The following is a 213,663-nucleotide window of genomic DNA, read 5'->3' on the forward strand; positions in this document are numbered from 1 at the left end:
CCACTCCCAAAAACAGTGCAGAGTAGGTGGCGCAGCTGTAAATACTTATAAAATTGAGATCTGGGAATTCCAACATTTTGAACCAAATTTTCAAAAGGTCTCAATACTCCACTCTCATATAGGTCACTGAGTGTATTAACCCCCCTCACAATCCAATCTGACCAACAGAAAGGGGACTTATTAATGCATAGTTTAGGGTTCTGCCATATGCTCGAGGCTACGTTTAAATAAATATCCGAATTAAACACTCTGGACACTTTTGTCCATATCAAGTGTAAATGCAAAATAACGGGGTGTGACTTAACTTCACCGATTAATTTGATCGAAAGGCTTTGCAGAGGTGAGATGGGGCAAGAGCTTCCTTTTCAATACAAAACCAGGGAGGGGCTCTCTCAGGTGGAAGCGACCAATGAGCCAAATGTCTGAGACCGAATGCATAATAATAAAACAAAATCTTGGGTAGGCCTAACCCACCTTTGTCAATCGGCCTATGTAACTTAATGAAATTTAACCTGGCACGCTTACCATTCCAAATGAAGGACTTCGCTATGCTATCAAATTGCTTGAAATAAGAGAGGGGGACATCTACAGGGAGAGACTGTAACAGGTAGTTGAATTTTGGAATACAATTCATTTTAATAACATTAACCTTCCCAATCATCGCTAAGTGTAATGAAGCCCACCTGTCCACATCATTCGAAAATCTTTTTATTAAGGGTCAAAATTAACACTAACTAAATCAGACAAATTTGCTGGGAATAAAATTCCCGAATACTTAATGCCCTGTTTGGGCCACTGGAAGGCGCCCGGCTGGAAGGCCGTTACTGGATAGTACGCTGTCAAAGCCAAAGCTTCGGATTTAGACCAACTGACTTTGTATCCTGAGAACTTGGAAAAGGAATTAATAATTCTGTGGAGGCAAGGCATAGATCTAGTGGGGTCGGAGACGAATAATAAAATATAATCTGCGTAAAGCAAAAGTTTTTATGCGCCACACCTCCCGCCGTCACCCCTGGAAAATCATCCTCCTTTCTTACCGCGGTTGCTAATGGTTCCAGGGCAAGACAGAACAATAATGGGGAAAGAGGGCAACCCTGCCGAGTGCCCCTATCCAGAGTAAAATAATCTGAAATTAATCCATTTGTTTGTACCGCTGCTACGGGGTGTTGATAACGTAACTTAATCCAACCAATAAATGTACTCCCGATCCCATACATTTCCAAAATCTTAAAAAGATAATCCCATTCTACCATATCAGTTATATCACCCATTCTAAGTGAGATGGCAGCGACCGGAGACTGATCATTCGCTACTGACCATATGATATTGATGAGACGCCTGATGTTATCAGAAGAGCTGCAGCCCCGAATAAACCCCACCTGATCTATATGTATAAGAGATGTCATAACCTTACTTGATCGGTTAGCCAAATTTGACAAATTTTTGACATTTTTACAATGTCTTGTTGGTTTCTTAACTGATTCTTTAGCTTTAATTACTAAAATCAAAACTGAAAAAAATGTAATACATAAAAACGAATTAGAAATATGCCCATAAAATAAAAAAATAGATTAGATTAGATTCAACGTTATATTATTTTATTATCATTGAGCAGAGTACAAGTAGGGTCAATGAAATGCAGTTGGCCTCTAACCAGAGCAAATAGAAACATTTTATAAAAAGAAATTATGGTAAGTGGCAAATGAGGGAGAATGGCAATATTGTGCAGATGATGAAATGTTGCACAAAATGGAATTTTGTTCAGAGTAAGATAACTGATACATAAACTGAAAACTATCGAAATCATAGCTAAAAATAACTCAAACTAATCTGAATTTTTCCTAAGAAAATTTGGAAATTTTATTCAAATAAAAACACATTTTACATTGCATTGCTATAACAACCTTAGGTTCTGATCAGCATAATACTGCCTTTATTGGCACAGAAGTCCTGCGGAATTCCTTATTGCGCAAGAGTTATTTCAACTGTCACAGACTTCAACTAACTCCAGCACTGTGTGTGGTGTGTGTGTCTGCATCTGTGTATATATGCAGGCAAGTATTGTTTATTTACACTTGTAGTAAATCGGCAGCCCACTGGAGTCATAGACTATAGCCATGGGAGATCCCCAAGGAAGGACTCAATGGGGTACCTTCAAGCTGTGTGCAAAAATATTCACCTGAAACACATCTGATGTATGGCTCATATACTCAAAAAGCAAATCTTTTTTTAATATTTTGCCAGTGTAATACATCCGTTGCATATTAAAGGAAGAAATGCTCCTCTAGAAAAGGATTGTTAGCATATAGTGAAGGACTAAATCTCAGTATTATGATCTGAAATTTATCAACCAAGTCAGTTACTTGAAGATTTAGGTTAAAGATGAAATTTCTTATACTTTCTCCTGTCCCATATTAAAGGGTCATGAAACCCCAGAACACATTTTTTTATATATTAACTGATATATACAGGTTGCACATCATTGAAAACAATTATTATTATTATTAAAGTTTATTATTAAGGGAAAAGTGGATATTTTTACCATGATATGAGCTGTTTTGTTCTTCCGGTTTAAAAAAAGTTGAAGTAACGACACAAAATGTAAGGTAAATGCATAAACTCCGAGTTGTTATTGGTAAGACAGCACGTGTTTACGTCATTCTGAGCGTTTCTCCATATTATTCATGAGAACGAACGCTACCATCCAATCACAGCGCTGTGTCATGCATGAGCTCATATTACAGCAGAGTATTCAAATGTCATGAAAGGAACATTCTGGTACAGTTCATTCACCTCTGTGGTCTGTTCAACTCTGCGTTGTTGTCTTTCATAGACATGGGTTGTAAGTGTGCGTTTCCTTGGTTCAGTTGCACGAAAGTGTTGTTTGTTTTCCCCCGCGAATGCTATCAGAGCTGGAGTTTGGCTGCGGGCAGTTGATTTGCCATCGCTTACCAACACGAATTGGAAAATATGTGTGTAACAGATATGTGATCCAACATGTCTTTTTTTACCAGAGAACTTTGAGAATTTGTGACGCTGCACCAATTCGTGGTGATTTTACTGTCTCCACAAATTCAGTAGGCGTTTTTCCAAATGATTTGTTGTTGTGCATACGTTGGTTATTGAAGTTTTTCATTAACAATACTCTTTCAGTTTTAGGATTAGACATAGTCAAAGCAACCTAGTCAATCTAGTCACCCTGCAGAGACAACTTTAATTAAGCCATCTGTTGGTTGGTTTCCCTGAAAAGTGTAAACACATTTCTCATTTCATATTGTTTGAGCATCCTGACCAGTCTGAGTCCGACATGGCAACATTGGCTCAACCACTGTGTGAGTTTGTGGCAGGATTATCTGTTAATCGATCAGTGGAAGATGGGAGAATGTTTGAGAAACCTGTTTGAAATCAAAAATTGTCTGCAATTCCGTTTGGTGAAAAAGTGACAGAAATTACACACTTTCAAAACAGCTTTAATGTGACAGTTTGGGATGTGCATGAATGGGAAGTGGGCTAATTTGAATAGGTATGAGTCATCCCACACATCTCTGGCAATGTTGTGAAAATAACTTTCAAATGCTCTGTTGTCTGCCATGATATGGGATTAACGGCAGGTGTGAGGAACCAGCATATGCTTTCTCCCTTTTGTTGTATAAAATATAAACAGTTTGAGGATGTTGGTTCATGTCTTAACGGGTGTATATGCAAAAATCTCAAATCTTAACGGTTCTTTTGGTGTGCTACATTGTTGCCACACTCTGTGTGAAGAATGAGCTGCTGACACCTCTTTTGTGTTTAAGAGGCAGCAAGAGTTGAGCCAGAGAGCAGTAAGACCTGACCTGGGGTCATGGAGCAGGATCAGCCACTGGCAACAATGACAACTTCCAGGACTGAATTGTAATCACTGGTGGCCAAATGCCTTTTGCACTTTTCCCTAATCTTTTGTGTAAGTAAATAAGGAAAAGAAAGAGATAAATACCAGAGGAAATCATATTAGAGGTAATTAAGCCATTTGTTGACATAAGGGCTGCCCACATGGCCGAGCGTTACTCAAAGGGAAACTATTGTTCGCCTGGTTATTCAAAGTTAAATCATTCACAGCAGTCTGTGGCTGAATGCATTATTAAAGGAAGTGCTGGTTCCTGGCCATTAAATAAAATATATTTAGTTCACCGGGCACAATTGCTTTTACAACACCATATCCTAGCATCTCTTATAAGAACTTAGCTCATTGAATTTAGAAAAATGCATTAAATGGTATGGTGTCACTTCTTTTACCAAACTAAGTAACTAATTGTTTGTGAACAGAAATATGGAAATTTGATTGTAACTGTGCATTTTGTATTTTATTATTATTATTTTTTACAGAAAGTAACTGAAAATGGGAACGAAGTCAATTTCAGTTGTTCCAGAGTGAAAGCGTTATTTATTTGTATTTTTATGATTAACATTTTATTTATTCAAAGAAGACAAAGAAAAACAAAACATATATACAATTTTTCAACATTTAACTCCCACTACTACCCCTCCCCATTCAAAAACCCCACTCTGACCCCAAACGAACAACCCTGTGGTGTGTGTATGTACACACACACACACACACACACACACAAAAGAAAAAAGAAATGCTAAATTAAAAAAATTAAAAAAAAATAAAAATATATAATAAACATACAGCTCTAAAACTATGCCCCTCTCCCCACAATCCCTCTCTGAGAGTCCCCCAAAAACATCAAATAACTACCCCATTTCCCTTTAAATGATTCCCAGCCTTCTACACGACACCTCCTTGAAGGCTGCCACCCATCTCTTCGCACCACTCCCGAATTGAGGGCATACCAACCGATTTACATCCCCTTAAAACAATCTGCCTGCCTATCATAGCACTGGTCAGGACCCAATTTTTTATGTATTTATCTCTTACATCGATGACCGCCCCATCACCCAAAATACAGAGTCTGGGGCAAAACGTCATACATAAAACACTGAACCTTCAACCAAAATTCCTGGATCTCAGCACACCACCAAAAAACATGGGCCATGTCTCCATCCTCCGATTGGCAATGGCAGCATGTGGGTGTGTCTTTAAGACCAAGCCTAGACAATCTATAGGGGGTCTAATAAAATCAATGTAAAATCTTGAATTGCATAAGTCGCACCTTTGCATCTCTAGATACAGACTTGTCGTTCTTCAGAATCCTAGCCCACACTCCCTCCTCAATACCAAATTAAAATCTTTCTCCCATAATCTCTTGAAAGAAGTTAAAGCTCCATCCCCCCACACTCTGAACTAGCAGGGAGTAATACACTGATGCCTCATGACCTTTTCCAAAATCAGTAATCACCACTCCCAAAGTGTCTGCCATTTTAGGGGGGTGTATGCTACTCCCTAAAATAGCACATAGCAGGTGGGCAACTGTAAATACCTAAAAAACTGAAATCTGGGAATCCTAAAATGTTGAACCAGATTATCAATGGATCTCAGCACTCCACTTATATAGGTCACCGAGCGTAGAAACCCCCCTCACAATCCACTCTGACCAGCAGAAGGGGGACTTATTAATACATAATTTTGGGTTCAGCCATATACTCGAGGCAGCATTTAAATAAATGTCTGAATTAAACACTCTGGACACTTTTGTCCATACCAAGTGCAAATGCGAGATAACGTGATGTAACTTAATTTCTCCGGGATAGTTTGATAGAGAGGCTTTGCAATGGCGAAATAGGGGCAAGAACTTCCTGTTCTATACAAACCCAGTAGGGGCTCTCTCAGGTGGAAGCGACCAATGAACCAAATGTCTGAGACCGAATGCATAATAATAAAACAAAATCTTGGGTAGGCCTAGCCCACCTTTGTCAATCGGCCTATGTAATTTGTTGAAATGCAATCTGGGACGTTTATCATTCCAAATAAAGGTCTTTGCTATGCTATCAAATTGCTTGAAATAAGAGAGGGGAACATTTACAGGGAGAAACTGTAGCAGATAGCTGAATTTTGGAATACAATTCATTTTAATAACATTAACCTTCCCAATCACAGATAAATGTAATGAAGCCCACCTACTCGCATCACTCTAAAAACTTTTTATTAAAGGGTAAAAATTATCTATAACTAAATCACACAAATTTGCTGGGAATAAAATGCCCAAATACTTAATGCCCTGTTTGGGCCACTGGAAGGTGCCCAGTTGAAAAGCCGTTACTGGGCAGTACGCTGTCAGAGCCAAAGCTTTGGATTTAGACCAACTGACTCTGTATCCTGAGAATTTAGAGGAGTTAATAATCCTGTGGAGGCAAGGCATAGATCTATTGGGGTCGGAGACGAATAACAAAATATCATCTGCGTAAAGCAAAAGCTTATGCACCACACCTCCCGCCATCACCCCTGGAAAATCATCTTCCTTTCTTATTGTGGCTGCTAATGGTTCAGGGCAAGACAGAACAATAATAGGGAAAGAGGGCAACCCTGCCAGGTGCCCCTATCCAGAGTAAAATGATCTGAAATTAATCAATTTGTTTGTACTGCTGCTACCGGGTGTCTATAAAGTAACTTAATCCATTCAATAAAAGTATTTCTGAACCCGTATATTTTCAAAACCTTAAAAAGATAATCCCATTCTACCATATCAAACGCCTTTTCGGCGTCAACTGAGATGGCAGTGACTGGAGTCTGATCATTCACCACTGACCACATGATATTGATGAAACACCTAATGTTATCAGAAGAGCTGCAACCCCGAATAAACCCCACCTGATCTATATGTATAAGAGATGTCATAACTTTACTTAATCGGTTAGCCAAAATTTTTGACAAAATTGTAATGTCTAGCTGAATCAGGGAAACTGGATGGTAACTCTTACACTCCCTTGGATCTTTGTCCTTTTTAAGAATCAGACTGATCCGGGCTTGTGTCATAGTTGGTGGAAGCTTTCCATTCTTTAATGATTCCGTATAATCTAATAACAAAGTGGAGCCAGTTCTGTAGTATAAGATCTAATAATTCCGCGGTAAAGCCATCTGGCCCCGGAGCCTTGCCTGTAGGTAAGGTCTTAATTACCTCATCAAACTCCTCCAAGGTTATCTCAGAATCAAGATAATTTTTTTGCTCAGTCGTCAGTTTAGGGAGATCTAATGGTTCCACAAAGTTCCTAATATCTTCATCAGTAGATGAGGACGTGGAACTATAAAGATCAAGATATAATTCTTTAAAAGCATTATTAATATCAATGACCGAGGTAAATATTTCACCACTAGCCATGAGGGAATGGTAGAAAAAGACTCTCTCTGCTTTATATATCTAGCCAAAAGCTTCCATGCTTTGTCCCCCGACTCAAAGTATGACTGTCTTGCCATGAATAGCTAAAACTCCACCTTCCACGACAAAATAGTATTATATCTGTATTTCAATTGGGTCAATTCTCTGAGGCCATCAGACGACATTTGGCACTTCAGCTCTGCCTCAGCATTTTTAATATTCCCTTCCAACTCCACGAGTTCTCGTGCTTTGGATTTTTTGATGAATGAGGCATACTGTATGATCCAACCCCTAAGAACCACCTTAAGTGCCTCCTAAGCCACACCCACAGAGGATACTGAGGACCAGTTGGTTTCCATATAAACACTGATTTCAGCCTTTAACATTTGTTGGAATTCAGGATTTTGCAAAAGGGAAACATTAAAGTGCCAACTATATGATTTCTATTTCTCCATATATGGCAACACCTCTAAACTCACCAGGGCGTGATCTGAGACTAAGATGTTTCCAATTGAGCAATCCACAACAGATGAAATGAGGGACTTAGATATATATATATATATATATATATATATATATATATATATATATATATATATATATATATATACAGGTGCATCTCAATAAATTAGAATGTCGTGGAAAAGTTCATTTATTTCAGTAATTCAACTCAAATTGTGAAACTCGTGTATTAAATAAATTCAATGCACACAGACTGAAGTAGTTTAAGTCTTTGGTTCTTTTAATTGTGATGATTTTGACTCACATTTAACAAAAACCCACCAATTCACTATCTCAAAAAATTAGAATATGGTGACATGCCAATCAGATAATCAACTCAAAACACCTGCAAAGGTTTCCTGAGCCTTTAAAATGGTCTCTCAGTTTGGTTCACTGGGCTACACAATCATGGGGAAGACTGCTGATCTGACAGTTGTCCAGAAGACAATCACTGACACCCTTCACAAGGAGGGTAAGCCACAAACATTCAAGCTGGCTGTTCACAGAGTGCTGTATCCAAGCATGTTAACAGAAAGTTGAGTGGAAGGAAAAAGTGTGGAAGAAAAAGATGCACAACCGAGAGAACCGCAGCCTTATGAGGATTGTCAAGCAAAATCGTTTCAAGGATTTGGGTGAACTTCACAAGGAATGGACTAAGGCTGGGGTCAAGGCATCAAGAGCCACCACACACAGACGTGTCAAGGAATTTGGCTACAGTTGTCATATTCCTCTTGTTAAACCACTCCCGAACCACAGACAACGTCAGAGGCGTCTTACCTGGGCTAAGGAGAAGAAGAACTGGACTGTTGCCCAGTGGTCCAAAGTCCTCTTTTCAGATGAGAGCAAGTTTTGTATTTCATTTGGAAACCAAGGTCCTAGAGTCTGGAGGAAGGGTGGAGAAGCTCATAGCCCAAGTTGCTTGAAGTCCAGTGTTAAGTTTCCACAGTCTGTGATGATTTGGGGTGCAATGTCATCTGCTGGTGTTGGTCCATTGTGTTTTTTGAAAACCAAAGTCACTGCACCCGTTTACCAAGACATTTTGGAGCACTTCATGCTTCCTTCTGCTGACCAGCTTTTTAAAGATGCTGATTTCATTTTCCAGCAGGATTTGGCACCTGCCCACACTGCCAAAAGCATCAAAAGTTGGTTAAATGACCATGGTGTTGGTGTGCTTGACTGGCCAGCAAACTCACCAGACCTGAACCCCATAGAGAATCTGTGGGGTATTGTCAAGAGGAAAATGAGAAACAAGAGACCAATAAATGCAGATGAGCTGAAGGCCACTGTCAAAGAAACCTGGGCTTCCATACCACCTCAGCAGTGCCAGAAACTGATCACCTCCATGCCACGCCGAACTGAGGCAGTAATTAAAGCAAAAGGAGCCCCTACCAAGTATTGAGTACATATACAGTAAATGAACATACTTTCCAGAAGGCCAACAATTCACTAAAAATGTTTTTTTTTATTGGTCTTATGATGTATTCTAATTTTTTGAGATAGTGAATTGGTGGGTTTTTGTTAAATGTGAGCCAAAATCATCACAATTAAAAGAACCAAAGACTTAAAATACTTCAGTCTGTGTGCATTGAATTTATTTAATACACAAGTTTCACAATTTGAGTTGAATTACTGAAATAAATGAACTTTTCCACGACATTCTAATTTATTGAGATGCACCTGTATATTCTAGAATAAATCTTATGGACTGATGAAAAAATGTATAGTTACTACCAGGTGGATTCAAAAGTCTCAAAATATCTGTAAGATCAAGATTTTTACACATCCTGTGAAGTGTCAATGTTGCTCTAGGGGGCTTAAACACTTTTGCTTCACTATGATCAAGGATTAAGTCCATCAAAAGATTAAAGTCTCCTCCCAGTATTATATCAAGAGAGGTGCCAGTGGCTTGCAACATCCCTTCAAGATCTGTAAAAAAAAAGCCCTGATCATCAGCGTTAGGTGCGTAAATATTAACCAAAATCAACCTTTGCCCCAGAATTTCTGCTAAAGCAATAATGACTCTTCTTAATTTATCATTAATCTGTTTGAGACATTTGAACTGTAGATGTTTACTTATCAATGTCACGACTCCCCTGCTCTTACTTGAGCCAGCACTAAAGAAAAGGTCCACCCCATATCTTCCCAAATTTTTCAGCTTCCTGCGGAGAAAGATGCGTTTCTTGAAGAAACACTACATCATATTTCTTACCCCTTCACATTCTACGTGGAGAGAGACAATCCACTCATATTAACATTTGCCATCTTGACATATTAGAAAATATTGATTGTGTTTCAAAAACAAAATTATAAAGACCACATTCCAACATTAGAGCAACAAACAAACCCCGAACTCCCCCCCCCCCAAAAAAAAAACAGAAAAAAGGAAAACATGCGCATTAACCCCATGCACGACAGTGCCAACCGGCGTCCATCCCTCTAAACTCAAACAGTCCATGTACACCTACAAGAGTCCCCGCGACAACTTTGCCATCAGATTGCTCAAGTCCGGTGCTCCTGTACAAATTTTGTGAGACAGCATTACACAACAGAAAATAAACTATAAAACAAACTCCAGCCAATAGGCAGGATAAATACAAAGACATGTAGATTAATCCACATAACTGTTCCGAAGGTGTGTTCCTCCACAAAACAAACTCCAGCCGCTAGGCGGAACCAGCACAAAAAATACAAAAAGGCACTCAGTTCTTTGGACAGTCAAGTGAATGTTCAGTGAGTCAGGCTCACCTGGCTTTTACATGAGTGAAAACAAAAAATGCCCTAAACTCTCCAAAGTTTTGCAAGAAATATTCCACAGAACAAACTCCAACCAATAGGAGGCGTAAGAACAAAGGACATGCAGATTCATCCACAACTGTCCCGATGGAGTGTTACTCCACAAAACATACTCCGGCCGCTAGGCGGAACCAGCACAAAAAGAAACAAAGAAGGCGCCCAACTTCCTCAGACAGTCAAGTAAATGTTCAGTGAGTCAGGTCCACTCGGCTGCATCACACGTTTACTTACTCACTCAGTTGACTTTATGAAGGATAATGCTTGCTGTGGGCATGTGAATGTTTTATGGCCATCCTTAGCATCTATTCTCAATTTGGCCGGAAACAACAGTGTAAAGGTGCCCTTCCTTTGATGTAAGAGTTTCTTGCATTCCTTGAATTGATCCCATTTCTCTCTTGTCGAATTTGCAAAGTCTGGGAACAAGAAAATGTTGTGGTTCTTCCAAGAAAGCCTTCCTTTGCTCCTCGCCTCGTGTAACACAAGATCTTTATCGGATGATCTCAGAAATGTGGCCAGAATCGATCGGGGCTTGTCTCCCTCTGCAGGTCTCCGAGCCGGGACTCTGTGAGCTCGCTCGATTTCCAGCTTATGGCCTGTTATGTCGAGCAGACTCGGGAAGAGCTCGTCTAGGAATTTCATCATATCTCGGCCTTCTTCTTTCTCAGGAGTTCCAACAATTCGGACGTTGTTTTGCCAGCTACAATTCTCAAGGTCTTCCAAATCTATCTTGGTCGCTAGCGGATTAACAGCTAATTACCTCTCTGATGACTCTAGATAATCGATCCGTTTCTCGACATCCCTGATTCTTGTAACCAACTCCGAGAATTTCGTCTCCATGGAAGTGATCGATCGACGTATTACAGCAAGACCCTCCAAGTCTGCTACGACCTTCATCAGCATCACCGACATGCTGGACAGTTGATGCTGAATTTCTCCCACCGCACCGTCCAAACAGAGTCCCCGGTCTGCGGCCCTGTCTAGGGTATTAGCTTGAGCACATAAGTGTCTTTTAATGTCTTTTGACATATTGTCTTCATAGAAGAGTTATGGATCAGGGTGTATAGAATCTCACCAGTTTATGACCTAAAAAGTATTAAAAACTAGCAAAGTGCACAGAGCTCGCCGTTCACACATCCAACCCTCGCATGGCGCCACTTGACTCCCCGTAACTGTGCATTTTTGAAACAATTAATAGCATGACTGTAACCACCATGGATACTGAGATTGGTGGTTGATCAATGTGTTGTTTTTTTGTTTTGTTTTTTAACAATGAGTCTTAAAAGTTTTCATTCAGTCTTAATGTTCGTATAAGAACATATGAAGCTAGATGCGAAGCAGGTAGATCAACAGATTTGAAATGTAAATGCTCAAATATTCTGATATATGCAGAAACAGAAAGTGCAACACAATCATATATTCATGGTCTGTGATACAATTTTGCCATCAAAATTTTAGCAGTTTTTCAATCAGTCTTTAAAGTATCAGTTTAACCCCACCCTCTTCTTGCACACAGAAGAGAATTCCATGCCAGGTCATTTAATATAAAATTATTTGATATTATTGATAATTACTGATCATGAAAGATAGTTGATATGGCATAAGAGACCAGACAGTGATTTTACTTCATATATTCCTTATCTCACAAACAATGCCAGAGACTTTCTTCATTGGTTGGCGTGTTGGATTGACTGTCTTCGTTTATCTGAGAATCCCAATGCCAGCTCCATGCACAATTACTAAGACTGCTTAGGAAGTCTCGAGAGTGGTCATAAAGAGATTTTACACCGATCAGCCGCAACATTAAAACCACCTGCCTAATATTGTGTAGGTCCCCCTCGTGCCGCCAAAACAGCACCAACCCGCATCTCAGAATAGCATTTTGAGATGATATTCTTCACACCGCAGTTGTACAGAGCGGTTATCTGAGTTACCGTAGACTTTGCCAGTTCAAACCAGTCTGGCCATTCTCTGTTGACCTCTCTCATCAACAAGGCATTTCCAGTCGCAGAATTGGCACTCACTGGATGTTTTTTGTTTTTGCCACCATTCTGAGTAAAATTTAGAGACTGTTGTGTGTGAAAATCCCAGGAGATCAGCAGTTACAGAAATACTCAAACCAGCCCATCTGGCACCAACAATCATCTATGTGATTATCTAATCACCCAATCATGTGGCAGCAGTGCCGTGCATAAAATCATGCAGATATGGGTCAGCAGCTCAGTTAATTTTCACATCAACCATGAGAATGGGGGAAAAATGTGATCTCAGTGATTTGGACCGTGATTGTTGGTGCCAGACAGGCTGGTTTGAGTAAAATGGCTCACTAGTTTTTATATACACTAAAATCGCATATTAATGATTTGGAACGTGTTTATAAATGAATTCTAAGTCATTACTGAACCCCTTTATAGTAGCCCCTTAACAAAGGTAACATTAAAAGTAAATTGATACCGCCTTAATTTATGTCTGGAACAGTCAAAATATCTTTAGTATTTCCAGAATATCTACAATGTTCAAGAAGACATTCATTTGAAGTTACATAGTGAGCTGTAGTATGCTTACAACCAATGAGCCATTTACATGGGTAGATGAAAAAATAGTTTGGTAATAGTTCGACCTGACCTTTAAATGAACACTTTGTTTAAATGATTAATCCTTACATGGCATTCATGACCCACAGCTTACGCACTTTAAAAATGTGTATGAAAAGAGAATCTGCCCGTCAGAGGCGAAATTGTGAGTCAGACTCTTGCCAGTGTTTTGACTGAAGTGGATTAGGGAGTACACTACCTAATTACAGTAATACGATTACACAACGACAGCTGGACCACTGCCACAGTCCTGCAACCCACCTACAGTGCAGTTCAGTGCACACTGCAATATCTCTGAACAACTCCCTTAAATGCAAAGAAAATATTCACACTTATCTCACAGATGCAAATTCTTTGAATCGTAACCATAAGCGATTAGGAAAAATGAATAGATATAGGCACTGTAACTGGACTGAGTGCTCCAATTCTCCAGTTTTGTTGTGTGGTCACTTTTTCTCTCTCTTGCTGCTGAGAATGTCTTTGAGTAGACCTCAGAGACGTCCCTTCAGGAAGCAATGCTTGTGAAGCGTCTTTTATCACGCTGAGGCTCCTTCCGTTAAAATTGACAGCATCTGCTGCGCTTGTAGCCCCACCATTGCTGGAAACAGACGGACCTGTTGATTTAGTGAGCGCAGCAGTATGACAGTGTCATACAGAACTGTCTTGTGTGGACAGATGGGTCATGCCACTTTGTTCAGTCCTGGATTTGTTTTGTAATGTTCAGAAGTTTTGCTATTTACAGTAACCTTAAGAAGTATTTGGACACTTAAGGCACACTCATAAATATCTGAATGCCTTTGCAACATATGACCAAAAAAACAAAAAAAACAATGGCAATTATTTTAAAGAAGATAACCAAAGCAAACTTTTCAAGCAAAACATTTCACAGAAAAACATTTGAATGTCTTTGCATAATATGACAAAAAATACAATGCCCTTTATTTTAAAGGATAGCCAAAGCACACTTTTCAAGCAAAATATTTCACAAAAACGTTTGTTAGTTTTTTATTTATAAAAGAATAGATATGTTGTTCAATTAAGACTAAAAGTATTTGGAAACTCTCTGGTTGTTGAACATGTCCATTAATGAGATGAACTAACCCTGTAGCTTTCTGTTGGAACACCTGTGTGAACTTGAGGGGAACTGATGCCATGCATCCTCTGAAAATCACCTTGAGACTACTGATCAAAACTGCTATGTTTGCTGATCATTTGTCTGCAGATGCCACTTTCTTTGACATTATCTAATGCAATAACATTGAGACATTTTTAAATGTGATTTAATTGCCCAAAAGTATCTGAAAACCTTTTGGGGCCACTGTACATGAAATACTGTTCATGTTTGGGTTGTGTGTTATGACATTGTTAAACTGTATAGTATAGGTTTCTATAACTGTATATATACAGTATATAAATAGTACTGTATATAGGTTTCTTGTTTTCTTGTGTTTGGTTAATTAAAGATGGGATTCTTTAGCTGGATATGCCATAAATGTTAGAGTTGAAGTAAAGATTGGTTTGGGCAAGATAACTGCAACTGCAGCTGAATTATTCTTAGTGTGAAATATTTTTTACTCACCATCATTGACCTCATCCTGTATGTTAAGTTAGCATATGGATTTGCACTGTCTTACAAGTTACTGCTGCCATCTGCAGATTTGAGACTGCCATCATGTCATCAGTTCCTGAGTGAGAATCAATGCATTTGCAATCACACACACATATGCGTGTGTGAATGGAGATTTCTCATTTTAAGCTCCAAAAATCACAGACAGTCAGCATAATCATTATTGATAACTCCAGCGGTTAAATTAATGTCTTCTAAAGCGACACAATCGCTTTTGGTGTAAAAAAGATCAATAATTAATTACTTTTTAACTATAATCCAACATTTCATGAGAGGGTGGAGTCCAAGCGGTCTATCGTGTGACGTATTCATGTTGCAATGGATACAGATGTAATCTCACGTTCTCCACTTGGTTGAGACATCCAGGATAAGCACACAAACGCACTATTGTGAGTAAAGAAACAGATAAATACAGATCTGAACCAAAACCAACCAAGATACTGTACAGCGTTCCTCCTCCTCGCTTGTAAACAGTGCTGCTCTTCCGGCTGTGACGCACTTGCGTCAGTTCTAGCGTGTTTCAAATGCCAATGCGATAACGTCACACGCATGTACCACTGCTCACAAAAAGCATGATTTAGAGTTTAAAAAACTATTTAAATATTGATTTATTCACACAAAAAGCAATAGTATCACTTTAGAAGACATTAATTTAACAGCATGTGAGGGTCAGAGGGTGAGTAAATAATGAGAGAATTTTTTTATTTTTGGGTGAACCATCCCTTTAAGACATTATTTAGATATATTTATTAAGCTGTTAACCATTGACTGGTCCCCACAATGTAGGTTATTTCAGGTTTACGATCCTTGTGAGGATATTTGATCCCCATGTAGGCATAACCTGACCCACACACACTCTAAAAAGGAAAAAATAGAGCATGCCAGTTTGTATGATAATAGCCATAGGGGCACGGCAGAGATAAGTCCAAAAGCATACTTTCATTAACAGGATGTGGGAGAGTCCTGAAATACACTGAATCCAGTGGTGACATTGCTTTCAAATCTGCCTGACTGACTCACTTAATCCAAACATTTCAGTAGCATCAGTCTCCAGCATCACTTTAACATTTCACTTTCAATATTAGGATATTTCACTTGTAATAAGATTCAGTATAATCCTCAGAGGAAAAACATGCCAAACATTCCTCCTTAATGACACACTCTTTCAGGTATTTAAGGTAAAAAAAAAAAACTTCCTCCTCACCCAAAACAGTGCACTTAACAGAACACACATAGGGAATGGTGATCTTTACAAGCACTGTAAATTTCTCTTGAATGAACAAGAACTCTATTATCTCACATTGAGGAAACTTGTCCACAAAATTTGTCATGTGCTGTTGGCATACTCACTGGCATTACTACACCTTGCAATCTGTAATCACACCCTTACTTGATAATACTGAATGCAGCTAATTTACTAAGATCTGGTTCAGTGGTAATATATGAAACCAACCAAGGATCAACAAGTTAAAAGAGTTACAATATATTTATATATACTGTAGTTACTGTGTATCTGCACAAGTGATTACCGAATGATCTACATACAGTATACTGTGCAATTAGTTTGTAGAGCTGCTTGTACTTATAAAGTAATGCATAACAGGATCATGTAATATGCATAAAATGGACATCGCAAAATAAAGTGTCAAAGAAATATTAAATACTCTTGTTCACTCTAAAACCGTAAGAAACCTTTGAATTGCTGCCTTATTAAGAAAAATCATAGTGGTGTAAACATCACAACTTGTAATGGTAAGTTCATTGCCCTTTTTTGGATTTAATTATTTATGAAGAAATTCAAGTTGAAATTCTGAAAAATCATAAAAAAATTAGTACAACTGATGGACAAAAAATTATGTTATAATAAGGATTAGAACATGTGTGGTGTCCAGTTAACCACTATTTAAATAACATCAACCTGCCACCCAAAGATATTGTGAATGTGCAAAACTAGCATAGCATCTGACCTTAATCTCTTCACTTAGCATTTAAAATATTGTTAGTCTTTTTGTGCTTGTCTCTAGTTACTTTGCTTGTCCTTAAGACAGCTTTAAAAGCCAACAGTGAGTAGTATAATGAACATATGGTGTTTGGTCTACATTACAGTGCCCATACTGTGAGGTAGTGCTCTGGATTTATGGGTCGCACACGCAGTGTTATTGGCAGGAAGTCATAACAAGTTGTTCTCTCACAGTGAATAGACAGGGATTTGGCCCGCACCAGCCTCCTGGGAAAAATGTCTGACAGTGGGCTTCCGACGAGGAGAGAGGACAGTGGGGGTAAGAATCACACATGCTGCAGAGGGGAAAATATGTGCCCGTTGATGACACATGCTGAGCAGCCATACAAACAGGAGGAAACTATGTACAGTCTCAACCCAGAGTTGATGAGTGAGAGAATAACACTGCAGAAGTCAGATAGAATAGTAATACAAACTGGGAGGGGGATCCCTCGCAGATGGAGTGTGTTCCCGGACGGGCCGGGATCGAATACTCCGGCAGTATTTTGGAACAGGGAATATATTACTCATACTTCTGTAGAACAAACTCCCACTTCCTGCACTGGATGATGTGGGAATCATATTCCATTTGTGTTCCTCATGCTGATTAATCCACCAGTCAGCTGACCATCAAAGGCAAATGGACAGCCTGGATTTTTTGGACATTCATGACTGGTTTTTAGGGGAAAGTTAAAGAGATGCTTACTCATAACAACCTGAGTGTGAAAATAACATGAAGTGTGGCAAAAGGGAAGGTGGCCTTGCTGAAAAGACCAGCATATGTTGTCTTTTGGGTGCTGGTTCCAAGCATGGGATGCTGATGTGTACTCACCAGGCTTTTGAAAGGCATAGTTCACCCAAAAATGGAAATTCTGTCATTATTTACTCACCTTCATGTTGTTCCAAACCCATGTGACCCATATGAGAATATAAGCCTCAGTCACCATTCATTTCCATTTTATCTTTTTTTTTTTTTTTTTTTTTCTACACAATGAAATTGAATGGTGAATGAAGTTTACATTATGCCTAACTTCTCCTTTTGTGTTCCAAGGAAGAAAGTAATTTGGGTTTGGAACAGCTTGAGGGTGAGTAAATGAACAGCAAGTCAACCAGCTTTACCTGAAAGATTAAACTTGTTGAAGATTTGCTGGTGAACATATTGGCTATGCTGGTCCACCATATAGATCAGCACGAAACCAGTCTGGATAAGCATGTCTAAGCTGGTGATTTTAGCAGGATGAATTTCCACCACATTTTTATTTGTTTATGGCTCCTGTTGTTCCCATTTGTCAGTATCCGGTGGGGATACATAGAGCCAAAGAACAGGAATACTGCCTAGTGACTGGACTTTATTATAGTCTATTGTCTTACTGGAGTAGACTCACAGTCAGTGGAAGCGGAGATTATTCATCTTTAAACTCTCTTAGTGAAAAGGATGTGGGTTTAGGACTAATTATTTTATCAGAGTGTATGGCATTCTGAAGTGGTGAGAGAACAGTACAATTTCAATGGCCTGCTCCAAAGGAGTCCTTGATGTACTTTTAAGTTCTATAAGAGCTGCCAGGCATTCACAGTCCACTCTTTTTGGCTAAAATAGCTTTATTCAGTTTAAAAGAGTCATGTTAATAAAAAGTCACAGTAACAATTGTCTTTTAAAAGGAAATGGACCACAGTTTGTGTTCCTGTCTGGGAAGGGAATAAAATAAGCTAATTTTTGTTGGGTGGCCCCAAAACAAAGAAGCTTCGCTGAAATCTGAAGGTCACACAAGATAAAATAAACAAACTACTACAATACAAAACAGACTTGACAGTAGCTGCCACATGATACATGGCTATGCTCACTCATCAAATGTATTTAAGGGGGGTAATACTTTAGGCAGACAGTCAAGCTTGTAACATGTTTTTGATTTGCTTGGAGGTAGACTCATCATTCAAATGTTTTGTTGTGTACCTGTGAGAAATGACAAATACACCAGAAATTATTACAAGCCACAAGGTTTTTAGCTTTTATATTTTAGTTATTTAGCTTTTAGATTTCCAGTCACATATTTTGTCAAGACTCATGTTATAAGATGCACAATGTTTCATAAAATTGGCGTTCACAGACCTGAGGGCATTAAGGAGCCCCTCTACACTGTTGGGCGGCTGATATCGCAGCACCTTAATGCATCCTTTCATCTATAGTATGCAGAACAGAAAGTGAGATTCAAGAATTAGTTCACTGAAATGTATTCTAAAATTGTATCATCATTTGCCCACCCTCATGTCTTTTTAAACTCTAAAGACTGGAAGAATTTCCTGGCTTCTTTTTTTGTGTGTAATAAAAGTGAGTGTAAATTGGGGCTGTCAAGCTAAAAAAACAAAACAAAAAAAAAACACATCACCATTAAAGTATCATAAAAATGTGCTAAATACCATGTTATAGAATAGCAATTGTGTGAGGAACTGACAGAAATTTAAGTAGCTTTTTACTGACAATTATAACGTTTACTGCTGTGACTGGATCTTTGAATCAGTTGTCGAGAACTGGATAAGTCTGATTAATAAACTAATTATTTTTGTCATTTTTTGCACTTGACATCCCCACTCCCCTTTCACTTTCATCAAATGGAAAAGAGTGGCTAGGATATTCTTCAAAAATGCACCTTTTTGGGTTTGGAACGGTATTTAAATGATCACAGAGTTTTCATTTTTTTAGGCGAAATGTCCCTTTAAGTCAGTGTTTTTTTTGTAAATAGAGTACAATAAGAATGATAAGAAATCAGAAAAGAACATACATCGATTTTGGAGGATTTTACGAAGGCTCCAGCAGGATGGACATAGTCGTACAGGATGATAACCCCCACCATCACACGCAGACAGAATAAAACGGTGTCCTCACTGGCAAAACGAGTGCGGTACTCCCTGATCAATACACATTAGAAACACACAAAGGTTAAGTTACAAAGTTACAACCTGCTACAAGAGGAAACAGGTGGAGAACGATTAAAGATAAATGAACTCACGGTGTCTCTAACATGACTTTACACACACTTGCCATTGTACTCAGGCAATCTGTTGTGTTCTCTATGGGTAGTTCTGCATGCTGTTGAGAGAGAGAGAGAGAGAGAGAGCAAAATAAGTGTTAAATATTATGTTTTTAATTAAAGACAATGATTTGTAAATGATAGTGAAGCATCAATATTCTATATCAGTAGTTGTTTATGTGTGCATTTGTAAGATCAGTTACTGTAGGTAGAATGTTTTCAAGAACATCTGTACTTGTTTGCCCATTTATTAAAATTTCTGTCATCATTTTCTCAACCTTATGTTGTTCCAAACCTGTATGACTTTCTTCCATGGAACACAGAAGAATGACAGCCTCAGTTAGCATTCACTTTCATTGCATCATTTTTCCTTACAATGAAAGTGCATTCTGACTGAGGCTGCTATACTGTCTAACATCTCCTTTAATGTTCCATGAAAGAAAAAAATAATAATGCAGGTTTGGGACAACATGAGAGTCTTTGAGTCAGTGACAGAATTTCCATTTTTGGATGAACTATTCCTTTAATAAGTTTTGCCACCCATCTGAAATTCTTTTGTCAGTTGTGTAAGACATACTATAGGCAAAATACAGCAACGTTTTACTAAGACTTCATTACCAATACCTTTGATACAAATTTTGTTGTGGCATCGCTTAACGTTTTCAACATGGGCGTGGCATTGGCGTAGAAGAGAGACATGCGATTCGCCAGTTCATTGTCAACCTCATTGTGCTCCTCTGCCTGCAGAAAGAAGAGAACACAGATCTTTTTTTTTAAGTGATCTAAATTTTTAAAATCCATACCTTTTGAAGATTTAAAACAAAGGGTCAGTTAAGCCACTGGGCTTTTTGGAGGTTATGTGCAAGCTTTTCCTTGGTCAGCTTTTTTTAAGCAGTTCATCAGGAAAATGGAAGTAGAAATTGGGCATTCTGATGTGCTGAAAAAGCATTTTAGCTGACTTAAAACATTTAATTCATTACGGTATGCTAAAAACTGAATGTAAATCCTGCTCTAATCCGCAGACTGCAGACATGTTCAGAATGCCTAATATGTGTTCATCCACAGCAGAGCTCATGTTTCAAGAGATGAAAGGGGCCATCATAATTATTCCTAGCAGAGAGTGCTTTTAATTGGTGAGGCAAGGTCAACGATCCTCTGTGTCAACCCCTACTGAGGCTCTCCCTGATGATACAGCACACACTAATGAGACTGAAGTCGTTAGCACGCTCTACCATCTCAACATCAACTAAGCACACTTCAGCCCTGTGTCAGCTAAAAAGATAAAAGGATGCAAAGGGCAGGGAGATGAAGAAAATGTGGGAGAAAGACAGAGCGATTGAGATGAGAGTAATATTTGACCTGCTCTGTCACCTCATGATCCAGACCATTTGAGAACAGAAGAGCTCTCATTAACCTCCATGACACTGGGGAATGGGGTATTAATAAAACATAAGCCATCTGATAATGAGGCAGATTTCCATCCAGAGCTGGTAGAGAAACATTGATGTGTACTCACGGCTTGGTTGATGATGCGCATGCGACTCAGAGTTCTTCTGTAGTAGCTGAAGTCATTCTGGATGGCTGGGTTGGTCATCTGACAAGAGATCAGGTGAGCATTTCAAGGGATAGTTCAGCCCAAAATAAAAATTCTCTCATCATTTACTCACCCTCATGCCATCCCAGATGTGTATGACTTTCTTCTGCTGAACACAAACAAAGATTTTTAGAAGAATATCTCAGCTCTGTAGGTCCATACAATGCGAATGGTGACCAGAAATTTGAAGCTCCAAAAAGAACATTAAGGCAGCTAAATGAAAGGTGTGGGTGAGAAATAGATCAATATTTAAGTAATTTTTTTAATATAAATTCTCATCCCTGCTCAGTAGGTGGCGATATGCATGAAGAATGCCAAAAAGAGTTGCCAAAAACAAAAGAAGAATGTGAAAGTGGAGATTGTTAGTAAAAAAGAAGTTTTGATCTGTTTCTCACCCACACCTATCATATCACTTCTGAAGACATGGATTTAACCACTGGAGTCGTATGGATTACTTTTATCCTGCCTTTGTGTTTTTTGGAGCTTCAAAGTTCTGGCTACTATTCACTTGCAATTGAATGGACTTACAGAGATGATATATTTTTTCTTAAATTCTTCATTTGTGTTCTGCAGCTGTTAAAACCTAGTGAGCTGCCTAGGAAGGCAGTATTTTAAGGCATCATAGGTGCGATCCTGACGTGCAGGCAGGTATCTTAATTATGCTGCATCTTAAGTTACTTTGTTTTGACCAGATTTTATGGCAACGTGGCATGTATCCTTCACAGAGAAAGCAATTACATAATGCATTGTGAAAATCTCAATAAAAAGATGGCAGACAATGCCAATGTTAATTATAAATACTGTATACTTATAATTCATTCAATACTGAAAATAATCAATAAAAATAGTCTAGAGAAATTAAAAATAGACCATTTTACCCATTTATTTGTGCATGCTAATTATTGGAAAATCGCATAGTGTTTCTATATACTGTAGCTCCCTTTCCACTGAAGTGTTACCCGCATTTTCTCTTATCTTCTAATTTCTGGTTCATACTCCACATGCTTGTTTTCGACTTAACTGGTGTGCTTTATCTGCCTTTTGCTTCTGCTCAACAATTCACACTGACTCTCTTTTCATCTTGCTCACTTTCTGTCTTTGCTACCTCACCATCTTCTTTCTCTTTTTCTCCCAGTCTTTCTGCGCTCATTCTGGACTTGAAGCTTTCAGTCCTGCAGTGCATATGAAGCAGATTAGGAGGAGATGATTTCAAGAGGAATTGGACTGTGCAGAGTGGGTTTGATAGGCATGGTGTGACCAGAGGATGCCTAATTACCTTTAGCTCATCGAAGCGCAGTGTGAAATGTAAAATCTCAGCAAACTGCCGTGCCAGAGCCTGCTCCTGCTCCAGATGCTGAGTGGGACTGCAGCGTGAGCTGGTGAGGAACTCCAACAAGCCTTGCAGAGAATCCTCTACAACAAACACAGAAAAGGGAGATTGAGAGAGAGAACTTGTGATGCTGTTAAAGGCATAGCTCACCCAAAAATGGAAATTCTGTCATTATTTACTCACCCTATGTTGTTTCAAACCTGTATGGCTTTCTTTCTTCTGTGTAACACAAAAGAAGTGTTATGCAGAATGTTTATGGCTGACCTCAGTCACCATTTACTTTCATTGCATTTTTTTTTCCAATGTAAGTGAATGGTGACTGAGGCTATCATTCTGCAATATTTCTTTGTGTTTTCTGAAAGAAAGAAAGTTATGCAGGGTTTGAACGGCATGAGGGTGAGTAAATAATGACTGAATTTTCAATTTGGGGTAAACTAACACTTTAACTCATTAACACATAACATTAAGGAATATTCCGGTTCAATACATGTTAGTAGGAATGTGCTCAAAGCCGAATACCTAATTTGGAAAGGCACAAATAATAACTTAAAATCTAATAACGAATTCATCTGAAATATTCGCAAGACTGATCATCCATTGAGCACAGGTATAAAGTGATTTTTTAAATAAACATCCAAAATGACAATGATGAGTCTGTGAAGCCAATATTAGGCTACTGCTGTGTAAACCTTATGAATGAAAATGCGTATGATGATTTCAAATTCAAATCGGATGGCCGCAGCCTCAACTCCATTTGCAGTCTCTGTTTATTGTGCACACCTTAGAAATCTGAGTTTGTCAAGAGTAACACTAACTAAGATACTATATCATACACATTTTCCACTTCTTGAAATATCTGTTAACACATTAAAACCAAATGTTTCACAAAGTTCACACTTAAGGATTCATAAACCACCTGCGGAGCTCGTCTGCCCGTCTCTTAAAGCTGACAATATTTACATCCACATCACCAATTAAGGAAACTACTGTACATGGTTAAGCCTTTATTCCCAAAAAGGTTAAATGCTCTACAGAGGTTTAAATACTTCACAGAGTGTAAATCTATTCAGAATAGTCCTGCACACAGAAGATTGTGGAGAAACAAAACATACAAATCCCCCTCCCCCCCCCACCCCATAGATGATCGCTCTTGCCATTTATTCTTCTACATTTCACTAACTCTGCACATGTAATTTAACTAAATAATTATATTTTACACATTATGTTAAAATATAAAAAATTTGCCTCGAGTGTATCATAAAACTTTCTGTTATACTGTAGATTTACGGAGCTTACAGGCTGTATTAATTTATTTTCATTTCTTTTAATGTTTGTATTTACTAATCACTGCAAAACGTGTGCTTGACATTTTATAATTGCTTGACACTTCATGCCTCCAGAATAACATTGTTATGAATGCACAGACATAAATGAAAGTTCTGTTTCAGCAGATACATTATTTATGTCAGAAATACGAGGAGAAACTACATTTGCATATTCCACACTTAATGTAGACTACATATTCAGCTTCATCTGGTAAGAAAAAATAAAGAATATATCAATAAAAATGTAATAATAATGATAATAATAATAATTATTATTATTGTTGCTAACAATATTAAAGCTACACAATGTAATATGTTTTTGTTAGAAATAAACAAAATTTAATTAATGAATATTTTAGAGACAGATTTGGCGGAAAATTGCAAACTTCCGTCAGTCATCTGTGCGTGTCTATGTTATTCTAAAAAAGTAATTAATTACTAACTACTAATTACATCTTCTACAGTGTAATAAGATTACTAATTAATCTGTCTGTAATTGCATTACTTATTACTAATTACTTTCTAAAACCCTTATCAACCTCGGTCAGATGAAAAATACAAGGATAGACATGAAACTGTTCTTTTAATTCTTTAAAATAAATCATATAAATAAATTATTCATGAACTGCCCAAAGAATATAAGGGGACAGCGTTAAATTAGAAAACATATATTTTAACATTAGATGTTAAATTCACTATTGTTTTATATAGAATTGCTCTATAGTCTATACAGTATTTAATGCAATTACATCAGAAGTAACTGTATTTAAATTACTGAAAAATTAAGAGTAATCACTTTAATTTTTTTCAATGAAAAAGTAATTTAATTACAGTAATTAATTACTTAGTAATGCATTATTCCCAACACTGGCCACAACACATGAGCAACATTGACCATGGATCACTCAAAAAGGCAACACTCTGGGGAATCACCCGTTTTCAAAATAAAGAAACCTCAAACCGAGAAGAGTCTGCGAGCAAAAAGGGAAAGCGACACGTAATAAAACATGAAACAACTCCAAGAAAGGATTTAAAACCGACCCAGAGATGGAGTTTTTCTCGCTCAACAAGTTATTTTATTGGACTGATAAAATTAAGAGACAGGTCTGGACCGTTTTATTGGACCATCTCTTAGCGTGGTAGTTCGGGAGATAGCGTTAGCCACTCAAATGGGGCATTTTATTATGGATTGTGGTACTGCAGTGCTTTCAGTTCATTTTCAAGGAAGGACAATGGGGAAAAAATAACTTTATGCTGGTAACAAGCCAGTCTTTAAAGCAGTTAATTTGCCTGCTAGCTAAGTTATACTTTCCACTGTTTGCACAGTTTCCACTGTTTGACTTCAGACCTCATCTGATATGCAATCGTTAAGTCTAATGTCATCATTGCCTAACTTTTGTAACGCTATTTATTTTAAAACAATTGTTTTCAACAAGTCAAAACAACAGCGGAAGATATGCTACTTACCTGCTATTAAGACATATTTTTTGGATATCCGTCTTTTACTACCTTTTGTCATTTATTATTTATTTATTTTTTGAGGGTAGGGAGCAAGTTTTGTTGTTGTTAGTGACATTCACTCTAAGTTGATCACCTGTAACCATGGTTACACCGGTGGTATTCAAATCATCAGATTCATCTGTGCAGAAGAGCAGAGCCAAAGCCTGACTCAAGTAATTACCAAAACAGTGTGCCTCCACAAATAACTTGCAGTTCTATGCTTCAACCGCTAGAGGGCCAAAAGTTACATGGTGTAGCTTTAATAATAATATTTAAATAGGCCTATCCGAGGCATATTTTATATACAGAATTTACAAATGTAAGAGAATTAGTACTGATGCACTTCCAGTTTAAACCAGACCCACAACTGGTTCTATCCGAATACAGATACAGATAATTTTGTCATAGTAACAGATACAGTTACAACTACAGCTACAGATAATGGCCTTGCTGCACACCCCTTAAGCTCACAAGTTAAGCTCAATTGACAGCATTTGCAGCATAATGTTGATTACCATCAAATTAATTTAGACTTGTCCCACCTTTTCTTTAAAAAATAATTAAAACAAATCTTGGTTACAATGAGGCACTTACAATGGAAGTGAATGTGGCCAATCTGTAAACATTCAAATACAAACTGTTTAAAAGTATAGCCTCAAGATGTAAACAATATGTGTGTTGACATGATTTTAGGGTTATAAAATCGCTCACTAACCTTTTCTGTGTAAAGTTATAGCCAATTTAAAAATTTTCGTAAAGCTTTAAACCCTACACCGACCATAAAAATGACGATATAAACAACTTTACAGCTCAAATATTACAGTACATGAGTTTTTGTTCAATTATAAGCTTCACGTTTCTGCCTTTAAACACTCCAAAAACATTGGCCCCATTCACTTTTTAAATGCCTCACTTTAACCGTTTTTTTTTTTTTTATTATTATTATTTAAGAAAAGGAGGGATGAGTCTAAATTAATTTTTGTGCCAATCAACATTATGCCGCAAATGCTGTTGATGGAGCTTAACTTGCATTGGAATATTCTTTTAAATTTGTTTAACAATACTAGCAGAGCACCCATTTATCAGTAAATGATGGAGAAACCTTCTTTATGGGTAATTTATTTATAAATCAAACCCAGAAAGGATGTTTAACAAAATGAATGTAATTTGCATTCTTTGTATAGTGACATTTTATTCTCATCGAAGCTCGGTGCAACTGTCATTCATAGAAATGAAAACTTAAGGCTATTGGCAAAAACATCTTAAAATATAGCAGCAAGCAGCAATTGATGGGGGCCAAGCACATATGGATAAATGAAAAAAAAAAAAAAAAAAGATATGACCGGAAAGATCCTGTGGAACCCTAACCCTAACTGCCTTAACCACAGTACCACAAATATAATTTTCTTAAGTTATAGCACCCCCTAGTATAAAAAATGTATGACATTTTGCATGTGAACTCAAAATGTTCTTTTGTCCATGTGTTTTAAGTTTAGTTAAGTTTTATTTTTTTCGATCACAAGATACAGGCCAATTAGTAATTACAGGCCAAACCCAAAAAACGTATTTGCTTATATCTTCGGAACGATTTGACACATCAAAATTATTTTGATCACTTTTGATCAGGAGGGTCTGAAGATTATATATATAAAATTTAGTGTGAATCGAGGACGAGTTCGAAAAAGTAGGATTTTCATAAAAATCAAGCTGGTTGAAAAGTTTTCATGCGGAAATGGAAATTCATGTGACCATATGATTTGGGGACATTGAAGGATTTGGAGAAGCTAAGAAAAATTATTCTAGCCTATACGGTTCCGGAGTTATTAGCAAAAACATGAATTAGCTTATGATAGTGCTACCATGTGACTGATTCTCACAAAATTGGAATACATCTTTGTGTGGAGACCCTTCTTTTGTGTAATAAGTTTCATGACCATTGGCAATTCACAACTCAAGTTATTAGATGCTGAAATTTGATTGGCTGCTGGTGCCCATTTTTGTTGATTTATCGAATCGATATGTTAAGGATATGTAAGCACTTGAACCAGAGAAGATGCATATTTAATTTGAACTTACTTTCCAAATGGCTGCAGGGTTATTAACGTTTTTTAGTTGTAGTGCCCCCTATGGGTAGAACTGAACAACAATTTGCATGCATCATCAATATGGTCAACTGAGTATGTGTACCGAGTTTCTTTAAGTTTGGACTTTACATTGAGTAGGGCAGCAAAGCGATCAAGCCTCAATTAGCAATCAGCTAATGCTAACAGGCTCTGGAATAGAGGCCAAGGAGGTCAAAGCTAGCCCTTCCACAGCTGATATCATAGCTGCCATTTCATCCTTCAATGAAAATGTTGATACCAAATTGAATAGCATCGCTACCCCTATGCAAGCCATGCATGACTCGCTAGAGACAATCAGCGGGAAATTACATGAAATAGAGGAGGCGGTGAATGCGCTTGAGGAAAAGATGGCAGCCCTGGAAAACAGGTGTGCAGTCCTGCAAGCTAGTGTGGGTAAGCAACAAAAGAAGCTGGAAGATTTGGAATCGCGCAGCAGGCATCAAAACATCAGAATACTGGGGATCCCAGAGGGCTCAGAAAAAGGGAGACCTACTGAGTTTATGGAGGAACTGATCCCAACTCTGCTTGGAGCAGAACATTTCAAGTCGCCCATGGTGGTTGATCGCGCCCATCGAACCCTGGCACCTAAGCCTGCAGAAGGACAGCATCCAAGGCCTTTAATTGTAAGACTTCATCACTGCTATATTAAAGAAAGCATCATCAAATTGGCATTACAGCTGTTCCCTTTAAATTACATGGGCTCGAGGATGCACATCTTTCCTGACCTTATCGAGGCAGTGAGAAAGCAGCCGAAAGCTTTTGATGAAGCCGGACAGAGATGTAAGACAGCCAAGTTGAAGTATGAAGTATTTCTCTTCCTGGCACGCTTCATATCACGGTGGATGGAGTGTTGCAGTTCTTTGAAGACGCGGAGAAAGCACAAGAATTTCTTGACGGAAAGCTGACTTAAACTGTGGGTTGGACAATCCCTTAATCTAATTGAAATTGGAACATATTTTTATATATTTGACAAGTTTCATTACCTTGCCATAAGTTTTAGTATTTGGTTTACTTTGATTACACTGTGTAACAAATTATTATTATTTTTTTGGTTCCTGGGTAGTAAGTGTTATTTCCTAATTGCTTATACCTCAAAAGTATAGAAAATGGCTATTATTCCCCACAAACTTTGCTTTTGTGACCAGGACAGTGATATTTTGAAATGTACCTATTTTCCAGAACATTCCAGATAGATTCAGTGCTGAGTAAACTTGGAGTAACTTCTAGAACTTTCTAGAACTTTCCAGTAATATAAATAGTAGTATAAACACAGGTGCCTTAAGCCCACCAGTTCAGTTTAGTTCCAGCTGCCTAAGTGGATACATATCTGCATTTTTCTGAGATGGCATCAAGAGGCTGCAAGCATCCGGCAGACGCATTTTGCTATGTCTGCGGCCAATTTATCAAGACAAGAGTGAAAAACTACTCCGTGGAAGCATCTGCTAATATGTGTGAGGCCTACAAAGCATATTTCGGCATGCCTGTCGGGGATCAAGACAAACCCTGGGCACCTTATTTCACCTGCGAGCACTGTAAAAAAGAAAACTCTGGAAGGTAAGATGGACAATTGTTGCTCGGAATTTTATGTTATCAAATTTTTTTATTTTTAAAATTGTAAAAGATTTTAATTTTAAAATGTTTTACAATTTTCAATGTTATTGAAAAAATATATCATATATGAAAAATGTTGCGAGAATCTCTTACACATTAGTCTTGGGTGAAATAAATGTATTTTTGTAGGATGGAACAGAGGGGAATAGAGAGCCATGGAGTTCGCTATCCCAAGAATTTGGCGGGAACCCACTGACCACTCAGACATCTGCTATTTCTGCATGGTGGACTCTTCCAAACGTCGGACTGGCAAGAATGCATCTGAGCTCCCTGTACCCACTCCTCCGGAGAGAGAGCAGCCGTCTTTAAAAGAGAGCAGCAAGTCAGAGAGCGAGGAAGACGTTGAAGATCCAGATGACAATTTCAGTGGTGGAGCTGAGGAGAGAAACCCATACTACCCCAACCAAAAAGACCTCAACGACTTGATTAGAGATCTTGGTCTCACCAAGTCCAGTGCCGAGCTTTTGACGTCTAGGCTCAAGCAGTGAAACTTGTTGGATGAAAGTGTGCAAGTCGCAGATCAGAGGAAGCGTCACCAAACTTTTTCCAGCTTCTTCATCCATCAAGATGGGCTCTGCTTGTGCCACAATGTGACCAGTCTGTTCGAGGCAATCGGAATCGCCTGTAACCAGAATGAGTGGCGTTTCTTCATTGACAGCTCATCCAGGAGTCTCAAAGCCGTGCTGCTCCATAATGGTAACAAGTACCCGTCTCTTCCCCTGGCTCACTCGGTGCACCTCAAAGAGGATTACAACAGCATCAAGACCTTGCTAGATGCCTTGAAGTATGATGAGTTTGGCTGGGAGGTCATAGGAGACTTCAAAATGGTGGCATTCCTGATGGGTCTCCAAGGCGGTTTTACCAAGTTTCCCTGCTATCTTTGCCTTTGCTTTTGTATTACTTTAGTATAAATACATGTTCATTTGGATGTTGTTTTTTCTGACTTTGTGAACGGAAAGACACAAATTCACCCGTTTTCTCATTGGAAATTGTTAAATTTCAAAATATCACTGTCCTGGTAACAGAAGCAAAGTTTGTGGAGAATAATAGACATTTTCTATACTTTTGAGGCATAAGCAATTAGGAAATAACACTTACTACCCAGGAACAAAAATTGTGTTACATAGTGTTAGGACAATATATTGCTCATCACAGACAAGCTGATTTTAAGAGGTGGCAAGGTAATATTGCTTAAAGTTGATTATGCTAAGTTTGTGTCTTAGTTCCCAGCTGGTTTATTTTGGCTGGAATACAAGTATTCCGTGTGATGTTCTCTAATGCAAGTTGAATGGGATCGTTGATGGTTGAACATTTGTTCATAATCTGTGTCAAGTTAGATAATTTTAGTCGGTCTAGAGGCCTGGTAGAAGTCATGGTTATATAGCTAATTAGTCATTAAGGGGTTAATGTGGAGCCTCAGGTTATTAGTTACGGGAAATGTCGCTTGTGAACCCTGTATTCGTTGGGGAGTTAGAGAGGGACTTAAGAAGATGGAGTAATGGGGGGGTTGGGACGAAATTAATGGGAGCTCTATGCATTGGTGGTTGTGCTTTCAAAAGACAGTTTAGGAATATAGACAGAGTATTTTTTTTTCTTTTACTATGATAACAACTAAGAATGTAGATCATACGCAGCATCGTGATGCACTCAAATTAGTTAGTTGGAATGTGAAGGGCCTGGGCAGTCCAGTTAAAAGAGCAAAAGTTTTAGCGCATCTTAAATCTCTACAACCTGATATAATGTTTCCTCAGGAAACTCATGCCAAACGAGGTATACAACCAGTTTTGCGTGCAAAATGGCTTGGGCAGTCATATCAAGCTCATTTTGGAGCTAAAGCAAGAGGGGTTTCTATTTTATTTAGGAAAAATATCCCCTTTTGTCTTTCATCATCGGTTATAGATCCTAATGGTAGATATATCATATTAACTGCTACATTATGCTCAACCCTGGTTACACCGGTTAACGTTTATGGGCCAAACTTGGATTGCCCTGTTTTGTTTAGTTTTTTTGTGAAATGTTTACTGTGATTCCGGATCTTCAACACACAGATTGGCTGACGATATGAATTGTGTTTTGGATGCATATTTAGACTCTACTAGTTTATGCTTAAATACAATCTTAAAAAGCTCAAACATGGTGAACATATGGAGGTTGTTTAACCCGACTGGTAGAGAATATTCTTTTTTTTCTCCAGTGCATAAATTGTTTCTCGAATGTACTATTTTTTGTTATATTCGATAGATATCAATTTTCGATAGATTGATATCATCTGCGGTAGATGCAGTTTATCATCCTGTCTTAGTTTCTGATCATGCCCCGGTGTCTTTATGCTTGTGGCTAGCAAATGCCACAAGAAGGCGCCCGGGTTAGCGACTACACGCCCAGTTGTTTCAGGACAGGGCTTTTTGTGCATGGTTAAAAGAAGAAATCGATTTTTTATAGAATCTAATGACAGAGGTGATGTGAATGATCTAGTACTTTGGGAAAGTCTGAAGGCTGTTATTAGAGGTCACATCATTTCATATGTAACAAATGTAAAGAAGACACAGAGGGCTCAGTTGGAACGTCTCGAGGCAGAACTAGTTGGCCTAGAACAACAATACCAGTCCTCTCCAACTTCAGACACAGGGCCGTAGCAAGGAATTCTGGGTCCCTGACTGTATATTGCTCTGGGCCCCTTACCTATTAAAGAAATACAGTTTCAAATTTGTTTCGGGCCCCCCTGTACCTTTAGGCCCCTAGAATAGCTATGGCCCTGTTCAGACACCTTAAGTAAAATCACAAACCTTAATTATAATATTATTTTGACCAAGCAAGTGAGTTCCCTTCTTGCAATAAAACAACAACATCTCTTTGAGATTGGGGACAAGCCAGTTAAGTTACTCGCAAGACGGATAAGGCAGCGACAAGCCATTCTTGAAGTTAAAGATGGGAGAGGGAACATAGTTACGGATCCTACTGAAATAAATAGATGCTTTGCACAATTTTATTGTAATCTCTATAGGTCAAACTATAATACCAGTCAGACCAATATGAATGTTTTTCTTGAAGAATCTGAATTGCCGCAGCAGTCATAACCCAATCACCAAACAATATGGCACCTGGCCCAGATGGGTTCATTGCTGAATTTTATAAAGAGTATAGTGATTTTCTGGCTCCCCTGCTGCTTCGCATGTTCCAATATATTAAAGTAAATGGATCATTTTCGTTATATTGATTATATTGAAATAACATAGCTTTGTTACTCAAAACAGGTTGGGACCCCACCAACGTTTCTTCGTATAGGCCTGTGTCTTTACTTCCATTTGAAACTAAATTAATAAGTAAAATCCTAGCAATTCGCCTTCCGTCCCACATAGCAAAAATTGTTTACCCTGATCAGACTGGATTCATCCCGAATCAATGCATATATTTCAATTTGTGGTGAATTACTAATATTATATATGGCCCAGCTTGCTGTAAAGAAAATGCTGTGGTGATATCTCTAGATGCCGAGAAGGCTTTTGACCAAAGCATGTGGAGATTTTAGGTTTTTGGTTTTGGAAAAATTTGGGTTTGGTAAGGCATTCATTAACTGGATTAGAATTATCTATAAAGAGCCTAGTGCATCAGTCATAACTAATGGACAGTCTTCACCACCAACCCGTTATCCCCTTTTTTTTTTGCTTTGGCCTTAGAGCCGCTAGCCCGTCATATCTGTTCCAGTTCAAACATACATCCCATATCTTGTCAAGGCACCTATCATAAGATTTCAGCTTATGCAGATGATGTTTTGCTTTTCATCTCTAACCCTGAAATATCCGTTGCTCCATTATTACATCTAATAAATGTATTCGGGTCCTTCTCAGGATATAAGATAAACTAGGAGAAGCGCGAACTGATGATGCCCCGATCCCAACAAGTAAATAAAGAGTTTTTGGATTCTACTCCCTTTAAAAAATTTCATAAAGTTTTGTTAGTCTAGGTACTTATTACAGTAACAAGAAAGTTGGATAAGTTATACGGTCTAATTGGGATAGGAGAATAGAACAGCCGAAGAAGAATACTGAATTCTGGAATACATTACCAATTTCCATGGTGGGGAAAATAAATGCTGTAAAAATGGGTGTGCTGCCCAGGTTCCTCTACCTTTTTCAGGCCATTCCATATTTATTCCCCAAAGCTACTTTAAGAAATTAGGTTAAATAATTTCTATTTTTATTTGGGGGGGTAAGCAACCTTGGATAACCAGAAAACATCTCAGTAAAGCCAAAAGTGAAGGAGGGTACGGCTTCCAGAGTTTCAATTATAAACTCTGCAAAAAAGAAACGTCCCTTTTTCAGGGCATTGTATTTTAAAGATAATTTTGTAAAAATCCAAATAACTTTACAGATCTTTATTGTAAAGGGTTTAAACAATGTTTTCCATGCTTGTTCTATGAGCCATAAACAATTATTGAACATGCACCTGTGGAACAGTCGTTAAGACACTAACAGCTTACAGACGGTAGGCAATTAAGTTCACAGATATAAAAACTTAGGACATTAAAGAGACCTTTCTACTGACTCTGAAAAACACCAAAAGAAAGATGCCCAGGGTCCCTGCTCATCTGCGTGAACGTGCCTTAGGCATGCTGCATGGAGGCATGAGGACTGCAGATGTGGCCAGGGCAATAAACTGCAGTATCTGTACCGTGAGATGACTAAGACAGCGCTATAGGGAGACAGGAAGGACAGCTGATCATCCTCGCAGTGGCAGACCACATGTAACAACACCTGCACAGGATCGGTACATCTGAATATCACACCTGCGGGACAGGTACAGGATGGCAACAACAACTGATCGAGTTACACCAGGAACGCACAATCCCTCCATCAGTGCTCAGACTGTCCGCAGTAGGCTGAGAGGCTGGACTGAGGGCTCGTAGTCCTGTTGTAAGACATGTCCTTACCAGACATCACCGGCAACAACATTGCCTATGGGCACAAACCCACCTTCGCTGGACCAGACAGGACTGGCAAAAAGTGCTCTTCACTGACGAGTCGCAGTTTTGTCTCACCAGGGGTGATGGTCGGACTTGTATTTATCGTCGAAGGAATGAGCGTTACATCGAGGCCTGTACTCTGGAGCAGGATCGATTTGGAGGTGGAGGGTCTGTCATGATCTGGGGCGGTGTGCTACAGCATTATCAGACTGAGCTTGTTGTCATTGCAGGCAATCTCAGCGCTGTGCGTTACAGGGAAGACATCCTCATGTGGTACCCTTCCTGCAGGCTCATCCTGACATGACCCTCCAGCAAAGGGGTACTCAGTGGGCGCTCTCCAGTCCGGATCCGGACCGAAGGACAATTAAATCCGGACCGAGCTCTGAAGCTTTGTGCTATTTATCTGAACCTTGGCTACATGATTATGTAAGCATACGTGTATTCGCCCGCAGAGCGGGAATAAATAGCGTTCAGCGCTAGAGAGAAACATTGCTAATGCTGATGAATTGCAAGCTACCTATAAATAATTACAACGATCTTCTCTTTATACTAAAAGTCAGGTATGTTGATTCACAGTAACTGACATAAACAATGTTAATCTGTAATTATTCAGCAAGGTAAACTAAAATAACACATGACATGATTGCTAGACAATGTTCAAGATAATGCGAAAAGACCCATTCATTAGTGTAACGTAACTTGGTTATACAGAAAATATATACATTCTATTATTATAAAACAATAGCGCATCGATATATATCAAAATGACAGTTGTGATGATATCACATCAATACTGAATTGTGTCAACATATTTATAATGTACAGTCTATTTTATAAACAGCTACTGTCATCATCCACCAAATATAGCTAACAGCTATTGACAAAGCTGGCTAGCTAACTAATGCCGACATAGGCTATCATATAAATGCAGTCAATGTATCATGCAAAGAAAAGTGATTACTTCAAACTACAGTCTCGCATATTCAAACCTATATCCACACTTTGTTTTAGCCCTGTTCCAGCACTGGAGAGTCAAATATAATGTACAGTCTCAAAGTTTGTAGTAAAACAATCATAACTGTGTCATTTTAATTATGCTACCTCATCTATCAGCATGATGTCGGTGAATCACGTTCAGTCTCTTTGTACGTTACGTCATTGTTTTGGTCGATGCTCGCTCGCATCCCTATGGAGTGTGTGCACAAGCAATAGGTAGCTGGCTACAGTTCACTGAACGGCCACTGGTGTCATTAATAACAAGTGTTTCTGAATCTTACATACTGCACCTTTAAAAAAATGAACTGAATACGTTAACTACGAATAAACTGAGATTAATGATGATAAAGTATTTAAATCAATAGACAGCCCAGACTATTCTGACGGATAGAGGTATAAAAAAGGAAAATAGAGGGCTGGGGTTAAGGTAGCAGAGGAAGGCAGAAATATTTTTGACTAAAACATGCATAAAAACAGCCGGAGGCTAAAGATATTTTTGGATGCATTTTTTACCATGTGATCAGGTCTCTGGCATTGAAACACAGATGTGTGTGTTCGACAGAGAGATGTTAGGTCAGGCTGACCCTTTGATGTCTCACCAGAGCCTCTCCTCCAGAGAGCGCTGCCACTGGCTGGTGTTTATGTGTGATAAAGGACGTGTCCTGTATAATTAGGTCATTACCTATTTCTCAACATCAGGCCCCCCATTTGAATCACTCAAACCCACAGACTTGCAAAACAAGTGAAAAAAGTGAAAGCAATCTTATTTATTTTACCTAAATTACAGAGCACATCAGACACTAGGAGACATACAAGATTATAAGACACTGCATGTTTCTGAGAGAACAAGACTATGACTAGCAGAACTAATATGTTTATATGGCTCTTCCTGTTCCACAAACGGTTCTTTGGATTTTATTGGATAATTCATCAGTTATATGTACCATAATAGTATAATTTTCCAAATGATGCTAGATTTTCAAGATCCACTTTAACATTCAACAAAAATCATCTCCAGTGTCATATGGGTCTAGGACAACACTATCATATGTTCCAGGAAATGTAGTTATTTTGAGGATAATGAATTAGATAATGAATTAGTACAGTAGATCTGGGGTGTGTACACAGTTTTAACGGAGATGACTAGAGTTGTGTTTTGCAAAGACATTAGCCCTGCACAAGAAGCGTGCTAATCCAATTATATGCACTGTTACTCTGTTCAGAGCTCTGTTTCCTCGGAACATGCATTGAATTAGTATAGAAACACAGCATTTAACATGCATATTAAAATAGCTTAAACCCAAAACACAACTCTATTGTAACAGCTCACATATACATTTTTATGACTGTATAACTGTGGTAATTGCAGGAGCAAACTGACTGTAATTTGAGATGGAAAGAGCGAACAAAACACATACACAATTGAGTAACAACTAAAACAGCAAGAGGAAGGAACCAAACAGTATGTTTGCTTATTTTTGTGAAAGAGTGTGCTGCCAAAATATACTTTTCTTAATCAGTATTTTTGGCTTGTTTCCCAGTAATAATATTTAAACATCCTTAATACAAGATTTATTTACTCAAGAAGCAAAACTGTTTGAATTAAAAAGACTTGTTTTCAGATAATACAGTATATCTGTTTTGTTTTTTTTCTTACCCCACTGGTGTAACGGGAGCCAACTGGTACGTTATAACTGTGCAGTTTGTGTAAACCTCACACCCCTGGCCTCAACATGCGCACTATCAACTGACACTAGGGGCTGTAGTCTTCAGCCTCCTCGCTAGCGTGGCCACCTCCCATGCCAGAGACGACGGTTTGAATCCCGCTCGGAGCTGGTCAAGCAGGACCCCAGTTACAGTGGTGCCGTGACCTGGATGGGAGTGAGGTTTAGGGGGGTGAGTGTAACGGGAGCCAGCTGGTACGTGAAAGCTGTGTGGTATGTGTACGTAAACCTCACTCCCCTGGCCTAGACTAGTGACTGACGCTAGAGGCTGTATCTTTTAGTCTCCTCGTTAGCGCACCCGCCTTGGTGCGGTTCGGGCAAGACCGGTTACACTGGCAATTCTTTCTTGTTTTGAGCATAAACCTCACAAAACTGATCTTGTTTAAAGGAAGTTTAGATATTTTTACTGGGGAAAAAAAAGGTGAAAATGGGCTCAGGGAAGAGTAAGAACAGTTTAGTAATGCCTGTGCAAGGTTATATAACATCACTGTAGCCGACTGCTGATGTGAGCGGTACAGTAATGTGTCTTTGATCATACAGATGAGTCAGGATTCATGATGACTCATATCACTAACCATCTCACCAGGCATATTAAAATCAAAAGCCTGCTACACAGCTCAGCACCGCTACTAATCTACACACAAAAAATGTTAAGTGGGTCAGTGGACCATATATCCCTGTGAGAAATCATTCACGCAGAGCCAGCTTTCTAAAGGGACATTTATTGGGAGAGCAGATAGAATTAATTAAAAATATTCACTCATTTATCATCAGTGCCTTTTGGCAAAAATAGATGTGTTATTATTTATAGGCTTGTGGTCTGTGGTAAAGCATTTTAAAGAGGACACCTACCCAATTTTAGTGAGAACTCATAAAACTTCTTTAGTTTGCCCACCAGTGGGACCACAGCGGCCCACGCCCCTTCCTGCACATGCTCGTCACTCGGATGCTGTATGGCCTGAGGAGACAACATCCACACATTTAAACATGGTTGGGGATGTGAATGAGGAGGAAACACTCTTTATAATATTAGTAGCAGTAGAAATGAACTGCATCCCCCTCTATTTGGAATTTCCATGACTTTTTGTTTGTGATTACTGGATAATGACTTTTAAAAATAATTTAGATTCTGAACAATTCGCTGATGATTCATTCAGACCGATTTCTGAATTTCCCTGAAAAGATCGCTCACAAATCAAACTTCACTATGGCTTATGAGCAAGTTTTACTGTAGTAGCCAAGTTTTTAAAGAGCAGTAATGTACCTAGCTTGTGAAATAATTTAGAGCAGTGCATAACTTAAAAAATATTTACTTTTGTTATAGAAATTTCCATGACATTTAAAGCTAATGTGTGTAATTCTTTCACTGTTAAAATTAGTTTATCATGTCTTAGCTTTTTTGAGGGCAGGACTATCTGTATGTACAGCCAATGCAAGACAAAGAGCGCTTTCTGGAATTTGTTTGAAAACAGATAATTTTTTTTTTTTGCAATTCTGTTTGGTGATACTAGTGAAATTACACACTTCAGCTTTAATATTTTTTCAATTTATTTTATTAGTTTTACTAAGTAATTAGTGAATTACTTTTCCAGGCCTGGAAAACACAATTTTAGTGCTGTTTAATTGCAGAAATGTTAAAGTTGCATTGATCCGTTGAGCAATTATGATCATTTAGCTCCCATCCCTTTAAAATATGTATTTAGAATTAGAGCTGTAAGGCTACTCTGGAATGTGTAGAAGTTTGGTGATCAAGGAAATAAACACAGTCCGAACATGTCACGCCCCTGAATGAAATTGATTCTCCTGAGTGAAGTCTATTCCAAGTTTTGGAATCGTCTCTAGATTCCCATGTGTCGGAGTCAAAGAATCGATTCCCAGAACATACACAGTATAAAATTCCCTTATTTTACCAGAAACCCTGGGTGCCCTGGATTAAAATAATACAGGGAGTCAGTTTCATACAGTAGAAAACAACATAAAGTTTAGCCTGATTATCACTTTTGAAGAGCCTGAAATGCATGCTGTACTTGCCTGCCTGATGGCTTCACCTGCTCCACTGTAAGACTGCAGGTCCTGTAGTATGGTCACAGCCTCTGTTAGTACTTTATTGACCTCCTCCCATACTCTCCTCTCAGCCTCTGTGGGCTTGGCATCTGCAGAGGAGAGATCAGCTTAGAATGCTCAGATGTGGTACTGGGATCTTTGACCCCGTTTATACCAGAAGCCCCGTTTATTGGGAGCAATGGTACACCAATTTATTTGTATTTTTGTAATTTGTTGTGCTTTATTAACATGCAGTATTAATTGTAAATGCAGTAGTGAGTGTGTCTCTGAGACCCTCCCCTCAAAATCCAATCACAGGTGGCGATAGGAGATGCATTTTAGTGAAAGTTAGTATCAGGTGTAAACTGCAGTACCATGACTTACTTTCAAAGTCCAGGAAAAAGTTTCCTGCATTGTTGTCGATGTCTCGGGTGAGAACCTTAATCAGATTCCCCATTCCGACCTTTCAGAGACCTAAAAGGGGCGATGGAAAGGAAAAGTGATGCAAAACTGCTTTTTGAACAAGGATTTCGGTGTCTGTGTGGGTTGTAACTCTGCACTTGAACTGACTTAAGAAATCAGAACTCATTCATGTTGGCCCTCGATACGCATGCATCAAGAACTGTGACACCTATGATCACGACAATGACATCTGGCCACATGCATGAACGTGACTGGGAACATCTGTTACGGCTGGTAGAGAAAACCAGGAGAGACCCAAATGCTGCTGAATTATCCTCTTGAACACACACACACAAGACCTCACGCACTCCAATTATTACAGGTGAAAGGCTACATGCTGCTGAGAATGCAGTATATCTGAGTTTGATAACCGCAAAACATTGTGGGTGGATCCAACTGCAAGATCATGCCGCCCTCTAGCAGTCAAAATTATTCTCTAGTCAAAATGTCACACTCTGATGTCACCATTCCCTTTAGGCTGTGTGGTAAATCTTTGTGCGTAAGAAGAATCATACTGTATGTTCATTGAAAAGAGTGCGCTCACATCCTGATTCATCCACTCTGACAGGCTTTGAGCTCAGCCCAGGAGTTGGTGCTGTTGCTTTGACTTCATAAGTGAGTCACTACGCACAAAAAGATCAACATTCATGTTTGAGAGACCACAAGGTCATTTTAATGCTTCAACATACTTAACATTAAGCCTTCTTTACTACTACTCAGATCACTATGTGAGTTCTACAAGTTAGCTAATAAAATATTGTCCACTCATTTCAATGCTTCATGTGCATTTATTTGGCAAGTTAATTAATTACAAAATAAACACCAACAGAACTCTGATGCAAACCGGAGGTGGATTTCAGCTGTTAAGCGATTTCTTTCTTCTCACATAATTACATAATTTCAATGCAAATCAATATGTTATGTCCATGTATTTATTTATTTGGTTAATAGTCATGTAATAAGCAGGATAATGTACAGTCAGCCAGTTATTTTTACAAAATAAACCCCTTCAGGCTGATCCAAGACCCCCTAATCATCCTGTCGGTTTTATTTTGCGATAACAACCGGCTGACTGTATATTATCTCTTACTTAAAATACGGCTCTCTGGAATACTCACTTCTGCTTGGTGAATCAGGCAATCCAGTGGTCTGATATTTCTGAATAATGGCCGCACATCCATTTCTAAAGACTCTTTGGTCTCTTTCTTCTTACATAACATAATCTAACACAAATCAGCACTTCATGCCCATTTATTTGTTTTGGTAGGAGGCAAGTAATAAGCAGATTAATGTACTGTACAGTCAGCTGGAGATACAAGACTCCACATTGGGGTCCTTATCACATTGTCCGTTGTGATAACAACAGGCTGACTGTACATTATACCTTGCTTAACCTGCAGAGGACTCTTTAAGAGTAACTGATGATAAACAAAATGTCAACTCATTCAAAGACCAGTTACATAGATTTATGTTCAAACAGAATATCAACTACACTACTCAGAAGAGTTTATTTCTTTTAAAGACTTTGCTTCCCCTTTAATTGAACGGGCTTAGTATTTTAAAGTAGGTAAATAGGTCGGCGCTGTGTCTCACTGACCTACAGTGCATACTGCAGTGTGAGTGTGTTTTCTTTACATCTTGGCATGCTCACGTTCTCATGGCGTTTAGGATTTAAATGACCACAGGGAGTAAATAAGCTCTACTGTATGTCTTGAACCCCCTAACCCTCCCCCACTCCCCACCCCCCTCAGGATTAAACTTCTCAGGTGGGGGAAAGGTGGTACCATCTAAACTGAGGTTGCCCATTTGACTAAAACAAACCCACCCTGAAATCTCATTGGCTAAGGAGGCAGACAGAATATTCTGCTGTTTCCATGGAGCCTAAAAATATTTTTCAACACAAAACGTGCCGCCAGCCAATAGAAGCAGAGCACAGATGTAAAGAGGGGGGACAGAAGTACTCTATAAGACTTAAATGGTCCCATAAAAAAAAAAAAAGTTTGTTATGTTTGCATCCAGAAAATGAAGCTTATTTTTAGGGCAATTAAGATTTTTATGCAAAATTATTATTTCCTATTTCTTTTACTTTTATTTTGGGGTGAAATATTTTATGAGATTAACCCTAAAAGGACTTGCACAAATTAAACATGAGCATAGCACTTGGAAGAAACTCAAGAACACTTTGGGAGACAAAAGTAGAATAGTTAGACGAAAAGTGTGACAGCTCACTGGTTTAGTCTTTTTATAGCAACTACTTAATTCTATGTAAGATGTGTGCAAATTATAATTAACACTAAAGACACTATCATGAATTTAAACATTGAGAATAACAGCAATATATACAGTATATATATATATATATATATATATATATATATACAGTATATATATATATATATATATATATATATATATATATATATATACAATACATACATATATATACTGTATACTCTCACACACACATACATATATATATATATATATACACACACACACACACATTTACACACACTGGCAGTCAAAAGTTTGGAATAATGTACAGATTCTGCATTCTGCTATTTCAGAAAGAAATTGGTACTTTAATTCACCACAGTGGCGTTCAACTGATCACAAAGTATAGTCAGGACATTACTGATGTAAAAAACAGCACCATCACTGTTTGAAAAAAGTCATTTCTGATCAAATCTAGACAGGCCCCATTTCCAGCAGCCATCACTCCAACACCTTTCCTTGAGTAATCATGCTAAATTGCTAATTTGGTACTAGAAAATCACTTGCCATTATATCAAACTATTTGGTTTGTTAAATGAAGCTTAACATTGTCTTCATGTATGTTTTTGAGTTGCCACAGTATGCAATAGACTGGCATGTCTTAAGGTCAATATTAGAGTTGAAGTCAGAAGTTTACATACACATAGGTTGAAATCATTAAAATTCATTTTTTAACCACTCCACAGATTTCATATTATCAAACTATAATTTTGGCAAATCGTTTAGGACATCTACTTTGTGCATGACACAAGTAATTTTTTCAACAATTGTTTACAGACAGATTGTTTCACTTTTAACTGACTACATCACAATTCCAGTGGGTCAGAAGTTTACATACACTAAGATAACTGTGAAAATTATGTCAAGCATTTAGGCAATTAGCCAATTAGCTTCTGATAGGCTAATTTGAGTCAACTGGAGGTGTACCTGTGGATGTATTTTAAGGCCTACCTTCAAACTCTGTGACTCTTTGCTTGACATCATGGGAAAATCTAAAGAAATCAGCCAAGACCTCAGAAAAAAAAATAATAATTGTGAGCCTCCACAAGTCTGGTCCATCCTTGGGGAGCAATTTCCAAACGCCTGAAGGCACCACACTCATCTGTACAATCAAAAGTGCACAAGTATAAACACCATGGGACCACGCAGCCATCATACCGCTCAGGAAGGAGACGCATTCTGTCTCCTAGAGATGAACGTAGATTGGTGCGAAAAGTGCAAATCATTCCCAGAACAACAGCAAAGGACCTTGTGAAGATGCTGGAGGAAACAGGTAGACAAGTATCTATATCCACAGTAAAACAAGTCATATATCGACATACACCTGAAAGACTGCTCAGCAAGGAAGAAGCCAATGCTCCAAAACCACTATAAAAAAATTAATAAAAAAAAAGCCAGACTACACTTTGCAAGTGCACATGGAGACAAAGATCTTACTTTCTGGGGAAATGTCCTCTTGTCTGATGAAACAAAAATTGAACTGTTTGACCATAATGACCATCGTTATGTTTGAAGGAAAAAGGGTGAGGTTTGCAAGCCAAAGAACACCATCCCAATGGTGAAGCATGGGAGTGGCAGCATCATGTTGTGGGGGTGCTTTGTTGCAGGAGGGACTGGTGCACTTCACAAAATAGATGCCATCATGAGGAAGGAAAATTATGTGGATATATTGAAGCAACATCTCAAGACATCAGCCAGGAAGTTAAAATTCGGTTACAAATGGGTCTTCAAAATGGACAATGACCCCATGCTTACCTCCAAAATTGTGGCAAATGGCTTAAGGACAACAAAGTCAAGGTACTGGAGTGGCCATCACAAAGCCCTGACCTCAATCCGATAGAAAATTTGTGGGCAGAACTGAAAAAGCATGTGCGAGCAAGGAGGCCTACAAACCTGACACAGTTACACCAGTTCTGTCTGGAGGAATGGGCCAAAATACCAGCAACTTATTGTGAGAAGCTTGTGTAAGGCTACCCAAAATATCTGACCCAAGATAAACAAATTATGTTGTGTATGTATGTGCATGTAAACTTCTGACCCACTGGGAATGTGAGGAAAGAAATAAAAGCTGAAATAAATCATTCTCTCTACTATTATTCTGACATTGCACATTCTTAAAATAAAGTAGTGATCCTAACTGACCTAAGACAGGGAATGTTTTCTACGATTAAAATGTCAGGAATTTAAATGTTTAAATGTATTTGGCTAAGGTGTATGTAAACATCTGACTTCAACTAGGTCAAAAATGGCAAAAAAGAAACCGCTTTCTCTAGAAACACATCAGTCAATCATTGTTTTGAGGAATGATGGCTATACAATGCTTGAAATTACCAAAAAACTGAAGATTTCATACAAAGGTGTACACTACAGTCTTCAAAGACAAAGGACAACTGGCTCTGACAAGGACAGAAAGAGATGTGGAAGACCAGATGTACAACTAAACAAGAAGATAAATACATCAGAGTCTCTAGTTTGAGAAATAGACGCCGCACATGTCCTCAGCTGACAGCTTCACTGAATTCTACCTGCTCAATAACAGTTTCATGTACAACAGTAAAGAGAAGACTCAGGGGTGCAGGCCTTATGGGAAGAATTGCAAAGAAAAAGCCACTTTTGAAACAGAAAAACAAAAAGAAAAGGATAGAGTGGGCAAAGAAATGCAGACATTGGACAATAGATAATTGGAAAAGAGTGTTGTGGATCTTAACCCCACTGAGCATTTGTGGGATCAGCTAGACTGTAAGGTGCGTGAGAAGTGCCCGACAAGACAGCCACATATATGGCAAGTGCTACATGAAGCATGGGGTGAAATGTCACCTGAGTATCTGGACAAACTGACAGCTAGAATGCCAAGGATCTGCAAAGGTGTCATTGCTGCACATGGAGGATTTTTTGATGAGAACACTTTGAAGTAGTTTACATTTTTTTCAAATTTTAATAGTAATTTTTCATGTTATTAATGTCCTGACTATATATTGTGATCAGTTGAATGCCACTTTGGTGAATAAAAGTACCAATTTCTTTCCATAAGAACAAAATCTGTACATTATTCCAAACTTTTGGCCAACAGTGTATATATACATTTAAAAAAGTATTGATTCATGGATGATATTGGCTTTACTAGGAAAGCTGTTTTGGGAGGGGGTTAAAAAGAAAAAAAAAAAAAACACTGTTAAATTTAAACAGGGAGATAATAATGAGGACTTCTCTTTTTCTTCTTTTAAAATCCTAAATCCTATTAGCACCATTTATACCAATTTCAGTTTGGATTGGTTCTTAAAACAGTGGTGCTTGTTTAAGTGAGGTTTAGATTATGGGTGTGGATGCAGTGGGCAGTTCCCTCTCCACTGCGGTACTCATACATCAGCGTTCAGCAGCATGTGCATCCACGTGCTCTCCTCTCTCCTCTCTACTACTACTACTACTACTACAACCACCACCCAACCAGAGAACATGACCCCACCCTTCCCCCCTCCCTGTTCATAACTTCAAACACACAGAGAGAGGAGTGCAGTCACGTGTGCAGAGGGGAGGCGACGTGCTGCAGTCTTTGGCAGTCTGCGGCAGTGCAGAGAGCAGAGGCAGTGCTTCTCCTGACCCAGATTTCACCAATGCCACGTCACACTGGGTTAACATTAACCCCAGCATGGCAAAACATGGATGGATATGCTTCAGGATGCCTCTGGCAGACACGGCTAATGCCTACTTGCAAACATGGCTTCAGACCTTTCATTATAAAATAAACGTATCCTGCTGATCTATTTTTACTGTTCATAGTAAAATAATAAATAATGTTTTTTTTGTTTTTTTTCAAAACTGATCTATGCAATATTTTTGTATGTTTGAAAGGTGAAGTAATTCCTGCGGTATGATTGGCATCAAACGGAACTGCAAAAATAATGGCTATAGAGCAAAACAGTGCCCGTCCAATTTTTTTTAGTCCCTCTGTTCCAGCAATGAATTTTTCCTTTTTATTTTTTCTGTAGGTATTTTATAAAATTCTCCATAAAAGAGTTCTAAGTCATGAACTAAACCAGCCAGCTCCGATGTGAATCACAACATTACAAACTTGGATTTTAATCAAAAAACAAAAGGACGAAGGTACAAGACTGTGTATTTAATGCCTTTAATAGGGGTTTGAACTAATCTAATAAAAAACTATGGAAATGTATAAACTATTAATTTAAAGTTGTTGATTATATGCATATAAACAATATACTTAACTTTTATTGCAAAATATTCAGACATATACAAATATACAAGTAGTTTGAGACTGCATCATGGAATTGGGCGGCCGCTGCCGAGCTCATTTACTGCAGTTTTCAGTGATTCTCTGACTGGTGGATATTTCTCTGGAGGATCATAAGTAGTGTAGTTATTCAGCACAAATCGCGCTATTAAATGCAGTTTTTAAAAAATGGTATTATTTTTTTCAACAGAAGTATATCGTCGATTTACAAACTCACAGCTCATGGTAGGTCTGTCTTAAAAGGTTTATAATAGAGATAGACAGATATATCTGTGTTATATATTAAAAGGTGCTGATAGCTGCCCTTTTTTTTTTTTTTTTATTCCTCTGTATTCCTTTGTGGCTGGTGCTGAATGATTGTACTGTTAAAACGGCTTGGTTCTAAAGTATTACAATGGCCTCTAGAGGTGAAATAAAAACAATAGCTGCCTCCTTGTGGGGATTTGCTCTATCTAAATCTTTCATGATTGACATGACATGATTGTTCATCCACATTGTTATTCTCACTTCAATGCATATCTTGTTATTTTGATAAGATAATAAAGTGTTCTAATTAAATTATAAAATTAAGGGCATGCACAAAAAATTGACTATATTGAAACGTGCCCCGTCAGCACATTAAATGTGTGTCTGCACATACATAAATATATATCTTGTGAATAATAATAAACCTTATTCCTGATACTGTATATAAACAAAACCCTTTATCTGGTAAATATTTAGGCTATAAAAAGCTTAATTTGGTAAATACTTACATATAGTGCATTGGAACGGAGTCCCCTGTGTATTTTGGGCTTGTTTATAGTTAAAATGGGCCTGTTTATAGTTGGTAATGCACCAAATCTAATTGTTTTCTGGACATTATTGAGATTTTTATTGTAACATAAACTGCATCTGGGATTTTGTTCATTTTGTACTCTTGTAGCCTTTGTGTCTGTGCCCGTCATAGTAAGGAAAGGCTAAAACATTTTTTAAACATTCTATATATCAGTTTTAAAAAATTATTGGCCGATTAATCGGTTAGCGGCCTTTTCCATCACCTTATTGGTTTCTGCAAAATCCACTATCGATCAACCTCTAGTTATCATTAAAAATCAATTCCCATGATGCTGCCACCCCCATGCTTCACCGTTGGAATGATGTTCTTTGGCTTGCAAGCCTCACCCTTTTTCCTCCAAACATAATGATGGTCATTATGGCCAAATAGTTAAATTTTTTTTTCATCAGACCTGAGGACATTTCTCCAAAAAGTAAGATCTTTGTCCCCGTGTGCACTTGCAAACTGTAGTCTGGCTTTTTTATTGCAGTGCAAGGAAGCAGTGGCTTCTTCCTTGCTGAGCAGCCTTTCAGTTTATGTCGATATAGGACTCGTTTTACTGTGGATATAGATACTTGTCTACCTGTTTCCTCCAGCATCTTCACAATGTCCTTTGCTGTTGTTCTGGGATTGATTTGCACTTTTCGCACCAAACTACATTCATCTCTAGGAGACAGAATGCGTCTCCTTCCTGAGTGGTATGATGGCTGCATGGTTCCATGGTGTTTATACTTGCGTACCATTGATTGTACAGATGAACTTGGTACCTTCATGTGTTTGGAAATTGCTCCCAAGGATGAACAAGACTTGTGGAGGTCCACAGTTTATTTTCTGAGGTCTTGGCTGATTTCTTTTAATTTTCCCATGATGTCAAGCAAAGAAGCACTGAGTTTGAAGGTAGGCCTTAAAATACATCCACAGGTACATTTCCAATTGACTCCAATTAGCCGATCAGAAGCTACTTGGTTAATTGCCTAAAGGCTTGACATAATTTTCTGGAATTTTCTAAGCTGCTTAAAGGCACAGTTAACTTAGTGTATGTAAACTTCTGACCCACTGGAATTGTGATATAGTCAGTTAAAAGTGAAACAATTTGTCTGTAACAATTGTTGGAAAAATTACTCATGTCATGCACAAAGTAGATGTCCTAAATGACTTGCTAAAGCTATAGTTTGCTAATATGAAATCGGTGGAGTGGTTAGAAAATGAGTTTTAATGACTTCAACCTAAGTATATGTAAACTTCTGACTTCAACTGTATATATACTGTTTATACTGTGTGTGTGTATATATATATACACACACACACAACAGTCAGTTCCGGTCCTCGAATCTGATTGGGCGAGAGACGTTCCATGAGTACTGATGGTCTCACATCATCAGCACTCGGACGCTTCACTGTGTGTATCACTCCGCTTGTGTTCGTGCCATTCTAAATTAAAGTGTAAGAGCAGTGCAAATATTATATGTGCTACTGTATATGTGTCTCTTTACATGTAATTTTTTTTTACATTACATATGTTAGCCAGCAGGTTGTGGCAAAAGATAATTTTTGTGTGTAATATGAGCCAGTTGATGAAGTGAAGTGAATCCGCGTCAGTCAGTGTTTACATACAACAGCTCTACGTGATCGCTCATATTACTACTACACTACTAAAGCTAGGAAATAGCTTTAAATGGCTTTAAACAAACAACTTCAGCATTATGGCTCATCACAGCTGAGAGACACAACAGACTGTTTAATTACACAAACTCAAGGCGCTTACCTCTTACTGGAGTTTCCACATTGGAGAGGACGTGCTGTTTAAAATGGCAGAGGAGATTGTTGTTTCTATAGGGAATGACTTTTGTGCACCGGCTACCGTGAAATAGGTAGAATTACCCCTGCTTGGACGGCTATTTTTCCACTGAGAAAGCTGGTCTTCAGAAAGCTGACAGCATCTCTGCTTGGGAGTGGCAACAGGTGATCGCACATGCTCCATCTCTCTCTCTCTCTCTCACTCTCTCTCTCTCACACACACACACACACACACACACATCCATCCTTGTTTATCCAATAACTTGTTAGAAACAGCACAAGCCGTGATACTATCTCTGAAGTGACATTTTTGAATTACTAATGAAGGCTTGGACGCATCATTTGTTTTGAACCAGCAACGGCAGATTCTGATCTGTTGCGTAAGAAAGTAGTTCTATGCACAAATGCGTTTTTATGACCGTACTCAGTTTTTCCTAATTTTTTTATTTTTTATTTACATGTTCATTGAACTGTTGTATATAAGCAATATCATACTCGCAATCATGCTATATGGCCCTAAATCAGGCCTGATCTTGCTTGTGTGATATTGCTTAAAAAAAATATATATATATATATATATATATACTGTATACTATTTGACTTTAGGTCACTTTGTCACTAGTGCAAATCCAGAGTTTGATCTACAACAATCTAAAGGGAAAGACAAACACAGGCACGTGTCTGGCATACACATACTGTACAGCCTACTCATGGACTCAGGCATGCAGGGCTGGCCAGTGATGGGGCTGGACACTATCAGGCATGAATCAGAGAGACAAAGTGGTCACTCCACTGCATGATGGAAATTCTGACATCTGCGTTCTTCCTTTAGACTCTATAAATGTCAAACAACACCCAGATTTAAAGCTGAAATGTTTTTGTTTATAAATACAGCAACACTGAGTGTGAGTGGTGTGAGGCTGGGGCGGAAATATCTGTTTGTACGACCACAGACAGACATGAGATTATAGGGGAAACGTGTTTGAAAACATCATTAACGTCATTATTTTTGCAATTCAGGTACATTGGCTATTAGACATTTGTTAAGAATTAGTCTGTTAGGAAACAATATTCATGACCAATTATGACTTCTTTTCCAGTTGCCTGATTTTGAAAGCATCTGCATCATGACCTCTTTAACATTATGTAGACTGTACCATATTCTTGCTCTATCATGCTTCAGGGCAAATGATGTTATTTAGATCTGCAGCTGTACAAATTCAGCATCTCTGATTAACCTGAGCTGAGAGCACAGCTGAACTTTACATGAACCTAAGAGCAAACCCTCGTCCCTCATTCCGCAATCCCCATCCATTATGACACTGAGCGCCTCTGCCCACAAACCATAAGAGATGCAGACACAACATCCACCCTCCTCCTCTGTCATTCTCCCCAAACCCTGGAGGGCATTACACAGAGGTGTCACTCAAGGACTAAACTGAGACAGAGAACTGACACGTCTAACCATAACTATTAATATCTTTATGTAAAGCTTTAATGTTTTGTATTTAACATTATATGTGATTTTGTGTCTTTACCCTTAAGTTTTAGCTTCAGAAATAAGCTGTATAATGCATTCTGTATTTTATAACAAGGAGGTTACAGTAGCTGTGTATGGAACTGTCAAAATGGACTGTGGATATGGAAGGGTTTTACTGCCTCCTGGTGGAAATCAGTAGCTAATTCTGCATCACACCCAGCAGGACCTCACCCTTCTTGCTTCAAACCAATTAAAGATTGTCTAATGTATATTATGAAACCTATTGTTTTTATTGTCAACAGGTAACACAGTATAATAGACCTTATTCAGGGTAATGCTATATTTATTTTTTTACGTGAATAAAAACAAGGCTAGGACTGTCAAGCTCCATAGAGCCCAATAAAATTACCATACTAGAGGGCAAAATTTAAAGGGGAAAAATGTTCCTAGCAAAATTTACTGTATGGCTTTAGAAAACCTGGAATGTAGCACATACAGGTGCATCTCAATAAATTAAAATGTCGTGGAAAAGTTCATTTATTTCAGTAATTCAACTCAAATTGTGAAACTCGTGTATTAAATAAATTCAATGCACACAGACTGAAGTATTTTAAGTCTTTGGTTCTTTTAATTGTGATGATTTTGGCTCACATTTAACAAAAACCCACCATTTCACTATCTCAAAAAATTAGAATACATCATAAGACCAATAAAAAAACATTTTTAGTGAATTGTTGGCCTTCTGGAAAGTATGTTCATTTACTGTATATGTACTCAATACTTGGTAGAGGCTCCTTTTGCTTTAATTACTGCCTCAATTCGGCATGGCATGGAGGTGATCAGTTTGTGGCACTGCTGAGGTGGTATGGAAGCCCAGGTTTCTTTGACAGTGGCCTTCAGCTCATCTGCATTTTTTGGTCTCTTGTTTCTCATTTTCCTCTTGACAATACCCCATAGATTCTCTATGGGGTTCAGGTCTGGTGAGTTTGCTGGCCAGTCAAGCACACCAACACCATGGTCATTTAACCAACTTTTGGTGCTTTTGGCAGTGTGGGCAGGTGTCAAATCCTGCTGGAAAATGAAATCAGCATCTTTAAAAAGCTGGTCAGCAGAAGGAAGCATGAAGTGCTCCAAAATTCCTTGGTAAACGGGTGCAGTGACTTTGGTTTTCAAAAAACACAATGGACCAACACCAGCAGATGACATTGCACCCCAAATCATCACTGACTGTGGAAACTTAACCCTGGACTTCAAGCAGCTTGGGCTATGAGCTTCTCCACCCTTCCTCCAGACTCTAGGACCTTGGTTTCCAAATGAAATTCAAAACTTGCTCTCATCTGAAAAGAGGACTTTGGACCACTGGGCAACAGTCCAGTTCTTCTTCTCCTTAGCCCAGGTAAGACGCCTCTGATGTTGTCTGTGGTTCAGGAGTGGCTTATCAAGAGGAATACGACAACTGTAGCCAAATTCCTTGACACGTCTGTGTGTGGTGGCTCTTGATGCCTTGAGTCCATTCCTTGTGAAGTTCACCCAAATTCTTGAATCGATTTTGCTTGACAATCATAAGGCTGCGGTTCTCTTGGTTGGTTGTGCATCTTTTTCTTCCACACTTTTTCCTTCCACTCAACTTTCTGTTAACATGCTTGGATACAGCACTCTGTGAACAGCCAGCTTCTTTGGCAATGAATGTTTGTGGCTTACCCTCCTTGTGAAGGGTGTCAGTGATTGTCTTCTGGACAACTGTCAGATCAGCAGTCTTCCCCATGATTGTGTAGCCTAGTGAACCAAACTGAGAGACCATTTTGAAGGCTCAGGAAACCTTTGCAGGTGTTTTGAGTTGATTAGCTGATTGGCATGTCAAAATATTCTAATTTTTTGAGATAGTGAATTGGTGGGTTTTTGTTAAATGTGAGCCAAAATCATCACAATTAAAAGAACCAAAGACTTAAACTACTTCAGTCTGTGTGCACTGAATTTATTTAATACACGAGTTTCACAATTTGAGTTGAATTACTGAAATAAATGAACTTTTCCACGACATTCTAATTTATTGAGATGCACCTGTAAGTCATATGAACCACTTTTATGATTTTACCCTTTTGGGAGCTTGACAGACACTGGTCCTCAACCACTTTTGCTGTTTGGGGAAGATCAACCTGGACATTTTGCTAGATAAATTTTAGATCCTTTTGTGCTCCACGAAAAACATCATACATTTTTTGAACGACATGAGGGTGAATGGATTGTGACAGAAATACAAATTTTGAGTGTACTTTTTATTTAATCACTAAACAACAACCTCGACCAAACCAATCATTTGATGATGAGCATCAGAAAAAATGGAATATAGAGGCAACCATCACTGCTTTATACTTTTTTTAGATGAGAGAATCTCATGCAAAAAATATTGGTATAACACTTCTGGTTTCAAGCAACTCCAATGCATCACCAACTGCAACTGGTAGTGGAGTTGTTAATGCATTCTTTTCTATGTCTAGCGTTGCGTGTTTTTTGTTAATTTTGCTGTCATGCATTCAGCTTTCAACTTTAGCTCATAGTTCATCTAGATTTTTAGATTAAATCTATGATTCACTTTACTGTGTGATAATCGAGCAACTCCAAAGTAAATTGGAAGATATATGTTGATCTAAATAACATATAAAAAAAAAAAATTCAGAAAGTTAAATCTACACCGACACCATTTATTACAAGTGTTCTCTGGCTGGGTTTTTATCTTCACTTAAATCAATTCCTCAGTCTGTCATTTAACTGACACTTAAAGGTGTAATCAGTAATATTTTATGCATGTAGTATTGGACTTTGGCCACCTTGGGCCATGAATGCAACATCATTCAAACATAAAAGTTTTCAGTTACCAATGCCATTGTAGAAATTCACTATTCACAGTCAGCTTTGATTACTTTAATCTATGAGTAACAGTGTCCAATTACAGGGCAGTTACTGAGATTAAGCGAGTAGTTTTCAGCTGGTCATGTGAATATAACATGAGGGGACCCTCTCCATGTACAATAAAACAGCTTTTATAAAGTTACTGATATGATTGGAGTCTTATAAGAGTGCTCATAATGTTATATATATGTTTAAAAATTACAATTCATTTATTTTTCTAATTAACATTTTTTTATTGATTCATATAGATAACAAAGAAAAGCAAAACAAATATACACAGAATTAACATTTAACCCCCACTATTACCCCTCCCCCTCCCAATACCCAACCCCACCCTGACCCTCAACAACATCCCTGTGGTCACACATGATTATAGACACACACCAAAAAAAAAAAGATATATATAATAATCACACACATTTAAAACTAAACTACTGCCCTCCCCGAGAGCCCTCCAAAAATGCCAAATAGCTGCCCCATTTCCCATCAAACGAATCCCAATTCCCCAGCCTTCTACATGACGCTTACTCGAAAGCCGCCACCCTCCCCATCTCCGTGCACCATTCTTGAAATGAGGGTGCTCCAACTGACTTCCATCCCCTTAAAACAATTTGTCTGCCAATCAAGGATCTCAACACTCCACTCTCATATAGGTCACCGAGTGTATTAACCTCCCTCACAATCCAGTCTGACCAGCAGAAAGGGGACTTATTAATACATAATTTTGGGTTCAGCCATATGCTCTAAGTAACATTTAAATAAATGTCTGAATTAAACACTCTGGACACCTTTGTCCATACTGAGTGCAAGTGCGAGATAACGGGGTGTAACTTAACTTTATTAGTTAGATTAGTTTGATAGAAAGGCTTTGCAATGGCGAGAAAAGGGCAAGAACTTCCTGTTCAATACAAAACCAGGGAGGGGCTCTCTCAGGTGGAAGCGACAAATGAGCCAAATGTCTGAGACTAAATGCATAATAATAAAACAAAATCTATAGGCCTAGCCCACCTTTGTCAATCGGCCTGTGCAACTTACTGAAATGTTATATGGGACGCTTACCATTCCAAATGAAGGACTCCGCTATGCTATCAAATTGCTTGAAATAAGAGAGGGGGACATCTATAGGGAGAGACTGTAGCAGGTAGTTGAATTTTGAAATACAATTCATTTTGATAACATTAACCTTCCCAATCATAGATAAATGTAATGAAGCCCACCTGCCTACATCGCTCGAAAACCTTTTTATTAAAGGGTCAAAATTAACTCGGACTAAATCAGACAAATTTGCTGGGAATAAAGTACCCAAATACTTAATGCCCTGTTTGGGCCACTGGAAGGAGTCGTTACCGGGCAGTACGCTGTCAGAGCCAAAGCTTTGGATTTAGACCAATTAACACTGTATGCTGAGAACTTAGAAAAGGAATTAATAATTCTGTGGAGGCAAGGCATAGATCTAGTGAGGTCGGAGACGAATAATAAAATATCATCTGTGTAAAGCAAAAGCTTATGCGCCACACCTCCCGCCACCACCCCTGGAAAATCATCCTCCTTTCTTATCGCAGCTGCTAATGGTCCCAGGGCAAGACAGAACAATAATGGGGAAAGAGGGCAACCCTGCCGAGTGCCCCTATTCAAAGTAAAATAATCTGAGATTAATCCATTTGTTTGTACCGCTGTTACAGGGTGTCTATAAAGTAACTTAATCCAACCAATAAATGTACTCCCGAACCCATACATTTCCAAAATCTTAAAAAGATAATCCTATTCTACCATATCAAATGCCTTTTCGGTGTCAAGTGAGATGGCAGCGACAGGAGTCTGATCATTCGCCACTGACCACATGATATTGGTGAAATTCCTAATGTTATCAGAAGAGCTACGGCCCCGAATAAACCCCACCTGATCTATATGTATAAGATATGTCATAACTTTACTTAATCGGTTAGCCAAAATGTTTGACAATATTTTAATGTCTAGCTGGATCAGGGAAATTGGACAGTAATTCTTAAACTCACTTGGATCTTTGTCCTTTTTAAGAATCAGACTGATCTGGGCTTGCATCATGGTTGGCAGAAGCTTTCCATTCTTTAATGATTCCGTATAAACTTCTAGCAAAAGTGGAGCCAATTCTGTAGCATAAGATCTAAAAAAATCAGCGGAAAAGCTGCCTGGCCCCGGAGCCTTGCCTGTAGCAAGACCTTAATTATCTCGCCAAGCTCCACCAAGGTTATCTCAGAATCAAGATAATTTTTTTGCTCAGCCATCAGTTTAGGAAGTTCTAATAGTTCCACAAAGTTTCTAATATACTCATCATTAGACAAAGACGTGGAACTATAGAGATCAAGATAGAATTCTTTAAAAGCATTATTAATATCAATGGCCGAGGTAAATATTTCACCACCAGCAGATTTCACTGAGGTAATGGTAGAAAAAGACTCTCTCTGTTTTATATATCTAGCCAGAAGTTTTCCTTCCTTGTCCCCCGACTCAAAGTATAACTGTCTTGCCCTGAATAGCCAAAACTCCACCTTCCACAACAAAATAGTATTATATCTGTATTTCAATCGGGTCAATTCTCTGAGGCCATCAGATGACATTTGGCGCTTCAGCTCTGCCTTGGCACTTTTAATATTCCCTTCCAACTTCACAAGTTCTTGTGCTTTGGATTTTTTGGTGAATGAGGCATACTGTATGATCCAGCCTCTAAAATCCGCCTTTAGTGCCTCCCAAGCCACGCCCACAGAGGATACTGAGGACCAGTTGGTCTCCATATAAACACTGATTTCAGCCTTTAACATTTGTTGGAATTCAGGATTTTGCAAAAGGGTTACATTAAAGCACCAACTATATGATTTCCTTTTCTCCATATGTGGCAACACATCCAAACTCACCAGGGCGTGATCTGAGACTAAAATGTTTCCCATTGAGCAATCAACAACAGATGAAATGAGGGACTTAGATATATATAAAAAAAATCTATTCTAGAATAAATCTTATGGATAAATGGATGAAAAATGTATAATCCCTACCAGATAGATTCAACAGTCTCCAAATATCCGTAAGACCAAGATTTTTACACATCCTGTGAAGCATCAATGTTGCTCAAGGGGGCTTACACACTTTTGCTTCACTATGATCAAGGACTGAGTCCATCAAAAGATTAAAATCCCAATATTATATCATGAGGGGTGTCAGCGGCTTGCAACATCCCTTCAAGATCTATAAAAAAAAGCCCTGATCATCAACTTTAGGTGCATAAATATTAGCCAAAATAAGATTTTGCCCCTGAATTTCTGCTAAAACAATAATGACTCTTCCTAATTTATCTTTAATCTGTTTGAGACATTTGAATTGTAGATGCTTACTTATCAGTGTAATGACTCCCCTGCTCTTACTTGAGCCAGCACTAAAAAAAACATGTCCACCCCATATCTTCCCAAATTTTTGGCTTTCTGCAGGGAAAGATGCGTTTCTTGAAGAAACACTATATCATATTTCTTATGCTTAAGAAGAGAAATAACCTTCCATCTTTTTATGGGGTGCCCCAACCCATTCACATTCCACATGGAGAGAGACAATCCACTCATATTAACATTTGACATTTTGACATATTAGAAAAAATAGTTTGTGTGTTAAAAACAAAATTATAAAGACCACATTCCAACATTAGTGCAACAATCAAACCCCAAACTTCCCCCCGAACCAAACAAACAGAAAAAAGATAAACATGCACATTAACCCCGCACACGGCAGCACCAACTGGCTGCTTCCCTCTAAACTCAAACAGTCCATGTACGCCTACAAGAACCCCCATGACAACCCTGCTGTCGGATTGCTCAAGTCTGGTGTTCTATACAAATTTTGTGAGACAGAATTACACAACAAAAGATAATCTATAAAACAAACAGCCAATAGGCGGAATAAACACAAAGAACGAGTAGATTCATCCACATAACTATCCCGAAGGTGTGTTCCTCCACAAAACTCCAGCCACTGGGCGGAACCAGCACACAAAAAAAAGAAAAATGGTGCTCAGTTTCCTCGGACAGTCAAACGAATGTTCAGTGAGCCGGCCCATTCGGCTGCTACATAAGTGCAACAAATGACCTAATCACTCCAATGACTTGTAAGAAATACTCCACAAAACAAACTCCAGCCAATAGGAGGCTTAAGCACAAGGAACGTGCAGATTCATCCACACAACTGTCCTGAAAGAGTGTTACTCCACAAAACAAACTCCAGCCGCTAGGCGGAACCAGCACAAAAAGAAACGAAAAAGGCGCTCAGTTTCCCCACACAGTCAAGTGGATGTTCAGTGAGTCAGTCCATTCGGCTGAAACGTGAGTACCACAAAATAACTTACTCAGTCCCCTGACTTTATGAAGGACATCGCTTGTTGGGGACATGTGAATATTTTATGGCCATCCTTAGCATCTATTCTCAATTTGGCAGGGAACATCGGTGCAAAAGTGACCTTCCGTTGATGTAAGAGTTTCTTGCATTCCTTGAATCAATCACGTTTCTCTCTTGTCAAATTCGCAAAGTCTGGGAACAAGAAAATGCTGTGGTTCTTCCAAGAAAGCTTTCCTTTACTCCTCGCCTCGTGTAACACAAGATCTTTATCAGATGATGATCAGAAATTTGGCCAGAATTGATCGGGGCCTGTCTCCCTCAGCGGATCGTCGAGCCGGAACACTGTGAGCTCACTCGATTTCCAGCTTATGGCCTGTTATGTCAGGCAGACTCGGAAAGAGCCCTTCCAGGAATTTCACCATATCCTGACCTTCTTCGGCCTCAGGAATTCCAACAATACAGACGTTTCTCCACATCCCCCAATCTTGTAACCATCTCAGTGAATTTCATCTCCATGGCAGTGATTGATTAACATATTACAGCAAGATCCTCCAAGTCAGCAATGACCTTTGTCAGCACTGCCAACATGTTCAACATTTCTCACCGAATTTCCCACACTTCCCTGAACAAATCGGCTCCCTGGCTCGCGGCCTGCTGCTCAGGGGTGTCAGCTTGAGCACGTAAGTATCTTTTAATGTCTCCAGAGCCCGAGGATTTTGAATTCTTTGACATATTGTCCTCCTAGAACAGTTATGGAACAGAATGTATCGAATCTCACTGGTTTATGACATTAATAGTATTAAAACTAGCAAAATGCGCAGGACTCGCCGTTCACACGTCCGAACCTCGCATGGCGTCCATGTTCCCCCTTACAGTTCATTTCTTAAGAATTCAAGCTTTTTTAATGAGGAAAAAAATACTGAGTGCATCTTTAAAGCTGAAGCCACTAGAGTCAACAAAACAGAAATGCAAAAAATGTCTGATCGTTTTTCAGCAGGTTTCCCCAAATACTCTGCTGTCTGCCATTGTTTGAGCAAACATATAGTTCCCAAACCAAACTCAAGCCATTGATTGAGTCAATGCTGCTGTGTCGGGCTGGTCGGGATGCTCTGGATGCTCAAACGAACAGAGGAATGTTTTGAAAGCACCATAGTCCCACAGTGTTTAGACTTTCCAGGTAAATCAACCAGTGTTTTACTTATACAGCATGATCACACGGGAAGTCGGCATGTTGTTTCCGAGAGTTCAGGTACCCTAGAATCGGTCACATTATGTAGACTCATGACAAGCGCCATCTCCGATCAGATTTTTTTGCATTGGTTCCAGTGTGTTTCCCTCCCCATGTGGCACGACCGGAAGGGCGTTGTGTCAGCAGCGTGAGAGACCCGGGTTCGGATCCTGCGCTGAAACCAGAAAGTAAACGTGTTTGCATAATCAGTGTCGAGTGCGATGCAGAGGTTGCATTTTCCCCTCTAACATTACATTTTTACTCTACTGATGGTTAGGTCTAGGTTTGGTGTTTGGGTTGGGGGGTTGAGTTTATAAAATGTGCATTCTTCTTCACTGTATTACATCCTGTACAGCTGAAAACAACTGGCTTCACAGCTCGCTTTTGGCACCCATCCGTGGCCATTTCACCCAAAAAATGGAGCTCAAATGTGCCCATTCACGCAACAGCACATACTGCTTTGGCCACTGGGGCAGTGTTTCCGATTTTGGTAAGCTCTGACTGATTTTATAACCAGACCAATGATATTTTTAACCAGAGAACATCTGTCCTCAGACAAGACTCTTTTAGTTCTCGTAGATCTTCTTGATAGACACACACCGCTCTAATCTTTCATTTGTTGTCCTATTGTGTTGTTTGCAGTCTCATAAGGTTCCAGTACATTCCACTTGAACTAGGAAGAGGGACTGTTTACAGTAAGGCGCTGATTGCACAGAATCAATTCAAGCCTCCCATTCAAGACTGACTCCAGCTTTACGAGTCATGATTTTTTGCTTAATGCCATCATATTGTAAATATTTATATTCAGTTTAAAGATGTATCAACTTATTCATTTTTATAAACTTCAAAGTGAAATGAGAAGTGAAAAATTAGAAACTACATGTTAGTTAGACAATACAAAAATATTTTATTATGCAACTGGAATGATTTGTCCTTCCTTAAAGGAATAGTTCACTCAAAAATTCTCTCATCATTTACTCACCCTCATGCCATCCCAGATGTGTATGACTTTCTTTCTTCTAAAGAACAGAAACAAAGATTTTTAGAAGAAGATCTCAGCTCTGTAGGTCCATACAATCCAAGTGCATGGTGCCTTTGAAGCTCCAAAAAGGAGATAAAGTCAGTATAATGGTACAGTAATCTATAAAGCCCAAAGTATACTTCAATTTTGACACGAACGCTCAGCGTCTGTGTACAGTCGAACGCAAGCCTGTCAAAGTAAACTCTATCTGACTGTGCACGCATACACAGGCATTTGGCGCATGCACGCTACAACTGCTAAGACACCAGACTATTTCTCTTCAGGAGTTAAGACCCATAAATATGTCTTTATATTCTTTCAGAGTTATATAATTGCAGGTACTTCCAGACCTCCTCACACATGCACTCTTGATGTGCATATCCACTGCTGTTGTTTTTACCATCGTCTCCTTTTGTATAGCAGCGATTACATAGACACACTAATTAGTGCAAATAATTCCAAGCGCATGCACATTCTGCATGTTCAAACACACACGGTTAGAGAAATCAGGCTGTGCGCATTCAGTGCTTGTGCACTCTAATGACTAGATTTGCATCACGCATGTGACGTATGTGGACGCTCAGCATTCGTGTCTGACCAAAGTATACTTTGGGCTTAAGACTATAGTGGTTTAATCCATGTCTTCAGAAGCAATCCAGTTGGTTTTGGGTGAGAACAGACCAAAATTTAACTCCTTTTTTACTGTACATCTTACTATTGCAGTCTCTAGGCACTATCATGATTTCAAGCTTGATTTCACTCCTTAGTGCTTGACACATGCACAGAGCATTAGATGGCGCTATAGGAAGAGTAATCGAGCTTGAAATCATGATAGTGCCTAGAGACTGCTGTCAAGATGTACAGTGAAAAAGGAGTTATATTTTGGTCTGCTCTCACCAAAAACCAATTAGATCACTACAGAAGACATTGATTTAACCACTGGAGTCTTATGGATTACCTTTTTGCTGACTTTATCTCCTTTTTGGAGCTTCAAAAGCCTGGCCACCATTCACTTGCATCGTATGGACCTACAGAGCTGAGATATTCTTCTAAAAATCTTCATTTCTGTTAAACAGAAGAAAGAAAGTCATAAACATCTTAGATGGAAAGAGGGTGAGTAAATGATGAGAGAATTTTCATTTTGGGGTGAACTATACCTTTGACAACATTCCAGTTTTGTATTGAAACCTGCTGCAGGCTAGCAACAGACTACTTACTAAATAACAAATGATAATTGTAAATTTAATCCAGGATTAAATTAGCTGCTTTTAACCGCTAAATTAACTGCTTTTATTCAAGTCAAAAATATTATTTAACATGACTTAATCAACCTTATTACATTTGGTTATACTAACAAAAGCCATTTTAAGGATTAAATCTAGTAGAAAAAGTTCATTAAGGTAACAACTGAATGTAACCACTTTTTACAAAGTGAAACAAATTAATAATCAGACACTTAGCAAGATCAAAATGTGCAATCATGAGCTTGTTTCCTCTCTCTCTCTCTCTCTCTCTCTCTCTTTGTAAAGTTTTCTGTGCTCATTAACATAACTTCTGCAATGCACTGGCTACTGAAATGCTAGATTCACTTCTCTAAACCTCCTCCAAAGAAACAAACCAAGCAGCATGGAAAAACACCACAGGCAGGAACAGGAGAAACCTAATGTCAGCCACAGCTATTGGGCCTGTAAGAACATGCTTCCCCTGGCATGACAGCGCAGGTGTTTCAGTTCTCTCCTGCGTTGTTTTGCATGTATTGCTGAAAAACACATGCTGTGTATTCTTAGATAGTGTCTTTAGCCTTTATCACAGACTGGCCTGAGGAAACTATGATACTGTATGTGAGAAATGAATAATTCAATGATAAAATGTTCCCTAAGCCATTTTATAAAAGAAAAAAATATATGTTGATTTGCAAGCACTCAAAGTATGGCGAAGGTTTTTGCCTTAAGAGGGACAGCAATGCAAGTAAACAGCTTGTTTCAATGCATCTGGGGCAGCCCTTGATCAAGCAGTAAAGCATACAAATGTGCTCAGAGCTTTTAAAGAATGCTCAACCACCACAATAGGTGTCAACTTGCTGCTTGACTGTTAAAACTGATCAAGCCATGCCACAAAGCATAACCAGGCAGCTGAACCAACATCTAAAAAATGGTTACCTCCTTCACAATCACAATCATTCAAAACTGAAAGCACAATATAAGCTCACTGTTTTTTAAAAATGTAAATGGACACAGACATGTTACAGTAGATCAAACCTACCTTTATTTTAGATTTTCATTTTTATACAGCTTCTTGCATGTACCCTACTGCAAAATAAAATCATAACAAGGGAGCAAAACAATATAAAAAGGATATAATGTATGGACTGAAATGACCTGAATATCTCAAAGAACTTTGCTTCTTTTTTATTTCTGCAGCTGAATCAAAATGTAGTGAAAAAAACTTGCTACTCCAGACAAACCTAAATTCTCCAGCGCTTACTGATTCATTTAGTCACAGATGCCTTGAGGGCATGTAAAGTGTTTCTTGACTAACCCTGCAGTACACAGGAATGCTCAACTAATGCCAGACACACTATTACAGCATGACAACAAACAGCACTTCAGATGTCACAAAGTAGCTGTTTACACTAAAAGCTGATGTTATTGATCAGCATTATCTTTAATCAAGTGATTAAAGCAATGCAGGGTTCATTGCTGTTTTATGACTAGTGTTTAAAAACATCTTCCCTCTGTGTGTACAACCAGTCTGGGAACAACAGCCTACTAAGGTTGATACGAATATATTTCTGCCCATCAAAAGGCTTGATTATTACATTTTAATAGGTAAAAATAACCATAATTACAACAAGCACTAAGTTATGTTGCCATGTGTTATTTGCGTTCCTTTCTTCAACCCATAACAATGTATAGTATAAGTTCCAATATGCTCTATACACTGCAGTTAAGTCATGCAAAATAACATGATAATACACTATTATACTTTATTATAATGTCAAATGAGGTTATAATAAGTTATGCAAATATACTAATATTTCCCATAACCTGTGCAAAATGGACATCTTTGCAAACATCCCGGTGCTTTAATGCTGACTACTGGTCTGGAAGTTATAATGAAGGATGCTGTGTCAATATTTGGAGTTCATGAGCTTAATTAAAACATGTGACCTTGCACATCACAAAGAGATCAGGGGTCCCAACGAGGAGTGCACTGTACAGACGCTATGCATGCAGAAAAGCAAGCAAACACGCAAAAACAATAAAAGGGATTTGGATATATGCAAAAATGTAGTTTATATATGTACTGATGAGTTATACTTTATACTCTGAATGAAACAATGTATGCACACATATGTCAGATCAACATTTTCATTCATTATTAAATGTTAAATGATTCATTTTCATCTAAATAAATATTTGTAAATAGATAAATATGTGTATAATCCACATATAAGCTGAGGCTGAATGACTCATGAATAATGACTGAATGAATAAAGGAACTTGCTGTTGCACTGAAATGTATGTTTTGAATAAACAAAATCAGGAAGTGGCATGATCTATTTGAACACAGAGGAAGTCCGAGAACTTGTCGCACTATTGCTTTGTTCATATGAATAGTCTCCGTTTAATCATAAAATGCACTCTTTTTCTTCTTCTTTGCAGCAGACACATGCACATATTACATGTACACAATACAAAACACTAATATAACACGCCAGAGAATCCCTTGTATCTGTAATCACCGCCCATTACAATGAATACACTTCGAGTCAAACGTGACTAAACCCCAGACTGTGGACTAATGCATTAAATGAAAGTTTGATATTATTTATGGAAAACCACTGATCCTGAATGTAAATTACAATTTCAATTCTTCCAGTTCAGTTTCAGTTTTTTTCCGTAGTAATTTTACACGCAGGTCTTGTTTAATAGACCCTGCTCTGCTCTATCTCACCTGTATGCTAGAGGAAACATTTTTTCACCTCAAGTATCAAGATGCATAGAGGAAACATACGGCATATTAACCCATGATTCTTACCTTAATTTCCAGTTATTTTCAAATGTAAAGTAAATATAGGGAAACGCTGGAGACCAGTCTGCTCAACGGATCATTGTGTAGCTGTGGCGTGTGTCTACATTTTCCGGATTGGCCAATCAGAAGTGTTGCGTTTGCCGTCAGACGCGCGCAGGTTGAACTGAACTCGACTGCGGGACGGAGCGTTAAAGAGGCTCTGCCTACATCTATAAAAGGAGTTGATTTCGAGAAAGGAACCAGACTAATTCTACTACGCCCGTGTCGTTTTTAGGACGATTTTGCTTTCACTTCTGTCATTTTGAACATGCATGGGTCACTGACGTGACGTTCTTTTGTTTTATTTTTTAAATCGGATCTATTAAGTTATTCAAAAACATATAATAAAAAAGATAAAATCACACGTACAATTACATGAAACGACATATAATGTGATGAACAAATTTTCATAAGAAATCTTGGCGTAAGTAGTTTGGAATTATCTTAATTGTTATTTCTTATAATCAATAAATAAACACTGAAACAATTTAGTTTTAAAATATAGTATTAATATTTGAAAAACTTTTGTCCACCAGATCAAAGTCAGGTGGTGTAACTAACATGTAGGTAGTCATTCTGATGTCAGGTGACCAAAAAAAAAAGAAAAAGCAGAAAGGACCCCTTTCATCACTCATGGCTCTTTAATAATATACCTATTTTTATTTTATTAAGATTTTAAGGTTTTAGAAAATATCAGATATGTTGAAATTGTAATAAAATGACACATTTTGTTCATCAAATTGAGTAACCCTAAGAAAACGTGGTCACACTTTATATTAGGTGTCTTTAATTACTATGTAGTAACATTAAAATACATACAATACAACGCAATTACTGTGTAACTACATGTTCTGCGAAATTCTCACAAGATTCACATTTGCTGCTATTGAGGTTGAGGTACGGGTAGGTTTAGGAGTAGGGGGGTAGGCCTAGGGTTAAGGTTAGGGGTTAGAGTTAGGTTTTAGGGTAAGGGTTGTGTCAGGGTTAGGGGTAAGGTTAACAGTGTAACTACAAATTAAATTAAATGCAGGTGCTTTAAATGTAAGTGCAATGCAACAACACATATGTACATAATAATTGCATTATATCAAATTCTTAAGTGCATAGTAGTTAAAGACACCTAATATAAAGTGGGACCGAAAATTTCTTGACTTCTATTCCTGACTCCAAAATTCATTATATTTGTAAATAAAAAAATAAATTGTTATTTGTCAATGACCCACATACACCCCTTTACAACGCAAGTAACGCAATGCAACAAAAATGTAAACATTTCCTTTATATAGTTTAAGTTTTGCCAGGGTGTTATACCAGTTAAAGTTGGTGCTTATGCATGTCAAAGAACCTAGTCTGAAGGGGGAAAAAGGCTAAAGAGGCTAAATTGTTTCAACGTAAAGTCTTTATTTAAAGATTTTGAACTCGATAACCAAGTGTAGTTTGCTTTCTGACTGAACTTACAGTGCAGTAAACACATACAACCAAAAAAAAAAAAAAAAAAAATGTACGAGAGAGTGGCAGAATACATCCTAAATGAAACATTAGTACTGAATCCAGTTTATTCACTTTAGTGTTGCCATTTGACTGTTTCCAATCATCAGTTGATATGCTACAATACTGGCAACACAAGAATCCATCAGCTGAAGTTGTACTGGATTGAACTTCTATATAAACACACACTTGGTCCAACAGTGGGCATGTCATAGTGGACTAAACAAAATAGTCCAGAAATGGTGCATCTGTAACTCTATTCCACAATCTTGTTTTTGTCTTGTTCCTAGAGCGGAGATGTTGTGCCGAGTTCTTGTTATTTATCCCTTAATTATCATAACTTAATGTAACATGACCTAAAACAGAGGAATCCACAATAAACTTCACTTGAAGGTACATCCCTCTCCATACTGAAACACTTTAGCCCTATAAATGTCAAATTCTATCAGCATCATCAAATATAGTACAGGTGGCATTCATTCTCGATTAAGATTTTTTTATTGATTCATACATATAACAAAGAAAAACAAAACATATATACACTGAATCAACATTTAACCCCCACTATTACCCCTCCCCAATCACCAACCCCACCCTGACCCCCAACGAACATCCCTGTGGTCACATATAAATATACACACAAAAAAAATATATATATAAGAATCATACACATTTAAAACTATACTTCTCTCTCCACAGCCCCTCCCCAAGAGTCCCCCAAAAATAACCAAATAACTGCCCCATTTCCCATCAAACAAATCCCAGATCCCCAGCCTTCTACATGACACCTCCTCGAAAGCTGCCACCCTCCCCATCTCTGCGCACCACTCCCGAGGGCGAGGGCGCTCCATTATCTTAAAATAATCTGTCTGCCTATCATAACACTGGTCAGGACCCAATATTGATGACTGCCCCATCGCCTAAAATACAGAGTCTGGGGCAAAATGAAATCTGAGTGCCCAATACGTCACACATAAAACTGAGAACCTTCAACCAAAATTCTTGGATCTTAACACACCACCAAAAAACATGGGTTGTGTCTCCATCTTATGATTGCCATCACCAGCAGGTGGGTGTGTCTTTAAGAACAAGAATATACAATCTAGAGGGGGTCCAATAGAATCTATGTAAAATCTTGAATTGCATAAGGCGCACCCTTGCATCTCTAGATACAGACTTGATGCCTTTTAGAATCCTAGCCCACACTCCCTCCTCCAATACTAAGTTCAAATCTTTCTCCCACAATCCCTTGATAGAAGTTAAAGCTCCGTTCCCCAGACTCTGAATTAGCAGGGAGTAACACACTGATGCCTCATGACCTTTTCCAAAAGCAGTAATCACCACTCCCAGAGTATCTGCCGCTTTAGGGGGGTGTATGCTACTCCCAAAAATAGTACAGAGCAGATGGCACATCTGTAAATACCTAAAGAACTGAGATCTGGGAATCCCAAAATGTTGAACCAAATTTTCAAAGGATCTCAACACTCCACTCTCATATAGGTCACCGAGCGTATTAACCTCCCTCACAATCCACTCTGACCAACAGAAATTTGGTTCAGCCATATGCTCGAGGCAACATTTAAATAAATGTCAGAATTAAACACTCTTGACACTATTGTCCATACCGAGTGCAAATGAGAGATAACGGGATGTGACTTAACTTCTCCGATTAGTCTGATAGAAAGGCTTTGCAATGGCGAAATAGGGGCAATAACTTCCTGTTCAATACAAAACCAGGGTGGGGTTCTCTCAGGTGGAAGCGACCAATGAGCCAAATGTCTGAGACCGAATGCATAATAATAAAACAAAATCTTGGGTAGGCCTAGCCCACATTTGTTAATCAGCCTATGTAACTTATTGAAATGTAATCTGGGACGTTTACCATTCCAAATGAAGGACTTCTATCTATGCTATCAAATTGCTTAAAATAAGAGAGGGGGACATATACAGGGAGAGATTGTAGCAGGTTGTTGAATTTTGGAATACAATTAATTTTAATATCATTAACCTTCCCAATCATAGATAAATGTAATGAAGCCCACCTACACACATCGCTCGAAAATCTTTTTATTAAAGGGTCAAAATTAACTCTAACTAAATCACACAAATTTGCTGGGAATAAAATGCCCAAATACTTAATGCCCTGTTTGGGCCACTGGAAGGCGCCCGGCTGAAAAGCCGTTACTGGGTAGTACGCTGTCAGAGCCAAAGCTTCTGATTTAGACCAATTGACTCTGTATCCTGAGAAATTAGAAAAGGAATTAATAATTCTGTGGCGGCAAGGCATAGATCAAGTGGGGTCGGAGACGAATAATAAAATATCATCTGTGTAAAGCAAAAGCTTATGCGCCATACCTCCCGCCACCACCCCCGGAAAATCATCCTCCATTCTTATTGCGGCTGCTAATGGTTCCAGGGCAAGACAGAACAATAATGGGGAAAGAGGGCAACCCTGCCGTGCCCCTATCCAGAGTAAAATAATCTGAAATTAATTCATTTGTTTGTACCACTGCTACCGGGTGTCTATAAAGTAACTTAATCCAATCAATAAAAGTATTCCCACAGGTGGCATTCATTAATACAACATCTTTTGTTATTATTATTACAGTAATAATGAAAAACCAAGAGTGAACACTTGTCTCCCTGATAAAGGGTAAAGAGTAGAGGCAGCATTAGTTCATTCTGAGTCATACAGAGTCAGTCACTCACTGCCGTGTCTCCTTGGAGTTCATTTGAAATTGAAATGAACAACACACACACACAAACAAATCACATTCCATAGTCACTGTAAGCAGACAAAAAAAAAAAAACAACCAATCTTTAACAGATGTTTTCTGCTGTAATATATGTATGTTTTACACAAAGCCAACAATTTTTGACCAGTCAGATCTACTATTTGTGCTGTTTGAGTGAATGATCAGAGCTTTACAATTAATGCTAGACTTTATGCATGACATCCAGAGGCTAGGTGAGCTAAATACCTTATTGTTTCATCTACTAAACCAAGATTGACAAAGACACTTTCCAAGAGGCATTGGTTTTGTCAGATTTGGCATTAAACAACAATGGGGTGGCAAAGAAGCAGTCTCATAGATACAGCCAAGGTCGTAAACACCATAGACATTGAAGAGGACACGTTCCCCCCCATTTGGCCCACCTATTCCTGAATATATGGCTACACCCTTGGATATAGCCATCATATTAACATCTCAGTATGGAGAGCATATTCTAGCATAATTTGATATGCCTGTAACTCATTGAGGCCTTCAGAATAAATGTGATTTCTGGCTTTTGCTTGTCACACCATTAAGCAAAGCAATGCAGCCCGAATGAATTCATATGTGTATTTATAGGAGATGAGATATTTGCTTCAAACCTTAACATTTTGGTTTTAATCCCTGATCAGCATGCCACTATACTGGGAATTTAAACACTGGTATAGTATTTATGTAACTTCATTGTATTTTGCTCTCATCATCATTTACTCCTTCCAAAAGTTCAAGAGATAATTTGTTTTAAACAGTACACTTAAATGTCTAGAGTCACTCTGGCTCCATTAGCAAGCAGAGTTAACATTTGCACACGTGTACATTATACATACGTACATAAATATACACTTACATCTGTGCATATGTATATACAAATACACACTCAAAATGTAATTCTATATGTGTACACATACACAAAGTTACAGCATACATGTTAAGTGCTAGATACCAAGTATAGCTACTGCAAACCCAGTTTGGCTTGCTGGGTTGCCATGGCTACGATAATACTGGTAGGCAGGAAAACACAGTTTATGAACAACACAGAGTTTACACATTTCATCCTTGAGTATTTAGGGAGCATGGGTTTGACACTTCATGTTTTCTTTGTCTGGAGACTCTGTTTGGGTTTCAGCAGCTATTTACAGTGGCAATATCCACAGTCCAGTGTGAGGGCAGAGAGCATGGAGTTTGTGTTAGTTTGAGAGCCTCATGCCTGACACTACTGTATGCTGTCAGTCTGACAGATTGTGCACGAAGGACACTGGGAAGACGCCTTTTCTCTCTGGTTGCCCCTCTATGTGCCCGATCTGAAAAGACACAGGAGTTGGAAGAATGAGGGAAATATCTGTCCTAAGAGCTGTGTTAAAGGGATATTTAACCCAAAATGGTAGCCTCAGTCATCATTCACTTTCATTGTATTGAAAAAAGATGCAATGAAAGTGACTGGTGACTAAGACTTAACATACTGCCTAGGAAAGAAAATGATGTGGTTTTAAAACAACATGGGGTAATTAAATGATGACAGAATTATTATTTTTGGCTGAACTATTCCTTTTATCAAACATTAATACAAGCAATTGCATGGCATAGATTTACTTACCCACCACTCCTGGTCTTCCTCTCCTGTGACAATTATAACTTCTCCCTCCACGAAGGTCAACTCATCATCATTATCCGCTTGGCAATCATAGATGGTTTTCACACGTTTGACTTTATTCTTTCCCTGAAAAGAGACGTTTTCCAATTATTAAGGCCCCTGCATACATTCTACTAAATCAAAGATCGAACAGGTGTCACGCTATTTAGAAAAACATATGGCTAAAAAGTAGGTATTTTTGAGGTCGTTTCGGTGGTTCGTAACAGCTCGCCGGGACAAACTTTCAGGAAAACGTCTTACCAGCTGGTAAACACCTTACTGCCATTGGTTTACATCATCGGTAGGTGTGACCTGGAGCTCCACCTACTTAGAGGCCAACAGCTAATTCCTGTTAATTCAGTTAAAGCTGAAGTATGTAACTTTTTCTGTTAAAATACTTTCTCCTATCCCAGCTTAATTTGTAGAGACAACTATAAGTAAGCCATTCATACGGTAGGTTAATTTTCTTTGAAACTGTTAGCATTGTTTCTGTGGCGCTTTGAAAATTGTTCTGCTTTTTTGTTGAGTGAACTCATATTTAAATGTATTTCTAAATGCTTCCTCCCCCAGTGGTGCAGCGGTTGTCTGAATTTTCTGAAACAGTATGTCGTTGCTCAGCTGTTTCTAACTTCTTTTTACCTTTGAACAAAGAAGAACTTTTACGTAAGTGTGCTTGGGCCTTTCTAGATACTGTATATTATATAATACATTAATAATTGTGTGAGGAACATTTCCAAGGTTAGACATGTCCTGAGTTTTAGGGATACAGAAAAGCTTATACATGCTTTTATTTAGTCTTGCTTAGATTATTGTAATGCCCTATTTTCAACTTAAAAACAATCAGTGCAAAATGCTGCAGCAAGACTTTTGACATGAACTAGGTCTTCAAATCATATTACTCCAGTTTTAGTTTCTTTGCATTGGTTACCAATTAATTTTAGGGTTGATTTTAAGATTTTATTAATTACAAATAAAGCATTACATAGTTTGGTGCCAGAATATTTAGCAGAACTTTTTTATGACCACACAAAACCTCTTAGATCTTCTTGTCGTGAACTGTTGGCTCTACGATTATGGAACAGCCTGTACTGGGATATTAGATCTTCTGAATCAGTATCTGTTTTTAAGTCTTGTCTAAAATCTTATTTGTATAGACTTGCTTTTACTACTATGTGAATGTGTTGTGTTTTACTGAGTGTGTTTTGATTTTATGTTTTGTGAAGCACTTTGTGCTAAATTGCAAAAAGGTGCTATAAAAGTAAAGTTATTATATTATGATTTACATTTCAAACCAAAATATATGCTGTTCAAATTTAAGACAAAAGTTCTGAGCTTGTTCTGAGAAAAGGTTTAGCATCATTTGTTTGCAGATGCCTTTACATAGCACTCTCTAAAATGACTTTCACTCACCACTGTGTTGATTTTGCGTGGCATAGGGACTGGCATCTCCATAGCTCCTGCCGGTGCACCATTCGTGTCCTCACTGGCCTGTCTGGGAGACAGCTCCTCCTGCTGACTGAATGACTGTGCCTCTGTCAGCTGGGGCTTTGGACTTGCTTCCTCCTGTGTCGGTTGCCTCTGTGTGGGCTCAGATGCTGAAGACAATGAAGGCTTGGATGGGAGGTCAGAGAGTTGTGGCTTGGGGGGCAGATCCTTAAGCTGTGGTTTCGGGGGTAGGTCAGAGAGCTGAGGTTTTGGGGGTAAATCTGATAATTGTGGTTTTGGGGGAAGATCCGACAGTTGTGGTTTAGGTGGGAGGTCTGAGACAGGCGGTTTCTGAGGCACCTCAAGAGGCTGGGACCGTTCTGCGGGTTGTGGGATTTTAGGCGGGGGCTCTGTGGGTCTAGTTATTGGATCTAAAGCTCTAGTGGGGGGGGTGTCCAGGGCCTGTGGGGGTTTCTGCAGCACATCAGGGCCCTGACTGGACTTGTCCATGGAGGGGAGGTGGATTGTGTCAATCTTTCGTAGTGCCACTAAAAGTGTAAGACCATAATGTTGCAGTCACAAGTATATTACTTAGAAAGTTTAAAGAAATGTTACATTGAACACATGTTAAATAATAATACCTTTTTGAGGTAGTTTGGGAAGAACTCGTGGGCCAAATGTTGCTTTTGTGTTCATAGAAGTAGTGCTGAAATTCAAAAGTTCCAGTGATTAACACAGTAGGTCTATGAATAATACAGCTAATCATAGAATAATATAAAAAAAAAAAAAAAAAAAATGAAATTAACATTTTAGCTAAAGCTGCTTTTTGACAGACAAATGTGCTAATATCTAATCAAATATGCGTGATTCTCAACATCCTTGAAATGGTGAGCTTTTTTACCATTAAAATCTATTAGTCAAAAAAAGCACAAATGGTTAGATTTTGTACATTTGTTTACAGATGTTGTTAAAGAGAAAGAAAAAGGTGTAATATAAAAATGCTAACTATAATGCAATATCTAATTAAATATTTGCAGTATAGTATTAACAGTAATCTGAAACAACAAACAGCAGGTTTCTGTGGCTGAAGATGTGTGTAGTTCACCACCTTTGCTGCTGCTGAATTCCCTCAAACTTATTGGCAGGGGATGTCCAGTTTGCAGATGGAGGTGTGCACTCACTTCCTACTGGGTTCAGAATAAAAAGAAGGAAGAGGTTTAAAGTGATTCTATGTTCTATCATAGAGATCTGAAATTCCTATCTCTCAATAAAAGCTTTAACCATATCCTTTATTTGATACCACAGCCTCTCGTTTTTACATCCCAGTGGCCTACATTGATGTCACCAAGACATCTTATACACTTTAATTAGCTAATTTAATCAAAATGTACCTCTTTCTTAATTTCATATCTATTTAACAAATGATCACCATAGGTCACTGGTGAAAAACATCACTAACTAATGTAACTATTGTAAACAGCTATTCATGAATCTCAGAACCACAAAACGAAAAAGAAAGCAACCATAAGCTAATAAATCTGGAGATTTTATAGAGCTTAAAGACCCCATGAAATACAAATCAGAGTTTTGTAGCTTTTAGTCTGTGTGTTTGCTATGTGGTTATTTATATACAAGTGTACTCCTAAACAATGACAAAATTCTCTTTTATCAGACATACGCATTTAACATTTGCAGTCTTTATCTTCCAAAAATATTGGTGACTTATGTTGCACTACCAACAGGTTTTCACTCCCACTGCTTGTCAAGCACAATTTTCATGGGGTCTTCAATCACTTTAACTCTCATTGTGGGGTGAGGAAAGAGGAAATACTGAGGAAATATAAGGCCAAGCACTAATTCTGTTAACATCTGTCGGGTGTTAGACATTGTCACCAGAGTGTCACACATCCTCTCAGAAAGTTCTCTGTCTTTCATCCTTAACACAAACTCATGAACAAGGGCCTTGAATTAATTGCATAGAGTGTCACTTATATAATGGGCATTAGAGGTCTGACTGAGAAGAACTGCTGGTCAGCATCAAAATGTGTACCCACCCATTCCACACCAACACCACCACCACTATCAGCAAAATAATTTGTCTCATTTCTTTTCAGCTGAGGTGTTATTTGATCATTTTTTGAAGGTGGCGCAAATTAAGTTTCTTGAATAACAAAATCTGAGGTGTTGCCACCTGGACGCACCTTTGCTTTGGGGACCCTGCAGCACAGGACTTGGGGGATCTGACATGGTGCGCTTGTGTCCGGGTGGTGGAGGAGGTGCTCTCTTCTTAGATAGTGTGGAGCTGCCTCCTACATTTGACTGAGATCCCAGTGGCAGGGAGGTGGGTGGTCCAGAGAGTGGAGCTGAAAGAGAGACGAGCTGACGTTGTGATTGGTCGAGAAGCAGGAAAAGCGTATGCTCTGAAGTGAGACCCAAGCACACCGGAAAATAAGAGTGAAGACAGCCCTCATTATGGAGTTGGGGCTGGGCAGTATGACGATATATACTGTGCGATGGTAGAAATGGCTCAACGGGTAGGGATTCTGCTGTACCTTTTCTCCCACAGTAGATGTTAAGGCTGTCAAATAAAAATTTTAATTTGGAATATTAGTCGAATTTAAGATAAAAATGCACATTCGAATACAAAAAATGTGCATTTGAATTTTAGATGTGTGCCAAGCACTGACAAAGACTTAGATGGAGGTCTTTGGCCATTGGGACTTGCTCTCTTATCAGCATCTTGCAGCATAAGCAATGCATTCTGAAATGCTAAGTCAGGAATGGAGTTTAATTTCAGAAAATGTGTCTTGAGATCCCAGCATTATTTCACTCTGTTGCACTACATCTAGTGCGATGTTTGAACAGTCTCTGTTGCAGCACTGGCCTCAGATACATGCTGTTATCGCAATGAGGTGGAGTCTGAGCCGCAAATGCAGCTTCACACCCGAGATCAACCAAATACCACTACTATCTGGATATATTACTGTCGTAGTTGTTTAACTGGGTTACATTTTGAGTTTTGTGCAGGCCAGTCAAGTTCTTCTACACCAGATGCAGTAAGCCATTTCATTCTGGACCTCGCTTTGTGCACAGGGGCATTGTCATGCTGGAACAGAATAGGGATCTCCCCAAACTGTTGCCACACAGTTGGAAGCTCACAATGCCCTAGAATGCCATTGTTTTTACTGGAATGAATGGACTAACCAGACTCGTTAAATAGAAGTTTAAGATTTTAGAGTCAGAATTATCCATTGTCTAATGTTGGTTTTACTGTTTTGAGACTTTTATTTTTAACTCTGGTGTTACATAATGTGAAGCTGTTTTGCAGTGATATTAGACTTATCAAGTTCCAAATAAAAAGAGAGAGAAAAAAAAAAAAAAATCAAATCAGACGTTACAAAATGGTTATTTAATATACTGTATAAACATTTTCCTGTTGAATTTCCAGGGGAAAAAAATATAATAATAATAATAATAATAATAATATATATACACACACACACACATACACATGTATACTGTATATACTGTACATACAGTGTACCAATACTAGCAACGTGATATAAGATTTTGGTCATACCGCCCACCTCAATGAGGAGTGTAAACTGAATTTCCATAAACAGCACAAAAATATGATGCCTCAATATGGTGCAAGAATACAATTCTTGTACAATTGGTATTGGATTAGATGAAATGGTACAGCCAAAGGTTGCACATTCCAGTTTAGTTTGCAAGTAAACAGTGGTTGTATTGTGAGAGGATTTATTTTCAACACCCTGCAGATTTCCTCTGTGTGAAAAGTCTTCAGTAAAGGGTAGTAATTTCACCAAGGGTTAGCGTCCATTGATTGCATAGAAGGAATACTATATACCTCCCCCGCAATTAGAGTTAATGCACAGACATAAGGCACATGCAAACAAGTCAATCTAGTATCATGAGCTCCTCTTTTGTTGCCTGCAGTGTAACAGCATGTCATGCATTCTGATTTAATAGGTGTGTTCATACCTTTTGCTATGGTTTTGCTGGCTATTGTGGGGCCCTCCGATACAGGAGATGCGGGTGTATCGGTGGAAGTGCTGTAAACAGGGTTGGCAAAGGCTCCATAGGAGAGTCTCTGTTTGTCCCTGTGTCCTAAATACCCTGGTAGAGACAGCTTCTCCTGAGGAGAGACGCTAGAGGAATGACAGAAGCTCTGAGGTCGCGGAGAGCGCTCCTTCTTCACTGGACTGGGCTATGAGACGGAAAAACATTAAACATTGCAGAGGCACTTTATACAGTAGCACCAAAATATTTGTACACAACAAAAAAATTTATGAATGTCATTGCAATAGATACAAAAAATTAAAAGAAGCATTATCTGCAAACAAATTATGCTAGAGCGCTATTCTCTGAACTAATTCTACTTTTCGTGCAATTAATTTGTCAAGCTGGTCTCAAGGTAATTTCTTCCGGATGTATGAAGTCAGTTCCCCTCAAGTTCAAACAGGTGCCCTATAGCAGATTACATTAACTATGGAAGTGTTCCACTAAGTTTGACAACCAAAATATGTCTAAATACTTTTTAATCATAATTATGAAAAATATTTTTTTACATTTAGGCTTAATTTTAAACATTAGATTTCTGTATTTTTTTTATATCATTTACATAATATTTTGCTTGAAAAGTATGAAAAAAGTAAAATTCTGTTGCCTAGAATTTTTAGAAATGTACTTTTGACATTTTCTCAACCAACTTCTTGAGGTATCACCCTGGGATGCTTTTTAAACAGTATTGAAGGAGTTCCCATCTATATGCTGGGCACTTATTGGCTGCTTTTCTTTATTATTTGGTCCAAGTCATCAATTTCAAAAACTTTTTTTTTTAATTACATTTTAGATTTATAATGAAATAAATTAATATGGTGGCACAATTATATTTTTGTCTACAAAACTAATTTCAAACATTTATTCATATGCCTTCAGATAAAAAGATTTTTAAGATCATAGGAAACATTTCGGTCAAGTGTTTCAAAACTTTTGACCGGTTGTGTGTGTATATATATATATATATATAATATAGGGTATATATAGGGTGCGTTTCATTTAGAAGTGATCATACCTATGCCCTATTCCCTTCAAAGACAAAGTAATTTTTACTGGAAATTCAGTATGAAGCCATCTCACAGCATGACCACATGACCATCATGATTGTTCTCCCTTCGAAGTGCCCTGCGGAGGCTGATTTATCCTGTTGGGAACGCAGGTATATACATTTATCTAATTAAATGACGTTCAGACATTTTGAATGTGCGGTTTAACTGTCCAAATACTTTTTGAGGCCAACCGATCTGCGTGACTACAGAGTTCTTCAGTGACCAAGCCAGGTGGAAATCTGGTTAAGGAGATAGGTTGATAAAGTGAAAGCTGGGCATACAAACCTTGTCATCTAGGTCATCGTCACTCTCATCAATCTCCTCCAGCCGCAGATTCCACTCATATTCCACATGGACATGAGGATTAAATCTCCCAGCTGCTGCCTCCACCAGCTGAAAACACACAGAAACATTCAATCACACATCCATTAATATAATACACTTCTCTCTGACATTAATGCCAGAAATGGGCATGTTTTGAGTAATTACATGTGGCTGTAACTTGCAGTTGGTTGTATGGCAAAATTCTCTACTGTAATGTAATACACAATATTTCTATTACAAAAATCAAAAACATTAAGTAGAATGCTTTACACTTACTAGCTCTTCACACTGTGCATTTTTCAGTCGTCTGGCAATGTCCAAAGCTGTCTCCCCATTTTGATTTACTGAAATTAAACAGACAACATAAGAACAGCCGGTAGCCGGTGTGCAAGAGTCATTCACTATAGAAACCACAATGTCCTCCGACATTTTTAACAGTATGTCCTCTCCAATGTGGAAACTTCAGTAAGAGGTAAGCGCCTTGTGTTTGTGTAATTAATCAGTCTGTTGTGTTTAGTTTAAAGCTGTTTTTCCCAGCTTTAATAGTGTAGTATTAATCCCAGAAATCATGGCGTGCCGATGAATGGAAATACATTATTCATTTACACATTAAAATGGTCTTTTGCTGCCACCTGTTGGTTAAAATTGGTGATGTCACAAAAATAAATGAAAAGAGACACATCTAGCTTTTTACACATCTGCACTGCTCTTACAATTTAGTTTAGAATGACACGAACACAAGCAGAGTGATACAAACAGTGAAGCATCCGAGTGCTGATGTTCTGAGACATCAGTACTCATGGAACGTCTCTTGTCCAATCAGATTCGAGGAACTAACTGTTGTATGTATGTATATATACACTACCGGTCAAAAGGTTAAAACACTCATTCTTTATTATAATTTTTTTTTTTTTTTTTCACATTTTAGAATAATAGTAAAGTCATCAAAACTATGGAATAACATAAATGGAACTATGGGAATTATGTTGTGACTAAACAAAATCCAAAATAATTCAAAACTGTGTTAAATTTTAGCATCTTCAAAGTAGTCACCCTTTGCCTAGAATTTGCAGACATGTACTCATGACATTTTCTCAACCAGCTTCTTGAGGTATCACGCTGGAATGCTTTTTAAACAGTATTGAAGGAGTTCCCATCTACACTATATTGCCAAAAGTATTCGCTCATCTGCCTTTAGACGCATATGAACTTAAGTGACATCCCATTACTAATCCATAGGGTTTAATATGACGTCGGCCCACCCTTTGCAGCTATAACAGCTTCAACTCTTCTGGGAAGGCTTTCCACAAGGTTTAGGAGTGTGTTTATGGGAATTTTTGACCATTCTTCCAGAAGCACATTTGTGAGGTCAGACACTGATGTTGGACGAGAAGGCCTGGCTCGCAGTCTTCGCTCTAATTCATCCCAAAGGTGCTCTATCGGGTTGAGGTCAGGACTCTGTGCAGGCCAGTCAAGTTCTTCCACACCAAACTCACTCATCCATGTCTTTATGGACCTTGCTTTGTGCACTGGTGCGCAGTCATGTTGGAACAGAAAGGGGCCATCCCCAAACTGTTCCCACAAAGTTGGGAGCATGGAATTGTCCAAAATCTCTTGGTATGCTGAAGCATTCAGAGTTCCTTTCACTGGAACTAAGGGGCCAAGCCCAGCTCCTGAAAAACAACGCCACACCATCATCCCCCCCTCCACCAAACTTCACAGTTGGCACAATGCAGTCAGACAAGTACCGTTCTCCTGGCAACCGCCAAACCCAGACTCGTCCATCAGATTGCCAGATGGAGAAGCGTGATTCGTCACTCCAGAGAACGCGTCTCCACCGCTCTAGAGTCCAGTGGCGGCGTGCTTTACACCACAGCATCCGACGCTTTGCATTGCACTTGGTGATGTATGGCTTGGATGCAGCTGCTCGGCCATGGAAACCCATTCCATGAAGCTCTCTACGCACTGTTCTTGAGCTAATCTGAAGGCCACATGAACTTTGGAGGTCTGTAGCGATTGACTCTGCAGAAAGTTGGCGACCTCTGCGCACTATGCGCCTCAGCATCTGCTGACCCCGCTCTGTCATTTTACGTGGCCTACCACTTCGTGGCCGAGTTGCTGTCATTCCCAATCGCTTCCACTTTGTTATAATACCACTGACAGTTGACTGTGGAATATTTAGTAGCGAGGAAATTTCATGACTGGACTTGTTGCACAGGTGGCATCCTATCACAGTACCACGCTGGAATTCACTGAGCTCCTGAGAGCGGCCCATTCTTTCACAAATGTTTGTAGAAGCAGTCTGCATGCCTAGGTGCTTCATTTTATACACCTGTGGCCATGGAAGTGATTGGAACACCTGAATTCAATTATTTGGATGGGTGAGCCAATACTTTTGGCAATATAGTGTATGTTGGGCACTTACTGGCTGCTTTTCTTTATTATTTGGTCCAAGTCATCAATTTCAAAAACTTTTTTTTTTTATTTTTTTTTTTTTATAAAATTTTAGTTTTATAATTAAATAAATTAATATGGTGGCACAATTATATTTTTGTCTACAAAACTAATTTCAAATATTTAAGCATACGCCTTCAGATCATGAGAAACATTTCAGTCAAGTGTTTCAAAAGTAGTGTGTGTGTGTATATATATAATTTTAAGTCTATTTTGAATGGGGGGGGGGGGTTTTCTCCCCTTTTCTCCCCAATTTGGCATGCCCAATTCCCAATGCTCTCTAAGTCCTCATGGTGGTATAGTGGCTCGCCTCAATCCGGGTGGCGGAGGACGCATCTCAGTTGCCTCCGCGTCTGAGACAGTCAATCCGCACATCTTATCATGTGGCTTGTTGAGCGCGTTACCACGGAGACCTAGCGTGTGTGGAGGCTCACGCTATTCTCCACAGCATCCACGCACAACTCACCATGTGCCCCATTCAGAGCGAGAACCAAATTATGCAACCATGAGGAGGTTAACCCAAAGTGACTCTACCCACCCTAGCAACCAGGCCAATTGGTTGCTTAGGAAGCCTGACTGGAGTCACTCAGCACGCCCTGGAATCGAACTTGCGACTCCAGGTGTGGTAGTCAGCGTCTTTACTTGCTGAGCTACCCAGGCCCCCTAAGTCTATTTTGCTTTTTTTTTTTTTTTTTTTTTACTTTTATTTAAACTCTTAGAATAAAATTACTTTTTATAAAATAACAGAATAAATTAATATTTTATTTTTTATTTTTATTCTGAATTTTTCTAATTTAATAATTTAGTTTTTTTTTTTTTTATATATATATATATATATAATATTACCAGCTTAACAATTTAGGTGAAAAGTTTAATTTAAAAAAATAACATTTCAGAACTTCTTAGTATTTGGTAAGTAATTGTCCACCTTTTGCTTTAATGACAACATGCACTTGAGCTGGCACGGACTCCACAAGTTTGTGCAAGCCTGATGATCCATGTTATTCCAGCATGATCTGAGAATATTCCAAAGAATGTTCTAAAATGTTTATCAATGAAAGAACCAAGATTTGAAGGAAATATATTAATCTACTGAGACTCAGAGAGTAAGAAAGAGAGGGGGAGATATTGATAGGCTAAATATAACACACAAATGATGTTTGCACTTACCTAGGTCAATAGATGGCTTTCCCCTGAGCAGCAGTTTGAGACACTCTGGCTTCTCATATGTGCAGCAGTAATGCAGAGCAGTGTTTCCACTATCTGTCTGTCTGTCTGGAGTTCCACTGTACACAGTTAGACCCATTTTACCCTCTCTGTGCTTTACTCTTAACTCTGTCCTAATAAATGTTAATGGGAAAATGCACACCACAGAATACTCTGTCTGGTACCTGTTTTGGACAAGGAAGTCCACCAGGTGCAGTGAGGTCTGGTCAGACGTCCGCACAGCAAAGTGCAGTGCAGTCTCTCCCGGGTCCTGTCGACAGTTATTCAATACAGTCAGAAGCAGGTTTGCTTCAGATAACACTCAAAATTATCAGAATTGATTTAAATGTGCTGTAAAAACCTTCCATATTCTTACAATTGACCAAGAGTCAATAAGTAGGTTTTGGATGCTCTGGGTAAAATAATGAATGGACATGAAAGGAAATTGTTTATGCTATGTGATCTGAGCAGCATAAAACAGACTCAAGTTTTATTTTCATACGTGCAAGTAAAGTTTTAGAATAAAAAAGAATCACCAGCCTGGTCACTAGAATATGTTATGTTTTGAATGTTGGTTCAGAACATTGGATGCAAGAATGCTGATGTTTCAATGAGGATTTTTGACTTGCTTAACCAGCAAAACTTTCTTGGTTAACCAGCATTACCAAGTAAGTTAAGTTTTAGGCAAACTTAAGTTTGGCAGTGCTGATCCACAAGCTAAACCAGCACCTACCAGCCTAGAACAGCTGGTCTTTTCAACAGAACATATATATATAGTGTCCTGGCACACCCTTGTGGAAAATGTTTGGCAAACATTGCTACAAATGTACCACATATTAACTACTAATTAATTTACAAAGGGGCTCACTAGTTATGTGTCCTTAAATGTTTACATAAACTCTGACTTTGATTACAAAATCTCATTACCACCAAATTTTGAACATATAAATAATTAATTCCATGATGGACAGAGAGAATCCAACATTACTCAGAGCTCAATACCTGTCCAGCTTCTGGAAATGGATCCATAAGCTCCACTCCATCAGCGTAGAGCTGAATAAGGGCCATCAGGTCTCGAGTCCTCACGGCCTCATAAAGGTCACCCTGTCTGGCTGTTGCTGTAGTGGCTGTCCGGCGAGAAAACCTGTGCTCCACATACTTTGCATTTATGTACTCCTTTCTCTCGGTCCTGAAGGGTTGATTTTATCCATTATTTCAAATTACATATAAAATATCTCAAATTCAAATCGAAAGTGTTTGTTTTTACATACAGTACAAATTAGAAAACAGGGGTGCATCTTAACAGCAAAAGGTCTGCAGAATTATATGCATTTGTTAATGTGTGATGGGGTGGTCTAGTTACTCACATGTCACTTGATGGTGTTGGCTTTGGTGATGGACTTGGCAGATTCCCTTCCAAAATTTCATTAAAACTACTGTTACCCACATTCTTAGCCAGCTGTGGAGTTGTAGCAATTGAGATAGCAAATGACTGACTAAGACATTAGTAGATAAAATAATGATTTGGTTAAGGCTGAATGGCATCAAGTGCAAATATTGTACATACATGACGGAAAGTCAAAGTTATAAAATGTTGAAAAAAAAAAAATCATACACAATGACAATTAATACAAATATTTCTCTGCTAAATTAATTTCAAGCATTTAATCATAAGCCTTTAGATCAAAATGTTTTTAAGATCATAAGAAACATATATTCAGTCAAGAGTGTCCAAATTTGTCACTGGTAGGTAGAGTAAATTATACATTTTATGTTCAGATTACCAAGAGTTCAGAGGTGCCGAGTTTGTCGAGTTCCATGGACTGGATGCGTGAAATATGGACTCCCATTTCCCTGTGGATCCCTGAACACTCGATGCATGTCAGGATGCCAAGGTTAGTGGATAACCATTTAGGCTCTGCAGCAGACAGATTGGAAAACAATTGGGACCATTATATTTGTTTATAGTTTCAGAGGTCTTTCACTTTGTAACCACAAGGTGGCGCCTGAATCTAAAACCAACTTACTACTTTCTGAATACAGTGCAGTATACACAGTTTATTGTCTCCTATTTTTTAAAGTGGTCATGACATGCCTTTTTATTTTAATATGTTCCTTGAGGTTCACTAATAATATTAATAAAGTTGTTTGCGTTTTTGTAAAACATGATCATTGTCCACCCTCATTCTGACCTCTGTAAGAAACACTCTGTTTTGGTGCTGCTTCTCCTTTAAGACATGAGAGTAAATGCCCACTGTCCTGATTGGCTCTCTGCTCTTGAATGACCTACTCTCTCCTTGCCATCTCACTGCTCACCTTTACTGGGTGGGGCTACGGAAGTGATAAGGTAAAGTAGGCATTGATGTGTTGTTGTGGAGATGCAAATATGTACCACAGTGTGAAATCACAATGTATAGGAAATAGAGAAAGAGTCGTTTTGGCAGCTTGGTTTCAACAAATGCTCTTTTGCAGTGAGGGATCAAGGAAAGTTTGATTCCTCATGTCATGACCCCTTTTATTTCAAGTGACATCATCATGTTGCATCTGAGTAGAGTCCAGATATCATAATGGAAATAAATACTGTTAAATAAATATTTTTCATTTTTAAGTTCGTTTTCTGTAAAATTGTCACATGTAGTAGGTCGTATGGGTATTTCATGCATATACAAAATTAATATATGGTGTATACAGTACATATACTGCAGCAACAGTAGTAGCAGTATAGTAGTTCACAATTCCAAACATGGTCATCATTTTGAAGACTCGCTGCACTGACAGAATTCAAGTGGGGATCTTGTGTCAGACACCAATGGTTAAGTCTGTTTTGCCATAAGCAAACTTTCAGATGCAGATTTTGCTAACCTGGAGCACTACAGTCACAACAGACTTCATTCCCAGGCATGCGTAACACGTCTTCGATGATGACTTTGGTCAAGTCTTCCAAACTGTCATCTCCAGCACTCTGCTCGCCGCGGAATGCCATGTTCAGAGCCTCCTCCTTACTGTTAGTCAGCACTGAGATCCATCTGCACATCACACATGCACGTATATATGCATTAATCGCTTGCATACCACCACAGATGGACACACATGTGATAACATCTTACGCGAAAACCACACTTGCACACAAAGACATGTTTCATTTACTGTACACACAAACACCATTTGTGTACCATTTAAACAGATACATACAAACATACTGATTTACAACAAAATATACACTGTGGCAGGGTGATGTATTGAATATTCATGAAATATTTCTTATGATTTTGATTTTGACATAAAATTAAGCAACACTGTCGTAATGATTTTAATGTGCTTTCTAGATGGCCATTAAGTTTCTTTTTTTTTTATTAACAGTTTTTAATGATTCCATACATAAATCATACAAACATAACATAAAATACGGACTCAATTATATACATGAAGCCCCTCCCCCCGAACATTCCTCCACACCCCACACAAACACGCACTACAGTGGTCACCAACAATTAGAACATAAATAAATAAATAAACATTAAAAAAAAAAGATATACTTTCAAGAATACACATACCCAACTAAATGACAAATCCCTCTCCACTGCCCCTCCCCTAGAACCCTCCAAAAAGCCAAATATCCACCCCACTTCCTGACAAACAAATCCCATTTTCCCAGCCATCTAAAAATCACCTCCACGAATGCCACGACCCCGCCCATCTCCCCGCACCACTCCCCAAACGAGGGTGCCCCAACCGACTTCCATCCCCTGAGGATAATTCATCTGCCAATCATGACTCCGTCTAGGACCCAACTTTTTAAATATCCATCCCCAATGTTTATTACTGACCCATCGCCCAGGATACAGAGTCTGGGGCAAAAGGAAAATTGAGTGTCTAATACCTCACACAAACCCTCAACCAAAATTTTTGGATCTTATCACATCCCCAAAAAACATGTGTTGTGTCCCTGTCTTCTGATTGGCACCGCCAGCAGGTGGGTGTTTTTAAGACCAAGCCTCTACAATCTAGAGAGGGTCCAATAGAATCGATGCGAAATCTTAAATTCCATCAGACAGACCCTTGCATCTCTAAATGACTTAATATTTTTTAGAAACCTAACCCACACTCCTCCAATACCAAATTTAAATCTTTCTCCCATAATCTCTTAAGAGAAGTTGAAGCTCTGTCCCCCAGACTCTGAATTAACAGGGAGTAATACACCGATACCTCATGACCTTTTCCAAAAGCAATAATCACCACTTCCAGAGTATCTGCCGCTTTAGGGGGGTGTATGCTACTCCCAAAAATAGTACAAAGCAGGTGACGCAGCTGTAAATACCTAAAGAACTGAGATCTAGGAATCTTAAAATGTTCAACCAAATTTTCAAAAGATCTCAACACTCCACTCTCATATATGTCACCGAGTGCAGTATGCCCCCTCACAATCCACTCTGACCAACAGAAAGGGGACTTATTAATAGGTAATTTTGGGTTCCGCCAAATGCTTCAGGCAATATTTAAATAAATGTCCAAATGAAACACTCTGGACACTTCTGTCCATACTGCGTGCAAATGCGAGATAACGGGGTGACTTAACTTCTCCGGATAGTTTAACAGAAAGGCTTTGCAATGGCGAAATAGGGGCAAGGACTTCCTGTTCAATACAAAACCAGGGAGGGGCTCTCTCAGGTGGAAGCGACAAATGAGCCAAATGTCTGAGACCAAATGCAAAATAATAAAACAAAATCTTTGGTAGGCCTAGCCCACCTTTGTCAATCGGCCTATGTAATTTATTGAAATGTAATCTAGGACGTTTACCATTCCAAATGAAGGACTTCGCTATGCTATCAAATTGCTTGAAATAAAAGAGGGGGACATCTACAGGGAGAGATTGTAACAGGTAGTTGAATTTTGGAATACAATAAATTTTAATAACATTAACCTTCCCAATCATAGATAAATGTAATGAAGCCCACCCACACACATCGCTCGAAAATCTTTTTATTAAGGGTCAAAATTAACTCTAACTAAATCACACAAATTTGCTGGGAATAAAATGCCCAAATACTTAATGCCCTGTTTGGGCCACTGGAAGGCGCCCGGTTAAAAAGCCGTTACTGGGCAGTACACTGTCAGAGCCAAAGCTTCGGATTTAGACCAAACTGTCTCTGTATCCTGAAAACTTAGAGAAGGAATTAATAATCCTGTGGAGGCAAGGCATAGATCTATTGGGGTCGGAGATGAATAATAAAATTTCATCTGCGTAAAGCAAAAGCTTATGTGCCATACATCCCACCACCACCACTAGAAAATCATCCTCCTTTCTGATCGCGGTTGCTAATGGTCCCAGGGCAAGACAGAGCAATAATGGGGAAAAAGGGCAACCCTGCCGAGTGCCCCTATCCAGAGTAAAATAATCTGAAATTAATCCATTTATTTGTACCGCCGCTCCCAGGTGTCTATAAAGTAACTTAATCCATCCAATAAAAGTATTCCTGAACCTGTATATTTCCAAAACCTTAAAAAGATAATCCCATTCTACCATATCAAATGCCTTTTCGACATTAAGTGAGATGGCAGCGACCGGAGTCTAATCATTCACCACTGACCACATGATATTGATGAAATGCCTAATGTTATCAGAAGAGTTACGGCCCCAAATAAACCCCACCTGATGTATATGTATATGAGATGTCATAACTTTACTTAATCGGTTAGCCAAAAATGTTGACAACATTTTTACATCTAGCTGAATCAAAGAAATTGGACAGTAACTCTTTCACTCACTTGGATCTTTGTCCTTTTTAAGAATCAGATTGATCCGGGCTTGTGTCATGGTTGACGGAAGCTTTCCATTCTTTAATGATTCCATATAAACTTCTAACAAAAGTGGAGCCAATTCTGTAGCATAAGACCTAAAAAATTCAGCAGCAAATCTGTCTGGCCCCGGAGCCTTGACTGTAGGCAAGGCTTTGATTACCTTGCCAAGCTCCTCCAAGGTTATCTTAGAATCAAGATAATTTTTTTGCTCAGTCATCAGTTTAGGAAGTTCTAATGGTTCCACATAGTTTCTAATATCTTCATCAGTAGACGAAGACATGGAACTATAGAGATCAAGGTAGAATTCTTTAAAAGCATTATTAATATCAATGGCCGAGGTAAATATTTCACCACCAGCAGATTTCACTGAGGGAATGGTAGAAAAATACTCTCTCTGCTTTATATATCTAGCCAAAATCTTCCCTGCTTTGTACCCCAACTTAAAATATGACTGTCTTGCCCTGAATAGCCAAAACTCCACCTTCCGTGACAAAACAGTATATCTGTATTTCAATCGGGTCAATTCTCTGAAGCCATCAGATGACATTCGGCGCTTCAGCTCTGCCTCAGCATTTTTAATATTCCCTTCCAACTCCACGAGATCTCGTGCTTTGGATTTTTTGATGAATGAGGCATACTGTATGATCCGACCCCTAAGAACCACTTTAAGTGCCTCCCAAGCCACACCCACAGAGGATACTGAGGACCAGTTGGTCTCCATATAAACATTGATTTCAGCCTTTAACATTTGTTAGAAATCAGGATTTTGCAAAAAGGATACATTAAAGCGACAACAATATGATTTCTTTTTCTCCGTATGTGCCAACACTTCTAAACTCTCCAGGGCGTGATCTAAGACTAAGATATTTCCAATTGAGCAATCAACAACAGATGAAATGAGGGACTTAGATATATAAAAAATATATATATTCTAGAATAAATCTTATGGACTGATGAAAAGAATGTATAGTCCCTCCCAGAAAAGTTCAAAAGTCTCCAAATATCTGTAAGACCAAGATTTTTACACATCCTGTGAAGCATCACTGTTGCTCTAGGGGGCTTACACACTTTTGCTTCACTATGATCAAGGACTGAGTCCATCAAAAGATTAAAGTCTCCTCCCAATATTATATCATGAGGGGTGCCAGCAACTTGCAACATCCCTTCAAGATCTATAAAAAAGCCCTGATCATCAGTGTTAGGTGTGTAGATATTAGTCAATATCAACCTTTGCCCCTGAATTTCTGCTAAAATAATAATGACTCTTCCTAATTTATCTTTAATCTGTTTGAGACATTTGAATTGTAGATGTTTACTTATCAATGTAATGACTCTCCTGCTCTTACTTGAGCCAGCACTAAAGAAAACATGTCCACCCCATATCTTCCCAAAATTTTCAGCTTCCTGAGAGGAAAAATGCATTTCTTGAAGAAACACTGTATCATATTTCTTATATTAAGAAAAGAAATAACCTTCCTTCTTTTTATGGGGTGTCCCAACCCATTCACATTCCATGTGGAGAGAGACAATCCACTCATATTAACATTTGACATTTTGACATATAAGAAAAAATAGATTGTATAACAATAAAATTATAATGACCACATTCCAACATTAGTACAACAGTCAAACCCCAAACTTCCCCCAGAACCAAACAAACAGAAAAAGAAAACCGTGCACATTAACCCCGCACACGACAGCGCAAACTGCCGTCCATCCCTCTAAACACAAACAAGTCCATGTACGCCTATGAGAGCCCTGGTGACAACTTTGCCGTCGGCTTGCTCAAATCTGGTGTTTCTATAAAAATTTTGTGAGAATAACACAACAGAAAATAATCTATAAAACAAACTCCAGCCAATAAGTGGGGAAAAAAAACACAAAAAACGTGTAGATTGCCCCGAAGGTGTGTTCCTCCACAAAACAAACTCCAGCCACTAGCGGAACCAGCACACAAAAAAATTTAAAAATATAACATAAAAAGGGGGCTGTTCAGATCCTCGGGCAGTCAAACGAATATGCAGTTCATCCACAACTGTCCCACGGGAGCGTCATTCCACAAAACAAACTCAAGCCACTACGCGGAACCAACACAAAAAGAACGAAAAAGGTGCCCAGTTTTCTTGGACAGTCAAGTGAATGTTCAGTGAGTCAGGCCTACTAGGCAGCAACATGAAAATCACCAAATGGCTTACTCACTCGATTGTCTTTATGAAGGACATAGCTTGCTGTGGGCATGTAAATATTTTGCGGCCATCCTTAGTATCTATTCTCAGTTTGGCTGGAAACATCAGAGCAAAACGAACTTCTGTTGATGTAAGAGTTTCTTGCATTCCTTGAATCGATCACGTTTCTCTCGTCAAATTCGCAAAGTCTTGGAACAAGAAAACGCTGTGGTTCTTCCAAGGTAACCCTCTTCGGCCTCAGGAATTCCAACAATACGGACGTTGTTTCGTCAATTACGATTCTCCAAATCCTCCAGTTTTTCCCAGATGCGCTCCAAATCTATCTTGGTCACTAACAGATTAGCAGCTAATTCCCTCTCCGATGACTCCAGATAATCAATCCGTTTCTCAACATCCGCAACTCTTCTAACCATCTCAGAGAATTTAATCTCCATGGAAGTGATTGATTGACGTATTACAGCAAGATCCTCAAAGTCCACAACAACCTTCATCAGCATTGCCGACACATTCATCAATTCAAGCCGGATTTCTTTCAGTTCACCATCCGGGGCTTCCGGCCTGTTTCTCAGGGGAATCAGCCCGAGCACATAAGTGTCTTTTAATAACTCCAGAGCCCGAGGATTTTGAATTCTTTGACATATTGTCTTCCCAAAACAATTAAGGATAAGCATGTATCGAATCTCACCGGTTTGTGACACAAATATTATTAAAACTAGCAAAGTGTGCAGAGCTCGTCGTTCACACGTCCGAACATCGCATGGTGCCCATGAGACCCTATTGGCCATTACGTTTCTTAAAAAATATGTCATCTGACTAGTTTTACAACAATTCCTTGTCCCATGACTCATGTGTACGAGAGTATTAAGAACCATCTCTGATTTAAACTCAAATAGTAAAAATGATTTTAAAGTTGATTTAATTAATCCATTCATAACTCTGACTCCACGATTCATTTCATAATCACTCAACAATGTTCACGGAAGTAGCTGTGTGACATTTTTCAAATTTTAAATTTTTCAGTAAAAAAATCAAAGATGGCGCTAAATACACATTAACACACAAAACCAACTGATACACACACACACACACACACACACATCTTGTTCCCACTAATGAACATGATCGCTGAGAAATAACGGATGGTCTCAGCTCTCAACCTCACACATTCACACTTACATCACAAACTCCTGTTCATCCTCTGCCTGGAAATGATATGTTCGATTATCTGTAAGGGGAAAAAGGGAGAGAGATGCTGTTATTAGGGGAGAGAGAAGTACATTACGGTACAGTCCCTGAACACTGCACTTAGTGCTCTCTGCCTGTGTAATGGAGTTAAGTCTACTTGAGGCTTTGCTAGCACTTGGCACGGATGGAAGTACTCTGTAGTTTAGCGGGGGAAAATTCACTCACGGGAGATCAGGTCAAAGCACTTCTTATCCTCTCCGCTGGGTTTAACCTGGCAGGTCAGCAGATTCAGTCTCACTGGTTGCCTGTTGGACTGGACATGGGGAAATGGGTAATTATAGAGAATGTGAGTGACCCGCAGTTCAACAGACATAACAAAGAGCCTGAAAGAGACCTAGGGTACCTATGGTATGTATTAGACATAATTGTACCATGAAATAAAAACAATAATGGAGATTAACTTGACCTGATTAATATATCAATACAGTATACACTGATGCATATTCACTGCCTGGCCAAAAAAAAAAAATCACCATTTGGATTTAAAGGGGACATATTATGCCCCCTTTTACACTATGTAATATAAGTCTCAGGTGTCCCCAGAATATGTCTGTCAAGTTTCAGCTCAAAGTACCACACAGATCATTTATTCTACCATGCCTTTATACTCCTGTTTTGTAGCCCTGTTCCAAACGGGCTGTTTTAGTGTCTGTAGCTTTAAATGCAATGGAGCTGGAACTGGAAGTTATAAATAACATGAAGTCAATCATCTTATTGTATTGTGCATAACAAAGGTCGAGTTATGAAATATGAAAAACAGCTATAGATGTCAAAAATACCACTACCGTTTTTGAAATAATGACCGGTTTTAAAACACGGAAAATCTTCATTGCATGACCACTCAAGCAGGACTGTGTAGGACGCCAATCAGTTTATATCGTAACCGAAACAGAGCTACAGCTTCATTGTTATGGAATAAGGTAGTTAGGGACTAGTTGCTACGTTACAAAAAGCACAATGTTTTCACAACAAGCGTTTTTCACGCAATGTGCAAATAAGCAAATTCAGAAAACCAAATTGCAAACATTAAAAAAGTATAAAGTGCGCAACTTACGACTTGCAAATCTGAAGTTGTGTCACAGAAAGTTTGTATCGATCCATTCTTGATCCTTAGCTTTGAAGCAAATCCAGCCTTGTGTTGACCATCTCTGATGAAGCAGTCAGAGTTAGCCCAAGCGGTTCTAGCGAGGAGATAAATATGCTGGACTTTGCGATGCTCACTCAGGTTTTAATTAGGGCGGATCTAAGCTACTCGGGCGGATCTCTTCGCCAGCCATGGGTGGTACCTTTCCACTTTTGATGTCATAAGGGGCTGCAAACATGAACCGCTCATTTGGAGACACTGTTTTTTATTGATAGGGAAAGGAAAGAAATGAGGGGATGGTCTTTTACCATATTTTGTGGTTGTCTACACACTAGGGAGCATAAAGTTTGGACTGTGGAGCAATGGAAAAAGGTAATGTGGTCTGATGAGTCCAGATTTACCCTATTCCAAAGCAATGGGCACATTAGGGTAAGAAGGGAAGCACATGAAGCAATGCACCCGGTTCGACTCTCCCGTCATCAATACAAGATCTAAGCCAAACATTAATGCAACTCTGGACGGAAATAAATGTAATGACATTGCATAAGGTTGTCGAAACAATGCCATGACAAATGTTCGCCATAATCAAAGCTAAAGGCGGTCCAACTAAATATTAGAGTATGCAAAAAAAATGATGAAAGACACCAATGTTCAATAAACGGCTACATTTTTATTACATAAACAATTCTTCTCAAAGTTATAAAGTTCCCCTTCTGTCGCTTTTGGGAGCCCCAATCACCTCTGATCTTTAAGAAAAAGCCAATGAGAATTGGCGAGTGGAATTTGCATACCACTCCCCTGGACATATGGGTATAAAAGGAGCTGGCTCACAACCATTCATTCAGATTTTTTCTTCAGAGCCGAACGGTTGTGTGTCAGCGAGCTGAATTCCACTATCGGTCCATTCACCTCGATGAAGCGTATGCTGTTGGATATACGGTGCATTCCAGCGGCTTTCTCTCCTTCTGCACGATTAGTGCAGAGTACGCCCCTGGGCACTTCGACAGCACTAAAAAGAGTATATATTTCTGCAAAGAGTATATTTTCTCTATTAGAGCAACACATTGACTTGAACGTCTTTTTAAAATGCCTTTCCGTCTTTGTGTGATTCCTGGATGCGGTCATTATCCGCCTCTGACGGCCACGGGCGCTGCCTCACGTGTCTGGGCCGTGATCACACTGAGGCAGCGTTCGTGGATGGTTCATGTTCTCATTGCGAGAACATGACCATGGCAACGTTGCGGTTGCAGCTTTCCTTCCTCCGGGGGAAAGCCACTCCAGCCGCCCCCCATGCTGGGCCTTCTACTTACGGGTACGAGGCCGGCCCAGCTGGCGCTGGAGGCAATTTGGGGAAAATCTGGGGCGCAGTCTCGCCGGGTAAATTCCCGCGGACCTCCTGTTCCTCAGCACGCTCATTTGCCCCCGTCGAGTTCCAAGATGAGACCAGCTCACCTCACGGCCAGCTTAACGTCTCTTTCGGGGCCCTTGAGCAGGATGAGTCCTCGATCGCTGCATCAGAGAGTGCGCTGGCGATGTCGGATGCCGAGGACTCGACTGGGCTGCCACCTTCGGGGCTGCCCGTCCAATCTGAGTCCGACACAGAGCTGACCACCATGCTTGCCTGGGCCGCCGCGAGTGTCGGGTTGGACTGGAACCCTCCACCCTCCCCTGAGCCCTTGCGGCTAAATGATTGGTTCCTGGGTTCGGGGAGCTGCTCCCGGCCGCACCCCCGGTCCCTTTCTTCTCGGAAGTGCACGACGAGCTGATGAAGTCATGGAGGACACCTTTTTCTGCCCGAACCCAACTTCCCAGTTCATCCGCTCTCACTACCCTTGATGGCGGGGTGGCCCACGGGTACGCAGAGATCCCTCAGGTGGATAAGGCAGTTGTGGTGCATCTGTGCCCGCAAAACGGCATCACCTGGCGGGATCGCCCGGCGCTCCCCTCCAGGGCCTGTAGGACTACGTTGTCTGAGGTGACCAAAGCCTACAGTGCCACTGGACAGGCAGCCTCCGCCCTGCATGCCATGGCTCTCCTGCAAGTCCACCAGGCCAAGGCACTGAAAGAACTGCACGTGGGTAGTCCTGATCCTGATGTAATGCAGGAGCTGCGCTCGGTGACTGACCTTGCCCTCTGGGCGACGAAGGTCACAGCGCGAGCACTTGGGCAGGCGATGTCCACCTTGGTGGTCCAGGAGCGCCACCTATGGCTGAATCTGGTCAAGACGAGGGACGCGACAAGGTTCACTTTCTCAATGCGCCCATCTCCCAGATCGGCATATTCGCGAAACTGTCGAGGACTTTGCCCAGCAGTTCTCGGCGGTGAAGAAGCAGACTGAAGCAATACAGCATATCTTGCCCTGACATGGCTCAAGGTCCTGTACCCCGGCGGCGGCCACCACAGCCCGAACCCAGTCCTCGGCCCCAGCGTAGAGCCCCCCGCAGGAAGCTGACGCCCCCCGCTTCACAACCTGGCACGAGGACACGGAAGACTCCTAAGCACCCCTGAGATGGACGACCCAGGGAGGGAGACGTCTGCTGGAACCATGGAGCTAGTATCCAGACCACTCCATCATGGAGGGCCGGGAGGTAAATCTTATGTTCCCTTTTGTTTGTGTTCGCCGCACCCCGAACGGGCTGCAGTACCCACATTTTCAAAAAAAGAGCGGCTTCCTCACTCCTTGGGTCACACAGCCGGTGTTTACGACCACCGTCAACACGGCGGCTGTCCCCCTCCAACTTGAAGGTGTATGTGGCCACCATAGCAGCACACCACGACGCAGTGGAGGGTAAGTCCCTAGGAAAACACGACCTGATCATCAGGTTCCTCAGAGGCACCCGGAGGTTGAATCATCCTAGGCCACGCCTCTTCCCCTCATGGGATCTCTCTGTGGTCCTCCTAGGCCTTTGGAGAGCCCCATTTGAGCCTCTAGAGCCAGTCGAGCTGAAAGCCCTCTCCTTGAAGATGGTCCTCCTGACTGCGCTCACCTCCATCAAGAGGGTTGGGACCTGCAGGCGTTCTCTGTCAGTGATACTTGCCCGTAGTTTGGTCCGGTAGTCTCTCACGTGATCCTGAGACCCCGACCGGGCTATGTGCCCAAGGTTCCCACGACCCCCTTCAAGGATCAGGTGGTGAGCTTGCAAGTGCTGCCCCGGGAGGAGGCAGACCCAGCCCTGTCATTGCTGTGTCTGGTGCGTGCTTTGTGCATCTACTTGGATCACATGCAGAGCTTTAGACGCTCTGAGCAGCTCTTTGTCTGCTTTGGCGGACAGCGGAAAGGGAACGCTGTCTCCAAACATAGGCTTGCCCACTGGATCATGGATGCCATCACTCTGGCATACCAGGCCCAGGCCGTGCCCGCCACTTTGGGTATACGAGCACATTCTACAAGGAGTGTGGCATCCTCGTGGGCACTGGCCAATGGCACCTCTCTAGCAGACATCTGCGGAGCAGCGGGCTGAGAAACACCCAATACCTTTGCGAGATTTTACAATCTCCGTGTTGAGCCGGTTTTGTCCCTTGTTTTGTCAGGTACGAACAGGTAAGTTTGGGAATACGGAACAGCTGGCCGTGTGTATCGCTTGCGTATAGCGCCTTTCCCCTCCATGAGGCGAATACGTGCGCTCTTCTCCAATGTGAGTTCACGAACCCGTGAACCTTGGATGTCCTTCCTCCCTAGCCCTGTGGCTCGCAAATTCAGTGGAGGAATTCGCAGCCGGACCCAGTATGTGTGCTAATATTCCCTGTACTTGGATAGGTGCTACACAGGTGCCGGTTACTCCAGTAACTCCCTGTGATGTATTTTCCGCAGTACGATCTCCCTGTTGGCAGACCCGCGTCTCCCTTGGGCAGAGCTCTCTCTGCCCCGGTTGCTATGTTTGTAGAGCTCCTCCCCTTCATGGCAGGACCTACCACCGCGCCTCTTCCATGTGCGGCTGGTGAGCCCACATGATGTATTGCCACATGTTACCTCCCCGTCGGGCAGGATGTTGTCTCTGCGGGGTCTTTTCCCCCTGAAAAAATAGGAAAGGAAAAGAACACCTTCCCCGGCGCCAGCCAAATCTAATACTCTGTGGAGAGAAAACATAGAAAGAAAAGGCAGCAGCTGGCGCGGCCTTCTCCCATGCTAGTTACGTCGCTTCCCCCCCGGGGTGTGGGGAACTTCATGACGTCTTTTGGGGTGTTGGGGGAGGCTACGTGCAGACTGAAGCACCTGCTATTACGCACACAGCAGCTTGCTTGCACCTGCATTGGCAGTTCACGTAACAAAGTTCAGCTGTTGTGGCGTTTTGGCATAGGGACCCCTAGTGTCACTACATCGACACAACGTCGAGTGAGTGACAGAAGGGGAATGTCTTGGTTACTGTCGTAACCTCCGTTCCCTGATGGAGGGAACGAAACGTTGCGTCCCTCTTGCCACAATGCTGTACTACCTGCTGGAATGTCCGGGACCCTGTCTCGGCTCCTCAGCACAAAACCTGAATGAGTGGTTGCGAGCCAGCTCCTTTTATACCCGTATGTCCGGGGGAGTGGTGGTGGCGTAGTGAACTAAAGCACTGAACTGGTAAATAGAAGGTTGTTGGTTTGATCCCCACAGCCACCACGATTGTGTCCTTGAGCAAGGCACTTAACTCCAGGTTGCTCCAGGGGTATTGTCCCTGTAATAAGGGCACTGTAAGTCGCCTTGGATAAAAGCATCTGCCAAATGCATAAATGTAAATGGAATGGCATGCAAATTCTACTCGCCAATTCTCATTGGCCTTTTCTCAAAGATTAGAGGTGTTTGGGGCTCCTAAGAGCAACCCCTAGTGTCACTACATCGACACAACGTCTCGTTCCCTCCATCAGGGAATGGAGGTTATGACAGTAACCAAGACGTTCATTATCCCAACAGTAGGCTGTTTGAGTTTGCCAAGCAACGAAGCAACTTTTATTGTGATTTATAGCGATTTTACATTGGCTTTGAGCAGTCATATAGAAAACTACAGCATGTTTTATAAAAAACACTCAATGGGGACAAAAATCTGATTCACAAATATTAGAAGAAGACTGCATTTGTGTACATGTGTACATGAGTCACTGCATCTAACTCCAACATTCTCAAGAGGCTCAAACACACACACAAAAATCTACAAACAGGCTCTTAGGACAAAAGCCTTTGGTGAAGGTAATGTGACAAAACAAATGGCTGCAGCTCCATAGATAGACAATATTTTATGACAATTTTCCTAACTGCTTAAAAAGTAAGCCATAATATGTTATTGGCTGCAAATGGAGCCTCCAACACAAAAACAACAGTTTGAGATACAAACTATTGAGTAAATATGCTGCATGGAAAGTATGAATTTAAAGAGATAGTTGGTCTGTGTACCTTCGGATAATTCGTTTTCTCATTTGTCTTCAAAACTAAATAAACAATAAACCGTTCATTTATCACATTTCCGTTATCTCTTTTATCACATCACAACAATTTCTGTTGTATCTGCTTGTTTTTCAATTTAAAAAGAACAATAAGAAAACAAGAAAGCACATTTTTCATTTGTGCTTATAAACCAAGATTATAACTTGAATATTTGTTTTGCACATGTGGGCGGGCCTGACACTCCTGATGACTGGTCAACGTGCACCATCATCTATTATTCCTCAACCCTGTTCATAAAAAATAAGAGTTCACCAAGTTTGCCGATTGTTTTTGCAGATAGATTCTAATAATTGTAATGAAGAACATTAATATTTCTTAGAAAAACTTCTGACTGCTGCATGTTTATTGCAATCTCATCAAGCAATGGACACCTGGATACCACAACCTTTGAATGCACCAACTCACTTTTGTCACCACGGGATGGGGTGGCAGTACTTTTTTATTTTTAAAAGGAAAATTATGAATTGGGATGCTGTGCACAGACCTAACTGTAACTAAATATACTTCGTTATCTGGTCATTATTGTTGTTGTTGTTATTATTAATTATAATGAATTGAAGCCAATAATTGCAGGGGAAACTTAAGGGAAAACATTTATTGGATGTGAATAAGATCGCAGAACATCGTCATGGTTTTGAGGAGTAGCCTATAGAGGACACAAGGGGACCATATTATTTTGAGGGAAGGGGCTCAGCCCTTATTGTTCGTGTATTATTGTTTATTTTATTCTCTCTTTTTTTTCCATTCGTAGTTACATCTTTTGCTTTCCAGTCTTTATTCGGCAAGTGTCAAGTTCATTGTTGGGGCACAAATCGTGCACAGTTCTTCACTTACCGCCTATCCGAGGCCTGCACGCCATTTCATTGAATTCATGAAATAAAATGCAACCAAACGCGCCCTGTTCCTGATTTCCTTTCGCTGACATGCAGTTGCATTTTGCTTGGTTTTTACAAAATAAAAATCATTAGATCTACCTATCTGAACCTGAAAATGGCCCCCTCACACTCAAAGCATGAATCCCTAGTGTAATTAATTTACTGATCATCTGAGTAATTGATCATCTGTTTTATTAAACTTTTTTGTATCAAAAGGTAAAAGGCCTACATCAAAAGTGTATTAAAAGTGTTACCCATTAATCCAACCTGGTCTTAGAGAATCGCGTTGCAGTTAGGCTACATCAAGCCAAAAATCCAAGGCACTCACATGGGGTATAGGCCTAATATTAATATGGCCGGCTATTATAATGGGGTAATAATATTACCTTGTAATGTGCTCTAGAGCAGTGGTTCTCAACTGGTTTTGCTTCGGAACCCAGATTTTACATTGGAAATCAAGTGACGACCCACCATAGTAAAAACTTAACCTGAATTTAATGTATCCTGGGTCACATTTCCTTTTATGTTGCATAGTTTTGTTCATGGTTTTTAAGTACAAGGACATGCATCAAGTGACATTATTTTTGTTGTTGACGTCAACAACAAAAGCGACAGGAAGTTTTCTCTCCCCCCTTTTAAAAATTGAAGAGCATATTTACTTATATGAGCCCATTTTTATCACGTTTGTTTCCTAATTTCAAACATAATTCAAACAGAACATACATATTACAGAGGAGAAAAGGCTCCTCATTACCATGGTTAGGTCAGTGTAGCTAGTCTTAAATAATAGTAATAATAATAACAAACTATAGTATTTATGAAAAAATAAGTACTAGCTGAAACACATCTTGAAACTTGAACTACATCTGCCACTGTTGATATAAAATGAGGTCTAATAGATTCTACCTTTAGATGATTTCATATGAAACTATAACATTTTGTCAAAATATAACAGTTACTTTTACTCATGTAAAATCGTGAAACAATTTTGTAAAGGTGATGATGTATAATTTTTAAAAAAAATATGCGCATAGCACAGTGTTGCTCTTTTCCTCATCAGTGCTGTTTGGCATGTCAGGGCTGCCTACTGTTTGAGAGGTTCAACTTGACTTCCTCCGTAACGCTTTAAACTAGAAAAGTCTCACTAGAATTGAAATTGGTCACATCAGTTTTGAGGTCTGCGCTCCGCAACATCGAGGGAAGCCCGGTTGTTGCACGCGCACGTCAGAGCAGATCATGGTCGTGAGCTGGTTCCGTTACACTCCTACAAAAGTGCAGATGAGAAGCCTTTAGCTGATTGCGAGATTATCATTAAATCTGCCTAGGCAGTCCTAAATATGCTATCACTTGGGCAGCTGCTGAAATATCTTCAATGGGAGAACTATGGCATTGTTCTGTCCCTGCTGTCCGCGACCCAGTCCGAATAGACCTGTGACCCACCAGTTGAGAAACACTCCTCTAGAGATCAGTTTTTGTTTCAAGGAGCTAGGACCATCCTGAGCCGAGATATTGAGGTTTCCATAAACAGCTGTATAACCAAAATTTGTTGTGTGCCATGACACAAAGATGGCCATCGTGGTTAAACCTAGTAAAATAAATATGAAAAACTGGTGGTTTTGCAATACCAATACATTAGAGGTAATCACTCAAAAACAATTAGGAAAATTAAAGAAATGGTCAAGCAACCAACTTTCCAATTATTAAACCACTTGAAATGGACTGGCCCTATAGTGTTTTCTCAGTTTTGATCATTTCTTTCTAGATGAAAAACGAGTAAACAGTCAGTTTATTGGTTATTCCGTTTTGAAGACAAACATGAAAAAACGAATTACCCGAAGGTACACGGACTGACAGTTCACCCAAAAATGAAAATTCTCTCATCAATTACTCACCCTCATGCCATTCTAGATGTGTATGACTTTCTTTCTTCAGCAGAACACAAGCTAAGATTTTTTAGGAAAATATCTAAGCTCTGAAGGTCCTCACAATGCGAATGGGTACCAAAATTTTAAAGCTCTAAAAAGCAAATAAAGGCAGCAAAGTAATCCATAAGACTCCAGTGGTTAAATCTATACCTTCAAAAGCAATATGATAGGTGTGGGTGAGAAACAGATCAATATTTAAGACCTTTTTTAATATAAATTATTCTTCCTGCCTAGAGGGTGGTGATATGCACGAAGAATGCGACTCGCCAAAAAAAATAGAAGAAGAATGAAAGAATGAAACTGTAGATTTATATTAAAAAAAGGACTTAAACATTTATCTGTTTCTCACCCACACTTTTCATATCGCTTCTGAAGACATGGATTTAACCACTAGAGTCATATAGATTACTTTTATGCTGACTTTATGTGCTTTTAGAGCTTCAAAATTTTGATACCCATTCACTTCCGTTGTATGGAGCTACAGAGTTGAGATATTCTTCTAAAAATCTTTGTTTGTGTTCAACAGATGACATGAGGGTGAGTAAATGATAAGATAATTTTCATTTTTGGGTGAACTATTCATTTAAGGCCTGATTCAAAGGAATGTGCATCTTTGTATAAAATGTATACATCAAACAATCAAGTGTAAATACATGAACAGTATACTTGATGTATGTAGTGCATCCAGCAATCATAGTTCTTGATGTGTAATATAAATGTACAATTTAAATGCAACACCCATGTTGACCTGATGTTCTGTTTCTAAATAATTAATAAAAAGAGACTGCTTATTTTATTTTTAAAACTGTACAAGGACAAGCACTGTATCACATTAATTTGAATGAAAAATTACAGACATCATGGCAGAAAACTGCAGCACATTAAACTGCTATCAGGCAAGAATATAAGCACATTGCAACAGAGACTGGAGTGCAAAATGCATTGGCTCCACACAGCTGGGCAACAGCATCCTTACAGGAGATTACACGAGGAGACTCATAGACCACCTGGGGCTGGAGCATGCTGGGTCTTGTTCGTGCTAATATTATTAGTGTATGAGTCAGATCGCACCGGGTGCATGTTGCTATGGTAACTGAGCAGCACTAACCCTCATCTACACCTGTGCTCTGCAAGTGAGAGTTTTGACTGAGTGCAAAAGTGAATAGATTGAAAGTCTTAGGATTTATTAAGATTTTGTTTGCTGTCCTACAAAGGCAAAACACAATAAATATGCCAGCAGTGAAAAAATGGCTTCACACTCCGTTTACTCTGTATCTGAGCATAGTTGAGCCAAACACAAGTCAGTGGACAGATTATAGACAAAATGTGTCGATACTGCGTTTTGTCTTTGCGGCAGTATGTCACTGGTAAGTTTGAAACGGTTCCTATACAAAACTATATGGTTCGAATTGTACTGCAGTCTCATCTCACATCAGATGATGTCTCTGAAAATATAAATATTATATGTGTATAAATTGGAAGGTGTCCATTTTCCAGAGTAATAAAGTTAATTCTGCATCTCTAAATCACTAAATTAACAGAAAGGTAAAAGAAGCAGCAATGGGATGTTGTAAGGAATTACACAACAAACAACGATGCTAATACAAAAGAGAATAAATATGAGCATACTTGATATAACATAAGTTGCGGCAGTCAGACTGAGCCAGCATTGAAAAAGTTTGTGCACATGCTTAATTATTAGTGTTTGCATTACTCAATTTATCAGAACATATCAGGACAGCCTATCTTTGAATGAAAATATTTGCATATACTGATTAGATCTTGAGCAGTACTTCAGCACAGTAAAGACATGGGTTAGTGTGGTACTCACTGTGGCATGAGAGATGGTGAGGATGCCATTCTTCACAGAGCATTTCCTCCTCTGCCACACCTTACGAATCCTGTGGAAGGATAAAACACCCTTCCTCAGCATCTCTATGGTATTCAGATTGGTATTCAATCTAACATGGGAATTTCCTTGCAAAATGTATTGATAATATAATTGACCCTTCTGTGCTGGTATAATTTAAGATCCAGTGTAGCTGTTACTGGGTCAAATTGACCCTGTGTGACAAATCACAGCTCTAGAGTCACATTTTGAGGTTTGCGACCGAGCTTGAGTGAGAGACATGGTGACCATGAAAGCAATTTAAATTATCTTGTTCAAATCACATCTGAGGAGGGTATCATGAATGTTCGGCTCAATTGTTGATTTTAAGTTGCAGTAAATCTGTGTTTAACTATAAAAGGTAGTTTATGTTATATATTCTGTGGTAAAACATCTTGGTGTATTTGAATATCTCTTGAGTTCAGTGCTGGAAAAGCTGTGATCAGAAATGTTTTTCTAATGTTTAATCAATTGATTAAAATGTAGCCAACATTTGACTGCATTTCACTTGGATTGGTGTGCAAGCTCACCCATCACTCTTCTTAAAGAGGTAGCCCTTCTTCTCACTGCCAAACTCTTTATTGCCCTGCAGCTGGTGCATACTATAGCCACTCTGCTTGCTCTGAGAATCCTGCACATGATAGCAAAACAGTCATAATTTCAAGTACTGCTCATTTTGACACAGCACTGAGCGAATATTGCTGTTATTACCGAAATCAAAAGCTGAGTGAACATAAACCTTTTCATAAAGACAAAAAACAACAAAAAACAGTTTACAAAAGGTAGATGTTACTGTTAAATCGATATATATAATAAGACTGGAAAACGTCCTGGTTACTTGCGTAACCTCCATTCCCTGATGGAGGGAACGAGATGTTGTGTCGATGTAGTGACACTAGGGGTCACTCTTGGGAGCCTGAGTCACCTCTGGTCTTTGATAAAAGGCCAATGAAAATTGGCAAGGGGTATTTGCATGCCACTCCCCTAGACATACAGGTATCAAAGGAGCTGGTATGCAACCACTCATTCAGGTTTTATGCTGAGGAGCCGAGACAAGGTCCGGCCATTTCAGCGGGTAGTTCAGAGTTGTGGCAGGAGGGACACAACGTCTCGTTCCCTCCATCAGGGAACGGAGGTTACGCAAGTAACCAGGATGTTCCCTATCTGTCACTCACTCAACATTGTGTCGATGTAGTGACACTAGGGGTCCCTATACAAAACGCCGCAACTGGCTGAACTGTGTAACGTGAACTGGCGGTGTGTGATGGGCAGACAACTGTGTGCCTCGTAGCCAGCGCACCAGGCTGACACGTAACCTCCCCCAACATAGTTATGAGTGTCGAACGGCCCTTTGGGGACAAGTCGACTACCAAAAAAAAAGAGACAGGCTGACCCAGTCGTGGCCTCTTTTCCCCTTCTTTTTTTCCACTCCCTAAAAAACAAGGGGGATTATCCGACTGGGCCGCCAGGTCTAGTCGGGGGGTGTCCCTGCCAAGGGGAGGACACCGCGGAGACCACACATCGCCCAAAGAGAGGGGGGGATATTTAAGTGGAAAATACGTCACATGGTCTTGCCGACCATGTGGAGAAGTCTCATGGTAGATCCTACCCAACGGGGGAGGAGTTACTACAAACATGGAGACTGTGGCAGACGGGGCTCTGCCCAAGGAAGACGCAGTTTGCCAACAGGGAAATTAATTAGTGAAATATATACATCACATGGGGTTACCTTACAGGGAACCGCCACATGCGGAGCACCTACTCCAGAACAGGGCTCTTAGTTAGCACGTGTACTGGGTCGGCAGCGAGTCTCTCCAAAAACTCGACTGCCACAGGGCTCGGAGGAAGTCAACCAGGGAACATAGTTTGTGAACACTACTGGGAATGAATGGCGCACGTCTTCAGCTCAGAGGAGGTGAAAGGCGCTATGTGCAAGCGATACACCCGGCCGGCTATCCTGGGCTTATCCGCTTGTATTGCGTGCCACTACCTGGGACGAAACCAGTTTCACCCGGAGGTAGTAGAACCTTGCAAATGTGTTGGGTGTTGCCCAGTCCGCTGCTCTGCAAATGTCTGTTAGAGAGGCACCCCTGGCCAGGGCCCAGGAGGCCGCTACACCCCTGGTATAATGGGCTCGTAGCCCTACCGGGGGCGGCATGTCCTGGGCGTGATATGCCATAGCTATGGCGTCAATGAGCCAGTGGGCGATCCTCTGCTTGGAGACATCGCTTCCTTTCCACTGTGCACCAAAGCAGACAAAAAGCTGCTCAGAGATCCTAAAGCTCTGTGTGCGATCCAAATAGATGTGTAAAGCACACACCGGACATAGCAACGACAGGGCTGGGTCTGCCTCCTCCTGGGACAGCGCTCGCAGGTTCACCACCTGGTCCCTAAAAGGGGTCGTGGGAACCTTGGGCACATAGCCCGGTCGGGGTCTCAAGATCACGTGAGAGTAGCCCGGACCGAACTCCAGGCACGTTTCGCTGACAGAGAACGCTTGCCGGTCTCCTACCCTCTTGACGGAAGTAAGCGCAGTCAGGAGGGCAGTCTTCAAGGAGAGTGCCTTAAGCTCAGCTGACTGCAAAGCCTCAAAGGGGGCTCTCTGTAGACCCTGAAGAACTACAGAGAGGTCCCATGAGGGAACGAGGCACGGTCTGGAGGGGTTCAGCCTCCTGGCGCCTCTCAGGAACTTGATGATCAGGTCGTGCTTCCCTAACGACTTACCGTCCACTGTGTCGTGGTGTGCTGCTATAGCAAAAATTAAATGAAAAGTCCGTGAGACGGGTGGCGTCTGCTCCTGCGGTGGGCTCCACGCCAGGGCTGGGCCGACGAGCAGACGGGGTGTGGGATCTTGAGCTGCGCCGGGGCAGGATATGCCGGATAGCCTCCGTCTGCTGCTTCACCATCGAGAACTGCTGGGCAAAGTCCTCGACGGTGTCGCCGAATAGGACAGCCTGGGAGATGGGGGCAGCAAGGAACTGTGTCGGCCTCACCCATCTCAACCAGGTTGAGCCAAAGGTGGCGCTCCTGGACCACTAATGTGGACATCGTCCGCCCGAGAGACCGCACAGTGACCTTCATCGCCGAACACATTTCCTGCATCTGATCTGATCGGAACTACCCTCGTGCAGTTCTTTTAGCGCCTTGGCTTGTTGGACCTGCAGGAGAGCCATGGCATGCAGAGCAGAGGCGGCTTGTCCAGCAGCGCTGTAGGCTTTGGCCATCAGGGACGACGTGAACCTACAGGGCTTGGATGGGAGCTTTGGGCATCCGTGCCAGGTGGCAGCGCTCTGTGGGCATAGGTGCAATGCGAGCACCTTATCCACCGGGGGAATCGCCGTATAGCCCCTGGCCGCCCTGCCATCGAGGGTAGTGAGGGCGGGGGAACTGAGAAATCAGGACCGGGCAGTAAAAGGTGCCTCCCACGATTCTGTCAGCTCCTCGTGCACTTCTGGGAAGAAAGGCACTGGAGCGGGGCGCGGCTGCTTTGAGCGGCGCCGCGAGCCCAGGAACCAATCATCGAGCCGCAAGGGTTCAGGGGAGAGCGGAGGGTTCCACTCTAGCTCGACGCTCGCAGCCGCCCAGGAAAGCATGTCCGTCATCTCAGCATCAGCCTGTGACTGGGCAACCGTCCCCGAAGGGGGAAGTCCAGCTGAGGTTTCTGCGTCCGACTGGACAAGCCTGCTCTCCGATGCTGTGCTCGAGAGCTCATCAGCTTCACGGGCTCCAAACAAGAGGTCGAACTCGCCGTGAGACGAGTCGGCAGACTCCTCCGGAAGCCCGATCGGGGGGGACCCCAGCACATAAATCGCCCCCAGTGCTAGCCACGCTGGCCTCAAGCCCGTAGGTAGAAGGACTGAGGCGGGGAGCCGCTGGGGTGGCTTGTTTGCTTACGAAAGCAAGCCGCAACCGCAACGTTGCCATGGTCATGTTCTCGCAGTGAGAACATGAACCATCCACGAACGCTGCCTCCGTGTGGGTTGCACCCAGACATGAAAGACAGTGATCGTGACCGTCTGAAGTTGAGAGGTAACGACCGCAACCAGGAATAACACAAAATCGGAAAGGCATCTTTAAAAAGACGCGTCTTTAAAAAGACGTTCCGTATGTGCCGCTCTTTTAGAGAAATATACTCTTTCAGGAAAATATACGCTCTTTTTTCTGCCGAAGCACCCAGGGGCGTTCTCTGCAGTGCACCAGTGCAGAGGAGGGAGAAGCCACTGAAATGCGCCGTCAGATCCAGCAGAGGTGAATTAACAGTCGTGAGAATTCAGCTCAGTGAGCATGACCTTTGGCTCCGAAGAGAAAATCTGAATGAGTGGTTGCATACCAGCTCCTTTTATCCCGTATGTCCGGAGGAGTGGCATGCAAATACCACTCGCCAATTTTCATTGACCTTTTATCAAAGACCAGAGGTGTCTCGGGCTCCCAAGAGTGACCCCTAGTGTCACTACATCGACACAACATCGAGTGAGTGACAGATAGGGAAAAGCAGCTTTAAGGGTTGTTCACAAAGGACATTTTCTAGCATTTAAAAAAGCAACGTGTTAAAGTCAGATTAACTCCCATACACAGTTGCTAATATAAACACTCAATACACTTTTCCATTTGTAAATACTCTTATCCCACCCCCATATTCATTTTATTAGTCCATTTTAAATCTGATATTAATCCACTTCAAAACTATGAAAAAACTACAAGACGTATGTTTACATATACTAACAATTAAAAAAACAGCTCAAAGTGAATGCAAGAATGCATCCTGTGTGAACAGCCCCTGAAATATTTATTTTATCCACTTACTCTCCTTGACTTCAGTTGGAAGGCAGTGAGGAAAAAATTAGGAGAAAAGTCAGAAACTTACATGTGAGATTATTATTGCAATGTGCATAGAATACAATACATACTCAAAAGGATAGTTTACCCAAAAATGAAAAATCTGAAAAAATAATTTAAACATCCTTGTGTTGTTCCAGACTTTTTTTAATCCTCTGCAGTACACAAAAGGAGATGTTTGGCAGAATGTTAGCCTCAGTACTTATTCACTTTCTTTATATGGAAAACAAATGCAATGAAAGTGAATGATGACTGACACTACAATTTTGCCTAACATCTCCTTTTTAGTTCTAGAGAAGAAATAAAGTCATACGGGTTTAAAACACCAAGATGTGAGTGAACACTTGACAGGATTTTTATTTCTGGTAAACTATCACCACAGTCACATCCGAGGATAATACGACACAGAACATTGTTATTTAATCTAGACCAGAGATGTCCGGTTCAAATGGACATAATTTCCAAACCAAACACATTAAAGATCAAACGCTGGGCTCCACAAAAGAGCTTGTGTTGTCACTGCCTGACCCTCATGTCCACATTTCCTCTCTCTCAGGAGAAAATGAATGCTTGCATACAAACACTGAAAACCTACTTCACATGTCTCTCAGAGGTTGTAAATGTCATGGCGAATTCTGGTAATGAAAAGGAAATTCACATCTGGACTCTTTCATTTTATAATGCTGAAAGCAGCATATAAATCCATTGTCCCATACAATGGCAAGTCTTCTGTGGGCAGTGGACAGCATGTCTACATGACATTTAGGTAGGGAATGACGCCGTTTTGATAGCTCTCTCTCTGTGTGATCAGTAAATCAAAGACAAAAGGTCTCATCAAATCTTTGTGGATTAAGGCAGAAAGTATACTGTGTCCTTGGGCAGTGGGTCTCAACTAGTTATTCAAAGGTCTGCTCTGATATGGTCGCTGGCTGCAAGGAGAAACAATGCTAAATGCAAATCTAATAAAGAAAATGCAACTAACCATATAATTGTGCATAATTAGGATGGAAAAATAAATAGGCTGATCAACTTTTAAAATGAAAGAAAAAAATGCTTAGCACATCTTTTTTTGTTAACGTCAAAGGCAGTGCATCCAATCAAACTACAGTATTTTGCAGTTAATTTGTGAGTCACTAGGTAGAAGCTAGACAAATTAGACAAATGCCAGGTTGTGTAATGCCCTAAACCCTTGAAATATCAACAATAAAAATACAAAAAGGAAAAGAAAATATGTCCCAAATTACATTAAATATGGGTTCATTTGCCACATGAATTAGTGTGGTGAATTGTTGGCTGAGATCATGAAACAATCAAAATTTAGAAGCCAATACATTGTAATAAATGTTGATTTTAAGAATATTTTAATTTACTTTAAATTTGGTACTGTATTGGGTACTACTTGATATCAAATTTGTTTCTTAAAGTTGGGTCAAAACCAGTTGAAAACCACTTTCTTTGAGGAACACCTACAGGAACAAGTCTGAAGTCCCTACCTCTTTCTGGTCCAGTTGTAAAGACGACTTGATGAGATCTCTAAGTGCAGTCAGCTGTTTTTTCTCCTCGTCTTGGGTCTGTTTTATCTGACAATACAGATTTATTGTGTTACAATATGTGGCGAAATGAACAATATAAAAAACATGCTGCCATTTCCTTATGCCTAAATGTCTAAGCTCAGTAGATAATAGTATAAGCTTTCTTGAGAAGGCAGTGATAGTGGACTTTTATTACTTGCTCGAAGGAACAGTTTATTTGAGTTTCACTTTTTCCTTCCCTGAATATGAGATACTATTTCACTCTCTTGTACTCATATTTTCACAATAGAATATCTGATATATTCATAATGTTTTCATATGTACATCTTCATAATAACAGAGCTAACATAATAACAGAAAACTATAAAACAATCCTGGGCAAGAACTAAAGAAGTACAAAATAGGAGGGTAACTAACATTATAGAGATCAGCAGCTAACTTCTCGATATACTGCTTCAACTTATCAGCGGTTTTCAAGCCATCCTGGAAAAAACTGAGACAACACACATCAACTCTGTTAAAGCACAAATCAAAGATTGTAATGCAATTGTTTGACATGACTTATATTATTATTATTATATATATTGTATTATATATAGTGTCACCCATATCCTTTGAGATAATGTCGATTCGAGTGCAAGCAAGACAGAGTAGAATTTCTGTGAGCGATTTCACTGTTCTGTACATGGCACCTACATGGACATAAAATTATGCATGGAAAAGAAAATGTCGGCAGTCTGAGAAAGTTTGATTCAAACCTTGATAGACTGTTTATCTTATTAATAATATGGTTCCTCAAGTACTGCTGCAATTCATAGAAAAACACTCTTCCCTGCAGAATGTGCATTTTTAAGGACAATAAAAACTGATTCTTTGTCAAATTAGAATGATATCTTATGGCCAGATGTGCAGTCCACCTGTAACATTAGAGCGACTGCAGAAGGAACACCCACGAGCGACTTCACAGTACAGAGACTGCCAACATCAAGCCATAAAGTCGCTGCCTTTCTTTCAGCTCGAACCAGTCTGGCCATTCTCCGTTGACCTCTCTCATCAACAAGACATTTCCGTCCACAGAACTGCTGCTCACTGGATGTTTTTTATTTTAGGCACCATTCTGAGTAAACTCTAGAGACTGTTGTGCATGAAAATCCAAGGAGATCAGCAGTTACAAAAATACTCAAACCAGCCCATCAGGCAACAAAATAATGCCACGGTCGAAAACACTGAGATCACATTTTCTTCCCATTCTGATGGTTGATGTGAACATTAACTGAAGCTCCTGACCCATATCTGTATGATTTTATGCACTGCACTGCTGCCACACAATTGGCTGATTAGATAATCGCATGAATAAGTAGGTGAACAGGTGTATCTAATAAATTGGTCGGTGAGTGTATGTAATCAGAGTCAGTGTGTAAGGAGCATATATGTAACATCATTTTGTATTTTCAGCAAAGCAGAATTATTAGTTCATATTTCCATTTGGTGACACCACTGCCTTGCTCTGAGCAATCTTAACTTTTGTTGATTCAGGCTTAGTTTAAGAATCATGAACCGAACTGTGAGTTCAGTATCATGAACTGAACTGAATCGTGAGTGAGTGAATCTGTAAACCCCTAGGCATGGTATCGATGCGCAAAAACCTTCTCGATTACCACTTGCAATGCAGTTTATCCTGTCACTAAATGTACTGACATAGCACTGCACTCAGAGTATTCAAATTAAATAACTGTTATTCTTCTCAGCACAAACATTTCTTATTTCTACGTAAACTAGGCTTTTTAAAGACACGTCATTTACAAAACTCTTCAGCAATTAACATTGCGCAGTTATCGGAGTCAAGTGACGCTACGCGAGTGGAAGCAGCCTAGAGACACGCTCTGATACACTTTGCTACAATTATCCTTTCAATTAATATTACTCAGTGAGAACTGATTTGGTTTTGATTGTTAAACTGTGCTGGGAGTGTAGGATGTTGAAGAATTCGAAATCGTCGGCCTGTGGGGACATTCAAAATCATTTACAGTCGCACACGTCTGACGCCTCTCAAGAGCAAGATGGCGGGGGTCTGGTTGGGAATGACAGCGCGCCTCAGGATGTTGGTCAAGATATTTATGCGAACATTTATGCATTGCTAACAAAAATCTCTAGAGGGCCTCGAAGAAATACGTCGATTGACAACATCTATGGAGGTGAAACTTTCCACCCTGATCATAAGTATGGACGAGGCCGTAAATTGAATCGAGCTTCTGGAAGCAGCCGGAAAAGAGCTAACTAACCCGCCGGCCACCAAAACTGATATGGATTTGGTGTGGGTAAAAATTAGAGGATATGGAAAATCAAAGCAGATGTAATAATGTTCGTTTTATTGGAATCCCCAAGGGAAAGGAAGGTCAAGATATGGTCAAGTTTCTGTATGGGCTTATTCCAAATTTGTTCGACACAGTGGGCAGTCATCTGGAAAAAGAGCGCTCTCGGTCAGCTTCCTGGGGTGGGTGGCAGACCCCGTTCCATTCTGGCAAGATTCTTGCGGTCGGCAGAGACTTTGTCTTTCGTGCGGCGAGGAATAAAGGCAAATTGTGCTTGGAGGATTACAACATTGTGGTTTTTCAGGACTTTGCCAGTGCTTCACAAGCAAAATGGGAGAGATTCAAAGAGTGTAAGACGTTACTTCATGCACAGGATGTGAGCTTTGCATTGCTTTAACCAGTTAAGCTGAGAATTGATGCCAAGGATGGATGTAAGACTTTCACATGCCCACTTCACGCTATGGCCTTCATTAAATCAATGGAGTGAGTGGGTGACTCTGCCCGCACTGAATCAACAATATAGACTACACATCAGACATTTGCTGAGAGAGTTTGTTATTCAGTTGGTTGCCCACTGTGTGTCTCTCTCTCTCTCTCTCTCTCTCTCTCTCTCTCTCTCACTTTACTTAAATGTATTTATTTATTTTGGGGGTTCAATGTTGTTGTTTATTGGGGCCTATTTCATTGAAAACTTCTATGTGCAGTTCATTGGTTCGGTTTATGTAAAAAAAAACACACACAAAAAGAAAAAACACCAGACAAGTAATCTTGTAGCAATAGTGTCATGGAAAATCTTGTGAGCGTGCATGGACTATTGGATTTCTGGGGGATGGACGCCAGTTGAGACTGTTATGCGCAAGGCTGAAGCGCATCTTTTTTTGTTCTGTGGGTTATTAAGGATTTTATGGTTACATCAATGTTGGATAGTGGTCTATATAATTTAGCCTTGGGTACACAATTTTTCTTTGCATGTCATTATGTCACACTTTAATATAGGTAAAATGTTTCTCTCCATGTGGAATGTTAATGGGCTGGGGCACCCTATTAAAAGAAAGAAGGTTGTATCTTTTCTTGAGCGTAAGAAATATGATATAGTGTTCCTTCAAGAAATGCACGTTTCTTCACAGGAAGCTGAAAAACTCGGCAGGACATGGGGTAGGCATGTGTTTTGTAGTGCTGGTTCGAGTAAGAGCAGGGGAGTCATCATACTGATAAGTAAGCATTTACAATTTAAATGTCTCAAACAGATTAAAGATAATTTAGGAAGAGTCATTATTGTTTTGGCTGAAATACAGGGACAAAATCTTATTTTGGCTAATATTTATGCACCCAACACTGATGATCAGAAATTTTTTTATAGATCTTGAGGGCAAGTTACAAGCAGCTGGGATCCTCCATGATATGGTTTTGGGTGGAGACTTCAATCTGTTAATGGATCCAGTCCTTGATCATATTGATGCAAAAGTGTGTAGACCCTTTAGAGCAACGTTGACACTTCAGAGGATGTGTAAAAATCTTGGTCTTACAGACATTTGGAGACTTCTGAATCTACCTGGGATGGATTATACCTTTTTTTCATCAGTTCACAAGATTTGCTCTAGAAGAGATTTTTTATATATGTCACTTATTCCATTTACCACTGATTGTTCAATTAGGAACATTTTAGTTTCAGATCATGCTTTGGTGTGTTTAGAGATGTTGCCACATATAAAGAAAAGAAAATCATATAAATGGCGCTTTAATACATCCCTTCTACAAGACCCAGCATTTCAACAAATGTTAAAGGCAGAAGTTAATGTTTATGTAGAAACCAATTGGTCCTCAATGTCCTCTGTGGGTATGGCATGGGAGGCGCTTAAGGCAGTTCTTTGAGGGCAGATCATACAAGATGCCTCACTCATTAAAAGATCAAAGCACAGGAATTCATAGAATTGGAAAAGAGTATTAAAAGTGCTGAAACAGAGCTGAAGCACCAAATGCCATCCAATGGGCTTAGAGAGTTGACTCAGCTTAAATATAGGAATAATACTATTTTGTCAAAGAAGGTAGAGTTTGGGTTATTCAGGGCGAGACAGACATACTTTGAGTTGGGAGACAAAGCAAGAAAACTTCTTTCCAGATACATAAAACAGAGATAATTTTTTACCACCATTCCTTTGAAGTCTACTGGAGGCAATATATTTACTTCTGCCACAGATATTAATAAGACCTTTAAAGAATTCTATTTCGATCTTTATAGTTCCATGTCTTCGTCTACTGATTAATATTAATATTAATATTAGCAGCTTTGTAGAGCCATTAGAACTTCCTAAATTGATGAATGATCAAAAGACTTTCTTGACTCAGATTTTACTTTGGAGGAGCTTGTAGAGGTAATTGCCAACAGGTAAGGCACCAGGGCCAGATGGTTTTGCAGCATTTTTAGATCTTATGTCACAGAACTGGCTCCAATTATGCATTATGAAGTTTACACAGAGTCATTAAAGAAAGGTGAACTACCGCCAACCATGACACAAGCCCTGATCAGTCTCATTCTTAAAAAAGATAAAGACCCAAATGAGTGTAAAAGTTATCATCCAATTTCCCTGATCCAGTTAGATGTAAAAATATTGTCTAAAATTATGGCTAATCGATTTAACAGAGTAATTACATCTTTTATACATATAAATCAATTAGGGTTTGTTCGTGGTCATAGTTCTTCTGATAATTTGAGATGTTTTATAAATATTATGTGGTCAGCAGCGAATGATCACCGAAAAGGCATTTGATATGGTAGAATGGGACTATCTTTTTAAGATTTTGTAAATTTACAGGTTTGGGAACACTTTTATTAGGTGGATTAAGTTACTCTATAAAGAACTGTCAGTGGCAGTGCAAACTAATGGATTCATTTCAGATTATTTTTGTCTTGGTAGGGGAACCCGGCAAGGCTGTCCTCTCTCCCCTTTGCTGTTCTGTCTTGCCCTGGAACCATAAAAAGCCACAATAAGAAAAGAGGATGATTTTCCAGGTATTGTACCAGGAGTTGTGGTCCACACACTTTTACTCTATGCAGATTAAATATTATTATTTGTCTTCCACCCTAGAAGATATATGCCTAGCCTCCATAGAATCAGTAATTCTTTCTCCAAATTTTCAGGATACAGGGTGAACTGGTCTAAATCGGAAGCTCTTTCTCGGAGAGCATATTGCCCCACAACAGCTTTCCAACCTGACATCTTTCAATGGCCCAAGCAAGGTATTAGATATTTAGGCATTTTATTTCGAGCAAATCTTAGAGATATAGTTAGTTATATTTGACCCATTAATAAAAAGGTTCTCGTGCGATGTTGATAGGTGGGCTTCTCTACATTTGTCTATGGCTGGGAAGGTCAATGTTATAAAAATGAATTGTATCCCCAAATTCAATTATCTACTGCAGTCTCTCCCTCTAGATGTTCCTCTTTCTTATTTTAAACAATTTGATAGAATATGTAGTAATAAGTCTTTTATTTGGAATGGTAAATGACCTCGGTTACATTTTAGTAAATTACATAGACAAACAGACGAAGGAGGTTTAGGCCTCCCCCAAATTTTTTTTTATTACTATGCTTCTAATCTTAGACACTTGGCCCATTGGTATCTTACACCAGAGAGAGCCTCTCCCTGGTATAACATTGAACAAGCGGTCCTTGCCCCAATCTCACCATTGCATTGTCTTTTTATTAAATTGCCTAGATAAGTAAAAATGCATCCTATTATTTCACACTTGCATTCAGTATGGAAAAAGGTTTCCCGTATGTTCAATTATGATACTTACATAACTAAATGTCTTCTCAAGTATATGGCTGAACCCCAAATTATATATTAAGTCTCCTCTTATAACACAGCAATTTGGGATTTCTAGGTCACAATTTTTCAGGTATTTACATTTGCGCCATTTACTTTGTACTATTTTTGGTGGTAGTACACAGCCTCCTAAAGCTGCAGACACTCTCTGCAGCCTTTGGAAAGGGTAATGAAGCGTCAGTGAATTACTCTTTTTTTGATTTAGAGTCTGGGTGATGGAGCCTTAACAGCTCTTAAGAGGTTATGGGAAAGAGATCTGAACTTGGTACTGGAGGATGGGGAGTGGGAAAGAATTTAAAAACATTTTAAAACCATGTCTAGGCATGCAAGGGTACGCCTTATTCAATTTAAGATTTTGCATAGTTTCTACTGGACTCACTCTAGATTGTTTAGGCTTGGTTTAAAAGACACACCTACCTGCTGGCGATATCAGTTGGAGGATGGTGACATGGCCCATGCTCTGTGGTTCTGTGTTAAGATTCAAGAATTCTGGGTAAGAGTCCAGAATTTTATCTGTGAGGCTCTAGATACTCAAATTTCATTCTGCCCTAGACTATGTATATTGGGGGATGGGGCGGTTATTGATGTAGGTGACAAATATACAAAAAGCTGGATCTAAATGAGTTTAATGATTGGCAGACAGATCACTCTTATAGGATGGAAGTCAAAAGGCACTCCCTTATTTCAAGAATGGTTCACCGAATTGGGCAGGGTGTCAGCATTTGAAAAGATGTCACATAAACAGCTTGGCAGATTGGTCATGTATGGTAAGAAATGGGACAGTTAGTTCTGGAGGGCTCTAGTGAGGACCATGTGGAGAGAAACATGATTGTGGTTGAAATTGTGCTATGTATCCTTTGTGGAATTTTTATTTTCTCCTTTTCTCTTTTATTTGTTGATTTCTGTATTTTTGTTTTCTCAAAAATATTTTTATGTGTGTGTGTTTATATGCGTGTGGCTCGGGCTTTGACCGCTGTGATGTATGTTGGAGGTTGGGGTGGGGTTGGTGACTGGGAGGGGAATGGGGTGTTAATGGGCGTTGAAGGGGGATAATGTTTGATTCTGTGTTTATTTATTGTGTTTTGTGTTGTATAATGCTTAGAATCAGTAAAAAAAAAAAATAATCGGAACATTGTACAGTTATCGCCCACGGAAAGCAGGTAGTAAACAAAATTGTTTAAAAGAGATGTTTGTTTACATTTTCTATTGATCATGGCAGCAGCAATTCATTAGATGATGTTTAAATGATGGAACATAGCAGGCATATAACCAACAGTGTGGTGTAGTCGAGTACACTCATTTTAAGGAGCCTATTCAGGTGTCTTGATCACAGTGGTGGAGCATGCTGAACAGTCTTTGGTATTGCCAGATTGTGGTAGTCTGCTGCATCCACCACCTAGCACTCAGATCCCACTCGCAAGATTGGGAACTGCGCTGTGCAAATTACGCTCAGCACTAATTTTGTGGGTGCATTAGCACCGTTCCCTTATTTGCATGATTCCATTAGTCAATTGGTCACTAAAATAATGCAAGCAGCTCATGTAAATAAATGCTGCAATCAGCAGGCACAATTGATTCTAAGCAAATTCAACCCATGTCTGTAGTAAGTAGGTCTGATGCAATTTCAAACTCTTTGAATATATTATGTCTGCAATTCACACCCTAAATCTTAAGAGATTAACTAATCTAGGAGCTATTTCTTAGGAATTTCAACAAGTTGGTACATCAATGATAAAAATGCAATTCTGGGATACTCACTTGCACTGTGCATGATAATATTTGATGAGATTCTGGAGGAGGTCCACTCCCTTCTTGGTCTTTATCTCGTTCACTTTGATCAGGTACTGTTGGGAGCCATGGATAATAAAACACACATGAAAACCTGCACACAGAACAACACACTTGTGCTTCTGTGTGCTGATAGCAAATTATATTTTAGACATAACACCCTATTATAAAAAACACACATTTGCTTTGGAGTTGTTGAAATGGCTCAATTTTAAGTATTGCATTTAAAGGCTCTACTCTGGTGTAAATGGATAGATTTGCAGCGAATTATGAGAATGTGAAAGAATTCTCACTGTATAAACCGCACCAGACAAAACGTGACGTATATGTTAAGAGTCTATCTTTGTTTTGCTGAGCTGCTGTGTCTGAAATACACTAAGTATGTGGACACCCCTACACCACACCCATTTGTGTTTGGTAAACATTTAATTTCAAATCCATGTGCATTAACAGGAAGACCAACCTTCTTTTGATGCTATAACAGCTTCCATTCTTCTTCTTCTACTAGATGTTAAAACATGGCTGAAGGATCTGCTTCCATTCAGACACAATAAGCATCAGAGAGGTCAGGCACTGATTTTTCAGGCAATGGGGTCTGGCTCACAATCTGCATTCCAATTCATCCCAAAGGTGTTCAATGGGGTTCAGATCTGGGCTTTGTGCAATCCAGTCAAGCTCACCGACACCAGACCCCATAAACCATTCTTTATGGACTTCACTTTGTTCACATGTACATTGTCACGCTAGAACAAAAAAGGGCCCATTCTAATGAAAATGTTTGTCTAAGGAGATTGCATGGCCGTGTGTTTGATTTTATGCACCTGTTAGCAACAGGTCCAGATGAAATAGCCAAACCCATAAAATTAGAGGGGGGTGTACACATACTTTTGGTCATGAAGTATATAAATGCATCTGAAAATCTCCTGGCCTCTCAAAACACGTCAAGTTAACCATCATAGTGGAAAAGCGAGTGGGGGTTTCTGTAGCTCAGCTGGTAGATAATGCACTGCAAGTTGTTTTGGATAAAAGCATCTGCCAAATGCATAAATGTAAGAGAAGAATCAAAAATATATGTCAAGCTAACCTTCCTTGTGGAACAAAACTACTTGAGGAAAGAGAGAAAGTTTTGATTCACACGAGTGCAAACATACACACACCTCACACATCTGCAGCTGAAAGATTCGTCGTTCTTTCTCCATCTCCTCTGCAATCTCTGCGCCGGTGATCTCCGTACGGATCATTCCGTGCTGCTTGGCATGTTCCCTCTTCTCCTTCTCAATCTTTGTGCTACGGAAAAAAAGACAAGACACACAACCATAATGTTGATATTCTGGTTTTTGTGCATTGATATTACACTCCTGCACATCAGCACATTACTTTAAACAAACATTTATGTACAAAGAGCAAATTATGTTAGATTTCCATTTCCTGAAGGAAATACAAGTGCTTGCAAGGCAACGAAAGAACAGTGTTAAAGTTTTAGGCAGGTTTAGGATATAAACTTCTGTTCAGTGTTAAATAAAATGCAGCATCAGAGCCGCTTTGCCATTGTTATGTCACACAGCATGCATAAATGTTTAAAATATATGCAAGGAAGAATCACAATTCAGAATGCAAATAGATGTAAGAGGACCAATATTACAAGTCGTTTATATTTAAAATGCTGAACATTTTATCAATGTAAATGACTGGTAGATTTTGGAAGACTTGAATCATTAATATCTTAACCAGAACCAGAATGTTTGAGGAATATCAACGCATTGCTTCCTTGCTAGCACTGTTATAAACACAAAAAATGTACACTACAAAGATACTTACAACTTGGTCTCGTAGTCTTTCCAGGCCTTGTCAAAAGGCTTTTTAAGATCCTGTGTTGGAGGAAATAAAATAAATTTTTTAGGAAGCAATTAGGTTTATTATGCAGAATTATAGACCACTTTTTCACAATTAAGGACTGTGTCCATTATTACAGAATATAAAACACCACAAAGAAACCATCCAAATTTTAAGAGATAACATTATCTGAACACTACCCAGAAACCCAGACTTACATGGACTAACTGGTAATGTGATTGCTTTATCAAATTTACCCACTCTCAGCAACCTATTCTCTGGACTTAATCACATCTTTCCACATTTCCAATATCCAACTGTTCATGTGCTCAGCCAATAATTAAAGAAACAAAGCTAGCAAGGCTTTTGAGATGTTTTTGTTCAGTCCTTTTGGAGTTTTTTATTTTACAGTACCTGAAGTGTATCAGTTGCTAGCTTCATTGCAAGGGCATGAGCATAAATTTGTTTACACCATGAATATGTTCATACAGAGATTATTGAAGCAAAATTCAGAAGCTTACAGCGGTATATGCTTCTGAATACATGGAAGTCTGAGTATAAAGAGATGTGACAGATCTTACCATGCACTGTTCCACGCTTTTCATATTTCTTTGCTTCCTTTGAAGCACACGATTATTTATTGATGAAAATGCTACAGTGAATTCAGAAAATTCTAAACAATTTGGTAAATAGGTTATCAAGAAATTTTCACTGTATTTTGAAGTGTTCACGATAACAATATTGTGCATGTTAATTATCACAGTTTACCTTATTATTGAATATTGGCAAATGTCCTTTCACTTAAATTGTTATGCTAATAATATATATATATATATATATATATATATATATATATATATATATATATATATATATATATATATATAGTATATAAATGCATTCAATTAGAAAAATGTGGTTGTCTCAGACTTCTGGACCCCACTGTATATAGCATGTGTACTCAGGTTCAGGTAGGTCTTCCACTCCATTTTGCATTTCTGTTCTTTGCTTTAATGCTGATGCCACTGAATATGAAACCTTGTGTTTTGTCTTCATTTCCTCAAACAATTTAAGCATCCAGCTAAGGACGAGTCCTGATTACACTACTGGAACATTAGTGTAGGTGCTTGTTAATGGTTTATGAGGTATCTGCTCTAGTGCAGGGAAAGATTTTAGAGAGAGCGGATGATGTCCTCCAGGGACAGCACTTACACCCTTCAGCTGCCTCTGCCTCTGTCAATAAGGGCATCAGAGAATGCTTTCGTTTCCGCTGAGTAAGAGGGTGAAAGAAGGAGATAGAATGGGAGAGACAAAGTATGAGGGAGATAAGCGTGTGTGTATATGTGTGTGTGAGAGAGAGTTCACTAAACATGTTTCAATTTCACTATTGCCCTTCTTTATTTTTACCTTTATTTATAAATTCACTTTGATTCTTTAAAGTCACCCCTTTTACCTTTCTCTGTCAATAACTTTTTACATATATTTTAGAATTTTGTATACATATATATATATATATATATATATATATATTTGTAGATTTCACACTATTTTTGATACACTGTTTTTTTATTTTATTTATGCAGGCACTGCATCACTTTTTTAATCATAATTTTTTCTTCCAGTTAAAACAGTTTTCTTGTTTTAAGCATACATTTTATTATGTTTATGCTTAAAACAAGAAAAAATAACTGCCAATATGGTAAGAACAATAAAGGCAAAATTATCTTGTTATAGGTTTGTTTAGATATTCTTTATGGAAAACAAGTCAAAAATACTGTTGAAGAATGTTTTTTCATTGCATTGTTTAACGCTATATTATTTGTCACAGCTAAGCTGCAAATACTTTAAATACACTTAAAACTAAAACAGAGAGAAAGAGAGAGAGAGAGAATGAGAGAGAGAGAGAGAATGAGAATGAGAGAGAGAGAGAGAGAATGAGAATGGGGGCTGGTAGGTATGTGTCCTCCGCCTACTTTGCAAAAAGTGTAGCCTCATCACTTCCACTCAGAAATTCAGCTGATGCTGCAGAGACTCTTAGCCTGGGTCATGATAATGTGAAAACAATCAGAAAGGCCTTCTAAAACAACTCAGCATGTCAGGTGGCCCCACACTTAGTGCAAGTAATTTTCACAAACAGTACATGTTTGCCTTCAACAACCGGCTGACAGGAGTGGTCTGTCTGACACCTGACCTTTTTATGACAGTCAGCCAGTACATGCTTCAAAACGACTGAGTCAAATGGTATTAAATACTCCCACACTGTTAACTAGAAGTAACAGTGACCATTGCTTCAGCAGAGTGTTTTATAAAGCACAGTGGACATTGAAGAACCCTGTAATTTAACTCCGGCAAGATTTATGGTGTACGTTTTTTAATCCAAAGGACTCATTAAGGCGGATATGGGGCAGTAAATCAGGGTGTTCCAATTAGTTGAGTCCAGAAGCAGGCTTTTAAATCTTACCCCCTTCACTCCCTTTAGATCTCCTTTGAGCAGAGAGTCCAGGGTGAAGATGACATTGTGGCTGAGACTCTGAAGCTGAGGAGAGAAGTCAGAGGAGAAATCTGAAACACTAACACACAGCAGGAGGCTCCAGTAATGATCAGAGTACTCACTACATCAACATGGAATTCTATAATCCAGCTACTGGCCATTTATAACTTAACCCAAAAATGAAAGCTCGTCATTGTTTAATCAACCTCATGTTGTTCCATACCTGTATCACATCTTTAACAAAAGGAGAATATTAGGCAGAATGTTAGGGTCTGACAGCCTCACTCTTTTTTCCATACAATGAATGTAAAGTGTTACTGAGGCTGTCGAGGACTGAGGATATTCTCCCTAATATCTCTTTTTGTATTCCAAGGAAGAACCTGACAGTGAGTAAACGATGACAGAATTTTCAGTTTTATGTGTACTTTCCCATTTATAATTATTATCTGTAGTACTCAACACCAGGTCACAGATTCTGTCCATAGATATCACATTGTTAATAATAATAAAAAATATGGTTGATTTTAAGTCATCCTACTAATCTAAATTAACAATTTAAAAGCACTTTTTGGGCAATTTCTTTTATTCATTAGTTACATAAAGCATTTGTTTGTCAAATGTTCAAGATAAAATCTGAACAAACAAACAAGCTAAAGGTCTTCTGAAAAACTGGTGAACCTAGCCAGTACCATTGAAATAATCTTAGTGGATTTTCTTATATTGTAATAAAAGTATTCTAAATTAATTAAAATGATAAGAATTAGGGACGTGAAATGTCATTGTCTTTCTCACAGAGGTGAATCTGTCCATTCTCCCTCACCAGGTTCTTGAGTAGAGCGGCCAACTCCTTGATGAGGCTTGAGAACTTGATGAATGCTGTTCCCAAATCAGAGTTATCTCGGCTGATAAAGTTGCTGCCAAACTTGTCCAATGCCTGCCCATAATTTTCTTCATTCTGCACATGCTCTGTGGAAGAGAAGACCTTGCACTTTATAAAATGGACAGGAAAATAAGTCATTTAACTACTAACATAGCTACTAATAAACATAAACAATATATATATATATATAAGAATATTAAAAAAACAATAACAACAACAATCTTCTGAATAATTCATTTCAGCACATACGCAGGTTAGAGCATAATTCAAAGAGAATTCCTGTATTCCCTGCTCATTCCTGAACTAGGACAGCTTCCTGTTTGAATCCCAGCCCACAGGATGCTGAGTAAACCAATAATAGCTCTTCCAATATACAAAAGCTCTATAGCTGTCACCTTATTGAGTGCCAATAAATTCATCCAGGCCAGCAGGAAAAAATGCAGGTGCCCGTTCACAAGTTGTCCATGAAGAAAATATAAAAGCTGTTTCTTACTACATAAGAGACAGGAGTAGTAGTTCTTATATCACAGTATTTAGTGTATGACTGCACACAAAATCTCTGTCTAGTCTCTACACTTATCTATAGTATTACATTGAGATTTACCATAAACTGCATAGACCCAACAATATGCAAATGTATTAACATGACACGGCTTCATTTCGCCAAATTCAAGCAGCGATGAAGGGATTAACATAGATTAAATCACTTGTTTGTTTTTACTCATTTATTCAGACATGTCAGTTATCTGCACGCGTGTCAATTATATTTATAAAATAATTGAGTCGCATACAATTAAACTGGAAATGAACAGTATGATGTTAAATTCAGAACACCCAGACTGTATAAAGGTGTCATAATTTGTAACACATTGAAATAAAAAGCACTGTAATGTCAATATACAGTCCTATATATTTTATGTGTATATATACTAATGTCAGTCAATAAACAACACATCATAAATTATGACGCATAGACTTTATTCACACCTCCAGACTACAATGTAAACATATTTGTCATACTGCATACACTAATATGCCTTGGTTGCTTTCTGTTTATTTTTCATGAGTTAAAAGCAGCTCTTGCATTCATACAGACGGGATCATCACAAACGACCAGAAAACAATCCAAAAAAATTTGTAACTTCTGAATTAGACATATTTACAGTAATGTACCGCTGGGCTTGTGTACTCGCCAGTCACACATCAGACTCGCTGGCATATGGAGATGAATCATGGATAAAATACATTGAAATGTATGCAAAAGTCAAATTTGGCACCATTTTGTGCTGACTTCAGACCTGTTTTCACTTTCTCCGGACTTGGCATGGATCAAAAATTATTTTTTAAAATGTTTTTCTTGTTATTTAATTTACCGCCATTGCTATCTTCCGCTGATGGTCACAAATATGGCGCCTGTGAAGAACAAATTATGTCACCGAAACAGGTCAATAGAGTGTGACTGAATACATAGTATTTGACATCAACAACACAAATTATATGTGACCTGCTTCATTATTTAAGTCACAGAGACACATTTTCAGTTTTATGCACTAAAGCAATAAGGAAAGCATTTCATTGATTATTTCAGCCAATATTTAAAATGATTATATCTCGACAAATGTTTGGATACATTTTAGAAACATAACTATATAGTTAGAAAGATTACACTTTCCTTCTAAATATAGTGGTTGTTTAGATCAGTGTTACTATCAGAAATAATTAATAATTATTTCTTTAGTTATTAATTAATATTTAAATTAATTAATTGAATCTAACTCATTTAAACCTCATATGGGGCTCCAGTAAATGTAGTGCGCTACGTTTAGGAGCGGGTTTGGTTATTAGCAATAATTAATAATTATCAAAGATAATTATTAATTATTCAAATCAATAGAACATTGATGAGAATCAATGTTAGCTTTTTCTAATCCTTTAAATCAACAATTATCAAAGATAATCATTAATTGTTAACATCGATGAAACATTAATTAAAATTAACACCAGATTATTGATCATTCAAATTCAACAATCATCAAAGATAATTATCAATTATCAGAAATCAATAGAATATTAATAAGGATTAACATTGACGGGGCACCACCCTGGAATCAGGGACTAATAACCAGATAGTATAACAGTCTCAATATTAGATTGTTTTCTTAGGAAAATCGACATCCGAAGAATATCGATTTTCAGGGAAAAAAACAATGAATGAAGGCTTGAATCCGAGCACTGACATCCTGTCAGCATGACACAGGCGTATGCAAAACAAACCAAAACACTTCTCTTTGTAATATAACAAAGTTTATTTATGCAGTAATATCAATTAATAATTAATACAATGCAGTCAATAAACTTCCGACTTACAACTACAAACTAAACAGTGATATGATTAGATATGGAAATCAAAATAATCCTATAACACATGAGGGTGTGTGTGTGTGTGTGAGAGCGAGTGTGTGTGTGTGTGTGTGTGTGTGTGTGTGTGTGTGTGTGTGTGTGTGTGTGTGTGTGTGTAAGTAAGGAGGGATGCACACAAAATGGCAGACGTGACTCTCGTGGAGAGTATGTCACGCGAGACTTCCGGCCAGGGAATATGGCCGCGAATGTGGGCGGAGAGAAACCAGTCAATGGCGTCTATCAGTTACCGCGTGTATCCGCTTGTACGATAGCTTAGGGACAAAGCTGAGCTTTATCACGGAGCTATCTACTAGCCAAAAATGTGTCCGAGAATGTTTGTGAGGGATCGTGCACGCGCGCGCGTGTGTGTGTGTGTGTGTGTGTGTGGTTAGTACGAGAGAGAGAGAGAGAGAGAGAGAGAGAGAGAGAGAATTAAGTGACGGCCCCAAAGCCGGTTTCGCGATCGTTGGAAAGGAAGCAGCTCTTAGTTTATCACTCAGAGACGCGGTGGACGGCTCGTAAACCATTTCGGTCTTTGATTCTTTAATGGATAAACTCAGTTTGCCGGTCCCACCCGCGATGGCGGAATACACCACAGTCCAATGTGGTTGTACCACAATACAGCAAATCAAATTCGTGATAATTAATACCCTGAGTATTAATAATGAGCAGATATGGCAGTCCGTAAACTGTACAAGCAAAACCTTGGTACACAAGAATAACTCACTATAATATTCTATCTCTGCCCAGACGTAAACCTCTTACTTGAATCGCATGAGGATGCAGGTGGATTGTGTGTTCATCCGTCCTTTAACTCAGACTCGGTTCCTCAAGGCTTGGGTGATGACGGGAGGCCGTTTCCTCACTCTGTCGGTGGGCGGTACGGCTGCTGATTCTCGGCGGGCTGGTGGAGAAATCAGAAACGTCGACTTGATTGAAGATGGAAGAGAAATCTTTAATCTCTTCACTTCTGCAGGCAAACGGATGAAGATGCGGATTGCTCGGCGGTCTCCTTCGGATCCGTTAGAGTGTTCGGTTGAACACAGAGTAATCTCAACTCGTCCAGCGAGATGGAGATTGTATGGCCACAGTTTCAAGTCGGACGTTACTTCCTTGTGCCATGAGACTGCACCTGAGAGCAGCGATGAGCTGCGTCTACCCACGGCGAGCAAAGTTGCTGGAAGCAAATCCCGGAAGCATTTCAGAGTTATTTCTACTCCTGATGATGTCATGGTTGAGGGACGTTCTGTTGTGTGCTTCATCCAATAGGAGCTGAGAGTTCGATCCTTTAGTGAGCAAGGCTTCATGGGATTTGTAGTCTGTTTTGGACTCCCTTTGTTTGATTTTGGCGCGGTTTTTATCAGTAAGATTTACGACATGGTATGTGGGGGCCTGAGTTAGGTTTTACGACTGTGTTAGGCCTGCCTTTGCCTTCTATCTGAATACATGAGGCCCAACAAAATCCACAACAAACATTGTGCCAAGATACTTTGCACTAAACGAATGAAGACGTATGCCATTTCATATAGGTGGAGGTAGATGGGCCTCCCTTACTACAGCTGTGATAACAAAGAAAATAAAATTACACGTTGCTTTCCAGTTGCGTTTGTAAACACAGCTGAAAACTGTACATTACTAATATACGTTGACTACACACATAATTTTAAAATGTTCAAGGGAAACTTGTATGAGTTTTCTGTCAGTTCCACTGATACTATTTTAGAGAGTGGTCTAAACAAATAATAATGTCTTACCTGTCCAACAAAAAAGAAGCAACATCGACATCACTACTCATGTGTTTCTCCGTCATCAAATCTTTCACCTTGTTTATGCCATACCGAAGTTTACTCTAGTTTTTTGCCTTTGCTGGTCTTTCTGTCTTCTTGCTTTGGACCTTTTTCAATTCTTCATCAGTACAGCTACTGAGTCTCCTGTTGTCTCTGTTTCTAAAGCACGATAATAAGTATGTTCCTTTGTGTTCTTTTCGCTCTTTGTGTCACCAAACAACACTGTTCTAAGCATAGCTAAGCGTATCTACATAGGCGGCAGCTAATGAGCGCGAGGATTTTCTTCTTCGACGTTTAGTGAAACACAGCAGACCATGTCATTTCAACATGGCGAAACACATTGAAGGGGGTGACCCACACCATGTTTAATAAAATTGTTTTTATAGAAAACTATTATGAGTACAGTCTTCATCTCATGTGAGTGTACACCATTCAGATCACTCTTCACAAAAACACAATTAATTTGTTAATGTGTAAAACTTTTAAATTAGCCCCAAATAACTGAATGCACCTTTAATAGGTCATATGAGTGGAGCTAATGGGGCTTTTCCATTGCACGGTTCAGCTCAACTCGACTCGACTCTGCTTGCTTTTTGGGGGTTTTCCACTGTGGAAATAACCTGGTACCTGATATTTTTTTTAGTACCACCTCAGTCGAGGTTCCAAGCGAGCCGAGCAGATACTAAATGTAATGTCAAAACCCTGCAGATCACTGATTGGTCAGAGAGAATCGTCACTACCAGCATCACTGGATTTGCGACACGGGACATCAACCCGCTAGTTTTAAAGTTAGCAACAGCGACAGCAATATCATTTGTTCACTGACTTTCAAATTGTAAAAAGAAATGGCTGTGCGCAAAACCACGCCTTGGTCAATAAACGAGGTACAGACGTTCCTCTCGTTAGCGACGAACGAAACGACGCGAAACGAAAAATCTTTCAGGAAGTGTCTCAGCTGTTGGCCGCACACGGCTACCACCGGACCTACCAACAGTGTAGGGAAAAGTAAAAAAAAAAACTTAAAAGTGACTACAGAACCATCAAGGACCACAACAGCCGGAGTGGTTCAAACAGAAGAAAGTGGAAGTGGTTCGACTAAATGGACGCTATCTATGGCAATAGACCAGCAAGTAATGGGAGGGAGAGTGCCCTGGACTCGGCGTTGTTGGAGTCCACGATGGAGGATGGTACGTTTTGTTACATTAACTTTATATTCTGCTTGAAAGCTTCACTTTTTTAGTTGACCAGCTACTGGAAAGCTTGCTTCTAAAACAACCAGCCCAATTTAACTGTTACACTTGTGTAAAATCACCATGCAACAACTGCTTTATGCAGCACAATGAGCTAGTAGCTAACAGCTAGCGGTCGTGTTATTGTTTATGGTCAGTAATATTTGTGTCGCGTTTAAGATGATGTCACGGCAGTAGAGGTGGCGCAACTATGACGATCAGCCTATAATCCCACCCACGTTGAGGTGGCACTAAACTGCAGTGGAAAAGCAAGCTCAGAAAAGTAAAGCGAGCAGAGTCGAGTCGAGTCGAACTGTAACGTGCAGTGGAAAAGTACCATTAGAGAGCCGGTAACCTGAAATAGGGGGTTGTCATCTTCCCTAAATGACCAGCTGTGAAGGTTTACTGCAGCCTTTCTGGGCTCAGGAAGAACAATCTAAAGGAATCGCAGCATGTTAACAGAGCTCATTCAGGATATTACACAAACAGTGAAAAAAAAAATTCAGCTGAGCTCATTTCTGACTGTTTATATGTCTATGTTATGAGCTCATGTCTTACTGTGCTCCTACATATGAGCCTCTCCCAAATGCATAAACACAAAGAGGTGGACACCATCCACTTACAGTGGTGTGAAAAAGTGTTTGCCCCCTTCCTGATTTCTTATTTTTTTTGCATGTTTGTCACACTTAAATGTTTCAGATCATCAAACAAGTTTAAATATTAGTCAAAGATAACACAAGTAAACACAAAATGCAGTTTTTAAATGAAGGTTGTTATTATTAAGGGAAAACAAAATCCAAACCTACATGGTCCTGTGTGAAAAAGTGTTTGCCCCACCTGTTAAAACATAACTTAACTGTGGTTTATCACACCTGAGTTCAATTTCTCTAGCCACACCCAGGCCTGATTACTGCCACACCTGTTCTCAATCAAGAAATCACTTAAATAGGACCTGCCTGACAAAGTGAAATAGACCAAAAGATCTTCAAAAGCTAGACATCATGCCGAGATCCAAAGAAATTCAGGAACAAATGAGAAAGAAAGTAATTGAGATCTATCAGTCTGGAAAAGGTTATAAAGCCATTTCTAAAGCTTTGGGACTCCAGAGAACCACAGTGAGAGCCATTATCCACAAATGGCGAAAACATGGAACAGTGGTGAACCTTCCCAGGAGTGGCCGGCCGACCAAAATTACCCCAAGAGCACAGCGACGACTCATCCAAGAGGTCACAAAAGACCCCACAACAACATCCAAAGAACTGCAGGCCTCACTTGCCTCAGTTAAGGTCTGTGTTCATGACTCCACGATAAGAAAGAGACTGGGCAAAAATGGCCTGCATGGCAGAGTTCCAAGACGAAAACCACTGCTGAGCAAAAAGAACATTAAGGCTCATCTCATTTTTGCCAGAAAACATCTTGATGATCCCCAAGACTTTTGGGAAAATACTCTGTGGACTGACGAGACAAAAGTTGAACTTTTAGGAAGGTGTGTGTCCCATTACATCTGGCGTAAAAGTAACACTGCATTTCAGAAAAAAGAACATCATACCAACAGTAAAATATGGTGGTGGTAGTGTTTTGCTGCTTCAGGACCTGGAAGACTTGCTGTGATAAATGGAACCATGAATTCTGCTGTCTACCAAAACATCCTGAAGGAGAATGTCCGGCCATCTGTTCCTGACCTCAAGCTGAAGCGAACTTGGGTTCTGCAGCAGGACAATGATCCAAAACACACCAGCAAGTCCACCTCTGAATGGCTGAAGAAAAACAAAATGAAGACTTTGGAGTGGCCTAGTCAAAGTCCTGACCTGAATCCTATTGAGATGCTGTGGCATGACCTTAAAAAGGCAGTTCATGCTCGAAAACCCTCCAATGTGGCTGAATTACAACAATTCTGCAAAGATGAGTGGGCCAAAATTCCTCCACAGCGCTGTAAAAGACTCATTGCAAGTTATCGCAAACGCTTGATTGCAATTGTTGCTGCTAAGGGTGGCCCAACCAGTTATTAGGTTTAGGGGCAATCACTTTTTCACACAGGGCCATGTAGGTTTGGATTTTGTTTTCCCTTAATAATAACAACCTTCATTTAAAAACTGCATTTTGTGTTTACTTGTGTTATCTTTGACTAATATTTAAACTTGTTTAATGATCTGAAACATTTAAGTGTGACAAACATGCAAAAAAATAAGAAATCAGGAAGGGGGCAAACACTTTTTCACACCACTGTACATCTGCAGAGAAAATAAGCAGATCATGTCACATAGGGGTGTACTGCCTCTACAATCATATATTTTTTATATTTTCTCACAATGGCATTGACACTTCAGATCCTTGTACCAAATATTGAAAACAGTTTAATTAATGAAGAGGAAGGTCATCTAAAGAAATGCAACTATCTAAAACTGATGTAATAACTTTTAAAAAAAGAGAGAGAGAGAGATCATAATATATCTAATACAAACTGGTATAAATATGAGCACAACTTTATGTATCACAGCATGTATTGCATTGTGAGGTAGTTGGCAATTGCTGATACATTAGACAACACAGATTAAAAGGAGGCAGACAGATTTAAACAATACTGTATGTGATGTGACATAACCAGACATCTGCAAAGGAATTCAACAGGGAACAAAGCCACATACCAAGTGTCAAAAGCTCTGGTATTAATCATCGCAAGCTGATTAGAGTGCTTCTATACAGTAGCATCTGATTAAACAGGATCATGAGGGAGACGGAGACATTAACACACCGACTGATGTGCATCATGAGCAGCTACATTCACCTTAAACTGCTGTGACTATTCACAAACCAAAAAGGTGACTTTTCTGCTGGCATTTGCTGATTCATGATGGAGATGTCTCTGCAATGCTGAAGGAGATATACAGGACAAGTGCTCTCAAAGGAATACTGAGGTCAGAGAGAGGTCAGCCAAAAAATCTGATCAAGCCCTGCAGCTTACAAAAGGCTGACCAGCCATAGAAAGTCTTAAAGGGTTAGTTCACCCAAAAATGAAAATTCTCTCATCATTTACTCACCCACATGCCATACCAGATGTGTATGACTTTTTTTCTTCTGCTGAACACAACCAAAGATTTTTAGAAGAATTTCTCAGCTCTTTAGGTCCATACAATATAAGTGAATGGGTGCCAACATTTTGAAGCTGCAAAATCCACATAAGTGCAAAATAAAAGTACTCCAGACACTCCAGATGGTTAAATCCATATATTCAGAAGCGAGCTGATAGGTGTGGGTGAGAAACAGATCAATATTTTGTTTTTTTTTTAACTATAAATTCTCCTCCCTGCTCAGTAAATCTCCACTTCACTTTCTCATTCTTCTTCTTTTGTTTTTGGTGATTCACATCCTTCTTGCATATCGCCCCCTAATGGGCAGGGAGGAGAATTTATGACCAAAAATGACTTAATTATAGATCTGTTTCTCACCCACACCTATCATATCATGTCTGAACACATGGACTTAACCACTGGAGTCATATGGATCACTTATATGCTGCCTTTATGTGGATTTTGGTTTAAACATTTGGCACCCATTCACTTGCATTGTGAGGACCTACAGAGCTGAAATATTCTTCTAAAAATCATAATTTGTGTTCTGCAGAAGAAAGAAAGTCATACACATCTGGGATGGCATGAGGGTGAGTAAATCATGAGATCATTTTCATTTTTTGGTGAACTATCCCTTTAAGGCTCCTTTTAAGGTTCTGGGTCATCTCGTACACAGTTGAGCGCTCAGCATTTAAAAAAATACTCTTTAGCCTGCGAGCGAATACGAATGCGTTCAATGCATGTGCAGTAAGACTGCTTTGTGATATTCTTTTAGCAAAGTCAATGGCAAGCGCATGCACTGATGATGCACACAGATGAGGACTGTCCGTATGTAGAGAAAATCTGGTACGCACGTGGACACTCCGCTCAAACTGTGCCGAGGATTGAATATGCGTCACGCATACTGCGAGCGTTCTGATCAGTAATGCGGACAACCGAAGTATACTTTGGCCTTTAAAATCACATTACTTAGATCATCTCATGTAAATCACACAATAATGTCATACCATCCATATAATAATCAGAAAGTTAATCGTGATTGCGAATAAATTAATGGTCATTTTGTAAAGTGAAACATGTTGCTGGAGTAACATCTTTTGTTGGTCCAGGAACAACATTGCTCTGATCTCATGAAAATAATGTGACTGTGGCAACAGTTTTGCAAAATGAAATTACGTAGTTCATTACACATATCGCTGCAGTTTCAAGGTGAAATGTCCTCTTATCGGTGCTAAAAGCAAGTCTAACGCTCTCCCAAAAATATTAGATTTTTAAAGTTAATAATCTATAGATCTCCCTAACCTAAACCTTTAACCGAAACCTAGTGTAACAAAAAGCAAATGTGAAATGATTTTTGTTTCTATTTTAAATTAATAAAATTGATGTTCCTACCCTAAATCTGACACCTAAACCTTATCGATAGTTAAACAAAAACAAATGTGAAGTGTACAAAACAGACATCCCTACCCTAAACCTAACATTTTGCAAAAATGTAGTTATTAAAAGTAGTAGTAACATTTTTACTATGAGACCAGGTTGAAACTCTGTCTGGTTGATAGAAATGCTGTTCCAGGAACAACAAGGATGTTGATATTGTGTCGCAGTCCAGGAATCACTGTCACCTAAATGAATATAATCTTAAATTCTGGCCCTGACCCCAATCCTGTGTATGTCCATGTCTATGTCTATCTGAGGTCTGAATGGCTTGAAGTGTAATCACTGCGATCACGTCTAGATGCTTTAAAGCTCTGGGCCTCGTTCCCAATAACGATTGATCTTAGCTGTTAAGAGCGTTTTCGACGAGCGATTTTACGAACGTTCGTTATTTTTTACGTGCGTTTCCCAAAACTGCACTTAACATGAACGTGCGAGGATGCACTTTAAGTGCTACTTAAGAGAGAAGCTGTCCATAAATGTGACGTGCTGAAATGTGACCGTATAGTGCTGCTCATTATTGTAACTTCATTATATTTGTGCGTAACTTTAAAAACGTTTGTAATTTAACTCGCTGGAAATATAACTTAATTCACCACATAATTCAGTTTTGTTTTGCAATCGTTTTGTGCAGAACAATATAATTATTTTACACAATCACTGCTTCGTTCATCAGATGTGCATTTTAATATTTTGTTTTAAAAATGTCAAAAAAAAGCTTCCAGGATTAGTGAAGACAGCGGGACCCTGTGTATGGTCCTGCTAATCACAAACATTAATTGAATATAACGAGATTCACCGTGTTATTGCGGAGCACAAAATAAGGAGACGTGTGGAAGCTGCGTTTTAGGGACATTCACCAATCAAAGGGAGATCTGCTCTTTACTCCCAAAAGTGATAACGGTTACAGCAACGCTACACAACATGTGCGGTACTACACAACGTGTGGTGTGGGCGAGAGTGCCCTTAGGTGTCAGAGAGGAAGATGAGGAGCCAATATACTGTACGGGTGATTTTCATGCACGGCAGCAAGTTACTGACTTTTTTCCTTCTCTCTCTGATTGTAATTTTTACAGTTCTCTGCAACAATCATGCAACCACTTTGATGTTACCAACTAGTCCACAAATAACTTTATTTGTTTACTTATTAATTTATCTGATCATCCAATATTGACTAACCATTTTCTGCATTTATTATTGTTATTATTATTATTATTATTAGCCTTGTCGGTTAAAAATAATAATAAAATAAAAGGTATTAAATGAGGATAAAATGTAGCTACAGGTATTTAAAATGTATTAGGTGTAATTTTGCGATTGTCCTGCAAGTGTCTGCATAAGTCCTTACAATGTTCTTAGCACTGTATGAGTACACCAGAGCACTCGTTAATCTATGAGCACTTAAGTTACGATGCTTTTGGGAAAGGGCCGCAAAACTAAGATGAATCATAAGATGGATTCTACGATCTACTTAGGCTTATGATGCTTTTGGGAAACGAGGCCCTGATCTAACAGCCGCTGGCCATTGGCATCTGGATTGGGTGGCTGTACAATGAGTCTGTTTACATGGGGAGTTATAATCGTGCTACCGCAGATTTTTGCATTGTCGAGCAACAGTCTTCATCTCTCTGTCCAAGTATACATGACACCATGCACAACTGAACAGGTGAAGAAAGGACGTCAGCTGAGGAAGTGTCGTAGACGTTTTCCAGGTTACCTTTTGCATCTTAGTGCCACGTCAAAGAAGTCAGCTACAGCGAGACTTTACAGCCATGTGCATTTCTTACTTTATTTATGCGTTGATTTTAGTGCAGATCAGATGGATGTTATCCGTTGTGTTTATGGGGATTACGGTGTCTTGGGCTGTCACGATTATGAAATTTGGCTGACAATTAATTGTTAAACAAATAATTGCAATTATGACGATTAATTGTCTGTTTTAGGGCTATGACGATTAATTGTCTCTTTTAGGGCTTTCACCATTAATTGTCATATTAATTGTCATATTTCATATTTAACTTAAATTATATAAAACAAATAATATAATAGAGATATGTGATTTCCTTTTAAGGCTTTAAAAACGTATAAATTAATTTCTTTACTTTCACACAATATTTTAATGCTCTTTAATTAAACCCACGAGCCCGTATTTCTCATGAAGCAAAACCTTTGAGATTTCGTTTCATCATTTTATCACTCCACAAAAATAGATTAAGCGTGCATGCGTGTCCCCTTCTGTGTCACTGCGTGTCATTAACACTACATGTATGAACTCACAATGACCAAAAACATTTGCATTTACACGATCATTTAAAGTGAAGCTGGAGAGCTCTGCGTTCACTATCAAGTTTATAGTTGACGGCGCGTGCATCAGAGAAGCACTTCATGCACTCTTCCGGACAGGAGCTGCTCTGGTTGACAGCTGCAGTGTGGCTCAGTGATGCTCAGAGTTCAACTGAATGACACATAAACTCGTCGTTCATTGCATTTATATATTTGCTTAAAATTCCTGTATTTGGGCATTAAATGTGATTTTAATTTGAAGTGCTCAATAATCACAGTTATCTCAAATAACAGCCATAAGATCAAATAACTGCGATCAGACAATTATTTAATAATCGTGACAAGACGATGCAATTTGCTACTGGATTGTTTTAACTATGCAAGCTCTGCTTTGCTTCAGTAAAGCTTAATAATAACGTTTAGACTGATGAGAGATGTCGTGAATAAATAGACGATTAAGAAAACATATGGTTTGTCTATATTTTCCGAGCGATCGCTGGTATTTTTATACAGTAGTTTTGTTGTCTGTACTGTATACTTAAACAGTTCTGTATCTGTACCTGTCATTTGCTTCAGGCAGCATTCTATGAATGGAACACACATGAGATCAGTAAAAGAAGCTCTTATCATCCAATGATAATTGAAAGTAAGATATGTGCAGTAGATCATTTGTAACTTGTAATGTTTACATCCTGCATTCATAACACTAATCCTAGCATGCAAACCTTGGCCATAGTATGCATCTGTTAGCCTCTTTTCTTGTATTTTATGACAGAATGTGTGAAAATAGTCCATGTAAGATCATAAAAAACTTTTTTTTATACTTGTTTTATTAAAGAAAGACATGTATTGCTAATGCAAAGATTGGTGTTGGGTGATACTCATATTCATGTATTATATGAGTGTTACTATGGCAGACAAATAGGAGGATTAGTCAATGGGTAAAAGAAATTAACATTTCTAGCATTCACCATATGTCCCTATTTACAAACCCCATTACAAACAAGATAAATCAGCCTCCGAAGGGCACTTTGAGGGGAGAACAATCATCTTAGCCATGCTTTATGATTGCTTCAAACAGAATCCCCCGCCACCCCACCCACCCAAAAAAAAGTATTAAACGGTGAGTTCAGAATAAACATTATTTTTGAGCCCCACACCTTTCTGCCCTCCAAAGTTTTCACAGTGTATGGAAAATCCTGTGAAAGGAATTTAGCATAGGGATGATCACTTCTGAATGAAATACACCCTGTGTTGTTGTTGCTGCTCTTCTTCTTCTCTGATTTGTGTTACGTTTGTCTTACAGGTTAAACAGACGTTGCGTGGCACCTCTGTTTTTCAGAGCATGCGCATAACGCACAGGCTTTTTGCGGTCCGATTGCCGTGTTTACATGCTAGATGGAACCGATATACAATCGCATTATCTGAGTCTGTTAATTCTGTTTTGCAAAAACTGGACTGCTTTCAATCCGACTAACTTGCTTACACAACATTTTAAAAGACATATTATTGTGACTGAAATCAGATTTTTTAAAGTGCATGTCCTGTAAATGCACTCATTGGGAATGCTTTTTATTTTCTGCAACCCTACTGTTGAACCCGAAAAGTGTTGCAAAGCCTCGGAGTCGGCTGGGTCAAATCTTACCTTGACCCGAGTTGTAGATTGCTTTGACAGATTTCTTGACCTTTTGTAAAGCTGTTCGGTCCTGATCCAAAGCCTAAAAGATAGACAAAAAGAGAAGAGGGTGGTTACAAACAAGACTTAAATAAGTCTGTGATTCGTTTATGATTCATGATGTCTAAATTTATCAATCTAGGAATTCCACAGGAATTACACCGCTAGCCAAACCTCGAGGAGCATAACCAAATTCTGGGGATCCCATGATCACACTGTCTGTAACCATGGGAACACAGCCACAGCAGGGGCTTGGAGAATCTTTCTACTCACAGATGGGCCAACAGGTTGGTGAAAATATCTGAAGACTGAATTACATGCTTACAAACTGCTACATTTGAACATTCAAGAGATGTTAGGCAGAATGTAAGCCTCCATTTACTTACATTGCATCTTTTTTTCATCTAAAAAAAGTACGTAAATGGTGACTAATGCTAACAATCTGCCTAACATCTAAGTAAGAAAACCATAAGGGTTTGAAACGACATGAGGGTAAGTAAATCATGATGTAATTTTCTTTTTTCTTTGAATGGTTGTATTGATTAAAAGTAAATTCACTAGCTAATACATTTGATGAACAACAGGTTAAATCTACTAGGAAAAGACAGCATGGGGTGGTTGAATGAGACTGTTAATGGGTACACACAACTTCACATACCAGAGATGGACCCTTGACATGCAGTTTCCTAGCAACAGCAGTGAAAGGATGGGAGAAACCCTCAACCATAATTTTGTCTATTAGAAGGCTTTACTATCAGATGTGGATATAATTTCAAAAATCAAAACCATTGGGAAATTGAGTCCGTAGTAAACAGCACATGTCCCCGAGGGTGGTCACAGATCTCAGCTCATGCATTCTCTTTGGCTACTTTCACACAGTCAGTGTTTGTAATCAACAACCATGTACTATGCCTAACAGGAGTGACTTTTGTCCTGTACTCATAAAAGCAGACAGGAGCAAAGCAAATAAGGTTAGTCTGAACAGGTAATCAAAGTCAATCCACTTTTCTAACTCATGATAGCCTTGATTAAGATTTTAAATTTTCTAAATTTTCTCGTCTACCCAAACACTGAACAAGAGTTTTTCTGGTGCTCCAACCATACAAAACACACATATTTTTTGACAATTGCATTACCTGAGTGAGGTTAACAGCCCTAACCTTAGTGACTGACAGCAAAGAATACAGCCTTTGAAATAAATTGATGCACTGCAGTAAACAGCAGTGTATAAATGAAACCTATTTCCTCAGAGAAGCCCACTGACCTTGCATCAATTTATTTCTGTCTTCAAAAAAAAAAAAAAATAAAATAAAATAAAATACAGACTAGGGAAATAATGCATTTCCTGCATGTGGAGTCTTTTACTACTTTTTAACTCTGGTCCAGACTGATGCGCCTCTTCCCTCTTGGACGTGTGTCTATGAGGATGAAGGGGAAATTATGCCAATGAACGGAATAAAGGCAAGCTGACTCAGAGCAATTAACTTGTTAACTTGTAAGACAAACAGATTGGTCAAAAAATTACTAAAAAACATTTTTAAACGTTTTTTTTTTACAAATTTAATTTGTAATTCATCGAAAGTTTCAGGCAAAAGTTCTAGGTTAGGGAGGTATGTTTTAATTTTTTTAAATCTAAAATTCACCTTAAAACCGTGTCTGAATACGACACCATTTTAGTTGCTTTTGGCACCCCCAGCTGGACATTTCACTGGAAACCTGCAGCCAAACGTGATATACAGCATTTACATTTTTAATTGCAAAAATGTTGTCATGTTCACGTAAATTTCATGAGACCAGGCTAGATTCACAGAAAGACATTCTTATATTGATTGTGTCCTGGCGGGAAACAGGTCATCAGCTCATTGAAGGCGCTGGCCTCAGAAGCACGTGCATTGCATTTATAATCCAGTCTGTAGATTGATGTCTTCCTATATGCTTGAGATGAGTGGTGTTTCTGAATCATTTATTATGTTCATGTACCTCCTCCTTCAGGGATCTCAATGCTGAGGCAGAGAAATACTGACCATTTGGACAGCTGTGGCGCAGTGGTGATTAAAGTAATACTTCTGAGTCAATAATGAGATACATGATTTCCCTCTGTGGCCATTCTCTAAATTTCCTGCAGCTATTTTTGGACATTGGTACACCAAAATTGGACGTCCCACTGTAGTGCAAACAGAGACAGACTCTTTTCGAGCTTTTTCTATCCTTGGCCATTTGGGGCATTTCCCTTATTTCATTGTTATTGACTGTTATACAAAATAAGTAAAACAGAGCTACATCATCACAGTGCACCCAAAAAATGTTGTTTTAAACCCAATAAACCATACGCATTGTTTTTTTTTTTCTCTTTTTTTTTTCTGTGGAATACAAAAGGAGAAATTTTGAAGAATATTTACTAGTGGTCGACCGATATATCTATATTAATTGTTTCATTATCGCATCAGCCATTAAATTTTCCTCTTTAGCCGATTTGTTCTTGAGGGCGCTGAGAATCGCCTGCTTGCATGTGAAGCGACTGAGACCTGTAAACAACCAGTCATGGTTTGTTTTGTTGTTACGTACCATCGTGTTACTACAATAATAGACCGGTGTGCAACACAGTGTCATTTAAACAGTCCGCATATCAGAGCCACGGCAGACGCGTCTGAGCTCATAATGTTAAAGTGCTCACCTGTTTCATTCTCCCTGTCTCTTCTAAACAGTTCCCTGCAACTTTTAACAGTCTTGTCTAATGATAAAAAGGCAAATAAAACTAATATCATATACTCTCTGCAAATATGCACATATCTCGTTTAAACAGATGTAATAAACTGACCTCACACAACTTCAGCAGATCCAGCATCCTGTGGAACGCTCATAAATCTTCTTCTGAAGCACGTATTCTAACAGTCTCTCCTCAACAATTCCCCATCACTTTTCTAATGATAAAAGACAAATATAAATAAAACTTCTATTATATACCATCTGCAAATATGCAGATATCTCGTTTAAACAGATGTAATTCACGAACCTCACGAAAATCCAGCGTTTTCTTCCCGTCGAGCACTAATCTTCTACTGAAGCGCGTATTCTATCAGCCAGAATCAAAACTTCAGGATCAGGACAAGTTCCTCTGATTCACAAATCATGACGGTCAGTCTGTTACAATCCAAGCAGGCGATCCAGGCCATTTAAACTGTCAGGAGATTGCTGCTCGTGCTGGATCCGCATGAGCACCTGAGTGCAACTTCAAGGTAAAAGCGCTTCACGTGTGCTATATGTACATGTCTTATTCACTATGAACTGTATGTGCAATTGGTTTGATTCTGTATTTTTTGAGAAAATGCGATTGCTAACGTGAACATGCCATCCATGGTTGCTGGACTACTGTGTGTACTGTTATTTCCTTCTTTCTAATATATTAACAATTTCTTCATGAGCAAATTCATTATTAAAATTTAATGACAAAACAGAAATCAGAAGAAACTGTTATCTAACATTTAAAATACAATATCATTTTTTTAGATTCTTTTTTACACAGTTAACGTTTAGTGTGAAATTGAATAAACAAACTGTATATATATTAGGCAGGTGGTTTTAATGTTGTGGCTGATTGGTGTAGTGCTAAATAAGAGTTGATTAATTTTTTATCAATTTTATGTTTATGTTATTTACTATATTAAATTGTGTGATATACAGTATCAGCATTGTATCTGCCTATCGGCCACGCTGCTTTCTGGATATCGGCATCGGCCATTAAAAAACCCATATGGGTCGATCACTAATATTTACATAGCTATTTCCCATACACCGACAGTTTATCGGCTGCCGAGCTCCAAAAAAAAAAAAAAAAAAAAGAATAATGCACAATATTCCAAGTTTTCTGAAGAAATTCATGTTTACTGCTCAATTATTCTTTTTGTGTTCTAACAAGTCAATGACAACATAACTTTCATTTTTGGGTGAACTATGCCCTCAAATTATCCTTTAATTCCACAAATGCAAGGTGATGACTTACTAAAGATAGAGATTGACACTTTAGGAAGTTTTCACTTCTGTTGAAGATATGTATCCACTTATTCTGTAAAAATAAATTAGGGAAGCTGACTTCAGATGTATGACCAAGAGTGTAATGCTATTACACAACTATTTACAACAATCTAACTGCATCTTCAAATGGCTTTATAAACTATTAGGTGAGACCACAGTAAAATTAACAGAACAGCAGATAAGAGCACTGCAGAGACGGTAAGACTTAAAGAGTCTCGAAAGCTAAGCATGTGACTCACCAGGGGGCCAAAATCTTCATTATGATATGGATAATCTCTTGACCTTATGGGTTTGAATCACCTAACATCCTCATTGAGCCACTTTTATCCTTAAAAATAGCTCAATTTAACATTATAGCCTAATCTGGCTTGACATGTTCTGTTTGATGTGTTTTCGTCAACCCAACACCATCTAGATCCTGAAGGGAGGATATCAAAAATGAAGTGTTGCACTACAGCTTTATTATACACAAAAAGTTAACTGCCCTTTTAAGAGCACATGCTAAAATACACTCGTTTGCACAAATATGACACCCCAAAAGACAAAATAAAAGGCATTTGTTTTAGTGACTGGCTAGGCTGCAGTAACACGCTAAAACTTGTCTACACACCATACTCACGATGAACCTTGACTCTTTGGTGACCCACTCTATACCGATGCCTATCACTGAGCCTTTGGCTCTATTCCTGGAGAGCTCAATTCACAGCAGGGCTCAAAAGTAACACTCGGCAAATGCCAAATGCGAGTAAAAATTGGTTACACATCACTGGCTGGTAATTTTACAAAGAACTGCAACATTATACTTGGTTTAAATCAGACTGTAAAAATGATAGTCTTATCTTACAAGTCTTCTAAATAAACATCTGTTGCAACTCATGCTCCTTCTAGTGACTTTTACCTCAGAGGTAAATTTACCAGAATTGTATACGTTTATATTATAATACTATAACACCATTAGTTTATAAGTCATAAGTTTATATAGGATGCCTATTTTTTTACTTTTTTACAGAGCGACGGAGCTCATATATGCGAGTGATACACTGACCTATATGCTGTTTAACCCTCCAATTGTGTTCGAGTCATTTTTGACCCCGGGAGTGGTAAATAATAATTTTTAAATACCACAAAGTTTTCAGTATGGAAACCAAACTTTGTGACTTTGTCAAGACTATCAAAATACATATAATATTTTTTTTTCCAGATTTGTAAATAAAATTGTTCAGGAGATGTAACCATTTAAAATTAATTGTTACATCAATTGCGTTCACAGGTCAATTTTGACCCGGGCATCAACTGTGGCTTTATGATATTATGAAGTAGTTTTTTTTTATTTTATTTTTTGTACATGAATTTTGTACTATGAATTAAATTTTTTCTTTTAAACACTTCACTTACATTTTTCTCTCCTACTGGGACTGCATCTTATTTACAAACACACACACTTACAGTACACACACACAGTGATACACAAACACACACATTCCTGTACAAAACAGATATAACAAACATAACGTCTCAGTTACTGTCGTAACCTCCATTCCCTGATGGAGGGAATGAGACGTTGTGTCCATGTAGTGACACTAGGGGTCGACCTTGGGAGCCCCAAACACCTCTGATCTTTGAGAAAAGGCCAATGGGAATTGGCAAGTGGAATTTGCATCCCACTCCCCTGGACATACAGGTATAAAAGGAGCTGGCTTGCAACCACTCATTCAGGTTTTGTGCTGAGGAGCCGAGACAAGGTCCCGGCCATTTCAGCAGGTAGTTCAGTGTTGTGGCAGGAGGGACACAACGTCTCGTTCCCTCCATCAGGTAACGGAGGTTACGACAGTAACCGAGACGCTGTGACACTAGGGATCCCTATACAAAACGCCACGACTAACTGAACTGTGTTACGTGGACTGGTGGTGCGAGACAGGCAGACCTCTGCGTGCCTCGCAGCCAGCGCACCCGGCCGTCACGTAACCTCCCCCAATGTTCTTACAGGCATCAAACAGTCCCCTGCACCTCGGGGACAAGTCGACTGCCCAAAATTAGGCACCGGCTGACCCAGCTGCGGCCTGCTTTCTTTTTTCTCCCCAAAAGGAATGAAATCGTTCAGCTGGAGGCTATATAGGGTCCATTCGTCGGGGGGTGTCCCTCCCAAGGTGAGGACACCGCAGTGACCACACCCCACCCGGAGGGGGGGAGGCATTTGAGTGGAAATACGTCACATGGACTTAACGAATCTTGTCGGAACCATCTCATGTGGAGAAGTCCCGTGGTAGGTCCTACCCGAGAGGGGAGGAGTTCTACAAACACAGTGACCGGGGGCAGAGAGACCTCTGCCCAAGGAAGATGCAGTTTACCAACAGGGAAACTCTTTTTGTGGAAGATACATCACACTGGGTCATGTATAGGCAACTAGCGCATGTGGAGCACCTACCCCAGTACAGGGCCTAGTTAGCACACGTGCTGGGCCGGCAGCGAGTTTCTCCGTAAACCCGTCTGCCACAGGGCTAAGGAGGTAGGACATCCAGGGTCTACGACTTCGTGCACACGACTGGGGGTAAAAAGCGCACGTCTTCACCTCAGGGGAGGGGAAAGGCGCTATGGGCAAGCGGTACACCCAGCCAGCTCTCCCGGAACTTACCTGTTCATACCTGACAACACACGGGATGAGACCGGCTCAACCCGGAGATTATAGAATCGCGCAAAGGTGTTGGGTGTTGCCCAGCCCGCTGCTCTGCAGATGTCTGCTAAAGAGGCGCCATTGGTCAGAGCCCAGGAGGCCGCGACACTCCTAGTAGAGTGGGCTCGTAGCTCCAAGGGGGGCGGCACGTCCTGGGCGTGATATGCCATAGCAATGGCGTCAATGACCCAGTGGGCAATCCTCTGTTTGGAGACAGCGCTCCCTTTCCGCTGTCCTCCAAAGCAGACAAAGAGCCGCTTGGAGCTACTAAAGCTCTGCGTGCGATCCAAATAGATGCGCAAAGCACGCACTGGACACAGCAACGCCAAGGCTGGGTCTGCCTCCTCCTGGGGCAGCGCTTGCAGGTTCACCACCTGATCCCTAAATGGGGTTGTGGGAACCTTGGGCACATAGCCTGGTCGGGGTCTCAGGATTACGTGAGAGTCACCCGGACCGAACTCCAGGCTTGTTTCGCTGACAGAGAAGGCCTGCAGGTCCCCTACCCTCTTGATGGAGGTGAGCGCCATCAGGAGGGCAGTCTTCAAAGAGAGTGCCTTTAGCTCAGCTGACTCTAGGGGCTCAAATGGAGCTCCCCGTAGGCCCCGAAGGACCACGGAATGGTCCTACGAAGGGATGAGATGCGATCTGGAGGGGGGGGTTAACCTCCTAGCACCTCTCAGAAACCTGATGATCAAGTCAAGCTTTCCTAAATATTTACCGTCTTCTGCATCGTGATGTGCCGATATAGCGGCTACATACACCTTCAAGGTGGAGGGGGACAGCCGCCTCTCCAGCCTCTCCTGCAGGAAGCAAAGCACTGATCCGACTGCGCATCTCTGGAGGTCTTCGTGTCGGGAAGAACACCACTTAGCGAATAGACGCCACTTCAGGGCACACAGGCGCCCCGGAGAGGGAGCCCTGGCCTGAGTGATTGTGTCTACCACTGCAGGTGGTAGGCCAATTAGGTCTTCCGCGTCCCGTCCAAGGGCCAGACATGGAGGTTCCAGAGGTCTGTTCGTGGGTGCCAGATGGTGCCCCGTCCCTGAGAAAGAAGGTCCTTCCTCAGGTGAATTCAAATGTCGCGAGAAGCGTGAGGTCTGAGAACCAAGTCTGGGTGGGCCAGTAAGGTGCTACTAGGATGACCTGCTCCTTGTCCTCCCTGACCTTGCACAACGTCTGTGCAAGTAGGCTCACTGGGGGGAAGGCATACTTGCGTAGCACCGGAGGCCAGCTGTGTGCCAGCGCCTATGTGCCGAGGGGAGCCTTGGTCAGGGCATACCAGAGCGGGCAGTGGGAGGATTCCTGGGAAGCAAACAGGTCCACCTGTGCTTGACCGAATCAACTCCAAATCAGCTGGACCACCTGGGGGTGGAGTCTCCACTCTCCCCTGAGTGTGACCTGCCGCGACAGCGCATCCACTGTGCTGTTGAGGTTGCCTGGGATGTGAGTGGCTCGCAACGACTTGAGTCACTGCTGACTCCAGAGGAGGAGACAGCGGGCGAGTTGCAACATGCGACGAGAGCGCACACCGCCTTGGCGGTTGATGTACCCTACCGTTGCCGTGTTGTCTGTCCAGACCAACATGTGCTTGCCCTGGATCAATGGCAAAAGCCTCCGCAGGGCAAGCAATACTGCCAGCAACTCAAGGCAGTTGATGTGCCAACGCAGTCGCGGACCAGTCCAAGGACTGGCAGTTGCGCACCCGTGGGCACAAGTGCACCGCAACGGCCTTATCCACCTGGGGAATCGCCGAATATCCCTTGGCCACCCCACCGTCGAGAGTAGTGAGAGCGGAGGAGCCCGCGGACCAGGTCCAGGCAGTAAAAGGTGCCTGCCATGACTGCGTGAGCTCATCATGCTCCTCCAGGAAGAAAGGTACCGGGGCAGGGCGTGGCAGTGAGCAGCGCTCTGGGCCCAGGAACCAATCGTCGAGCCACGAGGGTTAAGGGGGGAGTGGAGGATTCCACTCCAGCCCGATGCTCGCAGCTGCCCGGGCAAGCATGGCCGCCAGTTCTGCGTCAGCCTGCGACTGGGCTACCGCACCCGAGGGTGGGAGCCCAGCCCAGTCCTCCACGCCAGACTGGGCGAACCCGCTCTCCGATGCTGCTATCGATAACTCATCCTCTTTGTGAGCTCGAATGAGATCGCAAACTCACCCTGGGAAACCCCCCACGGTCTCATCCCAGAAACCGTCCGGGGCACACGAGCGTGCTGGGGAATGGGAGGTCCGTGGGGGGTTTCCCAGCGGAGAAGCTCCCATTGAGGTCCCCAAATCGCCCCCAGTGCTAACCGTCTCTGCCTCATACCCGTAGGTAGAAGGACCGAGGCAGGGAGCCGCTGGGATGGCTTTCCCTCTGACGAAGGAAAGCCGCGACCGCAACATTGCCATGGTCATGTTCTCGCAATGAGGACACGAACCATCCACGAAAGATGTCTCCACGTGGGAAGCACCCAAACACGTGAGACAGTGATCGTAGCCGTCAGAAGTGGAGAGATAGCGACCGCAACCAGGAATAATACACAAACAAAAGGGCATCTTGAAAAAGACGCTTTCATAAGTGCCACTCTTTTAGTAGAAAATATACTCTTTATGAGGAAAGAAAATATACTCTTTTAGCCAAGGGGTGTTCTCTGCACAACGCCGGTGCAAGAGGGGGAGAAACCCCTGTAATGCGCCGTAAATACAACAGCTTTCACTGGATAGAGGTGAATGGATCGGCAGAGTAATTCAGCTCGCTGAACACAACCGCTCGGCTCTGAAGAAAAAATCTGAGTGAGTGGTTGCAAGCCAGCTCCTTTTATACCTGTATGTCCGGGGGAGTGGGATGCAAATAACACTCGCCAATTCCCACTGGCCTTTTCTCAAAGATCAGAGGTGTTTGGGGCTCCCAAGGGCGACCCGTAGTGTCACTACATCAACACAACGTCGAGTGAGTGACAGAAGGGGAACAAATAAACTATAGCAAAGGAACTACTGCCTAAAAGGGGTGTGGCAATAGCAAAAGTTAATGCACAAATTAGTCTAAATAGGGCTTGAAAGAGGAAACTGTCCATATTTTACTCTGCAGACTTATCTGATGATGAACCAGCTTGCAGCATATACTCACGCATTAACATTAGGCAGTTCAAGCAAGTAAACAGAATATATTTTGGTTAAAAGCATAGTAAAGAAGTATTCGTATTGTATACATCAGTTGTGCAATTGTCTGAAGTCGTTTTGTTAAAAAAAAAGAACAAGTTAGTTTTATAAACTTTGATCACTTGAAGTTGTATTGAGCAGTTATGAGTAATAAGAAATGCATTCAAATTACTAGTAATTCTCACATTAGATGTTCACATAAATTTTATATAATCTTATATTCAAATAAAATTGCATTTATTTGTTGATAAATAACACGTCTTCACATGTATCACACTGGTTTGGCTGTAGTTAATGCATATTTTTGTAATTATTATTGAATTATTTCTAAAATCAAAAAGGATATTACATAAAAAAATGATGTTTGTCAGTAAACATGTCAAAAATATAAATATTTACATGTATGAACAGTTAAGTTATTAATGACTAACAATATGGTTTTACATGAAAACCATCGGGTTATGAATCAGCTATAAGCTTAAATCGGGTCAAAATTTACCGGCTAATGCAAAAGGTGTATGCAGAACGCAAGAGGAGGATAAATACACAAAGAAAAACACCTATAACCTCAATTTAATAAAGAGAAACATATATCTTTTGATAAAAAATAATGCTAAATACAATTTCATGGTCACAAAGAAATATTTATGGCTGGTAAAGTTTCTCAGTTTAATAGAATTTAGAAAATTCAAGTGAGGCAGGTGAGGCAAATAGTTAATTTTGGACCATTTTTCTCAGTAATTCAAATCTATATCTAAATGTAAAGCACCTATTATACTTTCTGACTACTGACAACAATTCAAAACTGGTCAAATAATTTGCTTTTACTGGGGCAAGAAAGAGCAAAAAATAAACAAAAGATATTACTAACTCTAGTGCACCACTCATTGGGTCAAATCTTGACGCTCTGTCCCTCAGAAAACAGGTAAAGATGTTGGTTGAAAAACTGCTGCAATACACACTTTGTACTGCCATTCTGAGCAACCACAATCTATAAGATTCACACCTAGAACAAGAAGATCTATATTGGACCTTATCAAGAGAGCCAATCAAGAATCAAGACTAACTTATGCCTGCCAAGCGAGAAAAGAGAACACTCTCCACAGCCTGCCAAAAGGTCTTTTACTAGAAAACTTTTCCAAGACCTGAACAGACTGCCATGTGCACATTTAGGTCAGGAGATACCTGCACCAGCTATCACCCACAAGAAACATGAACCCTTTTAGGAATTACTTCTCTTCTGCCAAGCCAAAGCAAGCAGCTGCACTGGTGGTGTGGGGAGGCTGGAGTGTACAGCACAAGGAAATGTGCTCAGGCCAAAGTTTCATGGAGTTTAACTGCAGACCAAGAGTGATTCAACATTATTCTGTCTGATTTTATTACAACAACTCTGGAAGAAAAGAATACAAATGAACAAGAAAATCTGAGAAAAGCAATGGGAAGCATTACATGAAGTCAACAGCCCAATCATTGACAAAGCCGCTGGACACCCACAGGCCTGACAAGAACTCCAGCATTGGCAGTGATTGAATCTGTGGCTCTAGATATGAAAAGAACTGGGCATTATGCGAATTATAGTTTGCTTGGTATATATCCATAGCAGCGGTCCCTCTCACACTCAACCAGAATGCTAGTTATGCCTTTCATTCTAAGGATTTCCGAGCCCTTAAAATGATCTGTCTAGGTCTGGTTCAAATTACACTGACACGCACACAAACACGCAGACACAGACCCACACTAGGGATGTCAATGAACAATCAATGTTCGATTATTCGTCGTTAAATATTTGATAGATACTGTAAGCTTATCAGTTCCACTTGCACAATGCATGTAACATCCTGTCAGCAACACAAAATAAAAACCCAGACACGCATCCTTCACTTCGTTTCCCTATAGATCAACTACATTGTAAATTACAACATGACAACAAGCACTGTTGATCCACTGGTCTCCCAGTATTATCCACACCGACAATCACTTCAGTTCTCGCCCAGAGAGCATGCAAATACATTAACCTAAAATCCCACTGTCACCAGCGTAGAGGTATATTATTAACTGTATACTGACAAAGCGTGTTATTATTTGACTTAATTTCAAATAAAAAATAAAAGGTCCAAAATATTCCAAGATCTACAAAGTGAAGTAGGGCTGCTCGATTATGGCAAAAATCATAATCACGATTATTTTGGTCAATACTGAGATCACGATTATTTAACACGATAACTCATTGACTTTGGAAACATCATGCATTTATTGAACTTTAAAAAAAAAAAACTGAAATGTAAACTGCACTGGGTAGGGGAGGAGGCTATTGTCATATGATAAATATTTTATGTTACAAATGATAGTCAAATAAAGGAAAGCCTCCATTGCCATCATTTACAGCAGGGGTGCTCACACTTCTATGTCATCATGTTATTGCAGCGAGATCTACCATGTACAATAAAGGCTTTACATTCTCACAATACCAAAATGTCAGTATTCGGTAGTGAAATTTGACAATTCTCAATACCAGCTTCGAAACCACAACAAATAATAACACTAACTAATTTGTTAATTATGGAAGAATGGTTTCAAGTTCTTAAATAATTATTCAAGACTAGTAAACAGTCAGTAATAAAATAACAATAAAAACGGCAATGAAATTGATTAAAAATAATAGGATAAAAATTCAGTGCTTTTTTAACAGCTTTAAAAGTTTTTAACAGCAGTAGGCTATCAAGTATTCAAGTAAACATTCAGAATGAAATACAACATAAAACTACTACTGGTCTTTACTCGATGATTATAACACATTAATACTTTTTAAAGCTATTAAAGTTACCCAGTCAAGAGCAGTGAGTGTTTTCTCATTTTCTTGTTCTGGTTGTTTAATTAATAGAATGACACACTAGACAGCAGCAGGTCTATTAGCTTACATTTATACTTACAAGCGCTGTTTAGGTTCACTTTAGACATCACTTTCTGTGTTAATATGAATACCTCACCAAGATGGGCATTTTGGCGGAATTTTCAAATGTATTTGACTGTTCAGGTGCGCATTACCGTGAGCATTTTTGGAACATGCATATGTTCGGCACACACACATACGCCACCTGCCAATCAAACAGGGCACAGCTGTTACTAGATCACTAGTGAATTATAAAATTACGTGCTCTGGATTACTTTCAACAGCAGAAAAATATTGTATTCACCATACTCCGATAAAAAAAAATTTCTTCTGCAGTATAGCTCCTAAAGTAAATGTATGTTGTTTTAAAGGCGTTTTAGATATTATTTTGGAAAACAAGGCAAAAAAGACTAATCAAAAACGTATTTTGTTCCAGTGTATAATGGGCTAAGACTACACTCTCTCGCCTTAATGTTCACAATGATCCATCTTTAACTCACAAAAAACAAACTATCTCTACCCAGGCCCCCTAAATAATGCTTTTATTAAAGAAAATGCGTCTTGTATTTTTTGAGTATCAACACTTACAGTTTATTAATGTTATTGCTAATGATTAATTGATTTTCAATCATTAAGATTCATGGTTGTCGATTAAGAAAATTTCTTACAATTTTCTACCCTAACACACAAAGAGCCAGGTGGAGATTCCTGTGAGATGCAGAGGAAACATACTGATCTCACAGTGAAATGTCTGATAGGAGATGGTGCTTGTCGGTGAGTCAGCTTAATGTAGTCGATCCTAGGATACTGGAACTCTCGGAAACAAAATGCCAACTTCCCGTGTGATCATGTTGCAGGAAACACTGTCCTTTTCTTCAAAACAAATATAAGCAGAAAACTCAATGAATCTGTCAGGTAGATGATGCAGTGTGTGACGTGCCTACATTCCACTCAGGTGCAGGATATCTACTTACATTTCTCCTTTTGCACTTAAACCACATGATTTGCAATTCTGGAAAAAGTTACATCAAAACTAGACCCTAGAATAAATAGAAGTTTTGCTGAGGGCCAGCACCAAAGTGAAGCTATCACAATTTAGACCATAGAATTGTTTATTTTTTTTATCTAATTGGTTGACACACATTCAATTAAAAAAAAAAAAAAAAATTGCTTAAATTTCAATAACTGCCCAGCTGTGAAGTAGTTCCATTGTTAATTGAATTACAGTTGCATATAACTTCACCACATTCTTTAAATACATAGTTTCGTAGTAGTAGTTTTGATACATTATTGGTTTCTTCCTAGAATATATTAGTTGACAAAACTAGTAATGGCAGCTGTTTCTAAACCAGATACTTAGGCCACATTTTTTTGTTTCATTCCATTACATCATACTTTGGAAAAACGATGATGTAAGGAAACAGAAAACATAGTTTTCAAAGAAAAAAAGCATTGAGTATTGTATTGAGATACCTGATATATTTCATTATGCAACATTGAATGAAATCAAGCAAGCCTAGCTAGAAGCGTTTGTGTAATATATTCTTGCATATAGTTTTTCGGGCCAAATTAACTCTGGACTGTTAAATTATTAAAACTTAATGTGGTGCAAAACCTGAGGTTTAACTACAAATTATCATATCCAATTATTCCTTACCTAGTCTTTACCTAATTATCTTTTATGTTGAAAAATAAATCATGCTTTTTCTGTGAATTCATGTAAATATCACATAACATTTGAGACCATGGGTCTTATTTTAAGAGCATTTTAAGAGCGTGAAGTGCAGTGCTATGCTTTAAGTCATACATGCAAAGTCAGTGGGGAATGGCCAAGAAGTTTTGGTATTTTCATTCAGGCATGCACTAAGTCTAGGAGCAAGTGGGTTTGGCAAAGTTGTGTGGGCAAAGCACTAATGGGCTGGGTCAAGTGCAATTTAATTTTGAGGTTCTTCTCCAGTTATCGCACCGTCTGAGTCCTATTATATAGTCCATTCCATGTCAAGCACTGGCAATATAAACAAAGACAGCATATTCATAAGAAGTAAAGTGTAAATGGACTGTATGCAATGAATTAGAAGAATAGAATATGGACATTCTTTTGTGCATTAACTCTGTCCTTGCTGAATGCCAGGCATATTTCTATGACAGTGACATCAGAATCAGAATCAGAATCAGCTTTATTGCAAGGAATTTGTCTTGGTGACAGGAGCATACAAAAACAGCAGCAAGACATAGATAATAATAAAAAATAAAAAATAGTTATCCACATACATACATACACACACACACACACACACATACAAACATACACACATACACATACGTTGTGCAATCTAATACAAATCTGTTATCTGTTATGTACAGTGCAAATACAAATCTGTTATGTACAGTGCAAATGTTTTTTGGTTGTTTTTTGTTGTTTTTTTCTCAGAGGAATGAAATGGCAGAAGAGGTTGGATGTGTTGGATAAAAAAAATTAAAAAAAAGACTAAACTGTGTATTGCACATAGTTATTGCTCAATGGGGCAATTTAACTGTTCATGAGATGGATAGCCTGAGGGAAAAAACTGTTCCTGTGCCTGAGGGTTCTGGTGCTTAGAGCTCTGAAGTGTCGGCCAGAAGGCAACAGTTCAAAAAGGTAATGGGCAGGGTGAATGGGGTCCAGAGTGATTTTTCCTGCCTTTTTCCTCACTCTGGAAGTGTATAGTTCTTGGGGGGGGGGGGGCAACCAATAATCCTCTCATTAGTCCGAATTGTCCTTTGTAGTCTTCTGATGTCTGATTTCGTAGCTGAACCAAACCAGACAGTTATTGAAGTGCAGAGGACAGACTCAATGACCGCTGATTAGAACTATATCAGCAGCACCTGTGGCAGGTTGACTGTGGCTGAGCTTCCTCAGCTGAGTCAATGTGGGTCTCCCACTTCAGGTCCTGTGAGACGGTAGTGCCCAGGAACCTGAATGACTCCACTGCTGCCACAGTGCTGTTTAGAGAGGTGAGTGGGGTCAGTGTTGGGGGGTTCCTCCTAAAGTCCACAATCATCTCCACCGTTTTGAGTGTGTTCAGCTAAAGGTAGTTTTGACTGCATCAGACAGCCAGCTGTTCAACCTCCTTTCTGTATGAAGACTCATCGTCATCTCGGATGAGGCCGATGACAGTGGTGTCGTCTGCAAACCTCAGGAGCTTGACAGAGGGGTCCTTGCGATGCAGTCATTGGTGTAGAGGGAGAAGAGTAGTGGGGAGAGCGCACATCCCTGGGGGGCACCAGTGCTGATTGTACAGGTGCTGGAAGTGAGTTTCCCCTGTCTCACAAGCTGCTGCCTGTCCGACAGAAAGCTGGTAATCCACTGACAGATAGACGTGGGAACAGAGAGTTGGTGTATGATTTATTCTGGAGTATAGCTGGGATGATGGGGTTGAAAGCCGAACTGAAGTCCACAAAAAAGGTCCTTGCATATGTCCCTGGTCTGTCCAGATGTTGCAGGATATGATGCAATCCCATGTTGACTGCATCATCAACAGACCTGTTTGCTCGATAAGCAAATTGAAGGGGATCTAGAAAGGGTCCATTGATGTTCTTCAGGTGGGCCAACACCAGTCTCTCAAATGATTTCATGACCACAGACATCAGGGCGACAGGTCTGTAGTCATTAAGTCCTGTGATTTTTGGTTTCTTTGGGACAGGAATAATGACTGAGCGTTTGAAGCAGCATGGGATTTCACACTGCTCCAGTGATCTATTGAAGATCTGTGTGAAGATGGGGGCCAGCTGGTTAGCACAGGATCGAAGACACGCTGGTGAGACGCCATCTGGGCCTGAAGCTTTCCTTGTCTTTTGTTTCCTCGTCTGTTGAACTTTAAATAAGTCCTAGTAGGAATGCACATATCCTCACAGAAACTGATATATGATGTAACAGTATCTGTGAGCTCGTCCAGGTCTGTGGCTGCAGCCTCTAAAACTCTCCAATCCGTGCAATCGAAGCAGGCTTGTAGTTCCCGCTCTGCTTCATTGGTCCATCTCTTTACAGTCCTTACTACTGGCTTGGTTGATTTTAATTTCTGCCTGTAGATTGGAAGAAGATGAACCAGACAGTGATCAGAGAGTCCCAAAGCTGCTCTAGGGACAGAGCGATATGCATCCTCTATTGGTATGTAGCAATGGTCCAGTATGTTCCTGTGTCTGGTGGGGCATGTAATGTGCTGTTTGTATTTGGGCAGTTCACGTGTGAGATTTGCTTTATTAAAATTTCCCAAGCTCCTTTTTTGGAAAATGTGGCTCAGGATTTGGATGTTGGCTCCATTAAAATTATAGAGAATTTAAGTATTATCAATCATATTGGCCAAGTGACACACAAATCATGGCTAGTATTAACAGTGATTGTATCGGCCTTCCAGGTTAGGCTGTGGATCGAGAGACCGGTTTTAGTTAGACTTTGTGCTGAAAACGTACGTGCTTTTGAAATGTCTTAGCACAATGACCTATTCTCAGGAAAACAGCAAATTGTATGTTATTATTTGTATATTGTTGAGTGTAATTATGTGTATAACAGATGTTTAAATTGTGTTGTGTTAATTTGATTTGATGTTATTGTAAATTGGTATATGTCTCATCACTGTCACGACTGCTATGTTGATCGGAACTGCACCCAAGAATTTCACACACCATTGCACTTGTGTATATGGCTGTGTGACAATAAAGTGATTTGATTTGATTTGAATTGCCCTTTGCGCCGCTTCATTAACATACAATACACCCACAGTTTCCAAACATACACGTACAAATAGCGCAAACACTCCCATCTGCTCTTGCACTTTGAACTGGCATGAAAATTTCGCTTAGAATTAGCATTGATAAGCAAAAATTGGTGAAGCCGTAGCAGCACATGGTTGTTGCGCAAAGGACTGGTCGATAAAATGATATTGATATTTATCAGGGAAAAAAACAGTTTTCGATATCGATGATCAACTTTTGAGTAATTTTCAATATTTAGCCAATGTTATACATTAGTAGGCTAGCAGATACCTAGCCCTGCAGTCATGGAAACCAGCAATGAGACCCGGCTAATAAGATATCATTGTATACCAAACAAGACAGCACTGGCAATTCAATATACAGCTAATGACTGAACACAACAGCTCCCACATGCTGTTTATTTATGTACTGTTTAGTTTTTTCATGATCCATAGAACTGTCACGGTAAAGAAAGTGTTTCTTCTTCTTGTGATGTTTATTGGCTGTTGGCAATCCAGTTTATGGTGCATTACCGGCACCTACTGAGCTGGTGTGTGGAGTGTCACAAGAAAGTCTTTCCCTGAAGTCAAACGTCCGTTGAAGACAACGAAATTGGTGAAATGAAATTTCATCGAAAAGAGGTCCCACACCTTATGTAGGATTAAATATCAAACAGAATATACTTTAAAGGTAGCTTACCCTCTGGAGTTTACTTGTAATCAAACAAGTTATGTTTACATGCATTTTTGAGTTCTAACAAAAAGTTCTTCCCCATTAATGGTATGAAATGTATATCCTGATAAATATCGTTATGAAAAGAAATATCATGATAATATTTTTGGCCATATCGCCTAGCCCTAGTTGCATCTAACACTGTGCTTAGCGTGGCCATGAAAATAGAGACCCATAGGTTTGTTCAATGGAAAGCTTTAACAATTACATTTTAGGAACAGAAAGTCTCAGCCAGCAGGAAAATACTTTTTTCTGTTGTCCTCCAGTTTGACCGTCATCCTTCCAACTGTACACTGTCCTGCAAATGTCATCCTAAGATTGGGGCGAAGAGAAGATACAACATAAATTACAAAGGAAATATTTTCCAGAGGAATTTGCTACCCATAAAAATCAGCTTTTTCTCATTTACAGTCTTTTCCAAAAAGCTAGAATTCCAGACTGGACTGGAAACAACTGCAATGAAGGCTTTCTCTTTGCAGTGATAATAAGGTTGAATCAATGAGGATGATAAATCTGACTAAATTTCTAGCAAATTCTGAGACAAATGTATGTATTTTAAACCCAAAGAATACACAGTAAAGTGTCACTTCACAACCAAATCTGTGAGGACATCATAATACCTCAAGCTCTCCCACAAAGTTAATCCAAAAACACCTGAGCTCATATACAGCAAAAACTAAACTATATACTATAAACTATATAGCGAAAACTAAATCATCTTCAACAGTGCTGTCTAAACATATTTTTAGTGTTAGTGGTTCCAGCTAGAGAAGGAAAGCCTGTTAAGAAATTGGTGCTGGTCAGCCCAAAAGGCTGGTGAAAAAGACAAGTCGTCCGTGTCTAGGAGTACGTCTGGTGACCTCACCACAAGGACACTTGACAATGCGCACTGTTTCACCCTCAGCCACTGCATGTGCTTGTATAACCATCCAGCTGAGCTCAACTTTGACAACTCTCAAATGACAGACACACAGCACAATCACACATCAGAAGAGCCTGAGCCAAGAGCCGCAGCACTATTTTTCTGCTGACTAATACTAAGCAGACCCTATTCAGTTATCACAGCCCGCTTAAGAGACTGCTACTTCTGACTGATAATGACACAACCGTCAGTCAAACGCACACATCCGAGCATCCTAGCAAGCAAAGCACAATGGTTAATAGTTATTTTTCATTTAAAATCGATGCCCCTAAAAATACATTGAGGCATTTTGCACAAATCAAGTCTCTGAAGAAATCAAAACTAGAGTTTTATGTCTTTTAGTCTTTATATCTTTTAGCTTTGAGACCATCTATAAGCTAGTGTACTCCTAAGAGCTAATAATTAACTTTTGTATTTTAGAAGGTAGAGTCTTTCTCCTCCAGAAGAACAGACCAAAAATATTGATGATTTTTGTCCCTCCCCTAAAACTAGCTGAATCTAACTAGCAATAACAAGTACCAAAACATCAGGTGTGTCTCAATCAGCTCCCTATTTCAGTAATCAGGGCACTGATCAGGGAGTCTGCCATTTCTAGGGCTGTCTCAATTGCAAAATCGTTCCAGGGCACTGAAACATTTTGAAACGAATAAATTCCCAGAATGCACCGTCAAAACCAGGGAGCATCATTGCTCACTATGTTCCCTCACCGGAAACTTCATCATGTCTTCTGAAGTCATCTTAAGTCATTACAAGACGAGCGCAAGTGTGAATATACAGTATGATGCCAAAGCCTTATTTTCTCTTTAAAGAAAATTATCTGTTATGATGAATGGTTAACAATCTTTTAAATACAGTATTGAAGTTGACTGAAAAATGTAAAAAATATACTTGGTATATTTATTTCTTCATTTGTCTTTCATAATAACACTGTACGTTTTAATATCTACAACAAAAATGCACGATAGTGTCATTTATACAGCGAAGTTGCTGATTATTAACAGCTGCATCTGAATGCATGAGCTTGTTATCATGTCGCAGGTGATTGAGTCATAAGTGTCCCAATGTTCAGTGGATTAAAGAAATAGTTCACCCAAAAAGGAAAATTCTCTCATCATTTACTCACCCTTATGCCATCCCAGATGTGTATGACTGTCTTTCATCTGCTGAACTCGAAGATTTTTGAGTTCATGCTCTTTTGGTCCATACAATGCAAGTGAATGTGTGCCAGAATTTTTAAGCTCCAAAATGCACATAAGTCAGCATAAAAGTAATCCATAAGACACCAGTGGTTAAATCTTCAGAAGCTATATGTTAGGAGTGAGTGAGAAAAAGATCACTTTTACATTCTTCTTCTTGTGTTTTTGGTGATTCACATTATTCATGCATATCGCCCCCTACTGGACAGGGTGAAGAATTTCAAGCAAACATTTACATAAATATTGATCTGTTTCTCACCAACACCTATCATATCACTTCTGAAAATATGGATTAAAACACTGGTGTCATATGGATTACTTTTATGATACCTTTATGTGCTTTCTGGAGCGGCAAAACATTGATACCCATTCACTTGCATTGTATGGACCTACAGAGCTGAGATATTCTTCTAAAAATCATAATTTGTGTTCTGCAGAAGAAAGTCAGTCATACACATCTGGGATATATTCGATATATTCCACCTAAACTTGTTGTTTCAATAGGACAGAAGCAAGCACAGGAAAAGAAATCTGGCCATTTGGTGGGACAATGGTGTGTAATGTATATAAAGTAAAAGGTATAATGTACAGCCATTCATTATCACTAAATACCCAGACAGGGTGATCTAGACCCCATTATTAAGCTTACTTATTACATGGCTACCTACCAAATAAACAAATAAATGGACATGATATACTGATTTGAGTTTAAGTCACTTTATTATGTAAAAAGAAAGATACCTCTGAGTGATATATATGTATTGCCTGGGACAACGGTCAATTATACAGATTAGGTAATTATACAAAATTATTTGAAATCATAATTCTCTGATTGACAATCAGAAAAAAGTATTTCAGGGAGCTCTGTAATAACTTGATACAACTTCTTTGATATACAACTTGCCAATTAAGATGCTGTAATATAGAAACCCCAATTGTCTTTCAATAATAATCCCCCGTTGAACTCCTTAACAGTATTTCATCACCTGTCAGGTTTGAATAGTGTGACCTCGCTTTTAATTGATTTGAATAAGTTATTTTTCCCTGTAATTTCAAGGATGGATTTTAATTAAAATATGACTCTTAGGATAATTACATTGTTTTGGAAAAAAAGAAGTAGGTTTTACAGCTCAGTCCCCTCCCTGCTAAATGGAAACAAAATGCTTTGAAAAATGAAAATCTGCTCAGCACGAAATAGATCTAATGCACCAGGAATTTCGAAGCAACCAAATGTGGCGCAAATCCTCTGATTTCCCATCTGGCCACAAATCAATGGCTGGAGATCAGGTCTGCCATAAAATAGGTCACTAGAGCGATTTATCGTTGTTTCCATGACTACTGTGCAGAGGCCATCCCGCATGAATGAATATACAGAAAATAAACTTACATGACACTAAAAAATAAATCAGGTTTGGCATCTGTGTGCTAATTTTAAATAAATTACAAAGAAACCCCTGAAAGAAATTACTGAAAACAGTTTTAGGTAGTGAAGTGGAACGAAATCATTCTGTTTTTAACATAAATTCAGCCCAAAGAACCAGAATTCCACAGCTAAAAACATTCTACTCTGAAATAGTGTTCTTACAGCAAACAAGCACTTAAAACGCCCATTTCAACAGGTTTTTGTCCAGATTTGTCAACTGTTCCCTGACATAAAATGCATGAATCCAGCCTATAGTTGCAGTTTTGCTGCAGTGCGGAATATTACTGTGTCTCTGTGCAAGGGATTTATTTTATGCCATGTAAATGAAGCACTAACTGCAGTATCAGTCACTGGGGAGTTCTCTCCAAAGCGCTCAGGGACATTTTGCTTCTTTTTTTTTTTTTGTCTTTTTTTTTTTTTTTAGAGAGAGGATTATCAGTTCTGGCAATATTCCTTCCTGCTGGGCTAAAACAGTGAATATCTAATGTTCTTCACTCTATTGTGCTTTTAAAAAATGGCACATTGTAAACAAGCAAGTTTTGAGGCAAGCCACTAAAAAGGGATGCTATCACTTCAGAATTGTCCACAAAAGATGTCTAGAAAAATAATAATGAACAAAGATGAATAAAATTGAGAAAATCATTGTCTAGTACTATGCATACCGGCAGCCTGTCGATAAGCAGTCTATACATCAACCTTGCCATCTGGTCCTCATAATAAGTATGTACGAAAGCAGTGTCATGGAAACCATTATCAAGATGGAGAGTCTTTGTGTGGAATGCAGGATTAGGACAAAGGTGTTGTGGGCAAAACGACTGAAGTGAAGGACCATGAATAAGAAAGATTATACAGTGGAGATACAATACATGGTATAAAGTTGTATTAACCCAACCATTTTGTTGAATATTTTATGTCTTGACAACAAACTGGTGGGATGACTAAAACAGTGGTTCTCATGTTTTCAGGACCCAGATTTTTCATTGAACAAAATGAAACATAGTATCCAAATTGTTTGATGCACCAAAATAATAAAATAAAAAAATGTCAATATTAATATATATATATATATATATATATATATATATATATATATATATATATATATATATACAGGTGCATCTCAATAAATTAGAATGTCGTGGAAAAGTTCATTTATTTCAGTAATTCAACTCAAATTGTGAAACTCGTGTATTAAATAAATTCAATGCACATAGACTGAAGTAGTTTAAGTCTTTGGTTCTTTTAATTGTGATGATTTTGGCTCACATTTAACAAAAACCCACCAATTCACTATCTCAAAAAATTTGAATATGGTGACATGCCAATCAGCTAATCAACTCAAAACACCTGCAAAGGTTTCCTGAGCCTTCAAAATGGTCTCTCAGTTTGGTTCACTAGGCTACACAATCATGGGGAAGACTGCTGATCTCACAGTTGTCCAGAAGACAATCACTGACACCCTTCACAAGGAGGGTAAGCCACAAACATTAATTGCCAAAGAAGCTGGCTGTTCACAGAGTGCTGTATCCAAGCATGTTAACAGAAAGTTGAGTGGAAGGAAAAAGTGTGGAAGAAAAAGATGCACAACCGAGAGAACCGCAGCCTTATGAGGATTGTCAAGCAAAATCGATTCAAGAATTTGGGTGAACTTCACAAGGAATGGACTGAGGCTAGGGTCAAGGCATCAAGAGCCACCACACACAGACGTGTCAAGGAATTTGGCTACAGTTGTCATATTCCTCTTGTTAAGCCACTCCTGAACCACAGACAACGTCAGAGGCGTCTTACCTGGGCTAAGGAGAAGAAGAACTGGACTGTTGCCCAGTGGTCCAAAGTCCTCTTTTCAGATGAGAGCAAGTTTTGTATTTCATTTGGAAACCAAGGTCCTAGAGTCTGGAGGAAGGGTGGAGAAGCTCATAGCCCAAGTTGCTTGAAGTCCAGTGTTAAGTTTCCACAGTCTGTGATGATTTGGGGTGCAGTGTCATCTGCTGGTGTTGGTCCATTGTGTTTTTTGAAAACCAAAGTCACTGCACCCGTTTACCAAGAAATTTTGGAGCACTTCATGCTTCCTTCTGCTGACCAGCTTTTTAAAGATGCTGATTTCATTTTCCAGCAGGATTTGGCACCTGCCCACACTGCCAAAAGCACCAAAAGTTGGTTAAATGACCATGGTGTTGGTGTGCTTGACTGGCCAGCAAACTCACCAGACCTGAACCCCATAGAGAATCTATGGGGTATTGTCAAGAGGAAAATGAGAAACAAGAGACCAAAAAATGCAGATGAGCTGAAGGCCACTGTCAAAGAAACCTGGGCTTCCATACCACCTCAGCAGTGCCACAAACTGATCACCTCCATGCCACGCCGAATTGAGGCAGTAATTAAAGAAAAAGGAGCCCCTACCAAGTATTGAGTACATATACAGTAAATGAACATACTTTCCAGAAGGCCAACAATTGACTAAAAATGTTTTTTTTATTGGTCTTATGATGTATTCTAATTTTTTGAGATAGTGAATTGGTGGGTTTTTGTTAAATGTGAGCCAAAATCATCACAATTAAAAGAACCAAAGACTTAAAATACTTCAGTCTGTGTGCACTGAATTTATTTAATACATGAGTTTCACAATTTGAGTTGAATTACTGAAATAAATGAACTTTTCCACGACATTCTAATTTACTGAGATGCACCTGTATATATATATATATATATATATATATATATATATATATATATATATATATATACAGTGCATCAGGAAAGTATTCACAGCGCTTCACTTTTTCCACATTTTGTTATGTTACAGCTTTATTCCAAAATTGATTAAATGCATTATTTTCCTCAAAATTCTATAAACAATACCCCATAATGACAACGTGAAAGAAGTTTGTTTGAAATCTTTGCAAATTTATTAAAAATAAAAAAACGAAGAAAAAAAAAACACATGTAGATAAGTATTCACAGCCTTTGCCATGACACTCAAAATTGAGCTCAGGTGCATCCTGTTTCCACTGATCATCCTTGAAATGTTTCTACAACTTGATTGGAGTCCACCTGTGATAAATTCAGTTGATTGGACATGATTTGGAAAGGCACACACCTGTCTATATAAGGTCCCACAGTTAACAGTGCATGTCAGAGCACAAACCAAGCCATGAAGTCCGAGGAATTGTCTGTAGACCTCCGAGACGGGATTGTATCGAGGCACAGATCTGGGGAAGGGTACAGAAAAATGTCTGCAGCATTGAAGGTCCCAATGAGCACAGTGGCCTCCATCATCCATAAATGGAAGAAGTTTGGAACCACCAGGACTCTTCCTAGAGCTGGCCGCCCGGCCAAACTGAGCGATCGGGGGAGAAGTGCCTTAGTCAGGGAGGTGACCAAGAACCCGATGGTCACTCTGACAGAGCTCCAGCGTTTCTCTGTGGAGAGAGGAGAAACTTCCAGAAGAACAACCATCTATGCAGCACTCCACCAATCAGGCCTGTATGGTAGAGTGGCCAGACGGAAGCCACTCCTCAGTGACAGCCTGCCTGGAATTTGCCAAAAGGCACCTGAAGGACTCTCAGACCATGAGAAACAAAGATTGAACTCTTTGGCCTGAATGGCAAGCGTCATGTCTAGAGGAAACCAGGCACCGCTCATCACCTGGCCAATACCATCCCTACAGTGAAGCATGGTGGTGGCAGCATCATGCTGTGGGGATGTTTTTCAGCGGCAGGAACTGGGAGACAAGTCAGGATCGAGGGAAAGATGAATGCAGCAATGTACAGAGACATCCTTGATGAAAACCTGCTCCAGAGCGCTCTGGACCTCAGACTGGGGCGAAGGTTCATCTTCCAACAGGACAACGACCCTAAGCACATAGCAAAGATAACAAAGGAGTGGCTACGGGACAACTCTGTGAATGTCCTTGAGTGGCCCAGCCAGAGCCCAGATTTGAACCTGACTGAACATCTCTGGAGAGATCTGAAAATGGCTGTGCACCGACCAACCCCATCCAACCTGATGGAGCTTGAGAGGTCCTGCAAAGAATGGGAGAAACTGCCCAAAAATAGGTGTGCCAAGCTTGTAGCATCATACTCAAAAAGACTTGAGGCTGTAATTGGTGCCAAAGGTGCTTCAACAAAGTATTGAGCAAAGGCTGTGAATACTTATGTACATGTGGGTTTTTTTTTTCATTTTTTATTTTTAATAAATTTGCAAAGATTTCAAACAATAATAATGGAAAATAATGAATTTAATCAATTTTCGAATAAGGCTGTAACATAACAAAATGTGGAAAAAGTGAAGCGCTGTGAATACTTTCCGGATGCACTGTATATAAATATATATATATATATATATATATATATATATATATATATATGGTAAGCATTCCATCCTCCCTTTTAAAATTAGATGAACCAATTTATTTTGCGATCCTAACAACTTTCAATTATATGGTTAGTTGCATTTCATAATTTGCATTTAATACTGTTTTTTTTTTTTTTTTCAGAATAGACATGTGACCCACTTTTGAGCCACGTCCCACCAGTTAAGAAGAACCACTGGGCTAAAACAGATATACTATAATGTGAGAAACATCATGGTTACTTTCGTAACCTCCAATCCCTGATGGAGGGAACGAGATGTTGTGTCGATGTAGTGATACTAGGGGTCACTCTTGGGAGCCCCAAACACCTCTGCTTTTTTGAAAAAAGGCCAATGGGAATTGGCGAGTGGAATTTGCATGCCACTCCCCCGGACATACGGGTATAAAAGGAGCTGGTATGCAACCACTCATTCAGGTTTTGTGCTGAGGAGCCGAGACCAGGTCCCGGCCATTTCAGCGGGTAGTTCAGCGTTGTGGCAAGAGGGCCACAATGTCTCATTCCCTCCATCAGGGAACGGAGGTTACGCAAGTAACCATGATGTTCCCTATCTGTCACTCACTCGACGTTGTGTCGATGTAGTGACACTAGGGGTCCCTATACAAAATGCCACAACTATCCGAACTGTGTCACGTGGACTGGTGGTGCGAGACAGGCAGACCGCTGTGTGCCTTGTAGCCAGCGCACCAGGCCATCACATAACCTCCCCCAACGCTCTTATGAGCATGGAACGGTCCTTCAGGAACAAGTCGACTGCCCAACAATAGGGACAGGCTAGCCCAGCCGAGGCCTCTTTTCGTCTTTTTTCTCCCCAAAAAGAGTGGAATTTGTTAACCGACTGGGAGCCATAAGTGTCTACATCGGGGGGTGTCCCTCCCAAGGGGAAGACACCGCAGAGACCAAAAAAAAGGGGGGTATTTTGAGTGGAATACGTCACATGGTCTTACTGAGTCTTGTCAGAAGTATCTCATGTGGAGAGGTCCCATGGTAGGTTTCTACAAAGCATGGCGACAGGGGGCTGAGGGGCCTCTGCCCAAGGAAGACACAGTTTACCGACAGGGAAACGATTTTGCGGAAGATATCACATGGGGTCGCCTTCGGGGTACCAGCACATGTGGAGCAACTACCTCAGTACAGGGCCTCATTAGCGCACATACTGGGCCTGCCAGAGTGCTAAGAAGGAAAGTCATCCAGGATCACCGTCTGTGAACACGACTGGGAGTCAAGAGCGCACGTCTTCACCTCAAGGGAAGGGAAAGGCGCTATGTGCAAGCGGTACACCCGGCCAGCTGTCCCGGAACTTACCTGCTCGTGCCTTCCAATACACGGGACGACACCGGCTCAACCCGGAGATTGTAGAACCTCGCAAAGGTGTGGGGTGCTGCCCAGCCCGCTGCTCTGCAGATGTCTGCCAAAGAGGCACCACTTGCCAGGGCCCAGGAGGCTGCCACACTCCTGGTAGAGTGGGCTCGTAACCCGCAGGGGGTGGCACGTCCTGAGCCTGATATGCCATTGCGATGGCATCAATGACCCAGTGGGCAATCCTCTGTTTGGTGACAGTGCTTCCTTTCCGCTGTCCACCAAAGCAGACAAAGAGCTGCTCGAAGCTTCTAAAGCTCTGCGCACGAGTCAAATAGATGCGTAAAGCTCGCACCGGACACAGCGACGCCAAGGCTGGGTCTGCCTCCTCCTGGGGCAGCACTTGCAGGTTCACCACCTGATCCCTAAAAGGGGTTGTGGGAACCTTGGGCACAAAGCCCGGTCGGGGACTCAGGATCACGTGAGAGTAACCCGGACCGAGCTCCAGGCACGATTCACTGACAGAGAATGCCTGCAGGTCCCCTACCCTCTTGATGGAAGTGAGCGCAGTCAGGAGGGCAGTCTTCAAAGAGAGTGCCTTAAGCTCAGCTGACTCCAAGGGCTCAAAGGGAGCTCCCCATAGACCCCGAAGGACTACAGAGAGGTCCCACAAGGGGACGAGGCACGGCCTGGAGGGATTCAACCTCCTAGCGCCTCTCAGGAACCTGATGATCAAGTCGTACTTCCCCAAGTACTTACCATCTACTGCATCGTGATGATCTGACTGCACATCTCTGGGGGTCTTCGCGTCGGGAAGAATGCCACTTAGCGAACAGACGCCACTTCAAGGCATACAGGCGCCTCATAGAGGGAGCCTTAGCCTGAGTGATTGTGTCTACCACCACGGGTGGTAGGCCACTTATGTCTTCTGCGTCCCATCCAAGGGCCAGATGTGGAGATTCCAGAGGTCTGGTCGCAGGTGCCAGATGGTGCCCCGTCCCTGAGAAAGAAGGTCCTTCCTCAGGGGAATTCGCCGGGGGGAGGCTGTCACGAGGAGCGTGAGATCCGAGAACCATGTCTGGGTGGGCCAGTAAGGTGCTACTAGGACGATCTGCTCCTCATCCTCCCTGACCTTGCACAGGGTCAGTGCAAGTAGGCTCACTGGGGGAAATGCGTATTTGCATAGTCCAGGGGGCCAGCTGTGTGCCAGCGCATCTATACCGAGGGGCGCCTCAGTCAGGGCGTCCCAAACCGGGAGGTGGGAGGATTCCTGGGAAGCAAACAGGTCTACCTGTGCTCAACTGAATCAACTCCAAATCAGCTGGACCACCTGGGGGTGGAGTCTCCACTCTCCCCTGAGGGTAATCTGTCGTGACAGTGTGTCTGCTGCAGTGTTGAGGTCGCCAGGGATGTAAGTGGCTCGTAGCGACTTGAGGCGCTGCTGACTCCAGATGAGGAGACGGCGGGCGAGTTGTAACATGCAACGGGAGCGTAGACCGCCTTGGTTGATGTACGCTACCGTCGCTGTGTTGTCCATCTGGACCAACACGTGCTTGGCCTGGATCAACGGCCGGAACCTCCACAGGGCGAGCAGTACTGCCAACAACTCTAGGGAGTTGATGTGCCAACGCAGCTGCGGGCCATTCCAGGAGCCGGCGGCTGTGTACCCATTGCATATGGCGCCCCAGCCCGTCTTGAAGGCGTCTGTTGTAACCACGACATGCCTGGAGACCTGCTCTAGGGGAACCCCTGCCCGTAGAAATGCAAGGTCGGTCCAAGGACTGAAGAGGCGGCAACAGATCGGCGTGATGGCGGTGTCCCGCGCCGCTATGCCCATCTCGGGACTCGAGTCTGAAGCCAGTGCTGAAGCGGTCTCTTATGCATCAACCTGAGCAGTGTGGCCGCTGCTGAGGATGCCATATGCCCCAGGAGCCTCTGAAAAAGTTTCAGTGGAACCGCTGTCCTCCGTCTGAACGCCTTCAGACAGTTCAGCACCGACTGAGCACGCTCGTTCAAGAGGCGCGCCATCATCGAGACTGAGTCCAACTCCAAACCGAGAAAAGAGATGCTCTGAACTGGGGAGAGCTTGCTCTTTTTCCAGTAGACCCGAAGGCCCAGTCGGCTGAGGTGCCGGAGCATGAGGTCCCTGTGTGCGCACAGCAACTCTCGAGAGTGTGCTAGGATTAGCCAGTCGAGATATTTGAGGATGCGGATGCCCACTTCCGTTAGCGGGGCAAGGGCTGCCTCTGGACCTTCGTGAAGACACGAGGGGACAAGGACAGAACGAACGGGAGGACCTTGTACTGGTATGCCTGGCCTTTGAAGGCAAACCGCAGGAAGGGTCCGTGTAGAGGTAAGACCAAGACGTGGAAGTACACGTCCTTAAGGTCTACCGCCGTGAACCAGCTGAGGGGTTTTGAGATATTGCTTACATGTAATAATAATTATAAAGATTATAATTATAAATAATAATGATAATAATAATAAAACCATTTATTATTGTTGCTATTAATATTTTTATTTATATTACTTTGAATATTACATTTTTCTAAACAGTTGTAATACTTTTCTGTTGTAATTTCTTCAATTTCACGCATCCAGTTAAACAGAGCTTCTATTTTGGTGGAACTTTTATTTTGACGGACATCTGAGTTTCTCCTGTGTGGTAGTTTTTAATAAGGTCCGCATTCTAAATGAAATTCTGAAATACTCATGAGCTGAGATCTCAGAGCAGCACTGGAGGAGTTTGTGTTCATGTTCACAGCCACTCATACACAAAACACACCTCTTTATGTGCATCATGTGTGATCTGTTTGTGTATGTGTGTGTGAAGTATGACAGAGAGCAGAGCAGCACCTCTCATCCATTCTGTAAATTATTTAATTAAATGACATCCTTCCACTGTTTAATGATCACACTTTGGCCATATCAAGATTTGGCCATATCAAGATGTCACATCCTGTAAAATTTTGCTAATAGCATAACACTGAAGTATGGTACCAAAATTAGCAACAAGATGATATTGTACCGTTTACATTTTTTGGTATCACAATATTTCGTTACTACCGGTATACCACGCAACCCTATTCCCAATACACATTGTTCCAAAGCAGTTTTACAGAAAATCAGCTGTAATGTTTGTAACATCTTTAAAAAACATGAATAACCAACACTCCTGGAAACATAATAAACAATTTGATTTAAAAAAATCTGACTTTCTATAGCTTGGTATTATTTAAAATTTCACAACTTAGTCCAGCTGTCCCCATATGAGGACATCAATTTTGCACTAAATTTCCCCAAATTTAGACTTAGCGCATGCTTGCACGAAAATAACAAAACTTAATGGCCATTCCCACTGACTTTGCACATATAACTTAAAGCATAGCGCTATGCTTAGCACTAGTGCTCTTAAAATAGGGCCCTGTCTCTTTAAATATGTCAAATTGGAAAATCTAATCCTTTTGTTTTCAGGTGATGCTCTCAAAAGAGGCCAAAGTAACATGCCTGCCAAAATTGAGACAAACAGTGTGAATGAGCAACTTAGTGGAGTCTCTCCACATCACCAGAAACATCATTAGCTAAAACCACTAATGTGCTCTTTAAGCAACCCAGCCTGAGCTTCCTGTTCTCCTCTTTAACACTCTCACTAAAAGATTTAGGCTTGCCTGCCCATGTGTATTATTTAGAGCACTGTTCATTCACCTCCCATTCCTTCTGCCTCACAATGGCTCCTATCTTTACCCTAGACATTGCTAATTCATGGTGGTGACATTCACATCTCCTGGAGTCATTTGAGAATCAATGTTGCTTTTTTGGCCCTTAAGACAGTGAGTCAATGGAGAGTGGACTCTGTAGCATAGCAAGAGGAAGCCCCTTCATCTGCCTGCAGAGCTCTGTATTGTCTTGGCAAGTCAGGTGTTCACTGGCCCATGTGTAAGTAGGTTAATCCCTTCTCTCTCTCTCTCTCTCTCTCTCTCTCTCTCTCTCCCTCTCTCTTCACTGCTCAAGAGAATAACCTCTCATTGTTACACAAACTATTCTTAGAACATCACAAATTTCAGCTCCTCAGAAGACGAGAGATGCTGGCATGACTTGTGGGATTTCTGCCCTTTGAGAATTAGGGAAGCACAACTGGCTGTTCCTATTAGGGGTCGACCGATTATTGGCCTGGCCAAAAATCGGATCCGATATTCGTAATGTTTCTAATTTTCATAATCGTTATTTTGTCTGATCTGATTGCAGATAACTTTTAAAATGCGCTCCGTTAGCTCTGATGCCACCGCCTCTCTCTGAAAGGTTACTGCTTGTAGCCTGGCTTAATGTCCCGTCCACAGTATTATCGGATTGGTTATATGTCACGAGTAAATGGCCAATCAACACTGTACTCCATATTCATGGTGAGATGTGGGAAAGAGGAAAGTAGCCAGAGAAAGTTGAATCACTGAGAGGACAGCTGTTTTCAAAGGTAAGAATGCAGATCCTGAAATTGCAATAAACATCACAACACTTTATGCCAGCGGTCACCAATTAGCGGACCGCGGTCTGAGTCAGGACCCCGGATTTGTTCTGGACATCATGACAATGTTATAGCTGATGATGGCATTGATAGTGGTAGCTAACTAACCAACGTCAGGAGGTTTAGCAAACGAAATGTCAACTTAGCTAGCATTAAATCTTTCACCTGCGTTGTGAATAAAATCCCGTTGCCCTTTTTGCACTTGACTAAACGGGATAGCCAGCAAGCTACATGAAGAAGTTAACTTCAAAAACGTTGATTCTCACCTGTTATCACATGTTGATACATAACATCCTGTTATGAGCTGTTTAGTTCATTATTTTTATATATTTCAAGTTTCAGATCAAAAGAAATGCTGCTAGGAGCTCCCTCCACTTTATTTTGAAAAAAAATAATGTTGATATGTTGTTTTCCAGTATTTTTCAAAAGATAATATTGAAATGTTTTGTTTTGCAGTATTTCATTAAACACATGTTCATAGGCATTTAAAGGAAGGTTTGTGTTGGAGTTTGTGTTAGTGCAGATGTTGACATTTAACATTTTCATTTTTAATGCAAATGAAATGTATATCTGCCCCAAATATCGGTTATCGATCTCCTTGATTACTAAAAATCGTTATCAGTAACGGCCCTGAAAAAAACATATCGGTCGACCCCTAGTTCCCGTGCCTTATGTTTCCTAATCCAAAACATTTTATAATTTATGTTGGGGCCTGGGTAGCTTAGCAAGTAAAGATGCTAACTACCACACCTGGAGTCGCAAGTTCGAATCCAGGGCGTGCTGAGTGACTTCAGTCAGGCTTCCTAAGCAACCAATTGGCCCAGTTGCTAGGGTGGGTAGAGTCACGTTGGGATAACCTCCTCGTGGTCGCTATAATGTAGCTCTCGCTCTCGGTGGGGCACGTGGTGAGTTGTGCATGGATGCCATGGAGAATAGCGTGAAGCCTCCACATGCGCTAGGTCTCTGCGGTAACACGCTCAACAAGCCGCGTTATAAGATGCACGGATTGATGGTCTCAGACGCAGAGGCAATTGAGATTCACCCTCCGCCACCTGGATTGAGGTGAGTCATTACGCCACCATGAGGACTTAGAGCACATTGGGAATTGGGCATTTCAAATTGGGGAGAAAAAAAACATCTTATACATCTTATATAATGGTTATTTGTGTGGCAATTATAGCATTGGCACAAAACAAAAACTGAAAACAAAAAAGTGTTAAAAGATTATCTTATTTCTTTATACCTGTAAAAAAAAGAAAAAGTCAGTCCTATAAAAAACATTCAGTCTTGGAAGCTGTAATCTCATATTTGACCAAAGGCTCAATGGCAAGCTGTCTTAAATACATTGCGTCTAGCAGATGACATCACAGAGGTCATCATCAAACGGATTGGGCGAGCGCGCAATTTTTGTTTCTCTTGAAAGAAAACAGCGTATTGGCGCACTACATAATCAATACAACAATAGTCAGTCCAAATGGCCTCTTCTCACGTGAATGTAACAAAATTCACATTTGCACATTCAATTAAACAGCATGCATCGCTTGACTGAACCAAAAGTGCACCGTTATTTGTTATTACAGAAACAAAGAACTGTATAAATGCACATAGACCTAGAATTAAATATTCAGATGCCCGGTAAAACAGTTAATCCATGACATAATGTTCTCACATGAATTATTACAGTATAGTTGTTAACAACAGACACTTTAAATATCTATTCTTCCGCATGCCATCCTTCATCAGCGCCGCATTTTGTGCACTGCACTGTAAATCCACATCAATTGAACTACGGGCAACCCAACTGGGACGAGCCGGAGCTTTAAAAAGAGCAAGTTAAGGAGAATTTAAAGGTTGTAGGATAGAGTCGAGTTTTAAGTACATTCTGAGTCACGGACCCTCCATTTGTTGTCTTTAACACGGTATCGTCGTCTCAGGACCGTTATTTTCCCCTCGCACAACAGTGCGAGTAAAGCCTCCCTCACACAACAGTAATATAGCGGCCTTACTCACCTCCTCCAGAACATTGACCGTGTTCCGACAGCTCTGCAAACGGGTGGTGAAGCTTGATGTCGTGGGGGAATTGTAATCCTCCGTCGTCTCTGAGAGAAACTCGGACACAGAGATCTGATCCGGCATCCTTGAAAACAGTCGCCCAATAAAAATGGAGGGGAGAAAAATCACAATAGCACCATTAATTAGATATATGGGTGGTCAAGAACGGAGGGATATGTCTCTGTCTGGGCACGATTGAATGCGTAAAATTAAACTGAACGTAGCCAAATGTGCGGCAGTGTCGTTTTCTTCACTGACTAGGCAATTCCCGTCCCTAGAGAGGGTCGTTGCGTGTAATTTCCACGTCTTTCCTCTTTCCTTGTCTTAACTGTCCACTTGCATCAACAGAAAAACAAAACGTCTCAGACTCTTCTCCTTGTTCTCCCAGTGTGATATGCGCAAATGGTTTAAATACCCTCATTCCAAAAAATTCAGCGTTAAAATGGTTTTGGGGTTCTATTTAAGGTATTTCCTTGGATTATCGTTGTCCCGGTCTCGGGAGCGGTTTCATTCTGTTTTCCTTTCCTCTTTCCTCCGTTTTTCTCCCGTCCTTACTGTCTGTGTGCTCCCTGACACCAGCGCGTGCACGCACGCTCATCTCCCTCCCACCATTGATGACGGCGATAAACAAGAGAAGAAACTGCGCAGGCGCCAAAACGCGATGGATAGGGCTTTACTTTTTCTGCTTTATGTTGTCCATTAAGAACGCGTTTCACTATATTTGTGAGTGCCAAATTTTTGAAAATGTCCTCTCTAATATAGTGAAACTTGTTGAAAACCCACTACACATTTTAGGTGGTCCTCACTTGTAAAAAAATACAAAAAATGCTCATAAATTGGCCAAATCCTGTTTAGCTTTAAATAGTGATGTGCACAGGTTTCTGTGAGGGTTAGGTTTAGGGGATAGAAAATATAATTAGCCTGCTATAAAATCAGTGGAAGTCTACGAGATGTCCTCACTTATATAGTGAAACAAGCATGTGTGAGTGTGTGTGTGTGCGCGCGCGCAAGTGATATTTAATGTAAACCGGAGCTGAATGTTACATGCACTGGAACAAGAAAGGTTGGGGAAGCACATTTGGCCTTGTAAATGTAGTTTCTATAACATCCTAATAATAAAGGCCCTATTAAATATAAATAGACTGTATGACAGCCCGACAGACTGTATGTGTATTATGTTGTTATAATACAGAATAAACACAACTATTGTCATACAAAAAAATCCTTTATTATACAAAAAGAACTTTTTTTCTTTGTAGGAACTCCAGCAAATAAGCCAAGTATTTTTTTTTTTAACAATCCCAGCCACAGACAACCAGGTGCACTTTGAATAAATTTAATAACAGTTTGATTTCTCTGTTGTAAAATGAGATGTTTTGTAGAATAAATCTGGTCAAATTCACGCACTAACTGGAAGCACATAAAATGTGCAGATGGAACATAAAAAAAGAAGTGCATTTTCCAACTCACCGGCTCCATAAGGAATCCCTGGAGGAATAACTCGATAACCGCGAGGATGAGGACCTCATGGCTCTGTAGTTGCCTCAAAAAACAGCCTCGAGTTGAGACAACAACAAAAAAGCATTACTGTCAGTGAGTTGAGCTAGATAACATACCAAACAGCCTACTTCTATTAGCAGAGACTAAGTGATATATAATGAATTAAATATAATTCACATAAAACAGTATGCCTTTTGTGGAGTTTTAAAATAATTTGCTCCTGACATCACATTTATCTACTTGAAACAAATTTTGCCACTCAGAGGGAAAAAGCCACGCCTTATAACTTACCGAGACCGCTGCGGTTTCACCCCGTATAAATAGTTTGAAAAGTCATTGCAAAGCAAATGGTGCGTAAAGCTCCGTATTTCCAAGTGGCTCCATATTCACTGCATTTTGCTGTTTCCAGCGCTGGGATATTACGGGCAGAAATCACATGCCGCTACAGTTACAATGAGCCAGGAATGTGCGCATTGATCTGCTCCATCTGGTGCTGCTGGACAGGAAGCGAAAATCAAGCATGTGGGCTCGAGGGGGGCCGGAGGAGGGAATCCAGCAGGCACGGGATCTCACAGCTAATGGCAGGAACTAGGAATGCTTAACTTTTCAAAGGAAATCTGACACCGGCAGCAAAATGAACGCGTTAAGCGGTATTATCTTCAGTCTCATTTATAAAGAAATGGACAGTCATGCTCACTGACTCCGAGAGAACATCATGCTGATCAGCGGAACTGATGTGCATCACAGAGATAACATTGAAAGAGTGATGTATATGAAAGTAGCTGTGACCTGCTTTATTATTTTGAGTTTTATGGACTTAATAGTAGGAACGTTTAAGCTTTATAACGATATAATTATTATGTTTCCACAACAAAACACTGTCTAGAGATATTATAATTTATATATGCTTTCCTTTTTACTTTTGTGCATAACATGCTAAATGCCTTGTCTCTGGGACAAAGTGACTCGAAATGATAAACCAGGCGACATATGCGTCAATATGTTTCACTCTTTGTCATTTCTCAGGTCACGTATTCTCTCTCAGCTCATGAGACAAAAGCCTTACTTTTACACAAAAACTTAATACAAATAAATAAATAAAAAATAAATAAAAAACAGTCAGTTGCATAATGCTGCACTGTTCTCTCAGGCTAGAGAAATGTAAGTTTCACTGAAATCCTAATGAAAAACAACAATGTTCTCTACAATTGGAAATGTGTATTTTAGAGACTAGGAGAGATAGCAAGTGAGACCGACTACAGCATCTGGCTCATGTGAGGGAGGGATGCTGTCGTGACCTGCGTGACCACGGGCATCTACCTGTTTAATCAGTTTCCGATATTCTGTCTCATACAACACACTGGGGAAAACAATAGACACCAGTAATTGCATTTAAAGATATATTCCAGGTTCAATACAAGTTAAACTTAATTGACAGCATTTGAAGAAAAATGTTGATTACCACAAAAATGTGTTACGACTTGTCCTTGCTTTACTTTCAATTTTTTTTTTTTTTTTTTTAATCTAGGTAATGTGAGGCACTTTCAATGGAAGTAAATGGGGCCAATTTGTCATTAAAATACTTTTTAATTGTTAAAAATGTTTTTACGGTTTCAAAAGTATAGCCACAAGATGTAAACAATATGAGTGATAAAATTGCTTCCTAACCTTTTCTGTGTAAAGTTACAGTATATGCAATTTTATAACTTAATTTCAATGATGACATAACAGTACACAGTAAACCCTAAAACAACCGTAAAAACTATTTAAACTTTACAGCTTAAATAATTGACAAGTTTTAAATAACAGACAAATTAATGTTTGTGCTTTATAAAATAAGCATAGCATTTCTGCTTTAAACCCTCCAAAAATTGTCCCCATTCACTTATATTGTAAGTGCATCTCTGTAACTTAAATGTTTGCCTTTTTTTTTTTTTTTTAAGAGGGACAAGTCCAGTTTTTTTTTTTTTTTTTTTTTTTGTAATCAACATTATGCCACGAATGTTGTCGATTGAGCTTAAAGGGATATTTCTTATCAAAAACTCTCATCATTTAGTCACCCTCATGCCATCCCAGATATATATGACTTTCGTTCTTCTGCAGAACACAAATTATGATTTTTAGAAGAATATTTCACCTTTGTAGGTCCATATTATGCGAGTGAATGGGTGCCAAAATTTTCATGCTCCAAAAAGCACATAAAGGCAGCATAAAAGTAATCCATATCTACAGAAGTGATATAAGTGTGAGAAACAGATCAATATTTAAGTCTTTTTGCTAGAAATACTTCTCCCTACCCAGTAGGTGGCGATATGCATGAATAATGTGAATCCCCAAAAACACAAGAATGTGAACGTTTAAGTGGAGGTTGACTGAGCAGGGAGGAGAAATTATATTTAAATAAAAAAAAAAAAAAAAAATAGTGTACTTAAATAGTGATCTGTTTCTCACCCACACCTATCATTATCACTTTTGAAGATGTTGATTTAACCACTGGAGTTTTATGGATTACTCTTATGCTGAATTTTATGATTTTTAGAGCTTCAAACTTTTGGCAGCCATTCACTCGCATAGTATGGACCTACAGAGCAAAGAAATTATTCTAAAATTCTTCATTTGAGCTCAGCAGATGAAAGAAAGTCATATACATCTGGGATGGCATAAGGGTGAGTAAATGATGAGAGAATTTTCATTTTTGTGTGAACTATCCCTTTAACTTGTATTGATCCCAGTATTCCTTTAAAGTAAGTTAAATGATGGTTATAAATTAATCTTTTCTTTGCATAGATGTTTTTCAAATCAGCCAAAGACAGGAGCATTCTCTAAAAGGCCTCTCATGTTTTATGACAACTAATTTATACTTTTGGTACATTTTGGTACACACTCCTATCCGGATACTAAAAGTCCTGCAAGACAGCATGTAAATATCATTTTCCTGACGTATCTAAAAATACACAAATGAGTACAAGAGGAAAAAAAAGTGCATTTATTACGGAGGATCTGCAACAGAATGATCCAAACAAGACTTGAGCAGCTCGTACAACCCTCTTATCCCCAGCGACTGGCTAAGGCAAACAAATATAAACAGAAGGATTCATCTCCCCCATTTTAAAGTCTCTCACATCTAGCATCCACCTCCGAGCAACCCTAATGCTTTCCATATTTATAAAAGCTCAACCGGCTTAATCAAATGAATTATTTTTTAAGTTAAAATAAAAAACAGAACAAATCAAACAACCAACACAGATTTTTAATAACACACCTATATAAAAGGTAATAAAAATGGTTGCTATTACCACACAAGTAACACAGCTCCTTTAAAAGAAAAAAAAAGTTGTCCGAATGTCTTTAAGTCTGTCACGTAGACATGGTGATGGGTTGAGCTGTTGGCCCCCATCTTGTCTCTCGCCCTATTATAATAAGGAACCAGTTTACTCCATGCTGTGAGCTCACAGCTACAAAGCCACCTCCCATTTTCTTGGAGGGATGTTGCTAGGGGGTGTGTCCAGCACAGTCCCCTCTATGAGGGGGTGGGACAGGTTAATCTGAATCGGAGTCACAACTGTCTTCAGATGATGAGCTGCTGGAGCCATCTGACTGGTCATCATCATCTTCGTCTTCATTCTGCGTACCATGCATCAAAATTTAAAGATTCATTTAAAATGAATAACGCTCATTTTCGATCACATTTTCAAATAAAATATAATTGAAACAAAATTAAAAGGGACAGTTCACCAAAAAATGAAAATTGTATCATCATATACTATAATGATGTAGTCACCATTCACCTTTATTGTATGTTTTTTCCATAAAATGAAAGAGAATGTTGACTGAGGCTGTCAGTCCCAAACATTCTATCTTACATCTCCTTTAGTATTCCATGGAGAAAAGTCCTAATTAAAATGTAAATGACAATTTTCATTTTTGGGTGAACTATTCCTTCTACTGTTACAGAATGAACCTCATCATCTTCATCTTCATCATCACTATCTGAGCTGCCGGATGATTCTTCATCTTCTGAGTCTGAGGTGTCTGTTTTTTCATCATCATCATCCGAGTCTGATGTGTCCTGCTGGAAACCACAGAGTCACAAACCGGCAGTTATATGTATTGCACACATGCTATCAGCATAAATCAGTTGGGGAAGTTAAAGCTGATGGAACACTCCAAGACATTCTGGTATCAACCTAAAATGCCTGAATAAACTGTCAATTCCATTTTGCCAATTATAAATATTGCAGATAGTAAACAAATCTACATTCAATCCTTCAATCCAGAGCATTTAGCTGAGACTTTGTGTGGCCCAGAGTGAGCGGGCGTTACCTTGGCCCGGTACGCCATTGAACGCTTGCCCCCCCCGACACCCACCGGCGTGGCTCTGGCACCTACCGCCTTCCCCTTTGTTACACGGACTTTTCCCCCTGAACCTTGCGCTTTTGTTGGGCTTCGCCGTTTCTGTGAGGGCAGAGAGAGAATGGGGCAGGGGTGGGGTTGCAAGGATAAAGCAGCACAGAAAAAAAAAACACATTCAAGCTTTAAGCAATGATTAGTAGCCCATAGTGCAGCCCTAAGAACATTATTCATCCTAGTCGTGTTAGTTTTATACGAGAGATGTGTGATTCTGAATGGGGAGAATGGAAACAGCAAAGCCATCAGTGATGGCATGGATAGAATTGGTGGAAAACAGCGTCTACAAGCAAAGTCAATCAACTAAATTAAACAGTATATAGAGGGGTAAATCTCAATCTCAGCTATTTGAATGCTTTGGGAATGGCTGTGTGAGACGTTACACTATACAGAGCATTCCAATATATAGAGTAAGTTACAGCCACAAAAATCAAATGAGTGATTACTTACTGTAGAGGAGAACTCTTTATAAACTGCACGCTCCTGAGGAGAAAGTGACTATGAAAAAAAGCAGAACACAGAAGAATTAATAATTAATAGATTACCTCAATAAATAGATTCTCCAAAATTGTATTTTATAATAAAAAAATAAAAAATTCCAGGAATTTCCAGGACTTTCCCAGTCACTTGGGATTACAGGACAAGGTATGTTTAAAATAAGTTTAGAGAGATTCCACTCACATAACAATTACTTCCCAGTGAAATATTTTAGAGCAGAGCATACCAGTTATTACAAAAAAATTTTCCTCGCCAAACAAATTTCCCTGTTTTTTTTCCCCTACTTTCTTTGCTTTTCCAGTCCTGGAAATTACAATTTTTAAATTGCATGATATTTTTCAGGTTTTCAATTATTGTGGGAACCCTGGTTCTAGCACTGGATGATTTAACAAACTTCCTACCTTTACCCAGGCTTCAAGCTCAGCTTTGTACTCAAGCTGTTGCTCCTCCACCTGTTTTTTATATTTGTCCTTCTGGCTCTGGCTAAGCTTATGCCATCGTTTGCCGATTTCAACCATGCGCTCCTTCAGGCTAAAGTGATTCAGCTCACCATTGGTTAGGAGCTCCTGAGAGAACATCTGATACCCACTCCTGAGGTTTCAATAGAGCCAAAGAAAGATTGAACCGAGAAGAGAGAAACAGGACAAAAGCAGATTAATAGTGTTTGTTATTTTTTTTTACAAAAATGTCTCAAGAAGCACTTAATCAGTCCACAAACATAAACCACCTGCATTCTATTATTACAAAAAATAAAGAAATCTTCTGTAGGTGCATCCCAAACCATACACTTCAGCATTATTCATCGTCATTTTGTAGTGCTAGTGCGAATAATATGTTTACACTGAAAATGAAACAAAAAAAGTGTACTATGAGTACCTGGATGATGCACTTCTTCAATAGTCAAAATGGAGTGTAAAATGGAACACCAATCACTCAACGCTCGCGGCTCGTCTTACATAGCGGAAGGGACGGACTTACCTGGCTGCGTTGCTGGTCTGACAAAAAAAAAAAACTGTAAACCATAGTGAATGTTGCAGCTAGCGAAACTTCAGTGAAGACAGCACCTTACAAAAAGTGAGTTGAATGCTTTCCCATTACCCCTCACTGTGTGAATATTTACATTGTTTGAGATACAAGTGTTGAACTGAGGTTGACTAATGCACTAAAGCTAGCAGCAACACATCGCACGAGTTTGAAACATCACTTCCATCAGCTGTTAAATGGCGAATGCTTCTGTGTAGTAAAAGTCCATTAAGTCTTCCATTTGGGATGTTACTACAGTTATAAAATTCATACAATATATACTATGCATGTAGTGTAAGTGCATAGTGTATAGTGCATCATTTGTGAATGTAAAAATTCAGCACTCACACGGGTGGCTTTTTGGGCTCTCCATCAAATTTCGGTTTTCTTTGTCCCTGTCCTGACAGAGCTGTCCTCATATCTAACAGTTCTCTCTACAGGATAAAAAAAAAAGGGGCATTAGAAAATAAAGAGCCCATTTCTACTGGTCCTAAACGCAAAGATAAGACACATGTACATACCAAAATACTCACGGAAACAAATGAGCAGGCTGATAAAATATATATTTTTTGTGTAAATATAAGTGTGTGTGTGTATATATATATATATATATATATATATATATATATATATATATATATATATATATATATATATATATATATATATATATATATATATACACACACACAGTGGTGTGAAAAAGTGTTTGCCCCCTTCCTGATTTCTTATTTTTTTGCATGTTTGTCACATTTAAATGTTTCAGATCATCAAACAAGTTTAAATATTAGTCAAAGATAACACAAGTAAACACAAAATGCAGTTTTTAAATGAAGGTTGTTATTATTAAGGGAAAACAAAATAATAATAATAATAACAACCTTCATTTAAAAACTGCATTTTGTGTTTACTTGTGTTATCTTTGACTAATATTTAAACTTGTTTGATGATCTGAAACATTTAAGTGTGACAAATATGCAAAAAAATAAGAAATCAGGAAGGGGGCAAACACTTTTTCACACCACTGTATATATATATATATATATATATATATATATATATATATATATATATATATATACACTGAACAAAATTATAAACGCAACACTTTTGTTTTTGCCCCCATTTTTTATGAGCTGAACTCAAAGATCTAAGACTTTTTCTATCTACACGAAAGGCCTATTTCTCTCAAATATTGTTCACAAATCTGTCTAAATCTGTGTTAGTGAGCACTTCTCCTTTGCCGAGATACTCCATTCACCTCACAGGTGTGGCATATCAAGATGCTGATTAGACAGCATGATTATTGCACAGGTGTGCCTTAGGCTGGCCACAATAAAAGGCCACTCTAAAATGTGCAGTTTTACTGTATTGGGGGGGTCCGGGGGGTTCCGAAAACCAGTCAGTATCTGGTGTGACCACCATTTGCCTCACGCAGTGCAACACATCTCCTTCGCATAGAGTTGATCAGGTTGTTGATTGTGGCCTGTGGAATGTTGGTCCACTCCTCTTCAATGGCTGTGCGAAGTTGCTGGATATTGGCAGGAACTGGAACACGCTGTCGTATACGCCGAACCAGAGCATCCCAAACATGCTCAATGGGTGACATGTCCGGTGAGTATGCTGGCCATGCAAGAACTGGGATGTTTTCAGCTTCCAGGAATTGTGTACAGATCCTTGCAACATGGGGCCGTGCATTATCATGCTGCAACATGAGGTGATGGTCGTGGATGAATGACACAACAATGGGCCTCAGGATCTCGTCACGGTATCTCTGTGCATTCAAAATGCCATCAATAAAATGCACCTGTGTTCGTTGTCCATAACATACGCCTGCCCATACCATAACCCCACCGCCACCATGGGCCACTCGATCCACAACGTTGACATCAGCAAACCGCTCACCCAAACGACGCCATACACGCTGTCTGCCATCTGCCCTGTACAGTGAAAACCGGGATTCATCCGTGAAGAAAACACCTCTCCAAAGTGCCAGACGCCATCGAATGTGAGCATTTGCCCACTCAAGTCGGTTACGACGACGAACTGCAGTCAGGTCGAGACCCCGATGAGGACGACGAGCATGCAGATGAGCTTCCCTGAGACGGTTTCTGACAGTTTGTGCTGAAATTCTTTGGTTATGCAAACCGATTGTTGCAGCAGCTGTCCGGGTGGCTGGTCTCAGACGATCTTGGAGGTGAAGATGCTGGATGTGGAGGTCCTGGGCTGGTGTGGTTACATGTGGTCTGCGGTTATGAGGCCGGTTGGATGTACTGCCAAATTCTCTGAAACGCCTTTGGAGACGGCTTATGGTAGAGAAATTAACATTCAATTTACGGGCAACAGCTCTGGTGGACATTCCTGCAGTCAGCATGCCAATTGCACGCTCCCTCAAAACTTGCGACATTTGTGGCATTGTGCTGTGTGATAAAACTGCACATTTTAGAGTGGCCTTTTATTGTGGCCAGCCTAAGGCACACCTGTGCAATAATCATGCTGTCTAATCAGCATCTTGAAATGCCACACCTGTGAGGTGGATGGAGTATCTCGGCAAAGGAGAAGCACTCACTAACACAGATTTAGACAGATTTGTGAACAATATTTGAGAGAAATAGGCCTTTTGTGTACATAGAAAAAGTCTTAGATCTTTGAGTTCAGCTCATGAAAAATGGGGGCAAAAACAAAAGTGTTGCGTTTATAATTTTGTTCAGTGTATGTATATATATATATATATATATATATATATATATATATATATATATATATATATATATATATATATATATATATACACACACACATATATATGCACAAGGTCACCACACATCGAGATGACAGATTCATGACAAATTCGAGGATAAGCGAGAGCACAGAAATGAAGACTTTTAAACATCACTGCAATGGCGGTGAGTGACAAACTTCCAACAATGTACTGAATTTGACTGTAGCTGAAAACACCATAAACTGAGCATATTCAGGGACACATTGAGATACAAGTGCATCCATTGTAGACCCCCCTCCACCTCTACTCTGGGGAGGAGGAAAGTTAGGGGTGACCAACATTTTGACATTTCTTCAGCACAGGTGAGAAGACATTGGTCAAAACGTCTGGTCACTGACCACGGTCCGGTACTGAACCTCGTATCGCTTCTGGTCCTCAGCAGCTTTCTTGATCCAAGCAATCTTCTCCTTCTTTTCCATGGCCTTCCAAGCAGCATCCATTGCATTCTGTGCTTTCTTCCGGTCATTCTGTCAAGAACAAAGCAAGTTTTAAAGTTATTGTTTCTAGAAGCAATAAGAGTAGTGGTAGCCTATCCCATGTTCAACCAGGTGCAAGTTTCCAGTGTCAAGCATTTGTCTTGAAATGCTGCTTGTAGTGACAATATCACAGCAAATCAGGACCTATTTGAGGTTTAATATACAGCTGTGTGGCAGGATTTTCGACCCTACCTAACCCTAACCCGTTTTAGTTAAAAATATATATAACTTAAGAAATAACTGGTTATAATTGTAAGGGTGTTGTAACTAAGAGTTTTCTTAACTGAAGGGGTTTCTTGCTACTGGTAAATGTGATGAATTAACTGGAGAGTCATTGACTTTGTTTACATGGACACCAGAAAGAGGCTTATTGCAAGAAAACAGCGTTCCGGTTTACATGCACTTATAAGCGGCATACTCTTTACTCCTGTATACATGCGGCTTGGTCAATAAACAGCTTTCTCCACAGCAACGTAATTTCTCCGCACGCTTGTGTAAATAACAAACATGGGATCCGAGGAAGACTGCTATTTTATTCTCTGTAGCTCTGCATTATTTCCAGATATTCCAGAGTTGTTGCTGTGTTTGTTTCCTTCACCTTCTATCGCAACCTGCAGCAGAATTGCGCTGCAATAGTGGGGTGTCCCTCTTACGTAAAACTCTGGGACTTCCCTGTTGTACGATCGAATACACGAATGTGAGGGACAGTCTCTATTTTACATTGGTGTATATAAATGGGTATAGTTTATAGTGTATGCATTTTTCCCACTGTACTCCCAGAAATGTTTAATTCTTTCCGCTATGTTGACTTGTTGTTGGGCTCTATCCAATGACGTTTGTTATCCTGGACTGTTCCACGCATGCGCACTCTTCGAACACCTGTAAGAATGCCACTTATGTGTTTACAAGACCAGATTAAGCTGCATTCTCTGGGATAAACCTAGGTGTGTTAAACTGCTTTATCTTAATCCCTTAAGTAGCGTAAGGGAATCAGCATTCTAGTTTACATGATATTTCAGAACGGCGCTTTCTGAAAAAGCCCTGGAATAAACTGTTTGCTTAAGTGCATATAAAAATGGTCAATGAGTTAACAACTTTGTTAAAGCATTGTGCCTGGAACTCCTCCTCAGTGCATTAACAAACCTGAATAGTCTCTTTTCAAATTACAGCTCTTAAAACCTACAGTAAGACATAAGCTTCCTTCTTTAGTATTCTTTCCATTCCATCTAATGAAAAATACCAGCTTTTTCTCTTACCCTGTATTTAGCTAGATAGTCTCCTATCACGCTTTGCTGCCACATCTCCTCAGGAGTCTTTGGCGTTTCAGGGAGCCTTGTTTTCTTCTTACCATCTCTTTTCTCTTTTGAAACCCCATGCGCCCACTGATCCAATTCAGAGTCACGACACCGATCCTACATCACGAGAAGAAGAAACTAACCCGTCTTTCTGAAAATTCTGGTTCAGACAGCATACCCCATGAGCAAAATAGTGTCCAGTCTATAATCAAGATCATCTCATACTTGCCCACCTTCACAGATGGGGATTTAGCCCTAAGGGGGCTACCGACACCCGCCATGCTCAGCTTGGTGCCTCCCAGCTTCTCCTCCCCCAACACACGATCCCTTTCCTCTTCTGGAAGACTCTGCAGAGAGGAAGATCCCATTTACACCTGGTATTAAGATGCGTCTCCTGTGACCACTTGTGTTCGTATTTCGAGTGGAGGGACTCAGATTTCATGATCAGATTTTTTTTCTTCTGATTTTCTTTTTAAAGCCGCTCGAAACCGGCAAAGTTTAAACTCTTGTTTTAGCACAGCTGTTGACTGACAGGTAATGGGTGGTGCTTCGCTTCTGTCTGGGACACATTCAGGGCGGATTAGCGTTTACACCTCAAATGTAATGTGGTCACATGCGTTTTTAACTACCTCTGAATGTGGGTTTTGTGATTCAATCACAAAGTGTTTTAGATCTGGTTTACACCTGTATTTAGCGCTGACCATTTGTGATCGGATCACCAAAAATGCATCTTAATACCAGGTGTAAACGGGTTCAAAGAAATGAAGGCAGAAAAAGAAATGTCTGCCAGGTTTACTTTTTCTCTTCTTTTTTTTTTTTTTTTTTGGATAGGGAGGCTTCGGGGTTATCATAATGGTATGAATTTGTCGTGCCATGTTCTTACCTCAATAAACCTCTGAAGGTCAATCTCATACTGTTTCTTTTTCTGTAAAGACAGTAAGGCTAGTAAGTTAGAGTAAGGCTAGTGTTAAAGTAACAACTGTGTTATTAAGTAAGTGTTATCTCTACCATAAAAACTATTTTACAATTAAAGCAATCCAGAGTGGATGGGGCTGCCATACCTGTTCACATCTCTTCTGGAACATATCCTTCTCTTTCTGAGTCATCATCTTCCACCGCTTACTGCATAGCACCATTCGCTCTGTACTTGGCACATCCTTCATGTTTACCATTAGTTCAGCACAGTACAGAGAATACCCATTCCTGCAGAATATAACCATAATAATAAACATAAACAACATGTATCTCAGCAACTGCATCCATACAGACAAGAACCACCAGTTTATTTAAAGGGATAGTTCACCCAAAAAAGAAATTCTCATATAATTTACTCATCCTCACGTCATCCCAGATTGTATATGACTTACTTTCTTCTATAGAACACAAACGAAGATTTTTAGAAGAATATTTCAGCTCTGTAGGTAATTTTAATACAAGTGCATGGTGGCCAGAACTTTAATGCTCAAAATCAGATCAAGGCAACATTAAAGTAATCCATTCGACTCAGTAGTTTAATCAATGTCTTCTGAAGTGATGCAGTTGGTTTTTGATGAGAACAAACCAAAATGTATCTCCATTTTCACTATACATCTTGCCATTGCAACCTCTAGGCACAATCATGATTTCAAGCTCGATTACACTTCCTAGTGCTTGACTCATGAGCAGAGCACTAGATGGTGCAATAAGAAGTGTAATTGAGCTTGAAATCATAATGGCCAGAATGCTGTCAAGATTTATAATGAAAAAGGTCCTGTTCTCACCCAAAACTGCTTAGATTGCAGTGTTTCCCACAGGTTTTTGTGAGACTGTGGTGGGTGGACCTCGGACCCTCTAGGTGGGTCCGGGGGCGTGCTCCCTTGTAAGAAAATGTTGTACATTTTAAAGTTAAATGCATCAATCTGGTGCACTTTGAGAGCAAATTTAAGAGGCTAGATTTATGAAGAACTTTGTGCTCTTGTAAACAATTTTGTGCTCTAGTAGTAATTTAATCATAAACACATTGGTTGTATAGATATGAATGGTGATGACACAGCAAAAAAGTCACACCCACAAAGCATGGTAAACGAGACAGAGTTAAAATAGTAGCGTTACCTCAACTTGATTAGTTAACATTACAAATAGCCTAACGTTACATGATGAGCCAACTTGCTCCTCAGATGCTGAAAATAGTTACATTGTCAGAGCCGCTGATAATAATGTTAACGTTAGATAATTAAATATTGTTTTTCAGGACAAGTAGCAGGATATGTCAGTCGACATAAGCAAGAAGACTGACAGCTGACGTCGTTAGTTAACGTTAACTGACTGGGATTGAGAGATGCTTTGCCGAAGCAATGGCGCAAAACACAACGTTAGAGATCTTTTATGTTATTATGAGAAGTGTAAACATATTTTCGGTTCATTGTGGCCTGCCACAGTCTAGGTAATTAATGGGAAACACTGAGATCACTTCTGATGACATTGATTAACCCACTGGAGTCTTATGGATTACTTTATTGCTGTCTTTATGTACTTTTTGGAGCTTCAAAGGTCTGGCCACCATTAACTTGCAAAATATGGACCTACAGAGCAAAGATATTCTAAAAATCTTAATTTGTATTCTGCAGAAGAAAGAAAGTCATACACATCTTAGGTGACACAAGAGTGAGTAAATGACGAGAGGATTTTCATTTTTGGGTGAACTATTCCTTTAAAAACCCTCATCAGCTCAGAGAATTTATATTTTAATAGCAGCATTCTTGCAATTAAGGGCAACATTTGAGTTAAAACTTTATAATCCATGCAAAACAACTAAGTTAAGACGCGCCTCCATTCCTGAGAAAAGCAAATGTTACTTTGTGGTTTGATAATTACGGTGGTGGTTTGGTTGGCCGGCCGTCAAACTTGTCCTTGAGCTGCCGTTCAGCCTTGGTCAGGACAGACTTGACGTGCTCATCAGAGTTTGCATCCGGGTGAGCTTCAAAATACACTCTCATGCTGTCCTGTGTTAGAAAGCAGTATTTTAGGTTGAAGCTCAGTTTCCTTTATCTGTCAAATAAAACTGATTAAAAATATGAAACCATACCTCATAATGTTTCTGCAGCTCTAGTGCTTTGCTGATCCATTTCAACCTCTTCTTGTCTGAAAGTTGGGACCACTGTCTTCGTAGTGCTTCTTTCAGCTCCTTCTGACTCACCTACAAGTATTAGACAAAGAAAAGTCAATTTACAGCACCTGACGTCCATAAACAGTTAAAGATGAAGATATTCTTTTAATTTGTCTAGGTTTACCATCAAATAGTTAATTATTACTGTTAACATCTGATTTATTTATTTCTCGCTGCCAAACTCTCTTACCTCTGGGTGAACTTTCATATAAGTCTTCTTCTCATGGTTGTACCATAGCTGCTGAGGGGTCTTGGGTTTCTCTGGGAGGTCTGATTTCTTTCTCTCCTCTATTAAATCTGGGTGGTCCTCCCTTAAAAGAATAGAAGCTTCTCACTGAATCACTAATAATAATAATAAAAAACTTGTTTTAGGTATGTGTAGAGAGAGAAAAGTGGACACTAACTTGAATCTTGCCATGTTCTTCTCAAAAGCCTCTTTCTCTCTCTGGAACTCTTGAATGTACTTGAGCTGACAGAGTAAAAGTATGTTGTTTAACAAACAGATGATCCTATCAGTAATATTTAGAAGCACTTTACTGTAAGCCAAACAAGTAATATCATTTTGCTAATACAAGCACTATAGCACTGTTCCAGATTACAGCAAACACCCGACCATCTATGGACACACTAACCTTTTTCTTTTCAGGAAGCTCCTTGTATTTTTTGGACAAAATCTTGGTGAGATCTAAATTGCTCATCTCGGGGTGGATTTTTGCATACTTGGCTCGCTTCTCCATAAAGAAGCGAAAGTATGGCGTGAGGGGTTTCTTTGGGAAGTCTGGATGGGTCTGCAACATAGGTAAATGCATAAACATCAAAAAATACCTAGGGATGCACCAATATGAAAAATTTCGGCTGATACCAACACCGATATTTTGCCACTCACTTTATTTTGTCATCAGATCACTGGTTATCATAAGAATTATGCTTTAAAAATTTACAAAGAAGTACAAAAGTTTGTTTACTGTTCTAACAATAAATAATTTCTATTGAACATGGATTGGATCTGTTAAACACATTACGGCCAAAATTTTAAAGAGAGCCACAATAAATGATAAATATAAGATTAAAATATTTAAAAAGATACAAAATAATAACAAAAATATGAAAACATGATGATTGATAAGAAAAAAAATTATATTTTGCACTTCTAAAACATTGCACTTCTGTTTTTGCAGTTCAAAACAACAGAACTCACATTTTACACGTATGTACTGTATATGAAAGAACATTACAAATTCATATGTTGGACAATTCCACGGAAATATAAACCACATTATGGAAAAATAAAAAGCTTTAACCAAAGAAACAAAACCCCCTTTTATATTCTGTACTGTATAATGGATAATGCCATTCAGACCGCTAGAGGATGCTGCTAGCTTAGACAGCAGACTATATTTTGAAACAAAGCCTTTAAAGATTTAGTAATCGCGGAAGGCCATATTGCGATTTCAATCTTAATTCAATCAATCATGCAGTGTTAATAGTTATTATACCGATGTCTCAGAAGTCAAAGTCTGCTGGTTTCAAAGAGTTTTGGATGGTTTCCCTCATAATTTAGCCTAAAGGTCGTGCCGCTTTACAACTGTGACGTCCGTTCATGGCAGATTATCCAGATTAACGTGAGAATGAGAATGAATAAAAATTAAATATTACATATTTTACGAGTGCCAACGTACATACTTCTACTTTCTGTGGCTATTATTATTTCTGGATTGTGCATTTAAATTCATAGTTTTTACAGTTTGTTACTAATTAACTATAAATAAACCATCTGTTTTTCATATCGCATCTTCATGCCTATAACCGATATGCCGATAGTTTTAATTTGGTCAATAATTGGCTGATAAATCCATAGGTGCATCTCTAGAATTAACTGAAGTTCATATAACACACCTTCAACATTTGGCTCAAGAAGTAATTCAGCAATCTCACCTTCAATTTTTTCCCTTTGTAAGGATTCTTCACATATTCAATAGCATCCACAATGAGCTCTGTCATTGTTCTGTATTTACGCACCTGGGGGGAAATGATGTTGCGACAGAACGAGCTGATCAGAACAATAATGGAGAAATCAAATCTTATTTTTCAATTAAAAAGAAATACACATTTTATTAATATGCAATAAGTGACTCTATTATTGTATGATTATATAACTATAATTGCTGCCTCAATAGAAAACAGTACATTAAAAAAAGATTAAAATGTGCCTTCGAAGTTTGAAGAAAATCTGTACGTGGATTTTTAAAAAAAAAAATTTTTAAGGAAAATGTATTTAATATAAACACCTTTCAGTGTCATTTGGAATACAGGCACATCATTGCTTTAGCTCACTGGAATTTGGCTCACCTCTGTGGAAACTTTCTGCCATTTCTGCTTACACATGTCTCCAGTGAAACCTCCAAACCCCACCTTCTCCCAGTCAAAATGAGACTCCGTGGTTTTATATTTCATTGTGTCTCCATCAGGTAGCAGACTGCGTATCCTCTCCAGCAGTGTCAGACAGTCCTCTTTGCTCCATGTATCTACACCTAACAAACACAGTGCACACCGAATTACTTTTGGTGTGTTGAATGTTATTTTTGTATGGGCAAAAGTGAATTAATGTGTCAATATGCAAATAAATCCACCACTGATGGCATGTAAGTGTACCTGACTCATTTTGGATTCGTCCAGTCTGGGTGCCAGACACACTGGTGCTGCCATTCATGATGACAGTTCAGTAAGACCCACCTTGACACTTCAGTGTGGCCAAGTGGCTGTATGGAGAGAGAGCAAAGAAAGGCTTTATCACAAAACATGTGGCTAAGCAGGACTGTAGTGTGAGAACGGGGATTAAAAGAAGGACAGAAGTGAACTGGGAGGGAGAAGTATCTTAATTTGTTTTGTGAATGGTCGTCTACTTGTGATGTGAATATTGGAATGTACTGTGGATCTCATCACTGCCACCCAGAGGAATTTCTGCCCATGCCCCGCCTCTAGACCACCTCGACAGAGAGGCATCATCACATCGTAGCCATTCCAGTGCATCAGCGGCGGCGTACGGTGCGAAACCATGAGCAGGATGCCTTAAAGCGTATTTTCCCGATGATAACCGATGTTCATGGGTGATTTTATTTATTTTATTAACTAAACTAATCTCAAGCCAGTGTATTAAAAGTAACACCCGCCAGAACGACAAGACGCATTGTTTAAAGGGCCAAGTCGTGCCAGGATTTAAGGATGCGAGAGAAGTACCCGGGCTGGTGGTCATTTATGGAAGGAATGGCAGAAGGACTTTTCTTGGGATTGTGTAACCAACACCAGCGCGATGCATGGAGGAAAACGAGCCTTGCGAATGTGCGTTGATGTACGCGGAAGCCTTGGTGTGTCCTGTTCTCCGCTCTTTTCACGCTGACATACTGCACACTCGTCAACGAATTCACTATTTATGCATGCATAAAAAAATATTATGGGCATTTTATTTCTGAATAGTGAAAGATATAACTAACGTTCCGATACTGCACAAATTACGTTGGTTTCAGATTCTATTTTGATAATAAAATGGAATCATATAATATCTCCTCGTGCAGTTTGTGTATATTTTAGCATAGCCGTTAATAACAAAATCCGTAATATGCAGCAATGTTCTGTACATGACTTAAGGGAGTTTGGAAAGAAGTGTCCCCGCATCCCTCGCGCGCTGTGGTGTAGCTGCGCACCCGCACGAGGCGCCGATTTCCCGTTTACAGTGTAATCCCCGCCCGCGCGCAAGGTAAAACCGAGCCAAAAGATCGAAAAACAACAAAAACATCTATTCTCTCTGCAACATCCAGTCTATACTTAAAAAATAAATAAATAAATAATTATTCGTGCTGCGTTCAAACGGTTTTTGCTAATTACTTCTGGCAGAAAGTCTGGCATAAAGTCCAAACTGTCCAAAAATGCAAAGTGCGTTATTTTTTAGAACAACTCTTAGAAACAAAATGACCGCCTATTTATTTACATAATCTTATAAAACAGTGTAATATTTTGTCAAATTGGTCGTAGAATTAAGTTTCCTGAAGCGCACCGACAGTTAGCCCATTTGCAGCCCGAGTAATGGCGTCTTTATTCCGGCAGGAGTCACCACGCAGCTTCCGCTGGCACGAATGCCTCAGCTAGTGCGCGAGCTATTGGTGAAAGCGCGTGGAATACTGCTTACATCGATTAAATATGTGAAATGCTGTTTTAATATCTACATTAATAATCTCCTTGCTTACTGTTGATAAAAGCTCCAATGTATTTAACATGCATATTTGGAACATTTTGCAGGGATTATGTCAATATCCAAAAATGCAGTAAATTACTATAAAGCGAATTCGGTCATAATTATACATGATTAAATGTTTAATTCTGGTCACATATCAAATATTTGTCAAAGCATACCATTTTTGGGTGACTCAGAGTTTAAAATAGAAGGATGAGCGGGCGCTTCTGCCTTCCCTCACCCCAGAGCCCTCACTGCAGGGCCGCCATGAATGTTACAAAGACTCGGGGACGAGCAATTTGAAAACCGCTCCAAACGGCATCAAAAATCATCAAAAGACTTACCTTTTTCAAAATCCCGTCACGGATGGACTTATCGATTAACGACACCTTTGTGTTATGCGGTTTTATTGTATATAAGTATCTGTTTTTTAGCCGTAAACCCCGGGGAGTCAGGTCGAAAAGAATCCGACAAAAGGAGCGTCTGGTTCGGTATGAAACTCCGCCCAGCGCCGCAGGGGGAGGAACTCCGAGGAAAAACATGCGAGAGTGAAAAAAGACAAAGGCGGAGGCTTAAACTTTAATACATATTTTTTATATTTAAGATTAGTGTACATTTTCGAATGATATTAGTTGGATGCTTATTTATCGAAACATTTTGAAGCGGTATTTTGTACTCGCTTCGTAGAAGTAATTTACCGTTCTTTACCACCTTACAGATAACAATAATCAGCTAATATCCCTTTGTAATTGTAAGCTTTCTTTGTCTGGGTACTTAACAGTACACAAGTATCGACAACATTATATGCAAAAGAGCAGGAAAGTTAGCCAACACATATAGCCGACTTCAAGTGCTAAACCGATTAGATTGGGCGTCCACGTTCATGCCGCTGCCGCGGCGACACACACGGCCGCTGCGCTCCAAAAACCTCGCCTCCGCGTGCCCAAAATGCATTGGTTGTAATGATACTGTTGAGTTGGGCTTCATGGTGCAATTTGATGGGTTGGCAGAGACGATGCAGACTTATTGCTGTTTGTAATTAAATTTCCCTCGCTGGAATTGTGGCTTAGAAAGCACGATTACCCAGATACCGTTTTCTCTCATACTAAGCAAATGTGCCATGACTGTTTTCTAGCTCTCTCATTCTCTCTGATTATACACAAATCGTCACGTCGGAGATTTCTTTATGTGAAACTGACCAATGGCACGGGGAAATTAGGAAACAGCTCTCACTGACTCAACCCCCTCGGTTTGACCAATCTGCGTTCCATTCAAAGCAATACTAGCAGCATTTGTTGTACAGGTGTACGAAGATCAACATACAGTATAATTAACCATATTTTGAATACTTGTCTTTGCAAACGTTTGCTAAACAGGGTTTATTATGATGTAATGTAGGAGCCTTGGCTCATGGATATTATTTAATAAAAGTTCATGTTTATTATTAACTTTGTACACTTTGACTCATGGATATTATGCAATAAAAGTTCATGTTTATCATTAACTTTGTACATCTTTTTTTTCTTGAAAAATGTTTTATCATATATTGAACAAATCGCTCAAAGTTGTACAGATTGAACACTGCATAAATACATTCATTGAGTGACATGCAAAAAGTAAGGGTAAAAGAATTATAAAAAAGAAATAAAATAAAAATAATAAAATAAAAAACCTACATACAGATAGAAAAAATAATTATATAGTTGAAAAAGTAACAAACAGTTAAAAGTCATGGGACAGGAAAGATCTCATTATAGCTACTAGTATGAAAGGATATACATTTTTTATTTATTTATTTATTTTTTCATCGTTTTCAGAGCATTTATTTAGTAGACTTCTAGCAGGAATTCTGCAGATGTAGGTAACTTTTTATGAATGAAAAAATTTGCTGATTTCCAAAGACTTTTTTCCATTAATGACAAATAATGTCTTTATGGTTAAAATTATAACTTAACTGTAAATTTGAGAAATAATGACTAAATTCACACCAGAAAACATCACTTCACACACACACACACACACACACACACACAAACAGATGATCAAGGCTTTCACTCTTGTCTTTACCTAAAGTGCATGTGTAATTCACATCACAGTACTTAGAGTGTAGTGCATTAAATTCTGTGCAAAATTTTAAAGTGAACTAAAGTGATTTTACATACAATGCTTATATGGCAGCGTAGCGTCCACGTTTTCCTCCAATATTGTCAATAAGAGAGTTCTAGTAGAATTTTCCTTGAGGCTGAATTTCTGAAATGAAATAATTGGGAAATACATTTATTATTACCGGATTTACTCAACAGATTCCTTCCAAAGAAAGTTGGGGCAACTGTTTATGGTGTACCTCATAATTTAATAAGATTTTCATCAGATGGATTACACCCAACCAAATGTTTTTAAAGTGATAGTTCACCCAAAAATTAAAATTCTCTCATCATTTACTCACCCTCATGCCATCCCAGATGTGTAAGACTTTCTTTCTTCTGCAAAACACAAAGTTTTTTAAAGAACATCTCAGCTCTGTAGGTCCTCACAATGCAAGTGAATGGTGACCAGAATTTTTAAGGTCCAAAAAGCACATAAAGGCAGCATAAAAGCAATCCATAATACTCCAGTGGTTAAATCCATATCTTCTGAAGCATTATGATAAGTGTGAGTGAGAAACAGATCAATATTCAAGTCCTTTCTTACTGAAAATTGACACTTTCACTTTAACATTGTCACCTACTGGTTAGGGCTAGTCAAAGGTGGAGCTTGATAGGACAAAAGGACTTCAATATTGATCTGTTTCTTCATCATATCGCTCCAGAAGCCATGGATTTAACCACTGGAGTCGTATGGATTACTTTTGTGCTGCCTTTATGTCCTTTTTGGACCTTCAGAGTTCTGATCACCATTCACTTGCACAGTGAGGACCTACAGAGCTTAAATATTCTTCTAAAAATCTTCATTTGTGTTCTGCAGAAGAGAGAAAGTCATACACATCTGGGATGGCACAAGGGTGAGTTAATGATAAGAGAATTTTCATTTTTGGTTGAACTTTCCATTTAATAAATATTGTGGAATTGTGGAAAGGGAATAGAGTGTTGAATAACAGTCATAAACTCTTCAGATGATAAAAGATCACCTTTACAATCAAATAAGTCTGCAACAAATATTATACTCCTAATAAACTATTTATGCAACAACAACAAAAAGTGACATCACTGCTGTTCCATGGAACAGTTTTATGGGGGGGAGTTTTGATTGTAAGTTAACTTCAATGCTAACAATGCTTGCTGGTTAAACTGAGACAATTTAATAGGTAATTTACCTGTTGAATAGTTACACTTCATTAAAAAGGAAAGGCCACCAGTTTTCTTAAAGACACCTTTGGGTATAAAATACCACAAGGATTCATGACCAAGTAAACATATTTTCAACCAGTTTACTTTGAATGTGTTGTTAATATAGTCATAATTTCAAGCTCCCCTTCACATCTCTTATTTGCAATAAAATCAAGGAATAATCTATGAATTTCTTCAGAAGTTTTGTTGCCGAAATTTAAAGACAAAGGATGGAAAGACAAATCTAGATAATCCATCTGCCTTAGACAAAAAGTCTTTCTACTGAAGAATTCACCATGGGCTCCCGCTAAATTTTCCTATGGGGTTTTATATGGGTGTTTTGGATTTATGAGTAAAATAGGATAAAAATTACTTGATGATATGTAGACGTTTTGTTCTACAACATAAATGACACACTTTAACTTGAATTTTGAAGCCATGTTGAATTGCATAAAAAAAAAGAAAGAAAGAAAAAAAAAAGGCCATCTTCAAAATACACATTTGAGGTATGAAAGTGTGTCATTTATGTTGTAGAACAAAACATCTACTTATCTGTTTACCATAGACCTTATTTCACTCATAAGTTCAAAAACCCCATTATAAAAACTGAGCTGCGGAGGTTGTTATCTCAATATAAATGTAATTATCTCTAAGTTCTTCTTCTTTAGTTTTATGTCGTTCGCCACCTACTGAGCAGGGAGGAGAATTTATAGTAAAAAAAAAAAAAGGACTTAAATATTTATCTGTTTCTTACCCACACCCATCATATCACTTCTGAAGACATGGATTTAAAAAATGTTGTTTGTGTTCAGCAGAAGAAAGAAAGTTGTACACATCTGGGATAGCCTGAGAGTGAGTAAATCATGAGAGAATAAAACATTTTGGTGAACTATTACGTTAATTGTATTTAAAGCTGGTAAGACTTGAGGTGCATCCCAAACCGCACACTTCTGCACTATATTACGTCATTTTGAAGTGTAAGTAGTGCAAGTAGTATGTTTACACTGAAAATGCAACAAAAAGAAGTGTATTACGAGTACCCGGATGATGCTCTTTTTCAACCACACTTTTTTTATTGGACATGTTCCTTGGAGCAGCCTACTATATAAATACCATGATATAATATAAAAATGCCAAGGTTTTACAATATTGTACCATTACTGTACCATGATACTGCCAAATTTGATAAACATCTTGTGCTTTGTAAAGTCAAAGGGTGTCAATATGTTTTTAGTCCATAGTTTCATTAATGCTACACAATATATGTAGGCTACTAAAGAAAATGTTCAAATGATACTCCTAAAATCACCAGAAATTACTTTGGTGCTGTTTTTGCAAAAATAAATAAATAAATAAATAAAATCTCCCGGGAGAGCATGCCCTCAGACCCCCCTACCACATCGTGGTACAATAGATTGTGTACTTGATGGGCCCCAGACTCCCCAATAATGATGAAAGCTTACAAATGCCCCTACTGTGAAACATACTGTACTGTACAATGTGCATATATCTTTAGGGCAATGCACCTTTGCTTTTTTTTATTATTATTATTTTTTAGACCACTTGGTTTGGTTTACATGCACTTTAAGTTTATTTCTATATATGGTGATACCCATTTATGATGCCTAATTAAGAAGCCATAACATGCACTTACATATTTCTTCCCAACATTGTTTTTATTATTGTTTTGCTAGATTGAGTTTATACCCATTTGTGATGTATTTAATTATATTTTTATTTGTACTTTTTTTGGCGACTGGAGGGTCTCGCCTAGGGTGCCAAATGGGGTGGCACCGGCACTGTGACAACGGCCAGAGTTTAGCTCTTGCTTCCATGTTCTGCTTGATCAGCACCTCCTTGATGCGAAGCTTGTTTGTAATTTTTTTTTTTTTTTTTTAATTGATCAATAAACAAATACAGTACAAATAGTTTCAAACTGTTAAATCTGCTCAGGGGAAGTATACAATATTACATAAAGACTTCAATGGAAATACATGCCTGTACAATTTAAATAGCTTTTTGCTTCTTTGAGGGAAAAACTGAATCGACATAATGCACCATTTCCCTTTTAAATACCATAAAACATGGTTTCTTTCCTAAGAATTAGCCCTGGTATAATTTGAATTTAGCCATTAAAAGAACCAAATTGATTAAATATGTGTGAGTTTGCCTGTCTTTCTGATTTGCAGTAAAAGGCTATCTAACAAAACATGTTTACACTGTAAAGTAAAATGTTTATTAATATCTTCAACAATATAATCAAGAACATTTTGCCTAAAAAATTCTACTTATGGGCAGTGCTAAAACAAATGAATAGCTGTCGCTGGATATTGATTGCAAAAGCTGTAGCTTACATCTATCTATCTATCTATCTATCTGTATATATATATATATATATATATATATATATATATATATATATATATATATATATATATATATTTAACAAAATAGTTTAGCAGAGTTTATTCTATGAATGAGTTCATAAGATACTTATTTAACGTTGTTTGTTATTAGATAACGATTAGGTAATAGCCAAACTTTTTTCCAGTTAACATCATCCATCAGTATGTAAGATTCCAGTATGTAATTACATTTGGACGTGTAACAATGTCTTTTTGGAACAGGACTCCTATTGATCTATTATTATTGTGACAATTAATGGAGAAAAATATTTCACCTACAAAGGAGTGTTTTGGTGTGAGGGGAGGGAGTTGCTCACAATCCTTTGCTGTCTAAACAACATGCATACTCCAGAAGGAATGGCACAAAGACCTTTGCATATTCCCCTGGTGGTACAGGATATTAGGGTACAATGGCGCTAAAGGCCCCCAGAGTAAAAGGCACTTTGGGTTTTATTTTCTCTCAAAAGACTAAATAGCAGCAAAAAATACCACAGCAATTTCCTAAACACCTTTTCTCACAGTGCAATCTGTGATGTCTAAAGGTTGGTTTTGAGGCAATTTGATCTAATATGTATTTTTAAAATGTTGCAAATTTATCTAGCTAATTAAAAGCCTTGAAATTATCAAATTTATTTTGAGACAAAATACTTATTTGTTATTTTCAAGGTGATTAAATCAAAAGTTTTTCAATAACTGTCCAATAAGTGAAATTATAGTATTTGAAGTAAAATGCCCCCCGTTGCAGGGGCTAAAGGCCCCCACTAAACACATTGTTTTTCTTAAGTGGGGGGAATCGATTTGTTGTGAAAAATATTAAAAGTGGGCTCACATTGACTGATCCAATCACAACAGAGATTCATTTGTTTATAGAATACTTGAGAAGTTCTGAAATTCCAAATGTTTTTGAAATTAACAGGAAATTAACAGGAAATGGTGCAACCTTTTCTGAAGTAGTTATTTTCAACAAAAATGATTAAGATGTTACTCAAAAAAGCATCTTGCTGTGTCAAAATTATTTGCTTTACTTGACAAATTTTGCACTAACTATTGTCCCTATCTACACATTATCACTATAAAACCCCCTGGGGGCCACCTTTTTTAAAAACTGCATTTTAATCAAAACAACCTTCTGTTATTATTTCTTTTCACACAAATTATGTTGCCCCATCAATATTATATAATATATAAAATATATACAGTGCTGTGCAAAAAAGTTATACAAAAAAAATTATCCAATACCAACTGGGCCTGTGTGAAAAAGAATTTGCTTGTTACTAAATCCCCAAATCTATGAAACTGCATTGATAATGGGGTTCAACTGGACTAGACACACCCAGGCCTGATTATTGCCAGCTCTGTTCAATCAAATCAGCACCTAAATATAACTTTTTCAGCAGCATGAAGTTGTCTAAAAGGTCTCACCCAGTAGCACACAATGCCAAAGGTCGAAAGAAATTCCAGAAATGATGAGTGGTGGTGGTGTAGTGGACTAAAGCACTGAAGTGGTGAGTGGAAGGTTGTTGGTTCAATCCCCACAACCACCACCATTGTGTCTTTGAGCAAGGCACTTTGAGCAAGGATTGTCCCTGTAATCAAGGCACTGTAAGTTGCTTTGTATAAAAGCATCAGCCAAAATGCATAAATGTAAATGAGGAAAAAGGTGACTGAAAGACATCAGTTTGGGAAGGGTTACAAAGCTGCTTCAATGGTCCATTATCTCCAAATGGAGAAAACTTGGCACAGTAGTGAACCTTCCCAGAAGTGGCTGACAACTCATCCAGGAAGTCACCAAAAAGCCAAGGACAACATCCAAGGAGCTGCAGGCCTCTCTCACATCAATAAAGGACACTGTTCATGACTCCACTATCAGAAAGACACTGGCCAAAAATGCCATCCATAGAAGAGTGGCAAGGAAAAAACCACTAACCCAGAAGAACATTAACGCTCATCTGAATTTTGCCAAAACACACCTTGATGATCCTCAAACCTTTTGGGAGAATGTTCTGTGGACTGATGAGTCGAAATTGGAACTGTTTGGAAGATAGGGGTCCTGTTACATCTGGCATAAATAAAACACAGAATTCTACAAAGAGAACATCATACCTACGGTCAAGCATGGTGGTGTGGGGATGCTTTGCTGCTTCAGGGCCAGGGTGACAATAATTGAGGAAAACATGAACTCTGCTCTCTACCAGAAAATCCTAAAGGAGAACATCCTGTCACCAGTCCGTGATTAGAAGCTCAAGCGCAACTGGATAATGTAGCAAGACAATGATCCAAAGCATAAGAGTAAGTCCATGTCTGAATGGCTCAAAAGAAGCAAAATTAAAGTTTTGGAGTGGCCTGGTCAAAGTCCTGACTTGAACACGATTGAGATGCTGTGGCAGGACCTTAAACAGGCAGTTCATGCTCGAAAAACCCTCCAGTGTGGCTGAACTAAAGCAGTTCTGCAAAGAAGAGTGGGCCAAAATTCCACCACAGCATTGTGAAATAATGATCTCCAGTTATCGAAGCGTTTGGTTGCAGTTGTTGCTGCTAAAGGTGGCACAACCAGCTATTAAGTTTAAGGAGGCCGTTAGATTTTCACATGGGTGATATAGGAGTTGGATAACTTTTTTTGCTTCTATATATATATATATATATATATATATATATATATATATATATATATATATATATATATATATATATTTGAAAACTGTATTTTGTGTTTCCTCAGGTTGCCTTTGTTTTGTATTATATCTCATTTGAAGATCTAAAATAATTTGGTATGGAAAATACACAAAAATAGAAGAAATCAGGAAGGAGGCAAATACTTTTTCACAGCATGTATATAAAAAATATATATTTTCCTCCGATCTAGTTACATTTTGTGACCAGAAAAAGGTGTGCCTTCAGCCCCGTTGTATCCTACATCTTTTATTATTATTTTTTTTTTTTTAATTATTGCAGAACTAAAACATTTACAAACAAATACAAATATAGAAGATTACAATGTGCACCCACTGTCACAATAGCACCTAAATAAAAAACAAATAATCATCAGGGGACTAAAAAAATAAAATGAATTATTTAGAGAAAAGGCTTCAAATGCTGTATACCAGGGCTAGTCAACTGGCAGCCCGCGGGCCAAGCCTGCCAATCATCTTTGTGGCCCTCCGACTGATTTTTGATAAAATTGCCTCGCCATCTGAAATACCAGAGCACTTTCTGTGTAAAACTCAGCGTTCACAGGCACGAGCCTCAGCAATCAATGGTGAGTTTAACCAGAGACTATTTAGCAGGGACGGGCCACTTTTAAAATGAATGGGAGAAATTGGAACACCCAACCAAAAAGCTCTAGCACCCAACGGTCAACGGATGTAGAAAGGAAGTCCCAACGTACAGGTAAAAGAGCCAATCATATGAAGGTAGTGCCTAAAAGATTTGCATGTGTAGAATAAGATTTGTAAAAGTCCAAATGAAGTTACAAGCGTGAAAGAAAGATTTTCAGTATTTTAATGTTTTGCATCTTTGTATTACATGTGTTGTGAATCTGTATCTGTAATTGTTCTTGAGGTAAATGTAATCTGTATTCTTTCATCTTTATTTTTGTGCACTTACACTTTTGGTACTTGGGCCAAAAACATTTGCAAAGATGTGATCAGCAATTTGATAACGGATAAAGAGTGTCAAGAATTGTAAACATGGTTGATTGTGTATAATTTGTCTGTATGTGTGAATTTTTTTTGTTCTCTTAAAAATGGGATCTATGTGAGCTTAAATGTGCTGTGCTTTTGCACAAAACTGTGCGCGCTATCTGAAACACGAGTGCTCGCACTCAAAATGTATCATGTTTGCTTGCGAATCCTTTTGTGTGTTTATGGATCTCTCTCTGCGCTTGCAAATCCTTCTTTGCATTTACGGATCTCTCTCTGCGCTTGCAAATACTTCCGTGCGTTTACGGACTTCTCTCTGCGCTTGCGGGCTTTTCTCACTACACTTTCGGCATGACTTTTCCTCAGTTAAATTGGGAGCGTGAGGGGAAGGCAAAGACCTGCTTCTAGTAACCAATCAAATTAGGTTTTCTTTGACCAGATTACTCTCATCTGATTGGCTGAATTATGCGCCAGGCTGACATCATCATTTGGCTTAGCATCATTCACGCCGCCGGAATGGTATCACTCTTTTCATATATATCTAACTTATGAAAATATACATGATCCTTTATAATATGTGTACAATTAGGCTGGCTGCCATTTGTTGATACTGAATTTAAAAAATTTATTTTGAGTTGATGTTTAAAAGTTGTTTCTCATTGAAAAACTTTTTAAATTACCATTGGTTTGGCATTTACATAGATATTATATCCTATAAACCAATTACACCATTGAACTGATGCTAAATGGCAGGGCCAGTGTTACGATGTCCGTGGCTCTAACAATCTGACCGGGTTAAAACGCATAAAACAAAATCTCTGAAAAGTGAAAGTTACAGTTTTTCTCAATCGATTTTACGCATTTCTCTAAACTCAGGTCACTGCTCTCAAAACAATTAACACAGCCATCTGAACACTTTGAAATTGTCCTAAACAGATTGTGCATTTTTCTTGATTTTCCTCATTTTCTCGAAACACTGTATACAAATTTCTCTAATCTAAAATTCATGCTTTTAAAACAGTTAACACAACCAACTAAATTAAAGTTATACTCTCAAATGCACGTCAGGTTGTCAAATGCCTTCATATTGATATCTGCTGTGTTAGTAATGCACACAGCAAAGAAAGTGCAATTTACTAAATTTTTTCACACAACTGTCATGAATTTGCTATCTATAAAATATGAAAATTCAGAGCAAACAAACAATGATGAAGAAGAAGAAGAAAAAGAAGAGGGAGAACAACACAAAGAGGTGCGAAATGAGAAGAGGTAGAGTGGGTAAAGGAAGAGAAAATAAGAGGAGAGATGAGAAAAGAGAAAGGTTTTCTCAACTCTTTCAGGGGTGAGCACTGCATTGAAAGAGTTGAGGAAAGACCAAATGGAGATGGTGTAATGATGGTGAGCAGAGAGAAAGTGGACAGCAGGGTGGAAGAGTAAAGAAGACACAGAAGGGGCTCAAATAATCTGATAGTTCCTCTAATTTATCATATTATGAATCACGGTCTCTCTGAGACACACAAAGTGTTCGGTCTAATATGAGCAGATCTACAGTGACTTCAATCTCAACAAAAAAGAAGAGGGAGAAATGCCATTCCTCTGCATGCCAGTCAATCAATGTCCACAATTACTGTACCATCTGTGCTTATAGTGCTGCCTTAGGTCCATACAATTTAGCAAGACTGCTATTTGTTTGTTTGTTGTTTTTTGTGTTTGTTTTTCAGGTTGTTGTTTTTTTTTTTGCAGTAAACTTCTTCATCATCCTTCCAGAGGAAGAGCAGGAACAACTAGAAATGTAGAGCCATTTTATGAAAACAGATGGAAAAAGGTCTTTATTGTGGATTTTTATGATAAATGTGTTATTTCAATCATAGAGTTGTGTCTATAGCTGAACATGAATTCATATAGCTGAATTCAATAGAGAACACATCTATAGTTTTGATGTTAGTATTTAGTTTTAATAAATGCATAAGGAAAGAATATGTTGCTTCATTATGCAGTGAAATTGAATTGTTCTGCAAACTTGAGAGCCTGTTTCGTTGGCTGTGTGAATTGTTTTGAGAGCACTGATTATAGTTTGGAGAAATGTATAAAATCAAATGAGAAAAACTGTAACAGTAAAGTGTGTGTATTTTTTAAAATTATTTCCAGTCATTCTTCTAATTCTGTCTCAGACCAAACTGCAAGGTATTGTTTTAGGATCATGCAGTGCTCATCCCAACAATACCCAAAACAATACCTTTACTACTCCATTTCAATGACTGCATTTTTCCAATTGTTCAGATACAGCTATTACAGTTTTCTCAATCGATTTGGCTCATTTTTTTAAACAGTCTTAACATTCTCTAAACTGTAAGTGCAATTGTCACAGCTGTTTTATGGGACATCACAACTCTATTGCATGTCTGCAAAATGTAGTAACTCACCCAAAACTTTTAATTCATGTTTCAAAACCAAGTTATTGTGTCAGTAAATTGGCCAATGACACCAAAATGATTTATTTTTATTTTGTATTATTATTATTATTATTTATTTTTTTGTCATTGTGTGAGCCGTACTGGTCAGAATGTTTAGGTGTTTTTTCACCATGGCAGTCAACCCTGGATATGTTTGTTATATACAAATTTCATATACAAAAAACTTTTTTGTTGACACTGGTGGCTTACTGTACAATACAAGAGATGTTAGTTTTGTGTAGCTGAATGCTATTGTGTATCACACTGAGCTTTTCAGATAACGATTTCAACAGCAGGTAAAGGTTTACTGGGACAAGTCAATACTGTACAATACTGTAGTACACAGAAAAATGATATGCACATTTGTTTGTATACAGTAAATTTATTTTTGTAGCAATGTGTTACATGTAAACAGAAAATTCACATTTGCATGTCCATTTTTACACATTTCTTACATGTAAAGTCATATATAGTGAAAAAAGAAAAAAAAAACCCTAGCAACAATGAAAAAAACCTGCAGTAGTTCTGTAAAAAAACAATAAACTGTACCTCATCACAGTATGTAACACTACAAGTTCACCAAAAAATGAAGAATTTCAATTTTTTTGGTGAACCATCCCTTTACGTAAGTGCTGCCACTTCACACCGATGACATTAAGTTATCTTCTGTTTTGTTACTTTTAGTCTGTTTTTCTTTCTCATACTACAAATGTCCTTGTTATGGACATTCTTGGATTTAAGCGCACTGGACTGTGACCAGTGTTACGAGACTTTCGGTTTCTGAGATATTTGGTTTCACTGGGTGGAGGTTACAGAAATATTCATGAGTTGCCTCAACTTGCGTGTGGAACCAAAAATGTCAGTCCACGCTTTTCAAATTAATCTCAACATGAACACATCTAATGGATTGTTTTGAAAAGGTCGTGTTTGAAAATTTCAACGTTGAAGTTCAGTCTAAACCACAGTTCTTCTCATTTTCACAACTGTGTATAATATGTTTTTGATTAGTTTGTGCGTTTTGTGCAGTCTTGCGAGACTGATTACAGGTGAACTCTTGTGTTTCGTAAGGTCAACTACAGTGGGGGCCTGGGTAGCTCAGTGGTAAAAATACACTGGCTACCACCCCTGGAGTTTGCTAGTTCAAATCCCAGGGCATGCTGAGTGACTCCAGCCAGGTCTCCTAAGCAACCAAATTGGCCCAGTTGCTATGGAGGGTAGAGTCACATGGGGTAACCTCCTCGTTGTCACTATAATGTGGTTCGTTCTCGGTGGGGCACATGGTGAGTTGAGCATGGTTGCCGCGGTGGATGGCGTGAAGCCTCCACACGCGCTATGTCTCCGTGGCAACGCACTCAACAAGCCACGTGATAAGATGCATGGGTTGACGGTCTCAGACGCAGAGGCATCTGGGATTCGTCCTCCGCCACCCGGACTGAGGTGAATCACTACGTGACCACGAGGACTTAAAAGCACATTGGGAATTGGGCATTCCAATTTGGGAGAAAAAGGGGGGAAAAAAAAGGTCAAGTACAATAATCTTCGGATATTAAAGTTATTCTTCGTTGTGCTATTCTTGCATTGTGAGGCCCTTATTATTAGTTGTTATCAGTGCCTTTACAGTACTTCTGACTAAAACAAAATGTGAACAAATGTATCGTTGGCCTGAAATAAATGTGTACAAATGTATCATTGGCTTAAGAAAAATATTTCAAACCTAACCCTTGTGTTGTTATTGTTTGTTCATTTTGTAAATGCTTTACAACATATGCCAAGTGACATGAACATGAAAAACTGTAGAACCCGCCCGGTGTCTGTTCTTTCACCACATGTTGCTGGACCTCTATAAAAATGATTGATATCCCACTGCCATCTCATTTAATTGTCTGCAATGGTCCTTAAAAAGATATAGTGTCTTAAAATATCTTAACATCTAATGATCCATGTGTTAATTTACTCTGTTTTGACTATTTCACAAATCTGAAAAATCTCATTTAGTCTCATTCAGAGGTATTGTCATTTTACAAGTATAGGCACAATGATAAAATCACGGGCCGCCACACTCTAGGTAATTAATGGGAAACACTGTATTATTATTGTCATTATTTGTGGTAGTAACTGTTTGCCATGTACTGTCAACATGTCCGCACCCATGAGGGGGCGATCTGCTCCGTGTCAAATTAAACAGCATATTTTGTGTTACTGATGTGAATGGATTATTCATCTCATGTGAGTGTACATTATTTTCAACAATGATATTCATGTCTTGATTAGTACAACTTTTTTAATTAGTAAAAACTTTCTTTCACACTGGCAGTTTAGTTAGAAACACAGCACGGTTCGCATGAAAAATTGGTAATGTGAAAGCTGTCATGCGGACCGGGGAGTGCACCGCGGTACCGAACCCGAGACTACCTGTAGGAGGCGGTCTGAGTTTGGTTGCAATGGAACTGTAGCGCGATTCGTGTGAATGTGAAAAAAACTCTGACTCGGGTACGCACTCGTTCAGGAAGTAAAGTAACCTGCGCATGCGTTTTAGCCGATGACGACATCTATCTATCTATACATCTTATAAATACTAAATATAAATACTATTATAGGTTATATATATATATAGGGTATAATAGGAGATGACAGTAGCGATAACTTCACCTTGGACATGAGTGTAAACGTGCAGTGTAAACAAAGATGTAAATAAATTCCTTGCAATCAGCTGTCTCCTCAAAATACACCGTTTGCGAGCACCAGCAAGCCGCCTTCCCCTGGACATCTGATGAGTTACACCACGAAGCGCACATATACGCAGTTGTGGTTCACTCTGCTGTGCATAATGGCACCAAAAAAAAAACAAAAAACAAAAAAAAAGTATGATGAGTCGCGTTGTGTTCTCCATGCGTGTTTGTGATGACGTAAGATGAACGCAAATGGACCGGGGTTCGATAGAATCAAGTGAGTGTGAAACCAGACCAACGCTGCTGGGGGCACCGGGAACAGTCGCACTCAGAATCAGACTGCAGCAAACGTGCCCAGTGTGAAAGCCCCCTATAGTTCTCCACTAATTCAGTGCTCATCACATATATGTGTCTGATATGCAGTATCGATTGTTTCGGGTTTCTGCAAATTGAGGAAATCCACATCTCTGCATCTGGAGGCGCTTTATGCATTTTTGAATGAAATAAGTTCTGTTTTTCAGAAAACGTGATGCTCTTGTAAACGTGCATTGTGTAGTCAAGCACATGTTTGGCCAAACAAACTATGATAGCATTTTCACGTAAGGTTGAACTTGAAATTAACATGGGCTTTAGGCTCATTAAAAAGAAAATATTAGCAAAGAGTCAAAAAGATGATTCACCTTTGCAATATTACGCCTTTTCGACTCACCCACAAAATAAAAACTCGGCCCTGCACGAATCATGTACGTGATATATTTTGCGATTATAAAGGTGAATTTCATCTTTAGGTGATTAGTGGGAATGGATGAACTTGTGTACTTTAAGGTAACATTTGTCACACTGCAGGAAAATGTAAAGAAAATAGTGCATGATTTATTTTTAAATATTTTGGGGCATGAAATGTTACTTTGGTACAAAGCGCAGGGTTGGGAGGGTTACTTTTGAAATGTATTCCACTACAGATTACAGAATATATGCCGTAAAATGTAATTTGTAACATATTTCGTTAGATTACTCAAGGTCAGTAACATATTCTGAATACTTTGGATTACTTCTTCAGCACTGGTAGATTTTTTCACTTGTTTTGACTATAAAAACTCTGCCAGTACAGTAAGACTAAATAAACATGTTAAAAATACATTCTCTGAAAAACCTAAATATCTTATCCAGTGTTGTTTCTAAAACAAGATCAATCAAATTGATCTTGTTTTAAGGATTTTTAGATATTTTTTCAGGAAAACAATTCAAAAATTATTATCAAGAATATGACTTTTGGGGGCCTGGGTAGCTCAGTGGTAAAGACGCTGGCTAATAGTGATGGGCATTCCGGCTCTTTTCAGTGAGCCAGCTCGTTCGGCTCAGCTCACCAAAAAGAGCCGGTTCTTTTGGCTCCCAAACGGCTCTTTAAATTTTTTTTAATTTTTAATTTTTTCCAAGTCAAACAGTTTGCGATATTTTGACTATGATTGGTGTTAAAACAATTCTAATTAAATTATTAAATGAAATCATACTCTACCTTAACCACAATGTATTTAAAAATGCATTGGTTTGTTATGAAAAAGAATGCTATTAAACATTTGCATTTAAAGTATAACTTTTTAATGTATATAAACAAAGTGCATATAAATCTAACCATTCAATACAATCTGAACAGCGTAACAGAATATTGCACCATATCAAAACATCCCACAAATTGAAATAAATAAATTGAAATAAATGTAAAAAAGAAGGATGCTATTACACATGTGCATTTAAAGCACATGTGCGGTGTAGGTTGTGCGTAGAACCGGCTTTATATGTGATTTTGTTTTGGCAAATTCTACACTGTGCTCTAACATTGTCTACATTATTAAAATGAATCCAAATGCTACTGTGCTTCCGACTCATTTTCCAGCTGTTGCTTTCACAGCTGTCCTTCCTCTCTCTCCTGGGCTGCTAAGTGTGTGACTGTGTCTGTGAGTGAGTTGGCTCTGCCCTCCCTCACACAACTTTGGTTCATTGGTTGACACTGCGTGTCTGATTGACAGGAACAACAGGTGAGGCTGTTAGTCTCAGCAGACAGTCAGAACAAATGTGTGTGCGCTTGAGCATTCAGGCCTATAGTATTTTATTTCTTTTTCCTTCTTTGAATTAGTTAATTCTATTCATTTAAATCATTTGATTATTCATATCTTAATTTTTTAAAATATTTGTATAAATACAGGTGCATCTCAATAAATTAGAATGTCGTGGAAAAGTTCATTTATTTCAGTAATTCAACTCAAATTGTGAAACTCGTGTATTAAATAAATTCAATGCACACAGACTGAAGTAGTTTAAGTCTTTGGTTCTTTTAATTGTGATGATTTTGGCTCACATTTAACAAAAACCCACCAATTCACTATCTCAAAAAATTAGAATACATCATAAGACCAATAAAAAAAACATTTTTCTCTCAGTTTGGTTCACTAGGCTACACAATCATGGGGAAGACTGCTGATCTAACAGTTGTCCAGAAGACAATCATTGACACCCTTCACAAGGAGGGTAAGCCACAAACATTCATTGCCAAAGAAGCTGGCTGTTCACAGAGTGCTGTATCCAAGCATGTTAACAGAAAGTTGAGTGGAAGGAAAAAGTGTGGAAGAAAAAGATGCACAACCAACCGAGAGAACCGCAGCCTTATGATTGTCAAGCAAAATCGATTCAAGAATTTGGGTGAACTTCACAAGGAATGGACTGAGGCTGGGGTCAAGGCATCAAGAGCCACCACACACAGACATGTCAAGGAATTTGGCCACAGTTGTCGTATTCCTCTTGTTAAGCCACTCCTGAACCACAGACAACGTCAGAGGCGTCTTACCTGGGCTAAGGAGAAGAAGAACTGGACTGTTGCCCAGTGTTCCAAAGTCCTCTTTTCAGATGAGAGCAAGTTTTGTATTTCATTTGGAAACCAAGGTCCTAGAGTCTGGAGGAAGGGTGGAGAAGCTCATAGCCCAAGTTGCTTGAAGTCCAGCGTTAAGTTTCCACAGTCTGTGATGATTTGGGGTGCAATGTCATCTGCTGGTGTTGGTCCATTGTGTTTTTTGAAAACCAAAGTCACTGCACCCGTTTACCAAGAAATTTTGGAGCACTTCATGCTTCCTTCTGCTGACCAGCTTTTTAAAGATGCTGATTTCATTTTCCAGCAGGATTTGGCACCTGCCCACACTGCCAAAAGCACCAAAAGTTGGTTAAATGACCATGGTGTTGGTGTGCTTGACTGGCCAGCAAACTCACCAGACCTGAACCCTCTTGTCAAGAGGAAAATGAGAAACAAGAGACCAAAAAATGCAGATGAGCTGAAGGCCACTGTCAAAGAAACCTGGGCTTCCATACCACCTCAGCAGTGCCACAAACTGATCACCTCCATGCCACGCCGAATTGAGGCAGTAATTAAAGCAAAGAGAGCCCCTACCAAGTACTGAGTACATATACAGTAAATGAACATACTTTCCAGAAGGCCAACAATTCACTAAAAATGTTTTTTTATTGGTCTTATGATGTATTCTAATTTTTTGAGATAGTGAATTGGTGGGTTTTTGTTAAATGTGAGCCAAAATCATCACAATTAAAAGAACCAAAGACTTAAACTACTTCAGTCTGTGTGCACTGAATTTATTTAATACACAAGTTTCACAATTTGTGTTGAATTACTGAAATAAATGAACTTTTCCACGACATTCTAATTTATTGAGATGCACCTGTAGATTCAGCTCTCCTGATATGCGAGCCGGCTCCCAATGTTCACCTACAAGAGCCGGCTCTTAGAGCCGACTCCTTCGCGAATGACCCATCACTACTGGCTACCACCCCGACAGTTCGCTAGTTCGAATCCCAGGGTGTGCTGAGTGACTCCAGCCAGGCCTCCTAAGCAACCAAATTGGCCTGGTTGCTAGGGAGGGTAGAGTCACATGGGGTAACCTCCTCGTGATAGCTATAATGTGGTTAGTTCTCAGTGGGGTGCGTGGTGAGTTGAGCATGGATACACGTGCTATGTCTTCATGGCAACACGCTCAGCAAGCCACATGATAAGATGCGCTGGTTGACAGTCTCAGACGTGGAGGCAGCTGGGATTCGTCCTCCGCCACCCGGATTGAGGCGAATCAATACGCGACCACGAGGACTTAAAAAAAGCACATTGGGAATTGGGCATTCCAAATTGGGAGAAAAAGGTGAGAGAAAAAAAAAAAAAAGAATATGAGTTTTGCCCTAATATCAAAAGTCTTACTAGAAAAAAAAGAAATTATGATCCAACGTGAATTTTCTTGACAAAAAAATATTATTGTGCCTGGTAACGTGCATGTAAAATGGCTAGAAATAGCATTTTAGCTTAGCATAAAGCTGACAATTTACGCAAGGTTTATTTCTATTTCTTCTGCTCCAAACTTACTTCAAACTTACTTCTCTGTCTGCTCGTATGAATGTAACACATCATAAGAAAGCGTTTCACCGCTGTTCAAATGCACTTTGGATCGCATCATTTATATGTATAAATGTATTTAATCTGAAAGGACTAAATATTAAATGAATCAAATGACAATAAAATGCAAAGAAATCTCTTCAGTAATCAAAATACATTTGGAATGTAACTGTATTCTAATTACCAATGATTTAAATTGTAACTGTAGTGGAATACAGTTACTTATATTTTGTATTTTAAATACGTATTTCCGTTACATGTATTCCGTTACTCCCCAATCCTGACAATGGGTTTGTAATTCTTGTGTGCTTTCCTCGTTTTCTTTTTCTGGTACAAAAGCAAAACCCTGGCCTTGGATGCTAAAGGAAAATTACGTGAGTTTGTCAGTCAGGCTGCAGTGAGAGAGATGCACAACAGTTACATTAATGGTAAGCAGGTTTGGGGAGTAATGGATTATTTGTAACATCGTTATGTTATCAGGATAAAAAATGTGTAACTGTAATCAGTTACAGTTACATGAAAACTCAGTGTATCCATATTATAGTTACATTTGTTAAAAATTGGGATTACTAGGAGGATTACAATTTTCAGTATATTAAAAAATAAACAAAGATCCTTTTTGTTGATTGAGTGAAAAAATTGTGGAAACAATCCAGTGAGGCAAAAAAATTCTTGGTATCTTGAATGTTCTTTGTCCCCTGCACTAATACTAAATTTAACTTATGAGCATAACAATGTAGCCTACAAAAAGTGCATGTGGGCATTGTGCCTTTATGCGGGCCCTCACACCCCCATGCTGCCCACTCATACAATTTGCGCCGTCATATGTTTGCCAGTTAATTAGCCTCTGGGTTGTACTTATGAATTACTTTCATTAACACAACAAAAAGTACTTCGGCATCTCTGTCTGCACTAACGTCTTGGTAACCCCAAAATCTCTTGTAAATAGCCCCATTGTCATTCACATAATGTATAATATTTGACATCTGACATTTATATGAAACATTATATAATTTATATGATGTTTACTGTATATGATGACACTATATCTGTAGTGTCATTGGCTTGTATAACAATGAAGGGAGTAGACTGAATTTCTGCACCTATTTCATTTTGTACAACAGCAGCTATGCTCTCAATTATGTCAGTTTGAATGGTTTTTGATGTACCTTTGAAAGTGGTGGAGGTTTTCAGATGCTCTGCAAGTGTTGAGTCGAACTCCAAAAATTATTCTACAAGTTGAACAAAATTCCCTTTGTTTTTTCTGGTTGCAGACTCATCATGACCACGAAATGCTTTGTTCTTGTTGCCCCAAATATTGAATAGCAATGATCAGTTTGCATGAAATATCGTGTTTTTTCTCCATCTGCTCATTATGACCCTGTACCTCAATTTTAGCGGCCTGGCTGAGTGCCTCATCAATCCTCACTCGCTCTAACAGCTTCAGTTTAATCCTGGAGGAAATATGGCTCTTGAACTTCACATGACTTTCAATAGCCCTCGCTAAATTCTTAAATGTTTAATCCATGGATTACATCCTCCAGGTGATTCATCAAATAGTAAAAAGGCCAGCAGAAGAGCTTGTTCAGGTTCACTGAGCCTGTTAGCCACTCGGTTTTCCTGAAAATATCTGTGTTAAATGAGCATGTTCGGCCATTTGATGAAGCCAATTGCTGTATGTCCAGTTTTGGCGTGGGTCTTCCATCATTTAGAATTTTTAGCTGCTGTTCAAATGGTAGCTTGGTAAATTTATTGGTGATTAAATGTTCACAATCTCTGCTCTCCATAGTTAGGTAGTTGACTTGCATCAGCGGGAGCCATTCAAGCTAATATTATGTAAATTACGTCTTAATGATGATTGGTTGATATACCAAAGGAGGCTCGCCTCCCCTGCTATTTTTTTCTTTAACACTCTTACCTCTTAGAAAGTGAAATAGTGGTGATTGGTTAATTTTTTTTTTTACCAATGGAGGCAAAGATCTTTGGTCATGGGTTGTGCCTCCCCTTCCCCACGGAATCGCCGTAGCAGTTTTCCATTGCACTGGCACATTCACACAGGGAAGAGCAGGTAGCAGTTGACCACCGGTTCTGACATTGGCAATATTTTCTGGTGTTACAATGGTGAAATTAGTGCAAATATGAAATACAAATTCTGAAGGCATGAGATGAATAACTGTGATTTTTATTTACTTTGCATTGTCTTTAAAATTTTTAGTAGGCTATGCCTCCCTTGCCTCCTCTGATGGGCCGCTACTGGCATCAGCATTCAGCCACCATCAGTGTTCCGGACCAAAACACGTTTCAGCTTTTCTTGTGATAGTTTAGTTTTATATACAGCTGAGAGTTGGCCCTCTCAATTATGAACAGCATCAACTCCATTTGTTGTTCTTTTGCCAATGATTATCTGCACAAATATCTGGCTCCTGCACTGGCTATTGTGTACAAATTCACAATATTTGCAGGACAATGAATATGATGATATTGTCGATGAATAGATGAATAGAAAATGAATAGACATTTTCTCTCTTTATTTTCCAAAAAGAAAATTATATTTAAGTGTATTCTTAAGCAAAAATGATATGGCCATTGTTTTCATATGTGTTTCATAAATTTTCATAATTTGTAATCCATAGGCCTAAAATGTTAAAATGATAACTGCAAAAAAGTATTTGGAAATCGGACAAAAAGACAAAGGTACAAGGCTGTGTACTTATACTGTCTTTCACAAGGGTACAAACTACAATCCCATGAAGCATTGCAAATGATATGTAACAGAATAAAAAACAATGGGAATATATCAACTATTGAATTTAGGTTGTTTATTATATGTATAAAAACAATATACTTTAAGTTTATTGCAAAATATTCTGATATGTACAATTAGAAAAGTAGTTTAAGGGGAAAGGGAGGCCGACTAGATTACATCACTTACAGTGCGTCATGGGAGTGGGCGGTTGCATCCGAAGCAAATTTCATGGCCTTTGTTGGCCGCGGTTCTCTGATTGGTGAAGCGTTCTCTGCTGTACCATGGGTAATGTAGTTGTTTACCACGAATTCCGCTATTAAACATGCTATTTAAACAATTAAAAAATGTAAACAAGTTGAAATAACACAGACGGATGACTTCAACAGAAGCACATACCACCAATAAACAACCTCTGAGCTCATTGTAGGTCTGTCTAGAAATGTTTATAGGATATCATTGAAAATCAATTTGTCTATGGAAAAATTAAATGGAAATTATACTTCCGGAAATAGACTTTTGCGCTCTATAGACTCTTTGCACTTCCGCGTTTTGCTTCAGGGGGCACACTTTCAGCTAATGCTGTCAAGACTACTCGCCACTACTTTTCACTCGCGTGTGTATCAATTGGACACTTCAAATATATATGCGGAATAGAAATTAAACAAGTGGTTAGATACTTAGGAATTTTGATAAGCAAATCTGCTTCAGGAAGAGTTCCGGATCATTTTTCATAGAAACTACAAAAAACTAGGACTGTTTTTAACTGTTAGCTTCAAAGAAATGTAACTATTCAGGGTCGTGTATTGATATTAAAGGCTGAAGGTATCTCAAGACTTGTGTTCCCTGCTCTGTTCCCTTATGTAGATTATATAAGTTTATATAATAAATGTGTGTTCCAAATGACACCCGTTTATTCAAATTTCTCTAGAAAAATAAGACTAAGTATGTGAAAAGAAAAACAATTATTAAGAGTTTCACAGAGGGAGAGTCACATGATGCCATGCGAGGGTCGGACATGTGAACAGCGAGCTCTGTGCACTTTGCTAGTTTTAAGACTTTTTATGATATAAACCAGTGAGATTCGATACACTCTGTTCCATAACTGTTCTAGGAGGACAGTATGTCAAAGAATTCAAAATTCTTGGGCTCTGGAGACATTAAAAGACACTTATGTGCTCAAGCTGATACCCCTGAAAAGGCCGCGGACCTGGGAGCCGATTTGTTCAGAGAGTTTTGGGAAATGCGGCGAGAAATGTTGAACATGTCGGCAATGCTGAGGAAGGTCGTTGCTGACTTGGAGGATCTTGCTGTGATACGTCGATCGATCAGTGCCATGGAAGTGAAATTTACTGATGTGGTCACAAGAGTGGGGGATGTCGAGAAACGGATCGATTATCTGGAGTCATCGGAGAGGGAATAATCTGCTAATCTGCTAACGACCAAGGTGGATTTGGAGAATGTCTGGGAGAAGTTGGAGGACATGGAAAACCATAGCCGGCGGAATAATTTCCGTATCGTGGGAGTCCCGGCGAGTGGTGTTGACTAACAAAGGTTAACTAAAGTTATCTCAAGCCCATGTTCATGATATCCATTACAGATGAATAATGTTTTTAAGACAGTGACGTCTGAGGGATCAGAGATCATGCACATTCAGAAGTGGACTATACATTTTTTTCATCAGTCCATAAGATTTACTCTAGAATATATTTTTTTATATATACGGTATCTAAGTCCCTCATTTCATCTGTTGTTGATTGCTCAATTGGAAACATTTTAGTCTCAGATCACGCCCTGGTGTGTTGAGAGGTGTTGCCACATACTGAGAAAAAGAAATCATATAGTTGGCGCTTTAATGTATCCCTTTTGCAAAATCCTGAATTCCAACAAATGCTAAAGGCTGAAATCAATCACTATATGGAGACCAACTGGTCCTCAGTATGCTCTATGGGTGTGGCTTGGGAGGCACTTTTCACCAAAAAATCCAAAGCACAAGAACTCGTGGAATTTGAAGGGAATATTAAACGTGTCGAGGCAGAAGCGCTGAATGTCGTCTAATAGCCTCAGAGAATTGACCCGACTGAAATACAGATATTATACTATTTTGTCGTGGAAGGTGGAGTTTTGGCTATTCAGGGCAAGACAGTCATACTTTGAGTCGGGGGACAAAGCAGGGAAGCTTTTGGCTAGATATATAAAACAGAGAGAGTGTTTTTCTACCATTCCCTCAGTGAAATCTGCTGGTGGTGAAATATTTGCCTCGGCCATTGATATTAATAATGCTTTTAAAAAATTCTATCTTGATCTCTATAGTTCCAAGTCTTCATCTACTGATGAAGATATTAGAAACTTTGTGGAACCATTAGAACTTCCTAAACTGATAACCTTGGAGGAGCTTGGTGAGGTAATTAAGGCCTTGCCTATAAGCAAGTCTCTGGGGCCAGACGGGTTTGCCGGTGATTTTTTTTTAGATCTTATGCTACAGAACTGGCTCCACTTTTGCTAGAAGTTTATAAGGAATCATTAAAGAATGGAAAGCTTCCACCAACCATGACACAAGCCTGGATCAGTCTGATTCTTAAAAAGGACAAAGATCCAAACAAGTGTAAGTGTTACCGTCCAATTTCCCTGATCCAGCTAGACGTTAAAATATTTTTGGCTAACTGATTAAGTAAAGGTATGACATCTCTTATATATATAAATCAGGTGGGGTTTATTCGGGGCCATAGCTCTTCTGATAACATTAGGCATTTCATCAATATCATGTGGTCAGTGGCGAATGATCAGACTCCGGTCGCTGCCATCTCACTTGACGCCGAAAAGGCATTTGATATGGTAGAATGGGATTATCTTTTTAAGATTTTGGAAATATATGGGTTCGGGAATTCTTTTATTGGATGGATTAAGTTTCTTTATATACACCCAGTAGCGGCGGTACAAACAAATGGATTAATTTCAGATTATTTTACTCTGGATAGGAGCACCCAGCAGGGTTGCCCTCTTTCCCCATTATTGTTCTGACTTGCCCTGAAACTATTTTCAGCCACGATAAGAAAGGAGGATGATTTTCCAGGGGTGGTGGCGGGAGGTATGGATCATAAGCTTTTGCTTTACGCAGATGATATTTTACTATTCGTCGCCTAGATCTATGCCTTGCCTCCACAGAATTATCAGGATATAGAGTCAGTTGGTCTAAATCCGAAGCTTTGGCTATGACAGCGTTCTGCCCGGTAACGGCTTTTCAGCCAGGCACCTTCCAGTGGCCCAAACAAGACATTAAGTATTTGGACATTTTATTACCAGCAAATTTGTGTAATTTAGTTAGAGTTAAGTTTGACCCTTTAATAAAAAGGTTTTCGAGTGATGTGGGCAGGTGGGCTTCATTACATTTATCTATGATTGGGAAGGTTAATGTCATTAAAATGAATTGTATTCCAAAATTCAACTACCTGCTACAGTCTCTCCCTGTAGATGTCCCCCTCTCTTATCTCAAACAATTTTATAGCATACAGAAGTCCTTCATTTGGAATGGTAAACGTCCCAGATTACGTTTCAGTAAATTGCATAGGCTGATTGGCAAAGGCCTACCCAAGATTTTGTTTTATTATTATGCATTCGGTCTCAGACATTTGGCTCATTGACCGCCTCCCCATGAGAGAGCCCCTTCCTGTTTTGTATTGAACAGCATGTTCTTGCCCCTATTTTGCTATTGTAAAGCCTTTCTGTCAAACTAACCGGAGAAGTTAAGTTACACCCCGTTATCTCGCATTTGCACGCGGTATGGACAAAAGTGTCCAGAGTGTTTAATTCGGACATTTATTTAAATGTTGCTTCGAGCATATAGCGGAACCCAAAGTTATGTATTAATAAGTCCCCTTTCTGTTGGACAGAGTGGATTGTGAGGGAGGTTAATATGCTTGGTGACCTATATGAGAGTGGAGTGTTGAGATCCTTTGAAAATGGTTCAATATTTTGTGATTCCCAGGTCTCAATTCTCTAGGTATTTACAGCTGTGCCACCTGCTTTGTACTATTTTTGAGAGTAGCATACAACCCCCTAAAGCAGCAGATACTATGGGAGTGGTGATTACTGCTTATGGAAAAGGTCATGAGGCATCAGTGTATTACTCCCTGCTTCAGAGTCTGGGGGACGGAGCTTCAACTTCTCTCAAGAGATTATAGGAGAAATATTTAAACTTGGTATTGGAGGAGGGAGTGTGGGCTAGGATTCTAAAAAACATCAAGTCTACATCTAGAGATGCAAGGGTACGCCTTATGTAATTTAAGATTTTACATAGATTCAGATTCTATTGGACCCCCTCTAGATTGTATAGGCTTGGTCTTAAAGACACACCCACCTGCTGGGGATACCAATCAGAAGATGGGGACACAACTCATGCTTTTTGGTGGTGTGTTAAGATCCAAGAATTTTGGTTGAGGTTTCAGAGTTTTATATGTGACGTATTGGGCACTCAAATTTCATTTTGCCCCAGACTCTGTATTTTAGGCGATGGGGCAGTCATTAATATAGGGGATAAGCACATAAAAAATTGGGTCCTAGCCGGTGTTATGATTGGCAGACAGGTCATCCTTAGGGGATGGAAGTCGGCTTGTGCACCCTCATTTCAGGAGTGGTGCACACAGATGGGCAGGGTGGCGGGATTTGATGAGGTGTTGCATAGAAGGCTAGGCAACTGGTAGTTGTTTGAAAAAAAGTGGGGCAGTTATTGGTATTTTTGGAGGGCCCTCGAGGAGGGGC

The 213,663-nt window shown here is 39.4% G+C and overlaps 3 protein-coding genes and 1 long non-coding RNA gene across 13 annotated transcripts; 1 reads left to right on the forward strand and 3 right to left on the reverse strand.

Annotated features, from left to right (window-relative positions):
- Nucleotides 1-18,340: 18,340 nt before the first annotated feature.
- Nucleotides 18,341-63,799, reverse strand: LOC127441429 (CYFIP-related Rac1 interactor B-like). 2 transcript variants are annotated; one of them, XM_051698860.1, is made up of 11 exons: nucleotides 63,635-63,799; nucleotides 39,387-39,476; nucleotides 38,991-39,112; nucleotides 37,812-37,917; nucleotides 22,664-22,800; nucleotides 21,310-21,387; nucleotides 20,418-20,534; nucleotides 19,773-19,852; nucleotides 19,545-19,671; nucleotides 18,875-18,945; nucleotides 18,343-18,718 (listed from the first exon to the last, which is right to left on the reverse strand). In XM_051698860.1, the coding sequence occupies exons 2-11, from the start codon at nucleotides 39,457-39,459 to the stop codon at nucleotides 18,652-18,654; spliced, it is 978 nt and encodes a 325-aa protein (XP_051554820.1). In that variant the 5' UTR covers nucleotides 39,460-39,476; nucleotides 63,635-63,799; the 3' UTR covers nucleotides 18,343-18,651. The 2 variants fall into 2 exon arrangements, with proteins under 2 accessions (XP_051554821.1, XP_051554820.1); XM_051698861.1 differs by lacking the exon at nucleotides 63,635-63,799 and having other exon boundaries at nucleotides 18,341-18,718; nucleotides 39,387-39,468.
- A 4,795-nt stretch (nucleotides 63,800-68,594) lies between these two features.
- LOC127441420 (arf-GAP with SH3 domain, ANK repeat and PH domain-containing protein 1-like) lies at nucleotides 68,595-172,210 on the reverse strand. 9 transcript variants are annotated; one of them, XM_051698823.1, is made up of 31 exons: nucleotides 169,668-172,210; nucleotides 169,347-169,432; nucleotides 167,835-167,961; nucleotides 152,342-152,407; nucleotides 133,871-133,943; nucleotides 119,965-120,110; nucleotides 119,115-119,189; nucleotides 116,639-116,688; nucleotides 115,978-116,107; nucleotides 114,791-114,876; nucleotides 107,310-107,385; nucleotides 106,854-106,940; nucleotides 101,055-101,155; nucleotides 100,468-100,537; nucleotides 89,496-89,583; nucleotides 89,262-89,310; nucleotides 82,963-83,126; nucleotides 81,885-82,018; nucleotides 81,468-81,559; nucleotides 81,103-81,289; nucleotides 80,286-80,371; nucleotides 80,065-80,180; nucleotides 76,717-76,784; nucleotides 76,402-76,509; nucleotides 74,990-75,215; nucleotides 73,186-73,347; nucleotides 72,093-72,168; nucleotides 71,626-71,690; nucleotides 70,970-71,532; nucleotides 69,524-69,646; nucleotides 68,595-69,230 (listed from the first exon to the last, which is right to left on the reverse strand). In XM_051698823.1, exons 2-31 carry the CDS (start codon nucleotides 169,403-169,405, stop codon nucleotides 69,156-69,158), a joined length of 3,528 nt encoding a protein of 1,175 aa, XP_051554783.1. In that variant the 5' UTR covers nucleotides 169,406-169,432; nucleotides 169,668-172,210; the 3' UTR covers nucleotides 68,595-69,155. The 9 variants fall into 9 exon arrangements, with proteins under 9 accessions (XP_051554783.1, XP_051554782.1, XP_051554791.1 ...); XM_051698822.1 differs by having other exon boundaries at nucleotides 72,093-72,171; XM_051698831.1 differs by lacking the exon at nucleotides 152,342-152,407.
- On the forward strand, nucleotides 132,766-136,659 carry LOC127441435 (uncharacterized). Its single transcript, XR_007897306.1, has 3 exons — nucleotides 132,766-132,871; nucleotides 134,043-134,187; nucleotides 135,893-136,659. It is a non-coding gene; the product is annotated as an uncharacterized LOC127441435 (long non-coding RNA).
- A 129-nt stretch (nucleotides 172,211-172,339) lies between the features above and the next one.
- On the reverse strand, nucleotides 172,340-188,715 carry LOC127441422 (nucleolar transcription factor 1-A-like). Its single transcript, XM_051698833.1, has 20 exons — nucleotides 187,575-188,715; nucleotides 185,655-185,761; nucleotides 185,352-185,533; nucleotides 184,938-185,021; nucleotides 183,635-183,790; nucleotides 183,407-183,471; nucleotides 183,193-183,313; nucleotides 182,922-183,032; nucleotides 182,711-182,838; nucleotides 180,919-181,060; nucleotides 180,741-180,782; nucleotides 180,091-180,204; nucleotides 179,819-179,974; nucleotides 178,425-178,553; nucleotides 175,653-175,738; nucleotides 174,683-174,872; nucleotides 174,234-174,281; nucleotides 173,700-173,831; nucleotides 173,338-173,448; nucleotides 172,340-173,000 (listed from the first exon to the last, which is right to left on the reverse strand). Exons 2-20 carry the CDS (start codon nucleotides 185,710-185,712, stop codon nucleotides 172,917-172,919), a joined length of 2,139 nt encoding a protein of 712 aa, XP_051554793.1. The 5' UTR covers nucleotides 185,713-185,761; nucleotides 187,575-188,715; the 3' UTR covers nucleotides 172,340-172,916.
- Between the last annotated feature and the right edge of the window lie 24,948 nt (nucleotides 188,716-213,663).

Source organism: Myxocyprinus asiaticus, chromosome 5 (assembly GCF_019703515.2).
Source record: "Myxocyprinus asiaticus isolate MX2 ecotype Aquarium Trade chromosome 5, UBuf_Myxa_2, whole genome shotgun sequence".
Lineage (NCBI taxonomy): Eukaryota > Metazoa > Chordata > Actinopteri > Cypriniformes > Catostomidae > Myxocyprinus > Myxocyprinus asiaticus.

Bases quoted from the DNA above. Each gene is read 5' to 3' on its own strand.
- LOC127441429 (XM_051698861.1), bottom strand. From the start codon at position 39,459: ATGGGGAATCTGATTAAGGTTCTCACCCGAGACATCGACAACAATGCA. The intron at 19,672-19,772 runs GTGAGTTCATTT...TGTATTGATCAG, and splicing joins AAAGTCATGTTAGAGACACC to GGAGTACCGCACTCGTTTTG. The intron at 18,719-18,874 runs GTCTGTGAACGC...CATTTCTCACAG, and splicing joins GGGCTCCTTAATGCCCTCAG to GTACACAACAAAACATTTGA.
- LOC127441420 (XM_051698822.1), bottom strand. From the start codon at position 169,405: ATGAGGTCCTCATCCTCGCGGTTATCGAGTTATTCCTCCAGGGATTCC. The intron at 120,111-133,870 runs GTAAGATTTGAC...TCTCTTCCACAG, and splicing joins AATCTACAACTCGGGTCAAG to AGCATGTGCAGAATGAAGAA. The intron at 89,311-89,495 runs GTGAGTGAATTT...TTCCCCTTACAG, and splicing joins GTGCTTTGACCTGATCTCCC to ATAATCGAACATATCATTTC.
- LOC127441422 (XM_051698833.1), bottom strand. From the start codon at position 185,712: ATGAATGGCAGCACCAGTGTGTCTGGCACCCAGACTGGACGAATCCAA. The intron at 185,534-185,654 runs GTACACTTACAT...TGTGTTTGTTAG, and splicing joins ACGAATCCAAAATGAGTCAG to GTGTAGATACATGGAGCAAA. The intron at 174,873-175,652 runs GTGAGTGCTGAA...TTGAAACCTCAG, and splicing joins GAGCCCAAAAAGCCACCCGT to GAGTGGGTATCAGATGTTCT.